At 41.3% G+C, this 269207-nt stretch overlaps 2 protein-coding genes and 1 long non-coding RNA gene across 4 annotated transcripts; 2 read left to right on the forward strand and 1 right to left on the reverse strand.

Annotated features, from left to right (window-relative positions):
• Positions 1–61781: 61781 nt before the first annotated feature.
• Positions 61782–186725, forward strand: LOC127620705 (prickle-like protein 2). 2 transcript variants are annotated; one of them, XM_052093899.1, is made up of 8 exons: positions 61782–61935; positions 141747–141901; positions 161547–161660; positions 163142–163279; positions 178307–178510; positions 181115–181301; positions 182651–183604; positions 184806–186725. In XM_052093899.1, exons 2-8 carry the CDS (start codon positions 141770–141772, stop codon positions 185705–185707), a joined length of 2631 nt encoding a protein of 876 aa, XP_051949859.1. In that variant the 5' UTR covers positions 61782–61935; positions 141747–141769; the 3' UTR covers positions 185708–186725. The 2 variants fall into 2 exon arrangements, with proteins under 2 accessions (XP_051949859.1, XP_051949860.1); XM_052093900.1 differs by lacking the exon at positions 61782–61935 and adding an exon at positions 135608–135738.
• Positions 186726–189706: 2981 nt separating this feature from the next.
• Positions 189707–235621, reverse strand: LOC127620707 (periphilin-1-like). The gene is made up of 5 exons (XM_052093904.1): positions 235532–235621; positions 219634–219725; positions 200177–200223; positions 199427–199534; positions 189707–190282 (listed from the first exon to the last, which is right to left on the reverse strand). Exons 2-5 carry the CDS (start codon positions 219722–219724, stop codon positions 190115–190117), a joined length of 414 nt encoding a protein of 137 aa, XP_051949864.1. The 5' UTR covers position 219725; positions 235532–235621; the 3' UTR covers positions 189707–190114.
• A 25444-nt stretch (positions 235622–261065) lies between these two features.
• Positions 261066–262090, forward strand: LOC127620708 (uncharacterized). The gene is made up of 3 exons (XR_007967779.1): positions 261066–261322; positions 261619–261696; positions 261847–262090. It is a non-coding gene; the product is annotated as an uncharacterized LOC127620708 (long non-coding RNA).
• The last annotated feature ends 7117 nt before the right edge of the window (positions 262091–269207 follow it).

Raw genomic sequence — 269207 nt, forward strand, 5'->3', positions numbered from 1 at the left:
CTAAACATGAGCCTTGTCTGAAGGGTCGAGGAGGAGGTGTTGCTACAATTTACAGTGATGTTTTTGGTGTTACTCAGCGGACAGGATATAAATTTAAGTCTTTTGAACTAATAATGCTTAATGTGACACCGTCAGATATAAATAAAAAAACTCTCTCGTCCAAGACGACGAAGACTTACAGGCCCTGGACGGAGCCTCGGGCGATTCCACCAGGTGGCGGCGTTTTGCGGGCACAAGTGCACCGCAACTGCCTTATCCACATGAGGAATCTCTGTATAAACCCTGGCTGCCCCACCGTCGAGGGTAGTGAGAGCGGACAAACCCAGAAGTCAGGTCCAGGCAGTAAAAGGTGCCCGCCACGACTTTGTGAGTTCTTCTTGAACCTCCGGGAAGAATGGGATGCAGGGCGCGGCCGTAAGCAGTGCTCCGAACCCAGGAACAAAACATCAAGCCGCAAGAGCTCAGGGCAGGGTGGAGGGTTCAACTGCTGTGAACGACTCAATGTACTTTTAACTCGAGAGCTGTAGACTGGATAATTTTCATACGTTGATAAAACAGTAATAAACATATTTCCAGTATGTTTAATTTGTTATACTCTCTGTTGTTCAGCAAAATACACCTGAAACATACATTTTGCCCCTTAATCACACACATGCTCAATATCAGCAGCTCATCGGTCACCCAGATATCACCAGTTTTAGGATCATATTACTCCCGGTTATCAACTCATTTCGATTTGGATTGTCAGGCACATATGAGAAACAGGTTAAGATAGAGTAACTTGTGGATCAGTGTTGACTTGAGACGCAAACTCTTTCAAACGATTCAGTCCAATTTGGTGAACTAGTTTAAAAATAACGATTAATTCATGAACTGGACATCACTACTAAGAAATCAATGCCACCTAGAAGTAAAGCAGAGTGTATTACAGTCCCCACACTAAACATTAGGTGACTTTTAATTTGTTGAACTAAACCCACTGGAATAGCTTTTATCAAAGTGTTATATTCCTTTAACGGAAATGGGAAGCCATGGAAATTCATAAATTGCTCATAAGTTTTCTTTGCCACTCGTCAAATAGTGAAAAGAATAGAATTACAATAATTGTTAAACCATCTGGGGAAGAAAATGGACTTATTTCTAACAATTATATCAGAATTGTTCAAAAGGAGAACTTTGTGCAGTGAAAAGTTGTGGACAAAACACAAGAAGGCAAGAAGGCACTGCTATTGAAAATTGGATAAGGAGATGGGCAACTTGTTAAGCAAATAATTGCATTTCAAAGGAAAAGACAGGCCACCAATTTTATCAAATTGTTTGGAATAAAGAACCATATTGAATTTGGATTAGCTAGCAATCTTTTCAGCCAATTCACTTTAAAAATATTTATGGTATCAGACAAATCTAAGAAATCTTTCAGCCCTGGTATTGGACAGCACTTCCTTTTTTAGTTTGGGAGGTTATTCTTCCAAATAAAGCCTACAAATATTTTATTAATTTCCTTTGTAGCTTTGTCATTAACAAATAAAGAGAGAGGAGGGTAAACAAAGTGAGAAAGACCTTCTGCTTTAGACAAAATGACTACCATATAAGGACTATACCATACATCTCTCTATAGCCACATATTAAGAAGTTTTTGGTTATTTTGTCAGAAAAATTCAAATGTCTGTCTATTGGGTTTTTGGAAATATGCCAAAGTACTTTACTCTATTTCTAACTGGAATATTTGCTAAAGATGTCTCATCCAAGTCATGTATTGACATTATTTCACATTTTTAAATATTGAGTTTAAGACCAGATGCACATGAAAACTGAAAACTGAACTCCAAAGCTTTAGATAACTGCTTTTTATATTTTAAAAACAATGAGGTGTCATCAGCTAACTGCACAATTGTTATTTACCTATTAAAACTAGAAATCCCTTTCAAGCTATCATCTTGTGTAATACACAAGCAAAATAATTGTGTGGTTAAAAAGGAGAAATTGGGCAGCCCTGTCTGACTCCTTGATAGATGTCAATCCTTTGGGAAGTGACAATAACAGAGCTTTTAATATCATTATAAAACATAGCAATTGTATCATTAAAGGATTTACCAAACCCAAATAGCATTAAAGAATGCAAAAGAAATTGGTGTTCAATTGTGTCAAAAGCCTTTTAAAAGTCAAGAGTATGAGACCATGTGAGCATATCAAACTAGAATAATCAATCAAGTCCAAAATTAAAACTAAAAAGTAATAGGATGCCAATTATCAATTGATAGATGATCCTTTTCTGGTATAGGTATGAGAGAAACAACTCCCTGTTTCATGGTAGCAGTTATTTCTCCCTGACAAATGCATTCTTTATACATATGAAACAAAGGCATTTTAATTACCTCCCAGAAGTGGACATAAATCTCAACCGAAAGACTGTTGATGCCAAAGGATTTACCTTTTTTTATTGAGTGCAGTGCTTGCTTAATTTCGTCTATTCACAGGTCAGAATGATAAATGACATGATAAATAAATTGGATACTATTCTTAATCTTATCAATACATTTTTCACATCTATCATCATTCAATTTAGAAGTATAAAGATTACTATGAAACACATTAACAAATTCTGATATCAGTTTCGGGTCTTTAGAGTTAACTCCATTAACATTAAGAGCAGTGAGAGTTCCCTGTCTGTCACTCTCTCGACATTGTGTCAATGTAGTGACACTAGGGGTTCACTCTTGAGAGCCCTAATCACCTTTGATTTATTTAGAAAGGACAAATGAGAATTGGCGAGTGGAATTTGCATGCCGCTCTCTGCCCCGGACATCCGGTTATAAAAGTAGATGGCGTACACCACTCATTCAGATGAGTACACATGTGTTCGTCTCATCACCCAAAAAAAACCTGCTAGATTTAAGGCGCACATCAGCGGTCACTCTCTCACTGTCGAGAGTTTTGCTTCCCCTGGGCTCAGAGCGTGACTCACGGCCACACCCCACCCCATTGACTTTCTGTGGCTCAACCTTGCGGAGATGTGTGATGTTGAGAAGGTTCACTTTCTCGATGCACCCATCTCCCAAGGGGGGCTTTTTGGCAACACTGTCGAGGAATTCACCCAACAGTTCTCGACAGTGAAGAAGCAGACGTAGGCCATCAAACATATCCTGCCATGGTGCGACTCAGCCACCTTCAGGCCTCCAAAGTTCCACACTCCATCTGCCCCTCACCAAGGCCATCCTCCTGTGGCGTCGGCCCCGGCTCCCCCACCATCGGAGCCTGCACACCAACCTCAGAGAAGAAGATCCTCCCACAGGAAGGTGGCACCGCCTGCCCATCACCCGTACACTAAGAACCCTGGAAGGGCTTCAAAGCAGCACTAAGACAGAAGACCCAGGGATGAGGTTGCTGACACCAACCGGCCTGACCCAGGTGAGCGCATAGGCTCCACTCCTGCCCCTGGACCAGCACACGGAGAGAGCACTCGCGGCTGAGTACCACATTTTAAGTCATTGAAATAAGGCTATATAACACATACTAAACATTTGTCCACAAGACTTTTCAGAACTGGATATTGTAGCCTAGAGTTTTTGCTACAAAATGAGGTGAAAACCATCCTGATCACTCATTCATACAAAACAATATAGTCATTAGTAAGATGTTTTAATGTTTTTAAAAGAAGTCTCTTCTGTTCACCAAGGCTGCATTTATTTAGAGTTCACACAATGTTAGGAAAAACATTGTGTGAACTCTTTTTACAATTGAAAAGAACAGTTTTCTATTTGAATATATTGTAAAATGCAATTTGTGATCAAAGCTGAATTTTCACCATCATTACTGCAGTCTTCAGTGTCACATGATCCTTCAGAAATCATTATAATATGCTGATTTTTCTAATATGGGCATATTTAAAGTGCATTTTACTCATTTACACCTGAACAGATATTTGCAAGCACAAGCTTTGTTGATGAAAATGAGGCAGCATAAACACTAGATAAAATATATTCTAAACATTCATATAATTTTATATCATATTACATATCATATTTATATTATACAGCTTACAATTTAAATACCTGCTTTAGCCAAAACAGCATTTAAATGTACCTAAAACTTGCTTATTAGGACATATTTCAAATTTCAATACTCTGAATCCTGGCTGGCAAGTTTGGAAACAATCCCACTAGTAAAATATGTTTATATAAAGTAACTTGTCAACTAACATCGCTTTGTTTCATACAGATTACATCGCAGGAGAATATTTGTTTTAAATTTGAATTGTTAAAAAGACATTTTAAGCTTTCTTTAGACATATATTTCATGTTTGTGTGATAAGTATTTGCGGATTTTCAGTAAAATTTTGTGACGTGTTTCTGAAATATGCTCGTGGAGACAGAGACTGCTGAAAGCTCACCCTTTTTATTTTCTTTATTTTACAAAAGCACAAGATTTTGTTGTTATTGTGAGTGTACACAAATACAAATAGACCCTTTACAGTCTCTAATGATGTCTTACAATTATCTGTATGCCCAAAAATGACGGAGAATTTTAAGTTGTTTCTGCTGTAATGACGAAATATCCAGACAACACAAAAAGTAGCAAACAATATTAAAAGAGGCCATGTTTCTTCTGGCATGCACTATCGTCTGTTTCGGGAAAACAGCATTTCTCTGATCCAGGTGGGTACGTTCTCTTCATGATGGCTTGACGTCTGTTACCTAGCTACTGCTCCTGGCAGTTGACAAACGGAAACAGCAGCAGCAAAACTCGTAATACTGTCATTAAATTTGACATCTTTTAACAAGGCATTATTCAGTTTCCAATAACTCCTCAATCTTGGGATATCAAAAATTTCTCACATTTTTGCCCCTTTATCAGATAATGAACTGATTAGTATAAAGATGAGTGAAATTAATTTTTACAAAGTGAAGAGTGGAGGACGAAATTACAAAAAAATAAATAAATCATAGATTTAAGAGAGCTGTTATAGAAACACCATACATCAATCAAGGACAGATCAGAGCAAAGAGACAGGATGAGATCATTTATTACTCCACTACAAGATCTAGGGGTATATATATATGTGATTGATTGTCCATAAATGAATTAATATCTCCTCTTAAACTAAAGTAAGCTCCATTATATATCCCATGTAATTCTTAAAGTTTATCCACTATGAGATAAAATAATACTTTGTTGGAGGCATGAGAGTTATGTCCGTATATATAACATGCTATAAAGGTGGCATTATCTTGTTTCCTATATGTTCAGGATTTCCTCCTATTTTCCGCAAATCCACGTCATCATTTCCAATTCCTGACGGTTGTAAGCTCCTTTGTAAGTTAATTGCACCCTCCACTGGCCACTGAACGCTAGTGCAACAGCTCTTACACCTGAAAGTGGTTACTTAAAGTTCTATACATTCAGGTAATGTTGTGGGTTGGTAGCTCTGATACATTATTCATGTGTAATGTATTAGTATCACACAAATAATGTACACTTTAAAAAAAAAAAAATGTGTCAGGCAAATATGGAAATGTATTAATGACAAATGAATTTAAAAAAAAAAAAAAAAAAAACTGATAAAGGGTGAGATCACCCAAAACTGAAAATCCTCTCATGATTTACTTACCTTTAAGCCATCCCAGATTTCCTTCTAGAACTGAAGTGAAGATATTAACAAGCAGATTTCAGCTCAGTTTGTCCACCATTACAAAAATTGAGAGTTGACTGCAAATTTGCCGCAAACTTTCTGACAATTCACCACAGATAATTTTCACATGCAAATGAGCTTTGTGGCAAACTAGTGGGAAATTGTCCAAACTTGCAGCAAGTTTGAGGCTAATTTAGATTTTTTTTGTAAGGGAATGCAAGGAAATGGGTGCCATCAGTCTTCTGGCTGTTTGACGGTCCAATAGTAATATTTAGGCAGCAGAAAATTAATCCACACAACACTAGTTGTTCAATTAATGTCTTAGGTTGAAAACGATAGGTTGGTGTAAGAAACAAATAAATAATTAAATTGTTTCTAAAGGTATCTATGACAGTAACTATGATCCCCAAGGGCAACAAAGGCTATTCCGTCTGGTTCGAAGCGAATGAAGGTCTACTGTGGCACAAGTCACAGAAAATTGTAATGATGGTTACGGGAGGAATGTGTCACAACACACAGTGCCGCAGACCAGTCAGAGTGCCCATGATGACCCCTGTCCACCGTCAAAAGCACCTATAATGGGCATGCGAGTGTTGGAACTGAACCTTGGAGCAGTGGGTATAGCTCACCTGGTCAGATGAGTCCTGTTTTCTTTTACATAACGTGGATGGTTCGTGTACGTGTGTGCCGTTTACCTGGGGAAGTGATGGCACCAGGAAGCACTGTGGGAAGACGACAAGCCAGTGGAGGAAGTGTGATGCTCTGGGCAATGTTCTGCTGGGTAACCTTGGGTCTGGACATTCATGGCAACGGTATAGGTACAGAACAGCACAGGAGTCTTGCAGAGTCCATGACTCGGCAAGTCGGTGCTGTTTTGGCAGCATACTAAGGACCAACAGCATATTAGGTAGGTGGTCATAATGTTTTATATTATCTGTATATTTGGAGTCAATTGTTTATTATAAATATGTATTATATAATACAAATTTAGTTTATTATTGTTTGCAGTTTTTGTAAACATCAGGAAAATAAGACCTTTTCTATCTGAATATGCTGCACAGTTCCTGGTCCAAGCTCTGGTCATTTCAAGACTAGACTACTGTAATGCATTGTTGGCTGGCCTCCCAGCCAACACAATTAAAGGAATGTTCCGGGTTCAATACATGTTAAGCTAAATCAACAGCATAATGTTGCTAAATTGTGGCATAATGTTGATTACCAAAAGTATTTAATGAGACTCTTTCCTCCGAAAATTGAAGTTACAGTGAGACATTTACAGTGGAAGTGAACGGGGGGGACAAAGTAAATGTGTCCAATTTTTGGAGGGCATAAACACAGAAACGTAAAGCTTATAATTTTATAAAAGTGCTTGCATTATTTCTTCTGTTAAAACTTGTGTATTATTTTACAATAATTTTGTTTAAATTTACAGTCATTTTATGATTTGTTGACATTACATCATGGAAGCAAAGTCGTAAAATTGGCTATAACTATACACAGAAAAGGCTTTTTAACACACCAAAATCATGTTTACAATCATATCCTTTATGTATAGTGGTTTTACATCTAAAACAAAGTAAGTATTTTAACATTAAAAAACTGGCCCCAATCACTTACATTTTAAGTGCCTCACTAGAACCCAGATTTTTGCTTTTTTAAAAGAAAAGGAGGGACGCGTCTAAATAAATGTTTGTAGTAATCAATATTATGCAACAAATGCTTTAGATTGAGCTTAACTTGTATTGAACACGGAACATTCCTTTAAGTCACTGCAGACTGTCCAGAATGCAGCAGCGCATCTGGTCTTCAATCAGCCAAAAAGGGCTTATGTCACTCCACTCTTGATTTTACTCCTCTGGTTACCTGTAGCTGCACACATCAAATTCAAAGATTTGACTCTGACCTTCAGGACAGCCAATGGAACCATTACTTACTTCAGTTCACTTCTACAGGTCTATACTCTAACTCGCTCTCTGTGGTCTATGAACGAGCGATGCCTGGTGGTCCCATCAAAAAGAGGCTATTTAACAATCATTCACTTTCTCTGTTTCACTGGGGTGGAATGAACTTCCAATCTTCACAAAATCTGCTGATACCATCTCATCATTCAAGAACCAGCTGAAAACACATCTGCTCCGTAAGCACTTAAGCTGGGCGTACACAGTGTGAGTTCTGACACTCGGGAGGCCCTGCACATGTTCAGATCAGACTGATTCTTAAAAAGGACAAAGATCTAAGCCATTAGAGTGATCTAAGCCATTAGAGTGTAAGAGTTACTGTCTGATTTTGTCAAAAGTTTGGCTAACCAATTAAGTAAAGTAATGACATCTCTTATAAATATAGATTAGGTGGGGTTTATTCAGGGCCGTAACTTCTGATAACATTAGGTGTTTTGTTAATGTCATGTGGTCGGTGGCGAACGATCAGACTCCGTTCGCTGCCATCACACTTGATGCCGAAAAGGCATTTGATATGGTAGAATGGGATTCTCTTTTTAAGATTTTAGAAATGTACGGGTTTGGGAATACTTTTATTGGGTGGAGTAAATTACATGATAGACACCCAGTAGCAGCGGTTCAAATGATTGGATTCATTTCAGATTATTTTACTCTAGATAGGGGCACCCGGCAGGGCCTCTTTCCCCCTTATTGTTCTGTCTTGCCCTGGAACCATTAGCAGCCACGAAAAGAAAGGAGGATGATTTTCCAGGGGTGGTGGCAGGAGGTATGGCACCTAAGCCTATAACATGATATTTTAATATTTGTGCCTGACCCTGCTAGATCTATGCCTTGCCTCCACAAAATTATTCATTCCTTTTCAAAGTTCTCAGAATACAGAGTGAATTGGTCTAAATTCAAAGCTTTGGCTCTGACAGTGTACTGCCTGGTAACGGCTTTTCAGCTTGGAGCCTTCCGGTGGCCCATACAGGGCATTAAGTATTTGGGTATTTTATAGTTAATTTTGACCCTTTAATAAAAATGTTTTCGAGTGAAGTGGGTAGATGGGCTTCATTAAATGTATCTATGACTGGGAGGGTTAAGGTTATTAAAATTAAGTGCATTCCAAAATTCAAGTACCTGCTACAATCTCTCCCTATAGATGTCCCCCTCTCTTTGGAATGGTAAACGTACCAGATTACATTTCAGTAAATTACATAGGCCGATTGACAAAGGTGGGCTTGGCCTACCCATAATTTTGTTTCATTATTATTCATTCGGTCTCAGACATTTGGATCATTGTTCGCTTCCACCTGAGAGAGCCCCTCCCTGGTTTTGTAGTGAACAGGAATTTCTTGCCCCTATTTCGCCATTGCAAACCTATCTATCAAACTAACCAGAGAAGTTAAGTTACACCCCGGTATCTTGAATTTGCACTTGCTATGGACAAAAGTGTCCAGAGAGTTTAATTCAGACGTTTATTTAAAAGTTGCCTAGAGCATATGGCTGAACCCCAAATGAAGTATTAATATGTCCCCTTTCTGCTGATCAGAATGGATTGTGAGGGAGGTTAAAATGCTCAGTGACCTATATGAGAGTGGAGTGATGAAATCCTTTGAAAATATGGTTCAAGATTTTGGGATTCCCAGGTCTCAATTCTTAAGGTATTTACAGCTGTGTCACCTACACTGTACTATTTTTGAGAGTAGCATACACCCCCTTAAAGCGGCAGATACACTAGGAGGGATAATTAATGCTTTTGGAAAAGGTCATGAGCATCAGTGTTTTACTCCTTGTTAATTCAGAGTCTGGGGGACGTAGCTTCAACTTCTCTCAAGAGATTATGGGAGAAAGATTAAAACTTGGTATTGGAGGAGGGAGTGTGGGCTAGGATTTTAAAAAAACAAAGTCTACATCTAGAGATGCAAGGGTGCACCTTATGCAATTTATGATTTTATATTGATTCTATTGGACCCCCTCTAGATTGTATAGGCTTGTTGTTAATGGCACTCAGAATCAGAGGATGGGGACACAATCCATATTTTTTTGGATGAGGGTGATGTATTGGTGACGTATTTGGTATATGTGACGTATTGGGCACTCAAATTTCATTTTGCCCCAGACTCCTTATTTGAGGTGATGGAGTGGTCATTAATACAGTGGATAGACACATAAATATTTGGGTCCTAGCCGGTGTTATGATTGATGGATCATTCTTAGGGGGTGGAAGTCGGCTGGAGCACCCTCATTTCAAGAGTGGTGCACAAAGATGGGCAGGCTGGCAGCATTCGAAGAAATGACATGTAGAAGTGTGGGAAACTTGGATTTGTTTAATAGGAAGCAGGGCAGATATTTTGACTTTTTGGAGAGTGCTAGGAGAGGGGCAATGGAGAGGGATTTGTAGTTCCCTATCTGTCTCTCACTCGATGTTGTGTCGATGAGTTGACACTAGGGGTCACTCCTGCGGAGCCCAGACATCTCTGATCTTGAGAAAAGGCCAATGGAAATTGCCGTGTGGAATTTGCATGCCACTCCCCCAGAAATACGGGTATAAATCTCGACACGCTGTTGAATCTACGGCGCCTTCCAGAGGTTCTCCCACTCGCACACTACGTTGTGCTGAGCACACACCCCTGGGCAAGGTGGGGTTTATAGGGGTTCAGAGAAAAAAGTTCACGGAGTGAATAACTTCGTTTATATATATATTTATATACCTTCTTATATACATTATATATATATATATATATATATATATATATATATATATATATATATATATATATATAACACAAAAGAGTATATATTTCGCTAAAAGAGTGGCGCAGGCGGAAACCTTCTTTTTCAAGATGTCTTTCCATTTGAGTTTATTTCCTGGTTGCGGTCGATGTCTCTCCCGGTCTGATGCTCTCTGCCTCTCTGCCGGGTATTCCCCCACAGACCTCCCACTCCCCGTCACACTTGTATGCTCCAGCCGAACGCTGGGGCGAGGTTGCTGGTTCATCTTACGGCGGACCCGCGATCACGTTCGGAGCACCTGACGACGATGAGCTTTCGATCGCATTATCAGAGAGCAGGTTTGTCATGTCTGATGCTGAGGACTTGGCTAGACTCCCACCCTCTGGTGCGGCGGCTCAGTCGCAGGCTGACGTGGAGCTGACGCGGAGCTGACGGCCATGCTTGCCCAGGCAGCCACGAGTGTCAGGCTGGAGTGGAATCCTCGCCGCCCCCCCCCCGAACCCTCGCAGCTTGGTTCCTGGGGCCAGAGTGCCACCTACGGCCACGCTCTGTCCCCGGTCCTTTCTTCCCGGAGGTGCATGAAGAGTTCACGTACTCGTGGCAGGCACCTTTCACTGCACGCATGTGATCCGTGAGCTCCTCCGCTCTCACTACCCTCAACGGTGGGGCGGCAAGGGGCTACGCGGCAATTCACCAGGTGGACCAAGCAGTAGCGGTGCACTTATGCCCACAAAATGACCGTCCGAGGCTCCCGTCCAGGGCTTGTAGGCTGATGTTGTCCCTGACGGCTAAGGCCTACATCACCGCTGGACGCGCCACCTCAGCCTTGCACGCCATGGCACTCCAGCAGGTTTACCAAGACAAGGCACTTAGAGAACTACACGTGGGTATTCCTGATCCGGGACTAATGCAGGAGCTGTGCTCGGCGATGTCCACCCTGGTGGTCCAGGAACGCCACCTCTGGCTCAACCTGGTCGAGTCACGAGAGGCTGACAAGGTGCGTTTCCTTGACACCCCCATCTCCCATGTTGGGCTATTTGGCGACACTGTTGGAGACTACACCCGGCAGTTCTCAACAGTGACGAAGTAGACGGGCAGCCCCGGGACTCAGGAAGCTGCACTACGGGAGCTGGTAAGCAGACCACTCCCTCCCCCGCTAGAGGGTCGGGTGGAGAATCCTTATTTCTTTATAAAAAAAAATTCTCCGCACGGCCAATGGGCTGCGGTACCCACATTTAAAAAAAAGAGCAGTTTCCTCAGCCCCTGGGCTCTATTTCCGGTCTCCCCGGCCACCGTTATCACGACCGCCGGCAACCGGTTCTCTTTGGCAGGTACGGCGCACTGGAACCAGACCTCCCGCTTACACGCGCCCAGCCGTGGCACAGGCCCGCCCCCGAGCTGATGGTCTCCACGGGCCACGAGGATGAGAATCTTCCTCCCCCGTCCCAGGCAGGAGCCAGGAAATTTCTTCAATGTTCCTAGACTCAGCACCTCGGGCTCCACCCTGTCGCGAGGCCCAGCCCGCTGGTACGTCCAATGCTCTAGTCCCCTTAGTCCCTCTCGCACGGAGCTTGGGGGCGTGGTTCGCGCTCCCCAACCTGTCGCGTTGGTTGATCAGGACCGTTCGACTTGGCTATGCGATTCAATTCGCTAGGCGCCTGCCCAGGTTCAACAGCATCCACTCCACCATGGTGAGAGGCGAGAACACCACTGCTTTGCTAGCGGACATCGCTTCCCTTCATCGGAAGGGTGCGACAGAGCCTGTCCATCCAGCCAAGGTGAAGAAGGGGTTTTACAGTCCCTACTTCATCGTACCCAAAAAAGGCGGCAGGTTACGGCCAATCCTCGACCTGCGAGTTCTGAACCGGACTCTACACAGACTCCCGTTCAAGATGCTCACGCAGAAACACATTCTAGTGAGCGTCCGGCATCTGGATTGGTTCACGGCGGCAGACCTGAAGGACGTGTACTTCCATGTCTCGATCCTTCCTCGACACAGACCCTTTCTCCGGTTTGCCATCGAGGGTCAGGCATATCAGTACAATTTCCTCCCCTTCGGCCTGTCCTTGTCCCCTTGCTCCTTCACGAAAGTCGCAGAGGCAGCCCTTGCCCCATTAAGGGAAGTGGGCATCCGCATCCTCAACTATCTCAACGACTGGCTAATCTTAGCTCACTTGCGGGACATTTTGTGTGCTCACAGGGACCTGGTGCTCAGGCACCTCAGCTGTTTGGGGCTTCGGGTCAATTGGGAAACTGTCCAATGACGGCGCACCTCACCAACGAGAGTGCACAGTCGGTGCTGAGCTGTCTGCATGCATTCAGACAGAACACGTTGGTCCCACTGAAATCCTTTCAGAGGCTCCTTGGGCATATGGCATCCTCAGCGACGGTCATGTTGCTTGGGTTGATGCGCACTGGCTACAGACCCGAGTCGAGAGATGAGCATGGTGTCACAGCACACACCGTGTCCTTGTCACGCAGGCTTGTTGTCACTTCTTCAGCGCCTTGTCACACCTAACGTTCCTATGGGCAGAAGTTCCCCTAGGCCAGGTCCCCAGGCATATTGTGGTCATGACGGATACCTCCCAACGGGGCTGGGGCGCCGTATGTAACAGGCACTCAGTCGCCGGCCCTTGGACTGGCCTGCGACTGCGCTGGCACATCAACTGCCTCGAGTTGCTGGAGGTACTACTTGCCCTGATGAGGCTATTGCCAGATGTACAACACAGCTACGGTGGCATATATCAACCACCAAGGTGGCCTACGCTCTCGCCGTATGTCGCAACTCGACCGCCGTCTCCTCCTTTGGAGGCCACTCATATCCCAGGCCACCTCAACAGCACAGTGGACACGCTGTCGTGGAAGGTTATGCCCAGAGGAGAGTGGAGGCTCCACCCTCAGGCGGTCCAGCTGATCTGAAGTCGATTCGTCCAAGCACAGGTAGACCTATTCACTTCCCAAGAATCCTCCCATTGCCCACTATGGTGATCTCTGACCGAGGCTCACCTCGGCATAGATGCCTTGGCACACAGCTGGCTCCTGGGACTGCGCAAGTATGCGTTTCCCCCTGTGAGCCTACTTGCACAGACGTTGTGCAAAGTCAGGGAGGACGGGGAGCAGGTCCTCTTAGTGGCCCCGTATTGGCCCTCCCGGATTTGGTTCTCGGACCTCATGCTCCTCACGACAGCCCCCCCTGACGAATTCCCCTGAAGAAGGACCTTCTTTCTCAGGGATGGTGCACCATCTGGCACCCACAACCGGACCTCAGGAATCTCCAAGTCTGGCCCTTGGACGGGACGTGGAAGACTATCACCTGCAGTGGTAGACACGATCACTCAGGTGAGGGCCCACTCATCGAGGTGCCTTTATGGCCTGAAGTGGCATCTGTTTGCTCAGTGGTGTTCTTCCCAAGTCAAAGACCCCCAGAGATGCGCAGTTGGGTCAGTGCTTTCCTTTCTGCAGGAAAAGTTGGAGGGTCCCTCTCCACCTTGAAGGTTTATGTAGCCGCCATATCAATTCACCACGACGCAGTTCATGGTAAGTCCCTATGGAATCACAATCTAATTATCAGGTTCCTTAGAGGCGCTCTGAGGTTGAACCCTCCCAGGCAATACCTGTTCCCCTCATGGGATCTCTCCGTGGTCCTTTCAGGCCTTCAGAGACCCCCCTTCGAGCCGCTAGAATCAATCGAGCTTAGAGCCCTCTCCTTGAAGACATTCTCCTGATCGCGCTCGCTTCCATCAAGAGGGTTGGGGACCTGCACGCTTTCTCTGTCAGTGACACCTGCCTGGAGTTCGGTCCGGCAGACACCCATGTCTTCCTAAGACCGCGACTGGGCTACATGCCCAGGACAATGTAGTGAACCTGCAAGCGCTGCACCAGGAGGAGGCAGACCCAGCCTTTTCGTTGCTGTTTCCAGTACGTGCTTTACGTACCTATGTGGACCGCATGCAGAGCTTTAGATGTTCTGAGCAGCTCTTCGTCTGCATTGGTGGACAGCGGAAAGGGAACACTGTCTCCAAACAAAGGCTTTCCTACTGGGTCGTTGATGCCGTCACATTGGCATCATTCACAGGCCTCTTGCGGGTTTTGAGCACACTCGACAAGAAGTGTGGCATCCTTGTGGGCACTGGTCAACGGCACCTCCCTAACAGGTATATGCAGAGCAGTGGGCTGGGCAATACCCAATACCTTTACAAGATATTACAATCTCAGGGTTGAGTCGGTCTCGTCCCGTGTTCTCTCAGGTCCGAGCCCATAGTCAAGTCAAGTCAAGTCAATTTTATTTGTATTGCGCCTTTCACAACACACATCGTTTCAAAGCAGCTTTACAGAATATCAGCATTAACAGACGATAAAACTGTAATGTCTATAAAGTCGATTAATCATCATTGTGTAATTTAGATAAAATACAATTTTTAATAGTGTTTAAAAATAATTAAATGATAATTGTATTAATAATCCCAGTGAGCAAGCTGTAGAACTCGGGAGTGCGGAACATCTAACTGGGTGTTCCGCTTGCACATAGCGCCTTTCCCCTCCACTGAGGTGATCACATGCCCTCTTTCCCCCAGGAGAGTCCACTAGATTCGCGCTACCTGGATGTTCTTCCTCCCTAGCCCTCTGGTCCCCGAATTCAGCAGAGGAATTCCACGACCAGACCCACTACGTGAACTAAAATTACTCTGTACTAAAATAGGTGCTCCACAGGATCGATCCTTGTATGGATTAATCCCCCTGTATGTATTTTCCATGGTATGGTCCCCCTACGGGCGAACCCGCGTCTCCCTCGGGCAGTCCCCGCTACCCTCCAGTCGCCCCCAGTCACAGTAGGTAGGATCTACCACCGCGACAAAACCCATGTGATGTATTTCACCACTCTTTACCTCCCCCCAGCCTGGGCAGGTGGTGGTCTGCATGGTGTCTTTTCTCCCTGAAAGTATAGGAGTTGAAAAAGAATGCCTTCCCCGATGCGTGTGAGAGCGTTAAAATGGCCCCACCCCCTTTAACTCTATGTGAGAAACATAGAGGGAGAAAAGGCGCGGCCTGCTCCCATGCTTGGCACATCGCTTTGTTCCCCCCTTCGGGGTGCCAGGAACCTAAAAGGTTTATGACGATTTTATGGGGCGTTAGGGAAGGGTACATGCAATCTGACGCAGCCTGATGCTTTGGCACGCAACTGCCTGCCAGCACCTGCATCAGCAGAGCACGTCCATGGTTCAGTGCATGGCGTGATTGAATAGGGACACCTAGTTACATTTCAGTCGACACAACGTTGAAGTGAGCGACAGACGGGGAACATCTAGGTTACTGTTGTAACCTCTGTTCCCTGATGGAGGGAACGAGACATTGTGTCCCCCTGGCCACGACGCTGAACCGAGCCACTGCTCTGGCAGGACCTTATTCTCAGCTCCTCAATGCAAAACCTGAATGGACAGACGCATGATTCCCTCCTTTTATACCCGTATGTCCGGGGGAGGGACATGCAAATTTGTCTGCCAATTTCTCATTTGCCTTTTCTCAAGCTCAGAGGTAACCGAGGTAACCTACAAAGAAGTCCCCAAGTGTCGCTTCATTTGACACAACTTCTCGTTCCATCCATCAGTAACCTAGACGTTTTCTGTACTGTATACAGTTGATGACACTGTGGCATAAAAGTGAACTGAACAAACATATAAACAATGGTTGAATATAGGAACTGTAGCAGATGACTCCACAGCACAGGGACACCTGCCCTTAGTCACACTCTTTATATCACTCTTCTTAATCTCTAAAAAAGGTGCCTTCTCTTCTCCTCTTTTCCTTCACCTTTACCTAGTATTTTACTAAAAGTAAGACGGTAGGCTGCTAACTTGCTTGCTGGCAAACTGGCAGAGGAATTTCACAAGAAATGAGCTCACTTGACTACCACCTCAGCATTACAAATGGAATCACATGAAACATTTACACTATGGACAATATCAGGGCCTAAAATTCATTTCTGAATGGCTGATATGAGGCATTAGATGCCTCATATTTTGGGGATTTTATCCACTTTGTATTCATGACACAATGATATTCAATATTGTATAAAAAAAAAAATAATGATTATGATTATTATTACTACACTATTTCACCTAACTGTTTCAATCAATTATCTCATATGGACCCGTTTTTCTTAATTATACCTTTAATTTTGATCAACTCATGAATTATGATACTTCTTTTCTGTTACTTGTTTCTCAGCAAGGTACAATGTAATGCTGTGATGTGCCAACTTAAATTTATTGTTGTTCTTTGCAGATTCTTTATTATACATTTAATTTATTTTTCCATGTTATAAATGTTGTATTCTTATTTTAAATGCATTTATTTTACATAATAAATGACAATATAACATCTTATAACATAACTAGTATGTGCCTCACCTGAAAGCTATATTGAATGTAAATTGAAAACATTATGCTTGTTATATTACCCTGGAAATAGTTTTAAAAATGAATTACCACAGCTGCGAGGGGGTTTCGATAACAGCTGCTGAGAGAATGACAGTAAATTTGTCATGTTCTCCCAACTGACTTGCTTAATCCACCGCTCTCTATTTTTTTTAACTCTTCTGGAAAGTCATTCAACTCTAACAGTGGATTTTTCCTTTTGGTCTTGGAGCAAATGGGTAAGTGAAAATAACATGTGCTGTGATTGTGATCTCCCATTCACCACTGTCGAAGTTTACCCTGCAAAGGTTTACTTCCTGGTCCTGTTCTTAATGGCAAACTGGCCTGATGCCAGTTTGCCATTAGTGAGCAGCCCCCACTGTTGGTCAAAATAAACAGGACACGACACTGTTGGTAGGCTTCAATAGGGGTTTTCTTGCCTTGTATTTTCACTTAGTGGACTGTTTTGAATGCTCAGTATGAACGGGGGCATTTCCAGGGCAGCTCCAGTTGGGGACAGATGTCAAAAACCGGGACTGTTCCCGGAAAACGGGGATGTCACCCAACTTAACCTCTCCAGTGTGCTGTCTAGCTGCACTGGTGTCAGAACAATTTGAAATGCAACTTATTTTCATCCCAACTCCATATACAACCTCTGAAAGCAACATTTTCCAGTTTTTGGATGCATCCATTGATTCTCAATGTGATAATGCACAGTAAATAGAGGATATTTTAAATAAAACTGAATGTGTCGTCCACATATGTGGTCATTGTGTTTAACAGCGTGCCGTTTCCCTCAGATTTAAAAAAAAAAGCATATCAGATCAAATTTGAGAAGTTTCAATGTAAAAACTTGATTAGGTTTCTTACCAGATGTAGTTTTGTTGTCAAACACAAACCCCCTGCAATCGTTGCACGTTGTTTTGCCACATGACTCAATGTGTCAAAAGTGTATCCCTTTACTGAAAGCACAGAGTCTCCTGAACTGAGATTAGTCAGCTTAAATGAAATTAAATTATGCATTGTGTATAGCGAAGCAAAAATATCACATCCACGCATGTGGACGTGGGGTCACATGAGGTTAAACATATGAAGGAGAAAAAAAACTAAAAAAAGCACTCGAGCCAGGACAAACCCTTGCTTGATACTTCTGCAGATGTTAAAGCTTTAGTGGAATAGTTGACTCAACAACTATTATTATTTTTTAGTTTGAGAATACTTCTCTGGAATTGTGTTTAATTCTCCAGGTATGCATTAAGGGTGGCGCACACTGTTCAATTTTTATGATCCTTTTCTATTGTTGCTTGTCAGACTGAACGATATTATCCCGTTGAGTTCTTGGGTAAAAGCCAGTGCAACATAATGTCAAGCTTTATGATACACATCTTAGCCAGGACTTTGGTCCCAGTTGTTCTAATTGACAGCATTGACTGGGTGTTTTATCTCATCTGGCCATCGAAAGAGCAGTCACACTGCATGGACTGCAATTCAAAATTTCTGATACTTCGAGAACTTCGTCGGAGCCTAAAATTCATTGCATAGGCCATCGGTGAAGATGTCATACTAAGCGATTTAAGACTGCAGATTTTGCACTACCACAAGACAAATCTTTTACAATCCCAGAAATTTGTCTCGGACCTCAGAGTGTGAACCCAGCTTATCACAATGTCTAAACTGCATGCCAGCGATGACATGACACGATTGTCATGAACAACAAAGCTGTCTTTGAGACAAGCATGTGACTTTGTACTGCACTTAGCAGCTTCTATGTGTTTCAGTCAGGAACCATGAATAAATATTTGAACAACATCAGGCAAAGTCAATTTGCACGCTCCCTCTGACACTCATGACTCCCAGTTTCCATGGCAACACTTCTCTATAGCTTGTGAGATGTCCAATGAACTACACCTGGCAGCCCCATTGTGATAACATGCTACTCAGGTAAGCACCAGGGTTTTATGACCCAGTGTTCAGGTTTGAATGATAAGCAGTCATGTTTACCACTAATCATGCTGAGGTTGCTTACATCATCTCCCACCTCACTGGAAAGCTCTCAGCTGAGCTATACATGTATCAGGAGGGTCTTTAACCATCCATCAGAAGCTCCTTCATCTACAACCGAGACCATCAAAATGTTAGACTTGACTATTGAGATTTGGAGTTTTACTGCAGAGAGGGGGTGAGATTCAGGAATTCTGAGATCCCATCCCTGATCTAGATGGGGATGGTCCTGGAGTTTAGCTCCAACAGTAATCAAACTCCACTTAACCAGTTAATCAAGATCTGGATCCCAATTCACATAGTTTGTAATATTTTTCACATTTGTCTCATAACACAATTACTATATGTATACATTCAGACATTTTTAATTGTGGCATAGTAAGTATGCAAATACTTTTACAAGCCACTGTTTGTGTGCCAACATAATACATTTATTTGGAAAAATATTTGATAATTACATTAAATTTAATTCAAGAATGTTACAATTGCACTTTTTATGGTGCCCAAGAATGGATGTGAATCATTATTTAGTTGCATTCATTTTCAACTATTTCATTGCAAAAGTCTAGGTCATTTAAAGTTAAAAAGTTTTTTAATTGCAATAAACATTTTTACAAAATATTAAATTGATGTACTGTACAATTACCAGGGTGAGGTCATATGACAATAATGTAGATTATAGTACAGTTAAAAACTTCTTTGTGTACTGCATATTATCACATATTACTTTAAAAAAGCAATATGTAGGCGCCAATATAGTGCACGTAATAAGCTTTTGATCTAGCTGGTTAACAATTTATTACCATTATAGCTTAAAAGTGATTTATAACAAATAGTAAAAGTCTAATCTATTTTTCTATTCATTTTCCCCCTCAATATCAAATTTTCCCCCACCACCATGGGCTCAGTAAAAAAAAAAAAGTCAAGCATTTTTTTGTTGGTTCTCAGAATATTACATTTTTGTTTAATTACAAGGCACAAGCCCAGCCAACACGCACCCTGCTGGACACTTCGGCTCACGCCTTTGATGGCAGAGATTAGTTATCTCTGTTGGCCATCACAGGACAGTCTATGATCTGGTGCAGTTGTCAGGGGTGTCGGACCGCAGGTAATGATGGACCAGAGTAACAGGTGCCCTCACTGGAGGAGGCTTCATTGATATTCCATCATATTATCATTTGTTATAGTAATATATATATATATATATTATATACTGTATATATAGGGGTGTGCAGCGAAGCCATTATCTGTATTTGTATCTGTATCTATTCATATTACAAAATTATCTGTCTCTGTACTCTGATAAAACCGAGTGTGGCTTAAACAGGAAGTGCTGCAAAACTAAATGAAATGCCAATTTTTAAACGGGACTCTTACATTTATAGTTTCTATTAATAGAATATGGATTGTATATGCCTTTTCATAATAATAATCATTATTAGGGCCCGAGCACCGGAGGTGGTAAAGCTCTATTGTTTTTGGAATATTTTTTCACAATTATTATTATTATTATTTCAATTTTTTTAACGCATTCACCCATTTATAAGGCATGCATCATGCTTGAAAGCTCAAGAAACTTGGCACACATCAGACCTGCATAAAATCAAAAAGTGATGTAGTGTTTAGGCTTGGGTGCGGCCAAAGAGCTCTACAGCTCCTCCAAACGCAGGCAATGGTTGGGATGAAATTGCTCAGATGTGCCAAAGATTTGGTATGGTTACTGTTCTCATCATGTTAGACAAAGTTCACTTGGTTGTATTTAACTCCGCCTGACAGGAAGTCAGCCATGTTGGATGGAATGTGTGATTGTCACATTTTCCCACAGTGTATTGAGGGGTTTACGATGGCTGAAAACTTATGAAAGTTTACACATACATTTGTCTTAGGACATCTTTTGATTTGTTATTGCAATTCAGCATAGACGTGCCTTATTGGTTCCACCGTGCCCCCTAGTACGTAAATGCATATTTCATTTTTCAAAACTCCTGTCAAAATTTGGCAAGGTGGAACCATCTCAGTTACTGTGGTAGACTCCATAGCACCCCCTAACATTTTGAATGAGTTTATCGCTGTGGTTGCCACAGAGTTTGTCTGATATTCCCATGTTTTGATGAGGACATTATTCTCACCATGACAAACATATTTCGTCCTTGGCTTGTATAAGCTCCGCCCAACAGCATGTCAGTCAATTTTGTTTGTTATCGGTTTGTTACGCCAAGACATTGACGATGCTAAATTACAAAATCATTTTTGAGTTATTGAACGGTGTTGCCATGGCGACGTGAAAAATAAAGAATTATTTTTTATAATTTAATATCTTCTGCGTGCATTGTTTGATTTACAAAAAAATTTAGCAAAGTGTTTGTTCTTGCGGGCTGATCACATTGATCATAGCACCAACTGGCGGAAGGAAGTGTGCCACTTTTAACAGACTTTGAAATATCCCTCTTATTTTTAACCTGAATTGTTTAAAAAAATGTAATAATATCAGGACAGGAGATTCTTGATATTTTAAATACTGTTGCCATGGCAACGCATTAAATATGATCATTCATTTTTGTGTATATTCACATGTTTTTAGTTATTTGGCAAGCTTGAATTTTAAAGTTTGTTGTTAATAAATATATTTCTTATTTTTTATATAAATATAATAAAAATATCATCTGAAATGTAAAAATTGAAGAAAATCAAAGCTATATATATATATATATATATATATATATGTGTGTGTGTGTGTGTGTGTGTGTGTGTGTGTGTGTGTCTTATCGTGTATCTATATACTTTATTTTCTATTACATTTTTATTTGTTTATTTGTTCAATTTTTTTTATAATTTTGTATTATTATCTATGTCTTGTTGCTGTTTAATATTGTTGTGCGCTGGAAGCTTCTTTCACCAAGATAAATTCCTTGTATGTGTAAGCATACTTGGCAATATAGCTGATTCTGATTCTGATTCTATGTTACTAGTTCTGAGTGGCAATTACAAGAAATGTCCAATAGAGAGCAGCCAAGCTACATTGTTGAATGATTCCCAAACACTTTCAGATGTCTAGAAGAAAACTCTCTTTTGTCAACTAGTCTGCTTATGTATGTCTAAGTATGTGTAACTATGTTCTTCAGTTAACTATGTTAATCAAAAAACGACAGATGAAGTAAAAGAACCGTTTAAGAAACCTTTCAAAATAACAACGGCTGTATCTTAGAAATAACAGCTTGTATTCGGGAGCAATGTCGTCACTCTCCACCCATGTGATCCAAATCGCTCCAAACTAGTGTGTCGTTAGTTTGTGTTGATTTGTGTCGTTAAGAGAAACTCTGTAATTATTTATCTTCCTTAGAAATAGCGTGAATCTTTTCGGGAGCAGTGACGTCTCTCCAAGTCGCTCCGAACCGGTGTCGTTTGTTTGTGCTGTTAAAAGAAACATCATAACATATTCATTTATTTGTATTTATCAAGATAAATACCAAAAAGGTCTGTGTACTTTTGCATCCATTCCTTTTTCTTTTTTAATCCAAAAATGAAAAACTAAAAAAAAAGATTTTTTTTAATTGGTTTTAACACTGATTAATAAAATAAGCAGATACAAACTAATTTCCTGTTGACCTTTTCATTTTCTATTTAAAAAGGAATAAAGAGATTGGGGGGAAAGGCTTAAAAAAAATCCTTCAGTGTTTAAAAATTTGTTTGATGAGATTTCACAATTCTCCAAAGTGCATCAATTAAATAAAAGGTTGGATGACCAGAAATTTCCTTCAACTCAATACCGACATAACAGAGGTACTAATTATTGGACCAAAAACCTCTAAAAATAAGCTGCAAAAATATAATTTGACTCTCGATGGTTGTATACAAAACATCACTTCAGTCTATTACGATGGGCTTCAGAGGATGAGCGGATTCCAACTCCAACAATAAGACATGGGATACTTTGCCCGAACCTTGGATTTATGCGATGCACCTCACTGATCTCTGCCTGCATCACCTTGGTCTAATGATGGACTACACTCTTGAAATGAAATACATAGACTATCAATTAATTGCCAACAAAACCCTTCATCAGCTAACTAACAAGGCATATATGTGAACTTCTGCAGTTAATTCAGGATGGACTTTAGTCATTCATTTTACAGTTCATACAAAATCTTTGTTTAAACACTGGCCCTTGACACCTTAGTTTAATCATTTTAAGCCACGACTAGAACTATATTACTATATATTACTATGTTAGCCAGAGGGGAACTGGCCCCCACAGGGAGTCTGGTTTCTCTCAAGGTTATTTTTCTCCATTAACCAACATTTGATAATGTTTTGTGTTCCTTGCCACAGTCGCTTTCAGCTGCTCACTAGTGTTCTAAATACAATTATTATTTAATTACTTATTTTTAAACACAATTCACAATCAAATTTTATCAATCTACACAATGATGAATCTAAGACATTAAAGATATATTTGAATTTTATTGTTGAGGATAACCCCTTGAGATGAAACATCTCGTTTTCGAGGCGGTTCTCGAGACAAAGACAAAGATAATACAATACATATACATTCACTCACACTAAAGCTCTACCTCATCCCGCCTCGCCCTGCCCACCCAGCCCACCAGGCCCACCAACTCCTTATTGGAAACAAATCCATATATAAAACATATTGCAGTATTAAGATGCATGACAACATTTAGCCCTTACATACACATATGTCTATACATAGAGGTGAAACTCGAAAAATTAGAATATCGTGCAAAAGTTCATTAATTTCAGTAATTCAACTTAAAAGGTGAAACTAATATATTATATAGACTCATTACAAGCAAAGTAAGATATTTCAAGCCTTTATTTGATATAATTTTGATGATTATGGCTTGCAGCTTATGAAAACCCCAAATTCAGAATCTCAGAAAATTAGAATATTGTGAAAAGGTTCAGTATTGTAGGCTCAAAGTGTCACACTCTAATCAGCTAATTAATCCAAAACACCTGCAAAGGGTTCCTGAGCCTTTAAATGGTCTCTCAGTCTGGTTCAGTTGAATTCACAATCATGGGGAAGACTGCTGACCTGACAGTTGTGCAGAAAACCATCATTGACACCCTCCACGAGGAGGGAAAGCCTCAAAAGGTAATTGCAAAAGAAGTTGGATGTTCTCAAAGTGCTGTATCAAAGCACATTAATAGAAAGTTAAGTGGAAGGGAAAAGTGTGGAAGAAAAAGGTGCACAAGCAGCAGGGATGACCGTAGCCTGGAGAGGATTGTCAGGAAAAGGCCATTCAAATGTGTGGGGAGCTTCACAAGGAGTGGACTGAGGCTGGAGTTACTGCATCAAGAGCCACCACACACAGACGGGTCCTAGACATGGGCTTCAAATGTCAAACGTCTTACCTGGGCTAAAGAAAAAGAACTGGTCTGTTGCTCAGTGGTCCAAAGTCCTCTTTTCTGATGAGAGCAAATTTTGCATCTCATTTGGAAACCAAGGTCCCAGAGTCTGGAGAAAGAGAGGAGAGGCACACAATCCAAGATGCTTGAAGTCCAGTGTGAAGTTTCCACAGTCTGTGTTGGTTTGGGGAGCCATGTCATCGGCTGGTGTTGGTCCACTGTGCTTTATTAAGTCCAGAGTCAACGCAGCCGTCTACCGGACATTTTAGAGCACTTCATGCTTCCTTCAGCAGACAAGCTTTATGGAGATTCTGACTTCATTTTCCAGCAGGACTTGGCACCTGCCCACACTGCCAAAAGTACCAAAACCTTGTTCAATGACCATGGTATTACTGTGCTTGATTGGCCAGCAAACTCGCCTGACCTGAACCCCATAGAGAATCTATGGGGCATTGCCAAGAGAAAGATGAGAGACATGAGACCAAACAATGCAGAAGAGCTGAAGGCCACTATTGAAGCATCTTGGTCTTCCATAACACCTCAGCAGTGCCACAGGCTGATAGCATCCATGCCACGCCGCATTGAGGCAGTTATTAATGCAAAAGGGGCCCAAACCAAGTACTGAGTACATATGCATGATTATACTTTTCAGAGGGCCGACATTTCTGTATTTAAAATCTTTTTTTTTTTTTATTGATTTCATGTAATATTCTCATTTTCTGAGATTCTGAATTTGGGGTTTTCATAAGCTGTAAGCCATAATCATCAAAATTATATCAAATAAAGGCTTGAAATATCTTACTTTGCTTGTAATGAGTCTATATAATATATTAGTTTCACCTTTTAAGTTGAATTACTGAAATTAATGAACTTTTGCACGATATTCTAATTTTTCGAGTTTCACCTGTACATACATACATACATACATACATACATACATACATAATGTATATGCACACCTACACCCATACGCGCATATGTACACAAATAAAATAAAAAAATAATAGAAATAAAATAAGTATCCAGATATAAGGGGTATAAAAAAACAAAGTCCAGTCACACATGAGCAAAACATTTGCAGCAACAGTTTGCTTGCAAGTAAGTAAAGAGAGATATTTTGAGAGATATTTTACCAATTTCTCATTAATGCAATTATCTAATCAACCAATCACATGGCAGTTGCTTCAATGCATTTAGGGGTGTGGTCCTGGTCAAGACAATCTCCTGAACTCCAAACTGAATGTCAGAATGGGAAAGAAAGGTGATTTAAGCAATTTTGAGCATGGCATGGTTGTTGGTGCCAGACGGGCCGGTCTGAGTATTTCACAATCTGCTCAGTTACTGGGATTTTCACGCACAACCATTTCTAGGATTTACAAAGAATGGTGTGAAAAGGAAAAACATCCAGTATGCGGCAGTCCTGTGGGCGAAAATGCCTTGTTGATGCTAGAGGTCAGAGGAGAATGGGCCGACTGATTCAAGCTGATAGAAGAGCAACTTTGCCTGAAATAACCACTCGTTACAACCGAGGTATGCAGCAAAGCATTTGTGAAGCCACAACACGCACAACCTTGAGGCGGATGGGCTACAACAGCAGAAGACCCCACCGGGTACCACTCATCTCCACTACAAATAGGAAAAAGAGGCTACAATTTGCAAGAGCTCACCAAAATTGGGCAGTTGAAGACTGGAAAAATGTTGCCTGGTCTGATGAGTCTCGATTTCTGTTGAGACATTCAGATGGTAGAGTCAGAATTTGGCGTAAACAGAATGAGAACATGGATCCATCATGCCTTGTTACCACTGTGCAGGCTGGTGGTGGTGGTGTAATGGTGTGGGGGATGTTTTCTTGGCACACTTTAGGCCCCTTAGTGCCAATTGGGCATCGTTTAAATGCCACGGCCTACCTGAGCATTGTTTCTGACCATGTCCATCCCTTTATGGCCACCATGTACCCATCCTCTGATGGCTACTTCCAGCAGGATAATGCACCATATCACAAAGCTTGAATCATTTCAAATTGGTTTCTTGAACATGACAATGAGTTCACTGTACTAAAATGGCCCCCACAGTCACCAGATCTCAACCCAATAGAGCATCTTTGGGATGTGGTGGAATGGGAGCTTCGTGCCCTGGGTGTGCATCCCACAAATCTCCATCAACTGCAAGATGCTATCCTATCAATATGGGCCAACATTTCTAAAGAATGCTTTCAGCACCTTGTTGAATCAATGCCATGTAGAATTAAGGCAGTTCTGAAGGCGAAAGGGGTCAAACACAGTATTAGTATGGTGTTCCTAATAATCCTTTATGTATATATGTATATATATATATATATATATATATATACAAAATTGTATTAATATTACACTTTTTAATTAATTTCATGAATTTAATTAATCTGAATTGAAAAACTACAAATCAATAAAATGATCACACTTTTATTGAAAGTAACTCACCAAAATTGGACAGAAAATATATTATAACAATATTAAATATATTATACTTATTCAGTTCTTTAACAATCAAATTTAACATATATATATATATATATATATATATATATATATATATATATATATATATATATATTTTTACCAATTATCCAATAAATGTAACGTTCTAGAAAACTCTAATGTTTTGCAAAACAGCAGTCAAGTAATGAACTTAGCAGCTCTAGGCTAGCATCTTGCAAATACAAAAGTTTAAATATTCTACAAAGTCATTTTAATGATAACAACAGGCAAATCACAGAATGGCAGAGGGCCTCTATTCTGTTTATGTAAACTTATTTATACTTTAATATAAACTTATTGTGCAAAACAACAGTGCAAAACCGCAGTAATAGAACTAAAACCAGACTCAACTGTAAACGACAGATGTAGCCTAACACATCTAAACACATAGAAAATTGGACTGCTTTCTATTTGAGTAAAAGTGTCAGGTTTCTCTTCAAGAACAAAAGTTGCTCCGGTTTCTGGCAACTCAAGAACTTGAGATGCTGCACTGAATAGTCTCTCTCTCTATGCTGGTGCTTGGGCAGATAAATACCTGCGTGCAATCCGCGCAAGCAATACCTGCGTGCAATCCGCGCAAGCAATGGAAAGTGATCTTTGTTCATGCGCCATTAGTCAAGAGGACTGTCGCGTTCGCAATATGAGCATGAAGCGATCGACTGTGTTCCGCAACTGCTTTCGGGTCCTTGAATAACGTATAACGTGCGAAGAAGGGCACCCGGTGGACTTTCTGGTGCCCTCCTAGGGAAAGATTGTGCCCTACGCAGACTGCATTGTATGCGTATAGGTTGCGGCGGTACTGCTTATTAGTATTATATAGTATTTCCAAACCGCTGACAACGGCCTTTGCTTGGCAGCGCCGTGATTGTGATTAGATCGATCGAGAGTGAAACCTGAGCACTGAGGGGTGGGGAGGCATATATATCGGCTAATTGTTTCGGCCTTTTTTCTCTTTCGGCCAAAGGTGGCGCTACTGGACATCGCCTGCCGGAGAGACCGCTCCCTAACTTTTGTCACCCGGAGGGCAAGATCGGTCACTGATATGCTCCTGCATATATCTCAGGTCAGGACCACCCTTGGCTTGGTGCACCTGCAGGAGAGCCATGGCATGCAGGGTGGAGGCGGCCTGTCCATCAGCACCGTAGGCCTTAGCCGCCATTGACGACATAAGCCTACAGGCCCTGGATGGGAGCCTCGGCCGATTCCGCCAGGTGGAGAATCAGCCACCTGGGGAATCAGCGAGTACCCCCTTGCCGCCCCACCATCGAGGAACGGGGCGGAATGTGTCTGCGAGCGGCGCTCTGGCCCCAGGAACCAATCATCGAGCCGCGAGGGTTCGGGGGAGCGGAGGATTCAACTCCAGCCCAACGCTCGCACCCATCCACCTGGGCAAGCATGGCCACCAGCTTCATGTCAGCCTGTGACTGGGCTTCCGCACCCGAGGGTGGGAGTCCAGCCGAGTCCTCCACGTCAGACAGGACGAGCCCGCTCTCCGATGCTGCTATCAACAGCTCATCCTCTTCACGAGCCCCGAATGAGATTGCAAACCCGCCCTAAGATGGGCCCGCGGTCTTATCCCAGAACTCGACCGGGGCACACGAGTGTGCTGGGGAATGGGAGGTCCGTGGAGGGTGTCCCGGTGGAGAAGCTCCCATTGAGGTCCCTAAATCGCCCCTTGTGCTAACCAACTCTGCCTCATACCCGTAAGTAGAAGAATCAAGGTGGGGAGCCCCTGGGGTGGCTTTCCCTCTGACGAAAGGCAGCCATGACCACAACGTTGCTGTGGCTATGCTCTCAAAATGAGGACATGAACCATCCACGAAAAATGTCTCCGTGTGGGTAGCACGCAAACACGTGAGACAGCGATCGTGGCCTTCAGAAGCGGGGAGATAGCGACTGCAACCAGGAATATTACACAAATGAAAAGGCATCTTGAAAAAGATGCTTTCGAAGGTGCTACTCTTTTAGAAGAAAATATATTCTTTTAGAGGAAGAATATAACTCTTTTAGCTGTTGAAGCACCCAGGGGCGTCTCTGTAATGTGCAGGATTATCCAACAGCTTCACTGGAAACAGAGATGAATGGATTGGCAGAGTAATTCAGCTAGCTGAACATAACCACTCGTCTCCGAAGAAAAAATCTGAGTGGTTGGATTCCAGCTCCTTTTATAACCGTATGTCAGGGGGAGTGGCATGCAAATTCCACTGGCCAATTCCCATTGGCCTTTTCTCAAAGATCAGAGGTGTCTGGGGCTCCCAAGGGCGACCCCTAGTGTCACTACATCGACACAACGTCGAGTGAGTGACAGAAAGGGAAGTATGATTATATCAAGTTTGTTGAGTTGACATATTATGCACTCTACTGTATGTTAACATTGGAAATGTCCAAATATTGTAATATTGTAATGCCAACACCTTTATGTTTTGGTGTCGAATTGAGTTTAATTGAGGGTTGTCTGTACTGTAAGCAAAAAAAATGTGGAGCACTGTGAAAGTGGTTGCCTTCAATGCAGGTGGATTCACTTGATATGTTTGCAGGCAGCCATGTCTCTGTTACAGCCATACAGCTATAATTATAGGATTGGATAAGCCGTTATGTCTAGCAAATAGCAGTGTAAACCCTTAACATTAATTTGGAAATTTTTTAAAGATTTGTTTGTGTTATGTGGTGAATTATTATAAAGTTCAAACTGCGGCATTGTGTTGATGCATTCTTGGATGTTATTTTTGCAATAAATTGCTTTATGGATCAATAAAAAATTGTTAATGAGAAAACAAAATTATTCTGAAGGCAAGAGGTGTCAAGCAAAATGTGAAATGTCAAGCACACATTTTGCAGTGAATAAAATAAAATCAATACAGCCTACAAACAGTTGAAAGTCCCATAAATCTATCAGGAAGTTTTACTATTATTTACTATTTATTTAGTTAAATAATAATAGTAATAATAATGTTACATTTATATAGTGCCTTACCAGAGGTAGCACAGTTTAAAGAAGACAAAAAAGCAGGGGCAAGGACAGAATTGTGTCCAAATGAGTGGACCTTGGTGAAACAGGTTGGACCTCTATTCCGTGCCTGATTTCATCATGAATATAATGAAGTGCGCTCCTTTCCTCAGCCTTTATGAGTCAATATTTGCTCAGTTACCTATTAATTACAGTTGCTATTGTAATGGGGTTGTCTCTGCATTGTGTTGAATAAAGCACTCAATTGAAACCATCTCATACATTTTTTTATTCTGTTTAAACACAATGAAGCAGTGGTCAGCCCCAATAATTATGCTCACGCATGTTCCACCATAACCACTCTCTCGGCTGGCACAAATCTTAATCTTTATGTATGAACAATATTGGACAAGTATAGAATAATTACACATATTAAAATATAAATCTGTACCTCATATAATGAGGATGAACATTAAATCAAACATTATTACACATAAAACATAGTACCTTGAGAAGAGTGCATACAATACACTTTAATACATTTACATTTATGCATTTGGCAGACGCTTTTATCCAAAGCGACTTACAGTGCACTTATTACAGGGACAATCCCCCCGGAGCAACCTGGAGTTAAGTGCCCAAAACACAATGGTGATGGCTGTGGGGTTTGAACCAGTGTCCTTCTGATTTACAGTTTACCAGTTATGAGCTTTAGACCACTAAACCACCACCACTCCCAAACTTCAATACACAGAACCGGCCAATGGGTGGAGAGTGCGGCTTAAATATAATTAAAGGGTCATAAACAAAATTAAGCAAGTGGAAGCACATTTCTGACCCTGTTACCCAATGAAAAATGAAATGGCCATAGAAATAAATACAACAAAATAAAATAAGATAAATTGCAATAAACATTATTATTAGACACTTTTCAGTCCTCGTGCTTTTCAGAGGTGTTGGCTGGGTTTCCCGAAGCATTAAGAAGAATATTAATAGCACTTAAGTAGTACTTAATCTCTAGGGTGCATTTCCCAAAAGAATTGTTATCTAAGTAAAATGTTTGTAAATTAACCAGAGCTTTGAATCACTCTTAAGTCCATTAAGTGCAACTTACATGTATCATTCTCACATCTTTTACAGTTTATCAGCAACAAAAGGACATTGAATAAATTATATTAATATATTTTGATCATTGGAAAGCCATTGTACACTGTTTTAGAGGATAAAGTATTGTGAAATGATCACATTGAAATCATCTGGCAGTCTCCGCAGTCTGCGCATGCAACGTGATAGGTCTAAATTAGTTCTAAAGATAAATCTAAATTTACAAAACACATAATACAGTATAACGTATATGTTTGGCCTTATTTGATAATCATAACTATGATAGCAATAGAAAGATTATCTTATTAAACAGAATTCTTTAGACATATGTGAGTAAAGTGACCCTGCAGTTTAAAACTTAAAAAATAGACCTAAATAAATAAATAAAATACTTTTATCAAAGGAGGTTAGAGTGAGTGTGCAATGAGAGATTCCCTCCATTCTGTTTAGAAAGGTCAATGAGTAGTTCAGTACTGATGTCCATCATTTCAATCCTGCTCTTTGTGCATCTGTTCAGTTTCCAGACAAATAAACAACACAGGCTACGTGAGATCCCCTTATTATAATGTGATGCTTATTGGGAACATTCACATTACATGCACTCCTTGCATCACTTTGATTAATCTCTATAAACTGAGCAAACATCTGAAACCTTGTAAACAACTTCCATGTTTGTTAATATTTCCACATTATTTCCAATTTGATTAGACAAACACCTGAACATATTTGTCAAAGTGATCAGCACCTTTGGACCAGACAGCTCCCATAATGAAGCACTTAAGTTCTGTTTTATAACGAGCTATCTACGTGCTGGTTTGGGAATCAGACATTACTCCATTGTAAAATAACAAACAACGTCAGTTAAGATGATCGTAAAGACTTAAATTGCAACATTATTGGGAAACCCATCATTGGCTATTTCTGTCATGGCTTTTTGTGAGTTTGTCCATTTATTCTGTGTGCTTTGTTATTTTCTCTCCCTCATGTCTCGCAGGTGAAGCTGGCATGCATGATCAGTGTTTCCATGGGAATGCCAGTGATTAGCACGCTAGCAACACCTGGTTCTCCTCTAATTCACTCCCTAATTAAACCATTTGTGTTCTCAGTATCCTTGCTAGATTGTTGTTTGATGTGAAGTAACTTATTTCACTCTCTCTGCCTAGTTGGTCCTGTCTCGTGAATCTGTTTGTTTGCGCGTCTCTTCCTGCGTATGGAGATTTTAGTTCCAGCTTGCAAATTGCTCGTTCTCTGGGCTCACAAATCTTCAATAGAGGATTCCTTGTCTCTGCCTGCGTTTCGAGAAAGTGATTGCCTTCCAATCAGCTGGGCCTTGTTCTATGCACCTCACTACGCTTCGCCAGAGGATTCCTACAAATCTGTTCCTGACTTCTTCACGGATCTGCCCATTGTGCAGCTACGGCGCACACTCATCCCCAAAACTCCTTCACTCAACTGCAGCCGGTGCAGGGACCGCCAATCTTCACCAGCACCGTTAAAATGATTATTTATTGTTAATAAATGGGCTTCGTGGAGCTGCTACAATGTCGCAAAATATTTCCTTTGATTAGTAGTCTATGTAAAATAAGAGGTCTGGTGAAAAACGCTAGTGAATCAGATATTCTATTTAACAGCTGTCCTATAGAGTTGGGGAATGTTACATTCATATGGAGGCTAAAGAGTAAACAAGCACAGAAGTGCCAATAAACATCTAAACACACAGGGAATCAGAGACATGCATCGACAGCATCTCTTTCATCTGTTTTCCAAAATATGATCATGTGTGCTTCTTGAAATGCACGTATTTGTGTCTAACAGTGTTTGATGTCATTTGTCACTCCGAGAACTCTCAAAGGTCGCCTGCCACACAGTTGCAGGTGGATGATAAGCAAAATGACCTGCTAATTTCATACCCTGCCATGTCATCTACAGAAATATCTACCACACTCCCATGTAAAATAATAATAATAAATTGAGACAAAGCATGGATACATTATCTTGGTGCTAAGCGCAGTAAGCGGATCTGTTTACAGGCATGACTGTAGAGAGCTGTGCAGTGCAGAGAAAATGAGTGACTCTGTAAGAAGCGCACTGCAACCCATTTCAGTTCACCATAATCAAACTTTTTATTTGAAATAAAAACAGATTTTTATAACTACATTTATAAGAGGAATATGATGATTATCTTACATCCGATCTATTTTGCATGTGACAAAATGCAGTTTATTTGCAAACTGTTCTTATATTCCTGCAGTTATGATTGGGTGGACAAGCCATCAATCTGGGTGGGCTAGTGCCACTCTGGCCCATATGGCCTCGCGCCTGCAAAAAAGATGGATCATGTTTCAGTTTCTTCATTTTACATAACGAGAAATATTCCGAAACTCTATGGAGCATTTAAACCTTTATGGAGCATTTTAACTTTTTTCGGAATAAAGACTTGACCAGATAATTAATTTAATTACTGATGTGTATATAACTATGGTCAACTTTATAAGATGGATAGATGAGCTCCGACATGAAATCATCACTTTAGGTCAGGAATTTAACATCATGCTCAGGTTTAGGCTATAGGTTAAATGAATACATGAGAATAATTACATGTGACTTGTGTGATATTACCGTTTCAAGAAGTGGAAAGTGTATATGCTGTCATATCTTAATGTTACACCTGACTAGGTCCTGATGCGCATAATTAACAGAGACTGAGTTATGACAGTGGCCAATTGATCTGAAATCACAATGTGCGCATTTTCATTTATAAGGTTTACACTTTAGAAATATTGGCTGCACAGATTCATAAATTCTTTACATTTAAAATGTCGCTTTATCCTTGTGCCTCTTGGATAATCAGTCATACAAATATTTTTTATATAATTCGGATAAATCCTTTATTTGTTTTGCAGTCATTATTTGTGCCTTTCTGAATTAGGTACTCGGCTTCGGGCACATCTCTATATACACTGGTGGTCAGAAGTTTGGAATAAAGTGAAGATTTTGCTTTATGGAAAAAAATTGGTACTTTTATTCACCAAAGAGACATTCAACTGATCACAATGTATAGTCAGGACATTAATAACATGAAAAGTTACTATTACAATTTGATTTTTTTCCCCCCAGAACTTCCTAAACTACTTCAAAGAGTTCTCATCAAAAACTCCTCCATGTGCAGCATTGACAGCTTTACAGATCCTCAGATCCAGATACTCAGGTGACCTTTCACCCCACACTTCCTGTAGCACTTGCATTAGATGTGACTGTCTTGTCGGGCACTTCTCACACACACCTTACATTCTAGCTGATTCCACAAAAGCTCAATGGGGTTAACCCTCTGGGGTCTGAGGGTATTTTGGGCCCAGGAGAAGTTTTGACATGCCTTGACATGCCTTGCTTTTTTTAGTTGCTTAAAAACATATGAGTGGCTAAAGTCTGATAACACTGTATTCAGCACAAACTGGGCTACAATAATATGCGAGCAACATGCATGTACAGGTTTGTATTTTTGTGAAAATAATATTTATGCATGGTTTTTCGAAAAAACTAAAATTTTAAGTCACTGAAATAAGGCCATATAACACATAATAAACATTTGTCCACAAGACTTTTGAGAACTACAAAATGATGTGAAACCCATCCTGATCACTCATTCATACAAAAATAAATAGTAATTTAACTTTTGTAAGACAATTTTAGTGTTGAAAGGTAATATGCGAGGAGGTGTGAATAATCATGAATATTCACTGTAATTCACACATGAGAGACAAAGACCCCTCCCCTGGGCCTATCAATGAGGAATAGAGAATGAATGTGAGGAGACTTAATGATCCAAATCAAGTTTTAAGTTAAAAGAAGTAATCTGACTATATATTTTCTTTACATAAAGACTTAATTTTAGACCTACACTACCATTAAAAGAAGTCTCTTCTGCTCACCAAGACTGGATTTATTTGATTAAGAATACAGTAAAAACAGTGGTATTTTGAACTCTTTTTACAATTTAAAAGAACAGTTTTCTATTTAAATATATTGTAAAATGCAATTTGTGATCAAAGCTGAATTTTTAGCATCATTACTGCAGTCTTCAGTGTCACATGATCCATCAGAAATCATTATAAGATGCTGATTTTCTAATATGGGCATATTTAAAGTGCATTTTACTCATTTAACCTGAACAGATATTTGCAAGCACAAGCATTGTTGATGATAATGAGGCAGCATAAACACTAGATAAAATATAATCTAAACATTCATTTAATTTGATTTCATATTACATATCATATTTATATCATACAGCATACAATTTAAATACCTGCTTTAGCCGAACCAGCATTTCAATTTAACTAAAACTTGCTTATTAGGAGTCATATTTCAAATTTCAATACTCTGAATCCTCGCTGGCAAGTCTGGAAACTGTCCCACTAGTAAAATATGTACAGGTTTATATAAAATAGCATGTCAACTAATGAAAACTAAATGACTTACTCGTCCGAAATTGTATTGTAAGCTGGATCAAGTCTCTCTTCAAAATACAAATGTTCATCGGAGTCCCACTCGATATTAAGGAAGAGTAAAATGTTAACTCTTCCTTAATATCCTGGAGCTTTCTCGTCTGTGTATCGTTGCAAACGCGCAGAAAAATGAATTAAATGTGTTTAATTCCTTAATCAAACCTCACAGTCACCTGTGTATCGTTACAAACACACAGAAAAGTTGAGTTGTGTTCTGTTTACATTAAACCTCACAGTCGGGGGCGTGTACATTTGCATTGATCGTCTCAGCACATTACCATATGAATGGCGCGCTCTGCTGGTGGGAGTGATCACATTACAGATAATTAGATAGCCTAGTAAAAAATGTACATCGCTTTGTTTCATACAGATTGCATTGCAGGAGAATATTTGTTTTAAATTTGAATTGTTTTATTTAAAAGTAGACATTTTAAGCATTCTTTAGACATATGTTTCATGTTTGTGTGATAAGTATTTGCGGAGTTTCAGTTCATTTTTGTGACGTGTTTCTGAAATATGCTCGTGAACACAGAGACTGCTGACAGCTCACCCTTTTTATCTTCTTTATTTTACAAAAGCACAAGGTTTTGTTGTTATTGTGAGTGTACACAAATAAAAATAGACCCTTTATAGTCTCTAATGATGTCTTACACTTATCTGTATAACCCAAAATGACAGAGAATTTTATGTTGTTTCTGCTGTAATGACGAAAATACCAGCAGGACGCGCCGTCGACCCCAGAGGGTTAAGCTCCATAACACTCTTTTCCAATTATCTGTTGTCCAATGTCTGTGTTTCTTTGCCCACTCAAACCTTTTCTTTTTGTATTTCTGTTTCAAAAGTGGCTTTTTCTTTGCAATTCTTCCCATAAGGCCTTCTTCACCCCTGAGTCTTGTACATGAAACTGGTGTTGAGCGGGTAGAATTCAATGAAGCTGTCAGTGGAGGACATGTGAGGTGTCTATTTCTCAAACTAGAGACTCTGATGTACTTATCCTCTTGTTTAGCTGTACATCTGGTCTTCCACATCTCTTTCTGTTCTTGTTAGAGTTGTTCTTTGTCTTTGAAGACTGTAGTTACACCTTTGTATGAAATCTTCAGTTTTTGTTCATTTCAAGCATTGTATATAGCCTTCAATCCTCAAAACAATGATTTACTGATGAGTTTCTAGAGAACGCTGTTTATTTTTTGACCTAATATTGACCTAAAGACATGCCAGTCTATTGCATACTGTGACAACTCAAAACAAACACAAAGACAATGTTCAGCTTCATTTAATAAATCAAATATCTTTCAAATGTGTTTGATATAATATCAAGTGATATTCTTGTACCAAATGATCAATGTAGCGTGATTACTCAAGGATAATGTGTTGGAGTGATGCTACTGTCTAGATTTGATCAAAAAGCACTTTTTTCCAAATAGTGATGGTGCTGTTTTTTACATCAGTAATGTCCTGACTATACTTTATGATCAGTTGAATGCCACTGATGAATTAAAATACCAATTTCCTTCTGAAACAGCAAAATCTGTACATTATTCCAAACTTTTGTCCACCAGTATATATATATATATATATATATATATATATATATATATATATATATATATATATATACAGGGTTGGGGAGTAACAAAATACATGTAATGGGATTATGTATTTAAAACACAAAATATAAGTAACTGTATTCCACTGCAGTTACAATTTAAATAATTGGTATTTAGAATACAGTTACATTCCAAAAGTATTTTGATTACTGAAGAGATTACTTTGCATTGTATTGTCATTTGTTTCATTTAATATTTAGTTCTTTCAGATTGAAAACATTTATACATAGAAATTATGTGATACAAAGTGCATTTGAACACTTTCTTATGATGTGTTACATTCATACGAGCACACTGAGAAGTAAGTTTGAAGTAAGTTTGAGCAGAAGAAATAGAAATAAACCTTGTGTAAATTGTCAGTTTTACACTAAGCTAAAATGTTATTTCTAGCCATTTTACATGCACATGTTACCAGACTTCTCTCCGGGTACTCCGGCTTCCGCCCACCATCCAAAAGACATGCAGGCTAGGTTAATTGGTGTCTCCAAAAAAAAAAATTGCCCTAGGTGTGGATGTGGAGGTGAGTGTGAGTGTATGTCTGTCTATGTGTGGCCCTGCGATGGACTGGTGACCTGTCCAGGGTGTCCCCCGCCTTTCGCCCAATGTTAGCTGGGATAGGCTCCAGCCCCCCGCGACCCTGTACACAGGATAAGCGGTTGACGATGGATGGATGGATGGATGTTACCAGACACCATCATATTTATTTATCAAGAAAATTCACGTTGCATCATTATTTCTTTTTCAAATAAAACCTTTGATAATAGAGCAAAAATCATATCCTTGATAATAATTTTTTAATAGTTTTCCTGTAAAAATATCTAAAAATCCTTAAAACAAGATCAGTTTGATTAATCTTGTTTTAGAAACAACACTGCACAAGATATTTCGTTTTTTCAGAGAATGTATTTTTAACATGTGTATTATGTGTAACTGTACTGACAGAGTTTTTATAGTCAAAACAAGTGAAAAAAATCTACCAGTGCTGAAGAAGTAATCCAAAGTATTTAGAATACGTTACTGACCTTGAGTAATCTAACGGAATACATAAAAAAAAAAAAATACATTTTACAGCAGTTATTCTGTAATCTTTAATGGAATACATTTCAAAAGTAACCCTCCCAACCCTATATATATATATATATATATATATATATATATATATATATATATATATTATTATGTAATAACATGCTATTGGTTGGAATAAAACATTGCAAGACTCTTAGCAGGGAGGTAGCAGAGTTTTTTACAGGAGAAATGAGAGCCATACCTGTTTACGTAGCTATAGGTGAATATTTGTTTGATATTCATGTAAACATGGTCCAAATTTAACACTTGACATGCGCCAAAATTGCTTTTGGCAAGAAAATAAAATGGAAATATTCACCAGGTGGTTGGTAACATTATTATTGCATCATTAAATTATTTTCATTAAACCATGAACAAGAATCAGATGCTTGCTTAATTAAGTGGCATTTCAAATCAAACTGCCAACATCTGCAGCTACTCACACATCTACTGTATAAACATATTTTACTTATTCTGCATGTATTCTGAGGATCAATGTAATCATTGTAAATTGAAATATGCATGTATACAATAAACATGTAACAAATATATATGCAAAATAAGATTTAATGACATTTATTGTTGGAATATAATGAATTTTGCAATTTTTCAAAATCTAAAATGCAACAAATATGATAAAAAAACTGACAAAAGTACAATATGTAAAAGGGAACCTGATAATCAAGTCATGCTTACACAAGGACTTCCCATCCACTGCGTCATGGTGGACCACAATAGTGGCTACATACACCTTCAAGGTGGAGTGGGACAGCCTCTCCTGCAGGAATGAAAGCACTGACCGAACTGCGCATCTCTGCTGGTCTTCAGCTCGGGAAGAACACCAATTAATGAACAAGCAATCAGACTTTTGAACACTTCATCTCTCACGATCATTATACATCAGCACTGCACTTTTTTAATCTTATTATCTCACACTGGACTGTCATAAATTATATTCTCTTTACAATACAACCTACTGTATATTTTTTATACACTTTATATACTTTTTTTTATTGTATGTGTATTCTATATTATGTGTATGTGTATTCTATATTGTGTGTATTGTTTACTGTGCATTGTATATTATTATTGTATTGTGTAATTATGTGTACATTAAATATGTAATTTGTGTTGTGTATATATGTTTTTTATTGTAAAATGGTACATGTCTCGTCACTGTCATGCATGCTATGTTGCTCGGAACTGCACACAAGACTTTCACCCACTGTTGCACTTGTGCATATGGTCGTGTGACAATAAAGTGATTTGAGTTTGAGGAAAGTTGCCTGGTGGAGGGAGCTCTGGCTTGGTTGATCGTGTCTATGACTGCAGGTGGCAGATCACTCAGATCTTCTACATCCCGTCCAGGGGCCAGACGTGGAGGTTCCAGAGTTCTGGGCACGAGTGCCAGAGGGTGCCCCGTCCCTGAGAAAGAAGGTCCTTCCTCAGGGACATTTTCCAGGGAGGTTCTGTTGCGAGGAGCATGAGATCCGAGAACCCGGTACAGGTGGGCCAATAAGAAGCCACCAAGGTGACCTGTTCCTCGTCCTCCCTGATCTTGCACAGCACCCGTGCAAGATGAATCACTGGGGAAATGCGTACCTGTGCAGCCCCCAGGGCCAGCTGTGTGCCAACGTGTCTGTCCCAAGAGGGGCTTCTGTCAGGGAGTACCAGAGCGGACAGTGAGTGTTGTCCTAGGAGGCAAAGAGATCAACTTGTGCCATGCCAAATTGGCCCCATATCAGCTGGACCACCTGGGGGTGTAGCCTCCACTCTCTGCTTGGCAAGACCTGTCTTGACAGCTCGACCGCCGTCATGTTGCGGTTGCCAGGGATATGAGTGGCGTGCAGCGACTCGAGTTGCAAAGGAGGAGATGGCGGGCGAGTTGTGACATATGACGAGAGCGCACGATTTACGTAAGCTACCGTTGCGGTGCTGTCTGAACGGATCAAGACATGCTTGCCCCGAATTAGCTGGGAAACCTCTGCAGGGCAAGGAATACATCCAACAACTCTTGGCAGTTGAGGGACGATCACTTTTGATGTACCGTGTGGGGCTTCACGGCGGGGGGGAGCAGGTAATAACGCGTCGGGAGGGAGAAGATCGTCCGGAGGCTTGGGTGCTGAGAAAAGACTCAAAGCACTTACCTTGCTCAGCGCACCCGGCAGGGGGCGGAGCAGTTGTGGGTTCGGAGGTGAGGTGTATGCATCCAGGGAGCCGGGACTGTAGAATTTTGGAGCGGGGGGCCCTGAGAAATGCATGCTAGATGCCCCAGGGAGTGAGGAAATCGCTCTTTTATTGAGAATGTGGGTACCGCAGCTCGAAGGCGGTCCGGCAAATGAAAAAAATGGAAACAAGGATTCTCCTCCCTGCCCTCCACCTGGGGACGGAGTGGTCTTGGTACCAGCTCCGGAGCGAATGTCTGACTGCCTGGGTCGCCTGTCTCAGGAGCACTTAGGAGCTTTCCTGGTCCTGGAGATGGGGTCGTGCACCGCCTGCGAGGTGCTTGATGCTGGGCCTGAGAGCTGGGCCCGGGTTGAGGCGGAGCTGCCAGTTGTTTAGTTGCAGGGGGACGCCCTCGGCAGGCAGGTGGGGAGTACTGGTTTGGCGATGACATGACGTGATGTGGTGGATTGCCTCCGTCTGCCTTTTCACTGTAGAAAACTGCTGGGCAAAGTCGTCAACGGTGTTGCCAAAGAGGCCAAGCTTTGAGACGAGGGCCTTGAGAAAGCGTGACTTGTCAACTTCACCCATCTTGACCATGTTCAGCCAGAGGTGGCGCTCCTGGACCATGAGGGTGGCCATCGCCCGCATGAGTGCCTGCCCTGTGACCTTCGTGGCTCTGAGAGCAAGGTCAGTGGCAGAGCGCAGTTCCTGCAGCACATCGGGACTACCCAGGTGCAGGTCTTTGAGTGCCTTGGCTTGGTGGACCTGCAGGAGAGCCATGGCAGCTCTCGGCAGCCTGGGCAAGCATGTCAGCCATCTGCGCGTCAGCCTCACACTGGGCAGGCTGGCCCGAAGGCGGTAGCCTGGTCGAGTCCTCAGCGTCAGACGCCTGGACGCTTTCCGATGCAGTGGTGATGTCATCATCCAATTCCGGGGGCTCAAGGAAGAATGCCGGCTGGCCGCGAGGCAAGCCGCATTCATCCCGAGCTCGGACGGAAGCAAGCGAGCATGTCGGGGTGGGTTGTTCGTGGGGATTTACTCGGCGAAACAGAGCCCGTCGTCATCCCCAAATCGCCTTCATCACCAGCCGGGTCAATCCCATGGGAAGAAAGAGTGACGTGGGGGGCGGCTGAGTGGCATTCACCTTCAAGAAGGAGAGCAGTGACTGCAACGCTGCCACAGTCATGTTCTCGCAGTGAGTGTATGAACCATCAACAAACGATACCTCAGTGTGATCGCTGCCCAGTCACATGAGGCAGCGTTTGTGGCCGTGGGTCTTGGAGAGATATTGACTGCATCCAGTAACTACATAGAGACAGAAGGGCATCTTGAAAAAGACGCGTCCTGAAAAGTATGTTCAACGCCTGTCTGTGTATTGCTCTTTTATGAATGCAACAAACTCTTTTAGAGAAATAAACTCTTTTAGGAGGGGAAAACTCTCTTTTAGGCAAGGAAAACGCTGTGCCCAGGGACGTGGACTGCACAGCATGCAGAGAGAGAGAACGCCAGCTGGAATTGCGCCGTAAGATCCAACAGCAGTGCTTCTTGCCAGTAGAGATGAGTGGAACAGTGGTGAACTCAGCTTGCTGTTGCACAACCACTCTGCTCCGAAGAAAAAATCTGACTGACAGACGCACGCCCGCTTCCCTTTATACCCGTATGTCTGGGAATGGGACATGCAAATTCTGTCTGCCAATTTCCCATTGGCCTTTTCTCATGTTCAGAGGTACGTATCCCATAATACGTAACACATAACACAACCATATTCCATTAAGTTTTAACAGCTTTTTGTTTGCTATTTGTTTGTCGCCTAGTATAAAAGGTGCCCAGGACACACGACTAACCATGGAATAATCAAATATTTGACATTCTTTTGTTGTAATGAGTAATTTTATATTTCCTACAAATATAGAAACTTATAGTTGGAATTTGGTTAGACAATTCATGTGGTCAGCACCCCAATTTTATCTGCCTTTTCCTTCAGATAACTTCAAAAGATAAACACAATTCTCAAGAGGAAAGCAAAAGAGGACACCTCAGTAACAAAATATAAGCCAATGATAAAGGAGAAGTGCACCAGAGAAGAAGCCATGGTGAAGTGGATAGTCAAGGGTAACGACAGGGTTAGACATTTAGACAAAGAAGGAGATGGCCGCTTCATTCCTAGCTCTCACAGAAAACATGGCCAGACATGTACTTCTGTCACTACAACAAATTAGACATCCTCACATGTGTGAGTTGACCAAGGCGACTGTTAACCGCTGACTTACTCAGTGGATGATTCCAAAACAAAACGTTCCGGCAGTGATAAGTGACAATGAAAGCAACATGGTGCCAGCATTTAGAAACAAGCAGACAAGGAACATCAAAGTACATCATAAAGCGATAATGACTGTGAATTGGATTCAGGAACAGAAACAACCTCTACAGAAGAAGTTGATTATGTGTGTGAATTCCTTGTACAGATTCCCTGTGTGGTTCACACTCTTCAATTAGTTGTGAACATTATTCACAAGGAATCTAGTCTCAGCCACTTGTTGGACAAAGCTTGTAGTATTGTAAAAAGGTTCAAAAGATCATCGAAGGCTTGTGGATTGTGTATAATCGTGGACTGACACACAAAATGGAGTTACTCTTTCAATATGGTGGAATGCCTCATCCAGCTGAAGGACACTCACTCCCAATCAGCTGACAAAGAGTGAATGGCAGCTTTTCGGATTCCACTGTTTCCAGTGAGACTCTTGGAGAATGAAAAAGAAGAGAACCTTCTTAGGTGAGCAGAAGAATACTATTCTATTCAAGATGTACCTCAGCAGGAACAGACACCCACAGAAAGTCCTAAAGCAACATGCTCATTGGCAAAGAAGCCTAGATTTCAGTTTTTTTCCAAAGCTGTCCTAAAATGTGTGTGATCAAATACAAGCAACTGCTGTCACAGGACTGGAAAGTGGATACTTGCATTATTTTTTATTTTTTTTGAAAAACAAGAGTTTTGATGCGTTTCCAGAATCCCTATGTTTAGACATATTGACCAAGTTTACATGCACTTAAGAAAACGGTTTATTCCAGGGTTTTTGCAGAAACATAATGTAAATGAGAACAGCATATGCCTTAAGATGTTTAAGGGATTAAGTGTAAGCGGATTAACACACCTAGGTTTCTCCCAGAGAAAGCTGCTGATGTGGCCATGTAAACACATTCTAACAGGTTTTTGAAGAGTTTGCATGTGTGTGGAACAGACAAATGTCATGTTCAAGTCAACAAAACATACGGTACAGTGGGAAAAGCACACTATAAACTATATCCTCACCACAAGGAAGCAAAACTGAGCCAAGACTCACCTTGAACTGAGTAAATTCATAAAAATGTATAAATAAGACATACATTTTCCAGTTTCCAGTCAATTTTGTTTTGTATTTTCACCTCAGGGAGTTTCACAGAAAAGCAGAATAGATGGAGACTGTTTGCAGTTTGAATCTTAATAAAAAAATTATATTTTGAGTCATCTTTCGAGTCACCTTATTTGTTTAGTTAATTAATAGTTTGTTAAGGTGGTCTCAAATTACTTTTGTGAATTTCTTTTTGAAAATATTCCCCAATTTATAGGACAAAAACCATGACTAAAACAAACTGTTGAAAATAAATTACACTAATCTATTGTAAATCTAAAATTACCCTTATTACACCGATAAAATAACTACATAGTAATATAATGCAAAATAAACAAAGTGTATAAAGCAGATGTAAACATCAGAAAAGAGTTTTATTGTCAAGTATTCTGTGGCAGGGCGGAGGGTGGGGCCGGGTGGTGATTCTACACACCCGGTCCCTTATCAGGCTAATTAAGCCTCCGAGAGGGAAAAAGTGTAATGGCAGATGGTGGTGCGACGAGAGAGAGATCCCTCGTTCTCTCAGGCTGGGGAGCCCCCGGCCTGACGTACACCCCCCCCCCCCTTTCCTTGGGGGAGGGCGTGCTTTAAGCCTGGTCTGCCGGCAGGTCATCCCCATCTACCTGGACGAGGGAGGGGACAAGGGGAGGGAAACAAATAATAAAAATGGGTAAGGGAAAGTTGCAAAGTTGTCCACTACTTCATTGAAGTTAATGACATTAATGATAAAGAGTCAAAGTGTTCTTAAATTGGCATAATTTCTTTCCCAGTTTTCTTTCTGATGTCATCGACAGCCAGCTTCACATATCTGAATTTTCCGACTGAAGGGAAAGAGAATGTATCTCTTGTCCCATGACAGTGAAAATCAGTAGCTGCGGCACAGCTTCGCAGTGTCTCTTTCCTTCCTTTCAGGGAAACCAAGGTTACATTTGTAACCAAGATATTCCCTTTCAACATGGTCACTTCGATGCTGCATTGATGTGCCATTTCAGAGTAGTCAAAAGCATTGCTGTAGCCCACACCTTAATATAGAAAAATTGGAAGTGAGGTTGAACCATAACTAACAGCTCGATGTCAAGAGAGACACTAGCCATGCTGGGAGTGGAGTAATGTCTCAACACCTATACCCAGTCAGTGTAAATGAGGGGAGCTGAGTGATCGCCCGGCCAAGGGCTTTGGCACCATGCCACTAGCCAACAGGGTCGTAAAACATTGGCCCTGGCACAATGACACTAATCGACAGGGTAGTGATAAACACTGTAAATATGCTCTTATTCACACCAACGTGAATAGAGAGACCATACCTAACACCTCATTAAACATTTAATTTGGTTTGTGATCAACCCTGTTTCTCCGTGAATACGTTAGAAGTCAAGTCAAGTCAATTTTATTTGTATAGCACTTTTCACAACACACATAGTTTCAAAGCAGCTTTACAGAAGATCAGGCATTAACAGAAAATGAAACTATAATATCTATAATGTCTTAGTCATCATTGTGTAGTTTAATAAAATATAATTGTGAATTGTGTTTAAAAATAAGTAATTAAATAATAATTGTATTTAGAACACCAGTGAGCAAGCCTAAGAGACTGTGGCAAGGAACACAAAACTCCATATGATGTTGATAAATGGAGAAAAATAATCTTGGGAGAAACCAGACTCACTGTGAGGGCCAGTTCCCCTCTGGCTAACATCATGAATATAATGACAATATTACTTATGCATTATGCAAGTAATGTTTTAAAATGATTAAACTAATTAAGGGTCAGTGTTTAAACACAGATTTTGTATGAAGTGTAAGATTAATGTCTTTGAAGTCCATCCTGGATTAACTACGGACGTTCACATGTTTTCCTGGCAATTAATCGATTGTCTCTGTATTCCATTTCAAGAGTGTAGACCATCATTAGACCAAGGTGATGCAGGCAGAGATAAGTGAGGTGCAACGCAGTTCAACCGGATGGTAGTTTTGGTGAGGTCTATCCTAAGTCCAAGGTTCAGGCAATAGCATATGATGTATCTCATGTCTAATGGTTGGAGTTGGCATCAAGGGGAGGAGGGTAGAATGATTTTAGAGTAACAACCTGAGCCCTAAAGGGGGTTGCCAGCACTTTAGGAACTTAACTGTCCCTGGGGTTAAGAATGGCCTTTGACAGAGTTATTGAGTTATTAACCGAAAGGGCCTGAATGTCCACAATGTGTTTGACTGATGCCAAAGCAAGTAGTCTTGCAATGGGAGTATGCATAAGCTTACCACTTCTAATGGCTCAAACAGGGGACCCTTAAGTGCATATAATACCAGTGCCAAATTCTAGACTGGGACAGTGGCGGGTGAGATCTAAGCTGTCTTGAACCTCTCAAGAATCTAATGACAAGAGGGTGTTTGCCTACTGACATGCCCTCGATAAGGTCATGAGTAGCTGCTATGCCAGCAACGTATACTTTGAGCGTGGATAGGGTGAGTCCTGCATCCAAACGCTCTTGTTTAAAGAGAGTATTGTCTGCACAGGGCAATGCTTTGTGTCCTCACCTTGGGAGGAGCACCAATTAGCAAAGAGTCGCCACTTTAAGGTACACTTTTTATGGTGTGTTTAACACTGGAGGCGACAACCCTATTGTGTCTGACGAGCCCCGTTCAGAGGCCAGATGTGCAGTCCCTGTAACTCTGGCTGAAGGTGCCAGATCTTGCCTTAAGTTTACAAGAGCACATCCGTCCTCAAGGGAATTTGTGTTATGACTATTTGGCCTATTCGCCGCAACTAGTAACAAAATTTCCTTGTCTTCCTGAATCTCGCAAATCACTAAATGTATCAAGCAGAAGAAGTGGAAGTGCATTTTTGCATCCCGTTGGCCATTTGTGAGCTAAGGCATCCAAGCTGACTCATTCAAGTGTAGGAGAATGGACTAAATGCATTCATCAGTGTTTACAAGCCTGTACCTTTGATTGAGCTATCAGTAACCTATCACTGAGGTTATAAGGACACCGCTCAGCAGCGCTAGCTCATAATCTACACATTATTGCATGTGCGAAAGGCTAAGGTACTGGAATTCAGTCACCTTGAAAAACTGGCCTGCACATATGATATTGACTGTAAACTATTTTATTCTTTTAGATAAGGCTTTATAAGCCAACATTACAGTTTGACTTGTCAAACTTTACCTATCTTAAATAGTTTAATCAATGGCTTAAAAAAATGTTATTAGAAAAAGGAAGGCAAATGATCCTATTAAAGGACTGGGGGATCACAGGGCCCTACAGGATGGGCCTTGCAGGGTACACCTACACTGTATCAAGCATATATAAACATTTGTTATTATTGATGTACTGCACCCCTGGGCACTGGCCCCATTGACCCGGTCCATAATTCACCTATGCACAGAGCTTACATACATTAGTGATTATTATGACTGTTCACAGTAGTCTACAGAAAGACCAGCACTATTCTGCACATGATGTTAAACAGAAAGCCTGTTTGAACAACTAAATAATTTTCCTCTTAGCTTCAATATCAAAATATGCAATAGCTCCATTATCATAGTAAAATGAGGGGCAGCCCTTCTTCAGAGAGACATTTGTATAAAATAGTCATAAATGTATTGCATTCAAGGACTTGTTAAAGTTAAAGTCTTCAGAAGTCATAATCACTATAAGAGCACTTGGATTTCGTCACGAGTCATTCTGTATATTTTATACTTCTTGTCACATTTTAAATAAAGTGTTGTGACTGCAAATCTGCCTGTTATGTTGTCATATTGCTAACAAATGGTAATGGTATATTGTTGACTGTTGAGAAGATTTAGAAAAGGCACACACACATTTAGAGGCAATGTCGGGTCATTTCAAACTTGTAGTGCTAAAAAACATGACATTAATAGTGAATCATTTTAATTTACTGACAACCCTCAAACATTTGAACAGTATATTACATATTAATCTTTCTGGGTAATGTAATGATAATGAAATTATTTACTTACCTTTCCTTGTGGTTTTTGAAATGTCTGATGAAATTCGAGGTTGTGGTGGTTATATCGGATAATATTGCATTGCATATTTTCATTTTATTTATTTTTATATTAACATGATCCAATTCTAAATCTTTATATCCAAAGGAGATTATTTTGGGAACTCGACAATCATCTATAATTTTGGCACGTTCTGTCATCATCTGCCAGTTTGGCTTAAATTTTTGTATATGAATTAATTGATGTCGCAATATCTTCTTAAATACACTTTGTTACTGTTTATAATAAGTTATTGAAAATAATAATAATAAAAAACATTCAAGTCATTGTCTAGTCATGCAGTTCAAGTTAAGTCTCGAGTCGCTGGTTCTAAAGTCAAAGTCAAGTCATTTTCTACATTTAGTCAAGCAAGTCACAAGTCGTTAAATTTGCGACTCGAGTCACACTCGCATCACCCACCTCTGCGAAACTGAAACAAAAAGACAAACACACAAAGGTGTCAGACAGCTGTCCGTAAATCTCTCTCTCTGTCGCACTGCAGTCTCCAGTTGGCCTTTATCCCTCTCTGAGGCTTGATTAGCCTGATTAGGTGCCGGGTGTGCAGAATCACGACCTGGCCCTGCCCTCCGCCCTGCCACATTCCTCCCTCATTCTCGCAGGCTGGGGGAGCCCCCAGTATAATGTACAACCCCCCCCCCACCCCCTTTCCCTGGGGAGGGGCGTGCCTTCCGCACCGTCTGCCAGCAGGTCATCCCCGTCTACCTGGATGAGGGAGGGGACAAGGGGAGGGAAACAAAATAAGTGTGGCACCTACGGCGTAGTTTTGCGCACAGCCATTTCTTTTTTCACAATTTGAAAGTTGCGTGTACAAATTATACTGTTATCGCTGTTGCTGACTTTAAAACTAGCGGGTTGATCTCGTGTGTCTGAAATCCAGTGACGCTGGTAGTGATGATTCTCCCTGACCAATCAGTGATCTGCAGGATTTTGACGTCACATTTAGTATCGGCTCGGCACGCTTGGAACCTCGACCACAGTGGTATTAAAAAAGGTATCAGGTACCAGGTACTATCCACAGTGGAAAACCCTCAAAAAGCGAGCTGAGTCAAGTTGAGTTGAGCTGTACCGTGCAGTGGAAAAGCCCCTTAAAGCATAGATTTAGGTAAGGAAAATAAAGACTTGTCCCTGCCAAAGTTAAGAGACTATTAAACAGTTTCTGTACTTTATGAATGTGTATGAGTTACAGATGCTTGAAGCATTTCTTATTTCCTGCAAGATGTTTTTGTTCAGTGTACAAAAGATGCATATTGTCCACTATATATACAGTGTATATATATATATATATAACAGTTAGTTCCGGTCCTCAAATCTCGATTGGACGAGAGACATTCCATGAGCACTGATGATCTGACACCCCGACACCATCAGCACTCGGACGCTTCACTGTGTGTGTATCACTCCACCTGTGTTCATGCTGTTCTAAACTAAAGAGTAGTGCAGATCTGTTAATAGTTACATTATAAGCGTCTCTTACATGTATTTTTTATTTTATTTTTGACATTACATATGTTAGCCAGCAGGTGGTGGCAAAAGATAATTTTTGTGTGTAATATGAGCAGTTGATGAATCCAAGTGAATCCGTAAGTCATCGTTTACATACAACAGCGCTCCGTGATCGCTTGTATTACTACTACATTGCTAAAGCTAGGAAATAGCTTTAAACGGCTTTAAACGAACAACTTCAGCATTACGGCTCATCTTAGCTGAGAGACACAACAGACTGATTAATACACAACTCAAGGCTCTTACCTCTTACTGGAGTTTCCACATTGGAGAAAAAGAACTGTTAAAAATGGCGGAGGTCATTGCGGTTTCTATAGAAAGACTCTTGTGCACCAGCTACCATGAAATAGGGAGAAATATCCCCCACTTGGACACTATTTTTCCACTGAGAAAGCTGATCTTCAGAAAGCCGACAGCATCTCTGCTTGGGTGTGGCAACAGTTGATCACGCAAGCTCTCTCTCTCTCTCTCTCTCTCTCTCTCTCACTCACTCACACACACACACACACACACACACACACACATACACACATGTTGTGTTTCCATGTTTTATGGGGACTTTCCATTGACATAATGGTTTTTATACTGTACAAACTTTATATTCTATCCCCTAACCCTACCCCTAAACCTAACCCTCACTGAAAACTTTCTGCATTTTTACATTTTCAATAAACTATAATAATTTAGTATGATTTATAAGCTGTTTTCCTCATGGAGCCCAACAAAATGTCCCCACAACATCAAAAAATGTGGGTTTCACTATCCTTATGGGGACATTTGGTCCCCACAAAGTGATAAACACACACACACACACACACACACACACACACACACACACACACACACACACACACACACACACACTCAAATCCATCCTTGTTTATCCAATAAATTGTTCAAGCCCTGATACTATTTCTGAAGTGACATTTTTGAATTACTAACGAAGGCTTGGACGAATCATTGCTTTTGAACCAGCAATGACAGATTCTGATCCGTCACGTAAGAATGTAGTTCCATGCACAAATTAGTTTTTATGATCGTACTCAGTTTTTCCAAAAAAAAATTTATTTACTTGTTCATTGAACTGTTGAATATAAGCAATATCACACTTGTAATCGTGCTATATGGCCCTAAATCAGCACAGCTGTGATTTCCTACTGCGGCCAAATCACAGCAGTGCTGATGTAGGGCCATATCGCACTCTTGCTAGTTTGATATATAATGATCTGCATTTGTGTATACTTACTTGTAAGGTGGGGTGCCAATGCATTTGCATTCAAAGCAAATGTATGATCCTTGAGAAAATCAACATATGAACTTTCTCACAATTAGCAACTCTTCCTGAGGCACCACAACCCACTGAGCAAAGATTGCAAATTCACACTTCATTGTTGCCCTTCCACATCTGTCCCATTCTCTCCCCTCTCCTCCATTCCCCTTCAGCTCAGATTCACCTCAACCTCACCTAAGATCTGGATGTAACAAAATATCATATCTGATGTATACAAATAATGTTACTAGGCATGTTTGGTATCATTTAAAATGTCTCAGTGCGACTGGTATAGTGTTCTTTTCCCAGGTTTGTAAAACTTTATGACAACAAAATTATAAGGTCTTTGCCAAATACTGAATAATTCTGGAGGTCTATCCTCCAGGCAGGTTAAACACCAGGAAGCCAAGAACCCATTCACCCACAACTTCTCATTGTTCAAAGGATAATATAATTTGGTACACAATGTGTATGTCACGTTCCTGTGTTGTCTGCCCCATGTTTTCTGTTTCACATGCCACTTTTCACGTTCCATGTCACGTTGTCCTTGTTGTCCGCCCCGTGTTTCACTGTCTGTGTAATAAAACTGCTCTGTGTAAGAAACTTTCCCATGGTTCCCGGCCCTCATCACCACTGCCACAGTGTTATTGTCTGCACCTGAATATCGTTTGTTATCTTCCTGTGTCACTGTATTTATTGTATATTGTATACATATTGTTTATATGTATTATTTAACCCCGTTTGTTTCTCCATTCCCCTGTCGGTCTTTGATGTATGTGGACGCCTGTTATCCATGCTGTCTGTCTTGGTTTATTCCCCGGTTACCCCTTTTGTAAGCCTTCCATGTTTTGTTAACCCTTTGTATGCCTTCCGTGTTTTGTTTTACCTTTTCCCATCGTGGATGTTTCCTTTGTTCGTGTTTTTTTGTGTTGCCTTTTTATTTAATAAAGTGTCGCTGCAAGTAGATCCTCGTCCCGTGTCTGCCTTCACCTTCAATCGTGACAGAAAGACCGACCGCAAATGGATCTAGCAGCGGTTTTCACCGAATTGGCCCAGGCAAATCTGATCGTTCGTGAGTACTCACGACTCTTCTCCACTGTTGCCATCCACACCGGGTTCGACGACGCCTCCCTGAAGACCATCTACCGGGTCGGGTTACCATCATCCCAGTGGAGGGAAGCGCTGGAACCCGGAGAGCACACGTGGAGGGAGTACGTGAGTCTCGTTCTGAGGAAACTCACGGCCGAGGAACCACCCCTCTTGATTCCGGCTTTCGAGCCTGAGCCCATGCCTACCCTGATCGATGAGCCATCGCTGCCAACTTCGTCCGCCCGGAGGAGGAGAAGAAAAGCGTCCGCTCTCCAGCTCACGCCGGCCACGATCAGCGAGCCAGCACCCACGCCTGCCACGGTCAGCGAGCCAGCACCCACACCTGCCACGGTCAGCGAGCCGTCCCTGAGCCATCGCCTGTAGCCTCGACCGTCCCTGAGCCAGCGCCTGTAGCCTTGACCGTCCCTGAGCCAGCGCCTGTAGCCTCGACCGTCCCTGAGCCAGCGCCTGTAGCCTCGACCATCCCTGAGCCAGCGCCAGTAGCCATGACCGTCCAAGAGCCAGCGCCAGTAGCCATGACTGTCCCAGAGCCAGCGCCCCTCGAGCCTTCTAGGGCTCCGCCTCCCGAGCCTCCCAGGGCTCCGCCTCTCAAGTCCTTCGAGTCTTCCAGGGCTCCTCCTCCCGAGCCTCCCAGGGCTCCGCCTTTGCAGTCTCTCGAGTCTTCCAGGGCTCCTCCTCCCGAGCCTCCCAGGGCTCCGTCTCTCAAGCATCTCGAGCCTCCCAGGGCTCCGTCCCTCAAGTTACTCGAGTCTTCCAGGGCTCCGCCCCTCAAGTCACTCGAGCCTTCCAGGGCTCCGCCTCTCAAGTCTCTCGAGCCTCCCAGGGCTCCGTCCCTCAAGTCACTCGAGTCTTCCAGGGCTCCACCTCTCAAGTCTCTCGAGCCTCCCAGGGCTCCGCCTCTCAAGTCTCTCGAGCCTCCCAGGGCTCCGCCCCTCAAGCCTCTCGAGCCTTCCAGGGCTTCACCTCTCAAGCATCTCGAGCCTTCCAGGGCTTCGCCTCTCAAGCATCTCGAGCCTTCCAGGGCTTCGCCTCTCAAGCCTCTCGAGCCTTACAGGGCTCCGCCCCTCAAGTCTCTCGAGCCTCCCAGGGCTCCTCTCGAGCCTCCCAGGGTTCCGCCCCTCAAGTCAGTCGAGCCTTCCAGGGCTCCACCTCTCAAGCATCTCGAGCCTTCCGAGGCTTCGCCTCTCAAGCCTCTCGAGCCTTCCAGGGCTCCGCCCCTCAAGTCTCTCGAGCCTCCCAGGGCTCCTCTCGAGCCTCCCAGGGCTCCGCCCCTCAAGTCACTCAAGTCTTCCAGGGCTCCGCCTCTCAAACCTCTCGAGCCTTTCAGAACAACGCCTCTAGAGCCTTCCAGGGATCCGCCTCTCAAGCCTCCCGAGCCTTCCAGGGCTCCGCCTCTCGAACTTCCCGAGCCTCCCAGGGCCCCGCCTCTCAAGTTTCTCGAGCCTTTCAGAGCTCCGCCTCTCAAGTCTCCCGAGCCTCCCACGGCTCCGCCTCTCAAGCCTCTCGAGCCACTCAGGGCTCCGCCTCTCGAGCCTTCCAGGGCTCCGCCTCTCGAGCCCCCTGAGCCTTCCACAGCTCCGCCTCCCGAGCCTCCTATGGCTCCGCCTCCCGAACCTCCTACGGCTCCGCCTCCCGAGCTTCCTACGGCTCTGCCTCCCGAGCCTCCTACGGCTCCGCCCCCAGAGACTCCCGAGCCTCCTACGGCTCCGCCTCCAGAGCCTCCCGAGCCTCCTACGGCTCCACCTCTAGAGCTGCCTACGGCGCCACCGCCCTCGGCTCCACCTCCTGAGCCATCCTCGGATCCGCCTCCAAGGCCTTCCTCGGCTCCGCCTCCTGGGCCTCCGGGCCCTCCCTCAGCTCTGCCTCCTGAGCCTCCAGAGCCTCCCTCAGCTTCGTCTCCAGAGCCCCTCTCAGCTCCGCCTCCGGGACCTGTCCCTGTCCTGAGGCCGCCTCCCAGGCCTCCTGGACCTGTCCCTGTCCGGTGGTCCCCTCCCAGGCCTCCTAGACCTGTCCCTGTCTAATGGCCGCCTCTCAGGCCTCCTGAACCTGTCCCTGTCCTGTGGCCACCTCCCAGGCCTCCTGGACCTGTCCCTGCCCCTTGGACTGCCCTCTTGCCCTCTGTGCCCCCCGGACTACCTGTCCGCCCCGTGTGCTCCCCTTGGACTGCCTCCTTGCCCTTGTGCCTCCGTGGACTGCCTGATTGCCTCTTGTGACTCCTTGGTCTGTCTCTGTGTCCCTTGTGCCTCCTTGGTCTGTCTCTGTGTCCCTTGTGCCCCCTTTGGTCTGTCTGTTCTCCCCCTCGTCTAGCCCCCCTCTCCTTGAACTTTTTGTTTTTTCTATTTTTTTGTTGTTGTATAGGACCGTCTGGAATCCGGTCCTTTTGAGGGGGGATTATGTCACGTTCCTGTGTTGTCTGCCCCGTGTTTTCTGTTTCACATGCCACTTTTCACGTTCCATGTCACGTTTTCCTTGTTGTCCGCCCCGTGTTTCACTGTCTGTGTAATAAAACTACATATCCCATGGTTCCCGGCCCTCATCACCACTGCCACAGTGTTATTGTCTGCACCTGAATATCGTTTGTTATCTTCCTGTGTCGCTGTATTTAACCCCGTTTGTTTCTCCATTCCCCTGTCGGTCTTTGATGTATGTGGACGCCTGTTATCCGTGCTCTCTGTCTTGGTTTATTCCCCGGTTACCCCTTTTGTAAGCCTTCCGTGTTTTGTTAACCCTTTGTATGCCTTCCGTGTTTTGTTTTACCTTTTCCCATCGTGGATGTTTCCTTTGTTCGTGTTTTTTTGTGTTGCCTTTTTATTTAATAAAGTGTCGCTGCAAGTAGATCCTCATCCCGTGTCTGCCTTCGCCTTCAATCGTGACAGTGTATGCTGTCTGGATATTTAAGGAAGGCTGGTCCAGAGCTCAGGGTTCTATGTAGTCAGCTGACACACACCTCAATGTGTGTAAATTTAATAATAGGAATCTGCATTCAGATCTCCCATGCATTGCAATTACATGTAGTTTTCTCAACTGCCAGGTATGTTCTTTGACATGTTTCTGTAATGTATGTTTTAAATCCTACCTAGCAAATAAATTGTTACTTTTAATTTATTCTGTATTCCTCTGAAATCATTTATATCAATACTGGGTCTTTAAAATGTTAGAAACCGCTCTGGAGGAACTGAGCAGGTGAATACCATTTTAAGAATCATTTATACCATAACTGAGGCTTTAATGTAGGAGGAAGATACTTAAAGACTATCAGTTTGAATCTCATTATAAACTGATCAAAATGTAAATGAATAGAAGAGGATTCAGAGTAATCAATCACTTAGAAGAGTAAAATCAAAGAATGATCACAAAGTATTAATCTAAATTAGAGATCAATTTAAAATTGGAGTCAGATTAATATAAAATTGGAGTCAAATAAATTAATAATGGAATGAATTTGTAAAGTGTAAATTATTAACAATAATTGCTTTACTTCAGAGCTCAGAAAAGATAGAATAATGCAGAGACCTTCAAGAGGCAAATCTATATATTTTTAGCAGGTTGCCTGCATTTTTACTCACTAAAAAAGGAACCACTGATCAGCTCTAACAAACTAAAAAAAAAAAAAAAAATGTTCAGGCACATTTAAGTCCCACTGGTTTAAAAAAAAAAAAAAAAAACAGATTACAACTTTCATTATATTGATTATATGAAGGTCACATTAAAAAGGAATATTCCAGGTTCAATACAAGTTAACACTAGAACGGTTGAGCATGCGGTCATCTGACCGTTAAGCTTTAAGAAACAAATCTATATTTGCACTCGATCAAATTCCAGGGCCCTACTTTCTTGACTTTTCCTAGATATTTTAGTTTTATCGCCCAGTGCGCTTAAATTTTCAAAATCGCACCAGGAAAAGCTAGTTTGAAGGTACTTTGCTTCTAACTCTATGAATTGATGGCCGCGTCACGCTTGCGTTATAATTATTTGTACCGTTCAATGCGATTCTCTTTTCTCCCAGCAAATGGTGCAGGGGCTCACTTGTTGCCCTACAATAATTTTGTATGCATTTGTGTAGCATATAAATATATATCTTTTAAACCTTTCTATTAAAGGGTCAATATTGACTCTAACTAAATCACACACATTTCTGGGAATAAATTGCCCAAATACTTAATGCCCTGTTTGGGCCACTGGAAGGAGTCCGGCTGAAAAGCCGTTCACCCATACCTTGCAAGCAAAAATTGAGATTACAGTGAGGCACTTACAATGGAAGTAAATGGGGCCAAATTTTGGAGAGTTTAAAGGCAGAAATGTGAAGATTATAATTTTTTTAAAGTACTTACATCATATATACTGATAAAACTTGAGTATTATTTGAGCTGTGAAGTTGTAAAATTGTAATTTTTTGGTTGTTTTAGTATTTACTGTGTTACGTTGTGATGGCACCAAAGTTGTAAAAATGGAAATTATTTTAAACATAAAAGGTTAGTGATTTTATCACACTAAAGTCATGTTAAAGGGACAGTTTGCCCAAAACTGAAAATTCTGTCATCATTTACTTACCCTCATGCCATCCCAGATGTGTATATTTCTTTCATCTGCTGAACACAAAGATTTTTTGAAGAATATTCCAAACCTGTAGGTCCATACAATGCAAGTAAATGGTGATCAGACCTTTTGAAGCTCCAAAAAGGAGATTAAGTCAGCATAAAAGTTTAATAAAATGGTTTAATGAATGTCTTCTAAAGTGATTCAGTTTGTTTTGGGTAGCCTCGACCATTTCACAGTACATCTTGACAGCAGTCTCCTTGGCCATCATGAGTCTAAGCTCCATTACACTTCTTAGTGCCATCTAGCACTCTGTGCATGCATCAAGCACTGGGAAGTGTAATTGAGCTTGAAATCATGATTGTGCCTAGAGACCGCAATGACAAGATGTACAGTGAAGGAGTTACATTTTAGTTTGTTCTCACCCAAAACCGATTGGAACGCTTTAGAAGACATTGATTATTACATTGGATTAATTTTACACAATTTTCTTTCAGTTCCATTCTATTTGTGTTAGATATGTTAAAGGGAGTAAAGCTTATTCATGAGGATTTTGAAATGATCAATTGCTCCAATGTCTTTGAGCATGTCACTCACGGCAAGCTCAAGTCTATGAGCCTTACAATGCCAACCTGTTCTCAAACACTTTTTACGAAGTGTCTGCTGCTGTTTTGTTTTATCTGGCACCGTGGATGTCACTGCACAGCTCACCCTCTCTGTTGCTAATTTCAGGTGTCAATGAGCCCACACTCAGACATGTACGGCAGCCCAGTCTTAGATTTTCCATTATCAACCACAGATATACAGCCTGCTTTTTCTGTTCTTGAGACCAATTTTATTTTGGGGGAGTAACATCCTTTCTCACAGATGACATTTCCTCATCCATTAGGCCTACATTGATTTCTGACTGATCCACCTCCTTGTGTCTCTCGCTGTCCTCCTGACTAGCATTGGTATTAGCAGTGTTATTCAGGGGTGCGTTTTCACTTTCTAGTAATCTCTTTGGATTAGGAACACCATCAGCTTTATTTGCTGCAGTTTTACAATGAATACATGCTTGATTGTCTTTTTCGCTAATATTAGCCTACTTTTATTAGAATTTATCACCAGTTAGATGGTCGCTCTCCACTTTCCTGTGTTCACTGCACATGTAACGATAAGCATCAACTAATGAGAGAGATTTTGCCCTGATTAGGAAAGCCACACACACCTTCACTCTCTCTCTCCCCCTCTCTCAAACACATACACACATAGACTGTGAATGTGCCTGCATATACAGGCAGTTGATGCATGCATATGAGATACTGGACTATTTCTCTTCAGGAGTTTAATAATAAAGATGTCTTTATATTCCTTCAGTGTTATATAAATCTCCTGACCTCTTCACGCACATGCTCTTGATGTGCACATCCACTGTTGTTGGCACCTTCATCTTCTGTTGTTCACCGACATTTACATTGTCTTGCATGTCTTACCATCTTGTAGAAACACTAATAAGTGCAAGAAATTAAATACTCCTATGAGTACAGAGTACGCACGCTTAGACAATCAGGAGAAACAGTATACTTTGAGCTTTATGCCACAAATGTAATTCTGGCGCAGGCTGCACAAGCTGTGTGACATGCCCTCATCATTAAATACCATGTACAAAACTACACAAGGGAAAAGAAAATTTGACCTAGATGTTGACAAGTTTTATTATGCAGTGTAAGAACTTTGACTCACTGATGCTTTTTATTTGCTTGAAAGTTCATTTACACATTGCAGATCAATGAACAAAACAAAATGAGGTTCCTTCAGGAAACTACAGTGCATTATGTAACATGCATCCAAGCATACATAAAACACAACGAGCTATGTTTGCATATATATATATATTCTGACGGCGAGCCTTTGTGGTGCTTGTCAGCGTCGCCCTGGGCAACAGTGGAAACTAAGTCAATGAGCATGGAAGCCTAATCAGCACCACCTGAAGCTACTTACCTCTCATCAAGGAGAAGTACAAAAGGAACCAGCCAGCACAGAGAAGGTAAGCATTGACCTCAACAGAGGACTAACTTATTTCTCTCTTAAACTGCAGATAGTCTTTGACCAAGCCTTCTTCCACTTCACGCCCCATGAAGACTCTCACCTCCACACCCTTCATCTGGCAATGTCTCCTTGGAACTACCAAAATTAATCACTGCCCTCCAACTACATGCTCCTTGCATGCCCCACTTGTGCACTGTTTCAATAAAAATCACTTTGGGAAACACTTGCTTCAAAGAAACCATTGTTTGTGCCTCTTCTGCCACAGTGTTGGAGAATGCAGGCACCTGAGTGAGGCACACAACTAACTTGCGTTTCTTTTTTGTGTTTCCACAGTGTTGTTGCAACACCTTGCTGATGTGACACTTTGCCAGCACAGCATTACCAGCAGAGAAAGTCCCCTCACCCACTAACAAAGATTGAGGTACATGCCTTTCTTGGGTTGGCAGGGTATTATCGATGCAATATCCCACATTTCAACTCAATAGCCTACCCCTCACATACCTGATACAAAAGGGACTGGACAAAAGGTAGTCTGGACAACAGTGACAGAAAAGGCCTTTGCCAATCTGAAGTAGTGTTTTACCTCTGAGCCAGTCCTCCATGCTCCGGACTTCACTCTTCCCTTTGTTCTTCAGACTGACTCTTCAGAAACTGGGATGGGGCCATCCTGTCTCAAGAATTTCACAGAAAAGGAGAATCCTATCTTATTCATAAGCCGTAAGTTGTCCCCTGCTGAGCAAAACAATGCCGTAATTTAGAGAGTGTCTTTGGCGATAAAGTGGGCAGTCCTGGAGTTGCGCTATTACTTATTCTGTCACAGCTTCACTCTATTAACAGAACATGCGCCCTTGCAGTGGATAGTGAAGTTGCAGGACACTATTCACAGAGTTTCACTCCAGGCTTCCACTTTACCATAAGGCACAGAGTAGGGGCAGCCAATGGCAACACAAATGGGCTATCCAGGATGCTCCTAATCCTATCAGGTCTGGTGTGTTCCTTTCCCCTACCTACCCGCTACACCCCCAAGCTCGGGGTGGTGGGTGTAACAGTGAGCCTTTGTAGTGTTTGTCAGTGTCGCACTGGCCAATGGTGAAAAGTAGGTTAACAAGCAGGGCAGCCTAATCAGCACCACTTAAAGCACAGAAAGCACAGAGAAGGTTAGCTCTGACACCAAGAGAAGACTAACTTATGTCTCTATCCCATTGCAGAAAGCGACTCTTAACTACTGCCCTGCTCTTGGACCAAGCCTTCTCCTACTTCATGCCCAATGAAGACTCCTCACCTCCACACCCTTCATCTGACAATGTCACCTTGGCACTACAAGATGAATCACCACCCTCCAATTCCACAGTCCACCTTTTCCCCTCCTTGCTGTACAATTATTATTTTTTAGTTAATCGGCGATTTTAAAAATGCTGAAATTTGACACAATATATACTTTTACTGTCAAAATGCATTTATTGCCATTTTAGGAAAATGTTACAATTTAATGCTTTATTAACATTTTCAAAACAAAGCCTTCTACAGTATAAAGATAGAAATGTTTACCTCACTCTGTTTTGTGTTTGTCGCTCGATTGTTGTTTGAGTCATGTTGCTTACCACCCTCTCCCTCTGCCCTAGTATAACCAGTTACATGTTCTGTGTATTGGTTACCAGTCTGCGCTGTGTGCGTCAGGATTGTGGTTACCATCCTGCCTGTTGCCTCACCTCTTTTGACGTTCTCCTGAGTTCTCCTCAGCGATACCTCTCTGCATTGTAACTGCTTTGCCCACGACCACTTCGCACCCAAGCCTATGAACATGGCATCCTTCATGCTGCAGTCGGTGCTAGGGTTCCCCCCATTTGAAGGTTTACCAGCATTGCTGTTTTGTTAAATAAATATCAGATTATTGTCTCCGCACTTGGATCTTTTATCTCATCCTTCCTTACACCTTGGGTCTTTAGAGACTCGGGACATCATTCCACCCCCTGTACCTCATCCATTTTTTGTAGTTGTGCCCACACCTCTTTAGTATTTCTCAATCTATCTCTTATAAATAGTGTGACACACCAAAAATTCCAAAATTGCAAACAATTATAATTTTATTAATAATGGTTTTTAAGTATCAAAAATGTATAGGAGTATCGTTTTTTGTATATGTTTTATTTTTGCGCTTCCATAAATTGCATTTTTTTTATAATTAGTTTATATTTATTTAAATGTACTATCACAGGATATCTATTTCTTTGTGTAATATAAGAGAAATGAGTACTATATTCATACAAATACATACTATCACTATTTTATGTAATTTATATACAACAATGAACTATCAACAGTGGTGAAATATCAGTATTTTATATGCATGTACAAATACATAATATACATTTTAATTCTTAATTAAGGTGTCACTGATATTTCAGTGAAAGAAACAACATCGTAGTAAACTTGAAGCAAGGACGGCACATGTGTAGATTATGTGTAATGTGTAGCTCAATAAGTGTTTGACAGCCAGTTGCATCTCGTGAAATTACAGTGTGAAAATAATGAATCCTGTTTTTGATTTGTCTTGATTTATTGCATTATCTCTTTAATTTATGATGAATAAAACATACAAATATATATAAAAAAAATACATTATATATATATTTTTTTTTATTTTTTTTTTTTTTTTTTTTTTTAATTTTTTTTTTTCAAAATGTATTGGAAATATTTGTAATATTATTACAATTACACTATCTGGGCATTTTTTTTTTTTTTTATATATATACTGTAAGTGCCAGGTCTTTAAAGACCTGAATATGTAATAGTGTTTGAGAAAATTATCATGCATTTAAGGGTTAATGGAGAAAAATAATCTTGGGGGAACCAGGCTCACTTAGGGGGCCAGTTCCCCTCTGGCTAAACAGCATGAATATAATGCCAATATTAGGTGTTTATTTGTTTTACAAGTCATGGTTTAAAATTAGTAAACTAAGTAAGTGTTAGGGTCCAATGTTTAAACAAAAAGATTTTGTATAAACTGTGCGATTAAGATTAAATTCTTTGAAGTCTTCCATGACTTAACTGCAGAAGTGTACACCGAGAGTATAATGGTCAATTATGACCATAGAATGTCTATGAGACTGCTGTGTTATGCTGCTTTATGCTAAGCTTGTAACTTACCCTTGGCTCCGGGTGGACATGTTACAAAGGTTCAACCGTGACAAAATTTGACAACATGAGTTGCCATGTACTAAAGTCATTCCACCAGCACGGTTGGGCATGTTTGAGCACCTTTACCTAACCATGTTGAGAAATCCGGGCTGAGAATGGTTTGTAATTGTTCTGTGCTGAACCGTGCTTCAGTGGAAATGCTACTATAAACTTTCCTCACTGATGGTGGAAAAGCAGCTATTGTTGGCAACGTTGAAATTTTGACCATAGTTGGCTAATGATGGTTTTGGGAAACGCACCCCCTTTTAGCCAGGATGCTCAAACAAACCGATCAATGTTTTTAAATCACCTACAGTTTTTTACATCCTTTAGAAAGTTAACCTGGAATATTCATCTGAATCTCAAAAATCTTAAATATGCTTGATTTTGTCCCGCACTTGCTTGTGACTGACAAATGTGTTCATATGCTTTGACATGAGTGGTATTTTGACATAATAAAATACAACTATAATACAAAAATAATCAAAATTGTTCCCCTCCTTGTTGTTTTATTAGTGCACTATTAGTGTTCATCTTGTTGTTCTTTGAAGCTTCAAAATGTGCCCACCTCTCCTCTCTCAGCAAGCCCCCTTGTGTTTCTAATTAGAATCAGTCATTCAGAATCGGATTGGTCCAAAGCTGATGACTCACTCCTACAGGATTTTGATGAAGGGGAGGGGAGCACTCACTCTACAGTAACAGCACGCTGCTCTTCACACTATAATAATAACACACCAGAATACAAGAAGGCCAAGATTTCAATCCCTTTTTGACACAAAAGAAGATTGCTACCAACTCTAACCTCTTAGACAACCACCACACCTGCAACATACAGACTAGAGACCAACAAGCCAAAAAGGGGAGAAATAGACAGACTAGGAAGACAGAAATCAAGGTAAGTCTATCTGATGGCACAGATTCTGACTGTGAGTATTAGAATGGTGAATTATCAAATCAGTAGTGCGTATAAATGTGTGTATGAAAGAAATATTAGCCTATATATATATATATATATATATATGTATAGAGTATATTAATAGGAAAAAGCCAAAGGAAAGTTAATGTTGGTTTAAGTATTTTGTTGTTGTATGAAGTGTATTTAATATATTCTACTCTCATATATAGATGTTAAATATTAGAGTGTATTGTTATATATCATATAAGAGATGTTATACAAGTACATCATTAGAAAACAGGAATCATTGTTAATCATGGTACACGTATTGTTGTGCATCCTTGAGTGTAACATGCAACTGGTTGTTATAATGGGAATGCATAGAAATCTACAGAAAGTTGGTTATTATTTATTTATTTCGATGGGTGTTGGCAGAGCATATTGCGCAGTTGTAGGTGCCTTTAGTGTATTATGCGCGCGCGCGCGTGTGTGTGTGTGTGTGTGTGTGTCTGTGCACGTGCGAGCATGCTTCCCATGTGATTTAACATGCTCTTTAAATGCTAGTGTCATCCGTGTGTCTGTGTGTTCCTCTGCATATTTTAGGTGATAACATGAGGGAATGTGACTGTACAAAATAACAGTTTTAGACGAGCGTGCGTTTAAATGATTCGAGTTTGTTTAGTTGTGATTATTTCAATTGTGGCGCAATTCAAATGGCTCTAAATGTATAATGTATATAAATATATGCATATCGATATTGTACATTTTATTTAGTTGCCGTGCATTATGACACAGTGTGTGTGTGTGTGTGTGTGTGTGTGTGTGTACAGTAAATGGATATATATAAATGTTAGTGGATATCTTAAACTGCAAACATTAATTTTTTTATCAGGGTGTGTGTGCACATTGTGTGCACAGTCAGGTGTGATTGTATGTTATGCAATGTGTGCAGTTGTTGTGCAGTGTGGACGTCTTGAGCTCTGAGATACTAGTGTCTATGTGTTAAGAGGTTTGTGTATGTGTATTTTCAAGCATTCTCTGCTCAGTAATAGCGTGGGTGGCAAGTGAGAGATCGTTCAGCCTGTGCAAGTGCAGAATGTGTGTGTGTGTGTGTGTGTGTGTGATGCTGTGAGAGATGAGTGTTAACTGAGCTGATGTGATTTTGGCTATCTCTCCTCCTCCTCCTCCTCTTCCTCATACTTTCATATCTCCATCCAGAGGGGCTGATCTTCCTGTCTGCGGTTTTCATGGCTTTGATCTGCTGTACAAGTTCACATATGACCGAAGACACACACACACACACACTTATATATATATATATATATATATATATATAAAATTGTGGGGAATCTCCATAGACATTTATACAGACCTAATGATAATTTCTATCCCCTAAACCTAACCTTCATAGAAACGTTTTTTTAATTTTTTTTTACAGTTTTTAAAAAAAACAAAGTTTAGAATATTTAATAAGCCATTTTCCTCATGGGGACTGCTGGCTGGGCCCCACAATGTAGGTGTGTGACAAGGAGGAGGGCGGGGCCGGCCCCTGATGACACACGGCCGGCCCTGAATCGGGCTAATCAGCCGAGAGGAGGATAAAGATTAGCTGAAGACACCAGTTCAAGAGAGAGATGCACGCGGCCGTGTTGCATGTGTGTCTGTTTATGTTGAGTTTTTATAAAATTTTATGTTTACTGTTCAGCCAGTTCCCACCTCCTCCTTGCCCGTCCTTATCTGTTGCTAGGTGAGCTCAGGTTTTACTATCCTCGTGGGATACATGTAGTATAAACATGTACACACACACACACACACACACACACACACACACACACACACACACACACACACACAAACAATTCATCAAAGTTAGCTGCTTGACTTGATTTAAGTGAACTCAAAAGTAAGCACATTATGGCAAGCCAAAATGATTTTTAATATTGTGTAGGATATTCATTTGAGATATTTTAATTCAATTTCCACTAGTGAAAATTCAAATTCTTGATGCCAGTTACTGTATTAGGTTTGCACTAGTATAAACATCAAATCTTTCAATAAAAAGTGATGTCACAGAAATATACGTTCTTGATAATAAAAAACAGATTTCAAAAGCTGTAATTTTTTATATGTAACTTTATTTTCAATAGTAGAATTTCACATTGATCTGTCATTCATTCCTGTTTAAAACGTAATTACAGTTGACATTACAATCTCACAATAGTTCTTCTTACTAGAAAAAATAGTTTTTCACAAGTGGCAATGTTTTTTTTAGATAACAATAATGTGATTGTAACTACTAAGAAAGCCTTTTAAGATATCTTATTAAATTGAAGAGTATGATATCTCAAATCCGTTCCCTGATATCTGCAATTAAAGGAGCAGTCATGTCATCATTCAAACACAATAATTATTAGTTTACGATGTGCACGTTGTAGAAATTCCCTATTCACAGTCAGCCATGATTACTTTAATCCATGAGCGAAAGTGTCCAATAACAGGATGGTTACTGAGATTAAGCGAATAGTATTCGGCTGGTCATGTGATTCTTAAATGGCCCCCATGAGGAGACCCTCTCTGTGTAGAATAAAACAGCTTTTATAAGGTTACTGATATGACTGGAGTCTTCATCTCATGCGAGTGCTCATGATTTTATACATGTTTCAAAATTACACTTGATTTATTTTGAAAACGTTTTAAATGAGGAAAAATGTACTGAGTGCACCTTTAACATTGCCACTAGAAAAACCAAATTACAGATCAGACATGACCATTTTCACTACTAATAATTCCATTTCTGGTATCAAGAATTAACATTTTAACTTGTGGAAATTGAATTATAGATATCTGTTATTCATATCCAGCACATTATTATATGTTGAAATGCCTTGCAAAAAGACAACGTACAGATCGGTGATCAGCCGATCCTGTCTAGATTCAGGTCTGATCATTTTTTAATTGCAGCACACACATAATCACACATACATTTTCAGTGATTTAGCTCTGTTTCACTCACTCCCAACATGCATGCTCTCCTGGTGATCTCAATCTCTCATCAGTCATTTATCCCAGCGCAATTTTGTGAGAACCTCGATTAGAATCAGAGATATATGTTTGGCATATAAACTGCACAGCGTCTTCATGCAGTTGCTTGATAATTATTAAGTGATTTGTGTTACATCAAAGAAGGTAAACAAGTCTTAGATATTAATGATTTCTCACTAGAGCAGTTTTGAAGCTTGGAGTAGATAAACAGTATCTCTTTTATTGTTGAACTTATCTCTGCTGTGTGTAATGCTTTCATGGTGTTTACTGGTTGCCAGTATGTCACAATTACTTTTGATAGTGACAACAGAATTATTCTTAACAGCTTTGAATTCAATTAAATGTTGGCATTTTACAATGAATGTAAATTTTACAGTGTGTGGCATTAACAAATAACTGCAGATTTGAACTTCTATCACAGCAAGATCCTCCTATCTAATCTAAATATCGTTGACAGATTGTATTGACAATCACAGTGGTAAAATATCAGTATCAGCCTTAAATGTCCTGATCGGTGCACCACTAGTTTTCAAAAATATTTCCCCAAAACTCCCGCCATCTGCATTGGTGGAAAAACAGATAGCATCGGCCCAAACTCACACTAGTCGGGTCTATCCGAAAGAAAAGAAAACAGAGCAATGTTTTCATAGTTGTGCAGAGCCACAGTGTTTGTGATGATTTACTTATAGTTGACCCTGCAGCTATTCAGCTTGGATACAAGACCAGTACTTTATCATTGAAAATTTAAGTGCTAATTTTAGATGACAGACGCAGGCGGTCCTGACTCTAAAGATCTGATTGATTGAGCACATTAAAAATTAACCAGGAGATGAATTATAGATACTTATTGACCTTATATGTGCACTTCACACACACTGCAAAATAAACACAGTTGAATGAATGGGTTGAATACTTATTGAATAAGCAGCACGATGCATACAGTCAGTTTACTTCTAGATTTCACATAATTTACAGTGTAGATGAATCTTCCAAAGGAAATGACAGAAATGCATAATAATAAATGCATTATGTAAATACTTTATTTTGTGTGCTCAGATGTGTGTGCGTGTGTAATAAAGATTCCATTTATGTTTATTTGGGGCATGAAGGGCCTTACTAAAGGGTTCTTGTGCCCATTGCTCCTGGATGTTATATTAGTTTACACAATCATTGAAACATGGTGCTATTTAGAGCTTTTATGAAGCATTTACATATTTATTTATTTATTTTGTACTTTTATGAGGGTATTTTTCTTCCAACCATATTCAATTAAATCAATGAATTGAAAAACATTCTCAATTTGAATAATTATGGCTGTAAAAGTAGCTGTAAATAATGCTGACATAAAAACACACTCCTAGAATACATTTAAATAATTTTCTTAATAGAGATATAATGATAGTTATGTTATTTGCCCTAAAACATACAACACCGTGAAACAACATCAGGTTTTTTGATCAGACAGATAACATTAAGAAATGTAATCAAGGCTTTGATGACACAAACACCTTTTTTCCCCCATTATGTTACTAGTAGTTTTTGATATTCAAATCTTGGGTTTTGTTTACAACATACATTGGGCCTTATTCATTAAACTTTTGGAAATATGTGAGTAAATTCAGAGTAATTCACGTGTAAAATGGACCTTCACAAAGACTTCTCACCAGTTACACAAACGCTTGCTACTGCCCTTTATTTGTTAGTAAAACGTGTGTATGTTAGTGAATTCCAAACATTCGTAAATAGAGGGCGCTTGGACATTCATTCTCAATTATCATAATCCACTCCCATGAAAACACCATATAAGAAAGGCACCAGACTCACTAGTAAGTGTTGTTAACATCTATGTGGAGCAGTTTTTATGAATGAAGGGCATTCACTTCATAAAGTTTTGATTTAGCAAGCACAATAGTGTCTCAAAAAAGGTGATGACTTACTCTTATCTCATATTTATTTAGTATAAAACATGTTAAGTTCATGACAGCAGGAGGATGTCCACCACTAACTTTGCTGGTTCAGTTCGCAGTACATCTCAAGCATCATCTGTGAAACTTCTCGGGTAAATCATGATTGTAACAGTGATATACTTGCAACTGGAAGAATCTTCAGAGAAATAAATAAAAAGCCTGAAGAAGTTCTTTGATCAAACACTGTAAAATATTACTGATTTGCAAGATATACGACTGTGTGCAGGGCTTTTAATAATTCTTTTCTCAGTTTTATTGTGTACGCACCTGTCTGCAATGTTTATTTATGGGTTTAACAGCATTAGCATTGACCATACGTTATCAACTGAACACTAATTACAGATACCTATATTACATTAGAGGACAAACACAAATTACGTCTTTCCATGAACCCATGTCAAGCTCTTCTGCTGGAAAAATTATAAGAAGAGTTGGGGAAAAATTTTACTTTGAAAAAATACATTCAAGCATTAAAGAAACATTTCTAAATAAGTATAGGATATGATTTAAAAGGAAAACAAAGCTTCTTTATTTTACAATTATAAGTTCATTTTAAAGGTTCATTTCACTAATTTAATTATAAGTAATTTTTTTCATTACCCATTTACTTCCACTTCTATCAAAACATAGTCATCTCAGGGAGTCACGTGATGCCATATGAGGATCGGACGTGTGAACGGCAAGCTCTGCACACTTTGCTAGTTTTAGCTGCACCCCATAAAAAGAAGGAAGGATATTTGTCTTCTTAAGCATAAGAAAAATTATATAGTGTTTCTTCAAGAAATGCATCTTTCTCTGCAGGAAGCTGAAAAATGTGGGAATTTGTTTATAGTGCCTTTTCTAAGTTCTCAAGATACAGACTGAATTGGTCTAAATCCGAAGCTTTGGGTCTAACAGCGTACTGCCCGGTATTTTGACACTTTAAGAAAAATGTTTCTGAGCAATTTGGTGGATTACATTTACCTATGACTGGGAAGGTTGATGCTATTATAATGAATTGTATTCCAAAATTCATCTACCTGCTTCAATCTCTCCTTATAGATGTCCCCCTCTTGTATTTCAAGCAATTTGATAGCATAGAAAATTCCTTCATTTGGAATGGTAAACATCACAGATTACATTTCAGTAAGTTACATAGGCCGATTGACAAAGGTGGGCTTGGCCTACCGTCTTGGTTACTGTTGTAACCTCATTTTGTCGATGTAGTGACACTAGGGGTCGCCCTTGGGAGCCTCAAACACCTCTGATATTTGAAAAAAGACCAATGAAAATTTCAGAGTTTGCATGCCACTTCCCCGGACATGGCATAAAAGAAGCTGGCTTGCTACCACTCATTCAGGTTTGAGCTGAGGAGCCGAGACAGAATCCTGGCCATTTCAGCGGGTAGTTCAGTTTTGTGGCTTGAAGGACACAACGTCTTATTTCCTCCATCAGGGAACGGAGGTTACAACAGTAACCAAGATGTTCCCTATCTATCACTCACTCAATGTTGTGTCGATGTAGTGACACTAGGGGTCCCTATACAAAACGCCACAACCACTGTGTTACGAGGACTGGCAGTTCAGGTAGGCCACTGCGTGCTTAGTAGCAAGTGCACTCAGCCCCCAGGTAACCTTCCCAACACCCCACGAACATCACAAGGTCCCTCGTACCCCAAAAGGGGGAGGGGGGGTACAGGACATACTTGCAATGGGAACAGGCCACGCCAGCCACTTCAGCCTTTTCTCCCACAGTAAAATAATTCAGCCAGATGTATTCATGTCGGGGAAGGTGTTCTTTTTCTCAAGGGGATGATGACGCACCTGCGGTCGTCCTTAAAAAAAAATAAGAGTCCATGAAACTAAATCACAAGCATTAAAAACCTTTAAAAGTGTATTTTCTGGCCATTGATAAGAGGACAAAGGAGAACCCCAAAAAGAAGTTTTGCTCATTCTGTAACACTATGCAGTACTGCACAAATTATTGTGCAAACTTCAGCCTTTTGTGTAACGAAATCACAGGCTTGGTTGAAGTCAAAGACAATGTGTTGGATGCGTGGGTGCCAGCCTCTTTCAGAACTAAACAGAAAAGAGTTGTCCATTCACACAGTGTTTCTGCAATCAGGATTGGGTTGATCCATTTAAAGTACCTCAGAATGCCAGGAGCAGCAGTCATTTTTGACATTCATCAGCTCTCTGTTCTGTGCAGTCGAGTGGAGAACCTCTCTAGATCTACCAATGTACAGTGGGAGACCTGTCAATGCTAAAGGTGAGAGAAGATACTGGAGACACAGTTAGGAATCATTTAGGGTTTGGTGCTTCATTGTGAAGAAAGAGACTTTATTTTATAAGCAAATAATAGTGTGATACATTTCCCATTTTTGGGTTACCTATAATTAAATGAATAAGAACCATCTTAAATAGGGTTATTGCATGTCAAATCAACTTTCAGGAACGTCCCAGGAGTAAAATTGTTATTCTGTTAATACGTTTATCCAAAAGATGATAAACATAAATGATGATGAAAACCAAAATGTTATATTCCATGGAATAATATTTACTGAGTAACTCACTATTTAATGGGGGGGATCAAAATTATCATTTTCACTTTTAGTTTTTTTTTAGTTTTGATAAAAAATCATGAGATGTCAGCATCATTATTTAATTTTTACACAGATATAGTTGGATCTATTACTAATATCAGTTGACTTTCAGCACCTCTTGTTGCATTACATGCCAATGATGTTAGTTCATAAATGGGGAAAACACTTTATTTTGTGTTGTTTTTCCAAATTTGTCGACATTTTTCAAAACTTTTAGAAATACTAAAGATATCTTAATATCTTTTCAGATTCTGGTTCAGAATAAACCTTTCTTTCTGAATCTTAATTTTAAGGCCCTGTATGGTTAGATCACAGAGATATTATGCTCTCAATAGCCACATTCACACATGCAACCAGGTAAATTATTGTTGGGTTGCCCTTACTGGTAAATGTACCTGATGTGCTGTTCACACATGAAACTACTTTGTCTTTTTTTCCTCTGTTTTGCTACCATTCTCACGTCAGCACCAAATGCCATTAAACTAAGTGATGTTGTTTGCCAGAAAAGAGGGCTTTTAGTTTGAAAACATGGCGGGGTATGATTTTGTAGCTGAATGTATGTGGTTGGTAATGTTGGTGGGTTTTTTCAGCTTTTTGCTGACAGTTTTCATTTATCCACTTTCTCGAGACTCAATGACACTGTATGCGACGACTTCAAATGAGACTGTTGAACTAAAGAGAACAAAATGTTGTCGCTAAGATCCGAAGGCGGAGACGCTATATTAAGCTGAAAAGAACACTAATATGTACGTATATCGCTACACAGGGATCTGCACGAACAACGTGGGTTCATCTGTGAATACATGGGAAATCGCTAACTGTTCCTTTCAGCTGTCGGGAAATGTATTCATCCGCTCGGATGAAGAGAAGCGCTCTAGTTTCACTATCTGACCAGTTTGTTGACATTTTTCTTACTTCCGAGTCACAGGTGTTAAGTGGCGCAGAGTAGCTGTGTCATCTCCGTCAGGACGTTATTACATCAGTGTGACTTGCCCTCGTACAAACTCAAACCGGTAACCTTCTGGCTCTGTGTACACACCATCAATAAGAAAATATATTGGTAATGATACAACTTCACATTAACGAAAATAGCCAGAGCAAAATTAACTAGTGTTTTCAAAAGAGTGTGAATGCGACTAATGTGACACCATTTGAAAATTGTTACATTTGACCTCTTTTCATTGGTTGAAATCCAAATGTTGGTCAAATTGTGTGAAGTACAAACATTTTTCTAATTAGAATAATTGCTGCCAACTAATGATCTCCAGCTCTCATCTGTGGTATTAATATTCCAATGGGTTAGTCACCTGCCATCACATGAAATTTATGGAATAATGTACTTGAGACTATCCAGCAGAGAGTTCCCTTTCTTTTGTCTACTCGTGCTCTCCTCCATTTTGTGACTGCGTCTGGTCTTACATATATACCACAGAAGCTCCAAAACAACACAAAGTAATGACATAAGAAAAGCAGCTCTCATAATCCTTTAATTGTACAATTTCAAAGTCGCTGAAGCAGAAATCCTCACATTTGTATCCTGATCCATCTTGCTCTCATCATTTGACTTTTTTTTTTTTTTATACATGGAAACTTTTTGATTGTTTCTTTTTGAAAACATTCACAAGCAGGTTTTCGGATAAATATGTGTGTGTATGTGATTCATGAATGAGACAAAATGTTCTATTGTCCTCACTTTCTCTTGTTTTTTGAATGTTCTTGTTGGGTACTTGCTTACATAGAAATTTCGCAATACTCGAGAGAATGATTTATATCCTCTAATGCTGTACAGTCATTTTTTAGTGTGAAAATATTCATCTTTATATTCTCACTCAACTGTTATCCAAACTTTCATCTCCCCACTACTGCAATGTATGTCACATTGTACCAGATCAAAAGGTTACAGGTCTTCAATATGAAACTGAAGTCAAACTCCTCACATACACTAAAACATTTGCTCATATATTAAAACTTTGCTCTTATCTCTTGTGAAATTCATCAGCTGGTTCAACCTTACTTTAATTTAAAAATAAAATATGTTTTGAGATACGTGGTGAGTTGTGTGTGGATGCCGTGGAGAATAGCGTGTAGCCTCCACAAGCGCCACGTGATAAGATGCGCGGATTGACGGTCTCAGATGTGGAGGCAACTGAGATTCGTCCTCCACCACCCGGAATGAGGCGAGTCGATATGCCACCACAAACACTTAAGAGTGCATTGGGAATTGGGTATTACAAATTGGGGAGAAATTATTATTTTTTCAATGCAACATGCTTACACTTTTTTAACTATACTAAGTATAAACTTCAATGCGTAACTTGTACAACACTGATTGTGTGGATTGTTGAGGACAAACTGCACACATTTTTTTGTGGTAAAGTAAATAGAGCAGAAAAGATTAAGAATGTTCTTCATTGAATAAGTTAATTTTAGCATGAACTTGAAAATATTAAGTAAATTCCCCATTTGTTCGCAATTCAAACGTGTAAAATCAAATGCTCTAGCTTATAAGTAAATATTATTTATGATTGTGTAAGATTTCTTTTTACAATGCTTCATCATTTATCAATCCTATCTATTAATTTTGTGCACAAGTGTCTGCCTGCATCTGCGTGTGCAGCTCAATATTTTGTCCCAACTGCCAGTTATGCAAGGTGATGTTGGCATGCAATAAGCTTTCCTGAGTAAGGCTTCCATATGTCATGTGGTACTTGATTAAATGTGTTTATGAGGAAAATTCTAAATGGGATAAGTTCTAATGCAATTTTTATTTACATTTTATTAAATATATTTAAATATCATGTACATCAGATTTGTTAGTTACTGTATTTACTGAAATGTTTAAGTAAAATGTACTCAATTTAATCAATATTATGTCATGAAGTTTTGTAGATTTGACTTAATTGTATACCATTAAAATGTACGTAGAAAAACTGTGCAAAAATTTGCTAAATAAGATGGTAAATTTTATGGTACTTTAAGCGATTATACGTACGATTTTTGCTGGATAGATAATAAATAGGTGAAAAAAATCTCATAGACTAACTCTAAAGGATGAACCTGAGCCATATATTAAGACCATAATTTCATAAATTGGGCTTCCATCGACATATTTGAATGCAAATTTTGGAATATTGCATGAAAATGCTGGATGGAAACACCAAGATGTGAATAAAGTTCCCAAAATGCGCATAAAATCTTAGTAAATGTCTTATTTGATAAGAAGACATGCACATGACCTAAGTTGGAAACACATTTACTGAATATATTGCTATAGAATTTAAATAGGAATATAGATCTGCATCAAAAAAGACATGTGACTTTGCCTCAAGCCATTTTATGTTATGTATTTTGCCATCATATTCTCTAATGTGTAATCTAAAGCTCTGACCGTTTAGTTTAGGTGCAATCTTAAATGCAAAAAAAAAACCAAAAAGATTTCATTTAGGATGATTTCCACTTTCCCTCTATGATTACATTTTTACTCCCCTGTCGATTAGGTTTAGGGTTGGGTCACGTAAATAAAATATGCATTCTTCTTAACTACAGCATATATCATTTAAAAACACCTAGCTGTAAAACTCATTAACTTTGTAACTTTTTTTATTCATTTTAAAATTAAGTTATTTTTAACAACTCAATATACAACTCACTTTTGGTGCCCCTCTGTGGGCATTTCCCCTGAAAACTGAAGCTGACACGTGTCCATACATTCAAAAACATTTCCCACTTCGATCACTGGGGGCAGTGCTTCGAATTTCAGTAAGAACAGACCCAGTTTTGCTCAAGAAATGCAGCCTCTGAATTCACAGTGAGATCAGTCCATTGGGAAATATAGCATTTTTCCTCCAGCTTTGAAATACAGGGTTTTAAATATAGCATTTGCACCCAGTAAGCTGTAATTTGGTGAGCTATACTTTTTTTTTCAACCAATATCTGGTTTGCTCAAAAACCTTGAAATTGAATATAAGAAATGTTTGCCTTTCTTTATATTGAGATGAGTTTCATTATCTAGAATGATAAATTACCTTATCTGTGCTGTACCGTGTCTAGATTTGACAGGAAATCAAGTAGGCCTATTTTGCATGCACAGCTGAAATCTGTTGATATCTCACATCTGGACTATGCACTCATGATGTCACTAGCATTAGCCTTCTCTGCTGACTGAGTGAAATGAGTAGATATTGAATTTGTGGTGAAGAATATAATTTTGCATTTTAGCACGACTTAGTTTGGGTGCTCCAACAGTCATTGAAGAGCAGCATACAGGTGAAACTCGAAAAATTAGAATATCGTGCAAAAGTTCATTAATTTCAGTAATTCAACTTAAAAGGTGAAACTAATATATTATATAGACTCATTACAAGCAAAGTAAGATATTTCAAGCCTTTATTTGATATAATTTTGATGATTATGGCTTACAGCTTATGAAAACCCCAAATTCAGAATCTCAGAAAATTTGAATATTGTGAAAAGGTTCAGTATTGTAGGCTCAAAGTGTCACACTCTAATCAGCTAAACACCTGCAAAGGGTTCCTGAGCCTTTAAATGGTCTCTCAGTCTGGTTCAGTTGAATTCACAATCATGGGGAAGACTGCTGACCTGACAGTTGTGCAGAAAACCATCATTGACACCCTCCACAAGGAGAGAAAGCCTCAAAAGGTAATTGCAAAAGAAGTTGGATGTTCTCAAAGTGCTGTATCAAAGCACATTAATAGAAAGTTAAGTGGAAAGGAAAAGTGTGGAAGAAAAAGGTGCACAAGCAGCAGGGATGACCGTAGCCTGGAGAGGATTGTCAGGAAAAGGCCATTCAAATGTGTGGGGAGCTTCACAAGGAGTGGACTGAGGCTGGAGTTACTGCATCAAGAGCCACCACACACAGACGGGTCCTGGATATGGGCTTCAAATGTCAAACGTCTTACCTGGGCTAAAGAAAAAAGAACTGGTCTGTTGCTCAGTGGTCCAAAGTCCTCTTTTCTGATGAGAGCAAATTTTGCATCTCATTTGGAAACCAAGGTCCCAGAGTCTGGAGGAAGAATGGAGAGGCACACAATCTAAGATGCTTGAAGTCCAGTGTGAAGTTTCCACAGTCTGTGTTGGTTTGGGGAGCCATGTCATCGGCTGGTGTTGGTCCACTGTGCTTTATTAAGTCCAGAGTCAACGCAGCCGTCTACCGGGACATTTTAGAGCACTTCATGCTTCCTTCAGCAGACAAGCTTTATGGAGATGCTGACTTCATTTTCCAGCAGGACTTGGCACCTGCCCACACTGCCAAAAGTACCAAAACCTGGTTCAATGACCATGGTATTACTGTGCTTGATTGGCCAGCAAACTCGCCTGACCTGAACCCCATAGAGAATCTATGGGGCATTGCTAAGAGAAAGATGAGAGACATGAGACCAAACAATGCAGAAGAGCTGAAGGCCACTATTGAAGCATCTTGGTCTTCCATAACACCTCAGCAGTGCCACAGGCTGATAGCATCCATGCCACGCCGCATTGAGGCAGTAATTAATACAAAGGGGCCCAAACCAAGTACTGAGTACATATGCATGATTATACTTTTCAGAGGGCCGACATTTCTGTATTTAAAATCCTTTTTTTATTGATTTCATGTAATATTCTAATTTTCTGAGATTCTGAATTTGGGGTTTTCATAAGCTGTAAGCCATAATCATCAAAATTATATCAAATAAAGGCTTGAAATATCTTACTTTGCTTGTAATGAGTCTATATAATATAATAGTTTCACCTTTTAAGTTGAATTACTGAAATTAATGAACTTTTGCACGATATTCTAATTTTTCGAGTTTCACCTGTATATTGAGCTATAACAGCTTACATAAAAGCAAAGCTCTGTTACAATGAGATTAGATGAATCTTAGCGTAGCAGCAGAGAACAAAAGAGAAGACTTTCCTTCCATTTCTGTTCTGTATTTGTCAGTTTGGCTTCCAAATGAAGCTGGGATTGTGCAATGGTCAATCTGGGTCAAGTATCAAGGGACCGTAAGAAGCTTCTAAAAGTGTCTGGTGGACTTTACTGGGTCTGGGAAAATCTTTAAGTGGGGGAACTCCGACAACATGAAAAAGACATTAGCCGGTAAGGCTGTAATCCACTAGTCAAGAATCAAGAACACACACACTAACTGATGTCCAGTAGTGGTTGACGGACAATGATTTTCAATGACTGCAACAGATATCAAATCACTTTGTCACACTACCATGTACACAAGTGCAACAGTAGGTGAAAGTCTTGTGTGCAGTTCCGAGCAACATAGCAGTCATGACAGCGATCAGACATATACCAATTACAATGAACAACATATTTACAGTATCAAATGTACACATAATTACACAAGACAATAATAATATACAATGTACAGTAAACAATACACACAATATAGAATGCACATACAAAAAATATATATATATATATATATATATATATATATATATATATATATATATATATATATACTGTAGTTGTATTGGGGAGAATATAATTATGACAGTCCAGTGTGAGATATAAAATTAATAAAGTGCAGTGCTGATATATATTGATCGTGAGAGATCAAGTGTTCAAAAGTCTGATTGAAGAAGCTGTCATGTAGTTGGCTGGTGCGGGTCCTGATGCTGCGATACCGCCTGCCTGATGGTAGCAGTGAGAGCAGCCCATGACTCGGGTGGCTGGAGCCTCTGATGATCCTCCAAGCTTTTTTTACACACCGCCTGTTATACATGTCCTGGAGGGAGGGAAGCCTACCTCCGATGATGTGTCTGGCAGTTCACACCATCCTTTGCAGGGCTTTGCGGTACCAGGCGGTGATGCAGCCAGTCAGGATGCTCTCTACTGTGCTGGTGTAGAACTGTGTGAGGATGTGGTGGTTCATTCCAAACTTCCTCAGCCGTCTCAGGAAGAAGAGGTGCTGGTGAGCCTTCTTCACAACGGCCTCAGTGTGGACAGACCATGTGAGTTCCTCAGTGATGTGGACACCGCGGAACTTGCAGCTGCTGACTCTCTCCACCGGTGCTCCGTTAATGGTGATGGGGCTGTGGAGAGCAGTATGGCCAATGACTGACATAATGCTGAAACATTAATGACATCATATGAGATGTACACAAAATTGCTGAAATGAAATAAATACATATTTTACAAGGACAGTCTCATAAGCGATGTGACAATTTTCCTGCACCTTGCAAATGTCACAGACAGAATGGCCTCTGTCGGATATCATCACATTTAACTGTGATATGTTTTATTCTCATTTACATTTATGCATTGGCTGATGCTTTTATCCAAAGTGAATTACTGTGCATTCAAGGTTTAAATTTGTATCTGTGTGTGTATTGCTAGCACCATGCTCTACCAGCTGAGCACTGAGCAATTATTCTTTGAAATACATTATTTTTGATACATTATTCCAGGGTTATACCAGGGCTATTCAACTTCATCAACAAGTGGGCCAGAAGGAAAAAACTTTGGGCATGTGGAAAACATCATGGTTACTGTTGTAACCTCTGTTCCCTGAGGGAGGGAACGAGATGTTGTGTCGAATTAAGTGACACAAGGGGACTTCCATGGGAGCCTCGCATACCTCTGAACTTGAGAAAAGGCCAATGTGAAATTGGCAGACAGAATTTGCATGTCCCGCCCCCGGACATACAGCTATAAAGGGAGGCAGGCGTGCGTCTGTCAGTCAGGTTTTTGCACTGAGGATCTGAGAATAAAGCACGGCCGTTTACAGTGATAGGTCTAGTGCCGTGGCAGTAGGGACACAATGTCTCGTTCCCTCCCTAAGGGAACGGAGGTTACAACAGTAACCATGACGTTCACCTTCTGTCACTCACTCAACGTTGTGTCGAATGAAGTGACACAAGAGGTCCCATTCAAAAATGCCATGTTAGTCCATGTTACGTGAACTGCTGAGACAGGTGCAAGCAGGCTGCTGCGTACTAGAGGCAACTGTATCGGCTGCACGTAACCCTCCCCAACGCACCCAAAAGAGATGTCATATACAGACCTTAGGTTCCCAGCACCCCTGAGGGAGGAACAGGTGCTACATGTCTAGCTTGGGAGCAAGCCCGTCAGCCACGGCCTTTTCTCTCTCTGTGTCTCTTCATGAGTGTGAAGCGGCTGAGGCTATCTTAGCGCTATGAAATGCGTCTGGGAAGGCAGTCTTTCCTGGTCCTATTGTTTCAGGGGGAAAAGACCCTGTGGAGGCCACATCCTGCCCAGACTAGGGGGAGGTAACATGTGGCCAATACACCACAAGGGTTATGAAGCCTTATGTGGGAGCGGCACGGTGGAACATCCTGCCTAATGAGGGAGGAGCTCTACAACATGGCGACTGGGGGCAGTGGGACTGCCCAAGGGAGATGCGGGTCCGCTGACAGAGGGACTGTACTGTGGAAAATACATCACAGGGAGTTACCTGAAAAGGGAATTAAGCCTGTGGAGCCCTACCACATTACAGAGTACCTGTGGCTCGTAGTGGATCTGGATGCGAATTTCTCCGCTGAATTCGCAGGCCAGAAGGCTAGGGAGGAAGAACATCCAGGAAGCGACGCTTAGTGGTTAACCTGGGAGAGAAAGCACACTGTATCAACTTGGTGAAAGGCGCTGGTGCAAGCGGAATACCCGGTTGGTTGTTCCGCATTACCGAGTTCTACTGGCTCGGACTTGACAAAACACGGGACTCAACTGACTCAACCCTGAGATTGTAAAATCTTGCAAAGGTATTGGGTGTTGCCCAGCCCGCTGCTCTGCAGATGTCTGCTAGGGAGGTGCCTTTGGCCAGTGCCCATGAGGATGCCACACTTCTCGTTGAGTGTGCTTGAACCAGCAAGGGGGCGGGCACGTCCTGAGTCTGGAGGGCCAAGGAAATGGCATCAACGACCCAGCGGGCAGCCTCAGTTTGGTGCGGCATTCCCTTTCCGCCATCTGCCGAAGCAGACAAAGAGCTGCTCTGAACATCTAGAGCTCTGCGTGCAGTCCAAAATGATATGCAAAGCACATACCGGACACAGCAATGAGAAGGCTGGGTCTGCCTCCTCCCGGGGCATTTTGCTTACAGGTTCATGACCTGGTCCCTGAAGGGGGTCGTAGGCCTCAGTATAATGTGAGTATGTGCTGGACCGAAATCCAGGCAGGTGCCGCTGACAGAGAACGCTTGCAGGTCCCCAACCCTCTTGATGGAGGCTAATGCTGTCAGGAGGGCTGTCTTCAGGGAGAGGGCCTTGAGCTCAACTGAGTCAAGCGGTTGAAGGGGGGTCTCTGGAGGCCCGAGAGGACCACTGAAAGATCCCAGGAGGAGAACAGGCTTGGCCGGGGAGGTTCAGTCTCTGGGCACCTCTAAGGAACCTGATAATCAAGTCATGCTTACCCAAGGACTTGCCGTCTACTGCGTCGTGGTGGGCTGCGATAGTGGCTACATACAGCTTCAAGGTGGAGGGGACAGCCTCCCCTCCAGCCTCTCCTGCTGGAATGAAAGCACTGACTGAACTGCGCATCTCTGCGGGTCTTCGGCTCGGGAAAAACACCAATTCACGAACAAGTGCCAGTTCAGGGTGTAAAGTTGAAGATGAGATGATGTAAGGGCTGTGGAAACCCTTCTTCATCTCGGCTGGAGGGACGGGCTCCATCGCGTCCTTGAGAAGCAGAGTCGTGATCTCTGCCCGTAAAGCGCTGGCTTCCTCACCGGATACTGAGGTCTTGCCAGTAGAGGTGAGTGAAACATTGGTGAACTCAGCTTGCTGTTGCACAACCGCTCGGTTCTGAAGAAAACATCTGACTGACAGACTTACGCCCGTCTCCCATTATACTCGTATGTCCGGGGGCGAGACATACAAATTCTGTCTGCCAATTTCACATTGACCCCTTGTGTCACTTAATTCGACACAACTTCGATTGAGTGACAGAAGGGGAACTAAAAAGTGCTTTCAAAATTGGTCCATAACAGAGAGACTAATGTAGATATAATTATACAACTTTACTGAAAAGTGTTACCTTGTATAATGTGATATATTGGCTGTCAGCAAACCTGCTCTCTAAATATCTTATTGACATCGGCCACTGAAAAAGTTTGAGCCCAACAGTAGCAGAAGAAATGTGAATATCAGATGTGAGCGTGATCAGTCTTTATTCTCAGGTCAGTGTCCACTCTCTCCTGAGCTGGATATTGTGTAGTGCTGAATGACTGTGGTGTGACACAAACACACTAACCTTCTTGTTTTCGCCTACATTTCCCATCTGTCCCTCACTGGCCATCTGTCACATCCTGCACAAGCTGGCCAATAAGATAATCTGCTGACAGGCCATGCATCAGACACTTCACCTTATAAGTCACTTACATAAAACTGGAATGACATTACCTTAAAAATATACCTTGAGAAAAATGCATGATGATTGCACACTGCTGTAATGGTATTACTGTACTATTCTTTAATGTACCTTTTACATTGCATAGCATATGAATATGATAATCAAACAGTACCATCTGCCAACTGATACCATCACTGTACTGTTTTGTAATAGCTGAAAGTCTATATACTGATCTCACAGTGAAATCGGAAACAGTAGGTTGACTTTTCTTTAGCTGAAATCAGTCTGTTCTTACCGAAATTAGAAACACTGCCAGTGGTTAAAGCAGTAAGTGTCTTTGGTGTTACAAAAACTGGTTCAATTTTGCCAGATTTACGTAAATAAGCATTTAATATTTTCTACTCTATTTTTTTTATCCATTTATTGTGTAACAAATACTTACAAATATCAAATCTAAATGTTAAATCTAAATGTAAAACTCATATATATATATATATATATATATATATATATATATATATATAACATATATATAAATGTTAATTCTTAAATCTAAATCTTAAATATAAAAATGATATATAAATGTTAAATATAAATATAAAACTTGAGCTAAATATTTAGAGGACATGCATATATATATATATATATATATATATATATATATATATATATATATATATATATATATATATATATATAAAATAAATAAATTGATCAATTGTCACACATTATACATACATTTCTGCATATACATGGTGAAATTATTTATTTTTCACATATCCCAGCTAAGCTGGGGTCAGAGTGCAGGGTCAACCATGAAGCGGCACCCCTGGAGCAGATAGGTTCAAGGGCCTTGCTCAAGGGCCCAACAGTGGTGTTGGGGCTTGAACCCCTGACCTTCTGATCAGTAACCCAGAGCCTTAACCGCTGAGCCACCACTGCTATATATGCATATAGAACGATTCTATATAAAACAAAATTGAAATGTAATTTTATAACACTTTACAATAAGTTTTCATTTACATAAGTTAACATTAGTTAACACGAACTATCAATGAACAATACTTATTAAGAATTTATTAATCTTAGTTAGTTCATTTCTACATATACTAATACATTTTTAATATCAAAATGTGTAAATGTTAACATTAGTTAATGCACTATGAACCAACATGAACTAATAATGAACAACTAACTAACATTAACAAAGATTAATAAATGTTGTAAAAATATATTGTCAATTGTTTATTCATGATAAATAATGCATTAACTAATGTTAACAAATGGAATGTAGTTTTTTTTTATTTAACCCTGACCCTTAAATTATTTGGCCAGTTCAAGAATAATTTATATGAAAGAATTAAAAGATCAGTTTTTTGTCTATCCTTGTATTGTTCATCTGATCGAGGTTGATATGGGTTTTAAAAAGCAATTAGAAACACACACACACACACACACACACACACACACACACACACACACACACACACATTCTTGTTTATCCAATAACATGTTCAAAACAGCACAAGCCGTGATACTATTTCTGAAGTGACATTTTTGAATTACTAATGAAGGCTTGGACGCATCATTTGTTTTGAACCAGCATTAACAGATTCTGATCCGTCGTGTAATAAAGTAGTTAATGCACAAATGCATTTTTACGCATACATGACCGTACTCGGTTTTTCCTCATTTTTAAAAATGTACTTATTCATTGAACTGTTTTATATAAGCAATATCATACTCTCAATCATGCTATATGGCCCTAAATCAGCACTGCTGTGATTTTTTTTGCAGCCGAATCACAGCAGTGCTGATGTAGGGCCATATCACACTCTTACTCGTGTGATATTGCTTAAATATATTGATATATTTCTATGTATTTATTTATTTTATTGAACAAGAATAAATTGTACAAACTTCTGCAGGAAAAAGTAATGAGCACATGTACAAACTTTTACATTAATCAAGTCAGGGAAACGAAACAAAATACAGACATACACAACAAATAGGTGAAAAATATATACATAAATAAATGAAAATAAATAACATAAGCATGTATGCAGAGGAAAGCATTATATACGTATATCATCAGTGGTATTACCAAAACATTCCTCATAGTGTTTCTGGAATCAGTCACGTTTCTTGTTTTAGTCAATTGAAAGGATTAGAGAAATGCTTCAACTTCAACTAAAAAAAGTGGGACAGTAGTCTGCAGGTTACAAAACCTTTGCTTATGGATGAAAAATGTTCCATACAAAATAAAATAAAAATGATCATATATTCCTTTGAATTGTTGGAAGTGTTGCTATAGAGCAAATAATATCTTTTAAATGTAAAGAATGAGCAATTTCAGGGAGCTTATCTAAATGAGAATATATAGAAGAGCAAAAGTTGTTTCACACTGAAAAAATAAATGATTAATGTTTTATCCTCACATCCACAAAATGAGCAGGTGCTGAAACATCCACATATTTTGGTACAGTAAGATTCACAGGATATATCTTATACAAAATGTTAAAATTTCTTTGGTCTTATTGGGAATGCCGCACCATGCTTTCTTCCAGTCTATACACTCAATCAAACATGCCCAGTGGAATTTACCTCTAGGAACAATGCGGTCTTTATGTTGTAAAATTGAGCAAATATACTTATTACATTTTTTGTTAAATATCATCTACAATCAAAGCAAACTCTTTTGTTTCACACTTACCAAACATTAAAGGACTCTTCACAAGTTGAATTAGGCCAGTAGGAACGGCTCTAAGCATTATATTCTTTAAAAGGTATGGGGACATGCAAACGAATAATGCCCCTGGGCTGTCTTAACTGATACCGTTAAAGGGCAGCAGAGAGCAGCGGCTGATTCAAGCATGCTCGTTCCATTGATGCTTTTGCCACTTGCCTTTCAGCTTATTAATGATGGAAAGCATTAAATGCATCTCTTAAAGGAATACTTCACCCAATAATGAATTGGGTTCTTTCTTCAGCAGAACACAAATGTAGATTTTTAATAGGATAGATCTCTTTCAGATCCTTATATTGGATGTGCACGAGTGCCAGCACTTCGACTGTCCAAAAGTCATATTTTAGGCGGCATAAAAGTAATCCAGACAACTCCAGTCAATCAATGAATATCTTCTGAAGCGAATTGATATGATTAATTGATAATTAAAAGGTTTTTAAACTTTAAATCGTTGCTTCCATTCATCTGAATTCTCACATGAACTCGCCGACGCGCTTACGTCACGCGTCGAGTCAGCTGCTGGTGGGAAGCGCTTTTTAAAAGTTAATAACATTTTAATTATCAATGTATTTTTTACACAAACGTATCGATTAGCTTCAGAAGATATTCATTGATCAACTGGAGTCGTGTGGATTGCTTTTATGCCGCCAAAATATGACTTTTGGACAGTCAAAGTGCTGGCACTCGTGTACATCCATTATAAGGATCTGACAGAGATCTATCCTATTAAAAATCTTCATTTGTGTTCTGCTGAAGAAAGGCAGTCATACACATCTGGGATGGCATCAGGGTATGTGAATAATCAGAAAATGTTCAGTTTTGGGTGAACTATTCCTTTAAAGTATCAAGTCACGCTGAGTTGATGAACGCATTTGTGTGTGTAGCACTCAGTGGCGGATCATGGTATAGGCGATATAGGCAGCAGCTCCATATTTTTTTATATACGTCAGCATGACATCACAGGAAGTTGGAAAGATTTCTAACGAGTATGCACCTGTCAGTGATCACTGGCTGTGTCTAGAATGTAATCCCTTGGCAGCCAAAGTTAGGTTAGGTTTAGGTTTAGTTTTAGTGGTAGTGTTAAGGTTAAGGTTAGGTTTAGGTGTAGGTGTTTGGTTTCTGTAGGACCCTAAATAAACACAAAAAACAGTGTGTGAACATGCAATGCGGCTCTCGCGATACATTAAGCTGTGATCGATTCTGCACAGAACTTGCTCAAACAAGCTGATGCACTGCTGTAATGTCATCAGTCAAGACAGCCCAGTGGCATTATTCATTTGCAAGTCCTCTAAATGTTTAGCTCAAGATTTAGATTTTACATTTATTTAAGATATATATTTTAGATTTAACATTGGGATTTATATTAATAAGTTTTATATAAAAAAATTAGATTTAGGATTTATATTTGAGTTTTACATTTAGATTTAACATTTAGATTTGATATTTATTTGTAAGTATTTGTTACACAATAAATGGATAAGAAAATAGAAAACAAATCAACACAAATCAACATAAATCTGGCCAAATATGAGCAGATATTGTTGTTTATCCTACAAAATTAAAACCGTTTTTGTAACACGTTTTATTTTACAAATGGCACCCCGTAATGTGTGAGCTCCATTTCCTGGGTGAAATGGCTTTAATCTGAATTCAATACTTTGTTTTAAAAAGCAGAATTTATTTGACAGATAGATTTCGGCTGTTAAAATTGCTCCAGGGTATGCAAATAAATGATTTAAATTTAGATTAGACTGCTATGAGGCCTCCTGAGGGGATTCAGGATCTATCTTCTGATATTTCAGTTAGTCCAACAATGTCAAAATGAGTCTCATGACATGCAGCATGATCTCCAAACCCCTGCCCACTGTTGTCATGTGACGATGTCTGTGTTGATGGTCTGTGAGTCAGTGTTGCTGGTAATGCGCAGAACCCAGCTTCACTTAATGTGCTACATACATCTCTCAATGTACTGCAGGATCCTGTATGTTTTTACTGTGTGTGTGTGTGTGTGTGTGTGTGTGTGTTGGGCATGTTTATGTGGTTTACAAGGACAATTTTTTAGGTTACAAACTGGTAATTACAAGGTTATTATGCTATAAATGTGGTTTATGAGGACATTTCTAGTGTCCCATAATTTAAATAATAAATTTATAATAATAAAAAACATATTAAACAATGTTTTGTTGAAAATGTAAAAATGCAGAAAGTTTTCAGTGAGGTTTAGGATAAGGAAAAAATTTGATCTCAGTGATTTGGACGTTGACATGATTGTCGGTGCCAGATGGGCTGGTTTGAGTATTTCTGTAACTGCAGATCTCCTGGGAAGTTCATGCTCAATGGTGTGAAAAACAAAAAACACCAAGCGAGCAGCAGTTCTGTGGGCGAAAACGGCTTGTTAATGACAGAGATCAGAGGAGAATGGTCAGACTGGTCCAAGCTGCCAATCTTACTTCATCACGCTGACAGCATCAGGGCTGGGACTGCCTCCTCCCGGGGCAGCGCTTGCAGGTTCACCACTTGATCCCTAAAGGGGGTCGTGGTAACCTTGGGCACATAGCCCAGTCGGGGTCTCAGGATGACGTGAGAGTAAGACGGACCGAACTCTAGGCACAGTTTGCTAACAGAGAACGCCTGCAGGTCCCCTACCCTCTTGATGGAGGTGAGCGCCGTCAGGAGGGCGGTCTTCAGAGAGAGCGCATTTAGCTCTGCTGACTCTAGGGGCTCGAAGGGAGCTCCCCGAAGGCCCCGAAGGACCACTGAGAGGTCCCACGAGGGAACGAGGCACGGCCTGGCGGGGTTTAACCTCCTCGCGCCTCTCAGGAACCTGATGATCAAATCGTGCTTCCCTAAATACTTACCTTCCACTGCATCGTGATGTGCTGATATAGCGGCTACATACACCTTCGAGGTGGAGGGGGACAGCTGTCCCTCCAACCTTTCCTGCAGAAAAGAAAGCACTGATCCAACTGCGCATCTCTGGGGGTCTTCACCACGGGAAGAACACCACTGAGCAAACAGATGCCACTTCAGGCCGTAAAGACGCCTCGTTGAGGGGGCTCTCGTCTGAGTGATCGTGTCTACCACCGCGGGTGGTAGGCCACCTAAGTCTACCGCGTCCCGTCCAAGGGCCAGACATGGAGATTCCAGAGGTCTGGTGGCGGGTGCCAGATGATGCTCTGACCCTGAGAAATAAGGTCCTTCCTCAGGGGAATTCGCCAGGGGGGGCTGTCGTGAGGAGCGTGAGGTCCGAGAACCAAATCCGGGAGGGCCAATAAGGGGCCACTAAGAGGATCTGCTCCCTGTCCTCCCTGACTTTGCACAACGTCTGTGCAAGTAGGCTCACTGGGGGAAACGCATACTTGCGAAGCCCCGGGGGCCAGCTGTGTGCCAGGGCATCTGTGCAGAGGGGGGCATTGGTCAGAGAGTACCAAAGGATTCTGGGGAAGCAAACAGGTCTACCTGCGCTTCGCCGAATTGACTCCAGATCAGCTGAACCACCTGGGGGTGGAGCCTCCACTCTCCCCTGGATGTAACCTGCCGCGACAGCGCGTCCGCTGTGCTGTTGAGGTAACCTGGGATGTGAGTGGCCCACAGCGACTTGAGTCGGTGCTGACTCCAAAGGAGGAGACGGCAGGCAAGTTGTGACAAGCGGCGAGAGCGTAGACTGCCTTGGCGGTTGATATACACTGCCGCGGCTGTGTTGTCCATCCGTAGCAACACGTGCTTGCCCCGGATCAACGGCAAAAGCCTCCTCAGGGCAAGTAGTACTGCCAGCAACTCGAGGCAGTTGATGTGCCAATGCAGTCGCGGGCCCGTCCAAGGGCCGGCGACTGAGTGCCCGCTGCACACGGCGCCCCAGCCCCGTTGGGAGGCATCTGTTGTGACCACAACATGCCTGGAGACCTGGCCTAGGGGAACTCCTGCCCGCAAGAATGCTAGGTCTGACCAGGGGCTGAGAGAGCGGCAACACGTCTGCGTGACGAGGACGCGGTGTGTGCCATGGCGCCATGCTCGTCTCTCGACTCGGGTCTGCAGCCAGTGCTGGAGTGGTCTCATATGCATCAGTCCGAGCTGTGTAACCGTGGCTGATGATGCCATATGCCCCAGGAGCCTCTGAAAGGATTTCAGTGGGACCAACGTGTTCTGTCTGAACGTACGCAGACAGGTCAGCACTGACTGTGCGCGCTCGCTGGTGAGACGCGCCAACATTGAGACCGAGTCCAACTCCATACCGAGAAAAGAGATGCTCTGAACTGGACGAGCCTCTTTTCCCAGTTGACCCAAAGCCCCAAGTGGCTGAGGTGCCTGAGCACCAAGTCCCTGTGAGCACACAACATGTCTCGCGAGTGGGCTAAGATTAGCCAGTCGTCGAGATAGTTGAGGATGCGGACGCCCGCTTCCCTCAGTGGGGCAAGGGCTGCCTCTGCGACCTTCGTGAAGGCACAAGGGGACAGGGACAGGCCGAAGGGGAAGACTTTGTACTGATATGCCTGACCCTCGAAGGCAAACCGGAGGAAGGGTCTGTGCTGAGGAAGGATCAAGACATGAAAGTACGCGTCCTTCAGGTCTACCGCCGCGAACCAATCCAGATGCCGGACGCTCGCTAGAATGCGTCTCTGCGTAAGCATCTTGAACGGGAGTCTGTGCAGAGCCCGGTTCAGAACTCGCCGGTCGAGGATTGGCCGCAACCCGCACCCTTTTTTGGGTACGATGAAGTAGGGGCTGTAAAACCCCTTCTTCATCTCGGCTGGAGGGACAGGCTTCTGTAGAAGGGAGGCGATTTCCGCATGCAAGGCATCAGTTTTTGCCATACCAGTTCAAACCCGAGTCTGATAATGAAAGTTTCGAAGAACAAGATGATCGATCTGAACCACCTTCGCAAGTACGACTTGAGCAGGATGTTTCATGGTGGTAAGTTTTAGTTTAGAAGCTTTCTTACAAGTACAATGTTGATTATTGTGAAACTAACAAAGCTTCAAGTAAAAGACTGTGCATCCAAGTTAGTCATCTTTTGCTAGAATGGGTGTAGCCATACATTCACCAGAGCTATGAATGGAGAACAGAGGCTTCCTCCCGGTTAATGAGCAAGTTAGCTGCAGACTAACGTGGATAGTGGCCGTATCATTTCAGCTTGTAATATAATTATATAAGACTCTTTAGACAATTTTGTTACAAAGTTTTAGGTAAAAGCAGGCCCACAGCTGAGTAGTAAACCCCTACCAAAACAATATCATTACATAGCAAGTTAGCCGAGCACTACCGTGGATTGCAGATGTAAAATTACCATTTGTAAAAATAAATCCATCTCCACACTTGATCACTATTCATGAAGTAAGTAAGATCACTTGATCACTATTCGTAGTAAGAACGACAAACAATCTGCATAATTCTAGACAATTGTAGGTAAGAGTAAGGCCTGCAGCTGATTAGCAAAACTATTTCAACACAATAACATTAGCTAGCAGGTTAGCAGAGGCCTACAGCTGTGCACTGGTGTACACTGTAGATACAACACATTTTATGTCTTGACATAAAAGGTTGTATTAAACAAGCTTAATAACAATAAAGAGGACAAAATCATCTTTTAAAAATACCTCTAAATGGCATACACTGAATTAAAGGAAAAAAATAATTTTTTGGGCGCAAGCGATCCACCCGGCCGGTCGGTCTACGTGTTACCGAGTTCTATGGGCTCGGACCTGACAAAACACGAGACGCAACTGACTCAACGCGGAGGTTGTAAAACCTCGCGAAGGTGTTGGGTGTTGCCCAACCCACGGCTCTACAGATGTCTGCTAGGGAGGTGCCCTTGGCCAGTGCCAACGAGAACGCAACACCCCTTGTTGAGTGAGCTCGGACCCGCAAGGGTAGGGGCACGGCCTGGGTGTGATAAGCCAGTGTGATGGCGTCGACAACCCAGTGGGCGAGCCTCTGTTTGGAGACAGCATTCCTTTCTGCCGTCCCCCAAAGCAGACAAAGAGCTGCTGCTGTTTTCAATCGGGCCTTGTTAAAACTCCCGTTCAAAATGCTCACGCAGAGAAATATTCTGGCTGGTGTTCAGCATCTAGATTGGTTCGCAGCGGTAGACCTGAAGGACGCGTACTTCCACGTCTCAGGAGCTCGTTTCTTTGCCGCAAGGGGATGCCCTCGGCGAGCAGACGGGGCAGGGCCCATAGCGGCAGGTGTGCGGCGGGGCATGATGTGAGAGATGGCCTCCGTCTGCTTCTTCACCGCAGAGAACTGTTGGGCGAAGTCCTCGACGGTGTCGCCGAAAAGGCCACTGAGAGACAGGTGCGTCCAGGAAGCGGTTCTTGTCGGCCTCACGCATCTCGACCATATTGAGCCAAAGATGGCGTTCCTGGACCACTAGGGTGGCCATCGCCTGTCCGAGTGCCTGCGCTGTGGCCTTCGTCGCTCTCAGGGCGAGGTCGGTCGCTGAGTGCAGTTCCTGGAGCACATCAGGATCAGGTCCACCCCCGTGCATGTTTCTGAGTGCTTTGGCCTGGTGGACTTGCAGGAGGGCCACCGCATGCAGGGCGGAGGCAGCGCATCCAGCCGCACTGTAGGCCTTCGCGTTGAGCGAGGATGTTGTCCTACAGGGCTTGGATGGGAGTACGGGGCGGCCACGCCAGGAGGTAGGGCTACCGGGGCATAGATGGTACGCAACTGCCCTATCGACCTGGGGAATCGCCCCGTATCCGTGGCGCTCTCCGCCGTCGAGGGTGGTGAGAGTGGAGCGGGTGGCACCTAGATGGGCGGAGAGCGGGGTTCTCCACGTAGACATCAGCTCGTCATGCACCTCCGGGAAAAACGGGACCGGGGGATGCGAGGCCGCAAACGGCGCGCTGCCCCCAGGAACCAGTCATCCAACCGTGAAGGCTGTGGGGAGGATGGAGGGTTCCAATCCAACCCCACGCTCACAGCGGCCCGGGAAAGCATGTCAGACATCTGAGCGTCGGCCTCAGCCTGGGCCTGCTGGCCCGAAAGCGGCATTTCAGGGGAGTCCTCGGCATCAGACATCGCACTCTCCGATACAGCGGCGAGCTCATCTGCTTCGGGCTCAGGAGGCTAGACAGCCGGGCCGTGAGGCGAGCCGCTATCGCCGTGAGCGTAGACGGGGACCAGCGAGCGTGTCGGGGAACGGGAGGTTCGCGGGGGGCTACCCGGTGAAACTGCACCCGCTGCCGCCCCCAAATCGCCCCCAGCGCCAACCGCATTGTCCTCAATCCCGTGGGAAGAAGGAGCAATGCAGGGTGCAGCTGGGGTGACTTGCTTTCTGTTGAAAGCAAGCCGCGACCGCAACGTGGTCATGGTCATGTTATCGCAGTGAGAACATGAACCATCCACAAACGCCGCCTCGGTGTGATCGCGGCCCAAACAGAAGAGACAGCGCCTGTGGCCGTCTTAAGCGGAGAGGCTTCTACCGCATCCAGGAACAACACAGGGGCGGAAGGGCATCTTGAAAAAGACGCGTCCTGAAAAGGACGTTCAACGCCGCTGTGTTTTGCTCTTTTAGAGAAATTACTCTTTTAATAGGAATTTACTCTTTTAAATACACAATGTGTGTGTGTGTCTGCGCTGTCGAAGCGCTCAGGGGCAACAATGCACGCCGTGCAATGTGAAGGAGAAAGCCGCTGTTGTGCGCCGTCAAGATCTAACAGCATGCAGATCGTCAGAGGAAACAGGAACGTTTAAAGTGGTGTATAAACTCGCAGCAAACTGCAGACAGACCATCGGCTCCAAAGAAATTTTCTGACTAAACTTCCGTGTTTGCCCCGCTTAAATACCTGTATGCGGGGGCGGGGTATGCAAATACTGACTGCCAACTCTCATTGGCCCTTTTCAATAGGTCAGAGGTGAATATCGGCGCTCAAGAGAGACCCCTAGTGTCGCTTCTCCGACACAACGTGGAGAGAGCGACAGAAGGGGAATGCTGTCTGTTCGCGCTCCAGTTGCCCATCATGCGAATGGCAGTGGTTTACACTCAACTTGGATGTTTACATGGATTTATACAGTTAATCCGCCTGAAGTAGCTGCGATAGTTCCCTTTACAAAAAGCTTCACTATGATGCTGCGCTGCTAAGTGCTACGGGGAACAACTCTAATTTTGACCTAGCTGAATATTGTGTGCAACACGTCAATGAACATTGACCGGAATTTATAGCCTCGGCTGATGTAATCATTAGACACACCTGCGGCCAGGCTATAAATGGATACGTCACCAGGTGTCGTCAGAAACTCTTGTTTCAGAGCGATTCTGTTTCTGTGTGTTTTACAAAACCCTGTCAAAACTTTCTTTCCTCTGTTAGGAGTTAGAATTGGTTAGACAGCGTGCAGTGAATATTTTTCTCTTCTGTTTAGAAAATATCATACACTCACCTAAAGGATTATTAGGAACACCATACTAATACTGTGTTTGACCCCTTTCGCCTTCAGAACTGCCTTAATTCTACATGGCATTGATTCAACAAGGTGCTGAAATCATTCTTTAGAAATGTTTGCCCATATTGATAGGATAGCATCTTGCAGTTGATGGAGATTTGTGGGATGCACATCCAGGGCACGAAGCTCCTGTTCCACCACATCCCAAAGATGCTCTATTGGGTTGAGATCTGGTGACTGTGGGGGCCATTTTAGTACAGTGAACTCATTGTCATGTTCAAGAAACCAATTTGAAATGATTCGAGCTTTGTGACATGGTGCATTATCCTGCTGGAAGTAGCCATCAGAGGGTGGATACATGGTGGCCATAAAGGGATGGACATGGTCAGAAACAATGCTCAGGTAGGCCGTGGCATTTAAACGATGCCCAATTGGCACTAAGGGGCCTAAAGTGTGCCAAGAAAACATCCCCCACACCATTACACCACCACCACCAGCCTGCACAGTGGTAACAAGGCATGATGGATCCATGTTCTCATTCTGTTTACGCCAAATTCTGACTCTACCATCTGAATGTCTCAACAGAAATTGAGACTCATCAGACCAGGCAACATTTTTCCAGTCTTCAACTGTCCAATTTTGGTGAGCTCTTGCAAATTGTAGCCTCTTTTTCCTATTTGTAGTGGAGATGAGTGGTACCGGTGGGGTCTTCTGCTGTTGTAGCCCATCCGCCTCAAGGTTGTGCGTGTTGTGGCTTCACAAATGCTTTGCTGCATACCTCGGTTGTAACAAGTGGTTATTTCAGGCAAAGTTGCTCTTCTATCAGCTTGAATCAGTCGGCCCATTCTCCTCTGACCTCTAGCATCAACAAGGCATTTTCGCCCACAGGACTGCCGCATACTGGATGTTTTTCCCTTTTCACAACATTCTTTGTAAACCCTAGAAATGGTTGTGCGTGAAAATCCCAGTAACTGAGCAGGTTGTGAAATACTCAGACCGGCCCGTCTGGCACCAACAACCATGCCATGCTCAAAATTGCTTAAATCACCTTTCTTTCCCATTCTGACATTCAGTTTGGAGTTCAGGAGATTGTCTTGACCAGGACCACACCCCTAAATGCATTGAAGCAACTGCCATGTGATTGGTTGATTAGATAATTGCATTAATGAGAAATTGATCAGGTGTTCCTAATAATCCTTTAGGTGAGTGTATATATATATATTTCTAAAAAGAAAAAAAAGAGAGAATGACTGAAAGCCGCAAACACTGCTTAAGTTTTTGCTCTGTTTGTTTGGGAGGTAAGAGCACGCTGCTCTCGCGTTGCAGCAGGGCAGGTGCGAGCACTGCGATTTGCTTTAACAGGCAAAGTGCTTCGTGCTCGACTCGCTTGCTTCCGGGAGTCAGCAGTCACGAAAAAAAAAAAAGATTGTTCGTGGGGTTCTTGCATGGATTTGGCGGAGGAGCAAGAGATGGGTTGACCCCTTTCTCTCACTCTCTCCCCAAACCCAGCTGGTCCTTCACATGATCTCGTAGCGCGTTCCGACGCTTCTTCGGATCATGAGGAGGATTGCGATTCTCTTCCCACCTCCGAGCTTTCCGTCCGTGATAAAAAATCTACGGAGGAATTGCTCGATGTTGTTACTCGTGCGGTTGTCAGATTGGACTGGCCACGCAAAAAGAGACCCCAAACCCTCCAAATTAGGGGATAGATTTTCATCTTCCAGTCTAAGAAAGGGAACGCCTCATGAGTCCCTTCCCTTCTTTGATAACCTCCATGAAGTTTTTTCGCTCATGGAGAACCCCTAAAAAAAAAAAAAAATACAAAATAATATATTTTTTTTCCCGTGTTCACATACCCTCGACGTCATTATTTTCGACTATCGTGGGTGCTGAGGCACGGGGATATTCAGTGATGCCGCCGGTCGAAGAGACGCTTGCGGGCTATCTCTCGCCGGGCTCGGCATGGTCACTTAAGAAGCCCTCTCTTCCCTCAAAGTGTTGTAGTACAACCTCCACTTTAGTGTGAAGGGCTTATCAAGCAGCAGGTCAGGCTGGTGCTGCTCTACACACTATGCTGTTTTACAGGCGTACCAGGCTGACCTCATGGACGACCTGAGTGTGGGTTCTGCGCTTGACGAGCAAGCCTCAGACCCGCCTCGGTCCTGACTGAAGGGAGGCTCAAAAGCAAAGCGTGGCGAGTCGTGCTCCTCCTCCCAGGGATTGGGGACAGTCTTGCCGCCCTCGCCAGCCCCCGAAGCAAGACCTCAGTACTATAATTTCTAGTAAGAGAAAACCCTGACAGTCTTGCGCCTAGATTAGGGGGTAGCTCCCCTCGGGACGGGGCGCGTGCTTCACTTCACCCCTCCCGGTACCCCCTCGAAGCCCCTCCATTCCCGCCACCTCTTGGTGTTTCGGGTTGCAGAGGCTTCCGTCAAAATTGGGTGTTTTCGCTGTTCCTGCATTTTATTCAGGATGCGAGACACTCGACAACCCCTCAATAGGAAGTGTTAAAATATAATACCCATCTCAGAGATCCTGGCAGCGTGGAAACTTCTGCCAGATATATTCTTTCTGTGGGTCTTATAAGGGCGTCAGGATTTAGTTCACTCTCCTCTTTTCCGTGTTTCAACGGCGTGTTCTCACTACAGTAACCGGATTTCTTTTTTATGTAAAAAACCTCCTGGTAAAGGGGCCATGGTATGTGTTCCCCTTCCAGAGAGAGAGTTAGGTTATTACACTAAATACTTCCCGTTTCCCATGGAGGGTGAGGGGTGGCGTCTGGCTTAGATCTTAAAGCTTGAACTGCCCGTGGGTGTTCAAGTCCAAGATGATGCCTGTCAGGACAGTCGTGTCTCAAGCCCTACAACTCGTTTGGCTGGCCATTGATTTTATGACGCACTTCTATACTTCATTTAGAATTTCTGCCACAACATGGCAGACTTCCAGGGTCAGGTTCTTTCACTCGGCCTAGCCCTTTTTACCCGCACATTCACAATGCATGATGTAGCGCTGGCTCCTTGCGACTCTGGGGCATCTGCATTCTGAATTATGTAGATGACTGGCTGATCCTAGCGCAGTTCCAGGAACTGGCAGTTCAGCACAGGGACATCGTCTTAGTTCATCTGTTTCTCTGGGTTTGAGGCTCAATGCCAAGAAAAGCGTCCTCTCTCCCACTCAGAACACTGTCAATCACAATGCGGGCACAACTGTCTCCCGCTAGGATTGAGTCCATTCAGATTACCCTGAGCAAAGTCAGGCTAGGTCAAGATTGCACTGTTATCAGTATCAATGATTTCCAGGTTTCAGGGCGACTGCATCCACGGTGATCCCTCTGGACCTTCTGCTCATGAGACCGTTTTTGTTGTGGCCAAAAGCCAGGGGATTTCTTCCAAGGGCCAAAACCCCTAGGCTAAAAAGGGTTACGCGCCTCAGGCTTCGTTCCCTTTCTATGTGGTTCAGACCCCAGTTTTCTGCCTTGGGTCCCACTCTAGGTGCGTCTTGTTGTCGCAGGCTGCTAACGACAGACGCCTCCCTGACGGGCGGGGTAGCAGCCTTAAGTGGTCGTCCAGCTTAAGGGGATAGGAGGGTCGTCAGCTCGGTTGTCACAGTCACTGTCTCGGGTTGATGGCTGTATTTCTGGCCCTGAAATTCCTCCTCCTGAGGCTGCCATGTCTTGGTGCGGGTGGACAATACAGCCGTAGCCTCTTTCATAAATCATCAAGGAGACCCACGTTCTTGTCAGCTGTATTTCTGACACGTCGGATTCTCCTTAGGGCCCAGGGCAAGCTCCTGTCACTCAGGTCAGTTATATCCCTGGATGCCCGTATATGGGAGCAGATTTACGGTCCAGACAGAAAATACCAATGGGGGAGATAAGAACTCCACCCTAAGGTAGTAGTTGCCCAGAGTTCGCCAGCAAGGGTTTTTGCCTCTTACTGATAGCACCGCTGGCCTAACAGGGCTTGGTTCTCGGAGCTAATCTCTTCCCTCGACGGCTCGCCTTGGGCGATTCCGAACAGGAAGGATCTTCTATCTCAGGCACAGGGCAATATTTCATCCCTGCTCCGAATTGTGGAATCTTTCATGTTTGGCCCCTAAGGGTACCAACTTAGGGACACAGGGCTCTTCTGAGGTTATCGAGACCTTTTTAAATGCCGGGCTTTTTCCACTTGGAACAAGTTTGGGTGAGATCTTAGGGCAGAAGAGGACCTCTTCGCCTCTATGAATAGCGCAATGTCTCCTCTACTTCTCCCTGAAATCACCCAGCCCCCTTGGGTCTGGACGTTAAGACACATACATGACCCAGAATGCATTCCCCGTAGCGCTTAGCAGCGCAGCATCTCGTCCGCTTTTTTCAGGGAACAAGGGTTACACATGTAACCCGAGACGTTTCCAGTACCCCTACGAGGGTGTGGAGTAAATGCGTAAATACTGCTTATGACATGCGGGACATTGGACAAAGGGCACTGATATATTGCTGCACTGATTTAAAAATGTACACTTAAAAACTTGTGTCATAAGAGCCCAGTTACATTATCACCCTGAAAATGACTCATTACACAGAAAAGCCAGTGTGAGAATTAGAGCCAAAACTTACCTCAGCGTGCTGCCTTTAGTTGGAGCTGTGATTTTAATCTTGAAATATCAGCTTGTCTTGGTATTAAACGAAGGCATTGCATGACAAAATTATTATTTTTTTCTGTGAAGAAAGGGTTTCACTTTGAGTGTTTGATGCTGCTGCAGTGATTGAGTGACAGTCTGTTACACCGGCTCTGTGAACGTCCGTCTAGGGCCGATACCGATACCTTGACTTCGATACCGGTTCCTAAACTATACTTTTTCCGATACTTTGGTCGGAGAAAAAAAAATTCTGCAGAAAAACGACGGAACAGTTGGTAGGTCGCTAGGTGGTACTATTGGATAATTTTCGGTAAAAATGGTTAGGATTAAGCTTACACAATAAAGCAAGACACCTTGATTTCAAACTTTGAACTTTATTTTTAAATTATTTTAACTAAAAGTTCAAATGAAACTGGAAAAAATTAAGTACAATTAAATTGTGTTTTGTTCAACTATTTGAAAGATGGTTTTACAACAGTTGTGAACATCTCTCTGGCAAAGAATCTTCATCCGTGCATTCTCTACCGGTCGGGTATTTCGTTATCCAGGAAAATATATCATATGTGTGAATAATTTATATATATTACATCAGAAACCTCGTGGCTGAGGGATCAATTAATATTCTTGCTTTATTGATTTGGCATTGAAAAATAAATAATTTATTTAAATAACGATTGCACTCCAAACGAAACAAATAAATAAATAATAAAGTGATAAAATAATATATATATTTATATACGTAACCACCTGTCCATTTACCGTCAGGCAAGTATCCATCTAAACATGCAGGCTGAAAATTACTTACGCAAATGAAGGCCGAAAAACAATTAGAAATGTAAAAATAATAATTAGAATGATGATAATAATCACTGAAATATAAATCATGGTTTGAGGTGAATGTGTTTTTGTATTATTTTATACATTTTGTATTATTTTGTATTATTTTACAGGCTGCAGAGTTGCGTTCACAATAAACTGCTCTGTGGAAATAAAGTGAACTGAACTCAAAGCACCTCCTGAACTGACATGTATGAGGTAATTTGCAGCACTCATAAAAAATACAATTCAGAAGGCAGAAACAAAGTGTGAGATCCTTAGATGTGTGTGTTTCACGAGACTGCACGACTCTGTATCAGCGAGTCATATATGCCCATATACGGCTTTTCTGTCATCTGTACTTAATAATATAATAAAGTGTGTTTTTTCAAGTGCATGTCTGTGTGTCTACGGGCAAATTATTTGTAATATTAATTAGATGATAATAATAATAGTAGTCTAATAATAATAATAATTTAATATATTAATGTGAAAATGAGCCAAATATCATCATGACATCATCAAAGACATCAGCTATTGGCGATCACTCTGACCATAATCGATTCCCGTGATCAGTGTCTGTTTGCTCAACCCGAATATGCATTTCTCTCTATAAATGAACAAAATGTTCAGACAGTCTCTTGCTGGTTTTTCCGAAACATTCAGAATCATTCTGTTGCCGGTGTCACTGCGCCTCGCTTCGTGCGTGTGCTTGTAAAAATTATATTTTAAAGGCTCATTATTACGGTTTAGTATTTCTCTGTAATGTAGAACAGTGTTAGCAATGTTACTTATAACATTCTATCTCAGCCCTGGAACTCAAACAATTTTCATATACTAGTGTTTTTCCTTGATGCTTAAACACAGCCAATCACCAGCACTTTTAGATTTGGGCACATCTAGCATGCTACATGCTTATCACTGACATTGATGAGATTAATCCCTTAGGTATCAAATTTTGGTACCGAACGACAAGGTATTTTTCGATACTCGATTGTTTAGAGGTAATTCGGTCGGTGCCTAAAATGTATTGAACTCGATACCCAGCCCTATTCCGTCCCATTCAATAATCTCTCAATAAATTACACATCAATTCAAATTAAACCCAGTAATGTATTGACAGGAACACCACACATTGTAAAGAAGTAAAAGTTAAAAAAAATTATTAGAAATGTACTTGAGTGAGAGTAAAATGTACCCACTTATAAACCTACTCTAAAAGTAATTTTTTTCCCCAAAAAGTTACTCAACTAAATGTAAGCTGGCCTAACATGCTAAATAAATACATATTTTTCATTCTCAGTCACCTTTTTGCAATTTGAATTGCTATTCACTCTTAATTAATCTACAAATAGAGAAAAACAAAAAGCTTAACCAGTCACAATTTATTTCTTGATCCTTACAAGCGAAGCATGACAACTGTTTTACAAATCGCATGAACAAAGCAGCACGTGAGTCTGAGCTCCACCTCGTCAGGCCTTCAGAATTTCCCCAGAATCCCTCAACAGTGCAAATGAATGAGCAACTAAAGTCTGATTGTCAGATTCATCAGCCAATCAGATTAATTTATTTGTTCTTGGTGGGTGTGGTCTTTAGGATATGTCCTGTTCGAGGCCGTCTAAGCTGGCCTTGAGTGACGCAATCACGCTTTAAATGATGTACGTAAATGATGTATAGCGCGAGATCTTGCTGACGAGTCAACTGTCATCACTGCCGCTATTGCCTTCGAGAAAGATATCCTTATAGACTTAAAAACATGAGATGTTCTGCATGACTGTGTGATAGCTTAATTTATTAAACAGGAAAGGAGGACTGATTTTCACTTCAAGTAAATTGGTAAGTGCTTTTTGCATTGTTATAGCAACATCAGGAATTTTCTAAGTGTAATTTAGGCTGCTTGAGCATTCAGTGTCGGAACAAGTTTTGAAAAGTAGTGCTGCGTTCCATTCAACTGGGTAAGTCAGATTTGACAACTTCCTACTAGGAAAAGTGCAATGGACTGCATCTTGAAGTCAGAATTACAACTTGTATGCTTGTGTCGAAATTCTCAACTCGCACAAGTTGAAATATTTTAATGCAGCCAAGGTTCAAATCGGATCCAAAAATGTCGCACATGGAGACGGTCTGAAACTCACACAGCCCCCGTGCATCACTCGGTTGGAAATGAATGACTTCCGGTCTATTGTCTGTAGTATGCAGTGAAACGGTGGCTTTAGGAAGCGATGTGTGTCATAACAAACCTTTGTTGCCATGACAACATGTACAAAGTATCATCATGCGCTCTAAATCCATTCCACTGCTTTTTGTGCCAGGAATGTTTAATTATATTAAGCTGCTACAGAGACTGAACATGTTGAATTGCGAGAAACTGCTGTAGGTATTTCTGTTCAAATCAGTTTAGTGCTTTATCCAGACATCTGTCTGTCTGTGTTTATAAGGACATGTACGGCCCAAAAGATGCGGTGTACCGATCTATTAATCAGTTTTCCGTCACTGTCTGAGACTTTTGGTAAGCGACTGTTTGAGTTGGCAGTTCTATGAGTGACATGCTCACACTGATTCATAGGCCGCCTTTGTTAAAAACACAATAAAGGTGTAAAAGGAGAAAAAAGAGAGAGATAATGAATCATGTTTTTGTTTTTTTATCAGGACATGCTCTAAATTGTTTTAAAGGATAGATGCATATGTGGATAGAGAGTAAAATCCATTTTGTCTTTGTTTCAAGTCTTGCTATTAGTCTCAGGCCAAACCTTCTCTTTGCATTCTGATTTAAATGAAACGAAAGCAAACATTGTCCTCTGTTAAAGCTCATCTGGGTATATATAGATATATATATTTTGTTATAATATCCATTTTGCTTTATGAAAGAAATTCGGTCTCATCTAATGCTGTAAATTATACAGGGGACTTTCTTAAGTGGTACATTATAAACATGAACTCATGAGCCAAAACATTATGACCCCTCACAGGTGAAGTGAATAAGGTTGATAATCGCCTAACAAGGCCGCATGTCAAGGTCTGGGTAGATTAGATGGCAAGCGAACAGTCAGTTCTCCTAGTCAGCATGTTGAATGCAGAAGAAATGGGCAGGAGTAAAGACATTGACAAGGGCAAAATTGTTATGGCCAGACGACTGGTTCAGAGCATCTGTGAAATGGCAAGGTTTGTGGGGTGCTCCCGGTCAGCAGTGGCGATTACCTACCGACAGTGGTCCAAGGATGGACAAACCACAAACCGGCGACAGGGTATTGGATGCCCAAAGCTCATCGATGCACGAGGGCAACAAAGGCTATCCCGTCTGGTCTGAACTGACAGAAGGTATACTGTGGAACAAGTCACAGAAAAAAATCAAAGATAATTATTAATTATTAAAATCAATAGAACATTGATTAGAATCAATGTTAGCTTTTTAATCCTTTAAATCAACAATCATCAAAGATAGCCATCAATTATCAAATTCAATAGAATATTAATATGGTTTAATATAGGCGTTCAACCTGGAATCAGGGACTAATAACCAGACAGTATAACAGTCTCAATATAGGATTGTTCTCTTAGGAAAGTCAACGTCAGGAGAACATCGACATTCAAAAGGAAAATAATGAAGGCTTTGAAACTGAGCTCACACATCCCCCACCAGCCGTTAACACAGGTGTATATACAGTAAAACAAACCAAAACACTTCTCTTTAAAGTATAACAAAGTTTATTGATGCAGTAATATCAATTAATAATCAATACAATGCAGTCATGATAGGACATTCCGGACAGCGTTACATCTGTCGGGCTTTCAGCTTTTCAGAGTGGATTGCATTGCGGAGTTAACGGGGAAAACGAGAGGCAGTGGAACATGCATTTACATAAGTGAAAGTTGGTGTTCAGAGGTAACAATGTTAAAAAAAAATTCGGCACTGTCCTAATTCGGATGCACTCTTTATCAACTGTAAGCCTTTCTACTTGCCATGGGAGTTTTCCTCATTTATCCTGGTGAGTGTTTATATTCCTCCACAAGAGCAACAACTGGCTGATTAGATCACAGACATGGAACAACAATACCCGCACACAATTATTATTATTCTTAGCAATTTTAACAGAGCCAAGCTCACTTGTGAGCTGCAAAAATATATGGACAGCACATTATATGCCCCACCAGAGAGAGAAATATACTGGATCACTGCTACACAACATTAAAGGATGCATATCTCTCTGTCCCTAGAACTGCTTTGGGACTCTCTGATTACTGTCTGGTTCACCTTCTTCCGACCTATAGGCAGACACTTAAATCAGCTAAACCTGTAGTAAAGACTGTAAAAAGATGGACCAATGAAGCAGAGCTGGAACTACAAGCCTGCTTTGACTGCACAGATTGGAGAGTTTTTGAAACTGCATACACCAGTCTGGACGAGCTCACAGACACTGTGACGTCATACTGTATATACATTTCTGTGAGGATATGTGCATTCTTACTAGGACTTATTTAATGTATATACAGTATGACGTCACTGTGTCGTCATACTGTATATACATTTCTGTGAGGATATGTGCATTCTTACTAGGACTTATTTAATGTTCAACAATGACAAACCATGGTTTCCAGCAAAACTCAGGCAGCTTCGTCATGCCAAAGAAGATGCTTACAGAAGTGGGTATAAAATCTTTTATAATCAGGCCAGAAACACGAGAGATTACAGTGGCTAAAAGAAGCTACTCTGAGAAAATGGAAATGGTTAGTTTTCAACTAACAACCCTTCATCAGTGTGGAGAGGCCTGAAAGACATTAATAACTAAAAGAAGCCATCCCCCAACACTTTCGGGAATCAACACTTGGCCTACAACCTGAATGTGTGTTACTGTAGATTTGAAAAGCCCAGTCTCACACCCCACACCTGCTCTGACCTTCACATCACACAAACATCAACAGCCACCCTCCTCTCTTCTCCTGCTTCTCAAACTGCACTTAAGATCTGTGAAGGGGATGTGTGCCGGGTCTTCCAGAAACAAAAGACAAGGAAAGCGCAGGGCCCAGACTGTGGTTCACCCACTTGTCTATAATCCTGTGCTGACCAGCTGGCCCCCCATCTTTGCATCCCTATACCAACGAAACCCAAAATCACATGACTAAATGACTACAGTCCTGTCACTTTAACGTCTGTGGTCATGAAGTAATTTAAGAGACTGGCATCTCACAGGACCTGAAGTTGGAGACTCACATTGACTCCATTGTGAAAAGGCCTAGCAGAGGTTGTACTTCACCAGTTGAGGAAGTTCAACCTTCCACAGGTGCTTCTGAGACAGTTCTACTCAGTAGTCATTGAGTCTGTCCTCTTCACTTCATAACTCTCTGGTTTTGTTCAGCGAAATCAGACATCAGAAGACTTCAGAGGACATTTCGGACTGCTGAGCGGATTGTTGGTTGCCCCCTGCCCTCCCTTCAATATCTGTACATCTACAGAGTGATGACAAGGGCTGTAAAAATTACTCTGGACCCCACTCACCCAGCCCACTACCTTTTTGATCTGTTGCCCTCTGGCCAGTGCTACAGAGCACTGAGCACCTGAACCATCATGCAAAAGAACAGTTAATCCCTCAGGCTATCCATCTTGTGAACTGTTAAAACTGCCCCGTTGAGCAATAATTATGTGCAATACACAACTAAGTTTATTTATGTTTATCCAACATATCCTACCTCTTCTGACATTACATTCCCTTACACTATCTGTATATAACAGATGTGTATATCTGTATACAGATAGTGTATATATACACTATGTATGTATATATTGTACATACGTATATATAAATATATATATAATTTTTTTTATTTTGTCTCATTGTTTATTTCTATATACACTTATATTTTCTATTTGCTTTTTATTTTTATTCTATTTTTTTTTATCTCTGTCTTGTTGTTGTATAGTTTGTGCACTGGAAGCTTCTGTCACCAAGATAAATTCCTTGTATGTGTAAGCATGCTTGGCAATAAAGCTCCTTCTGATTCTGAACTTACAGGACTTAAAGGATCTGTTGCTAATGTCTTGGTGCCAGATACCAAAGGACACCTTAGCTTTTAGGGTAGCATGCAGAGGACCAACAGCATATTAGGCAGGGGGTCATAATGTTTTGGCTCATCTGTGTATCTCTCTCTCTCTCGCTCTCTATATCACTCTTGCTCATGTGATATTTCTTAAATATTTAAGAAATATCACATGAGCAAGAGTGCGGTAACATTGAGAAACTTCAACTGGTGCTGTGTCATGTGAATACGGGGTCGTTCGCACCTAACATGTTTTTGAGTCAGTCTGTACTATTAATCTCCATTTGCTCTTTCACATTCTTCTTTTGTTTTTGGCAATTCACAATTATTCCTGCATATTGCCATCTACTGGGCAGGGAAAATAATTTATAGAAAAAAAGTACTTAAATATTTATCAGTCTCTCACCCACACCTATCGTATTGCCTCTGAAAATATAGATTTAAGTAGTCATATGGATTACATTTATGCTGCATTTATATGCTTTTTAGAGCTGTTTGCATTGACTTTCATTGTATGGACATATACATAGAGCTGAAATATTCTTCTAAAAATCTTCATTGTGTTCAGCAGAAGAAAGAAAGTCACACATATCTGGGATGGCATGAGGGTGATTTAATGATGAGAGAATTTTCATTATTCAAGTCAAGTCAAGTTTATTTGTATAGCGCCTTTCACAACACACATCGTTTCAAAGCAGCTTTACAGAAGATCAGCATTAACAGACGATAAAACTGTAATGTCTACAATGTCGATGAATCATCATTGTGTAATTAGATAAAATACAATTGTTTATCGTGTTTAAAAATAAGTAATTAAATAATAATTGTGTTAATAACCCCAGTGAGCAAGCTGAAAGCGACTGTGGCAAGGAACACAAAACTCCATAAATGTTGATTAATGGAGAAAAATAACATTGGGAGAAACCAGACTCACTGTAGGGGCCAGTTCCCCTCTGGCTAACATCATGAATATAATGTAACTATTACTTATGTATAGTTAAAGTCATGGTTTAATATGATTAAACTAAGTAAGTGTTAACGGTCAGTGTTTTAACAATCGATTTTGTATGAACTGTAAAGTGAATGACCAATGTCTTTGAAATCCATCCTGGATTAACTGCAGAAGTTCACATAGATGCAATTGTCCTTGTTAATTGGCTGATGAAGGCTTTTTTGGACAATTGTTAGTCTATGCATTCCATTTCAAGATCGTAATCCATCAATAGACCGAGGTGATGCAGGCAGAGATCTGGGATGTGAAACGTAGTTCAACCTCGCTGGTAATTTCGGTGAGGTTCGGTGTGGTCCATCCTAAATCCAGTGTTCAGACAATGGCATATGAAGTATCCCATGTCTTATGGTTGGAGTTGGCATCAGTTCATCATAATAGATTGAAGTGATGTTTGGCTGGCACCGGCTGCATTTAGTCATCATCATTCAGCGACATGTAGAAGTGGAGTCCAACATGAAGCATGAATGGTGCTGGATCCAGCCGGTTCTGGTGACCTCAGGATAGGAGTCCCGAGGTTGAGACAGGGAAACAAATAAAATAATATAAGCATAGATGCCATTCAATTTATTGCAGTTATAAATCATGATACAATTTTCTGGTTTCTGGTTCCGGCAGACCCAACTAAAACCTAATTGTGGGTTGGAGGATAAATTAGGTGTATGATGGCTAAATAGATGAGTCTTTAGTCTAGACTTAAACTGAGGGAGTGTGTCTGCATCTCAAACAGTGTTAGGGACACTATTCCATAGTTTAGGAGTCAAATATGAAAAGGATCTTCCTTCTTTTGTGGATTTTGATATTCTAGGAACTATTAACAGGCCATAATTTTGTGATCGTAATGAACGTGATGGAATATGTGTGGTAGAAGATCACTTAATTACTGCGGAGCTAGACCATTCAAAGCTTTGTATGTAGTTAACAGAATTAAAAAAGTTATACGGAATTTAACAGGTAGCCAATGTAACGATGATAAAATGGGGCTAATATGATCATATTTCTTGGTTCTTGTTAGCACTCTGGCTGCTGCATTTTGAACCAGTTGAAGTTTATTTATTGATCTTGCTGGACATCCTCCCAGTAATGCATTACAATAATCTAGTCTTGAGGTCATGAACGTATGAATTAGTTTTTCGGCATCAGCAACAGAGAGCATATGCCTTAATTTAGCAATATTTCTTAGGTGGAAGAATGCTGTTCTACAAACATTGGTAATTTGATTTTCAAAGGACAGATTGGTATCAAATATAACACCTAAGTTCTTCGCTGTTGAAGATGATGTAACGGTACATCCATCGAGAGTCAAATTATATTGTAGTGGCTTATTTTTAGAGTTTTTTGGTCCAATAATTAGTACCTCTGTTTTGTCAGTATTGAGTAGAAGGACATTTCTGGCCATCTAGTCTTTTATTTCATTGATACACGCTGCTAATTTCGAGAATTGTGAAATCTCATCAGGTTTTGAAGAAATATAAAGTCGGCATAGCAGTGGAAATGTGTGTATCGTCGGCATAGCAGTGGAAACTTATTCCAGAATTCCTGATAATATCTCCCAGGGGAAGCATATACATGGAGAAAAGCAGAGGCCCTAAAACTGACCCCTGTGGAACTTCATATTTTACATTTGTTTGGTTTGAAAATTCCTCATTTACATAGACAAAGTGGTAGCGGTCTGCTAAATATGACCTAAACCATGCTAATGCAACTCCACAAATGCCAACATAATTCTCTAGCCTATTCAAGAGAATGTCGTGATCTATCTTGTCGAATGCAGCTCTAAGATCTAAAAGCACTAGAAGAGAAATGCAGCCGCGATCAGTGGATAAGAGCAAGTCATTTGTAACTCTGATTAGTGCAGTCTCTGCACTGTGATGAGGGCTAAATCCTGACTGAAATTCTTCGTATATACTATGTCTCTGTAGAAATGAACATATTTGGGAGGATACTACCTTTTCTAGTATTTTTGACATTAACGGGAGATTTGAAATCGGTCTATAATTAGCCAGTTCTCCAGGATCAAGTTGTGGCTTCTTAATAAGCGGTTTGATAACTGCCATTTTAAAGTTTTTTGGGACATGTCCTAAGCATAGCGAGGAGTTAATAATATTAAGAAGAGGTTCTGAGATTACAGAGGATACCTCTTTTAAGAGCTTAGTTGGTATAGGATCTAACAAACATGTTGTGGCTTTTGATGTTTCGATAAGTTTTGTTAGCTCTTCATGACCTCTTCATTATTGGGTGAAATATCTTTAAAGGTAAACTATCTATTTAAAAAATATAAAGTTAACCGAAACCAAAAGTAGATAGCACACCTCAGACTAAAATTATCCAAAATGTGTAGTATTAGTGGTCCTCCAGGAATGATGAAGAATCACTGCTGTAAAGTACAGACTATTCCATGGAGTCACAACAAAGTGCAATATTGTTCTTGTGTATGGTTAGCGCTACCAAATGAAATTGCAAAAAATATTGTTTTCAAACAGCCTTCCAAATACAACCCTGTTTGCCATGTTACTTGAACAGATCGTCCTGCCCTAAACTCATGCCATTGGTTGTGTCAGTGCTGCTCAAACAGGATGTTAATTGCGCCACAGAGCTAGTGTTTAACAGTTTTCGAAATAGGGATGCTCCTATCGATCGCCCACCGATCAGTATCGGGCAATATTCACAACCTATGACTTGATCATGGTCTCATAATTTGCTTGATCGGATAAACGGATTGTTGATAGACAACAAACTTGATTCGGCAGTTAAGAACGATGCCGTATGTGTGCGATATGGCAGATATGAAAAGGTTTTGTACAGTATATGGCGTTTTACACTCAAACCTGCAAAGGGAAACCTGCACGTGCTGTGAAGTATCTTTATTATCATCTGCCGGTCATAGGCATCATAATAAAAATGCAGGATATAAGATAAGGTTTAATTCAAACATCTTAAATAAATAAATCTCTAGTAAACAGGATTAAGAGTAGCACCTGTTCCTCTGTTATTTCATCTCTCCTTTCACACAAGAGAGCATGTGTTCTCCAGCAAATCGGTATCGGCTGTAAAAAATCATGCAGCAAATGGCTTACAGATAGATGTCTCTGCATATTAAACTGGGATAGGAGAAAGTTGGGGATAGATGCTGGGATTGAAAAAAGTTACACATTTCAGATTTAACTTGCTACTACGTGCCTTAAGCAAAACTCTGAATATCTTTAAAAGAATTGATGTAAACTTTGGCAGATCCAGTGATTATTCCATCCACAAAAGCACTTGTTATAATAACAACAGGACTGGACTGGTAATCTGGCATACTGGGCATTTCCCGGTGGGCCAACGCACCTTGGGGTCAATCAGGGGACAGCAACCCCCTAACAACAACTCTTGTGTCAACCCCACCCCCATCCTCCTCAACAATTTTTGGGCCAGTTGCTATGTAAAATCCCGGGCCGATTTCTCTTCCCAGTCCAGCCCTGAATAACATTGTACTTTATAAACAGAGAGAGCATAAAGTGAGCTTGCTAGAACAAAAAAAGGGGCGTTTTTGAACCAAGTAGCCAATCTGAACACAAGAGGCAGTATTTGGGATGGATACCTACAATACATGGATGGATGTCTACAATTACAAACGCCAAGATAAAGGACTTACAAACAATATAATAATCTGGTTTCAGTTTACACTGCAAAAAATGATTTTCTAGTGAAAATCTGAAAATCTGCCAATGGGATAAAAATGAAAATCTGCCAATGGGATAAGCAAAATAAACTTGTTTTCTCTTTAAATTAAGTTTATTTTGCTTACCCCATTGGCAGATTTATTTTCTTGTTTTGAGTCTAAAGTTCACTAAATTTAGTCAGATTTATTTTAAAACAAGACTTAATATCTTATCCCATTTTGCTTGACAAGTAAATAAATCGTGTTTTAAGAAAGTTTAGATAATTTGACAGGAATACAAGACAAAAATACTTGTCTAGAAAATCATTTTTTGCAGTGTAGTTAGAGTTATAAGGGGGATGAGTTCAGTGAACACAGACAATGGTTTTAATTATAAGTAAAAGGTGAGCTCTGAAACAAAAAGCCTTAGATGAAATGAATACATGAGCATATATGGGAGGTTAAGTAGTTACATAGTAACAATACAGGCAATAATGGTTCTTTGCAGCATCTTCTTTAAACTGCTATATGGCTCTTTGGAGATTGAAAAGTTTTAGGCTTCTGGCTTTGTCATATCAATGTACTTATTTCTGGGTCCTTAAAGGTGCACTTAGTAATTCTTTACATCCAAACATTTGCTTGAATGGAGCATCACTTAAACGCAATAGTTTTCAGTTATCGATACCATTGTAGAAATTCACAATTCACTGCCATGTTTAATTTAATCCCTTAGTGAAAGTGTTAAATAACAGGGCGGTTACTGAGATTACGCAAGCAGTATTCAGCTGGTCATGTGATTCTAAAATGGCAGCCCATTGAGGAGACCCTCTCCACATCAAATAAAACAGCTTTTATAAGGTTACTGAGTGTATCTTTAATGCATCTACACATACCGTGGATGGTTTAACATAGTTGATACAAATAATTAACAGTATGGCTGTCAATAGAATTTTAAATCAAATTCATTACACAATGTGTTTTTGTAAATGTGGTATTTCAACGCAGATACCTGCATTTTATTCACTAGCCACCCGCATTCATGTTTAGCGGGCACAATCAGCTTTGAAATTACACTGCGTCTTCAATACTTAAATTAAGTCGATGTCATTCCTTTCCGTGCAAACACACCTCCTTTCTATGTAAATTAGGCTCATTAAATATTGTGCTTTATTCACAAAACACATTTTACGTTGCGCTATTACTGCAAAATGAAATTAGGCAGTAAATAAAATTTTATTTGAAAGAGATGTTTGTGAACATTTTCAACCCATCACTTCAGCAGTAATTAATCAAATGCTTATCAAAAGATGTTGAAGAGAATTGTAATCTGGCATATCCAGCACATGTTCTGCATGTTTAAGAGATTATCCATGTATCTGGATCAAAGTGATGCTGTTCAGTCCCGGCAAGGTGGGTCAAATACGGTGGTCTGCGGCATCCTCGGCTGTATTGCAGACAGAATCGGACCGCAAGATCGTAATTGCACATGCAAATTGCGTTCAGCAGTGATTTTGTGCCGCTGTTTGTGCCGCTGCCTGATCTGCATAATTCCTTCAGTGAATCGGCAAATGAGCGCAGTTAATGCATACAAAAAAAACTATAATTATTAGTGAATCTGCCCCTGTGTTTTTTGGGTGCCGTGTCGTTTTTCAAAACTAAAAAAAAATGTCAAGATCCCTGCCTTCTGTTGTGTTCGGTCCAGCTGTCTTTGAGCGCAAGAGTATGTTATCTGTGGACAACTGTGCTGCTCTCATTGGTTTGACAAGGCATGTTGACTGTACTGCTGGAGTTGTGCTGATTGCCCCCTACTACCACAGATTCACAAAAACTGGTCAGGGCCATAATTAATTATCACACTAAATGTACGCAATAAATCGACAGCCCTAATAATGAATTATTTGTGGAACAAAAAAGGTTCTTCTATGACATCACACTAGAAGTGCAATAATCTAGTGCAAGCATGATTATTTCTCAGCATCTTCTCAGGACATTGGATGGCGTTAGGTCTTAAAGTTGTTTTAAATGGTGAAAAATAGTTTTTTGAGTTACGAGTGCTTTGAAGGATGAGTAAAGCAGCGTCAATCCTACCCCATGCTGATCTAGTAGAGGTTATTGGTAGGTCTTGGTTACACCTGTTTACACCACATGACAATTTTAATGTTTACATTTTTTTTTTTTTTTTTTTTTTTAAATGCTATAAAGTTTACCAAAATGTTTGGAACCAAATTGGACACAAAGATTACATTTCTGAGAACTTGACACAAGTGTTTTAAAGTAGAATTTTAAAAGATTTCTCATTTTAACACCATAAAAAAACCTTATTTGTCAATGACCTATAAGTATTAGAATCCCCCACCCCCCACCCCCCCACCCCATATCAATTTTGCCCTTGTCAACGTCGCTCAGGTCTTTACTCCTGTCCATTTCTCCTGCATTCAACAGGTTGACTATGAGAACTGATTGTTTGCTTACCATCTAATCTACCCAGATCTTGACATGTGGCCTTGCCATTTGCTTCCCCTGTGAGTAGTCATAATGTTTTGGCTCATCTGTGAATAAGCCTGAGGTAGATAGTTTGTATTTGGAAATAAGGTCATTAAAAGTACCAAAATACTTGTCAATAAACAAACTGTAAAGCAAACAATGCCCTTATCTCTCCATCTAATAAAAGTCTGATCAATAGCAGAAGGTAATAACAGGTGATTATTGCAAATAGCACTGAAGAAAGGTAGGATTGGACATCGGGAGAGTCGGGACTTTTCCCAGTGGGCCAGTGGGCCGCTAGCAGTCTGATGCACATTATGATATATATATAAGATTTAAATCAAAAGCCAAAAATGTATCAAATACATCTTCTTTAAAATATTACATTATTACTGTACATATGATTTAAAAGGCAAATCCATGAGATGATATTTGGCCCAAACCTTTTTTTTTTATACAGCAAACAAATAATTCCAATCAACATGGTTGAATGCTTTTTCAGCATCAATGGAGATTACCATATTAGTGGCCTCAAAGGCAGATGGATTAACAATTATATTCAGCAATCCCTGTGTGTTGGATGACATCTGACGTCCCCTAATAAACCCTGTCTGGTTGTCAGATATAATGTCAGGAAGACAACACCATTGCAGAGATTTTCATGTCTGCATTCAATAAACTGATGGGCCAATAACTACTACATAAAGTTGGGTCTTGTGAAATGGATGCTTGATTCAAAGAGGCTGGTAGGGAGCAGTGCTCAATAGAATCATTAAACATATCAAACAGTACGGCTGCAAGCTGAGCAGAATATTTCTTATAAAATTTTAAGGGGAAACCGTCGGGGCCTGGTGTCTTATTACTCTGCATGAGTGCAAAATATGTGGTAATCTCATCTAACCTGAGGTTCATCCAGGGTCTCCATCGTGTATGTATTAACAATAGTGTGCTTAAATTGTGAAGAAATGTCTCCATTATACTGTAAATGTTTCTGGGGGAGGTTCGGAAGTGTAAAGCCTAGAGTAAAAGGAGAAGAAAGCAAAATGTATTTGATCAGGGTTAGTTACAAACTTGTCTGAGGAGTTATCGTATATCTGTGTAATAAAGCGAGATGCAGACTTATGTTTAATCTGGGATGAGAGAAGATGGCCTGCTCTTTCGCCATGCCTTAAAAATAAATCAAATTGAGTTTGCAACTTCAGACGTTTCAATTTAAGTTCAGGACTGGGTGCGAAAAAATAGAGTATCTACCTCTAAAATTGAGCTGATAAGCTCTTGCTTCTGAGAATTCTTCTTCTTAAATAAGTGGGTCTTGAATGAAGTAATCCTACCTGGAAGGAAGGCTTTAAATGTCACCCATAAAAGAGATGCAGAGATTGTTTCTGTTTTGTTAGTCTTAATAAAAAAGTATGTTGTGGGATAAAAATTTGCAAAAATCAGCTCTGTATCCAATTTCCACTGGGGCTGTCTCTTAGAATTGGAAGAGAGAGAGATGTCTAACATATGCAGGGCATGATCAGAAATAACAATAGTCTGAGGAAATAACAGAAGAAAGTAGGGTTATATCAAGAAAAAAGAATCAATACGAGAGTAAACCAGGTGTCCACTAGAAAAGAAAGAATACTTGTCAGATGGGTGGAAAAAAATGTTACGGATCAACACAATCTATTTGATTCATGAGTGTAAGGACCAAGACATACTTGCACTCATTAATCAAATAGGTTGTGTTGATCTCTGGCATTTTTCCCACACATCGGATAAAGTATTGTATTTTCTTCCTTGAGGAAATGATAGAAGAGAATAGGGCTCTATCAAACTACTCTGCTGTGGTTATTTCCCTGTCTTCCAATTGTAGTGGAGCCAACTCCAACAAGCTTAAAGAATTGTCTGAAGTGGTAATTATGAGTATGTCGTGTTCAAGTGCTTTGTTGTCAGGAAGACCAGGAAACAGGGACGACGGCAGGTGCAGTCATACATATTTTGAGGAACTTTTATTTTGACACTAGTCATATTATTACCTATTGCTCAGTTAGCTTGCTGACCATAATGACATTTTAGTCAAATACAAGCTGTTTTCACGGTGTACAAATGTAGCAACAACATGCATCAAATGGTTGCTGATATACATAAATAAATGTGACCAAAACGGAAAGTACTAACAATTAGCTGTATTTAGAAAATTAATAAAGCCTGTCATTCACTATAGAAAACTTGAGGGGTCACTCACGTGCAACCTCCAAGTGGGAAACTCGTATTTCAGAGACACATTTCTGGTCATAACTGACAAAATGCGTAGTTGCTGTGGTTTGTCTTTGAAGGGCAGTATTGATGATTAGTACATTTAAATTAACTGCTTTTACACATACATTATATATATATATATATATATATACATATACAACAGTTAGTTCCAGTCCTCGGATCTGGTTGGACGAGAGATGTTCCATGAGCACTGATGATCTGACACCATCTGCACTCGGACGCTTCACTGTGTGTGTATCACTCCGCTTGTGTTCATGCTGTTCTAAACTAAGTGTAAGAGTAGTGCAGATCTATGGTTTGTCTTTTTTTATACATTACATATGTTAGCAAGCAGGTGGTGGCAAAAGATCATTTTTATGTGTAATATGAGTCAGTTAGGTGACGTGAAGTGAATCCACTTCAGCTAGTGTTTACATAAAACAGCTCTTCGTGATCGCTTGTATTACTACTACTAAAGCTAGGAAATAGCTTTAAACAGCTTTAAACAAACAACTTCAGCATCATTGCTGATCACAGCTGAGAGACACAACTGACTGATTCATTACATAAACTGAAGGTGCTTACCTCTTCTCGGACTTTCAACATTGGAGTGGATACACTGTTTAAAATGGTTTTTAAACATTACGGTTTCTATAGTAATCGACTCTTGCGCACCGGCTACCGCAAAATAGGGAGACATTTTTTCCACTAAGAAAGCTAAACTTCAGAAAGCTGACAGCATCTCTGCTTGGAGGACCTGGAGTGCATTGGGCATTGAGGAAAAAAAGGGGAGAAAATCAGCTCTTAATGGGAAGAAAATGTTTGCCACTCTGGTACTTCCAAGATACTTGTTACGATGCAGGAGGAGGCAGACAAGGGGTTGGATCTATGCGCTGTGTTTCTTTATTTAACAGGGTAAAACTAAACAGACAAAACCAGAACAAAGTAAATACCCTCAATGGGGAAATAAAACAAAACCACAGAAGACATACAAAGGGTTAACAGGCGGGGTAAACATGGACGGAAAGCACGGAAACAGGCATCCACATACATCAACGATTGAGAAGGGAATGGAGAACAAACAGGGTTTATATACACTGGAGACATGATGATGACAGATGACAATGAGGTGAGCACAATGACACAGGGCTGGCAGTGATGAGGGCCGGGGATCCTGGGAAGTGTAGTTTTAGACAAAGACAAGTGAAGCCCAGGGCAGACAACAAGGGAATCGTGACATAACCGCCCCTCAAAGGAGCGGCTTCCAGACGCTCCTCAAAAACAAAAAGGGAATACCCAAAAAAAAAAATGTGTCTAAGGAGTGAGGGGGGCAAACAGACAGACCAAGGGAGCACAAGGGGCAAACAGATAGTCCAAAGGAGCACAAGACAGGCAGTCCAAGGGGGCACAGAGAGCAGACAGGCAGTCCAAGGAGGCACAGGGGGCAGACAGGCAGTCCAAGGGAACACAGGGAGCAGACAGGAAGTCCATGGGGGCACAGGGGGCAGACAGGCAGTCCACGGGGGTACAGAGGGCAAGCAGGCAGTCCACGGGGAGCACAAGACGGGGACTGGTCAGGTGGCCTGGGAGCTGACCACGGGGCAATGACAGGTTCAGGAGGCCTGAGAGGTGGCCATAGGACAGGGACAGGTTTAGGAGGTCTGGGAGGAGGGGTGGCCGCTGGGGAAGCTGGCGGAGCCAAGGAGGACTTCGGAGGCGGAGCCGTAGAAGACTTGGGAGGCGGCGCCGTGGAAGGCGTAGGCGGAGCCGTAGAATGCGTAGGCTGAGCCGAGGGAGGCTCAGGAGGCAGAGCAGAGGGAGACTCGGGAGGTGGAGCCGTGGGGGGCTCGGCAGGCGGAGCCGAGCGGGGCAATGGCGTAGAAGGCTCAGAAGGCGGAGCTGAGAGAGCCACTGGAGGCGGAGCCAAGGGAGGCTCGGGAGGTGGAGCCGAGGGAGGCGAAGGCTTAGAAGGCTCAGAAGGCGGAGCTGAGGGAGGCTCAGGAGGTGGAGCTGAGGGAGGCTGTGGAGGCGGAGATGAGGGAGGCTCAGGAGGCGGAGTTGTGGGAGGCCCAGGAGGCGGAGTCAAGAGAGGCGGAACCATGGAAAGCCCTGGGGCCTCAGGAGGCGGAGCCATGGGAGGCTCAGGAGACGGAGCCGAGGGAGATGGCACCGTAGGCGGCTCTGGAGGCGGAGGCCTGGAAGGCTCTGGAGGCGGAGCCCTGGAAGGCTCTGGAGGCGGAGCCCTGGAAGGCTCTGGAGGCGGAGCCCTGGAAGGCTCTGGAGGTGGAGCCCTGGAAGGCTCGAGAGGAGGAGCCCTGGAAGGCTCGAGAGGAGGAGCCCTGGAAGGCTCGAGAGACTCTGGAGGGAGCCCTGGAAGGCTCGAGAGACTCGGGAGGCGGAGCCCTGGAAGGCTCGAGAAACTCGGGAGGCGGAGCCCTGGAAGGCTCGAGAGACTCGGGAGGCGGAGCCCTGGAAGGCTCGAGAGGCTCGGGAGGAGGAGCCCTGGGAGGCTCGGGAGACTTGAGAGGCGGAGCCCTGGGAGGCTCGAGAGGCGGAGCCCTGGGAGGTGGAGCCCTGGAAGACTCGGGAGGGGGAACCCTAGAAGGCTCGGGATGCGCTGGCTCTTGGACGGTCATGGCTACAGGTGCTGGCTCTGGGACGGTCGAGGCCACAGGTGCTGGCTCTGGGACGGTCGAGGCCACAGGTGCTGGCTCTGGGACGGTCGAGGCTACAGGTGCTGGCTCTGGGACGGTCGAGGCCACAGGTGCTGGCTCTGGGACGGTCGAGGCTACAGGTGCTGGCTCTGGGACGGTCGAGGCTACAGGTGCTGGCTCTGGGACGGTCGAGGCTACAGGCGCTGGCTCTGGGACGGTCGAGGCTACAGGCGCTGGCTCACTGACGGTCGAGGCTACAGGCGCTGGCTCACTGACGGTCGAGGCTACAGGCACTGGCTCACTGACGTTCGAGGCTACAGGCGCTGGCTCACTTACGTTCGAGGCTACAGGTGCTGGCTCACTGACGTTTGGGGCTGCAGGCATTGGCTGGTTGGCCGTGGTTGGCCGTGGTTGGCGGAGGCTGGAGAGCAGAGGCCTTTCTTCTCCTCCTCCGGGCGGACGAAGTTGGCAGCGCTGCCTCACTGACAATAGGGGCTGCAGGCGCTGGCTCGCTGATCACAGCAGGCGTGGGGGTTGGTTCACTCACCGTGGCTGGCGCGGAAAGCCCAGAGGCGGGAGCCGGGATCAAGAGAGGTGGTTCCCCGGCAGCAAATTCCTCCACGACGAGTCCCACATACTCTTGCCAGGTGTAGTCTCCAGTCTCTGGTAACTCCCACCATCGATGTTTGGGTACCCCGAACCAGTACGCTTTCTTCAGGGTATTATCATCCCGGCCGGTGTAACTTGCCACGCTGGCGAAGAAGTGGGTGAACTCCCGAACAGACAAGTCCGCCTCTGTCAGCTCTCTGAGGAACACTGCTAGATCCATTTTGGGTCAATCGTTCTGTTACGATGCAGGAGGAGGCAGACAAGGGGTTGGATCTATGCGCTGTGTTTCTTTATTTAACAGGGTAAAACTAAACAGACAAAACCAGAACAAAGTAAATACCCACAATGGGGAAATAAAACAAAACCACAGAAGACATACAAAGGGTAAACGTGGACGGAAAGCACGGAAACAGGCATCCACATACATCAACGATTGACAAGGGAATGGAGAACAAACAGGGTTTATATACACTGGAGACATGATGATGACAGATGACAATCAGGTGAGCACAATGACACAGGGCTGGCAGTGATGAGGGCTGGGGATCCTGGGAAGTGTAGTTTTAGACAAAGACAAGTGAAGCCCAGGGCAGACAACAAGGGAATCGTGACAATACTAAGCCATTGAATTAGACACTGCCCCACTTACCAAAACACCACCCACCAAAGATAGCGTTGAGACTGTCACTGAACACTGATCAGTAGTTCTTCTCACGGTTGTCAAACACAACAGTAGATAAATAGCACCCACGGCTGACAACTGTTATGAATCTGAATATGACATTAAACCTGAATGTGATTCAACTGTTAAACTATGAGAACAAGCAAAATTATTTAAAGAAGAAAGAAAGCACATCTTCTGATTGGCTGAACAAAGAATGTGTCACATTGTTGTTTGCTGTTTACACAGTCTAGTGCTGTCACAGAGACTTATTTAACTTATTTCAGTGATATATTTCAGGGAGTAGGAACATATTCTGCATACCATTCCACAAAAAATATCTTACAGCACCTTTAGGACCTCGCAAAATTTGGCAAATCGAATCATTCTTTTTTGTCATAAGCACATATTTTACAACCTGATATGTTTTAACTTAAAACACCCAACAAATCAATAATAGGCTTCAAAACTACGGAAAGCCGTAAATAGATGTTGCTGTCTTGTTGGGGACTTCTCACACACCTTAACAGTCTAGCTGATCCCACAAATGCTCCTTGGGGTTAAGATCCATAACACTCTTTTCCAATTATCTGTTGTCCAATATCTGTTTCTTTGCCCACTCGAACCTTTTCTTTTTTTATTTCTGTTTCAAAAGTGTCTTTTTCTTTGCAATTCTTCCCATAAGTCCTGCACCCCTGAGTCTTCTCTTTACTGTTGTACATGAAACTGGTGTTGAGCGGGTAGAATTCAATGAAGCTGTCAGCGGAGGACATGTGAGGCGTCTATTTCTCAAACTAGAGACTCTGATGTACTTATCCTTTTGTTTAGTTGTACATCTGGTCTTCCACATCTCTTTCTGTCCTTGTTAGAGTCAGTTGTCCTTTGTCTTTGAAGACTGTAGTGTACACCTTTGCATGAAATCTTCAGTTTTTTGGCAATTTCAAGCACTGTATAGCTTTCAATCATCAAAACAATGATTTGCTGATGAGTTTCTAGAGAGAGCGGCTTCTTTTTTTGCCATTTTAGTCCTAATATTGACCTTAAGACATGCCAGTCTATTGCATACTGTGACAGCTCAAAACAAACACAAAGACAATGTTTATGGTTATTTAGCATTTTAGATTCAGTGTTGTGTAAAAACCTGTTAATCACAACAAAGAAATTACTCACAAAAAAATGTTTGTTGACTAAGTGCTTTTTTATTAAGTTAACAACAATGGAGACTAGATGAAATACATATCATTGTGATAAATAAGAGTTTTTTTTTTTTTTTTATAAAATATACTGTTGGCAAAGATATATGTGAGTTATTACTAATGCACAATATGTTTTTAGTTGAAGAAAATTTTTTTGTTGTAATTATTGTATATGATTATTGTTGACTCAAATGATCCAGTCATAGCATTTTGGAGATTTCCTCGCTTGAGCTGTGGGAACTGAAACTGAAAACTGGTAAACTGATGCGCTTCCTTACTAGTTAGTTAAAGGTGCACTCAGCAACATTTTTGTTTGTGTCATCTTGGAGTTACACTGACACCTAGTGGTGTGGATGCAGTATCAATTAAACGCAATAGTTTTCAATACTGACGACATTGTAGAAATTGTTTGTACAGTCAGTCAGCCATTATTTATTTAATTAATGAGTGAAAGTGTCCAATAACAGAACGGTTACTGAGATTAAAGGGGTAATGTCATGAGGAATACAATTTTCCTTGATAGTTTGACACATAAGAGGTCATTCTACTTTTAAAACCTACTGTAAATTTCAGAACTCAAAACTTAATCCCCAATGTAATAAAAGCATTTATTGAAATCAAGCTGCAAAAATACTTCATTCTCTACATCCGCGACTACCGTACGTCACTAGGGGGCCCATTAATTCATGACTGCCTCTACAGGGAAAAACATTGACGCCTACTTTACATCATCACACCCTTGGCCCGCCCACTGGTGATTCAGTTCTTAAACTGAGAGAGAGCTGGACAGTCAGGCCTAGTGTGGTCCCACTATTCCTGAAAAAGGGGACACATCTGGACAATTTTTAATTCTTTTTGTAAATAAACATGCAATAGACAGATGTTTTTTAAAAAATGTGGTGTCAAGTTACAACTCTGAAAAGGAGAAGCCATTCAGTTTCATTCAGCTGCTGTGCCTCTTGTTGTTTTAAGCACAAACACATCATGGACAAGTTCTCGCCTTTGACCATCTTGATGCATTTCAATTGATGTGCATTTCAGTGCAGGATGATACTGGACACTGGATGTGTGTGCATCTAGTTTACACCGTGCTTTGGACTGTGTATATCCATCATGTGGATTGTCTTCAGCGTATTTCAGTGTGGATTGCATGTTTTTTCGGCTCATATCAGCGTGGATTGCTTATGAAACAGTCATAAAACGAGTCAAGCTTTGCAAAGGAACTGTTATTGAAGTATGGGGCAGTTTAAAACACTTCCCGATTGCAAAACTTTAAGTAAACAGTTCCATTCTTGAATATTTCAAATATCATGACTGTTTGATATTTTATGGTGCTGACACCCTTTTTACACCAGGCACGCTATTGACACGACGCAATGACTTGACACTGTCTACACCAGGCGCATTGGCACAAACTTTGTAAACAGTTTATTTGTGTTGTGGGCAATAGTAGCGTTAGTGTATGCAGCACAAAATAGAACGGGACACCCATTTACTGTCGCGTGACATGACACACTGCAACGGACGCTTCCATGGTAGACAGTATCATTTATTATAATGGGTTCATATAAATTTTAATGCGACATACCACTCCCATTTGGTGTAGACACGATGAAAGTGTTTACAGTTGTGCTAGAGTTGAACATTTTAAAATATTTTGATGCAATGTGTTGAACTTGTGTTATGTAAACCCTTAGTTTTATAAATTTAGTTTTATAATGTTGTGGAGCTTGTTTTTATTCTTCCAATTGAGTTTTTGATATGTCTGAATTTGAGGGGCTGCACGATTAAGTTTTAAGAGGTGCTTAGGCCAAAACCAACCGTTTCAGACAGAGGGCCATAGATAGGGTGGAAAATGATCATGTATTACTAAATTACACTGTTTTGGTGAGAAATAAACACTTCACTAAAATTATCAATGGACCTCAGGGAACATAAAAAAAGCTATATAAAAAAGAACATTTCATGACCCCTTTAAGTGAATAGTATTCGGCTGGCCATGTGATCATAACATGGCAGCCCCCATGAGGGGACCCTCTCCATGTAGACAGTTACTGATATGACTGGAGTCTTTATTTCATGTGAGTGCTCATGATTTTATACATATGTTTCAAAATTACGGTTCATGTCTTTAGGAGTAAACGTTTTAAATGAAGAAAAAATCGGAGTGCTTTTTGATAGCTTTATACAGTGCAATGAAGAATCTCTAAGTATATCCTTCACATCCTTGTTTTCATTCCCATCATAAATTAAAGATGGCACTACCATGCATAAGGTCTTTTCTAATGGCACTGTTGTTGGTATATTTTGGAACTGACATAAACTCAATATGACCAAATATCGACCAATTAATTGGCCTGGATGATATATGGGTCTAAAAAAAGTTTATTATTTGGCTGTATATAATAGTAGGGAGAAATTAAATTATATTTAGTCTAACAGGACATGCTAGGTATCAGTTCTAGATAACTGTGATGTCACGGTCACACTCAGAAGCACTGGATGACAAAACTGAAAAATCCTCCACACTTCACACACTTGAGTTCATGGATGTCTGGAACAATTTTGCCAGAGGACATGAGAGAGTGTGAAGACATAACTCAGTGGCAGGAACAAGGTCTCCAAACATAAACTGGCAGTCAGCTTGACAGCACATCTAGAATAAGGAGATGTGGTAATAAATGGATGCTTGCTAGAGTTCATTTTCTGCTTTCTGCAGTTCTGCTTTACTGCACTGCGTGAGTGCAATATACCTCTTAAACTGGGCTCCTATTTCAGACCGTCCCACACACAAACAGTTAAACACACAATTGTTTGTGTCTTCCACACACAGCAGGGAAAAGGAAGAGAAATTTGTCACTCCCTAATTACAGTGTTCTCCCGCACAGATAGGGCAACGCTTTCTTTCCTGTTTTTAATGCAATCTATTTTTCTCTTGGTGAGAGGGAAGCGAGCTGAGCCCGTTTCAGATCAGCTCTAGTTCCTTGGCAACTAGCACATCAAGGCATTGAGTTCAAAAGGAGTTGAACTGCATAGATACCTGTGTCTGTGACGTTGGAATAAAATGTTATGTTCATACCATCTGTGCAGTACAATGACAAGATACAGTTGGAGCTAAATATTTCTTTGGAAATAATGCATGTAGATATTTTACAATAATGCAATATTTGTTTTAATTTACATGATATGCAGATTAATTCATCAATCACATTTAATCACATAAATAATTTTTGGCAGAAAAAGGCCCCCAAATAAAAATAATTAAATATATAATTAATAAATATTTATAAATAAATACTAATATATATATATATGTTTAATCAAATAATTAATATGTTACTTTATTGTGGCAGACAAGTATAGCATTGATTAGATTAGGCAATACAATAAGTCGCTTTAGAAGGCAATAGGGCTGGGCGGTAAAACGATATCGATATATATCACGATAAAGAAAATACATGATAAGCTTTTGAGGAATTTTCTATATTTACTGTGTGTCGCTAAAACACAAACAGTTCGGCTTTCTCAGGCTGTGTTTCCACTGGGGTGGACGAAATCCTCTCAAAGGCGCTCACAGCGCTAGGAGAGAGCTCGCTCCGCACCGCTGCCAATCCTACGATCCACCTTGCGAACATGACGCTCGGCTTTCATAGGAATGAATTGAAAACGCTCTCAGCTTCGCTCACAACGTGCCAGTGGTAATGTAGGGTCAGACTGGATGAACTTGCTAATGCTAGCTGCCTTGCTAACGATTAGGCTACGTCGGACAGCAGATTGATTCCATCCGCACCACAAGACTTCATGACAACGGTTGCGCCCTCTCATCGTCTCTAGTGAAGAGCGCGACAGAACAACAGTGATGTGGACAACAGCTCTGATCTTTCTGCGCTGTAATCTTGAATATTGTTCTCTAGCAACAAACATGCATAAATTCTGCCCTGTCCCGCTCCGCACGCTTCGCCTTTTTTCCCTGCATGTGTGTAGACATGAAGCGCCGCATGAGTTAACGTGGTTTCAAAGCACCTTTTAGACCACAACGTTTTTCCCTTCTAAATGTATCTTTATTAATCAGCATGTTACGAGCCTTTAATAATAAACAAATCCATTTCTGTTCTAATTTGGTGAACATGTCTGGAAAATATACAAATGTTTTTTCTAAATGTTTTCTCTCGGGTCACCCCTGAACCCACATTCAGCATCCTTCCACAGTCACAAGGGCTTATATGCCCCATATTTGGGTATCTGAATCTAAAGTAATATAAAAAATATTTTATTTTAATGTAAAAATATTCCAACAAATACTGGACTGCTGTCACAGTGCTTCAGAACAAGCAGATTATCTTTTAACATTCATTTTCAATTGATAAACGGTAAAAGACGGTAAAACTGGTAAAAGATCCCGCAGACCCCACTGCTTTGGCCTCTCTGTGCAGTTTTGTAGAGACTATTTTGACTGTTTAGAATGAATTTTTTCTTCTTTTCTTCCATCAACTTTGAAATAAAAAAAGAATGTGCAATGTGTACATGTATATCGTGATAAAAATCTATATCGAACAATATGAAAAAGATTATCGTGATAACAATTGTAGCCATATCGCCCATCCCTAGAAGGCAATATATTGTTTATTTCCTATCATTGAACTACAGTCCACAGTAATCCATTTTGCAATTAAATTTGCCAATCTGTCTGAGGTAAACTTATTATAAGGGCTTTTCTAAGGACGCATCTATGTACACATGTGTCAGATGGACACTTTAGGAGCATCTCATTTTGGTTGTGTTGAGTCAAAAAAGCGTTTTTATGATGTTGTGTCAAGTTAAACATAGTTTGAAACCTAGAAAATCATACCTCAAAACCCCTGCATTCAGACTTGCATTCCTTCCAGCTGTGTCTGAACACAAGAACACGTCCTCGTCTTGTTCTGTCTGCTGTCAGTAAGCGTGCTTTGTTGCATGTTCATCTGGAGATGGGCTTACTGCCCCCTGCTGATTAAGACTCGTAAAAACAATTCTAGGGTGATCTGGGTCATTACTTTGGCATTGCTAGGTGTTTGCTAGGTGTTCTGGGAAATTGCTAGGTGGTTTCATTCTAGCACAATTCAAAAGAGTCATCCCCCCAAGTGGATATTCTGGCTTGAATCCTTCCATAAATGTAAGCCTAAGGGATTTTTCCACCTGTTTTAAAGAAAAGGAATAACACCCCTCTCCTAAACAAGCCACACAATTTGAGATATAACAGTAATGAAAATGAGATTTTATTACATTAAGTGAATGACAATTTGAGGGTAAAATATGTTTACTAGTGGTGAAAATAAGTGGTCATTTTCTTTGTCTACTTTGTGAAAAAACGGTACCTGAATTGTTTTTGTAAATTCTCATGGCTAACTCACAAATGTAGCCAGAAAAGACCTTGAATGAAAGCATTGACCAATACAGACAGCCAGGAGCTTGAGAGATATTTGATATGTGACACAAAGAAAGATTGTGAGTGAAATGATGTTTGAGGGATGTTAGATTACTTTCACTCCCTGTGTAGGGACTGTTAAATGTGTTGCTTGTACGCCGGGCTTTCTTCGCAAGGTTTCCACGGAGACGTGTCACGAGCTCCATGGCGACAAGAGCACGAGTGCTATTCACTGGGAAGAGAGGCACAGGCAGTATCCTGCTGTTCGTTTGAATGATTCATGTGTTCACGGTCAGAGAGAGCACTCCAAATGTCTCCAAACAACTCGATAGGTGTGTATACAGTGGATAGAGGCTGTAGGGTTTGGTGCTTTAACAGCACTGCCGACATGATGCCTCAAAATACTGGACTGGAGCAGTTTCGATATTAACAATTTCGATATTTATTGCAATATATATTTCATACCATTAATGTTTGTTAGACCTCAAGAATAAATGTAAACATAACTTGTTTGTTTGCAAGTAAACTCCTCAGGGTAAGCTACCTTTTAATTTGAAGTTCAAGAAGTTTACTCAGTTTAGGATTGAATCCTACATAAGGTGTGTGTGGCATCATTTCGATGAAATTTTGCCAATTTCATCATCTTCAACTGATGTTTGACTCCACTGAAAGACTTTCTTGTGACACTCCACACTCCAGCTCAGTAGGTTGCAGTAATGCACCATGAGCTGGATTGCCAACCGCCAATAAACATCACTCGAAAAAGAAATACTTTCTTGTCTGTGTCAAACAATTCACGATACAGATGTATGGCTAATGAACAAAAAGTTTAACTAAAAAGTACATAAATAAATAGCAATAGTGTTGATGTTGGAGTTGATGTTGTGCTCAGTTGAAAGCTGTATTTCATTGTCAGTGCTGTCTTGTTCGGTACACAATAATATCATATTAGCCGGATAGCTAGATGCTAGCTACCAAATCATTACTGGTTTATATAAAAGCAGGGCTATGTCGCCACTGACCAGCTAATACTTCCTAACTGCCCATTTAATGACTGTGATTCAGTTAGTTACTGTAGTTGTGTGTAGTATAACTTTGGTGAGCTGCTTACATTTTTAGCGACACACACCTGAAATGTTGCTCAAAATTTTATAATCGATATGGATTTTTCTTTATAAATATTGATATCGTTTTATAGCCCAGCTTGTCTTAGGGATGATTCACACAGGACATATGATGAAAACTTGACAGAGTACAACAGAACAGAAATTCTCCTCCCGGCCCAGTAGGTGGCGATATGCATGAATCATGTGAAAAGCAAAAGAAGAAAGTGAAAGTGGAGATTTATAGCAAAAAAAGGACTTAAATATTTATCAGTCTGTCACTATCATATCACTTCTGATTGCCTTTTGGGGCATCAAAACTTTGGTACCCATTCACTTGCATTGTATGGACCTACAGAGCTGAAATATTCTTCTAAAAATCTTAATTTGTGTTCAGCAGAAGAAAGTCACACACATCTGATGAGAGAATTTACATTTTTGAGTGAACTATTCCCTTTCAGTCCCATACACCATTGCTGATATAAACACACAATATGCTTGCTCAAAAAACTCAAAAATCATGCCCCCAATTCATTAAATTGGTTTGTTTTTTTAAAACGAGTCAAACTACTTTTAACTTGACACAACATCTTAAAAACATGGCACTCATGGAGTGAGAGGCTGAAAAAACAGCAAGACACTGCACAGCAGCCAAAGTCGTCCATCTCTCACATGTTTGTAGATTAACAATTAAGAAACAGCGCAGATGGAACATGAGCACTTCCTGTTTGACCATTGGAAATTTGTTAAGACACATTTTCAATGCTTTGTCGACAGCAATTGATGGACTAATTTTTTCCCTTCACAGACTTGCTTTCTTTCAAGACAAACATCTGTTTAGTGCTATTGTAATGTCATCAATATTTTTTGTCTGTTTACCTGGAAGTACAATGGTCTCCTACAACTGGTCTTACAAAAAAATCCAGACAACTGGCAATTTACAAATGAAGCGCTTTACACTATCTATTAAATTGAAAAGTGATACTACAGAAGAAATGATCCATCCTGACCTGAACAACCACACTGACACACTAGATCTGTTTCTAAATATGTACAAATGGATTAACTAAGAGTGCCAGATTACACCTCGTATGACCTTGTATGAACAGCATCATAGAGAAAGCATAAGCAACACTGCAAAAAAATGATTTTCAAGACAAGTGCTTCTGTCTTGTTTTCCAGTATAAATATCTAAACATTCTTAAAATGTGATTTATTTACTTATTAACTTGTTTTCCCTTTGAATTAAGTTTATTTTGCTTACCCCATTGGCATATTTATTTCTTGTTTTAAGTCTAAAGTTCACAAAATGATGTCAGATTTATCTTAAAACAAGACTTAATATCTTATACCATTTTGTTTGACAAGTAAATAAATCACTTTAAGAATGTTTAGATCATTTCACAGGAAAACAAGACAAAAATACTTAAAATCAGTTTTTTGCAGTGAACAAAACAATCCTGAATCACTGATCCACAACAATGATGTGACTAGAAAACAGAATTAGCAAGATTTTTGCATTTTCTCACCGTCTCACAGTACAGTCTGTTCTCGATGGTGGTTTTAAGACTGTGATGGCGAGCTAAATTCTAAGAGACACAATTTATTGGAAATGCAAAGAAATGTGTAATTGTGCTGGTGTTAAAATACTGTCTCTTATCAAAAGACAGTTATAATTAAGCCATTTGTTGGTCGATTTCTTCGAAGACTGTAAACACTGCTTATGTAGACTTTAAAAACCTTGTTCCCCTCTGTTTGAGTTACATGTCAACTTCTGGTTCAAGCGATGGCGTGAGTCTGGGCCATCTAATTGTAATAAGCTGTTTAATGGCAAATTTACTAGTTCGTGCAAACAGCTGCAGGTGTGTCCTGAGTTAATATGCTTTGCCGCTAGGGGTCGCTATGGACCTGGAGTGTTGAGGTGAAGATGTGGAGAGAATAAAAAGGATGGAGTGTTGAGCTTCTGTACGCTTGTTTAGCTGCGTTTTCATTTTATTAATACTAGTACCAAAATACAACATTTTGGCGACGAGGATGGGATCTCTCAGTTTACCTACGCCTGCTTTGTTCTTGCCATGCCCGGGTCATCCCTCGGTACCGATTCATACTTGGCGGAAGATGTTTGAAAACTATCTTGTCGCCATCGATGCTACAGGAGATCGGTGGCCGGAGGAGAGGAAGCGCGCCGTTTTACTACAATGCCTGGGAGCCGAGGGGTTAAAAGTCTTCTACACGCTGCCTGATACAGGTCGGACTGTTGCTGATGCTTTCAAGGCTTTGGAAGAACATTTCCAGCCGGCTACGAATGTTGTAGTCGAACGACATAAATTCAGACAACGCGCCCAACGGCCGGATGAATTGGTAAAGGATTTTGCTGTTGCTTTACGTGAACTCAGTGTACACTGTGACTTCGGCGATCATACGGAGGAGATGATCCGAGATCAATTAGTGGAAAAGTGTCCTCTGCACGTATTCGGGAGCGTCTCTTGCTACAGCCACAGTTAACACTGAAGGATGCGCTGCTGATGGCTGGCCAAACGGAGACTGCCGTGGGGCACGCGCAAATGCTCGATGCGGCATCAGTGCACGAGATTAAATCTGTTCAGCGTGGCGTGCCACAACGAACTCAGGAATACCATGGAAATCATGTGAGTAAAACACGATCACAGTATACTGCACAAAAAAATCACAGTTGCTTTCGTTGTGGGTCTGGCTCTCACTTGGCTAATGCTCCAAATTGCCCTGCTGCCAAAGTTAAATGTAAGAGTTGCGGAAAAGTGGGACATTTTACAAGGGTTTGCCGCTCTGAAAAAAAAGTGCAAGCACTTGACGCCCCTGAAATGGAGGTCCCCGAAATTGTGCAGGTGCTTGAAGTGGAAAGGAAACCGCTGTGTGAGAAAATAAAATGCACTGTGACCATTGGAACTGAGGGAGTGAGCCCTGTCCCGGTTGAGCTCACAGTCGACACGGGTTCTGCTGTTTCCATCCTCCCTCATCACCTTTATAAGCGTCATTTCAGTACATCTTCTTTACGACCCCCCCGTGTGAAACTGGTGACTTATTCTAAGGCGGCACTGCCTGTTCTCGGATGCTTGTGTGCACACGTATATTACGGAGATGCGGTGGCCAGTACTAGCATCTATGTTGTTGAGACAGGCACCCCTGTACTGGGCATGGACTTAGTGTCTGGCCTAAACATTCATATTGCTGGAAATGAAGTGGTCTCACCCCCCTCTTCTGCCGTGGTTAGACAAGTGACGGCTGCAACAGAGGCCATCGGATGCGCTAAAGGCTTTGTACATCGGGTGAAAGTAAGAGAGTCAGTACCGCCAGTACAGCAAAAGCTGCGCAGACTTCCTTTAACGGTTAGGAATGCAGTTGCCAAAGAACTTTGTCGTTTACAAGCTGAAAACATCATTGAGAGGGTGGATGCTTCCCCATGGGTGTCACCTATTGTGGTGACAACAAAGAAAAACTGAGAAATTCGCTTATGTGTGGATTTGCGGGAGCCAAACAGGGCAGTAATAATCGATAGCCATCCACTTCCACACATGGAGGACTTATTCACTGAATTAAAGGGGGCCACAATATTTTCAAGCATCGATCTGAACAATGCATATCTCCAAGTAATGCTTCACGAGGACAGCCGAGATCTGACGGCTTTCATCACTCATGAAGGGTTGTTTCGATTTCGTCGGGTACCATATGGCTTGTCCTCGGTGCCGGCAGCTTTTCAAAAAATGATGGTGACAATATTGAAAGACCTTCATGGAGTCCAGAACTATCTAGACGATGTGATTGTGTATGGACGCACGGCGGCCGAACATGATCGCAACCTGCAGGCTGTTTTAACAACACTACAGCATGCAGGTCTCACACTGAATCAGGAAAAATGCAAGTTCAGCTGCACAAGCCTTCCTTACTTAGGACATACTATCACTGCGCAAGGCCTGCTACCCACTGACTGCCATATTCAGGCTATCTTGCAAGCACCAGCTCCCACTGACGCAGCCAAATTACGTTCATTCTTAGGACTGACATCCTGGTATTCACGGTTTGTGCCAAACTACTCTTCGGAGGTGGAGCCTATGCGGGCATGCTTAAAGAACATGGGTGTTTTCAGTTGGACTGAGGATGCACAGAAAAGCTTTGAGAAAGTGAAGGAGCTCATTGTGAACAGCCCAGCTTTGGCAATCTTTGATCCAGCACTGCATACGCTGGTAACCTGTGATGCTTCGGATTATGGAATTGGGGCGGTGTTAACTCAGATTCATGCAGACGGTTCTGAGCGCACCGTCGCCTTTGCCTCTCGATCACTCTCAGCAGCAGAGCGAAAATATTCCATTGTGGAGAAAGAGGCTCTAGCCTGCGTGTGGGCTGAACATTTTTGTGGGGCCATCGATTCATGCTTCGGACGGACCATCAGGCCCTAACTACACTGCTGGCGACTAAAGGTATGGGGCGTGCTGGAATGCGCATCGCGAGATGGTCCGCACGTCTGCTTTGCTTTAATTATGAAGTGTCATACAAGCCAGGAGCTGAAAATGTCACAGCAGACTGCCTCTCACGCCTACCTCTGCCTGCCGGGGAGGATGCTGCTTCTACCATGGAACCCGATATGGTGGCATTCCTCTCTGCTGAACTCCGTGCTCTTTCATTGGAGGAGTTCTCCAAAGAATGCACTGCTTGTACTGAACTGACAGCATTGCGACAGCAAATACTTATAGGCTGGCCTAAAACCAAGAAAAACCTTCCACCCGAGCTGGCGTCATACTTTCATGTCAGGGACGACCTTGCAGCACAAGACAGCCTGGTCTTCAGAGGCTCATACCGCTTGGTGGTGCCAGTATCTCTGCGTGGTGCCCTAATTAATTTAGCTCATTAGGGTCACCAGGGTATCGTCAGGACCAAACAGCGTCTTCGTGACTTGTATTGGTGGCCTGGCATGGACCACTCAGCCCAGTCCGCAATTTCTTCGTGCCAACTTTGCCAAACCCATGACAAAAGTGCAAAGACGCATACACCTCCACTTCAGCCCGTGCCACTTCCTTCTGCGCCATGGGAAAATGTTGGACTGGACATTGTCGGACAATTCGAGCTAGGGACCTGGGATTGCAAGTATGCACTCACTTTAGTTGTCTACTATAGTAAGTGGCCAGAAATAGCATTCACTAGTAATGCCACTACTGATACTGTCACAGATTTTCTTGCCACAACGTTCAGCCGGTTTGGCAACCTGGTGGAAATTGTGACGGACAATGGTGTGCAATTTACATCTCTTACTTTTGCTGATTTCCTTGCAATCAGGAATATGAAACATGTCCGTACCTCTCTGTACTTTCCTCAAGCGAATGGGGCTGTGGAGCGCATGAACCATGTTCTGAAGAATTGCGTTCAAACTGCAAATTTGGAAGGGAAGCCCTGGAAAACTTCTGTGAGGGACTTCTTGCTGCATTATCGCGCTACACCTCATGCCACCACTGGTGTTGCTCCCTGTGAACTCTTGCTTGGACGCAAACTGAGAACAACCTTAAACATTTTACCCACCCGGTCCTCTGCTTGTACTGATGCTACAGTGCGAGCTCGTGTTCAGGCTCGCCAGTCTCAAGTCAAGACCTACACTGATACCAAACGTGCAGCGAAGCCATCTGCTTTAAGACCAGGTGACAGAGTGCGGGTGAGGATACCTACACATGTGAAAAAAGGCAGGCCGAAATTCAGTCCGCCTTGTACAGTGCTGGGACAAAAAGGTCAGGACACATATATCCTTGATGATGGGAAAGTGTGGAATGCAATACACCTGTCACTATGTCCGGGTCAAAACCATTCGGATAATGATCCTACAGAGGTTCCAATGCCGGTTGTCACACCGGTAGCTCAAAGACAGCCCAGAATCAGACGTCCGCCAATCTGGCACAAAGACTTTGTCACATGAACTGTACACAACTGTATCACAATAGTACATCTCTACTGTAAAGTTGTTAATTTTCCAGATGTTACATGTTGATGTTGAATAGCGTATCTGCACAGTTCTGCTGCTTCTGTGATTGTATGTGGAGATTTACTGGAGTCCGTAATTGTGATGGATAGGAAGAAATATGCATCTTTTTGAGTTATATAATAAGAGACCTTAAGGTACTTGCCACATGATAACCTTGGTGAATTAGGTATGTTTAAAACAGTTGTTCTTTGGTTATTGTCTTGTTCAGGATAGGATTAAGCTATGTTAATATACCTTCCTGTGGGTAATGTTCTTAAAAGTGGAGAAAATGTTGTGTTGGCTTTAAATGTTATGCTGAGTTAATATGCTTTGCCGCTAGGGGTCGCTATGGACCTGGAGTGTTGAGGTGAAGATGTGGAGAGAATAAAAAGGATGGAGTGTTGAGCTTCTGCATGCTTGTTTAGCTGCGTTTTCATTTTATTAATACTAGTACCAAAATACAACAGCTATATTTTTACACACTACAGTATATAGTAGACAAGTTTACATATCCAGATGCAGGGGTAATCTCAGATGCTCCATTTACACAAAGTGAACTAAACCAAAAGTAAAAGTGCCATTCAAGCAGTCAAATTCAGTCCATTTGTCACTGTATGTCCACATCAGATTTGTCTTAGTAGGGTGGAAATCATAATTTTTTTTAATCACTGAAAACTAATACAACTTCTTTTTTAAATATTACAGTTCAGTGAATAGAGGATTGGAATTTAAATAATTTAACTTTAGCTTAAGTGGATGTTTCATTTTCTTTTTTATTGCCATGTCAAAGGAAAAACTGTCAATGTATTAAGAAATATTCTGGGTGAGTCTTCATATTTTTCTTTCACTTATCTTTCAAACTAAACATGTTTTCTTGGGAATAATATTATAATTGTTAACCAATATACAGAGTTTTTCCATGTCCTCAATATTACTTTTCATCTTGTTAGTCTTTTGTAAAATCCCAGCCAGTTCCATAATGACATCATCCTCCATCGTTTTTGGTGGGAAATCATCAGCACAAACATCAGTATAGACTGATGAGCCAAAACATTATGACCACTCACAGGTAAAGAGATTAACGTTGATCATCTATATGTCAACATGTCATCATCATCTACAAGGCCACATGTCAAGGTCTTGTAGATTAGATGGTAAGTGAACAATCCGTTCTCGTAATCAACATGTTGAATGCAGGAGAAATGGGCAGGAGTAAAGACCTGAGCATCTTTGTTATTGCCAGACGACTGGGTCAGAGCATCTCTAAAACTCCCGGTCAGCAGTGGTGAGTACTACCGACAGTGGTCCGAGGAGGGACAAACCACAAACCGGTGACAGGGTGTTGGGAACTCAAGAGGGTCTACTGTGGCACAAGTCACAGAAAGGTTTAATGATGGTTACGGGAGGAATGTGTAACAACACACTGTGTGTTCGCACCCTACTGCGTATGGGGCCGCATAGCCACAGACTGGTCAGAGTGCCCATGATGACCCCTGTAATTGTCGAAAGTGGCTACATTCGGCATGCAAGCTTTGGAACTTATCCTTAACTGAGCAGTGGGAGAAGGTCGCCGGGTCCGATGAGTCCCGTTTTCTTTTACATCACATGTACGGTGTATACATGATGCACTGTGGGAAGACAACCCAGTGGAGCGAGTGTGATGCACTGGGAATGTTCTGCTGGGAAACCCTGGGTCTGGCCAATCTTGTGGATGTCAATATACACATGCCACCTACGTAAACATCGCTGCAGCATTGGTATTCCCTGAGGGCAGTGGCTTCTTTCAGCAGGATAATGCCCCTGCCACACATCACACATTGTTCGGCAATGGTTTGAGGAACATGATGAAGAGTTCAAAGTGTTGCCCTGGCCTCCGAATTCCCCAGATCTCAATCCGGTTGAGCATCTGTAGGATGTGCTGGACCAACAAGTCCGATCTATGGCGGCTCCATTTTGCAATTTACAGGATTTGAAGGATCTGCTGCTAATGTCTTGGTACCAGATACCACAGGACACTTCAGGGGTCTTGTAGTGTCCATGCTTCAGCAGGTCGGTGCTGTTATGGCAGCAGGCAGAGAACCAACAGCATATTAGGCAAGTGGTCATAATGTTTTGGCTCATTGGTGTATATTAGCATTGCATTGTATGTATTTAGTGATGTTCTGTGATATTATTTGGTTTGTCTTACTCTTTTTGTATATGCATTTTTTTATTATTATTATAAAAGTGTAAAAATATTACAAAAAACATCAAAATGAACTGTCCAGTAAGCTTACTGTCATTCCCCAACTAAGCAATGGCTAAATTTAGCTCTTTTTATTTCCTTCCTGCTAACCTGTTAATTTTCTTCCTTATAGGTAATAAACTTTAAGTTACTGAGCTAAGCATATTTCTTAAAGTCTGATAGACCCTGTTAGACAGATACATCCTTAAATTTCAACATAAGCATATTCGTTTTGTGTACAGAGTTGAAAAGGTTCTGCATAACAGGAATGACCCTGATGTCAACTGCTAATATTAAGGGAGCTCTTCAGGAGGATGACCCTTCATAAAAACATAAAAGTAAGCCCAGCGTGTATCGTTTTGTCATTAATACATGGTGACGTGTTGCCATCACCGAGGCTTAATTATCAACTCAAACTCACCGGCTGTAATTACAGCTGTATTATGAAGCGCTGTCATGTGTCGAGAGCCCACTCTCCGCCACTGACTGACGCCAAGTGTGTGGGCTCATAAATTATTTTCTCATCTTCATCATCGTCACTGAAAGCCTATATATATTTTCTTGCTGAAGTCAGAAACAATTGAGATCCACAGAAAATGTAATTTGCTTGTGTCTCTGCAGTCTACTTGTCTGAAGTGATCGGATTCACCATGTCCATGTTTTCACAGTAATTGTGTTTTTGTGGGTATTATTGTTCTATAAATTTTAATTATAGCATATTCCTACCGTAAATGTGTTCTGTTGTCTTATGCTCACAAGATGGCAACACTGTTTTGACAAGGAACAAAATGGCAACACCAGCACATGTTTTGAATGTGTGCGTTTGTCTCAGGAAATGTTTGCTTAACAGGTTTTGCGATCTTTAAATGTTAAATCTTTGATGCGATGATGCTTTATTTGCTCAAGTGATTGTTTACCTTACCTTGCTCTGTGTGTCATCATGTTCATATTATAACATACACACGATTTGTGGATTTCTGCAGTGATGGTAGATGAAAAATGTATGCCTAATGCCCGCTATAGCACCTCTTGCGTTGCATTCCAATGTGTTCTGACTAGGGCTGTCAGTCACTTAAAATGTCTATAAATTACATGATATGTCTATTAATTAATCAAATTCATCAAGTTAATATCATATATCAATATATATATATATATATATATATATATATATATATATATATATATATATATATATATATAAATCTAAATAATTACAAATATAATAATTAATACATATAATAATAATTATATTAATAATAATAATTTATATAATAATTTGTATGATTAATGCTATAATTTGAGTTATAACATCATTCCAAAACATAGTTCTAGCGGGAAGACTAGCAGCTGTACATCATCGCACCATTAGCTGGGTAATTCCCAGCCAATCACATGTAAGCCGTTGCTTTATTAGTCTGCTCACAATCTATCACATTGCTGTTTCAGTGTGCTAACACGGCAACCTCCACCACCCCACCATCACCAGTTGAGTCCCGTCCTGCACGGGGGTAGGCTCCTCTCCCCTGCCTCCTATCTCCGGCAGGATATGACAGTTCCGAGTACAACTTCATCGGACTGCCAGACGGGGCCTACACCAAAGAGAGACATTACTTTTCTAATAAAGTAAATCAAATAAATGTCATCTTAATTTTCACTCAAGTCTGCGAGTAGAAATCACATTACTATGACAGACATACAAAAAATGAGTAGCTGCCTGTAAATCTCTCTGTGTCGCACCGCCGTCTCCGGTCGGCCTTTATCCCTCTCTGAGGTTTGATTAGCCTGATAAGGGGCGGGTGTGTAGCATCATGACCCGGACCTGCCCTCCGCCCTGCCACAACCACCCTCTGCGAAGTTCATTTAAAATCGTTTAACACACAGGTAGCCGTGGATTATCCAGTAGTGCGACAATACACTTGGTCAAAACTGTGAATTTAAATAATATTATCCAGAAATAATATTATCCACAGAACATAGAGGAGCTGGCACTCCAGAGAAAAAGTATTATTTAATTTTAATTCACTGTCATTTTCACATTAATGTGGTAAAATATATGTTACAAATGTGGCAGTGAGAGTAGCACTTACTGTATGATAGAGGAAAACAATTCAAAACACTCGTTGTTGACCTCTGAGACATCGGTATGGTATCAACCAAGGCTTCCCGACTGAATGAATTAAAAATGAAATCGCAATTTGTCCTTGGACAGTAGCGCTTCACCACAAAATGCAAACAAACAGCACTTCTCCTTCAGCGTTTGAGTCAGAGATGTGTGAGCGCTGGGGGCTCTAGTGGCTATAAGCGGCACTTCAGCACAGCAACATAACATACACAACACATCACCGTTTAAATTGTCTTGCATCACCTTGCCAGGCATGAAAGACACATTTAATAGGTCTTGATATCCTTTTTCACCCTCCGTGGAAAAACAAGCTGAATTCCATTATATTAGCTATGATGATGAAAGTGGTTAGGAAATGTTTTCAATTGCTACAGCTCACTCTGCTTGATCTGTAATGTTGTTTCTACAGCGCATTAATATCAAACATTGATTAAAATTGCCCAGAACTACCTGTGCATTTAACAGTTTGAACCGCATGCATTCCAGCCAATCAGAATCGAGTTTTGAAACAGACCATGGTATAATACTTTTGAAATATCAGTAACAATATAATTGTTATTGTTACTTTTACAAGATCAATATTAGCAAAGATTTCACAGTAAAAAGACATGCGCATCACAGTACGAAAATAAAATTACAAGGTCTTCTACTTCTAGAAGAGCACAGAAACTTCCACCAGGAGGCAGTAGACATCTAATACAATGCATACAGAAAAATGTTCAGCAAAGTATTCATCATGTTGATAATGTAGTGGCCTTACGCCCATTTCACACATACTCCATTTGCAGTGTGTATACGGTACAGGAGCAGCATGCCCTATAGTGTTTTCACATATGCTGCGTTTGCAGTGCGCTACTGATCCGCAGTTTCTGTGTGCCACAAAATCATAAATGTGTAAGGAATTTTGATTTTAAATCCAAATGTTAACTTTGACATTGTTTAAGACATTGAAACAGTATGAAAATTAATTTTAATCAATGTGATTCTTTGTTTTACATGTAGTTCGAGTTGAAGAAAAGCTATCGCGCTATATCTGTTGCTAATAAGGAGAAGAATGAGACGCATTTGCGTTCACTCTGTCTTTTTTTAGGGTATAAAAATCATATATGATGGCATTTTGCAAATTTTGGGACTATAATCATACTTTTTTGTTTTTCTTGACCCTGTAATTTAGTAACTGTAGAACACATTAACTGTAATTATGCGTATATGATGAAATTATTACAGTTTCTTGACAATCTATGTCTATTTTAATGTGAACAATGCACTGCCACTTTAATTCAGTGCAGTGCAGCACAGCAAAAATAGACTCGGTCCGTAAACCATCGCTGCACTGCTGTATACGCACCGCAACTGGAACGGATCGACGGACTGCATCCGTGTGCAGTGTAAAAGCTCTAACCTGTTAACATGGGTACGGAAAAAATACACACCGCATACGCACTGCAAACGGAGTATGTGTGAAACGGGCATTAGAATATAATGTATCAAAAATGATACGCACAGCTTTATAGGGTTAATTAGTCGCACTGAATTAATACAGTTAATACAGTCTTAGTTCTGACGCATAAAAAAAACAACAGCTTATGGTTGGTGTCATTTCTTGTACGGTAAAAAAGCATTTACTAAGAACACAAATGTAAAGTAACCGTTGGCTATACGACTGCAGTAATGTGATGACATAAAGTGTCTAAAGAGACGCGATGGTCAACAGCTGTCCCACAGCAGAGAGAATGCTCTCATGACGCCTTTTACATAAAGAGTTCTCTCTCTCTCTCTCTCTCTCTCACTCACACCCACACAGTCAAATCCACAGGCAGAGCGAGAGAGCGAGGGATGAGGCATGACACATAAAAGAGAAAAGCGTTTCTTCTGGCTTTAGCGCTGTGCTTTCTATTTTCTCTCTGGTTTTCGGGGCCCTCAGGTTATTTGTTGATGCTGATATGAAGATGCCATCTAAAGCAGGTCTGTATGATCTTTCATCTAGATTGTAATGTATCTTTAAAGGGAATTCAAAAGATGGGCTTCTAACATGTAAACGCATTCTGTACTGTATGATGTATTGTATGAGTAAATGTTGAGGCGTTCATCGTTGCTGTTTGATTTTGTTGTCTTTGAATTCTTACATCTTTCTTTCTGCTGACACTAAACAGCAAATTGAAGTTCATGTGGCATGTTTGTCTGTGATTTCACCGTGACGTCATGTGTATTGTAAGATTGTATGATGTGTTTGAAAAAAACTAAATCAATCAATAACACAGATCAGAGGGCAACATTTAAAAGTGATATTAATAATAATGTTTGTGCTACACTGACCTGTGATTTTACGTGAGTTTGAACTTACAGAATGATGTTTAAATTGTTATGTATGATAATAATCAGAGATAAAATGACATTGTGAATGCCTTTTGTAAAATGGTGCACTCAAGCATGTTTTAAAGTTATTTGAACACATTCTTCACAGCTCCACAAACCTCAGATGTTTTTCATCAAAAACTGCTAATAGAATATCTTTTTACATTTTATTTTGGCTTTAAGTGAAGCTGTGGAAAGTAATTGTTAAAATATTGTCACATGATACACAGTAAAAAAAAATATATATATAGTTATATAAGGGGTAAAGGGATCATTCACACGAAAATTTTAAAGTCAGGCAGAATATAAGGGACTGGCAGCCTTAGTCACCACCACAATGCAAGTTTCCTGATTCCATTCTGATTCAGATTTTGATTTGATTCCAGTTAATTTGGGTATAATTCCGTTATTATGTCCATTTTGCTTACATATGAAAGAAACTCTCTTTAAGCTAATGCTGTTAATTATACAGGAATCCTTCTAACTAGGTATTAGGGTTGTGCAGCGAATCCATTATCTGTATTTGTATCTGTTCGTATGACAAAATTATCTGTCTCTGTTTTCGCACAGGAACGGGTGTGGGCGGGCTTAAACCAGAAATGCGTCAAAACTAAATGAAACGCCCTAATTGTATCATCATCGTCATCATCATCGTCATCGTCATCATCAAAACAATAATAATAATTATTATAATTATTATTAGTATTATTATTATTGGCCCAATAGTTCAATTATTATACATACACACACACATATACACTCACCTAAAGTATTATTAGGAACACCATACTAATACTGTGTTTGACCCCCTTTCGCCTTCAGAACTGCCTTAATTCTACGTGGCATTGATTCAACAAGGTGCTGAAAGCATTCTTTAGAAATGTTGGCCCATATTGATAGGATAGCATCTTGCAGTTGATGGAGATTTGTGGGATGCACATCCAGGGCACGAAGCTCCCGTTCCACCACATCCCAAAGATGCTCTATTGGGTTGAGATCTGGTGACTGTAGGGGCCATTTTAGTACAGTGAACTCATTGTCATGTTCAAGAAACCAATTTGAAATGATTCGAGCTTTGTGACATGGTGCATTATCCTGCTGGAAGTAGCCATCAGAGGATGGGTACATGGTGGCCATAAAGGGATGGACATGGTCAGAAACAATGCTCAGGTAGGCCGTGGCATTTAAACGATGCCCAATTGGCACTAAGGGGCCTAAAGTGTGCCAAGAAAACATCCCCCACACCATTACACCACCACCACCAGCCTGCACAGTGGTAACAAGGCATGATGGATCCATGTTCTCATTCTGTTTACGCCAAATTCTGACTCTACCATCTGAATGTCTCAACAGAAATCGAGACTCATCAGAACAGGCAACATTTTTCCAGTCTTCAACTGTCCAATTTTGGTGAGCTCTTGCAAATTGTAGCCTCTCTTTCCTATTTGTAGTGGAGATGAGTGGTACCGGTGGGGTCTTCTGCTGTTGTAGCCCATCCGCCTCAAGGTTGTGCGTGTTGTGGCTTCACAAATGCTTTGCTGCATACCTCGGTTGTAACGAGTGGTTATTTCAGGCAAAGTTGCTCTTCTATCAGCTTGAATCAGTCGGCCCATTCTCCTCTGACCTCTAGCATCAACAAGGCATTTTCAGCCCACAGGACTGCCGCGATACTGGATGTTTTTCCTTTTCACACCATTCTTTGTAAACCCTAGAAATGGTTGTGCGTGAAAATCCCAGTAACTGAGAAGATTGTGAAATACTCAGACCGGCCCGTCTGGCACCAACAACCATGCCACGCTCAAAATTGCTTAAATCACCTTTCTTTCCCATTCTGACATTCAGTTTGGAGTTCAGGAGATTGTCTTGACCAGGACCACACCCCAAAATACATTGAAGCAACTGCCATGTGATTGGTTGATTAGATCATTGCATTAATGAGAAATTGAACAGGTGTTCCTAATAATCCTTTAGGTGAGTGTATATATATATATATATATATATATATATATATATATATATTTTTATATTTCTTACCAGATGGAGCTGCATTTGTTGGCTACATTAACTGTGGATTATGTGGTTAATTGTGATTTCTCCTGGTATTTCTGATATTAATATCTGCATGAAACTTTTCCATTTGTCTGTGCATATATACCAACATTATTCTGGAGGCAGGAGGTGTCAATCAAAATGTGAAATGTCAAGCACACATTTTGCTGTGAATAATAAATCCAAATTTAAACATTAAAATAAATGAAAATAAAATAAATATAGCCTACAAACAGGTGAAAGTCTCATAAATCTATCAGGTATTTTTTGTTAAATTATATTTGTAATAATATAATATTATTATTATTATTATTTAGTAATAATGTTACATTTATACAGCACCTTTCCAGTTAAAGACCACTTATCGTTCTCAAATATAGCTTCAGTTTCTTCATTTTACATAAGGAGAAATATTCCTAATAAATAAACTCTATGGAGCATTTAAACCTTTATGGTGCATTTGAACTTTTTTCTGAATAAAGTTTTAACCACATGATAACCTTATAATATATATAATCGCTGACATGAAATCATCACTTCAGGTCAGGTCTTTAATATCGCGCTCAGGTCTAGGTGATAGATAAGTCTATGATAGGTCTATGAATAAACGAGAATCACGTGTGATACATTAACTTACACATTTCAAGAAGTGGAATGTGTATATGATGTTGTATCTCAGTAGCGTATAAGCTGGGATTCCATTGTTGATATGCAAACAAACCCTCATAATTCACATAGAAATTTAATGGATTTTCTAGAGTTTAGCATTAGTTAAAATGCATATTAAGGTGATGGAAACCATTTATTTGTACACTGATGACTTGTTTTGACCTTTTGTGCATGTAGCCTAAAGTTTGATGGCATAATGCTCATCGGTTAGAATGGGTGTGCGATAGCTTGATGTGACTGGCCCAACAAAAGGTCAGACCTTGGCATTTCTTCCTACATAGCCCTTGACATCTGAAAGTTTAAAGTCATATCTAGTCATTTTAAATGCAGGCTCTTGTAGGTCATACGGAGGTGTGGCGTATGGGCATAGAAGTCACTTCAGCCCTCATTATATGAGATATTACACTCAGTCTTCTGGCAGCATTTAATAAAACGACGTCCAACACCACAAATTACTTTCTCCGAAGCAACAGGCTCCATCATGACAAGGTGGGCTCCCTCAAGATAATGCATAAACATTTTTTGTGTGGATCTCGTCTTTGGACACACATTACACAAAACGAGTCAAACCAAACTTTTACTCTCAACATGCAGTAACAGGACTTCTTTACCACTATACAATGCGAGTGAAATTCGAACCTTTACTAGCCAGTGGACAATCACACACATGTCACATAGGACGCATATGTCATTGATTTACTTATTGAAGAGGGTTGCGCATAGAGTAAAAGATTGATCTTGGGTTATAAAAATAGATAATGTTCAAATGAAGACTGCCATGCGTCTGTAATTCTATTACAGGCTATTTTCCCAGCCTTAGTCACCATTCACTTTCATCGTATCGATAAAATATGCAATGAAAGTGACGATGACTGTATGGGATGAAATTAGTCTAAAAATAATTAACAAATGTGTGCATAATTATCCATCAATTTGATAAATGTTGCAAATGTATCTTACAATCCACAGACAATGTGAAATTCAGAATGAAATGAATGTGCTGGGATTTGTACAAAAGGACTGAGGCTATTGGTGTGTTTAAGTCCTGCTGGAAAATTCAGACTTCTGAGTTTTGAAATTGTAAATATGATGTGATTTGCGGTCAAGTGATTTTAGTCAGAAAGAATGGACCCATTTTGCAATTTCATATTTCTTCCTCTTTTTCACTTTCCAGTGCAGGCAGGAATGCAACAAAATAAAGAGCAAAGTCACGCATTATCATTCTTGTGTGGCCACTTAATTATGGGAAGTTTCGTTTTTTTTGCAAACGCTTGTCGCTGCGTAAACAAGCTAAATGAGGTTTATTTTCTGGCAGGTTTTATCGTTATTCTCATTAATAGTACAACAAATGCATAAAAACTAAACTACACTGTCTAAATCCTCATGTAAAACTGAATTATTACCAATAATAATTTTCTTCCGGCATGATTCTTAAATCGACATGCCCCCAAATAACTTGGAAAGTCCAAAGTTTCTCACTCATAATTGCGACTTCGTGGTGCAGTTCATGTGCCCTTAACTCGTAAATATGATCATTCGACATGACTTGAACACACTATATCAGTCATACTGGTTGGAAAAAAATAATGACAGAATTATAAGTTTTGTGTAAACTGTTTCTTAAAAGGGTCATTTCTACCTGATCAATGAATTTTGTTGGTGTAATCTAATGACATAATTCATATTTTGAACTTTAAAAGAATATTCTGGTTTCAATAGAAGTTAAGCTAAATCGACAGCACTGTTGTACCACAAAATATTATTTAGACTCGTTCCGCTTCCTTAAAGAAAGCAAATATCAAGGTTACAGTGAGACACTTGTATGCTGTCATTTGAGCTTAACAGATGGTAACAAATGCTGTTGATTTAAGCACATTTTTATGTTATTTTGCAAATATTTTACAGTGTATGCAGAATAAGCTTATATTACTGTTGCATTGCTGTGTTTGAAAGACCATAATTCTCTATCTCTTCTAAAAAAAAAAATTAAAAAAAATTATTTCATGTCAGTATTCTGTTAGTCTCCACACATTGGTGCTTATTCATGAAACATTAGCAGAACAAATTTTTGTGTAAATCGTTTCTAAAGCATTCTTATATAAATTGACACATTCAATTGAATGGGATGTGTTCTTGTGTTCAAACACAGCTGGACAGAGCACAACTTTGAATGGTGGGGTATCGAAATGTGTTTTTCTAAGTTTCATAAAATGTGGTTTTTATGATGCAACTAAAGTGAGACTCTCCAAAAGCGTCCATGTTTCAAAGGTGTACGTTGAAGTATTCTTAAAAAAGCCCTTTTAATAAAGGCCCGTGTAGATTTCGTGTGTTCGTGGATTTGCGTGCGATCAACCACGCTGCCTTTCAAAGTATACTCTTTTGACTGCGGCCAAATACAGAGTGTTTTGTGATGCAGTCAATGGCAGGTGCATGCACCGACGATGCACATAGATGAGGACTGTCCATGTGTCAAGAAAATCTGGGCCACACGGATTGTGCTGACTCGTTTTTTTTACACTTTTTTACGCTATAGGTTAGGTTTAGGTTGAAGGTTTAGGGTATGGAGGTTTTGTTGATGTAAACCTCAATAGAGCATTTCACCTGGAACTGCCACGATATATCTAATGATTATCCTTTTGCAAAACTGTCACCACAGTCGTATAATCTTCATGAAATCAGGCTGCAAGCATCTGAAATTGTGTGTGTGTGTGTGTGTGTGTGTGTGTGTGTGTGTGTGTGTGTGTGTGTGTGTGTGTGTGTGCTGGTGAAATTCAGCACACGCAGCATTTATGATTTCAGCATCGATTTGCATAATGTAATGGATGGCCGTCAAACCATCTGTGTTTTATAAAACACGCTTACATCTGCACTTCTCACCCTTTCTGTCTGTCTCTCTGCAGTGGGAGTGGTATGAGGTGGTGATATGACTCTGGAGATGGAGAGGACGGTCTCAAAAATCATGTTTGACTTCCAGAGGAACTCCACCTCTGACGACGACTCCGGTTGTGCGTTGGAGGAGTATGCATGGGTGCCGCCTGGCCTCAAACCTGAACAGGTAACGCACACTTAAAGGCAACATAAAGCGATTCTGCGAATCAGAAGGCATACTTGATTTGTGCAACGGCATATTCCAAAAAAACCAACTTGATTTTATTAATGAGGAATTTATTATATGGTGCAAAGTGTGACTGGTGGTTGGAGGGGAGGTGAAAAGACTTGGGGACTTCAACCAAAAATGAAAATTGTTTCAACTTTCGGAGCAAGTTATTACATTTTAATGTAACATCACGTTGAAAGACCTTTGTTGTCTTTTTAAAAGTAGGTTTAGTTTAGTTTTTATGTTGGATTTAACATGTGATAAACTATTACTCACATAAAGGTCAGAAACAGTAAAAATGTTCTCTCAGATTTATACATATATATCTGTTGGGAAATTAACAATTTTAACTGGTTTTCGTTGCTGTATGTGTCAAGCATTAATGTAAATTAGTTTAGTTTACAATCACAATAGTCACATCTAGTGTAATTATTTATTTTCTTAATGTTGCTTATTTTATCATATTTAGTTCACATTGCAGTGTTCACAGTGCAGGTACGCTTATGCTGTGCAAACTTGTTCATTTATCATTCCTTGCTCTTAATATTGTATAACCCTTTGTAACTCACTACAGCTTTTCCTTTTTTTTCTTTTTGCTGCATAATGACCCATTTAAACTGAATTGAAATGTGCATAACAAATTCAAATTACCTAAACTAAAACTCATTTCTTGTTACAAATGAGAAAAATAAATTAGCCTGTTTCAATTTTAATGTATTTACATAATGGTAGTATTTATTGTACTAAATGTAATTAATGGTAATTTATATGAATAGGGCACGTCGGGACTAAACAACATGATCACACGGGAAGTTGGCATGCTTTTTCCGAAAGTTCTGTTACCCTAGGATCGGCAACAATATGCCGACTCACTGACATGCCCTATCTCCCATTGGACATATTTGGAATGGCTGAAAAACAATGACTTTCCCTTGTGGTTTGACTGGTAGCGCATTGCATCAGTTACATAAGAGACCACAGATCAAGCCCCAATCAAAGGAGGATGTAATCATGTTTGTAGAAACAATCACACGCATGATAAGGAGGTTGCGTTTTTGTCCCTAGCATTGCATTTTGTCTCTATTAATGTTTAGGGTTAGAATTGGGGGCTAGATTAAGTAAAATAAGTATTTCTCTTCACTGTTTTACACACTGTTCAGCTGAAAAAAATATATTTTTACAAATATCTTCTGGCGACCTCTCCTGGATATAAATGGATGTCACACTTGTATATATGCTCTGAAACACTTACCGCTTTAGCCTCTAAAAAATGTTTTTTCAAATTTGGTCTAAAGTCCAAAGATATATCATGTAAATATAAGACAGTAGTTATAGGGCAACATTTTTCAATATAGGCAAATACATTTGAGACCAAATGAAGATAATAATTATTCAAAATAACCACTTCAGACAAGGGTTAACCATTTCCTTTTAACATCTTGAGTATTCCATTATAAATACTGTTAATCTCCATTGTGATTGGATCAGTCAGTGTGAGACCATTTTGAAACTTCTTTATATTAAATCTATTCACCCCACTTAAGAAAAACAGGGGTCTTTAGCCCCTTTTACCCCAAATACTATCCTTTCACTTATTGGATAGCTTTTGTTTTAATCACCTTGAACACAACTGAAAAGTATGTTGTCTAAAAATAAATGTGATCATCAGAAACCTGTATAATTGAGAATCAACTGATATACCGTACTCCAAGTCTAGAGACATGTTTTAATACAAAGAGGAAATTGACAATAGATTTAATTATTATGACTGATAAACACCCACTATTTGTAACCTAACACCCACCTCTCTACTAATTTGCTCTCAGCTCCCCCTGGCATCCTGACGTCAACAAAAGCTAATAAGAGTTAGGAGTTGGAAAACCTGGCATCCAATGAATGAAATGAGATTGAAGATGTGGGTTAGAGATATTTTGACTTATAAAAAGCACTCAAACATTTTGAGTTTGCTACTCAGAAGAAGCAACTGCTGACGTGGACCATGCCTAACAAAAATTAGATCTCAAAAAACACAAGAGCAAGAATTTTTGCTTTGCAGAAAGCTGGAAGGGTTACAAGAATATTGCGAAGAGCTTAGATATTCCACAGTTAGACAAAGTGTCTATAAATGGAGATGATGTATTACCTTTCCATAGAAGTGGCTGTCCAGCCAATATGATTCAAAGGGCACACCACAGAATGCTCAATGAGGTTAAAAAAGAACACTAGAGTGACAGCTAAAGCAGTGTTTCCCAACACTAGTGTGCCGTGAAATATTGTCAGGTGTGCCATGGAAAATTATCAAATTCCACAAAACGTCTAGGTTACGTATGTAACCTCAGTTCCCCGATGGAGGGAACGAGACGTTGTGTCAGAGAACGACACTAGGGGTCTCTCTTGAGCGCCGATATTCACCTCTGTACTATGAAAAAAGGCCAATGAGAGTTGGCAGCCAGTATTTGCATGTCCCGCCCCCGGACATACAGGTATTTAAGCGGCGCAAATACGGGAGTTCATTCAGGATTTTTCTGAGGAGCCGGAAATGGTCCGGCCACAACAGGGGCTCGGCTCAGCGACGTGGCAAGGGGGACACAACGTCTCGTTCCCTCCATCGGGGAACTGAGGTTACATACGTAACCTAGACGTTCCCCTTCAGCCGCATGTACCCTTCCCCAATGCCCCATTTAAGCCATCAGGATTCCTTATCGTTACCCCGGAGGAGGGAACAAGGTGACGGCCGCCAACATGGGAACGGGCCAGCCTGGCTGGGCCTCTTTTCTCTCTATGTTTCTCGCATAGAGCAACTACGGCCGGGGCCCTTACACGATTGAGGGAAGGGGGTCTTAGCCCTTGGTAGGGCGGGGAAGACCCTGCGGAGGCCACACCTACCCGGAGGGGAGGCAAATTTGAGTGGCACATACATCGCATGGCCTATACCTAGGCCTTATGCTTGAACAGTAGTCGTGGTGGTAGCACCAGCCTCAGAGAGGGGGAGCATACAGCACGGCACCTGAGGCAGCTGTGACTGCCTAAGGGAAACACGGCGTCAACTCACGTGAGGGGACAGAACCGTGGTTTTACACACAGGGGAGTCCGAGCAGGAGGCCTTACCTGTGGGGCCCCTATACCAGTACAGGGTAGCTAGCGGTACCGCAGTGGTTTGGGTCGGCGAGTCCCTCCAAGAGAACTGCGACCCGCAAGGGCTAGGGAGGAGCCAACCAGTGTCCCAAGCCTGGGATCTCCTGGGAAGAAGGCGCACTGTTTCCCTGGTTAGGGGAAGGCGCTGGGTGCAAGCGATCCACCCGGTCAGATCGTCGGCGTGTCACCGAAGTTCTCACGGGCTCGGTACCTGAGAGAACACAGGACTAAACTGACTCAACTCGGAGATTGTAGAATCTCGTAAAAGTGTTAGGTGTTGCCCAGCCCGCAGCTCTACAAATGTCTGCTAGGGCAGTGCCCCTAGCCAGTGCCCATGAGGACGCTAACACTCCTGGTGGAGTGGGCTCGGACCCGCAAAGGGGAGGCACGGCCTGGGTGTGATAAGCCAGGGAAATGGCATCGACAACCCAGTGGGCGTAGTCTCTGCTTGGAGACAGCGTTCCCTTCTGCTGTCCCCCAAAGCAGACGAAGAGCTGCTCAGAGCGTCTGGTGCTCTGTGTGCGGTCCAGGTAAATACGTAAGGCACGTACCGGACACAGCAGTGAGAGGGCTGGGTCTGCCTCCTCCCGGGCAGCGCTTGCAGGTTCACCACCTGATCCCTGAAGGGTGTGGTAGGAACCTTGGGCACGTAGCCTGGTCGCAGTCTTAGGATCACGAAAGTGTCTGCCGGACCGAACTCCAGGCAGGCGTCGCTAACAGAGAACGCATGCAGGTCCCCGACCCTCTTGATGGAGGCGAGCCGATCAGCAGGGCGGTCTTGAGAGAGAGGGCCCTGAGTCCAACTGAGTCAAGCGGCTCGAAGGGGGTCTCCGGAGTCCCCTCAGGATCGACCGAGAGATCCCAGGAGGGAAATAGGTTAGGCCGGGAGGAATCATCCTCCGGGCACCTTTTAGGAACCTGACGATTAAGTCGGGCTTGCCAAGAGACTTGCCGTCTACCGTGTCATGGTGGGCCGCGATAGCAGCAACATACACCTTGAGGGTGGAGGGGACAGCCTCCTCTCCAGCCTCTCCTGAAGAAACACGAGCACTGACCTAACTGCACACTTCTGCGGGTCTTCGCTCGGAAGAACACCAGTTCATGAACAGACGCCACTTCAGGGCGTAAAGATGCCTGGTCGAAGGGGCTCTGGCTTGGTTAATAGTGTCTATGATGGCTAAAGGTAGGCCGGCTAGACCCTCCGCGTCCGGCCCAGGGACCAGACGTGGAGTTTCCAGAGGTCTGGGCGCGGGTGCCAGAGCGTGCCCCGTCCCTGAGAAAGAAGGTCCTTCCTCAGGGAATTCGCCAGGGAGGGGCTGTCATAAGGAGCGTGAGATCCGAAAACCACGTCCGGTTGGGCCAGTAGGGGGCCACCAGAGTGACTTGCTCCTTGTCCTCCCTGACCTTGCATAGCACCTGTGCAAGAAGGCTCACTGGGGAAAAGCGTACTTGCGCAGCCCCACGGGCCAGCTGTGAGCCAGAGCATCTGTCCCCAGGGAGCCTCTGTGAGGGCATACCAGAGCGGACAGTGGGAGGTTTCCTGGGAGGCAAACAGGTCTACCTGGGCCTTGCCGAACCTGTCCCAAATCAGCTGGACCGATTGGGGGTGGAGCCTCCACTCTCCGCCAGGCAAGGTTTGTCTTGACAGCGCGTCCGCTATCACATTGAGGTTGCCGGGATGTGAGTGGCACGCAGCTGACTCCAGTCGCTGCTGACTCCAAAGGAGGAGACGACGGGCGAGCTGTGACATGTGGGGAGCGTACTCCGCCTTGGCGGTTTCTGTAAGCCACCACCGTGGTGCTGTCTGTCCTGACCAGGACATGTTTGCCACTGAATCATCGGAAGAAATTTCTTCAGGGCAAGACGAACGGCCAGCAGCTCTAGGCAGTTGATGTGCCAGCGCAGCGGCCTTGGTTCCACCGGCCTGCGGCTCGCGCTCGTTGCATACGGCGCCCAACCCAATTTGGAGGCGTCGGTTGTAACCAGAACGCGACGGGACACCTGCTGCAAGGGTACCCCTGCCCGAAGAAAGCAGAGGTCTGTCCAGGGTTTGAAGGTTTGGAGGCAGGCAGTGGTAATTTCCACGCCGTGCGTGCCGTGGCGCCATGCTCGCCTCGGGACTCGAAGTCTGGAGCAGTGCTGAAGTGGTCTCATATGCATCAACCCCAGTGGCGCGACCGCCGCGGAGGATGCCATATGCCCCAGGAGCTGTTGGAAACGCTTCAACGGGACCACGGTGCCTGGCTTGAAGGAAGCGAGGCATTCCAGCACTGACTGAGCACGCTCGTTGGAGAGACGTGCTGTCATTGAGACTGAGTCTAACTCCAAACCGAGAAAAGAGATGCTCTGGACTGGGGTGAGCTTGCTCTTCTCCCAGTTGACCTGAAGCCCCAGCGCGGAGGTGCTCGAGCACCTGGTCTCTGTGTGCGCATAGTAATTCCTGCGAGGGGCCAGAATGAGCCAATCGTCGAGGTAATTGAGTATGCGTATGCCCGCTCCTCGTGAAGGGCAAGAGCCGCCTCTGCGACCTTCGTGAAGATGCGAGGGACAGAGACAGGCCGAAGGGGAGGACCTTGTACTGATACGCCTGGCCGTCGAATGCGAACCGTAGAAAGGGTCGGTGTCGAGGGCTAATTGAGACGTGAAAGTACGCGCCCTTCAGGTCTACCGCTGCGAACCAATCTAGATGCCGAACGCCAGATAGAATTTGTTTCTGGGTGAGCATTTTGAACGGGAGTTTGGACAGGGTCCGATTGAAAACTCGCGAGGTCCAAGATCGGTCGTATGCCACCGCCTTTCTTGGGTACAACGGTAAGGGCTGTAGAAACCCTTCTCCGTTTCGGTTGGAGGGACAGGCTCTATCGCGTCCTTGATTAGAAGGGAGGCGATTTCCTCGCGCAGGGAGAGGGCATGTTCGCGCGGCACTGCGGAGGAACGAACGCCCAGGAAGGGGGCGGAGACCTGGCAAACTGAATTGCGTAATCGAAGTCGAATGGTCCGGTGCAGCCAGCGTGACGAGCTGGGCAGAGAAAGCCATGCCTCTGCGCTCTGTGCTAGGGGCACCAAGGGGACAAGTATTTTGGATGTACCCGGCAGGGCTTCGCAGCGGTGCGGAACAGGTAACGCAGGCGTCGGGAGGCTCTGTGGCGTCCCGAGGCTCTGGTGCTGAGAATAAGCTCAAAGCACTTACCTTGTTCCGCGCACCTGGCAGGGGCGGGTTTGTGACAGAGGAGGAGGTCTGATGTCGGCGCCCTCTGGACTCGCTCTGAACCGGCCGGCCGGGAACAGTCGTGGGGCTGAGGGCGGAGCACCGCATCCTGGGCGCCGGACTGTTGAGGCCTGAAACACAAGTGCCGTGAGAACGGCATTTGCGGGCCATGTGACCCAGAGGTAAAGGAAATAGCTCTTTTATTGAGAATTTGGGTACCGCAGCCCCGGCCAGGGGTGCGGCAAATGAAAAAACACAAGATTCTCCTCCCGGCCCTCCACCGGGGACGGAGCTGTCTCACCATCTCCGAGCTAACTTCGCGTCCTCTGGGTCCGCTGTCTCAGGGACGCTTGGGAGCCTTCCGGGTCCTCGACGGGTCCGTGGAGGCAGGGGCGTACGCTTCTTGCGGTTTGCTCGACGCTGGGGCTGAGAGCTGGGCCCAGGTTGGGGCGGAGCAGAAGGTCTTCTGGCCGCAGGAGGACGCCCTCGGCGAGCAGATGGGGCCTGGGCCGTGGCGGCAGGCTTGCGGCGCGGCATGATGTGAGAAATGGCCTCCGCCTGCTTCTTCACCAGGGAGAACTGCTGGGCAAAGTCCTCCACGGTGTCGCCGAAGAGGCCGAACTGGGAGACAGGGGCGTTGAGGAAGCGAGTCTTGTCGGCTTCACGCATCTCAACCAAGTCCAGCCATTGCTGACGTTCCTGGACCACCAGAGTGGCCATCGCCTGCCCGAGTGCCCGCGCTGTGACCTTCGTCGCTCTCAGGGCGAGGTCGGTCGCTGAGCGCAGTTCCTGCAGCGTGTCGGGATCAGGGCCACCCCGTGCATGTTGGCGGAGTGCCTTGGCTTGGTGGACCTGCAGGAGAGCCATGGCATGCAGGGCGGAAGCGGCGCGTCCGGTAGCGCTGTAGGCCTTCGCGGTGAGCGAGGATGTTGCTCTACAGGACCGGAAGGGAGTACAGGGCGGCCCCACCAGGTGGTAGTACTTCCGGGGCATAGATGGATCGCAACAGCTCTATCCACCTGGGGATCTCCGTGTACCCGTGGCGCTCCGCCGTCGAGGGTGGCGAGGGCGGATGAGCAGGTGGCACGACGAGTGGAGAGGGGTGCTCTCCACGAAGACGCCAGCTCATCATGCACCTCCGGAAGAAAGGTACTGGGGGCGAGGCTGTGAGCGCGCCCACGCTAAAAACCAATCGTCTAGCCGTGATGGCTGCGGGAGGATGGAGGGTTCCAATCCAGGCCCACGCTATTGGCTGCCCGGAAAGCATATCGGACATCTGCGCTGCCGGCCTCCTGCTGGGCGTGCAAGCCCGGCGGCAGCCCAGAGGAGCCCTCAGCGTCAGAGCCCACGCCCCGATGTCGCTGGCGAACTCATCTGCTTCCATCGCAAGAGGGTAGGCAGACTGGCTGTGAGGCGAGTCGCCGCCACCTCGAGCGAGGACGGAGTCAACGAGCGTGCTGGGGCGCTGGTGGTCCGAGGGGCGTACCGGCGGAGCTGCACCGCTGCCATCCCCAAATCACCTCCATCGCCAGCCGCATCGCCCTCAATCCCGTGGGAAGAAGGAGCGACGCTGGGCGGCTGGAGTGGCTTGCTTACGGTTGTAAGCAAGCCGTGACCGCAACGTTGTCATGGTCATGTTCTCGCAATGAGAACATGAACCATCCACAAACGCAGCCTCGGTGTGATCGCTGCCCAGACACACGAGACAAAGCCTGTGGCCGTCGGAAGCGGAGAGTGCTCTACCGCATCCAGAAACAACACGGGCGGAAAGGCATCTTTAAAAAGACGCGTCCTGAAAAGGACGTTCAACGCCGCTGTGTTTTTGCTCTTTTAGAGGAAATTACTCTTTTAAATAAAATAACTCTTTTATGAATGAAAGACTCGTGAGAGATCTTTCTATCTGCAACTGTCGATGCGCTCAGGGGCAGGAAGTGCACAGCCGTGCAACCAGGAGAAAGCCACTGTTGTGCGCCGCAGAATCCAACAGCATGCAGCAGAGGATAGCAGGAACTCGGTGTGTAGTAACGCAGCAGACTGCAAACACGACCATCGGCTCCGAAGAAATTTTCTGAATGAACTCCCGTATTTGCGCCGCTTAAATACCCGTATGTCCGGGGGCGGGACATGCAAATACTGGCTGCCAACTCTCATTGGCCTTTTTTCATAGTACAGAGGTGAATATCGGCGCTCAAGAGAGACCCCTAGTGTCGTTCTCTGACACAACGTAAGAGAGCGACAGAAGGGGAAATAAATACAGTTTTTTTTTCCATAATGTAATTTGTGATTTTGTCATCATCTGAAAAATCCTGTGACTTATAGTCCAAAGCGACTTATAAACATAATTTATACATAACTGATGTCGGCTGGTCAAACACATGAACCATAACTAGAGCTCGAACGATATGGGATTTTTGAGACTGATACTGATTTTAGAAGGGGGAAATTCACAGATTACCGATATGGTGGCCGATAATTGGAATGAAAACACTGATTTTGCACCGATATGACTATGCAAATGTACTCAGAAGGCTGCTTTCTTTAACAAATATTTTTATCAAAGAATATTTTACATTATTATTGAACACTAAGAAAATAAAGAATAAATTCAAATAAAATACACATTAGCTTTCACTCAGTTGACAAGCACTGAAAGTAGCTATGTGGTTAGCTAGTTAGTTATAAGCTCGTTGTCATGGAGAGTAAAAGATGGACCAGCATTGCGTCTCACCAACTAGGTAACAATGTAGTGTGAAATCAACACTCAACAGACACACCGCCGCACCATTGTCTGCTGAGCTGCAAAAAGATGCTCTGATATTTACCTTTCAATCTGCTACATTACTGACTGCACTGACAAACTATAACTGGCTAACAACAAACAGATGTGATAAACATGAGTGACATGTTTGTCAGGGACAGGGTTAACATTATATTAGTTATATTGAAAAGGAAAAGTGATGGGGTCCTTGTTTATTAACTTTCCAGTATGAATTTCACAAACTAGTTAGCTGCTTACCGAGAAGACACCGCTTAACTCTGCACTGCTTAACTCCGCACTGTCAGCAGAACCACCATCAGCTCAGAGTCAGCTCTGAATACAATGGAGTCAGAGCGCACTCTGCTGGACAAACTATGTTATGACACGAATTCTATAGCATTGTTTTCTGCATTTAATATTCTGAAATAAATTCACATCTGTGCATATCGTTAAACATATACGCCGATACCGATGTATCGGTGCAAGTCTATAATATCGTGAACTAACCATAATAGATGAAAAACATAGAGATGGTATAAGCATTTTAAAGTTGCCAATTCAGAATATTGTACCTTTACAAGTATTTTATGAAACCAGTTTAAATATTTTGTCCATCATAACATTATTATATTAAAAACACTAGATCGCTGTCAAACGCAACTCCTCACATGCCCATAAAATGATGCTTCATCACACTCATAGTAAAAATATTCAGTCAGTGAACCGAATTATTAATACATTGCCAAGAGGGTTGCAATTATCAGAAATATTCACATTCACTAACATTAATGAATTAATAGAATACAACAGGTGTATTGTTTTACTGACAAAAAGCTGCTTATTTGTGCAAAGCATAGAGTTACAGATGTAATGAACAGATGTGACTTACTTGTCACGTTTCTCTCATGAAACATAAACAGAATATGAGAAACTGTTACACACAATTACTTTAAACAAATGATCATGTTTAAAAACACTGTGATACGATGAGTAGATTCTGAGGGACTATAATCTTTATGGAGCACATTTAACATCTGAACAGCTGAAGGGAAGTCTGCTCCCGGGTCCAAGTGCCTGCTATCCAACCTCTGTCAGTGCGACCTATACAGAGATGAGACTTATGTGTTTTTTTATTCTCAACAATGCAATTTTGATCCGGTGCGACTTATAGTCAGGTGCGACATTGTTTCCGAAAAATATGGTAAATAAATACATCAATAAAAAAATTAATTACTGTGGCATTGCAAGAATTCATTTGCAAGAACAAATCTACAAATTGAAAAAGATGCAAATTTGATGGTTTTTCATTATCCAATTAGCGCTCAGACAGACAGAAAACAAGTTCTTGAAAAGAAAATGGTTATGTGTGATAGTGGTGTGCCGTGGAATTTTTTGATAATAAAAAGTGTGTCATGGCAGAAAAAAGGTTGGGAAATACTGAGCTAAATACTTGAAGGTATCATTGGAACTGGTTAACATCTCTGTTCACGAGTCTACTGTACAGAAAACATTAAACAGACATGGTGTTCATGGCAGGACACCACAAAGGAAGCTGCTGCTTTCCAACAAAAAAATGTACTCTGACACAATTCTTCTGGGAAAATGTTTTGTGGACTGATGAAACTAATGCTGAATTGTTAGGGAAGAACACGCAGCACTAAGTATGGTCTAAAAAGGACACCGCATAGCAACATGAAAACATCATTCCAACGGTGAAGTTCGATGGAGGGAGCATCATAATTTGGGGCTTTGGGGGCTGGACCACTTGAGGGAAAAAGTAATTCCCAAGTTTATCAAGATATCCTACAGGATAATGTCAGGATGGCTGTGCACCAGCTGAAGCTCAGCAGAAGTTGGCTGATGTAGCAGGACAATGACTCTAAACATCAAAGTAAATTAACTACAGATTGGCTTCAAAAAAAAGGAAATCCACCTTTTCTAGTGTCCCAGTCAGAGCCGAGACCTTAACCCAATAGAGATGCTGTGGAATGACCTCAAGAGAGCCGTTCACACCAGACATGCTAAGAATATGACTGAGCTGAAGCAGTTCTGTAAGGAGGAACATTTCTTCTGAACGTTGTGCAGGTCTAATCTGCAGCTACTGGAAAGACTTGTTTGAGGATATTGCTGCCAAAGGAGGATCGACCAGTTATTAAATCCAAGGGTTCACATATTTTTCACAGCACTGTGACTGTTTAATGGGATGTGTTCAATAAAGACATGAAAGATTAGAATTGTTTGTTGTTAGTTTAAGCACATTGTGTTTGTCTATACTTGTGTTTGTAAAGGTATTCAATGGAAAGGAGGAGGCGAGAACCGGCTTGACGATATAAATAATAGTTTTAATGATAAACTTAAAAGACAACATAAACACACACTTGACGGACATGTCCGTTAACAATCTCTCTCTCTCCCGCATGATACTCTGCAGTCGACCTTTATACCTCGGAGGCTTGATTAGCCTAATACGGGACCGGGTGTGTAGGCTCACGACCCGGCCCCGCCCTCCGCCCTGCCACAGTGATGATGACCAGATCACATTTTACAACCAATTAATGCATAATGTATATCAGTGGTCACAAATTAGTGAACCACAGTCCAGACCCCAACTTGGTTCCATCCAGACCACGAGACATCATGACATCAGCTGACACATCTCACCGTTTCTGCACTTCAAGTGATCAGGCATAGATATCACTGATCTTTCAGCACTGTTTTCTTGAATATTTTTCTCTATTACAGAACACGCTTCATTTATCCTTTCGTGCTCCACGCGTGTTGCTAGACGAGGCACCGCACGCAGATTTGCAGATGCAGTAATTTTAGTAATTTTACGGATAAAAACTGGACTGCTGTCATTCAGCTTCAAAACAAACAGTTGGCTTTATTTTTTAATATTCATATCAAAGTACACACGGTTGATGAACTAATTGAAATATTTTTATATTTTGGTAGAATACTCCCCAAACCCCACTACTTTGGCTTTGTCTCCGGGGTCCCAATGTCATAATCATTGCCTAATTTTGAAGAGACTGTTTTGACTGATTCTTGTTTTCTTTTTTCTTTTACAAAGTACTATTGCTCCCAACTTGTACATTTATAATAATTATTTCCTAAAATTGATTAAGCATTCCTTATGAAATTTCATAGCAGCAGTATGTTTGTTGGATGTTTTTTGTCTCTTTACACTCTAGAGACTGTTGTGTGTGAACTTCTCAGGAGATCAGCAGTTGCAGAAATACTCAAATCAGCCCAATCATGCCACAGTCGAAATCTCTGAGATCACATTTTTCCCCATTCTGATGGTTGATGTGAACATTAACTAAAGCTCCTGTCCCATATCTGCATGGTTTTATACATTACACTGCTGCCACATGATTGGCTGATTAAATAATTGCATCAATATGTAGATGTACAGATGTACCTAATGAAGTGTCCGGTGAGTGTATAAATACTGAATATATAAATCGTTTTAAACAGCACACTACCCATACATAAAAAAAACATCTAACATAAAATGCTGTGTAATGTTCCTATTAGTTGACTTCCATCATTAAAACCGCCCATCTCTACACCGTTAGGAGACAGACACTGTTAGACAGTTATAAGCAAATTATCTGACTCAGGGAGTCAGTAATGCAGCCATGGTTGCCTGGATACCACAAGATGATATTTGTCAAACCACCAGAAAAACCTTGACTTAACGAGCCTACTTAAAAATCAAGGTATAAAGCACATCTAAATACAGTCCTACTTACAGCTACACACCCACACACACACACTATACATACACAAACAGGAAATGAATCAAGTGAAAATCAGCATGGTGCCCTGTGTAATAGGCAGATCTTTGAAAGGAAATTAGCTAATTCACATGTGACCATGTGTCCTGTGGCACGAATCTGTGATGTGTGAAATGATGAAAGCTGTGAGTGTCAGTGCATGTGTCCACTCTCATGACTGTTTCCTCTAAACAACAGGTGGGTCGTTCTACAAAATGAGTTGATTTGCCACTAACTTGGGGTTAATTTATCACAAATTTGCAGCGCACAAAACAGTTTGCCACAAATAGTTGCCAGAAGTTTGATGGTCTTCATTGGTAGGGGTGAAATACAGAAAATCTTTGCCGCTTGTTACTTTCACATGCAAATTAGATTTTGATTCGCCACAAATGTTTGGCAGAAGTTTGCAGCTCTTCACCAGGAGTGGTGAACCTCCAGCAAACCTTTTGCAACAATGGACAATTTTTCACAAGTTTGCCACAAAGCTAATTTGCATGTGAAAATCTTCTGCTTTTTTTTTTTTTTTTATAGAATATTTAAAATCAGAAACTTTAAGTATCACATTTTCGAAATAGAAATAACCGTAATTTCCTAGAATGACCCTGTTATCTTGGACACAATTCTTTGCAGATGTCAGGAAAAAGATAGTGTTTGACAAAAGTTTAAGTAGTTTAGATCTGTACAGTAGTCTGAGTGTTTTTGTGTTTGAATGCAGGGTCAAAATGACTTTGACTTTCCCGGTAAAGCCTTTTATTAAATGGTTTGCTCAAACATGTATTTACTAACATGTATCTCTGATGCATTCTCCAGTTAGTCTTTTTACAGTTTTACAAACCTCAAAAATATGTTTCTCATCAAAAACGAACATGTTTTGTATAGTGTTTTTTCTATGATAATGTCATACAGATCTAACATTTTGCATTTTAATTTTTTATTTGAAAATGTTGGAAGACGTGGGTCAAAGCCATTGACATCCTCTATGACTATGTATATGTGATAGAGCAAATGCATCATGTATACTCAATACTTTCTTCTGAAACTAATTTTTCACCCTCTAAGTTTAAGAGGACAGAACAAATTCTTTGCTTTGAGTGGACAAACACTGTTTTGGGTGCATTCAGTGCTGCAGCTGGCGAATCTTCCTCGTGAGTGACAAAATTGCGTTCAGGAGTGAAGACTAGAGTGAAAGAATGCTGGAAGTGAGTCAAACAAAAAAAGAAAGAAATTTGACCTATTTGAGACCAATTTGAATTCACCATAAATAATGTCCATAGGTAGCACCATCCCTCTTTGAACTGGGTATCTGAATTCAGGGTGATTTCTCAGTCACGTGGACTGACTTTTCCGATTTTCCTTGGATGCTGGTTCAAACGCAAAAAGTTAAATATTCAGCAAATAGGGTAAATACAGGTTAAGTGGGACAGATTTTGCCATTCATCCCAGTAACAAAAGGTGTCCCACTTTATCCTACAGTTACACATTTTGTTGTATGGTTGATATATAATATTTATTGCTGTCAGTTGATTAAAGAATTTACTCACGATTAACCTCATGATTTTTTCATAGTTAATCGTAATTAATCGCAGATTTTTAAAGTGCTAACATTTGACTTTATATATGCTTCTCTTTCTTTCAAAATGCATTTAGTTCCTTCTTAGAAAAGAAAACATTAATGTTGTAACATCCGTTTCCGGAGGGAAGTTTTGTTGATGTAGTGACACTAGGGGTCACCCTTGGGAGCCCCAAACTCTTCTGATATTTGATAAAATGGCAATGAGAATTGGCGAGTGGAATATGCATGCCACTCCCCCGGACATACAGGTATAAAAGGAGTAGGCTTGCAACCACACATTCAGGTTTGTGTTGAGGACATACTTATAATGGGAACAGGCTGTGCCTGTTTTCACCCACAAAAAAATGATTCGGCTGTGGCCAGATGTATTTGCATTGGGGAAGATGCTCTTTTTCCCAAGAGGAAAAGACACCATGAAGGCCACATCCTGCGAAGGGGAGGTTAACATTTGGAGAATACGTCACATGGACTTACCAACTGGTGGTACACATGTGGAAAGAAGCCTCCGCAGTAGGTCTTACAAAGGGGAGGAGCTCTACAAATGCGGCGACTGGTGGCAGAACTCGCCATGGAGGGGCTGTCACGAGGATCATGAGCAGCGAGAACCAAGTCTGGTTGGGCCAGTACAGTGCCACCAACACAACCTGTTCTTCGTCCTCCCTGACCTTGCACAAAGTCTGTCCGGGGCCAGCTGTGTGCCAGCGCATTTGTGCTGAGGGGTGCCTCAGGCAGAGATTACCACAATGGGCAGTGGGAAGACTCCCGGGAAGCACAAAAACCTGTGTTTTGTTGAGCTAAACCACCTGGGCGTGGAGTCTCCACTCTCCCCTGAGCGTTACTTACTGCGACAGCACGTCCGCTGCACTGTTGAGATCGCCCAGGATATGAGTGGGCTGCAACGACTTCAGTCACTGCTGACTCCAAAGGAGGAGATGGCAGGCGAGTTGCGACATGCTACGTGAGCACAAACCACCTTGGTGGTTTATTTATGCTTCTGTCACCGTGTTGTCAAGTCAAGTGGTTTTTATTGTCGTTTCAACCATATACAGTTAATTCAGTACACAGTGAAACGAGACAACGTTCCTCCAGGACCATGGTGCTACATAAAAACAACATAGGACAAACACAGAACCACATGAGACTACACAACTAAATAAAATACCTATATAAAATACCTATATATACCTACATAAAGTGCACGTGCAAACATGTGCAAAATGTACGGGACAGTACAAGAAATTTCTAACAGTGAACAGGACAGTAGGCACCGTGCAGCGCCAACCAGTACACAGTAGTGCAAAAAGATGACAGTTTCTAAAAACTTAAACATAACATACTATGAGATAATGTTCTATGCACATAGCAGTTATTGAGGTAGCAGACAGTTATAAAGTGACAGTTATTAAAGTGCAACTCAGGACACGTGTGGGTGTCAAACCAGTCTCTGAGTATTGAGGAGTCTGATGGCTTGGGGGAAGAAGCTGTTACACAGTCTGGCCGTGAGGGCCTGAATGCTTCGTTACCTCTTGCCAGACGGCAGGAGGCTAAAGAGTTTGTGGGAGGGGTGTGTGGGGTCGTCCACAATGCTGGTTGCTTTGCGGATACAGTGTTTTTTGTAAATGTCTTTGATGGAGGGAAGAGAGACCCTGATGATCTTCTCAGCTGTCCTCACTATCCTCTGCAGGGCTTTCTATAGAATGTAGTGAGGATGGGGGGTGGGAGATGTGCTTTCCTCAGCCTTTGAAGAAAGTAGAGATGCTGCTGGGCTTTCTTGGTGATAGAGCTGGTGTTGAGGGACCAGGTGAGGTTCTCCACCAGGTGAAAACCAAGGAATTTGGTGCTCTTGACGATCTCCACAGAGGAGCCGTCAATGTTCAGCGGAGAGTGTTCACCTTGTGCTCTCCTAAAGTCAACAACCATCTCTTTTGTTTTGTTGACATTCAGGGACAGATTGTTGGCTCTACACCAGTCCGTTAGCCACTGCAACTCTCTGTATGCTGCCTCGTCATTCTTGCTGATGAGAACCACCACGGTCGTGTCATCGGCGAACTTGACGATGTGGTTCAAGCTGTGCATTGCTGCACAGTCGTGAGTCAGCAGAGTGAATAGCAGTGGACTGAGCACACAGCCCTGGGGGGCCCCAGTGCTCAGTGTGGTGGTGGTGGAGATGCTGTTCCCGATCCGGACTGACTGAGGTCTCCCAGTCAGGAAGTCCAGGATCCAGTTGAAGAGGGAGGTGTTCAGGCCCAGCAGGTTCAGCTTTCCAATCAGGTGCTGAGGAATTATTGTGTTGAATGCTGAGCTGACATCTATGAACAGCATTCAAACGTATGAGTCCTTTTTGTCTAGGTGGGTGAGGGCCAGATGGAGGGTTGTGGCGATGGTGTCATCCGTTGAACGGTTTGGACTAGTGGTGAGGGGGGCAGCTGGGTCTTAATTTGCTTCATGACGAGCCTCTCGAAGCACTTCATGATGATTGGTGTGAGTGCAACGGGACGGTAGTCGTTGAGGCAGGACACTGAAGACTTCTTTGGCATGGGGATGATGGTGGTGGCCTTGAAGCACGTTGGAACGATGGCGCTGCTCAGAGAGATGTTGAAGATGTCGGTAAGAACATCTGCTAGCTTGTCTGCACATCCTCTGAGCATTCTGCCAGGAATGTTGTCTGGTCCAGCAGCCTTCCATGGGTTGATTCTACGTAGCGTTTTCCTCACATCTGCCGTGGTAAGACAGAGCACCTGGTCCGTCCGGACCAACACATGCTTGCCCTAGATCAATGGCCGAAGCCTCAGTAGAGCTAGCAATACCACCAGCAACTCGAGGTAGTTGATATGCCAAGTCAGTTGAGGTCCTGTCCAGGAGCCTGAGGCTGTATGCACGTTGCCAATGGCACCCCAGCCTAACTTGGAGGTGTCTGTCTTGACGACGACATGCCTGGATGCTTGTTCAAAGGGAACCCCTTAGAAAAAGTGTCAGAAATGCAAGGTCCGTCCAAGGGCTGAATGTGCGGTGACTTTATATATGCGATGCATACCATGGCGCCATGCCCATCTTGGGACTCGAGCCTGAAGCCGGTGCTGAAGTGGTCTCATATGCATCAACCCGAGCAGCGTAACCGCTGCTGAGTTCGCCATATGTCCCAGGAGCCTCTGAAATTGTTTCAGTGGAACCGCTATTCTTCCCCTGAATGACTTCAGGCAGGTCAGCACTGACTGGGCACGCTATCATAGTGACCGAGTCACTATTTGTAAAGACAAGACATACTCTGCACTGGAGAGGTCTTGCTCTTTTCCCAGTTGACCTGAAGCCCCAATTGGCTGAGGTGTTTGAACACCAGGTACAGCTAGAATCAGCCAGTCGTCGAGATGATTGAGGATGCGGACGCCCACCTCCCTTAGTGGGGCAAGGGCTGCCTCTGCGACTTTCGTAAAGACACGAGGTGACAGGGACAGACTGAAGGGGAGGACCTTGTACTGATATGCCTGGCCCTCAAAAGCAAACATAAGAAAAGGTCTGTGTTGAGGCAAAACCTACACATGGAAGTATGTGTTCTTCAGGTCTACCACCGTAAACCGCTCTTGACGGACGCATGACAGATTGCCTTTCTCTTTCAGCATCCTGAACGGGAGTCTGTGCAGGATCTGATTCAGCTCTCGAACTCTCTCCAAGATTGGCCGCAACCCACTGCCTTTCTTTGGTATGATGAAGTAGGGGCTGTAGAACCCCTTCTTCATCTCAACTGGAGGGACAGGCTCTATCACATCCTTCTGTAGATTGACTGTGATTTCCGCATGCAGGAAAGTGGTGTCCACGCCTTTCAACGCTTTGAAGACCATTTTAAATATAGCACTGATGCATCTTTGCCAACATCAAAACAATAATGTGAAACTGATTTACACTTGAGGACCTACATTCAGATGAAGTCTCTTTGAGCTACACAAAGCTTACAGGTGGTTTATGCAACTGAGGAGATCTGGGTTAGTTGTTACAAGTACAATGTGTCAGTAACTGTCAGAAGTCCAATTTCACACATGTGTTTTCTTTAGCATTGATTTCATGTTACAAACACCCTTTTTAAAACTGTCTCAAATTAGAATAGGCCAAATTTTGTGAAATCTGTCCTCTAAACTAAAATTCCAATATTTTTGCAATTGCTTTTGGGTAAGCTAATGAGCACAATACCACACTATGATACATCCAGCATTTAGGAGACGACTATATAACTGAAAAATGTTCTCAAAACAAGGGTATTTTTTATATAAATGTCAGGTCAAGGCAAATTGTCTCATTTTTATTAGGGCAAGTCTCATGTGTTTTAAATGTTATATATGTATTAATTACAATACTTGTTGGCCAATGATACCTTTTACTATTTTCTGTTTCGTAAATGCTTAACTGCTTACATTTTGCTGAAAGATCTATAATATAATGGCAAAAGGCCAGTGTCTGTTAAAGGAGTAATTCACCTAAATAAGAATAACAATTCTGTCATCATGTACTCACCCCTTCATTGTTCCAAACCTCTATGACTTTCTTGTGCAAAACACAAAGGGAGATTTTTTTTTTATTCAAATCTCAGTTCGTCTTGGGAGTTGATAGTGACTTTAAAATTTCAAAGTGCCATGAAAGTAGTCCATGAGGCTCTTGTGTCATATATTCCAAGTCATTTTTCAGTAAACCTCTAAAAAAACCATTGTGCGTGCATCAGTGCAGGGGAGGAGCTTGTTTACAGTGGAACGCATATCCACGCGAGAACTTCCTTTGTTTTTAGCGTTAATCAACTCAACCTTCTCTCATAGCGCTCATGAACAAGAAGAACATTTGTGGGTGAACTACTCCTTTAAATAATCAATAATTGTAAAAAATAACTGTTGTTTTTTTGTTTGTTTGATTTCGTTTTGTTTTTTTGTAGACTTTTAAGACCAAAACTTAGGTCTTAAGTTTTCATCTCAAGGTTCGCGTCTAAGCAGAAATTAATTTGACCGAAAAATAAATCAATCGTGAGAAATGCGCATTGGAGTAAAAAGTGTGTCAACTATGTACTGTATATGCAGAATATGTCAAAAGGCTTTTTGTGACAAGTTTTGTTTCCCAGTTGTTTTATGGATTATATGATGTATTTGTCTCTTGTCTGTTTGTATGAACAGGTTCATCAGTACTACAGTTTTTTTCCAGAGGATAAAGTTCCCTATGTGAACAGCATTGGTGAAAAGCATCGAATTAAGCAACTGCTTCAACAGCTTCCACCGCATGACAATGAGGTCTGTCAGTATACTCATAACTCAAATACATTTTAAAAATAATAATTGATAATTATAACGCATAGCATAAAGGCTACATATGATTGTGTTCTGGCACTCCCACGTCTGCATGCGTATAAAAAGGAACACAAAATGTTGTACAATGTTATTGATAGTGTTATTAGAGCTCTAGACAGTTTTTTTTGTCATAGTACTCAAACTACATTTTTAGTTACCAACTGAATAAAAAAATAAACAAATTGGTTCTTATTAATTAAACTTGAGCAGAATTAATTTCTGTGTAAATTATAGGTAAGCCATTCATACGTAAATGTCTCCTTTGAACTGATTGTGAATTTACATTTGAATAGATTATGAATGATTTACACACACAAAGAAATTGTTCTGATTTTGTTTCATGAATAAGGCCTAATTTGTGCACTTTCCTGTTTGTTAATTTAGCCAGAAATCTGCCAAATGTAAACATAAACAAAATCCTAAACTCGATAATAAAACATTTGCCCTCATAGACCTTTTTCACACTCCAGGTTTTGGAACGCGGAAGTAAAGGTTTGCAGGGTAAACTTCGACAGTGGCGAATGGGAGACCACAGCAAATATTGTTTTCACTTACCCATTTGCTCCAAGAGCAAAAGAAAAAATCCACTATTACATTTGAATGACTTTCCAGAAGAGTTAAAAAAAATAGAGAGCGGTGGATTAAGCAAGTCTGTTGGGAGAACATGACAAATTTACTGTCATTCTCTCAGCAGCTGCATAAGAAACCCCTCTCAGCTGTGGTCATTTGTTTTTTAAAACTAAGTACAGGGTAATATAACACAAGCATAATGGTTTAAACTTGCAATTAATATTTATAAAATATATAATATAAAAACATTGTGAGATTTACGCTGATAAATAAGGTGGAAAAGTGTCATCACATTTTCATTTGTGAAAAAGGTCTATTGTAATTGCTTTCTGTCATGTTATGTCAATTTGCATCATAGTGTCTTTTATAAAGTAAAAACCTTTATGGAATATTAAAGTATGAATCAAAGCCATTAAAACTATTTAAAAAATGTAACAGATCCAGTCCAATAATTGTGAATTGCACAGAGCTCTTCTTGGTTCAAGATAAATGTAGGCTCAGATATTGGTCTTTAGGGTATAAATAATGTGAGATTTCCCATTTGCAGTTTAACATGAAAGAAATGTAACCACAGGTACAAATCCATGAGGGACCTGAAGTGTTGTGTTTAATAATAGAGCTTTGCTAAGCAGTTGGTACTGCAGATGTTGATGAGGAAATGTTTGTAAAGATTAATGACTGAACAAATGGCTGCTATAATCAATCAATTAGTTAATTAATTATTCATGCATGTCCTGAGCTCTGTGGCAAACTATATGATAAAATAATGTTATTTTATAAGGTTCAAGCAAAATGTTTGCAGTATAACTTGATGACTATGATGATAATTATGATGATTATCACACTGATGTCAGGTTCGGTATTGTACCTCCCTGGATGAAGAGGAAAAGCGGGAACTAAAGATTTTTAGCAACCAGCGAAAGCGAGATAATCTAGGCAGAGGCACAGTCCGCCCTCTACCTCTCACTATTACTGGAGCTATATGTGAACAGGTACTTATATACATTATAACACCCATGCCTAGTTTGAAGTAAAAATATAGATAGATATGTACTATTTGCACCCCAGTAGTAATATATATAAATATATGAATACTCCCCCAATTCAAATGAGCTTTATTGGCATGACTGTATACAGTGTACAATGTTGCCAAAGCATTGAGTAATAAACACATTACAAACATAAAAACAACAACATGTATATACAATAAATGAATAATAATGATAATAATAAACAAATAAAAATAAATACAAATACAAATGACAAAGTAAAAAACAGAGAGCAATTAGGAAGGGAGGAGAAAAAAGTAATTAAATATGAGTTTGAATAGAGGTGTAATAGGATGAGGGGTCAGTCTCTCGCCCTCATGTGATGACAGGACGACACATACTGCGCTGCAGCTGAACACACTCTACTTTCTCTCCCATTAGATACGAGAGTTTGTCTAAGTTATTTATGTCCTGGAATTCAGGTAGAATATGAGCTATTTTTGTAAAGTGTGTGTTTCTAATGGTCTCATATTTACTGCAGTGAGTGAGGAAGTGAAGTTCATCCTCCACAACTCCTTCAGTGCAGTGTGAACACAGTCTGTCCTCTCTGGGTCTCCGGTTCTGTCCGTGTCGACCCGTCTCTACAGACTCCTTCAGTGCAGTGTGAACACGGTCTGTCCTCTCTGGGTCTCCGGTTCTGTCCGTGTCGACCCGTCTCTACAGACTCCTTCAGTGCAGTGTGAACACAGTCTGTCCTCTCTGGGTCTCCGGTTCTGTCCGTGTCGACCCGTCTCTACAGACTCCTTCAGTGCAGTGTGAACACGGTCTGTCCTCTCTGGGTCTCCGGTTCTGTCCGTGTCGACCCGTCTCTACAGACTCCTTCAGTGCAGTGTGAACACGGTCTGTCCTCTCTGGGTCTCCGGTTCTGTCCGTGTCGACCCGTCTCTACAGACTCCTTCAGTGCGGTGTGAACACGGTCTGTCCTCTCTGGGTCTCCGGTTCTGTCCGTGTCGACCCGTCTCTACAGACTCCTTCAGTGCGGTGTGAACACGGTCTGTCCTCTCTGGGTCTCCGGTTCTGTCCGTGTCGACCCGTCTCTACAGACTCCTTCAGTGCGTGTGAACACGGTCTGTCCTCTCTGGGTCTCCGGTTCTGTCCGTGTCGACCCGTCTCTACAGACTCCTTCAGTGCAGTGTGAACACGGTCTGTCCTCTCTGGGTCTCCGGTTCTGTCCGCGTCGACCCGTCTCTACAGACTCCTTCAGTGCGGTGTGAACACGGTCTGTCCTCTCTGGGTCTCCGGTTCTGTCCGCGTCGACCCGTCTCTACAGACTCCTTCAGTGCGGTGTGAACACGGTCTGTCCTCTCTGGGTCTCCGGTTCTGTCCGTGTCGACCCGTCTCTACAGACTCCTTCAGTGCGGCGTGAACACGGTCTGTCCTCTCTGGGTCTCGGTTCTGTCGGTCGACCCGTCTCTACAGACTCCTTCAGTGCGGCGTGAACACGGTCTGTCCTCTCTGGGTCTCCGGTTCTGTCCGTGTCGACCCGTCTCTACAGACTCCTTCAGTGCGGCGTGAACACGGTCTATCCTCTCTGGGTCTCCGTTTCTGTCCGTGTCGACCCGTCTCTACAGACTCCTTCAGTACAGTGTGAACACAGTCTGTCCTCTCTGGGTCTCCGGTTCTGTCCGTGTCGACCCGTCTCTACAGACTCCTTCAGTGCAGTGTGAACACAGTCTGTCCTCTCTGGGTCTCCGGTTCTGTCTGTGTCGACCCGTCTCTACAGACTCCTTCAGTGCAGTGTGAACACAGTCTGTCCTCTCTGGGTCTCCGGTTCTGTCCGTGTCGACCCGTCTCTACAGACTCCTTCAGTGCAGTGTGAACACAGTCTGTCCTCTCTGGGTCTCCGGTTCTGTCTGTGTCGGCCCGTCTCTACAGACAGACTGTGCTCAATCAGACGATACTTTGACAGTAGCTTTCTTTGTCCATAATCTTTAATATGGATCAAATATGGTGCCAATTTATAATCCGTCTTAATTCTGTGGAAGTTGTTTAATTTATGTACTTGTGTGACTTTGTGTTGCCAATCATGAATGTATTCTTCCTGCGTTATTCTTTCTGTCTGTTTCAATAATGCCAATCTGAACTGGATGGATGAATTTAGCTGATATTTTTCTACTAAATAGTGCATAGGGTCACTCTCTGGGTGTCCTGTCCTGTGTGTAAAGGCACAGTGATGGTAATTATCTGGAGGTGCGTCTGACAAATGGAACCAGAATTTAGCTGCTCTCTTCTGGATTTCAGTGAGGAGAGGGAACCGGCCCAGTTCTGCTCTACAGCCCAGATTCGGGGCACTTCTGTGAATTCCCAGAATGTTTTTGCAGAATTCTAGGTGGAAAATTTCAACAGGGCTTTTGTCCCAAGATTCATAATTTAATTTATATTTGGGGACCCAGAGTTCACAGCCATATAGGAGTATAGGTTTGATGATGCTGTCGAAGACTTTCAGCCACAGTTTAATGGGGGGTTGAATTTAAATAATGATTTTCTTATACTATAATATGTCCTACGGGCTTTGTCTGTCAGATCTTTTATTGCCAAATCAAACTGTCCTGAAGCAGAGATTGTAAGACCCAAATAATTATAGTGGTTGACATGATGAAGGATTGTTCCCCCGATTGTGAATATATATTTATTGCTCATGACTTTGGATTTCTCCATGTTCAGTGGTAAAGTCCAATCTCTGCTATATGTTTCTAAAATGGAGAGGCTTTGATGTAGTCCCTCTTCATTAGGGGACAGCAGCAGGAGGTCGTCAGCGTAAAGGAGGCATTTGATTTCTCTGTCATCTAAGATCAGTCCAGGGCAAGAGGACTTTTGAAGGGTTGTGGCCAGTTCATTAATATAGATATAAAATAGAGTTGGGCTGAGGCTGCAGCCTTGACGAACTCCCTTGGTCTGATTGAAATAATTGGTTCTTTTGTCATTAATCTTCACACAGCATTTATTGTCAGTGTACATGTCTTTTATGACATCATATGTCTTTCCTCCGATGCCACTCTGGAAGAGTTTCAGGAAGAGTCCGTCATGCCAAACACAATCAAAGGCCTTTTTAAAGTCAATGCAGCAGCCGAATATTTTGCCTTGTTTTGTTTGCTGAACATATTTTTGAATAAGTGAGTGAAGTGTGTAGATGTGATTAGTTGTTCTCTGTTTAGGCATGAATCCAATCTGACATGTATTTAGTGTCTTGTGTTCTTGAATGAAGTTCACTAATCTGTTATTTATAATGCAACAGAAGAGTTTCCCGAGGTTGCTGCTGACTGTAATGCCCCTGTAGTTATTGGGGTTGTACTTGTCCCCTTGTTTGAAAATTGGGGTTATTTGATTTTTCTTCCAATTCTGAGGAAAGTGTCCTGATTTTAATAAGAGATTGAATAATTTCAGAATAGCATCTTTGAGTTTGGGGCTGCTGTGTTTCAGCATCTCATTACATATTCCATCCAAGCCACAAGATTTGTTATTTTTGAGGGATTTCATCCTTTCATTCAGTTCATTTAAAGATATGGGGGCGTCCAAATGGTTTAATTGATCTTTTATTGTGTGTTCCAGATTGTTTAGTTGAGAGGTCAGGTGTTTTTGGCTGGGGTTTGGTTCATTTTGTAAATAGAGGTTTCCGAAATGTTCTGTCCAGAGTTTTGGGTTACAGATGGGAATGGATTTGACTTTTTTGATTTATCTAAATTATTCCATAAATCCCAAAAGTAGTTTTCATTGACAGCCTCCTCGATCTTGTTGAGTTTAGCTGTCATATGATCAGCTCTTTTCCTTCTCAGTAGTGACGTGTACATGTTCACTGTTTGGTGATATGTGGAGCGTGTGTGCTGGTTTGCGGGGTCTGTGTGTTTTTTATTTGATAATGATCGTAATTCCTTTCTTAATGATTGACAATCTTTATCAAACCAATCGGCTTTAATGATTTCTTTCTTTCTCCTGTACATTTGTCTTATTCTCAGGGCTTTGCCGGCTACTGTATGAAATATTTTGGTTAACTGTTCTGTTGCCGAATTGATACTCATCTTGTCTTGTCTAAATTTGGTGTAGATAAATTTGTCTATCATATTCTGGACATGAATGCTGTGGAGCTCTGCCTCATACCGTGCAGGACTGTCATTTTTCCATATAAATTTGGTGGGGAGGGAATACAATTGAATGTTCTGATCAGAAGATGGCAGATTTGCTGACTTGTTTATACTCATGACTATATGGCTGTGATCTGAGAAGGGAAGCTGTGACATCACCATGAAGTAGTTGATCTTATTGTGGTCTAGATCTGTAATAGCATAGTCCACTGTGCTGCTACCTCGAGGTGAGCAGTAAGTAAATCGACCCAGAGAGTCTCCCCTTGTCCTGCCATTAACTATATATAACCCCAGACTTTTACAGAGCTGCAGGACGTGTTTCCCATGTCTGTTTATCGTGCTGTCATAGTTCTGATGGGCTTTAGTACAGAGTTGATTCTGCTGTATATGTGCACTATTAATATATTTATCGGCAGCTGAACTAATGTAGTCTTGTTCATTCAGATCCCCCATTAACAGCACAGAGCCCAGAGACTGAAACTGAACGATCTCTGACTGTAGTGTTGGTAAGGTCTCCTCATTATAATAGGGGGACTCGTATGGGGGGATATACACTGCACATAGATACATATCCTCATCTGAACAAATGACTTCCTTATTAATTTTCATCCAGATATGTGTTTTCCCTTTTTTTACAGGTTGAATATAGTGGGAAAGATGCTCTTTAAACCAAACTATAATTCCTCCTGAATCTCTTCCATTCTTAACATGAGGGGTTTTCATTGAAGGTATAAATAACTCTCTGTAGTTTAAAGGGGTGTAAGTTTGAGCCTCTAAACGACTCCATGTCTCAAGTAATATAATTATATTTGAACTATATACAATATTTAATAAATCAGGGTTAGTGCTTTTCTCTCCAAAAGATGAAGAGATCATCCCCTGAATGTTGTAGCATGTTATTTTAAATGACGACATTGAGAAATTTTCTATTTACCAGAAAGAATAATATATGATTTTACGACCCAATATTGTTTTGTAAATCAATTAAAATGCATCACAAAATAATAATAATAACAGTAATAATAAAGGATTAAAGAATATGCTTGACTAAACTCACATTGTAGGTAATTAAGTTAATAGATTATCACATATCATTTTCAGCATGTTTTTGATCTGGCTGAGGTCACTGGTGTCTGAACTACCTCTACCAGCCACAACAGCGGCGTAGCTGTCCGACTGTCTGCCGGGATGCCGTGTGACCCTCTCCTCTCTGACAGGACGTGTTATCTGGGGGCTCCTCAGAGCCGCTTCCTTGATGGATTTTGCAAACAGTCTCATGCCATCTCGATGAATGTGGAGATGGTCATATAGGTGCGCATGAGTGATGCACTGATGGTTTGCTATATGAACATCTGGCATGAGTGCACACACATCAGTTATCTCTGCATTAATGGCATTGATGATGTTTTGTGGGACATCTCTGCGAGGCAGAAGTGTAGAGATGATGACTCTGGCACTAGGGTAGATCCCTCTAGCTGATTTCACCACGTTGATGAGAGCTTTGGCGACGTCCACTCTCCTGGTGCTGAGGTCGTTTGTCCCAGTGTGCAGTATAATGTGTGAGGGGGCGCCCAGTTCTCCTTCTCTCAGCAGTTTCAAAGCAGAGTGAGAGGTGGGACACCAGAGTTTCCTCACAGTTCTCCCTGGAAACAGTCGTCTCTGGTCGAGGTGGTTGCCGTTGGAGTCACAGAGGATGATGATGTGTTCTCTCTTCTCTTCTCTGTTGCTGCTGATAGATGTTGTGTTCTGAGGAGATCTCTGTCTGGTGCTGCTGTCTTTTCTCTTGGAGTTCTAAGAAGCTTGAGAGACCTGAGAAACTTGCGTGGATGCAGGGGATGGGATGGTGTGTGTGTGTTGACACACTGCTGATGTTGTGTTGTGTTTGTGATGTGTTCAGGAGGAGAGGTGTTGAGTGACTTTGTGGTTGTGAAGTTTTCAGGGTTTATGTGTAGCTGTTGTCTCATCTCCTCCAGTTGTTTTTCCAGCATATTGCTGTGTTGATCCCTCTTGATCAGCTCCTCTCTCACCCTCATCAGCTCCTCTCGCAGCTCCTGATTGGTCTCCTCCAGCTGTCTGACAGCAGAGAAGAGCTGCTGAAGTTGTTGTGTGCTGAGGTGGCTGGTCTGGTTTTTGAGCTGGCAGAGGCTGTTGGTAGTTTCCTCTTTAAACAGGAAGTAGTCCTGCTCCAGCTCAGCGATGTTGTCTCTCAAGGCCTTGATCTTTGGAGATGCTGGAGAGACCGTGTTTCTGTATGCTACAGGGGTGCTCGAGCTGAGGTCAGTGTTTGTGGCTGTTCTGTTGTAGGACTCTTCACGGCTCTTCACCTCAGGATCTTTCTTAAACATCTGAACCTTTATTTTAAAGTCCATGAAATTCTTCTGGAATTCATCAAGACTGGGTTCTGACCCTGGACCATGACTGTACCATTGTGATACAGGTTTACAGTCAGCTTTATCTCCTTTTCTCCTTCTAGAGTGATTTGTCTACCTTTACTGATTCCACCTTTTCTGCTGCAGTGCATAGCAGTTATGAGGGTGCTGTGCCAGGCCGATGGGTGATCAGTGAAGTAGAGCAGGTTACACCGGACTCTGTTTGGTTCTGATCCACTGTAATCAGACAACAGCATCTCTGGATTCTCTCTAAGGATCATCTCTTTCATCTTCTTCCTATCTTTGTTTGTTAAAACTTCTGCTGGATATATGATCTCCAGCTCCTCTTCAGTTTTGAAAGATGCAACTGCCTTAGACAGGCCCGAGCTGTGATCAACTGTTGTAACTGCCATGGAATGTTAGCTTGGCTAGCAGTTAGCTTGATATTTAGGTTATATGTAATATTTCTTGGACTCAAGATGGCGCCGAGTATGGCTGCTGCGTTGCGAGCTCTGTTACAACACTGCGGTTTATTGTTTGTTTTGTTTACAGTTCTTTGTTTTTTTGTCTTGGATGTTGTCTGCCTTATTGTTTACGACAGTCAAACGCTTTTGGACATTGGTTCTACAATTTCACATCGAAAACCGGACTTCAAATTCCTTAATGCCGACCTGCTGTTTACAAACACGCCGGCGGAGCCCTTTGTCTGGGCTGCCTGGCCGTGGAAACGCAGAAGGAAAAGAGGAAAACGAGCCGGCGTTCTCATCAGAGTAAGACGTCGTGCAAATCGACCCCTGCTACCAGTATACTACTGGCAAATGTTCAGTCTCTGGACAACAAGCTCTGCGAGCTTAGAGCGTGGATCTCTTTCCAACGAGAGACGAGAGATTGCTGTGTTATCTGCCTTACAGAAACCTGGCTGGCTGCGGAGATTCCAGACTTGGCCATCGAAATCACAGGCGTTTCCGTGCACCGAGCGGACAGAGCGAAAGACCTCTCTGGTAAAAGCAGAGGTGGTGGTGTATGTTTTATGATCAACAAATCATGGTGTGATCAGAGGAACGTACATTTCATCAAGTCTTTCTACTCTCCTGATCTGGAATATCTCATGCTTCTGTGTCGACCATTCTGGCTGCCGAGGGAATTCACAGCGGTCATCATCACAGCTGTGTACGTCCCCCCACAAGCCGACGCAGACCGGGCACTCAGGGAACTGTATGGGAGTATAAGTGAGCAGGAAACCGCGCACCCTGAGGCTGCGTTCATTGTTACCGGGGACTTTAACAAAGCCAACAATCGCTCCAAAATACCACCAACACATAAAGTTCAACACACGAGGGGACCGGGTTTTAGATCATTGTTACTCTCCTTTCCGGGATGGCTACAAATCCCTCCCCCGCCCCCCATTTGGCAAATCGGACCACTCTTCCGTTCTGCTTTTGCCCGCTTACAAGCAGAAGCTGAAACGGGAAGCACCCACCCTCAGAACGATCCAGTGCTGGTCGGACCAATCAGACTCTGCGCTACAAGACTGTTTTGATCACACGGACTGGGAGATGTTCCGGTCCGCCTCTGATGACGACATCGAGGTTTACGCTGACAGCGTAACGTGTTTCATCAGGAAGTGCGTAGAGGATGTTGTTCCGACCAAAACAATACGGATATACCCCAACCAGAAACCATGGGTTAACGGCGAGGTTCACGCGGCACTCAATGCGCGGCCCTCCGCTTTTAATTCTTCTAACACGGAGGAGCGTAAACAAGCCAGTTATGCCCTCCGTAACACCATCAGTGAAGCCAAACGCCAGTACAGGCACAAACTTGAAGGTCAGTTCAACACCACTGACTCTAGAAGCATGTGGCAGGGAATTAATACCATCACGGACTACAAACGGAATAAAGACTCCGCTGTGAACACCGCTGCATCTCTCCCAGACGAACTTAATACATTTTATGCTCGTTTTGAGGACAATAACACCGCCCTCGCGGAGAGAGCACTCGCTGCTGACGCTACAGAGGTTGATTCACTCTCCGTCTCTGTTGTGGATGTAACCCGATCCTTCCAACGGGTGAACATCCGTAAAGCCGCGGGCCCAGACGGCGAATCAACTGGCTGGTGTTTTTACGGACATTTTCAATCTGTCCCTCTCCCTGTCTGTAGTCCCCACATGCTTCAAAACATCAACCTTTGTGCCTGTACCGAAGCAAGCCACAATCACTTGCTTAAATGACTGGCGTCCTGTTGCTCTGACCCCCAACATCAGCAAATGCTTTGAGAGGTTAATCAGAGATCACATCTGCTCTGTTCTGCCCCCCTCTTTGGACCCATTGCAGTTTGCCTACCGCAACAACCGCTCCACTGATGATGCCATTGCATCTACAATACACACTGCTCTCTCCCACCTGGATAAAAAGGAACACATATGTGAGAATGCTTTTTGTAGACTACAGCTCAGCATTCAACACCATAGTGCCCTCCAAGCTTGATATGAAACTCCGGGCTCTGGGCTTAAACGGCTTGCTGTGCAGCTGGATCCTGGATTTCCTGTCAGGCAGACGTCAGGTGGTTAGAATGGGCAGCAACATCTCCTCATCACTGACCCTCAACACTGGAGCCCCGCAGGGCTGTGTTCTCAGCCCCCTACTGTATTCCCCTGTACACACATGACTGTGTGGCAACACGTAGCTCCAATGCCATCATTAAGTTTGCTGACGATACGACGGTGGTAGGTCTGATCACTGACAATGATGAAAGAGCCTACAGAGAGGAGGTGCACACTCTGACACGCTGGTGTCAGGAGCACAACCTCTCCCTCAACGTCAGTAAAACCAAGGAGCTTGTGGTGGATTTCAGGAGGAAAGACAGAGAACACAGCCCCATCACCATCAATGGAGCACCGGTGGAGAGAGTCAGCAGTTTCAAGTTCCTCGGTGTCCACATCACTGAAGAGCTCACATGGTCCGTCCACACTGAGGCCGTTGTGAAGAAGGCTCACCAGCGCCTCTTCTTCCTGAGACGGCTGAGGAAGTTTGGAATGAACCACCACATCCTCACACGGTTCTACACCAGTACTGTAGAGAGCATCCTGACTGGCTGCATCACTGCCTGGTACGGCAATAGCACCGCTAACACTGCAAAGCCCTGCAAAGGGTGGTGCGAACTGCCAGAAACATCATCGGAGGTGAGCTTCCCTCCCTCCAGGACATATACACTAGGCGGTGTGTGAAAAAAGCTCGGAGGATCATCAGCGACTCCAGCCACCCGAGTCATGGGCTGCTCTCACTGCTACCATCAGGCAGGCGGTATCGCAGCATCAGGACCCGCACCAGCCAACTACATGACAGCTTCTTTCCCCAAGCAGTCAGACTGTTGAACACTTGATCTATCACGATCAATAATTAGCACTGCACTTTATTCATCTATAATCTCACACTGGACTGTCAACATATTCTCCACAATATACTACTTCATATATATATATATATATATATATATATATATATATATATATATATATATATGTATTTCATATACTCCTTATTGTATTGTATATTGTGTGTTGTATATTGTGTGTATTGTTTACTGTACATTGTATATAATTATTGTGTTGTGTAAGTATGTGTACATTTGATTTGTAAATTGTTTTGTGTAAGTATGTTGTTTATTGTAATTGGTATATGTCTCGTCACTGTCATGACTGCTATGTTGCTCGGAACTGCACACAAGAATTTCACCTACTGTTGCACTTGTGTACATGGTAGTGTGACAATAAAGTGATTTGACTGATTTGATTTGATTTGATTTGATATTTTATGTGATCTTTAAATTTCTTAGAGGTCTTACCTTAAAAATCTTCTGCCTCTTTTGATATTAGTTTAGTTTACAATAATTTAAGTATCGTTTGAGTCATAAAAACATACATTTTCTGGCAAAAATGAAAGTTACAGCAGGAGCTGATATTTTTTGCTGCCAACTGCCATCGGAACTCTCTCTCTCTCTCTCTCTCTCTCTCTCTCTCTCTCTCTATCTATCTATATATATATATATATATATATATATATATATATATATATATATATATATATAATATATATACATACAGTATCTCACAAAAGTGAGTACACCCCTCGCATTTGTGTAAATATTTGATTATATCTTTTCATGTGAAAACTCTGAAGAAATGACACTTTGCTACAATGTGTAGTGAGTGTACAGCTTGTATAACAGTGTAAATTTGCTGTCCCCTCAAAATAACTCAACACACAGTCATTAATGGCTGGCAACAAAAGTGAGTACACCACTAAGTGAAAATTTCCAAATTGGGCCCAAAGTGTCAATATTGTTTGTGGCCACCATTATTTTCCAGCACTGCTTTAACCCTCTTGGGCAGGGGTCCCCAAACTTTTTTCTATGAGGGCCACATCATTTTTCCTTTCTATAATGGAGGGCCGTAGTCTAACAGAAAATGGCATGGGCCGGAGTGATTTATTGTGGAGATTTTATTATGATTTTAAATGGATTTACAGTATTATGCCTCCTAATGCTAGATTAATTTATTATTTATGCACCATACATATCAAGTGATATATAGCCTATTAAAAGAGCATTATTACTATTGTAATGACATTTTTTCATATTCATTGCTATTGAAATCAAATTATTTACTTACTTGTGCGTATTAGGCTAATCAGTGTGAACTATGGGCTTGTTTCTGGCTGGTGAGAAGTCCAATGTCAGGTTCCATTCCTGTCACAGCCAGTCTCAAAGACTGATGCAAATGTTCATCAGTGAGTCTTGATCTCATCGGATTTTTCATCAGTTTCATGCGTGAAAAGGTTTGCTCACAGATATATGTGCTGCCAAAAGTGTGGACATCTTCATTGCATTCCTTCTGATGTTTGGGTAGGTCTCGTTAGGGAGGGCAGTATAGAATTCAATGAGACTGTTGGGCATAAATGCGTCTTTCAGAACATCACAGTTCTGTAACTCAGCCAACTCAAACTGATAAGAAGGCAGGGCTTCGTCAATGTCAGCAGCAAAAGGGTGCTGAAAAAGGCGGATTTCTTTAAGCGTGGACATGTAGCTCACGGAATCGCACATCAAACTCCGCCTTCAGCATTTCCAGCACTTCCACTGACTTTTCAGCTGGGAATGGGACCACTGGTTTCTCAGCTGAGAGGCTTTGGGTAACAGGGAGATGGGTGAAGTCTTGCTTTTGCACTTGTCCCACAAGCAGTGCTAGTTTCACCTCAAATGCTTTTATGTGGGAATACATGTCACATATTAGTTTCCCTTGCCTCGGAGCTGCACGTTGAGGCCATTCAACATTTCGGTCACATCTGTTAAAAAGGCGAGGTCCCATTTCCATTTTGTGTCGATCAGTTCTGGGCCAGTTTTGCCCTTTGTCAGAAGAAAAACATTGATTTCGGTAGCAGCTCGTAAAAGCGCCTCAAAACTCTGCCCGGCTTAACCATCGGACTTCTGTGTGGTAAAGCACATCTCCGTGAGAAGACTCTAGCTCGGACAGAAAGACTTGGAACTGCCTGTGTTTAAGTCCGTTTGCTCTGATGAAGTTTATACATGACACCACCACTTTCATAATCGATTCCCACTTCAGAACTTTGCAGCACAGTGCTTGCTGGTGAATTAGACAGTGTACTTGTAAAGGGGGCATGAGACCTCTTTCCTCCATTTCTCTATTCATGCGTCCTATCAGTCCCCTTGGACGCCAACCATACTAGGAGCTCCGTCAGTCGTGATGCTGGCCAGCTTAGACCAGTCTAGATCCAACTCTTCTATCGTTTTGCACACTTTCCAAAAATATCCTCCCCTGTCGTAGTACCTTTGAGACTTTTTAGGGCTGCCAGCTCCTCGGACACTTCAAAGTTTGAGCTAACTCCGCGAAGAAAAATGAGCAGTTGTGCCGTGTCCTGCACGTCATTACATTCATCCAGCGCTAATGCAAAACAATCTAATTCTTTCACTTTTTCCTTCAGCTGGGCATATTATACCCCATTTCTTCAATTCGTCTGGTGATTGTACTTGCGGACAGACTCACCGCATTTAAGACGTCTTTCTTATCGGGGCACACCTCCTCCGCAACAGCATTCATACATGTCTTTACGAACTCACCATCACTGAATGGCCTACCGCAGGTTGCAATCAGTTTAGCTACCTGAAAGCTAGCTCGAATGGATGACTGGTTCAACTGGGTTTGCCGTACAAACGTATTTGCTGAGCAGATAGTCCACTTTTTAGCTTCGACACTTTGTCTGCTCTAATTTGGCCTTGTAAACTCACATACTTGTCTCTGTGGCGGGTTTCATAGTGTCGGCGCAGATTGTATTCTTTGAACACGGAGACTGTTTCTTGACAGATGAGGCAAACAGCCATTTCTTTGCATTGAACAAAAAATAATCACTTGTCCACTTTTGGTTAAATACCCTGCATTCTGAATCAACTTTTCTCTTTCCCAACCGTTTGGCCATTTTGTTGTCACTTTAAATTTTCTTGCTGGATCACGTGCACCCGCTCGATCACGATGGAACGTTAATCCGGGTGAATCTAACAAATAATTTGGCTACTTTAATAATTATAACTAAGGGAAATTTTATTTTGAAAGCCAATATGTATTATCAAATACAAATATGATATGATTAAAACATATTTAAAATTAAATTGTAAAAATATTTCTCTGCATGGCATTGTTCAGAGGGCCGGTCCAAATGTGGGGGCGGGCCGTATTCGGCCCGTGGGCCGTAGTTTGGGGACCCCTGCTCTTGGGCATGGAGTTCACTAGAGCTTCACAGGTTGCCACTGGAGTCCTCTTCCACAGCTGGTGGATGTTAGAGACCTTGTGCTCCTCCACCTTCCGTTTGAGGATGCCCCACAGATGCTCAATAGGGTTTAGGTCTGGAGACATGATTGGCCAGTCCATCACCTTCACCCTCAGCTTCTTTAGCAAGGCAGTGGTCATCTTGGAGGTGTGTTTGGGGTCGTTATCATGCTGAAATACTGTCCTGCGGTTCCCTCAATAAACTGTAGCTCCCCAGTGCCGGCAGCACTCATGCAGCCCCAGACCATGACACTCCCACCACCATGCTTGACTGTAGGCAAGACACACTTGTCTTTGTACTCCTCACCTGGTTTCCGCCACACACACTTGACACCATCTGAACCAAATAAGTTCTTGGAAACTGTTTGCGGGCTTTCTTGTGCATCATCTTTAGAAGATGCTTCCTTCTGGGACAACAGCCATGCAGACCAATTTGATGCAGTGTGCGGCGTATGGTCTTAACACTGACAGGCTGACCCCCCACCCCTTCAACCTCTGCAGCAATGCTGGCAGCACTCATACGTCTATTTCCCAAAGACAACCTCTGGATATGACGCTGAGCACGTGCACTCAACTTCTTTGGTCGACCATGGCAAGGCCTGTTCTGAGTGGAACCTGTCCTGTTAAACCGCTGTATGGTCTTGGCCACCGTGCTGCAGCTCAGTGTCAGGGTCTTGGCAATCTTCTTATAGCCTAGGCCATCTTTATGTAGAGCAACAATTCTTTTTTTCAGATCCTCAGAGTTCTTTGCCATGAGGTGCCATGTTGAACTTCCAGTGACCAGTATGAGGGAGTGTGAGAGCGACGACACCAAATTTAACACACCTGCTCCCCATTCACACCTGAGACCTTGTAATACTAACGAGTCACATGACACCAGGGAGGGAAAATGGCTAATTGGGCCCAATTTGTTTTTTTTATGTTAATAAGGATACAATGTTATGCAGAGGTGTACTTATAACAATTTTATAGACAAATTATACTATTTACAGTCACGGCGGAGAGTTGGGGGGCGTGAAATGTTTACTTCTTCCTAAGGGGGGGCGTAACAGAAAATAATTGAGAAGCACTGGTATAGTATAATATAGTATAGAATAGTATTAAATAGCTGGGGCTTTTAATTCATTGAGACATTAAAGAGATAGCTCACCAAAAAATTATAATTCTCTCATCTTTTACTCTCTTCGTGCATCTTCAGACTCATATGACTTTATTTCTTTCTTCTACTGAACACAAGCAAAGATTTGATTCTGTCCATAAAATTTAAGTCAATGAGGTCCAAAACTTTCAAGCTTAAATAAGAACATAAAGGCAGCACAAAAGTAATCCATATGACTGGTTTTAATCATGACTTTTGATGCAATACATTCAGTTTTGGGTGAGAAACAGACCAAAATTAAAGTCCTTATCCACTATAAATCTTGACATCTGCAGTCTCCATTGTTCATGAGAGAAGCTCAAAGCTTTAACAAATGCCAGAAGCTGGATTCAATTTGGAATCTAGTATGAAAGTAATTAGCATTTTCTGGGGTGCAAAAAGCTATGCTGTGTGGCCAGTGCTATTTATACCTGGGTGCAAGGAATCAAATAAATATTTTCCAATCATGCTCAATAACCACATGTGATCGAGTTGACCAAATAAATAACAAAGCAAGATGCACTTAATGACATGTCTCTCTTTCATAGTGTGGAGGTCAAATCAATGGTGGTGACATTGCAGTTTTTGCATCACGGCTTGGCCACGGCCTGTGTTGGCACCCTCACTGCTTTGTGTGCTGCATGTGTGCCGAGCTGTTGGTGGATCTCATATATTTTCACCAGGATTGCAAGATCTACTGTGGCCGCCACCACGCTGAAAGACTCAAACCACGTTGCTCAGCGTGCGATGAGGTAAGCCGAACATCTTAACACTAAATCCAAGCATCTGTTCCTCTGCGAGAATAAACCCTGATCCCTGAACACAGTCCAAAGCATTTCCTGGAGGTGAGCCAAGTATCTGTGACTGCTCAATAACCAGAAGCCCTGCATCCGAACACAAAATCTCTTTTAGAAAGTCTGAACATCAAAACCCATACACACATCCACTACATATCCAAAAGTGTGTGGACACCCAAACACAACACCAATGTTGAAGCATAGACAGTAATAGTCCTCTCTTGGCTGGGAAGGCTTTCCACTAGATGTTTGGAACATGGCTGCTGGGATTTGATCCCATTTAGACACAAGCTGGCTTGCATTTGCATTCCAGTTCATCCCAAATGTGTTCAGTGGGGTTCAGGCTGGAACTTTGTGCTGGCCAGTCAAGTTCTCCCTCACCAGAGTAAGTAAAGCATTTCTAAATGGACCTCATTATGTTTATGATGAGAACTCTGTCATGTTGGAACAGAAAAGGGCCCCAATTTTACAAAAAATGTTGGTGCAAGTAAGAGTTACTTTTTCCTTCTCCTGGAAAGCCACCTTCCTGCAGAGTTTAGTTCCAAGCCTGCTCCAACACACCTGGCTGAAATGTTTAAGTAAACCCAAAGATCTTGGTTAGTTGGTTTATTTGCGTTTGATAAGACTTGGAACTAAACTCTGCCGGAAAACTAACCCTGGTCTAAGGAAATTACACTGCTGTATGCTTGATTGTATTCACCTGTAAAGGCCCAGATATACGTCATGTGAAACCGAAGAATGAATGGGTATGACATCAGTTAGAACAAATGTTTTGCATTTGTTTCGGTGGTTTGTTACAGCTCACCTGAGCAAACTTTTAGGAAAACTTCTAAAAGGCTGCTAAAAACCTTCTTTCTGCCATTGGTCCACATCATCAGTACGTGTAACCTAAAGCTCCACCTACTACATTGTTTATGTTTTTCAGTCAGTATTCATTATGAACATACCGGCATGTGATTTTTGTTTTGTTTTTATTAATTAGTCTACCAAAGGAATCAAATCAACTCAAATACTCTAAAATGTTCATGCCAACTATAGCAAATGCCATTCACATATCTGGCCAAAGTAAGAAATATCATCATTCTTTTGTCTTTATTCTGAATAATAACACTCTTTTATTAACCTATCTTTGCAGTAGTATCAGTGTCATCATAAATTACAATAACAGAGTATAATTGGCATGTATTATGTATATTAGTATAGCGTGTTAGCGCATAGGGTTGGGAAATGAGTACCGGTTCTTGTTCTTTATAATATACTGATGATCTTCGTGACTTTCGGTTCCGTTAATGGTTCCCCTGTGTGAATTTTCCACCAATGTGGCTGGAACACCACCGGTATGGTATTAATCTTACACTGATGTGCAATTTGTGAATGTCCAACTTGAAATTAAATAAAAACTGTTTGAAGCCTTTCAGGCCTGAAGTACAACATTAGACAACAAAACACAGTCTAAACTGTCTCTGGAACTGTCAATCAAGCAGTGCTGTTACTGACTGGTTGTCCATATGACAATGTTTAACTAAAGATGCTGAGTGTTGTAATACAAGGAATTATTCTTTTTTATTTTTTTAAATGAATGAATGAAATATGCCATCACATTTCTTGTTTGATTAGATATAGTCCAGATTTAGCCTAGTTAGGATCAATTATTGGATATGTCTCTAAAAAGGCAGCAAACACACCTTTTACAAGAATTATCTTATATTTATTCCTGATTAGTTATATCTGCTCCGTAGAAATCTTAAAGGATCTCATCATTTGGTAACAGACTGCAGAGAAGAGAAAATCCAAAAACAATTTCATTTCTCATTTTTCAAATAAAACTGTTACTGAGACCATCAAGAAACCAGAATTGTTTGAGGAATCGGAACCAGAATCTTAAATTCCTAACGATTCCCATCCATATTAGTGCATTAGCATCATCAATTCAGAATCTAAACAAGACAAATGAAACATTTTCTACTGCATATATCTTACTTTATATCTTCATCAAGTGGTTAAAAAAGCATCTTTTACTGATCTAGAGTGAATTCTACTCATAGAATTAGGCATAAAGTCATTGATAAAACATTTGAAAGGTTTTACATGTAGAGTCCTCATATTTAAATGTACTTCTTAATACCTCTCCCAGCGGTGTGGCCGGTGTCAGAATGTTCACTAACAGTATACTTTTTAGAACTGCTTGGCTTTTTAGAACTTCTATTTACCCCAGAATTCTGTGTAATATGTGTGTTCTGTTTAAATTATGTTTGAAATTAGGAAACAAATGGGATAAAAATGGGCTCATAGAAGTAAATATGCTCTTCAATTTTTAAAAGGGGTAGAGACAACTTCCTGAAGATTTTATTGTTGACGTCAACAACAAAAATAATGTCACTTGATGCATGTCTTTGTACTTGAAAACCATGAACAAAACTATGAAATACATGAAATACAGGTTATGTTTTACTATGGTGGGTCGCCGCTTGATTTCCAATGTAAAATCTGTCCTGAAGCAAAACCAGTTGAGAATCACTGGTGAATATGATATTAAGAAATATGTATCTCTCTCTATAGATTATCTTTGCTGATGAGTGCACAGAAGCAGAGGGGAGACATTGGCACATGAAACACTTCTGCTGTTATGAATGTGAGGCTCCACTAGGGGGCCAACGGTACATTATGCGTGAGGGCCAGCCTCACTGCTGCAACTGCTTTGAGTCCCTCTATGCAGAGTACTGTGATGCCTGTGGAGAGCACATAGGTAAGAGAGACCTTTATTGAGCATACATTTTTTCCTTTTAATATTTTGAATTAGCTTCTTCAGTCTATTAGATTTAGATAAACTAAGGGGCAAGCCATCAAGGTTCTTCATTCAGTATTTGTTATATGTTGTGTTCCTTTTTACTGACATGCCTACATGTTTCTGCTGGTTGGTAATGGTTTTAGGGATACATTTTCGTGACAGCACTAGGTAAAGCACTACTCGTATCGACAGTGCACTGCATCTTATAATATATTGTAATATACATTTTCATGAGAGTGCTAATTCGAAACATAATTTTCGTTCCATCGCAAATGGGTGCAGGTGGGAGAGTTTGCGCTTTCTGTGGGAGTATGTGTGCAAACTGTGGGTGTTTTGTATGTAAATGAAGTAGCGCAAAGCACAATCAGCAATTTTGATAACCATGTCTAATCTCGGTGCAAAGTCTAAACTCAGTTCCTGCTTTGCAGTTTGGGGATTCCACCAGCAGATTATATCAAAGGTCTATCAATCACTTTCAATACTAGCTGTGATTTTTATGTCAGTAGATTAATATGATTAATAAAAATAATAATTATATGTTTATTTTGTATAACACCTTTCCAAAGCCCAAGGGCACTGTACAGATATTAAACATAAAATATTAAACAGAGAAACATATAAAAAATATACTACACTGGGAGAGGAAAAGCATATTTCAAGCATGTGAGACATGGGTGAGCAAGATGAGAGCCAATAGTCTCAGAGAGGCCGATAGAGAGCATAAAACATATACATCGTGTTCCAGAGCAGCAGAAGCGACAAACAGAGCAGGGGATGCATTGCATACAGCCAGTTTACACTAGCAAGTTCATATGAATGGGCGGTCTTCATTTATATCAATGTTGCTTGACAGGAAATGGAACATATAATAGGACTCAGATGGTGCAATAACCAGAGAAGAAACCCAGAATTAAATTGCACTTGACTCAGCCTATTAGCACCTTACCTGCGTAATTTCACCAACCCACATACACCTCAGCTTGACGCATACTTGAATGAAAATATAACAACTTGATGGCCATGACCTCTGACTTTGTGCATATGATGGATCGCATAGCGCTGCACTTAAAGCAAAGCGCTCTTACAATAGGGCTTAATGTCAACAAATATGTTTTTAAAAATCGCCACAAATATTGCTTAACCTTTACAATTGTTGAAAATTAGCATTCAGTTTGATATTGTTAAAATATTGTCACACAGTAAGAAGGTAACATTATTTACAACACTACTGCTTTAGATGTATTTTTTGCTATTTTAGTTTTGTCTGCAAAAGCTAATTGAACATTTGTTTCTGTAACGTGTTTTAGGTATTGACCAAGGCCAAATGGCGTACGAAGGTCAACACTGGCATGCCACTGAAGAGTGTTTCAGCTGTGCATGCTGCCATCAGTCTTTGCTGGGCCGCCCCTTTTTGCCGAAACAAGGTTTGATCTACTGTTCACGTCTCTGCAGCCAAGGAGACAAGCCAGAGTTGTCAGATTCCTCAGACTCTGCCTTCCAGAGCGCACGTTCTCGACAGTCACAACGCAGCGCTCGGATTGGCAAGGATTGTACAAAAGGCAAGAGTGATGGTGTACGACAGTCATTATCTGGCCCTACACCATCAACAGGTGATCGGCTGTCAGTAGATGCAGAGCCCCTGGCTGTTCAAATGGATCTCCTGTGCGTGTCCAGCCCTGCTCCCAGCCGCACACCTCACCGCACACCGACAAGAACCCCAAGTAGGACCCCAAGTCGGTCTCCAAGTCTGAATCGTGAGCAGACAGTTTGGGTGAACAGGGATGAACCTTACTCCTCCTACGAGTCTCAACCTAGAGATTCCTCCACACCTCCAAATCTCCATCAGCTACGGAGCCAGTGTAGCATCCGTAGTGCCTTCCCTTCTTCTCCCAGCCAGCCTCCCAAGGTAGTGAGCAGTCCTGAGTCGTGGTCCAAAGAACCTCCCAGAGCTAATTCCAAAAAGCCTCCTGCCATAGCTGCTCTGAGAGGTCACTCTTTTAATGAAAACTGGATGCATCATGGCCTGGAATCTGAATTCCATCCTCCTAAACTCAAAACACAAATGAGTTTCAATGAAGTATCAAGCCGTAATTCTGGATTTTTGGACAAGCGCAGTATCAGCGTGCAAGGTTTCCCCCGAGAGATGCGTCCTCCATTGCTGAAAAGCAGGCACCAATTTGGGCCAAGCTTCGGCGACCTTACGCCATTAGAACAAACACCCCGTGGTTCTGCTGATTCACTGGCCCTTTCCTATACTACAGGTAGGCACACATTTAGTTAGACTGGTAAAATTAAGCTATATGGTCAAAAGTGCATGGGCACCCTCTTCTATGCAGCCTGTACCAGCAGGAGCATTTCATGTTACAAACATTTTCAGTAGAATGGGGCAAGCCAAAGAGCTCAGTAACATTCAATTTGGCAGTGTCATAGGAAGATGCCATCAGTAAAATGGTTTAACCCTCTGGGGTTTTGGGCCCAGGAGAAGTTTTGACATGCCTTGACATTTGTGCTTTTTTTCAGTTGCTTCAAAACTTATTAATGACTTAAGTCTGATAACACTGTATTCAGCACAAATTGGGCTACAATAATATGCAAGCAACATGTGTGTACATGTTTGTACTTTTGAGAAAATAACATTTATGTGTGGTTTTTGAAAAAAACTAAATTTTAAGTCATTGAAATAAGGCCATATAACACATACTCAACATTTGTCCACAAGACTTTTGAGAACTGGATCTTGCAGCCTAGAGTTTTTGCTACAAAATGATGTGAAAATCATTCTGATCACTCATTCATACAAAACAATATAGTAATTTAACTTTTGTAAGACACTTTTAGTGTTAGAAAGGTCAAATGCGAGGATGCGTGAATTAACATGAATATGGATGTATTTCACACCTGAGGAGACAAAGACCTTCCCCTGGTCCTATCACTGAGCAATGTGACAGAAAGACTTAATGATCAAAATCAAGTTTTAAGTTAAAAGAAGTAATCTTCTTTTATCGGGGGTGTCCACCATATTCATTGATCGCCTCAGCACATTACCATATCAATAGCGCCCTCTGCCTGTGGGTGTGATCACATTAGAGATAATTAGCTGAGCCTAGTTTGTACTTAGCCCAGACCTGAACCCCAGTGAACAAGTTTGGGATAAATTGAACTGGAGCAATCCCCACAGCCATGTTCAAACTTCTAGTGGAAAGACTTCCCGAAGAGTAAAAGCTGTCATGGAGGACCAACTTCCTATTATTGCCAGTGGTTTTAAAATTAGATGTTCAACAATGTGTGTGTGGTGTTCGGGTGTCTAAATACTTTTGGCCATGTAGTGTAACATGACTAACTGTAGCACTACTTGACAGGGGAATGTTGAAAAAACAGATTACTTTGTGTATTTAAACCAGTCACAAATCTGGAGAAATTACTGTATTTCTGACCTCTGCCCATTGTTTCTGTCATCACCAGGAAACTCTTTGGATGGGACCAACAGGCGTCAGGAACACCTCTCTCGATTTTCTATGCCTGACCTAAGTAAGGACTCTGGGGTAAATGTTTCTGAGAAGGGCACCATGGGAACTTTGAACTCGTCAATGCAGTTCCGCAGCACTGAATCCCTGAGTTCTGTCCCAAGACATCTTGCCAACATTGGTATGCCTGTCAGACTAAGGTGCCCTCCTCCACTATACTGGGATTCTCCCAGGGGGCTAAGTTTTGAGGACCCAGTCAAAGGTTGCATGGGTCTGGCAGGAAGCATGTCCTGTATGCAGGAAGGTAATGCCCAAGCAATGACACCACGAACAAGACGCGCTAAAACACAAGACTCTCCTCGACAGCAACGACAGAGGCAACTGCAACACCGCAAAAGTCAGAAGGGTCACAAATATCATTATCGCTCCCGTCGCTCTCGATCAGACAATGCCTTGCATTTAGCCACCGAAAATCAAAGTTTCCCAGGGGACCCCATCCAGAGATTCCGTGATGACTTTGAGCAACCTTCGTCCTCGAGAGTGCCACACCATCTCTTTGGAGCAAATTATGGTTATCGACAGCAGCTCTTTAGGCCATGTCCCAGAACCACCTCTGACCTCAACCTGCAGGACCCTGCAGGTCCACAAATTGGGCAGTATATGTTTAGGTATGGTGAAATGGTTGAAGATGAAGGACAGTTTTACTCTAACTGTTCCACTTCTTCGGAGGTGTCTGATGATGAAGCTTACTTATTGGGTGAAGGCATTCCACGGCCAGTGCAGCTGCGATACTTTGACAATGAGGAGTTGCGACACCGTTATAGTCCTACAATGACAGGTGGCCACACCCAGTTACATACACGCAAACGGCGGAAGAGCAAGAACTGCATCATATCATAAGCAAATGATTATGTGAATTTCTGAGTGTGTTTACGTGTGAGTGGGTGTATGTGTTTGTACTCAAATATCCAACTAAATGGGTTCTAATTCTATTCAAGCATGATCCAGTCATAAATCAAAGTAATAGATCATGAATTCTGAACTGAAATCATGTGATTACTGTGATTGAAGATGGCACTACAATCAAAAGTATTAACTTCTAGTTATTTTATTATTACATTGAATCTTAATATAGCTAAGATTATGAATTGTATTATGTAGAAATCTGTGCAATAACAATCTGCAATGTTACTTTAGTTTGGTTTGAGGAAAGCACTCAGAGTGCACTTAATCGTTCAGAATTAGGATATGGATTTTTATCCTGCTTATTCTGAAATGTTTTACATTCATTAAATTAAAATAAATTACATTGCTCTTGTGAACAATTCAGGATTACCGCTCAGCATATACAGTACCATATAACTCCCAGAGCATCAAAAATCTAATTATAACTCTGTCTTGTCTGTTCTGAGATTACTTGGTTGTGAGTATATTTCTAGACAAGCCTTACTCAGTTTCTCTTTATTTATTTTTTCTTCAATTTTTTTGGTATACTTTTGTGGCAATACAGTTTACTCCCCATGCTGCTTACTGTTTAAATCATTCTAAATAGCTCCCTTAAATGCGTTCTTCATTGTTTTCAACTTGTTTAATTAAGATCACTTTAAAATAAAACATTTTAAAATGTTTATCTTTACGTTGGGCGATGTTGGGTATAGTTTTCAATGCAATATACTGTCTTTTCCAAAGTCATTTAATGATCATTTTACCAATATCATTTAAAATTAAATGTACTCCTAATGATATAAAAAAGCTATATAATTAATGTAGTATTGTAAATGTTTTGTAAATATTGTCTTAAATATTTATATATTTTGTATCTTCAGATGCATTATTTGTATCATATTGTAGAGTGTAAAAACCTACGGTGACTGCATGTGTATCCCTAGTTGATGTGTTGTATCTTAATTAAATAACTATGTCAACAAACAACCAAAGCCTTTAATTTAGTTTCAGGTTAAGGAAATTGAAGAATAAAATTGGGATCGTATTTTCTTTTAATATAGTCACATGAGCTCGTCTAAACTAAAGTTTGAGATAGCAAACTGAAAGCTGAATTCTAAATAGAATTAGAATTTAAGTAAGAATAATTCAAATGAAATGAAATTCACAGATACTGATATAGCTGCTGTAAGTTTACTTCGATGTTGTGTCGAATGAAGCAACACTAGGGGACTTTCTTGAAGTTCTCGGTTACCTCTGAACTTGAGAAAATGCTAATGAGAATTTAGCAGACAGAATTTGCATGTCCCTCCCCGGACATACGGGTATAAAGGGAGGGAATCATGTATCTGTTCATTCAGATTTCTTCTTCGGAGCCGAGCGGTTGTGCGATCAGCGAGCTGATATTACTACTGTTCCACACACCTCTGTAGAGCATTTGCTGTTGGATCTACGGCACATATCAGTGGCTTTCTCCTTCTCTGCATGGCAGTGCAGCTTTACCCCTGGGCGCTTTGACAGTGTTTAAAAGAGTAAAAGAGTATATTTTCTCTAAAAGAGTATACACATTGGTGTTGAACTTTTTAAAGACGCATCTTTTTAAAGATGTCTTTCTGCCTTTGTGTAGTTCCTGGATGCCGCAGATATCTCTCCGCTTCTGACGGTCATAAGAGTGGACGGTAAGTCCCTACGTTCTGATCATCAGGTACCTTAGAGGTGCCCAGAGGCCGAACCCTCCCAGGCCATGCCTGTTCCCCTAATGGGATCTCTCCGTGGTCCCTTCAGAGACCCCCCTTCGAGCCACGAGAATCAGTCGAACCGAACCTTATTCTCTGCTCCTTAGTGCAAAACCTGAATGAACAGATGCAGATTCCCTCCCTTTATACACGTATGTCCAGGGAACGACATGCAAATTCTGTCTGCCAAATTTTCATTGGCCTTTTCTCAACTTCAGAGGTAACCAAGGCCTTCAAGAATGTCCCCTAGTGTTGCTTCATTCAACACAACGTCTCGTTCATTCCATTAGGGAATGGAGGTTACAACACTAACCTAGACGTTTCACAAAATTTTTAATTGCTTCAGTTTTGCATAATCTCTTTCTGTGATTTTTCTCATGCAGCTAATCTTGCATAGTATTATTATTCTAAAGATTACTGTAGTAGATGACAGTTTCGTTTGTAATAATTCTGACAGATATATTGTATCCAGACATAAACATGTCATCATAACAACACAAACAAGCTTAATACTTCATTGCACAACAATTCAAATGATGTCACCAGTGTTTAAAGTTTATGTACAATGATATTCATTATTCTTTAGTTTGACTTCTAAAAATATGTTAGGGGATAGTTCACCCCAAAATGCTATTACAGTCATTGTTTACTCAACCCTGTGTTGTTGTAACTCCTTATGACTTTCTTTCTTTTTCTGAACACAAAGGGAGAAGTACAATTCAGAACTCTAATAATTGATTTAATTCCATTAGACTCATGATTGTTACAATAAGATTTTGGTGAGAAATCGAATGTATTATTTAGTGAAAATGTTCACTGACCGTTGATCTCTTGTGTGTTCATGAGTCTGCACCTCTTTACAAGATAGCAACAGTAGTAGATGCAAGATGGGGCGTTCAAGCAAAAACTAATTTTGTTTTACTTCAACAAGACCACCAGTGATATTAACAACAGAAAACACAACATTGCTGAACACAAACCAGACAACAGAACTTCCAAACCTGTTTGAAGCGTCTGTAGTGGAAGAATAGATGCATTTCAATGTCCAGCCTTATTTGTCTGAACCGGAGTCCTCCATCAAACAGACAGATGGGGCTGAAGGTAGCTAAAGTCACACTGTGTCCTACTCAAATGGAAAACGACACGCAAAAATTTTTTTTTTTATCCTAAGCAGCTGCAATGAGCAACAGGAAAAAAAATTGTATCACTTGGTTTCCATATTTGGCATTGTGCCCAGTAACCCAGTCCGCTGAACTGGCACCGGTCCAAAATGTGCTGCGTTGTCCAAGCACGAGGCGATCGTTTGTGTTCCGCGACTGGTTTGGGTCCTTGAAAAGGTATAATGTGAGAATAAGTGCAGCTGGTGGAGTTTTTGGTGCCCCCCTCGGGTAAGATGGTGCACCCCTAGGGAGTTGGTGCCCTTCGCAAACTGTGTAATATGCTTATAGGTAGTGGCGGTACTGGTAGCTACTTTCAGCCTCCTCCATCACACTTTTTAATTGAGGACTGGACATTAAAATGTATCTATTCTTCAACAACAAACATTTCAGATATGTTTGGAAGTCCTGTTCTCTGGTTTGTGTGCAGCGATGTTGTGTTTTCTATTGTTAATATCACTGGTGGTCTTGTTGAAGAAAAACAAAACAAGTTTTCACTTGTTGTGTAACTATTTTTGCTCTCGTGCAAAGAGCTCTCAAGCTCGTGTGCAGACTCATGAACACGCACAGGAGATCAATGGTAAGTGAACATTTACATTAAATAAGATTTTTGGGTGAACCAATCCTTTAAGTTTGTTAACAACATAACATGCTATTCATAATAGGTTTGCTGCAACTTTTAAAATAAATAATTCATTTAAAATAATGTAATGTCTACCTGTAAGCAGAAATAAAATCTTAACATTTACAGTCATAACATTATACTCTTTATAGTATGTTTTAGGAAACATAATGTCTTCTTTTAATATGTCATTAACAAATATGATATATTGTAATGCATAACTGATCGGTAGGTGATTTACATTTAAACATAAATATGTTCAATTATGCATTATATAATGTAACAATATTAATATGAATGCAAATCATTATAAAGTATAACCATTTAATAATATAAAAATTAAACATGCTGTAATTTAATTGAATAAGATGAGTTCACATATAGCTTGAATTTCAATGTATTTTAAAATATGCTAACTAAGTCAAACTCTGAGGATCAGCACTACAAAATGTTAAACTCCTCAGAATTCAAGAGATGTTTTAGATTATGCTCTCATAACACAACATCTGCAAATTACTAATGAAATACAAATTTAAAAAGATCAAAATAAAAGTAAAAGCACACAACATAAATCGCATTAGACATTATTTCCAATTTTGAGAATATCTGATATTACTGGCTAGACAGATAAAGATCTGTTTTTACTTTCAACTACTTACAGTGTTGATTATACCTATTAGATTAAAATTGCTGACACAATGATTTAAGCTTTCAATATGTCTCCTGGAGATCAACTTTCCTGCAAAGTTACTGATTTAACACACGACAGTGAAGTGAACCCAAAGTCCTTAAAAAGGTTTGCACTCATCACTTGATGGTGTAGTTGTGAGGAGGATGGATTGTGTGGCAATCAAGAGTCATACTCATGAATAAATTGCTCCATGGCCTCGACACAACGCAAGCCAATGTCCCTCAAGTTTTCACGCAGAGACACCTGAATTGGCCTCTCCAAGGATGGATCCTTAGCCACCAACATCTTCACAACCACTCCAAATGTATCACAGTCCTGCCGATACACCTGTAGGGATACACACACACACACACATTATGATGCACAAATACAAACTATTGTAAAAATGTATACATAGTTGTTACTTTTAGCATATTTACTAAAAATAATAACCAATTCGCAGTTTGCAATACTAGCCAATATCTTGACTAAATATGGTCCTAACATAGCCTATTTTCAATACATGGAGTACACAAACATTATGGAATTTTCTATAAAAGGTTAATTGATGTGAAACAGTATGTACATATGTAGTTTTACATATCAGTCTATAAATAACAACAACTTTGTCTTATTGCATCCATACAAATTAAGAAGGGAATTACAGCCAGGAGTTACTCACAAAATTGTTTAACTAGATCATGATGATGTGTGACCACATCTATAAAAACCATTAACAGATTATTGACGTTAATAACATACAAAGACTTCAAAACAATATGAAATCATTGATTATACATAATCAGTATACATCGAGAAGGAAATCTGTTTTTAAAGACATGCTAGTCTTCCCAAAAAATGGGCATCAAGGTAGAACAGTATAATGCTCATAGAAATCACAGACAATCTGGGATCTACAAGTCCTGGTTAACACGTTAATGCTCATGATGGCTTGATCAGAAAAGACTCAACAAGGATATCCAGGAATAAGTGTCTTCTATCAAAAAGAACACACCAACAAAATTGTGTGCACACCTGAATATAAAAACACAACATTTCTGAAACAGTATCCTTTGGGTAGACATAACTTGAATGGAGATGTGAAGTTCAAGCACAGCTTCAAAAGTGGTTGACATGTCATCATTTAAGATTTCTGGAAATGTGTTTTATTCAGAATGGAATTCAAGTGTTTTTGTCATTGAAGACTTATTGTAAGTGCCTCACTGTAACCTATAATTTAGTCTTTTTTTTTTTTTAAAGGAGAGACCATTTTAAATTATGTCACTACATAGGAGGGTACAAGGGAAAGGAGGAGGCAGGAACCGGCTTAACAATATAAATAATATGTAATGAAATAAAAAGACACACACAGACACATACAGGGCAGCTGCCCGTAATTCTCTCTCTCTCTCTCTCTCTCAAGCTGCTGTCTCCAGTCACCTTTATCCCTCGCTCGCTTCATCAGGCTGATTTGGGTCCGGGTGTCCATCATTCCGCCCGGCCCCGCCCTCCTCCGCGCTACAGTCACAGTTGCTGTTGAATATGTTTACAGGTGTATGACACCTGGAATATTCCTTTAACTGTTCACCATTGTGGTTAAGAATAGTAAAGTAATAAAAAAATTTGGCAAGTACATCTGCTGTCGTCAGATTTGTTGAAAACTACACGTGACCTTGACTGTCAGATTTTCACTGCCTCCATCACTCACGCTGCACCATGATGTATGAATGTGCGGTGTGAAATAAAGGGATGCAATGATATAAATTTGTACGAGGAGATGACTAAAGTGTCATTGAATCAGTCAATAGACAGTATAAACAACCAGTCTTACAACTTCTGTTGCTCGTGATGACAAAATGTCCACTTGCTCATTTGTCACAATTATCTGTGGTACAGTACATGTCAAATGAATATGGGAAATTGATGAGTTTTGTTTTAGTTCTCATTAACGATAACTACACTGCTCATACGGGCGTGGGTTTCATTCACCTGCACCAAATCTGTTTCTGAAGAGAAGAATGTGTCCTGTGAGTGTACTGTACACCATCTAATCCTCTTCATAGTGGTGAATGCCATTGCTGCCCCAAGACTTAATGTCACCATACATTACAGGTACGGCTCAAAATAACAAATCACAAAATAAAAAACGAGGCCCCATTTTGGCATGTTTATGTATAGTTGTTACTGGACTTTGATCCAAGTCACGTTGATCAAGTCAAGCAATTATGTGTTTTCATGGTCATTTGGCCCTTCCTCACCTAGAGTCCCAGTATTTTTCCCATTGTAACTGTCTAGATGAGAAACCTTACAAGGAACATTACACCCGAGGAGACTTTTACCATTACATTCGCATTCACAAAAGTTACCACCATAGCGATGTCATCTAGATGTCATTTTTCTTCAGACGTTGCTGTCACGCACGATTCAATACACGACAACACTGCAAGGACACCAGGATTGGAGTTACAATTTTATTAGGGCTGTTTTATACAAACTTTGTCTTTTTTGGATGAATGGAAGTCTTAAGGAAATTGATCTCAGAAAAAGTTTGTCCTACCTCATCAGCCTCCAAACACAGTATTTTCCAGTTTTTGGATGCAGCCTACACGCTGAACTCAGGGACAACATGTTGAAGATGCACTATAACCATATTTATCAACACAATCTTTAACAATAAAGGCTTTTATGATCCAACATACATTTCTGAACTGAAATACTCACTCATTGACTGGATTATGCAATGATGCAGCAGGAGGATAATGACATAATGCATCAAAAATGATACATAAAAATAAAACGTGCAATTTGTTTTTATGATTTCTTTTTATAGTTTTTCTAATGGTACTAAAAACAGATTGTCAAAAAATTTTCTGACAATTCTTTCATATGTCAGGCACTCTCGATAAACATCTAATCATTTATATCCATCATCCCAGGAAAAATCAGATGTAGTATTCCAGAAATCCCTTTATCTCTGTATAGTCACAGCACAGTACTCCTGCGTTTCTCAAAGCTATTTGTGTGTCATATGTGTTTGACCTATCACAGGCTGCAGCACCACCAAGATTTGGTGTTGCATCACATCAAAATGGTTGTAAAGGGTGCTCTCATCCTTAAAACATTTATGTGAACAGTTTCCATTTCTGGGTTAATCTCAAGTGGGCTAAATGATACCCATCTCTCTCTCTCTCTCTCTCTCTCACACACACACACACAAACAAACACACACACATCACTCACTAAATTACAACACAGGAATTGTGAAAATGTGTGATAGATGCTTGCTGTGTACCGTCATGTGTGACATTAATGCACATTAAGACTCGGCACGCTACACACACACACACACACACACACACACACACACACACACACACACACACACACACTCTGTAACAATCTGTTTCTCACCCGATAAATGCACTCAAATTCACTACCATTATAGTAAAAATGATCATTCACACACTCACACAAAAGCTCTGTTCCAAACCCTAGAGGGCTGTTGTGCATGAAAATATATGCAGGTCATTTCACCCTAACATGAAAATATTTTTTTTTATATTGTGACATTTATTTATTTATTTTTTCATGACAATTAAGTACATCCCATTTACTGTACAGGCAGGGTCTGAAATTAACTTTTTAGCCCACCAGACAAGGTGGCAGGTATATGAAAAAAAATCGGACATCGGACATTTCTTTAATTCTATTATTGTTTTTGTTTGTTTGTTTTTTAATTCATTACACTTGACAAGTGGATTTTACACACATGAGTGACACATAATCAATACTGTAAGCATGTTTTCAAGTAAACTGCTTTTTTAAAGAATTGTATTGTTTTATTATTTATGAAATATTTAATTGCCAGATAGTCCATTTAGAATAATTTTTTAGATCATTCACGTTTTACAAACTACATGTTGTCAAATGAACAACAGTAAGTAACTCTCATGAGTCTCATAAGTACACATGGCACAGTAACAGTTCTCGCTGACGCTGATACCTGTTTTTCTGAAATCCATATTGGTTTATAATGTTATCATCAAAATGGTGTCTAAATACATTAAATAATTAAAATTAAATCAAACGGAAATAGAACAATTACATTTTCGACATAATATTATAAAATTTTTGTCAAATAAAGTGCTGCATGACAGAATATAACAGATGTGAGATTATGCTCTATTATACAATCACTATTGATTTATTAGTAGTACTATTGCAGTGAATATCACTTAACTATTCAGTAGTGATATATTTCTGTCATACTTTTTTCCATTTAAATAGAGCTTTTATTTTGAATCCCTTTCCGTTTCTGTGTTTTTAACTAAAGATTTCACCTCCGGAAAAGCCAGTCACTACGTAACTCAAAGTGATTATTAAACTGCAAACAGCTGCTATTTAATGAAATAAATATGTAGTCTGTATAAAGGGAATTAGCACTCAGCTCTGTCAATAAGCACTCGGCTCGTGGCCATCTGCTACAAACAGCGTGATTTTAAGCCAAGGATCTCGTAAGAGCATCCGGCCTTAGCACAACACCAGCTCCTCACATTCACAGGCGCTCACATTTGAGGCACACAGACACAGCACATGCAAACTATACATAGTATATATTTATGTCATTAACTGTTATTTGTGGTTTAATAATGAAACTAATAGATACTATGATTTTAATTTGTGCGCTGAATGTTTATGGGATGACATGGGATGAAGTGTATGAGCGTGATATCCCTAATGCAAACTGAGACATTTAATGAGCAGTGGGACTAGCTAATGAGCTGTTCCGCATAAACACTTGCAATCTTACTGACTGCATGCCTACATGCCTACAAAACTGGAATATTTTACATTATTTTATAGTTAAAGGAAGAGTTCACCCAAAAATTTTAAATCTCTCATCATTTTCTCCTATGACATGCACAGAACGGGGGTAGGAGGGGTGTAAGCCCCTGCCCCTTTCATTCGCAAACCTAAAGGTGCCCTTCTGGTCCTCCAGAAAAAGGGGAGACATTTTAATCATTAAATTAAAATAGTTAAACAAAAAACAAAAATTTCAAAATCTCGTAATAATCTCACAATAACAGTAATCATGTGTTATTTTGAGATTTCTTTGAAAATCGCAGGTATACTAAAGAAATTGAAGCAGAGGTGCCTTTAAGAGAGCACGCTATACCAGATCGGGGGCAGATTCCAATCGCAAGTGATCCTCCCTATGCCCTATACTCACTCAAAAGTGCAGAACCCTTGAAGTGGGTACTCTAAAGGAAACATGGCATGAAGGAAAAGAGTGATGAGAAAAAAACATATTAGAGCCCTATAACAAAAAATGACACTACCCAGGGTAATGCCATGGCACTGAATGATTGATCATGTTCATGTTTCATGATACTGACATGGTACTTTAAGGCACTTTAAAAAATACCATGGTTTTACTATGACACTATCACAGACCATGACTGAAAATCAATGAATAAACAAGCGTTATACCGTGGTGCTTTTTGTGAGAAATATAACAGAATAGGATATTATTTGTGATAAAGGAAAAATGGAAAAAATACCTACAGTATATATACGATAAAATGGTTAAATACTCAAAAAGCAAAGACATTTGTTAAGTATTTATCATTTCTACTCATTCAAAAAAAACATCTGTGCCCTTTTTTATTCTTCCGCCCCTGTTCCTGCTAAGATCTGTGCACGTCACTGATTTAGTCACCCTCATGCCATCCTGGATGTGAATGACTTCCTTTCTTCTGCTGAACACAAAGATTTTTAGAAGAATATTTCAGCTCTGTAGGTTCATACAATGAGTGAAAGTGAATGAATGAAATTTGAAGCTCCAAGCACATAAAGGCAGCATAAAAGTAATCCATAAGACTTCAGTATTTAAATCCATATTTTCAGAAGTGATGTGATAGCTGTGGGTGAGAAACATGTGAAAATGTGCAGTTGTTACCTTAAGGAGCTTTTTCTAACTGATCCCATAGACTTACATTGACGGAGGGACCCAACCCATATCTTTTGATTTGGGTCAGTAAGCAACTATCCAGAACACCCTAGTAACCAGCTAGCAACCACCCGAAATGCCCTTTCAACCACATAGCAATGCACTAAAACCACTTTGAAAACCATAGCAAATCTAACATCGTGGTGGTGGGTCGAGCACCACTCACATTTTCTTCAGAAAATCAAGTTATATTTTGAGCAGTTTATTTTCATTTGGTTTTGCGTCATTGAGGGTTTGTTCACGGTTACATAAAAGCATTGCATACATGCTTACATAAGCCAATCAACATCAATGGGAATGTTCTTATGGCTAACAGAGAAATGATCAAATAATCCTTCATCTTGTGCATTTCTACAATGATAACTTTTTTTCATTTGTGTTTATTTGCGTGTTGAAGAAGTATAGGGCTGTGAAAAAATCATTACTGCTGTGTGCCTGTGTGTGTGTGTGTGTTGGAGCTGCTATTACCAGATCTCTTCAAAATAGCACCTACTGCCTTATTTGTGGTAACCATAGAGATTGTGTGTGTGTGTGTGTGTGTGTGTGTGTGTGTGTGTGTGTGTGTGTGTGTGTGTGTGTGTGTGTGTGTGTGTGTAGGGGTAAATAATCATTCCGCATGTATCTGAATCATCTGCTCATGAGCTGTGCTGTATGATTTCATGAAAATAAAATTAATGATGGTGATTGCAATGAAAAAACATGGTACAATAGAATCAGAATTAACTTAACCTTGTGTAACTCACCTAGACCAGCAGGCGTCAAAACACATACTATGTTATTCTGAATAGGATACTACTACACTACTAGTGTTCCTGCTGTACAGTATGTAGCATTGAGAGAGTACAAATTTAAGGCCTTTTCCACTACCTGAACAAATAAAATGAATACTGTATGTCCATACCAGGTAATTTAATTAAACTTGGCTTAATAATAAAACATATCTTTATTTCCCCCAAAAAATGTCATTTAGATTATTTTCTTCAGAAATGTATTGGGATAGATCAATTAAGACTGAATGTATTACATTATGAAAGGAAATAATATAGGCTTTATGAAATAGGCAATTTATTTGAAAGACATTTAAAAACTTTGTTTGAGGCAGATAGTAGTAAGTATATGAGATACTCCAGCATGTTTGACAAACCAGTTATGGTGCACAGCGATGTTATTCACACCCAAAACATCACGATGAAGAGAGGCTTAGGATCTAATCGCAGCTTTTTAATGATAAGAAAGAATAATACAAACAAACTACATATATACATAAATGCTACAGCTTAACATAAGAACAAGAACTGGCAATGAGTGAAGAAAACAAGAGTGTATATACAGTATACACAGATGAATAATGAGGGAACCGCTGTGGAAGATGGAGGGCAGGTGAGTGTAATCAAAAAGGTGCATACTGGGAAATGTAGTCCATGAATAAGGGGAAAACTAAACAGTCACTAAAACTGAACTGAAGGTGAGGGAAAAACACAAGGCAGTTTGTGACAACCGTAAGGAAGTGAAGTCTGGTTTAGCATGTCATATCTGATTGAACGGTTCTTGGCCAGAATAAGAGTACTGGCATGTTCACTTCAAGCACTGGCGTCAGGTCAGATGATCATGTTGTATGGTGACAGTGAATGGAATTGTTGTTTACATTGAAATGGTTCCTAACCTGATTTCTTCAAGCCCTCTTTGTGCGTGCGCTTCAGTGTTGGGGTCTCGCGACGTGACATGCGGACACGATCTGCAGTGCACGTTCAAGCCATATTGAGCGCAATGGTGCTTGATGACTTTTTCAGCAGTGTGGGTTCCGGAAATATTTTTCTCATTCATTTCTTCCATAGACTTATAATAAAATCCTCCATTACAGTGTTGTTTTAAACAAAAAACTTTCATGAGGGCACGGACTACAATCCCATGAAGCATTGCGAATGATGTAATTGAATATAAAACTATGGAAATATATAAAAAAATCTTGATTTTAGGTTGTTGATTATAAGAACAATAGTTTAAGTTTATTACAAAATATTCTGATATACACAAATATATAAGTAGATGGAGAGTGTAGGGACAGCAACTTGATTGCGTCATTCAGAGTGAAACTTGGGAGTGGGCAATGGCTTCCGGGCTTACTTCACAGGCGTTTTTGGCTGCGGTTCTCTGATTGGTGAAGCTTTATCTGCTGGACTATGGGTAATGTAGTTGTTCAAATGGAATTCCGCTAATAAACATGATTTTTAAACAATTAAGTTTAAATAACGCATATAGACAGTTTAAGTCATTTTTATTGGAAATTCAGTTTGAAGCAATCTTACAACATGGCTATCATGGTTGTTCCCCTTCTAAATGCCCTTCAAAAGCTGATTTATCAATGGAAGCATATACCATCGGTGAACAACCTCGGAGCTCATGGTAGGTCTGTCCTTTATGGTTTATAAGTTAGCGTTGAAATGAATGGGATTTTTCATTCCTGAACCAGACTGCTGTATTCAAATAAATTTCAGATCATAGGGGTCATGCATGAGGAATAACATTTTCCTTGATCTTTTTACATAAGAGGTCTTTGTAAAACAAAAACATTCTAAACATTTTAGAACTGAAATCTTCCCCCTCACTGCAAAAAGAGCATTTGTTGAAACCAAGCGGCCAAAATGACTCTCTCTACTTCCTCCACATTGTGATGTCACACTGTGGTAGAAATTTGCATCTGACCACCTCCAAAACAACATGTCAACCACTGCTTTACCATATCACTTCCGTAACAACTCCCAGTAGTGGTGAGCATTGAGATACCAAATAGAGAGAGCAGGTCAGTCAAGAGAAGAGAGCCAATCATAACAGTGGGCGTGTACTCTCAAGGCTTAAAGGAGAGCAGCACCAAAACCGAGAGCTTCTGAATGAAGGTGGCACAGTGGGTAGCACTGTCTCCTCACAGCAAAAAGGTCTGATGGACTGGTCAACTTTGTTGTGGGAGTTTCCCAGCCTTTGGCCTGAGACAGCTGGGATAGGCTCCAGCATTACCCCCAAGTGGCTTTAGAAGATGGATGGATGTTATGACCCCATTTATTTAAATACTCAAGACACAGTGCTATTGTAGTACTGATTGCACATGCTTAAAAATAGATTGCAGGTGATAAGGGAATAAGATGCAGATTTGTGAGCTGCAATACTATGCACCGAAGTGGTGCAACCGGTTAGTGAATTCGCCTCTCAGGTCTGGTTCAGTTGTTGGCTGTCATAACCACTCAAAGTAGTTAATGATATCAACACCCTAACCATACTTTTTTAGAACTGTTTTTGCACTTTTTAAATAAAAACAAAACATGTATGGATAATTTTTTCCAAATGAGGACATTTCAAAATGTTACAAAGGGAGGTTTTGTCTGATTTGTCTGAGCTCACTTCTAGGTAGATCAAACTATAATCAAACCATTGCAAAGCACACACACACACACACACACACACACACACACACACACACACACATTTACCTCCTCTATCTGCTCCCGTTTTCTCTGTATGGCCCTGTTTCTGGCTGCAGCACGTGTCACAGATGAGAAAGCATCTCTGCTGCTGCAGGCTTGACCTTCTTGTGGCACCTGCAGGGGTCCCCAGAAAAAAAACACACCACATACTTTACATTAAAACAGCATGCCAACTAAATAGAACTTGACATGATTTCCGACAAATATTCAGTGAAAGGAGGTGCTTAAACTGTTGATTGTCATGCGCAGGAGGTCCAACTAAATAATACATTAGCTGTTTTCTTTTCATTTTATCTAAGGTTTGACATTTTTCAGTCCTGTTACCCTGATTAACAGGGTTGCGTGCAATATGTGGAGTACAACAAAATATAATTATGTTAAATTCTACAATGAATTTTCTGAAAATATTGTCACTTCTGCTGTGAGCTCAATACGAATGTGACATTAGACAAATGCCTCATTGCCCTTGTTAAATAACATATGGACATGATAATTCTTTGAGGAATGTTTCCGGGTTCTTTTTAGAGCTTGACTTTCATTCCTTTTGTCGTAGTTTTTTCACATAACTATTGCTATGCGGAAAACAGCTGCGCAAAGATTCTTCAGAAATGTCTCCTTCAGAAAAATAACAGCATATGTGTTTGAAATGACAAGATGTTGAGTAAATAATGACAGAATTTTCATGTTTGGGGAAACTACTCATTTAACTTTTTTAAGGGGGATTCAAAAGGTTTTAAAGAGGGAGTTGTTTCTTACAGTGAATGACAGTGATGGTCTGTCTGCAGAGGAGGGCTGAGGAATGTCTGAAAAAGGGAAAGAAAAAGAGTAAAAGAAATGAGAGAGAGAGCGTGTGAGAAAGAGAGAGGTTTCTTTAAGACACTCCATGAGGTGTGATTTGGAAAATCTGCCTCGCAACATTTGGGCTTTTGTGTTATATACTGGCTGTGTGCTGCATGCTTAAATGCATATAAACACGGGCCATATTTCTCTCTTTCTGTCTCTCTCTCACACATACCCACAAGTACACATTCAGCTCTCTCCCACACACACACACACACACATACACACATTATCTCTTTGTAAGTGCACACACACCCACACACACACGCAGTGAGTCACCATCATCGGTGCATATCTCACAGGCACAAAACTGCCTGTGAGATGGAGGGGAGGCAAAAGCTTCTCAACACGTCACATCTGATTTGTAGCCAACTCAAAAACAGACATGTGCCCGTCTACAGCGCAAGCATACATGCACACATGACTTTCACACAGGCCTACTCAAAAGTAGATTTCAGGGTTCTTCACCATTTAGAACTGAATTAAGAATGCCTTTTAAATTCCTGCATTTGAACATTTGAGGTAGCAAACAGAATGCTGAATTCTAAATAGAATTAGATGAAGTAACAAGAATTAAAATGAAATGAAATTCACAGATACTCATATAACTGTAGTGTAGTTTTTAATAATAGTAAAAAAAAAATTGAAAGAATTACCCAAATCATTTAACCAACATACACACAACTAGGGTTGTTACGATACCAAAACTTGAGTAGTCTGTACCAATACCAGTAAAATATTATAATTCTCTATACCAATTTCGGCAGTCTTTCAGTGTAATGTGGTTCTCGCTCTCGGTGCGGCACATGTGTGTGGATGTTGCGGAGAATAGTATGAAGCCTCCACACGTGCTAGGTTTCTGCGGTAACGCGCTCAACAAGTCAAGTGATAAGATGCGCGGATTGACAGTCTCAGAGGTGGAGGCAACGGAGATTCGTTGTCCGCCACCCAGATTGAGGCGAGTCACAATGCCACCACGGGGACTTAGAGCGCATTGGAAATTGGGCATTCCAAATTGGGGAGGAAAAAAAACAAACTTTTATGGTACTCTGTCATTTTTTACACAAATCCATCTGAATATACAAAATAATTGGGCTTTTTTTGGATTAGTCTAAGTGCTCATAAAATTAAAAAAATAAACTACACTTTTGATATTCAATGTCAAAATTGACTGACCATTGAAAATGAATGGGAAAGACCAAAAAACAGAGCAATATTTTGATCTGTCAAATACAATCAATAAATCGGCCACAATGCAGGAAAAAAAAAGACACCCTAAAACATCCTTACTACAAAAAATACATACACAAACACACTTACACACACACACACACACACACAAATTAACTGATGAGACAATAACACAGAGCCCATTTTTACATTTGTAAAAAAGAGAAAACAATAATCAGTCACATTGCTAAACATACACACTCAGAAATTAAAGGTTGAGATGAAAACACATTCACAATCCAGAACACACTCTCTCTCTCTCACACACACACACACACACACACACACACACACACACACACACACACACACACACACACACAGAACCAGGACATCAATAAATGGAGTTCCCCTTCTGTCACTCACTCGAAGTTGTGTCGAATGAAGTGACACAAGAGGTCTTCCTTGGGAGCCTTGCATACCTCTGAACTTGAGAAAAGGCCAATGAGAAATTGGCAGACAGAATTTGCATGGCCTGCCAGTCATACGGGTATAAAGGGAAGCGGGCGTGTGTCTGTCAGTCAGATTTTTTCTTCGGAAGCGAGTGGTTGTTCAGCAGCAAGCGGAAGTTTCACCACTGTTCCACTCATCTCTGTTGGCAAGAAGCACTGTTGTTGGATCCTACGGCGCATTTCCAGCGGCGTTCTCTCTCTCTGCACGCAGTGCAGTCCACGCCCCTGGGTGCTTCGACAGTGCTTTCTCTGTCTAAAAGAGTGTTTTCCCCTCCTAAATGAGTTTTGATTTCTCTAAAAGAGTTTGTTTTCACTCATAAAAGAGCAATACACGAGCAGGCGTTGAACGTCCTTTTCAGGTCACGTCTTTTTAAAGATTCCTTTCCGCATCTGTGTAGTTCCTGGATGCGGTCGTTATCTCTCCAAGATCGACGATCACAGATGCTGCCTCGTGTGCCTGGACAGCAATCACACTGAGGTGGAGTTTGTGGATGGCTCATGTACTCATTGCGAGAACATGACCATGGCAGCGTTGCGGTCGCGGATCTCCTTTCTTAAGGTGAACGCCACTTCGGCCACCCCCCCACGTCGCTCCTTCTTCTCACGGTATTGAGGATGACCCGGCTGGCAATAAAGGTGACTTGGGGATGAGAACGGGGTAAATCCCCACGAACCACCCGGCCCCTGGCACGCTCGCTCGCTTCCGTCCAGGCATTCTCCCTTGAGCCTCGAAATTGGATGAGGACATCGGCGCTGCATTGGAGAGTGTCTAAGCGTCAGACGCAGAGGACTCGACTTGCCTGCCGCATTCGGGTCAGCCCGCCCAGTCTGAGGCCAACTCGCAGATGGCCGACCTGCTTACCCGGGCTGCCGTGAGTGTGGGTTTGGACTGGAACCCTCTGTCCTCCCCACAGCCCTCACGGCTTGATGATTGGTACCTCGGATCAGGCCGCCGCTCCTAGCCATATCATGCCACGGCGCCACCCCAGTGCAGCCCGTGCTCCACCTGCCCACCTAAACAACCACCAGCTCCGCCTCAACCCGGGCCCAGCTCTCAGATCCAGCATTGAGCACCCCGCAGGCGGCATATGCTCCCAGTCTCCAGGACCCCCTTTAGGACCTGTAAAGCCCCTAAGCGTTCCTGAGCCAGACGACCCAGGCAGTCAGACATTCACTCCGGAGCTGGTATCAGGACCACTCCGTCCCCCGGTGGAGGGCTGGGCGGAAAATCTTAATTTTCCTTTTTTTCTTTCACCACACCCCCTTCATTCTCAATAAAAGCGCAATTTCCTCACTCCCTCGGTCATCCAGCCGGTACGCGCCATTCTCACGGCGCCCCGGCTCCAAAAACCTACAGTCCCGGCTCCCTGGACACCTCGCCTCCGGACCCGCGACTGTCCATCCCCAGCAGGCCGGCACTGATGAGCCTGCATAAGACACCGTTCCAGGACCTCTTCCTCAGTCTCTAACCTGTCTCTAACAAGTCTTTTCTCAGCACCCAAGCCTTGGGACGCGTTTTTGCTCCCCCCATTCGCGAAGCCCCACCCGGTACGTCAAAAGTGATCATCCCGTTAGTGCACCTCGCGCTGAGTCTGGATGCGTGGATTTCGCTGTCTAACCCATCGCGCTGGTTGACCAGGACTATACGATTCGGCTGTAAGATTATATATGCATGAAGAATTTAAACAAAATATATCTGGATCTAGGAAAAAAAACAGCCTTTCAGTTTGGAATGTTTCACCGTCATAAATCAAATGACCCAGGCGCTTGGGTGACTGGGTGTTCCGCTTTCACCTAAAGCCCATCACCAAGTTGATCCAGTGCACTTTATAGATGTTCTTCTTCCCTAGCCTTCTGGCCTGCAAATTCAGCGGAGCAATTTGTGACCAGACCCACTACGAGCCACAAGTGTTCTGTACTGGGGTAGGGCTCCACAGGCATAATTCCCTCTTCAGGCAACTCCCTGTGATGTATTTCCACAACCACAGCCGCTTTACATTCTATGCAAGAGACATAGAGATAGAAAAGGCTGCGGCTGGCAGGCTTGCTCCCATGCTGGTCATGTAGCACCTGTTTCGCCTTCAGGGGTGCTGGGAACCTAAGGTCTGTATATGACACCTTTTCTGGGGGCATTGGGGAGGGTTACGTGTGGCCAATACAGTTGCTTCTAGCATGCAACAGCTTGCTTGCACCTGTGTCAGCAGTTCACGTAACACGGGCTAGTGAATGGTGCTTTTGAATGGGACACCTTGTGTCACTTCATTCGACAGAACATCGAGTGAGTGACAGAAGGGGAATGTCACGGTTACTGTTGTAACCTCCGTTCCCTGAGGGAGGGAACGAGATGTTGTGTCCCTTATGCCACAACACTAGATCTTCCGCTGTAAATGGCCGTATTCTCGGCTCCTCAGTTTAAAAACCTGACTAACAGACACACGCCCGCTTCCCTTTATACCCGTATGTCCGGGGGCGGGACATGCAAATTCTGTCTGCCAATTTCTCATTGGTCTTTTCTCAAGTTCAGAGGTATGCGAGGCTCCCAAGGAAGACCCCTTGTGTCACTTCATACGACACAACGTCTTCTTCCCTCCCTCAGGGAACGGAGGTTACAACAGTAACTGTGACAGATTCTTTTGAAATTGCTAAATGTTTACTCTCATTCTTCTGTTTTAAACTTTTGCTGTTACTTGATGTTAATTTTCTTGACATTATTATGCATTTACTTTTTATGTTTAAAATAAATTGTTGGTAGAAAAATGCTAATTCTGTGTCTTCTCTTTGTAACACCATGGTCAGGTTTGATTGCAAGCATAATGACATTAACTGCAAAAACTGACACTTCAAATCAATTTTAAAATGATAAACTTTGACAAATAATAGTTTGATAATGTCTAAATATACAATGGCTGCCAAAAGTTTGGAATAATGTACAGATTTTGCTGTTAGGGAAAGACATTTTTACTTTTATTCACCAAAGTAGCATTTAACTGATCACAATGTATAGTCAGGACATTAATAATGTGAAGAATTACTATTACAATTTGAAAAAACATTCAGAACTTCTTAAACAACTTCAAAGAGTTCTCATCAAAAAATCATCCATGTGCAGCAATGACAGCTTTGCAGATCCTTGTTACTCTAGCTGTCAGTTTATCCAGATACTCAGGTGACATTTAACACCACACTTGCCATGGTTGTCGGGCACATCTCACGCACCTTACAGTCTAGCTGATCCCACAAAAGCTCAATGGGGTTAAGATCCATAACATTCTTTTCCAATTATCTGTTGTCCAATGTCTGTGTTTATTGGCCCCCTCAAAACTTTTCTTTTTGTTTTTCTGTTTCAAAAGTGGCTTTTTCTTTACAATTATTCCCATTAGGCCTGCACCCCTGAGTCTTCTCTTTACTGTTGTATGTGAAACTGGTGTTGTGCGTGTAGAATTCAATGAAGCTGTCAGCGGAGGACATGTGAGGCATCTATTTCTCAAACTAGAGACTCTGATATACTTATCCTCTTGTTTAGTTGTACATCTGGTCTTCCACATCTCTTTCTGTCCTTGTTAGAGTCAGTTGTCCTTTGTCTTTTAAGACTGTAGTGTACACCTTTGTATGAAATCTTCAGTTTGTTGGGCAATTTCAAGCATTGTATAGGTTTCATTCCTCAAAACAATGATTGACTGATGAGTTTCTAGAGAGCGTGGCTTCTTTTTTGCCATTTTTGACCTAATACTGACCTTAAGACATGCCAGTCTATTGCATACTGTGGTAACTCAAAACAAACTCAAAGACGATGTTAAGCTTCATTTAATGAACCAAATAGCTTTCAGCTGTGTTTGATATAATATCAAGTGATTTTCCAGTACCAAATGATCAATTTAGCATGATTACTCAAGGATAAGATGTTGGAGTGATGCTGCCGTCTAGATTTGATCAAAAATGACTTTTTTTCAAATAGTGATGGTGCTGTTTTTTTTTACATCAGTAATGTTCTGACTATACTTTGTGATCAGTTGAATGCCACTTTGGTGAATTAAAGTACCAATTTCCTTCCGAAACAGCAAAATCTGTACATTATTCCAAACATTTGGCCGACAGTGTATATTCAAATGCATATCTTGTAATAAAATATAAAATTAGTTTACAAACCATCAGACTACACATTAGGTGGCTACAGCAATAACATGATTCCCTCTCGAGAGGTCTCTCCTATTGCGTAAGTAGCTTACGCTATGGGAAAACTCAGTTTCTCGAGAAATATTGAAGTCTTTATGTAAAACGCATTGCAGCTGCACAGCAGACAGCAATGAGCGAGGCAGCTCGGTCATTGGCTGTGCTGCGGCAACTTACTCGAACCAATGACGGGGCGACTCTGAACGTGCAACTAATGAGCGCGCTTCGCGCTCGCGTGATCAGAGCCCGCCAAGATGGGCGTGGCTAAGGCTATATATTAGGCGCCCCGTCATGAGAGTTCTTTAGATTTAATCTCCTTCAGCAAAGACCTTCTCTTCGCTGGATCCTCCGGATTATTGGAGTCTTTTTGCCGCCGTCGACAAGCCTACAGCAGGACTGCTACGAGGACGCCGGTGCCTTCAGCCGCCTTCAAAGCCTTCTGCTACGCCATCTGGCGCGCATCACCTTGATATCCTTTTACTAAGCTACTTTGCAAGTGTTTGCCTCTGCGACACTTTTTTGTCATTTAGTAAAAGAGCAAATTCGAGGCGTTGTTTCCAATGCCTTCGACCTGCGCCTCGTGCAGAGGCCCTCTTCCTGACGGGGACCGTCACATTTTCTGCGCTCTCTGCCTGGGACCTGAACACACAGAAGCTGCTCTCACTCGAGGCGGATGCCCCGAATGTGACTCCCTGGGCCTCACCGAGCTGCGCGCTCGCTTTGCCGCCTTCGCCGCGAACGAGCCTGCCACCACCGTGCTGCCATCCCCTCTGTTCGAGCTGCGAAAAAGCGCCACTCACGGAGGCCGCCAGAGCACGCGGACTTCAGTGACTTCACGCCGGGCCAGTCCCCGCTTGCTTCACCACCACCCGAGGAATCCCTGCCGCCAGTTCAATTCACGCAGGTAGACCAGCACCCCTCCGGAGCGGCGCGTCAGGGGACGACGGTGAAAAGGATGACAGCCTTTCCATTGACGCTGCATCCGACGACTGGCCGGGCTCGGCCTTCTACCCTGCACCGTCGACATTTGCGGACACGAGCAGGGGCACCAGCATGGACTCAGAGATCGTCCGCATCCTGTCCAAAGCCGTGGAAGACCTCGGGCTCGACTGGTCTTCTCCGGAAGAACCCGCCCGCAGCCGGCTGGACGAGTGGTTCCTGCAAGGCATTACCCAGTCCCCTTACAGGCGGCTGGAAATGTCTGTACAGCAGTCAATGGGCCAGTCACAGAACTCGCTCACCTGCAATCAAACGCCGTTTTAACGGCAACACACATAAATCACAAAAAGAGTCATTTTCTGCCTGTGTCACTAAGGGGTCACGTGTCCACACTAAAGTGCGCATTCCCACATATCAATACTGTCCAAACAGTGCCGAATACTTCCCCAGCTCAAGCTGGATGCCCCATAAATGTGGATCGTGTGCCTATTGTCATGTATGCACCACTACACACAAGCACTGTTCCCACAGTTATAAACACTTCCCCAGTAAAAGCGGGAAATACTATAAAGGTAGTGCGCGTGCCTGCTGTCATGCATGCACCCCTACCCACAAACACTGTATGCATGCCCAAAAACCCCCTTTATGAAAATGGCGTGCGTGCCTACTACGGTATATGCACCCCCACCCATAAGCGCTGCCCATACAGTTTCAAACAGTTCTCTGGCTCATGCCGCGAGCATCACAGATGCGACGCGCGAGCCAAGAAACTCCCCGCTAAGAACGGGAAGCTTTATGAAAGTGGTGCGCGTGCCTATTACAATGTATGCACCCCCACCCGTAAACACTATCTATAAAGTTTCAAACATTTCTCCAGCTCATGCTGCGAGCATTACGGAGAAAGTCTATGTGGCTGCCATAGCAGCATCACACAATCCTGATAAAGAACGCTCATTAGGGAAAAACGACCTAATCATTCATTTCCTAAGAGGCGCTAGGAGAATGAACCCTCCTCGCCCCCCCTCGGTACCGATCTGGGACCTGGCCACGGTCCTGGACGCACTCAAGAGTGCCCCGTTCGAACCTCTCCGAACCGTGCACCTTAAACAGCTCTCGCTCAAAACTGCGCTCTTGCTGTCACTCGCCTCAGTCAAGAGAGTGGGCGACCTGCACGCGCTGTCATCAAGCGCTGCTTGCTTGGAATTTGGACCTAACGACTGCAGAGTTGTCCTTAGGCCAAAGCACGGGTATATTCCTAAAGTGCTCTCCACACCCTTCAGAGTACAGGTGATATCTCTGGCAGCGCTATCGTCTCCAGCAGACGAAAGCGACGCTAATTTACTCTGCCCGGTCAGGGCTCAGAGTATACTTGGAGCGTTCTGCCTCGTTCAGACAGACGGAAAAATTATTCAGTATGCTTTGGCGGCCGCACTAAAGGGCTCGCAGTTTCAAAGCAAAGAATATCGCGCTGGATAGTAGATGCTATAACGCTGGCTTATGAAGCCAAGGGCCTTCAATGCCCCTTAGGCGTCAGAGCTCACTCTACGAGGAGCATGGCCTCCTCGTGGGCGTGGTCGAGTGGGATACCCATTGAGGATATTTGTGCGGCGGCAGGCTGGGCCTCGCCTTCGACACTTATCAGGTTTTATAACCTACAGGTCCCCTCATTGCATTCCAACATTCTATCAGCCTGACTGTAGTATGGACTGGAGTATGTATATGCTGAGCATTATCTCTTCCCTTATAAGGTCCGTCTCTGACTGACTTACAGGGTTTTTTATGCATATCAGTAAATAGAAAAATCAGTACATAAGATATGTGCTTGTGTTTTTACAATGAGCGCCCCAACATGGGCCACCTTGGGGCAAAAGGCTCTGTATTATCCCATTATATAGCTTCGCCATTGGCCGGCTCGTTGAATAATCACTTTGCTTTAAGGCTCAGGCATCTGCCTCTGGCTTTATAGAGCGAAGTCAGCACGCACAGCGTTTTGCATGGTGTTCCCATAGCGTAAGCTACTTACGCAATAGGAGAGACCTCTCGAGAGGGAACGACTCGGTTACTAACGTAACCTCGGTTCCCTGAGAGTAAGCTGCCGTGCTTGTGCTTGGTCAGTCGCTTCAGTCGACTGAACCTAAAGAACTCTCATGACGGGGTGCCTAATATATAGCCTTAGCCATGCCCATCTTGGCGGGCTCTGAGCGCGCGAGTGCGAAGCGCGCTCATTGGTTGCGCGTTCAGAGTCGCCCCGTCAATGAGCTGCCTCGCTCATTGCTGTCTGCTGTGCAGCTGCAATGCGTTTTACATAAAGACTTCAATATTTCTCGAGAAACGGAGTTTTCCCATAGCGTAAGCTACTTACGCAATACTCGTTCCCTCCTCTCAGGGAACCGAGGTTACGTTAGTAACCGAGTCGTTTTCATGTCATATTATTTATATTTTGTTCACCAGATGGCAGCAATCTGCCAACAATTTATGTCACATTCTCATATTTTCTTCAAGTTTCAACTTATAGAATGTATGTTGTGAAATTGATTTATTTATTTATTTTATTTTATTTATTTATTCAAAAATTAGATAATTTTTATATGCAAATTAATGGTAAAATTTAGAAAAGTACATGTAAATGAGATAAAATAAGCTAAAATCCTAAAAGAATAGAAGCATTTTATTGTTCTTCAGGGAAAAATAAATTATCATCATTAAAAAAATGGTTACACATTGTCTGGTCAAAAATGACTGTGAATACCAGTTTTCAAAACCACAGGGTATTGGTTAACATTAAGTATATAGTCTAGATATAAATATCTTTAAGACAACATTAGAAATAAATTTGCCTATGGAGAATATGAATGGGAATACTTTTGGAACCAGACTGCTCTCAATCAGAAAGTTAATGTTATTGAGTGTACAGTGAGAGCAGGCAAATCCCCTGTTATTCTCATCAGTCACTATGGAATAGAGAATTATTTAAAGAAATTACATTCATGGACCAAAATATTTTTTCCTACTGTGAATCAGTGTAATCTTGTGTCTTTTCCCTCATGTAATCTGTTAGACCTGTGGTAGACTTGTGGTCCCACAGTCCTTTTCTAATACTTGAATTATGCACAATCAAATTTTATTTGAAAAAAATTCAAATCCATGTACATTTATGGATCAGAAAATGAATTGAATAGTGGAATAGAAAATTTGGATTTTATATCTTAAAATATAATATCTAAGATGCCATGACAGACACTCTAATTGAATGATTACTGAGCTTCGAAGTGAAATTCTACGAAGCTTTGATGATGTTTCACTCACTATGGTCAAGGAGTTTCAGTGTACTAGTGTTTAAATGGAGGCCATGCTTGTTATTCAGCTAACACGATACATAGACATAAGCAGGGATCGTCATTAATGCTTGTCCATGACAATCACACAATGTTAAAATATGGTCAAAGAAGTCCTCTGCAAACACAGTTCAGAAAACGTTTGGTTACGTATGTAACCTCCGTTCCCCGAGGGAGGGAACGACACGTTGTGTCGGAGAAGCGACACTAGGGGTCTCTCTTGAGTGCCGATATTCACCTCTGATCTTATTGAAAAGGGCCAATGGGAGTTGGCAGTCGGTATTTGCATATCCCGCCCCCGGACATACGGGTATTTAAGCGGCGCAAATACGGTAGTTCATTCAGGATTTTTCTGAGGAGCCGGAAATGGTCCGGCCACAACAGTGGCTCGGTTCAGTGACATGGCGGAGGAAAGACACAACATGTCGTTCCCTCCCTCGGGAACGGAGGTTACATACGTAACCAAGCGTTCCCCTTCTGTCGCTCTCTCCACGTTGTGTCGGAGAAGCGACACTAGGGGACCCATTCCAATCTTGCCATGCGCTGAACCTTGTACGTGGACCACCGATACAGAGGCGGGCAGGGATTTCATCCAGTGTCACGCATCGTCTGTACCTGGCTGCACGTACCCTTCCCCAATGCCCCATAAGAACATCTGAGTCCTTCTAGTTACCCTGGGAGGGGAACAAGGCGATGTTTGCCAACATGGGAACGGGCCAGCCTGGCTGGGCCTCTTTTCTCTCTATGTTTCTCGCATAGAGCAATCACGGCCGGGGCCCTTACACGCATATAGGGAAGGGGGTCTTACCCAGACCCTGCGGAGACCACACGTGCCCTTTTTCTTGCGGAGGAAAAGTGGTAGACACGTCACACGGCCGTCATAAGCCGCCGCCTTTCTTGGGTACAATGAAGTAAGGGCTGTAGAAACCCTTCCTCATTTCGGTTGGAGGGACGGGCTCTACCGCGCCCTTGGCTAAGAGGGTCGCAATTTCTGTGCGCAGGGAACTGGCGTGCTCGCCGTGTACTGCGGAAATGCGGACGCCCCTGAAGGGGGGCGGGAGCCGGGCAAACTGAATTGCATAACCGAGTCGAATGGTCCGGTGCAGCCAGCGTGATGCGTTGGGAAGCTAAAGCCACGCTTCCCAGCTCTGGCGCTTAGGGGCACCAAAGGGACGCAGTATTTTGGACGTACCGGCGGGCCTCGCAGCGGGCGGAACAGGTAATGCAGCATCGGGCGGCTTCGTTGCGGCCTGAGGCTGAGGTGCTGAGAATAGACTCAAAGCACTTACCTTGCTCCGCGCGCCCGGCAGGGGGCGGGTTCTTGACTGAGGAGGATGTCTGATGTTGGCGTCCTCTGGACTCGTCTGAACCGGCCAGCTGGGGGACAGTCGTGGGCAGGCGGAAGGCGGGATCGCCACGTCCGGTGTACCGGGACTGTTGTGATCTGAAAGCACATTGCCGTGAGAACGGCATTTGCGGGCCAGGTGACCCAGAGGCAAAGGAAATAGCTCTTTTATTGAGAATGTGGGTACCACAGCCCCGTCAGGGGTGTGGCAAATGAAAAAACAAAGGATTCTCCTCCCGGCCCTCCACCGGGGGACGGAGCGGTCTTACCACCTCCGGAGCTAACGTCTTCGGCTCTGGGTCGGCTGTCTCAGGAACGCTTGGGAGCCTTCCGGGTCCTGGAGTTCCTGCAGCACATCAGGATCAGGTCCACCCCCGTGCATGTTTCTGAGAGCTTTGGCCTGGTGGACTTGCAGGAGGGCCATTGCATGCAGGGCGGAGGCAGCGCGTCCAGCCGTAGTGTAGGCCTCGCGTTAGCGAGGATGTTGTCCTACAGGGCTTGGATGGGAGTACGGGCTGATCCCGCCAGGAGGTAGGGCTACCGGGCATAGATGGTGCGCAACTGCCCTATCAACCTGGGGAATCGCGTCGTACCCGTGGCGCTCTCCGCCGTCGAGGGTGGAGAGAGTGGAGCGGGTGGCACCTAGACGAGCGGAGAGCGGGGCTCTCCACATAGACATCAGCTCATCATGCACCTCCGGGAAGAAAGGGACCGGGGGAATGCGAGGCCGAGAACGGCGCGCTGCCCCCAGGAACCAATCATCCAACCAAGAAGGCTGTGGGGAGGATGGAGGGTTCCAGTCCAACCCCACGCTCAAGGCGGCCCGGGCAAGCATGTCGGACATCTGAGCGTCGGCCTCAGCCTGGGCCTGCTGGCCCGAAGGCGGCAGTCCAGGGGAGTCCTCAGCATCAGACACCGCACTCTCCGATGCAGGGGGCGGGATATGCAAATACCGACTGCCAACTCCCATTGGCCCTTTTCAATAAGATCAGAGGTGAATATCGGCGCTCAAGAGAGACCCCTAGTGTCGCTTCTCCGACACAACGTGGAGAGAGCGACAGAAGGGGAAGGTGCACTAACAGACTTTTAAAAGAATAAATGCAGTACAGAGGCAACATAAATGTATTTTCACAAGAATCACAATTGCAGGAAACAATTTCTCTAGAATTCTGAATGCTGATTTTCATGCACAGCAGACAAGAAAGCAAGACACGCACTGATTGTGATTAAAACAGCAAAGTTTAAGGCACTTTTAATCTGCAGTCTGTTTTGCTTATCAGGGTTATATTCACAATATAAAGTTAATGTAATGGCAGCACTTCTGACACCTATCACAACTAAATCAGACCAGAAAACGTAAATTTCAAGGCCAGGTACAGTATGAATCCAAAGACATCTGGGTTCATTTTCACTAATCCAAAAACTAAAAATTACAAGTGACAGTAAATAATAATTTTTACTTGTCCGAAAGAAAAGCTTAATATCAAGCCCTGAAAATGGAAATTGCTGAACAAGTTTTACATAAATTAATGAATCCTATATATGGCATCCAACCTGTGAAAACACATATAAACCCACTGCGGCTCACCTGTGCTGGTGAGTTCATTGTGTTCTCTGGCAGCTGTGGAAGAGCTCTTGTCTCTGAGCTTCAGCAGCTGTTTTGGGCTGCGCTCTCTTCTCGGCTGAAGTTTGGAGCGCTGGCCCGCGTGATATTTCTGATACTTCAATACAAAACCTGGACAACGCAAAAAGCGCTCATCCACAGTCCTGAAAAACCTAAAGGGAAGAAGATTTTTAATGATAGTAATCTTTGATTTAATACCCACTTCATTGGGGGCCTGGGTAAAGACGCTGACTACCACCCTTGGAGTCGCAAGTTTGAATTCAGGGCATACTGAGTGACCAAATTGGCCCGGTTGCAATGGTGGGTAGAGTCACGTTGGGGTAACCTCCTCGTGGTCGCTATAATGTGGTTCTCGCTCTCGGTGGGGCGAATAGTGGGAAGCCTCCACACTTGCTATGTCTCCACGGTAACACGCTCAACAAGCCACTTGATAAGGTGCATGGATTGACGTCTCAGACGTGGAGGCAACTGAGATTCGTCCTCTGCCATCCAGATTGAGGAGAGTCACTACAGCACCAGGAGGACTTAGAGCACACTGGGAATTGGGCATTCCAAATTGGGGAGAAAAAGGGAGACATTTTTTCTTTTTAAATACCTGCTTCATTGCATGGCTATATAGGCCCATTTCTACTTTTGCGACAAACCTTCACCATGGCCTGACATGCACCTCTTCAAAAATAGAACCATGCGACAAAGCCGACCTAGACACCATGATTCCAACGATGCTGAAAACACGGACGATATCACGGAATCCTGTAATAAAACAGAAGTAACTAAAGAATGCGGAATATTATGAAATTTGACATATTTGGGATGCAATTAATGTATGTTTGCACTATTAAATTAAAATCATGTTTTAGTGTGATGATTAAACCACAAAAGGCTGAGATTTAATCAAATAAATATACAGTCTCTGTGTGCTGTGCACTTCAAAGTGAATATGTGAAGCTGGCCACTCATACACATCATGAGCATCACGCAGTCATTTCCTGTGAAGCTCGCAGCACATGCAGACTATATATTTATATAATTAATTTGCAGGCCATAACTGTATAGTGAACTGCTTATCCGGAGGTGAGAAACTGTCGTCAAAAACACACCAACTGACAGGGCTTCATTCGGTTTTACGCAAAAAATAAAAGCTCAATTTAACTAAAACAATAAATTGAGTGAAATTGAAAAAATTATGACATAAATATATTACTACTTTATAACTAAATTTAATATTTAATGTAGTAGTAATAATAATATTTATAATTATTAATAGCATATCAATAACATTTACATTATATTTAAGCAATATCTCACAAGCAAGTTTGCTTTAGCACTGAATAAATGTTTTCATCAATGCTTTCATTACTACTGCGATACTCTGTTGTGCAGCACTGCACTTAACAAAAGAAATTACCTTGTATTTGGGTTAGTTTTAATGGGGAGCATCTGATGTTTTTAGATTCTGTTTATGCTTCATGAAGTTTCAAGCGAAAGTGTGGCAAAAATACTAATCTGTCTACAAATTAAAAACTGTACTTTTTTCTTTAGACTTTTGCTCAGTATATATTTGGTATGTCAGGGAAACATTTAAATTCTACTCGAGACCTTTCTGATCTGTATGATGTTTTGACCGCATGTTTGACAGTATGGTGTACAGTCAATGATAATTTTTCAAAAGTTAGGAAAACTAAACACTTCAACTGTTCAGAGCTGGTTATATTGCCTATATGCATTGTAAATTAACCAGCATTAAGTGAGTAGTACTATATTAATTAATTTGATGATTACATTTTTTCCTGCTCTGCACAGAGAAGCCAAATATGGCAACATATGTATTTATCATTATTTAAGCAACTCTAGAGCAAGCAAACATATAGTACATGCCTGAAGACATGTATTATAATTCATCTCAAAATGTTTACATACTTTGATTAACTCCTTTTTAATGCTACAATAATTTAATATATACTCTTGAATCCATAAATTACATTGCTTTTGTTTATTTATGAAATTTCAGAAATGAAGGCATTTTCTCTCAATACACTAATAGCACATTGGTTGTGTACTCACAGAACGACACAGAAAAAAACGCAAAACTATAAATGTAAACCACAGCGTTGGCCACTCCATGGAGCCTTCGGCATAGGTTTGACAGAAGTATAAACTGGCCTTTAACCTATCAAAAATCACTGAAAGAAAGACATCAAAATGTGGGAAGCAGTGGCGGATTTAGGCATGGGCGACATGGGCAGTCACCCAGGGCGGCACGAGGTGGCGACTTTGGGGGCGTTCTCATTTAGAATCACATTTTCATAGGTTAATAATATTGATAATAAATGATTCAATGGTTAACTCATGCACAAACACCATGCAGTATGTGTCCATTAAAAACAATAAAGAATTAGCAATGTTGTGTGTGAGCATGAAGACCTACAGAGGACTGTATAAGACACCACTCAGAGTAGCACGTTATTTTTACATTAACATATTAACATAACATATTACATTAACATACCAGGAAAGTGTCATTGTCATAGACATTACAATAATTAATACAAACACCTTTTAATCTTTATACTAGTCTATTTTTGCTGGATTATTCCATAAATGATGAATTATGACATTTCATGATTTTGATTCAAGTGTGAACAAGTACCTTTACTAAGCATTATAACATGTGAATAAAAAATTGGCTCTTTGGCAGGTATTGCACGAAAGTCGCCTTTTTTATTAATGTTGTTATAACTGCACATAAATGATTTATAATGTATTTGTAGATGAGTTATTAATCATCAACGAACCCCTTTATAAGCCCTTTACAAAGGGAATGTAAATGTAAAGTGTTACCATATTATTTAGCCTCCTAGTTGCCATTAAAAAATATATTTTTTATATTAGGCACAACACAGCTGTGTTGACTGTTTATTTTGAATTTCAGCCATCCACTTGGTTTGGCAATTAATAAAGAATCCACAAACCCATCTAGAGACCAATACTGTAGATACCTGCAATGGTGATTGCTCAAAATTTAAAAAGGCATTATAGGTTATACCGGGCTTAGCTGTCCCAGGGAAGTTGTCACAAGGGCTATATCTCAATAACTAAAAGATTTGTGCATTTTCTCTAGCAGTGGCTTTGCATTACTTTCTGATTCACATACACTTTTAAAACCACAGGACTTCACATATTGCACTATTATACAATATTCAATATATTGGTGGTCTGTATACCCACAGACCACCCTCACAAAAAATCTCGCAAGTTTCATTCTCATTATTTTCACATGCAAATGAGCTTGCGAGTCACTGCAAATGTTTGCCAGAAGTTTGCATCTCTTCACCAGTAGTGGTGACTCTGCAGCAAACCTTTGGCGACAATGAAGAGTTTGCAGCAAATTTTATTTGCATGTGAAATTAATGAGTGTCGAATCTGCGGCAAGTTTGCCAGAACTCTCGATTTTTGTAAGGGTGCCCAAAGTCTGTATAATAACCAACTGATGCATTTTGCCCACAAAGCTGGAAAAAAATCGAATGATGCAAGAAATATGCTAATCTGATTGGCTGGTTTGATGGAACTACTGTGAGTAAAGAAGTTCTTAATCAGTTTGCCTGGAACCCGCCAGGCTTTAGGGGATAAAATAATCACAGGATTTGCAAAAGTTTGCCAGTTTAGTGACAAACTTTAAGGAAATTAGTAGCAAGTAAATTGGATATTCATGAGCAGAGCTACATATTCTGCTTTGTTTTCTTAGATATGTCTTTGAAATAGTCTGTACTGAAGCTTTTTGTTTTGTTCTTAGAGGGCTTTCACACTAGGCACGTTTGCTGCGGTCCGGTTCTGAGTGCAATTGTTCCCGGTGGCCCCCGCAGCATTGGTCTGGTTTCACACTCACTTGATTCTATTGAACCCCGGTCCATTGGTGTACATCTTACTTCATCACAAACACGCATGGTGAACACAACGCGACTCGTTTTTTTGTTATTTTGGTGCCATTATGCACAGCAGAGTGAATGACAACTGTGTATATGTGCACTTCATGGCGTAACTCATCAGATGTCCAGAGGAAGGCGGCTTGCTGCTGCTCGCTAACGGCATTTTTGAGGATACAGCTGATTGCAAGGAATACATTTGCTTCTTTGTTTACACAGCACACTTACTCACGCTCGTGTCCAAGGTGAAGTTATCGTCACTGTCATCTCCTATTATACACTATATTTATAAAATAATAGTGTTTATATATAGTATTTATAAGGTGTATAGATAGACAGACAGTATTTATAGTGTTGACTGTACTTGCATGTCATTGTGGTGTCATTAATATTTGGGACATTCAGGAATGTGTGGATCCTCGTGTGTTGTCGAAACTAACATCGTCATCGGCTACAGTGCATGCGCAGGTTACTTCACTTCCAAAACGAGTGTGCACCCGAGTCCAAGTTGCTTTCACATTCACGTGAATCGTGCTACAGTTCCATTGCAACCGAACTCAGACCACCTCCTACAGGTACTCTTGGGTTCGGTACCGTGGTAATGTTAATGTGTTGTCAAATAAAGTGCAACCAAAATAAAAATTTAAATGAGTCATCAATTACATCAATCGATGTGTCAGGATCATGTCACAAGAGTCTGCATTGTATATTGTTCTTTTTGTCAGGGGCCCAGTTGTTCGTACATTGATTACTGAGTTATCTGGTTTTCATTGTTGATTATTTGTCTTGATCCTGGTTTCTTGCTGTCACGAACCCCGCTCCCTCGCTCCGCCCCCTCGAGCTTCCTCGCTCGTTTTGCTCCCTCGGGCTACCACGCCCGTTTTGCTCGCTCGAGCTTGCACGCTCGTTTTTGCTCCTACGAGCTCACACGCTCGTACACTATCTCCCCCCTTGGGCTCGTATGCTCGCTCTCATTCACTAGATTATTAGTGTCACGCGCACTCGTTCCATACCATTGGATCATTAGTTTCACCTGTACTTGTCTCATCACCTGTCATTGTTTACACCTGCACTCGCCCCTATATATATCACAACCCTTTCGTCTCACTCGGGTTGGTTATTGTGTTTAGTTTCCCGTGTCTTTGCCCCCTGCTAGTCTCGTCTAGTTTTGCTCTCCTCTTGTTTACCCCTTAGCTTGCCAACTCTAGTGCTCCCCTAGCTCCCCTGTTTAGTATCTCGTTGCTTTCATTCTGATTACCCCGGCTTTGACCCCACGCCTTCCTCGACCTCTCTCTTTGGATTTGCCCCCCTTGTATATATCTTGATTCCCCAGCTCCGACATCACGCCCCCCTTTGACGACGCTTCACTGGATTTCCCCTTGTCTGTACTTTTGCCTGCCTGCAATAAAACGCAGTTTTGACTTACATTGAGACTGTCTCTTGTGCGGGTTACACTTGCGTTCTATTGAAGAACATCTCGGAGTTGCTGTCATGGCAAAAACAGGATTAGATTGTGCCTTTATTAGCAGATGTGATACTGAAAGTCTGCCCCAGCCACTGCATTATTCTTAGTCTTTTTGAAGAAGAGGTGAAAATAATTGTATTATAATAATAGGTACAGCCCATTTTACTCATTTAGAGGTACCACTTTAGTCGTGAGGGAGTAATCTACTTCATACATTTTTACGAGTTTTATGTTTGGAACCATTTTTCGTGCATTTACTTCAAAGCAGTCTGTCTGCATTTATATTTGTTTTTAGCACCTTCTACAGCTCAAGACTAAATAATTTCTGCATTTGAGCCATTAGAAACGTACATCTTACATAAAAATTTAAAAAGCTATTGTTGCCTTGTGCATTTGTAAAGTTTGTGTAGGTAAGTACATTGAAAGAATAATAAAACACACACACACATATATATATATATATATATATGTGTGTGTGTTTTATATATATATATATATATATATATATATATATATATATATATATATATATATATATATATATATATATATATATATATAGTTGAAGTCAGAAGTTTACATACACCAAGATGCAAAGCAGCAGAAGTGGTGTAGTAACAGCTCATTCCAGCCATTGTGTGGTGAGTCTAAATATATTTCTTGCATGCCTCAATGTTACTAACAACAAATAGGCAGATATGGATTTTGGGTTATGAAAGAATATTATTTCATGTTATTACACTTTTTGTCTCACAAATAATGCATAACTCCAACCTTGAGCTAATATACATTATGATGTAATGTTTGACAAAAACCTCTTGTCATAAATAAACCATGGCTTGATCCTTTAGCTGTATTCAGCCTGGATATTGATTTTGTCTTATTCTTACCGTGGACGAAAGTATTTCCCCCCAAACCTTGGTCGAAAAGGGCGAGTGTTCCGTGAAGGACTCCTCTTTCTGTGAATAGGCGGTTTTTCATTCTAAAAAAATAAAAATAAACTGTTTTGTATTCAATCCAAAGATACAGTGCAAGAACTCAAATATAACTGACAGTTAGATAGAACAAAATTAACCTGATTACTTATTTTTTGTAACATTTTAAAGATTCGGAGAAACTGGAGCTAGTTGTCACACAGGGAAATTGTCACAAATTCAAAAAGTCAAAATATTGGTTTCAAACACCTGATTCAAAACTTTCAGTCTTTTTTATTTCAGTCTTAAACTGTAAATTTAAACTTAAATTTTTGATCATTACATCCTCCAAACTAAAATTCCAGTACTATCATATTTTTGCCAAAGCTCTTGGGTTAACAATTAAACACACGAAAAGTACACTGGAATACATGAACACTCTGGGGTCGACGGACACAGCGGCGCGTCCTGCTGGATTTTTTTCGTCATTACAATAAAATTCTCCATCATTTTGGGGCATACAGATAAGTGTAAGACATCATTAAAGACTATAAATGGTCTACTTTTATTTGTGTACACTCACAATAACAACAACAACTTGTGCTTTTGTAAAATAAAGAAAATAAAAAGGTTGAGCTGTCAGCAGTCTCTGTGTTCACGAGCATATTTCAGAAACACGTCACAAAAATGAACTGAAACTCCGCAAATACTTATCACACAAACATGAAACATATGTCTAAAGAAAGCTTAAAATGTCTACTTTTAAATAAAATAATTCAAATTTAAAACAAATATTCTCTTGCAATGTAATCTGTATGAAACAAAATTCTGTACAATTTCTCCTGGCTCAGCTAATTATCCCTAACGTGATCACACCCACGAGCAGAGGGCGCTCTTGATAATGTGCTGAGGCAATCAATGCAAATGGTAAACGCCCACGACTGTGCCTTAAAAACATCAAGTTCATTAACTTTTCTGCGTGTTTGGAAGATCGCACGATACACAGGCATGGAAACTCCTGGATAGTGACGGAGATTTAACATTTTCATCAGAAGAAAAGAATCTGATGAACGTTTTCATTTTGAAGAGAGACTTGATCCAGCCGAGGATACAATTTCGGACGAGTAAGTCATTTAGTTTTACTTACATATTAGCTGACATGCTATTTTATATAAACATGTACATATTTTACTAGTGGGACTGTTTCCAGACTTGCCAGCGAGGATTCTGAGTATTGAAATTTGAAATTGTCGTGGAAAATCACAAAGAACTTCTCTAAGATGCAAGAAAACTCTCAGAGTCTTGAGTTCCAGATGCCAAAGTTGTAGTTTATTGAACCAACAAACTTGAGACCGGTCAGCTATCCGTTCTGACTACATCATCTTAAGTTCTCAGTTATATACCTTTTGTTATCTTTTTACCCACTATCTCTGACCAATGAGGTCACTGCCCTTGTCTTTTCCTTCACCACCAATATGTTTTATGTCCTTCGTTAATTAAATATTGGTGGAAAATCTCTCACCTATCTATTTTTAAAAAACATATATCTTCCATATGCAGCTGGCAACTTCTCATATCTTGGGCATATGTCACAGTTTATGCAAAGGGCACATTGATTTAGAATCACTTGTGTAAGAGACAAACAGTCTTTCCTCATACCTTTTACCTTTCACCTACATTCCAGTGTACCCTCATAATGAGGCGGCTTTGTTTGCTCATACACCATATTATTTGATTAATGAAAGAAAATACATGCTTTAAAGATATACATAATACATTCAACTCATTAAAGCAACACACCATGTCAGAAATATATCATATAAGAGATACATAACTTAAAGGTATTCATCATGTAAGAAATACATCATGTATTTTAATGAGACACACCATATATTTTAAAGATATAGTCAGCATATAACTAATTAAAAGAAATACATAAAAGATATATGTCAGAATACAACTAATTAAAAGAAACATATCATGCCTTCAAAGATTGAGAGATTTTAACTAGTGTTTATGATGCCTCATTATCATCAACAAAGCTTGTGCTTGCAAATATGTGTTCGGGTGTAAATGTGTCAAATGTGATGTTACAGTTTTTCTCAATTGCTTAAACACTATAACCAGGCTTTTGAACTAAAATTTCAAAACCATAATGCCATTTATCAAAAAGCACACCCATTTCACTAAACTATAAACACTATTCCCTGTTTTGACACGAGTCAGAATTATTGAACTGTCACTGCAAAACTCTACACACAAATCCCTTAATATTTCATTGCCTCGACCATGTGATCATTTAGAAAGCACTAGCATTCAATATTGTTCACTCAAGTCAGCATAGTTTCAGCTCAATTAGCACACAATTACCCAGGTGAAAACGCTAAGAGTCACAATTTAACACACATCAATCAGCCCTTTCAAGATACATAAAAGTGCCAGTTCATTCGAGTTTTGGAACAATGGATCCACAAAGAAATGAAGGAAGAGGTCGAGGAGGGAGCGGAAGAGGACGTGGTGAAGGAGGAGGAAGAGAATGTGGTGAAGGAGGAGGGAGAGAAAGAGGACGTGGTGAAGGAGGAGGAAGAGGACGTGGTGAAGGAGGAGGGAGTGGAAGAGGACATGGTGAAGGAGGAGGAAGAGGACGTGGTGAAGGAGGAGGGAGAGGAAGAGGACGTGGTGAAGGAGGAGGGAGAGGAGGAAGAAGAGGAAGAGGAGGACATGGTGAAGGACGAGGTAGACGAGGTGGAGGTGGTGGTGGAGGAGGAGGTTGGAAGGGCAAGGAGACAAGCAGTCTCGGATGAAATTAGAGCCACTTTAGTTGATCATGTCCTTGTTCATGGCATGACTATGAGGGAGGCTGGGCAACGAGTACAGCCTAATTTGAGTCGCTTCACTAATTGAGTCGCCTCCATCAACAGAACTTTCAGGGAGGAAAACAGTAGGTGTACTTACAGTAAGACTGCTCTGTACAGTAACTCCGTGCTTTAACATCACATCTACTGTTGCACTATATAATATGTACTACTGTAATAAAGAAATGCATCAAATTGCCTCGCATACAGATAGTTTCAGTATGTTTCCATTTTTTCCTGTAAAATGATGTGTGAGAGTCACAGTAATGAGTGCTTCTATTTTTTTAGGACACAGAGACGACCACCTGGTGGAGGCAGGCTAAGGCTTTTGTCGGAGGAGCAAGAGAGGGAGCTTGTAAACATGGTCATTGCCAATAATGTAATCCGCCTGCAAGAGATTCAAAGGAGAGTGATTGAGGATAATAATCATTTTCGAGGAATAAATGCCATCAGCCTCTCCACAATTGACAGCATCCTCCGATAGCACCAGTTCCGGATGAAACAGGTATACCGCGTCCCTTTTGAATGAAACTCTGACAGAGTGAAAGACCAACGAGTGGAATATGTTCAGGTATGAATTTTGATATCGCATGAAGTATTGTGTACCATCAGAGTATAGCAGTTTATGCTGCCATTTGTGCCCTCCTGAACTGTGCTTCAGCATAGTGATTTACTCTACTGTGTTTCATGTGTTTTGCAGAGAATCTTTGAGAGTGAAGGCTCCCCATGAAATTATCTTTGTGGATGAGGCTGGTTTCAACCTGACCAAAAGAAGGAGAAGGGGGAGGAACATAATTGGCCATCGGGCTATTGTAAATGTCCCTGGTCAGCGTGGAGGGAATGTCACAATGTGCGCAGCCATCAGCCAACGAGGGGTACTCCACCGCCATGCCATTTTAGGACCCTATAACACTATGCTCCTCCTTGCTTTCCTTGACGGTCTAAGAGAGCATATGTTCCAGTTGGACCACAGGGAACCAGCACAACCAGACCATCCTCACTACGTTGTTGTTTGGGATAACGTCAGCTTCCATTGCGCTGCTCTGGTTCGAGACTGGTTTACCAATAACCTGAGATTTTCAAACATCTTTCTGCCTGCATACTCTCCCTTTCTAAACCCAGTAGAGGAGTTTTTTCCGGCATGGCGGTGGAAAGTGTATGATCGAGAACCTTATATGCGTGTTCACCTCCTCCAGGCCATGGAAGAAGCCTGCCTAGATGTATCAGTAGATGCATGCCAGGAGTGGATCAGGCATGCAAGAGGATTTTACCCCCGCTGCCTGGCTAGGGCTAATATAGCCTGTGATGTGGATGAGATTCTCTGGCCTGACCCAGACCATAGACAGGAGGCTGAGGCGGAATAATCTTCTTTTTTTTTCTTTTTTTTTTGTGTTGTACTGTGTAGTACAGTGGCACACTGAAGAAGGCACACGCCGAAACGTGTCTGTGCAAAATAAACAATATATGCATAGTGCGGCCTCTTTTTCCATTCAGAATAAAAATGTGCCAATGTATCCATTGGTTGTGTCTTTTGTTCATCATGTGAAAAGGTTTGTGAGGAGGGGAACCACAAGTAACATAACTTACCAGTTTTGGAAATGTTGTTTTGAATTTATTGCGCCAGTGTGTTAGACTATGTTGTAGTGTGTGCTATTTTGAGGGCTTGTGTGTCCTGTCTGAGGGCAAAGTTTGGTTTTTCAGCAAGAGTGAATGGTTTTGAGTGTAGAGCTTCATTTTGACCTGAAAATAGGTTGTTTGGGAAACTGGGTGAGACGTTATGGATTTGTGTTTACTGTTTTGAGAATACGAGGCATAGTTTCAAGAAACGTGTTTAAGCAATCGAGAAAAACTGTAATATGCCCATATTAGAAAATGATTTCTGAAGGATCATGTGACACTGAAGACTGCAATAATGATGTTAAAAATTCATCTTTGATCACAAGTTGCATTTTACAATATATTAAAATAGAAAACGGTTCTTTAAAAGAGTTCACAATATCTCTATTTTATTGTATTTTGGATCAAATATATGCAGTCTTGGTGAGCAGAAGAGACTTCTTTTAACCGGTAGTGTAGGTCTAAAATTAAGTAAAGTCTTTATGTAAAGAAAATTTATAGTCAGATTACTTCTTTTAACTTAAAAATTGATTTTGATCATTAAGTCTCCTCAGATTCATTCTCTTTCTGTCACATTCCTCAGTGATAGGCCCAGGGGAGGGGGGCCTTTTTCTCCTCAGGCGTGAATTATTATTAATATTCATGATCATTCAGGCCTTTTCGTACATCACCTTTCTAACAAAAGTGTGTTACAGAAGTTAAATTACTATATTGTTTTGTATGAATGAGTGATCAGGATGATTTTCACATAATTTTGTAGCAAAACCTTATTTTCTCAAAAATACAAACATGTACACACATGTTGCTCACATATTATTGTAGCCCAGTTTGTGCTGAATACAGTGTTATAAGACTTTAGCCATTAATATGTTTTTAAGCAACTGAAAAATGCACAAATGTCAAGGCATGTCAAAACTTCTCCAGGGCCCAAAACACCCTCAGACCCCAGAGGGTTAAGGCAAGGGTCAACTATAATGAAGTAAGGTTGAACAGTGTTCATGGACAGTAAGCATATTTTCTCACGCCAAGTTTCAATTGACAGAGAACTGTGGCAGATCACTGAAATCAGTTAAAAAATAATTAGGGGCCGAGCACCGAAAGGTGTAGGCACCTGTTGTATCCTTTTATGTTCTTCTTATTATTCTCTTGAAGTTTACGGCAGCCCATAGAACCATACATAAGTAAGTTGTGAAATTTGGCACACCGATTCAGAACACTCTCAAACTTATCTGACACAAATTTGAGGTATCTAACCCAAACTCTCTGGTGCCACTAACTGTTCAAAGTTGCACACACGTTTCAGTCTATAACCTAGAAACAAAGTAATTTTTTCCTCTGATTCCTTTTAGGCTGCATCATTTTGAAGCTCTGCCAAAATGGACAAAACACTTTAGCATAGAAACTTAGTTTCTTAGTTCACCTAGTGGTAAAGAAATATGAATGTAGTGAGTCTTAGAACTTCTGAATGGTTTTGCTTAAAATCATGAGACTGTGTCTTTGGTGCCATGTCCTGAAGGTACACAAAATGGAGTGCAAATTTGCATATTTTCCATTAAATTCAACCCAAATTATTATCAAAGGACATTGATTATTTACTTTAGCATCCTTTATTCTTGATGAATGGAAAAACCTTGGTAGCTTTTGTGTGTACTGTCTGCAACCTGAACCGCATCGATGTGCCCCATGTTTGATGCCTGTGACATGGTGCTTCCCATCGGTGTGTGACAGCCTTAAGGAGGTAGCATATTAAAAAAATGAAGAGGAGCTGGACATAATATATCCAGCAGAATATAAATCTAACAAAAGATAAGAAGATGGAAGAGATGATCCTAAGAGATAACCCAGAGATGCTGCTGTTTGATTACAGGGGACCAGAACCCAACAGAGTCAGGTGTTTTCTGCTATTCTTCACTGATCAGCCAGGCACAGCACTCTCATAACTGCCATGAACTGCAGCAGAAAAGTTGGCATCAGTAAAGATAGACAAGTCACTCTGACAAAGAGACAAAACAGACTATAAACTTGTATCACAATGGTACAGTCATGGTCCAGGGGTCTGAACCCAGCCTTAATGAATTCAAGAAGAATTTCATGGACTTTAAAATGGAGGTTCAGATGTTTAAGAAAGATCCTAAGGTGAAGAGACATGTAAAGTCCTACAAAATAACAGCTACAAAAACTGACCTCAGCTCGAGCTCCCCTGTAAACACCCTGTCTCTCCTGCATCTCCAAAGATCAAGGCCTTGAGAGACAATATTACTGAGCTGGAGCAGGACTACTTCATATTTAATGAAAAAACTACCAACAGCCTATGCCAGCTCCAAAACCAGACCAAGCACCTCAGCATACAACAACTTCAACAGCTATGCTGTCTCCTCCAGACAGCTGGAGGAGAACAACCAGGAGCTGCGAGATGAGCTGAGGAGGATGAGAGAGGAGCTGATCAAGAGAGATCAACAATTGCAATATGCTGGAGAAACACCTGGAGGAGATGAGACAACAGTTACACAAGCACTGAACACATCACAACCACATAACTACAGCAATAGTGTAAAAGCACAGAAACACTCAACATCTCAAACATAACACAACACTAGCTGTGTGTCAACACACAAACACACACCATCCCATCCATCCCATGCAGCCCCACAGGTTTCTCAGGTCTCTCAAGCTTCTCAGAACTCCAAGAGAAAAGACATCAGCACCAGACAGATATCCACAGACCACAGCAACACTTATCTACTGCAACAGAGAAGAGACAACACAGCCTCATCATCCTCTGTGATTCTAACAGCAACCACCTCGACCAGAGATGACTGTTTCCAGGGAGAAATGTGAAGAAATTCTGGTGTCCAACCTCTCACTCTGCTATAAAGAAGTTGAATTGGGTGCACCCTCACACAACATACTACATACTGGGACAAATGAACTCAGTACCAGGAGAGTAGACTTCGCCAAAGCTCTCATCAGTGTGGTGAAAACAGCTAGAGGGATCTACCCCAGTGCCACAAATCCCTTAATATTTTCATGAGCTGAGTTATCAGCTCTACACTTCTGCCTCGCAGAGATGTTCCACTAAACATCATCAATGACATCAATGCAAAGATAGCTAATGTGTGTGCTCTCATGCGGAATGTACACGTAGCAAAGCATTGGCACATCATTAGCATCTATAAGGCCGTTTCCGCATTCATCAAGAGGGCATGACAATATTTGCTTAAACAATCAAAGATGCTGCACTGAAAAGAGAATAACACAACCCCTGATCGTGAGCAATGGGTAATAATCCCAGCACACAGACAGACAGCTGTAGTGTCAGGAAGAGGTATTACAGACACAAGCGACTTTAGCTACAGTGGTTTATATGTTTACCGCACAGATACATACGGTATAATGCAGTAAACAATGCTATAGAATTGGTGTCATTACGTAGTTTGTCCAGCATAGCATACTCCAACTCCACTGTTTACAGTACTGATGGTGGTTCTGTAGACAGTGCGGTGTTAAATGGTGCAGAGTTGAGCGGTGTCTTCACGGTAAGTTGCTAACTAGTTTGTGAAATATATACTGGAATGTTAATAAACAATGACCCCATAATTTTCCCTTTTCAATATATCTAATATAACGCTAACCCTGTCCCACGTTTGTTATGCTTGCAAGCTATAGTTTGTCAGAGCATCTTTTTGCAGCTCAGCAGACAACGGTTCTGTGATGGATTGTGTCTGTTGAGTGTTGATTTCACACTACTTTGTTACCTAGTTGGTGAGACACAATTCTGGTCCATCTTTTACTCTCCATGACAATGAGCCTATAGTTAACTAGCTAACCATGTAGCTACTTTCATTGATTGTCAGCTGAGTGGAAGCTATTGTGTAAACCTGTATCCACCAAACCGTTTTGTTCAGGATTCACAGTTTGGTGACCCCTTCAACTGAACAATTCCAGTCATTGCATTTCAAAAATTTTATATTTAAAAGTCTAGTTTTCCACAGTTGAAAGTTTCACCTGAACTTGTATAGCAGAATATGGTGTAACACTGCTGCCGCTTTTTGTCTCTTGACTCGGCAGGTATAAATGCTTCTTATTTTACAACCTGACAATAATTGACTGGCAGTATTAATATAGTCAGCATTTGACTGATTCTAAACACTACTAATGTTTCTTTAGCTATTTATATTAGTTTTATTTATTATTTATTTTCTCAGTTTTCATTTTTAGAATTTGTTGACAATGTATAATAATAATGTAAAATATTCTTTGATAAAAATATTTGTTTAAGAAAGCAGCCTTCTGATTACCTTTGCATAGTCATATCGGCGCAAAATCGGTGAACCATCCAGATAGAAAATGTCTGTTTTCATTCCAGCTCAAAATTTAACTATATCAGCCGCCATATGAATTTCCCCCCTCTAAAATCAGTATCGTATCAGTCTCAAAAATCCCATATCGTTCAGGCTCTAAATCTTATTTCTGGTAAAATCACAATGTCATCACTTAAAATCACATGCTATATATCCAGGGTATATTTTCTACATCCTTTGGAGAAAAAAAGCAAGAACCCTGATTTTGTAAATATTGTATATAGTGTAGTTCATATATCATAAAATTATTTGAGACATGGAGTGGATGAGTCAAAAACTTACACTCATTCAAACTACAGAGAACGTCTAGGTTACGTATGTAACCTCAGTTCCCCGATGGAGCGAACGAGACGTGGTGTCGAAGAAGCGACACTAGGGGTCTCTCTTCAGCGCCGAATATGCCTCTGATCTATGAAAAAAGGCCAATGAGAAGTTGGCAGATAGTATTTGCATACCCCGCCCCCGGACATACGGCTATAAAAGCGAGGAAATACTATTGAGTTCATTCAGGATTTTTCTGAGGAGCCGGAAATGGTCCGGCCACTACAGTGGCTCGGCTCAGTGACGTGGCAAGGAGGACACAACATCTCGTTCCCTCCATCGGGGAACTGAGGTTACATATGTAACCTAGACCTTCCCTGTGTGTCGCGCTGAGCCGTGTACGTGAACTGCTGATACAGAAGCGGACAGGTACTCTTATGTGCAAACGTGACTAGCAGTATCAGACTGCACGTACCCTTCCCCAATGCCCCAAAAAAGTCGTCGGAATCCTTCTGGTTACCCTAGACAGGGGAACAAGGCAACACTTGCCAACCTGGGAATGGGCCAAGCCTGGCTGGGCCTCTTTTCTCTCTATGTTTCTCGCATAGAGCAATAAACAGCCGGGGCCCTTACATGCATCAAGGGAAGGGGGTCTTACCCAGTTTCTTATTCTTTCAAGGGGAAAAGACCATGCGGAGACCACACTTGCCCGGAAGGGGAGGTAAGAGTGGTGAATACGTCACATGTGTTTTTAGGCGACACGTGGAAAGTGGCGCAGTGGCAAATCCAGCCTCAAGGAGGGGGGAGATGCTACAACACCGGAGGGCAGCCTGGGACTGCCTAAGGAAAACGCGGATCCACTTTTGTAAGGGGACCGTATCGCTGAAAATACACACAGGGGGAGTCCGTGTAGGAGTCCTCACCCTGTGGAGCACCTATTCCAGTACATGGATCTCCTGGGAGAAAAATTTGACCTCAACCGAGGGAAAGGGCGCTATATGCAAGCGATTCACCAGGCCAGCCCATCACCCATTACCAAGTTCTACTGGCTCGGACCTGAGAAAACACAGGATGATACTGACTCAACCCTGAGACTGTAAAATCTTGCAAATGTATTGGGTGTTGCCCAACCCGCTGCTCTACATATGTCTGCCAGAGAGGTCCCACTGGCCAGTGTCCACGAGGACGCAACACTCCTTGTTGAGTGAGCTCGGACCCGCAAAGGGGGGGGGGGCACGGCCTGGGTGTGGTAGGCCAATGAAATGGCATCCACTACCCAGTGGGAAAGCCTTAGTTTGGATACAGCGTTCCCTTTCCCCCACCACAGACAAAGAGCTGCTCAGAACATCTAAAGCTCTGCATGCGGTCCAGGTGTGTATGCAAAGCACGTACCGGACACAGCAACGAAGGGGCTGGGTCTGCCTCCTCCCGGGGCAGCGCTTGCAGGTTCACTACCTGGTGGTAGGAACCTTGGGCACGTAGCCCGGTCGTGGTCTTAGGATCACATATGTGTCTGCCGGACTGAACTCCAGGCAAGTGTCACTGACAGAGAACGGTTGCCGGTCCCCGACCCTCTTGATGGAGGCGAGCGTGATCAGCAGGGCAGTCTTAAGAGAGAGGCCCTGATCCAACTGATTCTAAGTGGCTCGAAGGGAGGTCTCTGGAGGCCCGTGAGGACTACTGAGAGGTCCCAGGAGGGGAACAGGCTTGGCTGGGAGGGATTTAACCTCCAGGTGCCTCTTAGGAACCTGATGATTAAGTGGTACTTACCCAAGGATTTGCCATCTACTGCGTCGTGGTCGGCCGCGATAGCAGCGACATACACCTTTAGGGTGGAAGGGGACATCCCCTCCAGCCTCTCTCGCAGGAATAAGAGCACTGACCTAACTGCGCACCTCTGCGAGTCTTTGGTAAATCCCCGCGAACCACCCGCCTCCCCGTCACGCTTGCTTGCTCCCGTCTGAGCTCGGGATGAGTGCAGCCCACTTCGCGGCCGGCCAGCCGATCCCTTGAGCTCCCGAAATTGGATGACGACATCGCCACTGCATTGGAGAGCGTTACAGCGGTGTCTGATGCTGATGACTCATCATGTGGGGGGATGTAGGTGGCACACAAGTCAAGTCAACTTTATTTATAAAGCATTTGTTTCTACCCCAATAAAAGTATTCAGAACACATACATTTCCAAATTCTTAAAAAGATAATCCCATTCTACCATATCAAACGCCTTTTCGGCATCAAGTGAGACCGGAGACTGATCATTTGCCACTGACCACTTTGGTTCAAATTTTGTTGTTTTTAAATGTGCTTTTTCGTTTATATAAAGTTTCTTGCATTCCTTGAATCGGTCACGTTTCTCTCTTGTCGAGTTTGCCAACATTGTCAGATAACAATTTGTTCTTCTGCAGTATAGCTGCTGAAGTACATGTATGTTGTTTTAAAGGAGTTTTAGATATTTATATTGGAAAAAAAGCCAAAACAAATCAAAATCGTATTTTGTTTCAGTGTATAATGGGGTGAAGACTACCCTCTCCCACCTTTCTGTTCACTTCAATCCATCTTTAAATCACTAAAAAAACAAACTCTCTCTTTTTAATAAAGCTGCGTATTGCCAATTTTCTTCACGATAAGAAATGTACAGTGAAATTTATTATGATTCAATAAGTGATGAGTCATCATGTTATAATCTAGCTGCATTAAGCTTGTGCGCTCGAGGGATGAGCGTCCCGTGATACAGTGTGCATCAGCTGGTGCAGTTTCAATCTCTCCCCTTAGATCGAGACATTCAAACAACAGAGCTTTATCACCAAGTTATCTACTAGCCAAATGTTTGATTCTTGGCAGGCTGGCAGAAAAATCAACAACGTCTACTTGGTTGAAGAGGGAAGAGAAATCTTTCTTCACTCCTGCAGGCAAACTGATGAAGATGCGGATTGCTCGGCGGTCTCCTTCGGATCCGTTAAAGTGTTCGGTGGAACACAGAGTAATCTCAACTCGTCCAGCGAGATTGTATGGCCACAGTTTTAAGTCGTATGTTACTTCCTTGTGCAAAGAGGCTACACCTGGGAGCAGCGATGAGCTACATCTACACACGGCAAACAAATTCGCTGGAAGCGATGCCCAGAAGGATCTCAGAGGTATTTCTACTCCTGATGACATTATGGTTGAGGGCGTTCTGTTGAGCACCTCATCCAATAGGAGTTGGGAGTTCCATCCTTTGGATTTTACACGTAGGTGTAAAGTGTGCAAGGCTTAATGGGATTTGTAGTCTGTTTTGTACTCCCTTTGTTTGATTTTGGTGCGGTTTTTATCAGTAAGATTTATGACTGTGTGTTTGTAGGCCTCAGTCAGGCTTTACGACTGTGTTAGACCTGGCTTTGTCTTGTATCTGAATACATGAAGCCCAACAGCGGAACAGTAGCTCCGTCTCCACTTATTCCACAACAAGAGTGCTTCTGTATTTACTAATTTGGTATTTTTGTATAATTCCCTCATTCTTTGCTATCTATATCACCTGAAGCTGTTTGGAAAGTTTAGAGTGTTTCTGGACTGTGAGCTGTTTTCTTCCTCTCCAAACTTCAGTGCTGCTCTAGTGTTTTATATGATCTCATGAAAAAGAATATTGTTAAAACTGACTGGTTTGACCAAGAATGTCAAATGTCAAGAAAAGAACTACGGAAGAAATACAGAGACCCCGCAAATCAACAAACACGTGCCCCCTATCAAAAAACTCTTAAAAAGTACAAGTCACTGCTAAAAAGCAAAAGAGCTAAACATATGACAACAAAGCTCAACATGACTGAGGAAGCAGTTGATCAAAATGCATTCTGGGAATTATGGAACAATTTAAATAAGTCCAAAAAAGGAAAAACAAATTCCCATCTGTGACCCAAACACCTGGAGAGAACATTTTGGAAACCTTTACACCGGATTCACATATACTCCGTCAGTGGTGCATGAGAGAGGCATGAGCGATGCATTTCCATTTCCACACCCATGTTAACAGATGACAGCCATTTACACTGCAAACGTGTGCTGCTAGGTGAAGCATCCCAGAAGCGTCCCAGTGAACAGATAGTTTCGGCGCCGAACCTATTTTTGCCACGCGGCTCACGCTGAACTTGGCAGCTCTACATGCTGTAGAACATGAAAATAATCAGGATATGAAAGTAAAAACACAAACGCATATCAAAATTATCCAAATTTAAGTACACTACAATTAATAGGTCTGCATCCAAGCAAACTGAAATTATAACTAAATCAAGAGAATAATGAATAAACTGCTGGAACTTTGCCACGTTCAATTTAGCAGATGATAGACATGCACGTGACTGCCTGCTGTTGTTGCTGAAGAAGAAGAAATTTACCTCAGCTTTGCAAAGCTACAGTGATGGACGACACCAGACTGATTGTGGTGGTGGAGAAAAATTAAGAGCTTTACAACCCTTAGCATTCATTATACAAAGATTTGTTAGCTAAGGAAAAGGCTTGGGCGGCAGTTGGTTCAACAATTTGTGCTGATGGTAAGTCAAATGTGTGCTGTAATCACGTCGTTCATATTATACTGTCTACACACCTTTGTCATGATTTAAATCTGGTGTGCAATTATTTTGATTTAATCTTTTAACTCAACACTTTAAACTTTGCAGTAGTTTAAACTTTGTCAAATATTGTGTAATTCAAATGCCCATCATCCTTCCCCCTCCTCTCCAAATCAAAAATCTAATTTTTATTTATTAATTAATTAATGTATTTATTTATTGGCCAGGTAATATCATATTTTGTAGGCATTATGTATAGTAGATGCAGGATCAACATAATACATCAATAAATGTAATGTTATTAAATACATTTTTAAGTGAAATGCTTGTTACCACATGTACTGTACACTGAATGATGTAACCAGATGATAAAATGAGATGTACTTCATTTGTGTTGGCAGATGATACATTTAACAATTTAGGTATTACCATGGCTCAATTAAGTTAAGTTTAAATATAAATAAAGAAAATGCAACTTAAAATTATTTTCAATAGCGTTGTGATGTGTGCTCTTTCTACTCATTAACTTACATGAATAAAGAAATTATGAACCATTACCCCCTCTCTAAATTATATTTGTAGGCAATTTAAGCCATTTTAAAATTAAATATTTCACGTTGAATCCCAGAAAGAAAAAATATTTTCACGCAGAGACGTTTACTGTCTCGCAGAAGAGACGCAGCCAGTGTGAAAGCCCAATGCTGGTGCGCCCCTCACACCTCGCTGACACCTCGCTCATGCACCACTGACGGAGTATATGTGAATCCGGTGTTATACATAAAATTAACTAACTCCACCCAAACCAAATATGACCTGCCAACTACGTCAACTAGAATAATAAAGGATCAGTTAAATAATTTGTACACCCCCATATCACTAAAGGAACTCAGTGGTCAAATCAAATCCCACAAAAATCTAAAATCTTGCAGCTCAGATGGAATTTGCAATACGATATTGAAACATGCAGCCTCAAACTGAATGAGGCCATTCTTAAATTATTCAATTTGCTCTTAAAATCAGGACACTTTCCTGAGAATTGGAAAGAAAATCCAATCACTCCAATCTTCAAACAAGGTGACACATTTAACCCAAACAACTACAGGGGCAATTCAGTGGTTCCACCAATCAGACTCTTCCCGAGAAAATCACCAACACTGTGCTCTTATACACAGAGTAGAACATGCAGAGAGTGACTAAATCTTACCAAGATTAAATACTACCGTCACAGGAAGCTTCTGATGAAGTATCGAGAGAGTGCACTGTCTAGCGATAGAGGCGGGTCAACACGTAAAGAACTGGAGACCCAGAGAGGACAGACTGTGTTCACTTTGCACTCAAGAAGTCATATAGGATGAAATTCACTTCCTCACTAAGTGTATTAAAAGTCAGAGGACAGATACTGCCTGAATTCAGCAGAATGAGTAATATAGAGAAACTTTCATATGATCTTGGAGAGAAGGCTGAATGTATAGATTTAGCAGCAGATTATGGGTTCCCCTGTCATGAATCAGAGGGAATAGAGAGGGTGACCTCTCACTAAATAATGAAAATGTCAGTTTAATTTACTCATTGTTCTCTGTAGTTTCTTTTCTTTACATTTTGTGCGCTTACCTGTTTGGTTATTATTATTATTATTATTATTATTATTATTATTATCAATATTTAATTTTTTGACTTTTTTTATTAGGTATTGTGCTTTTTCAACATTGTACATTATAAAGGTCATGCCAATAAAGCCAACTGAGAGAGAGAGAGAGAGAGAGAGAGAGAGAGAGAGAGAGAGAGAGAGAGAGAGAGAGAGAGAGGTTAAACGGAAAGGTTTATTTAGTGTATTTGATAAGCATTGCAGATGCACCAGAATCACAGCAGCAGCAACTGCCGAAACTATACTGTACGCACGCGCTTATAAAAATCTTTTAAACATGTTTACAATGGTAAATAATTCAGCCAACCAGCACATACTTCTTACTACTTACTAACCTTTAATATTCCGCAACCTTTTGTTATGCGTAATTTATTTGTATTGAATGTTTTAAATAAATAATTCAGGCAGCTTTCATTTTCAGTTTGAGTCATTCACTGTCATTCAGAAACAAAAATGCAGATAATTCACAGATCAATTTGGAGAGTATATACTTGGTCGGTCCTAAATTAACAGAGAGAGAAAAAATAAAATAAAATATTGCCAGTAAATGTTATATGCTGATGATAGTATTTTCATGTGCAGAAATCATTCATACCGTTTTACTCCCGTGAGCGGAAGCTTCTGTCCGCGTGTCCATCCCGTCTGCAGACGTCTCGCGCTGAATTAATCGATTATTAAGTATTGGTTTTGTTCTGTTTAAATTAACACCAGTTCCGCGAGTATTTACAGGCTAGCACCATGGGTTTACAAGCTTTGTTTTCAATTTCACTTTCACTTTCACTTTCTATGTTTATACTCGCTGCCGTCATAAGTGAGTTCCATTGTGCTGAAGTGTGACAGACTGTTCATCTCTCTTCTGTTTTTCCAGCTTCTGGATCTATAGGCATTTGCATCACCAATTCTGTTAATGCGGAATATAATGATGTCCTTTTTTGTTATTTTTATTTTTTTATTTTTTTTAATGGTACTTAGGTTAATAACATGGTCAGATACAGAGCAATTACAATAATCAATTACATTGTTCAACAGTTCACAGAGTGTGAAATACAAAATAGAACAAAAATAGCATAAATAATAATAGAAAATACATAAATAAAAATTTCTTTTTGGGCAGTTACATAAATTATAAGTTTCTGGTTTTGTGTTCTCATGTTTGAAAGGGTTTCAAAATACATCTTAAGGTCAGTGTTACAGAAGGTAATATATGAGAGGGTTTTTCTGAATTACTCTTTTCTTGTGAATGTAAAACTTAAATAATTTTCTTTTCTAGAAAAAAAATTCTAAAAAAGCTAAAATAATTAAAAGTATAATGATGTAATTTGGTTTTTCAGATAAATTTGGGTTTTGTAAATTGTAAAATATCATATGGTTTTAAATTTAAAGATTTGTTACATTTTATTTTCATGTCTATTTTAAAGTCAATCCAAGATTAAAAGAGATAGAGAAAGGGCAATAAAAACGAAAATGTTCAATATTAAATGATGTGTTGAAGTACATTTTTCAAATTCAGTATGGATATATAGCTGCATTATCGCGATAACGTCGATGAATCATTTTGAAAATAATTTCCTTTATTTAGTTAGAAATAACATATTTGTAAGGTAATGTATAGATGCTGTGCCATGATAAATGATGAGGTTTAAGCCATTTGGATGGGTGACTGGATCCGACATTAAAGGAGATCTTATGAAATTATTATTAAAATGTTTATCAATAATAGAAATACCATTTACTAAAAGCTGGGGATTTTGTGAGGTTGTATCATTAATATCTACAACTGAGGATTTGGTTAAGGCTAATATGCCACTGGGGATAGCATTGCTTTTTATTATTATTATTTTTAATTTACAAAGGAACCATATTTTAAAATAAATTTGGGGTAAGTGTATAATTGCCCATTCGTGACAATAAGTTGATTTAAAATTATTATGATATGCTGGAACCAATTCTCTATTTACAATGACTTGTTGTTAAAAGTAATATTACCATTGTTCCAAATAAAACATCTATTGGGAGAGAAATTTTGCTTGTACAAAAGTGATCAGTACAGTAATGCTTTTTTGTGATAACTAGCCAAAGCAATAGGAATTTTACTGGTAACGTAGGTACACTGTAACAAAAAATGGTAACCCCCTAATTTTCCAAATAAATAGTATGTGACAATATTGAATATTTAAGCAATATCACTCAAGCAAGAGTGCAATATGGCCCTACATCAGCACTGCTGTGATTCAGCCGCAGTCACGAGTGCCGTTGGTAATCACAGCAGTGCTGATAGTATGATATTGCAGTTCAATGAGCAAGTACATTTTAAAAAATTAGGAAAAACTGAGTATGGTCATAAAAACGCATTTGTGCATGGAACTACATTCTTACGTGACAGAAAATTATGTTAAATTTAAACAAAGAAATTATGTGTCCAAGCCTTCATTAATAATTAAAAAATGTCACTTCAGAAATAGCATCACGACTTGTGCTGTTTCGAACAAGTTATTGGATAAACAAGGATGGCTGGATGTGTGTGTGTGTGTGTGTGTGTGTGTGTGTGTGTGTGTGTGTGTGTGTGTGTGTGTGTGTGAGTGTGTGTGTGTGTGTGTGTGTGTGTGAGAGAGAGAGAGAGAGAGAGAGAGAGAGAGAGAGAGAGAAGGAGTATGTGCTATCACCTGTTGCCACTCCCAAGCAGAGATGCTGTCAGCTTTCTCAGTGGACAAATAGCATCCAAGTGAGGGTATTCCTCTCTATTTTGCTGTAGCCGGTGCTAAAGAGTCATTCCCTATAGAAACCTCAATGTCATCCGCTATTTTAAACAGTATGTATCCAGTGTGGAAACTCTGGTAAGAGGTAAGCACATTGAGTTCTGTAATCAATCAGTCTGTTGTGTCTCTCAGCCGTGATGAGCCTTAACGCCAGTGCGTCCTGCTGGATATTTTCGTAATTACAGCAGAAACAACATAAAATTCTCCGTCATTTTTGGGCATACAGATAAGTGTAAGACATCATTAGAGACTATAAAGGGTCTATTTTTATTTGTGTACACTCACAATAACAACAAAACCTTGTGCTTTTGTAAAATAAAGAAAATAAAAAGGGTGAGCTGTCAGCAGTCTCTGTGTTCACAAGCATATTTCTGAAACACGTCACAAAAATAAACTGAAACTTCACGAATATTTATCACACAAACATGAAACATATGTCTAAAGAAAGCTTAAAATGTTTACTTTTAAATAAAACAATTCAAATTTAAAACAAATATTCTCTTGCAATGCAATCTGTATGAAACAAAGGGATGTACAGTTTTCCTGGCTCAGATAAATTATCTCTAATGTGATCACACCCACCAGCAGAACACGCCATTCATACAGTAATGTGCTGAGACGATCAATGCAAATGGTAAACGCCCCCGACTTTGTCTTAAAAACAAGTTTGTTCATTTTTCTGCACATTTGAAAGGCAGCACGATACACAAGTGAGAAAACTCCTGGATAGTGACTAAGAGTTAACATTTTCCTCAGAAGAAGACCGGGACTCTGATGAACATTTGTATTTTGAAGAGAGACTTGATCCAGACAAGGATACAATTTTGGATGAGTAAGTCATTTAATTTTCATTAGTTGACATGCTATTTTATATAAACATGTACATATTTTACTAGTGGGACTGTTTCCAGACTTGCCAGCCAGGATTCAGAGTATTGACATTTGAAATATGTCCTAATAAGCAAGTTTTAGGTACATTTAAATGCTGTTTCAGCTAAAGTAGGTATTTAAATTGTATGCTGTATGATATAAATATGATATGTAATATGAAATCAAATTAAATGAATGTTTAGATTATATTTTATCTAGTGTTTATGCTGCCTCATTATCATCAACAATGCTTGTGCTTGCAAATATCTGTTCAGGTTAAATGAGTAAAATGCACTTTAAATATGCCCATATTAGAAAATCAGCATCTTATAATGATTTCTGAAGGATCATGTGACACTGAAGACTGCAGTAATGATGCTGAAAATTCAGCTTTGATCACAAATTGCATTTTACAATATATTCAAATAGAAAACGGTTCTTTTAAATCGTAAAAATAGTTCAAAATACCACTGTTTTTACTGTATTTTGGATCAAATCAATCCAGTCTTGGTGAGCAGAAGAGGCTTATTTTAAACGTTAGTTTAGGTCTACAATTAAATAAAGTCTTTATGTAAAGATAAATGTATAGTCAGATTACTTCTTTTAACTTAAAACTTGATTTTGATCATTAAGTCTCCTCACATTCATTCTCTTTCTGTCACACTCCTCATTGATAGGCCCAGGGGAGGGGTCTTTGGTGTGAATTACAATCCATATTCATGTTAGTTCACACCTCCTTGCATATGACCTTTCTAACTCTAAAAGTGTCTTACAAAAGTTCAATTACTACATTGTTTTGTATGAATGAGTGATCAGGATGGTTTTCACATCATTTTGTAGCAAAAACTCTAGGCTACAAGATCCAGTTCTCAAAAGGCTTGTGGACAAATGTTTACTATGTGCTATTTGGCTTTATTTCAATTACTTAAAATGTTTGTTTTTTCAAAAACCATGCATAAACTTTCTTTTTTCAAAAATGCAAACATGTACACACATGTTGCTCATATATTATTGAAGCCCAGTTTGTGCTGAATAAAGTGTTAATATAATTTAGCAATTCATATGTTTTTAAGCAACTGAGAAAAGCACAAATGTCAAGGCATGTCAAAACTTCTCCAGGGCCCAAAAGAGGGTTAAAGCCGTTTAAAGCTATTTCCTAGCTTTAGTAATGTAGTAGTAATACGAGCAATCAAGGAGCGCTGTTCGATGTAAACAATGACTAATGGATTCACTTTACGTCACCAACTGGCTCATATTACACACAAAAATGATCTTTTTTTGCCACCACCTGCTGGCTAACATATGTAAATGTGGCAGGGCGGAGGGTGGGGCCGGTCGTGATTCTACGGGTGTGTAGAATCACGACCCGGCCCCGAACTCTGCCCTGCCACAGTAATGTTAAAATTATAGATGTAAAAAGAGACACATAGCTTACATTAGCTGTTAACAGATCTCCACTGCTCTTACATTTTCGTTTAGAACTGCACGAACACAAGTGGAGTGATACACACAGTGAAATGTCAGAGTGCTGATGGTGTCAGACCATCAGTGCTCATGGAACATCTCTCATCCAATCGGATTCGAGGACCGGAACTAACTGTTGTATATTTATTTTTTTAAGTTTTGAAGCCAATTAATTTTTTTTTCATTTGGTTGAAGAGAGTAAAATCAAGAATATTTAACCCACCTTCAAATAATTAATGACAAGAAGACTTTTCTTAATTTTATGGGGGTTGTTTCGCCAGATTAAGTTAAAAAGTTTTTATCCATTTGCGAGCATATATTTTTGGGGGGACTAAGTGCAGAAAAAGGTATGCTGCTCTCGAGAGACCTTCTGCTTTACTTAACAGAACTTTTCCTCGATAAATATATCTCTAATTAGCCATGAGTTATATTTATTTTTTATATTTTTAATAACAAGTTTAAAATTTAAGTCAACTATTGTATCAGTAATTTTAGAGATTTTGACTCCCAAATAGGTTATCCTGTTTTTGACAGGGATATTACATACAGTGGAAAGGTTGTTGTTTTTAATGGTAGAATCTCACATTTAGATAGATTTAAACTTGACCCTGAGAATTTTGAGAAGTTATTAATAATATCCAAAGCTAAAGGTGCCTCAGTACTGTCCCCAAGAAAGATTGTTGTATCATCAGCAAGTTGCAATATTTTAATTTGTCTTTCCTGAATTTCAAAACATTTGAAGGGGTTTTGGTTTATCATACTGCTTAAGACTTGGGCTGCAGCTAATAAAGAAATGCAGATATTGGACAGCCTTGTCGGATACCTCGATTTACTCAAATTTGGGAGACATTCCCAAATTAGCGAGTTTAATAGAGCTATTACTACCATAATATATAGTTTTTACACTATTAATTAAATAATGTCCAAAACCAAAGAGTCCCCATTTAGTAAATTGCTATATTTTACTAAATCAATAACTAGATGAACATTACAGGATATGTTCAATTTAATTCTGGGAAATGTTTCGGGAACATTTTATTTTACTTTCTAAGGATAGCATTTTTGTATTATTTACTGTTTTAAAAAGAATAGTGTTATCTTGATCATCTCCAAAAAGAATAGATATTTGTGTAATATTTAGAAATAAATTTAGAAATAATGTTTTGGTCTTCACTAACAACATCATTAATGTAACATTTTCTAATCAAGATCATTTCTGCATTCCTTTTCTCAAGATTAAAAAAGTATTTGCTGTCACCTTCTTCCATCCATTTTCTTATAGATCTCGCAAAGGCACCTCTGGCTTTAGCTTGATAAATATTGTCTAATTTATTCTGTACATTTTCTAGAACATTAATTTGGGACATGTGGGTAGGTGTTTGGGTTAAATTTGAGGTCTCTCGAATTATGTATTCAATTAGTGTTCTTTTTTTGAATTTGAAGTGTTTCCAAATAGAATGCTACATTCAAATACTACTTGAAATACTCATTTCAATAGTTCCCACACCTTGCCATATTCTTTACTAATATTTGCCTCAGTCCAATATGTATTTATTAATAATTGGATTTTGTTTTACATAATACTGATGGTTTAAAAGTGAATTATTTAATTTCTAATAACCCAGATTTCTGGAATTACATTGGCTATCTTAAAGTTAATTTTAAGGTTAAAATTGTATGATTTGTGAGAATAACTGGAGAAATTTTAGATTGCAAAACCATGGGTCGGCTGCACCAACAAGGATTAACCTTAAACTGAGATTAAATCGAGGTTTATCTAATAATTCTGTTGCACCAAACTTTAAAACCTTGTTTAAAAATAATAATGTTTCAATTTAAACCATCATTTTAAATTCCACAGTACATCTAGATGAACTTTAATCCTGTTGCTCCATTACTTTAAACTCAGATTTAAATTTCTTTTTTTTTTGGTTGATTGGGGACAATGAAAGAGTACCTCAAAGAAAAATATGGGACAGACTGAACCCTGTTAGGTTTTATGACAATGAGGAATTTTCAAAGAGGTATAGATTCATCAAGGAATCAATCGGACCCCTAATTAAACATAGCAGTGACCGAAATGCGGCTATACCACTATTGCTCCGGCTTCTGATAGCCATGTGTTTTTATGCCACTGGTTGTTTCCAGATGGTGGATGGGACCTTTCTGAAGTTCATAAATCAACTGTGAGCAGAATTGTTGGAAGGGTATCAGGGGCAATTGCAACTCTAAAAGATCAGTATATAAGGTTTGCACCGCCAGCAGACACCGGCTGGTTTTTGTATGTGAGTTGGTTTTCCTGGAGTTATAGGAGCAATTGACTGCACCCACAGTCAGATTCAGAACCCTGGTGGACAAAATTGAGAGTTTTTTCGCAACAGGAAGGGCTACTGCTCTATAAATGTTCAAGTTTCACCAACACTGTGGCTCGATGGCAAGGATCAACACATGCCAGCAGGATCTTTGACAATAGCCACCTGTGTGCTTTGCTTGAAAGCCATGCTTTCCATGGTCACCTCTTAAACCCAATAACATCAGCTGAGAAATGCTACAACTCCTGCCACATTTCAGCAAGAGGTCTTGTTGTGAGAGTGTTTGGTTTTTGGAAAAAAGGTTTCCCTGCATGCAGAATGGGCTTCCAACGAAGCTTAAGACAACACTGATGGTCATTGTTGCAGGGGCAGTATTATACAACTTTGGGAAAAGTCTTGGAGATGAGCTACTACAGCAGTCTGAAGAGGATCACCCAAATGAGGATAGAGAGGATGCACAGCAGGAGTGCAGCGCTGCCACTGCAAATGGAAATGCTGTCCGGAAAACTATAATTTAGAACCATTTTACTGCATAATTTGTGTTATGTGGCATTAAAAGATGTCAAATATGTAAACATGAGAGAGAGAGAGAGAGAGAGAGAGAGAGAGAGAGAGAGAGAGAGAATCTATGTACATATCAATGCACTGCAATATACTTTCAATACAATAAATTATTAAGACTGACTGAAAACATTTTTAATTCAAATTAGTTGCTTGACTATCCTTTGCACAAATAAGATGACCAATTTAAAATAGTTGCCTTCTTGTTATTTTTTGCAATTTATGTAATATTAATACATTAATGTAGCAATACAGTCAGATACAATATAATTTACATACAGTACTGTTCAAAAAATAAACATGAATACAAAATATTGTTTGAACACTGTTACGGCTTTCGGCTCGCTGGCACATACATTTGTGGCATGCTCGCAAGAAACATACGCTACCTCTCCATTATTCATATCTAAAAGACAAACAATTATTTTATTCAATGATCTTGGCTTTATCAAGACAACAATGACTAAATGATTTGCCATTTCCTAATTGAAATTTAGGAACATACTTTTAGTATGTTAGTTGGTGTTGATGGGTCTGGCTGGTCCTTAATGGCATCATCGTCAAATGGGTTAGATAAGGGAGATATCTGTTGCGGGATGATCTGGATGATTTTTTGAGACAATTGATCCATTTCGCTTGATGGTGGACCTCCTCTCATTATAATTTTTTTTTCCGCTTTCGCTTTTAAGTTTTTCCAACAGGCTTTCAAGTTCATCACGTCTCGCTTGTCCTTGATAAACTCAGACGCCTTAAAGCTGGTGCTTAGCTGGACCCACGCCTCTCCTTTTTTTCTTACAGTAATATCATATGTCTTCTTGTCTACGATTATGGTGCCATACTGTTCCATTAACTGAGGCATCAAATTCTTCTCATGGCTTGTGAAATTAGTACTTCTTATGCGTGGCTGCGACATTTCTTTGGCTTTTATTTGATCTGCCTTTTGTGCCGCTGATCTGTCTATGAAGCGGTTATTAACGACTGTAGGCATTTTTACTTTTTAATTATTTTACCTACACAAGTTTCTTTTTCACAGAAACAATTTTAAGGAAATTAATTTAACAATTTTCTCACTCGAAAAGGAAATAAAATGGTGTTATTATTATTTTGTTACATTGTTTAATCCATTATGGTGGACAAAATGAATAGCAAGTGAAAGATTTAATTACAGGTTAACTGATTTGTTAATCCAGGTTTAAATTTAAGTGGTACACCACAACTCAAATTAAAATACATCCTAGATCAACAAATCTTTGATTAGCTCTAAACTCTTCTTAATTTAATCCTTATTGGTACAACCGATCCTAACTCTCCATATGTCTATTAGGTCTATATTATTGCAAAAGTTTGGTAGTTTGCTATTTTGATTAAAGATTTTGGGGGGAATCTATAAAGAACATTATCATGGACCCTATTAAAGTCTCCACCAATAATTAACTTTGTCATTGGGAATTTAGCTGAGAGAAAACATATTTTCTTCGATGATGTCTAACAGATTGTGGTTCAAAGAAGAGGACTTGTATCCATAAATATTACATATTGTAAACATATTGCTACCAATTTCAATAACTCAGTGCCCTTTAAAATCATATTTGTTACAAATAATTTTCCCTCTGAAACTGCCTTTCAGAATGATCACACCAGCTGAATGATTATTTCCACTTGATTTATTATTTTGTAACTATTTTTCATGTGTATGGAAAAAAAGCTGTATGACCAAGCAGTCTTTAACTTCAATGACAATTAAAAATAGTGTTTATCCTTCCAAATATGGATGACAGAAACAATTGTTATGTCTTTAATAATTAATCACTACATTTCATTTATCACAAAACGATTGTGTTTGTAACACATCAAACATCTTAGACAAAAATAAGTGCTAAATCATCGGTTCCCTTTCAAGCCGGTCAATTTACGCTGTGTCAGCACCTGACGCTATAGGAGCTCCTCGCAGGAGTGATGATCGCTGAACTCTTTTAGAATCACACCAATTGGCAGATGGCACTTGGCACGCCACCCCTTTTGTATATGTCATCTGGGAGCACAGTGTCTTTTTTTAAAAATGCTCTCTTCAGGCTTGTGATAAACCAGACTCAGGGCTTCGTCATTTGGTTTTGCACCCTCAACAGCAGGTGGATTATTTATCTTTCTCTCCCTGCCATACTCAGATGAGCAGCGTATCCTTTGAACACTTCCGTGTTTGATATTGATTGAATTGTGCTGCTTTGTATTTCTTTGCAGTGAAAAGAAACTAAAAGGGCCTTTGCTTAGCAACATCTTTATAAAGATGCCATTTTGCAAGTTTCCCAATCATATGAAAATGAGCTATATCCTCTGTATGATGGCCATGAGCACTGTTTTATAAGCGGCACTCGTTGAGACTAATTGTGCATGAAATGCAAAACACTTCGCTCTCAGCTCGTTTTCGTTCTGAAAGCTGAAAATGTTTCCCTCTCTTCCCCGGCTCTCAAGAGACTGCATAAGTACAGGTGGTTGAGCTCAAAAATATTTAGGAGGATTTGATGCCCACCCATGCCTTGCATGGCTCCTCTCCTCCATATCAAGAGGCTTCGCCCGTTCAGTGTGTGTGCTGTTTATTGCCTGAGCTTAGCCCACGCTGACACAGTGCTTGCTGAGATTGATTGCATTCTCTTTGAGCTCATGAAACTCATGAAGCTTTGCTCTCAACTTGATTTTTTCTGAAAGCCTAAGCCGCTTCCCCCTCTTCTACTATACTCCTTTATTCAAGGACAGGATGTGGAGCATGGAGAGTTTGAGGATGATTTGTCGCCAGCTCGAGCCTTGTTTAGTATAGCCATAACAATCTGCACCCCACTACTGGCGCGTATAATACAATCACGTTTGATGGAGAATATGATGAGGGAGATGCTATATTACTAGGGTTTATCCCTGTCAAACATGAGTGCTGGTTATTGCCTGGACACAGTCCATACTAATACAGTGCTCGCTGAAAATGATTGTGTGCATAACACTCAAAATGCTTCGCTCTCAGCTTACTTTCTGAGTTCCCCTCTCCTCCCTTTGTCTCATGTGGACGGGAAACAAAGATTTTGAGGATGATTTGTGACTGATTTAAGCCTTGCATCTCTCTTCTTCTCCATCTCAACTGGCTTCACTTGTTCAGCACACCTATGGTGATTTGTGGCTTGCTTGAGGACACTGCTATCATCAGGGATATTTTGTTTCTGGGCTTCATTAGTGAGATATGTACACACTCAATCCATAAATCCATAAAATATACCATAATACTGTAAAATATATACAATTTAAATAGAAATGTGGCCCATTTATTTTTTAATATAAACTGTAACTATCAAATACATTCATGAAACTGAAATTTATAGCAAATTTGAAAACTGTATTAAGATTCAAATAAAAATTTAAAAAACGGAACTATAATTATCTTGGCAGGGCCTGATCTCGTTTAAAACTGCATGATGTATGTGTCTTGTGACTCGTTTATGCACATCCCGCTAACCCCTTCACACTCAAGTTGAGCAGCCGCAGACTCACGCTATACCGATAAACATCCATGATGTAGAAATGTGCTTTAATTCTTGAATGAAGAGGACATACCTGTCTGGCAACCAGAAGTGAAAGAAAAAACAAGAAGAAAAGGAAAAAGGACAAGTGTTAAATGATGGAGATTGAGACAATAGAGACAAATATATGAATTTAGGATGATTTAAGACAAACTTACATCTTTTTGTCCAAATTCAGTTTATTTCACTTCATTATTTGAAAGATGCAAGTGACGAGAAGGAGGCCGTGGCTGGAGCTGAATCAGCTGATCAGTGGAAGAGCAAGATAAAGGGGAGCCAGAGGCGCCGTTCAGAGGAGAGCGAGATGCATACTGCAGCACTGCATGTGTGTGTGTGTGTTTGTTTCATGTTGGTTTAAGTTTAACATTAAACTTTGTTTACTGTTCAGACAGTTCCCTCCTTTTATCTGTTAAAATGCATTATTTGGAATTGTAAGCTATAGTTAGCTTTTTGAGTAGTGTTAAGCATAGGATCAGTGGATATTTGGGGCTTAGTTCAGACCTCTGTAGATACATATGTGGCCATCCTTTGATGAAATATCGGAATATAATACACTTAATAATAAAATTAAAATGTTACATCTGTAAGATTTCGGTTCGATAGTAAATCTTTAAATATTACTGAAACTAAAACTAAAAGGTCCTTTTTCTCAACTTCAGATTAGCTGAAAGATTAGAAATTGCATGCTTTTTACCCTATGTACATTAAAATGTGATTTAAAAAAATAAACCCTTTATTGTCCCTTTCGGCTTTCTGTTGTTCGACGCACATTGTGTACAATTGGCAATTGTATATCATTGATTCTTAGGGCTCTCTATGTTCATTTAGGCTTTAAATACGCTAAAGATTTACTTATGAGGTAAAAATAGTGCTTGATGGAGTTGAGTTGAATAAGAGAATAAACAATTTCTTGAGTCCTGGAGCAAGAACCAGCCATAAGCAAAGTTGCCTCTGATAAAAAGGCAAGACATTTGGTTCCTACAGTACCTGGTATGACCTGAAGGTGCTGGAGTCTGTTCACAAAGCTCTATGGTCCTTTCTAGATTTCAATGATGCATTGTCAGGTGATGACTATGTGGCAGTTTCCTGTAACAAACTAGTGCTTCGTCTGTTTAACACCAACATCCTTGCACCTCAAGAGGAATATACTGATCTCAACAAATCAATCCAAAACTCATTTTTGGAGTACCTCAATGACAAGTACTCTGATCCTGAGACAAAATTTTTGCTCCCTCTGTAATCCAAGGTATAAAACAAACTTACATTGAAGACAACACAACTGAGGAGGTGAAATCCCAAGCTGTTTCCAGGTTGGAGTCCCTACTTGGTAACAAATGTAACTGAGCCTGACACTGTAATGCCCACAACAACAGCAAGTGCAGAAGCCCCAACTGGTTCATCAGCCTGTAAAAAGAAGACACTGGGGAGCTTCTTTAAAGAAGCAGCACGGAGGCCTACAAAGATGCATGGGGTAACAACGACTCCCACAGCTGGTGGAAAGGGATTAAGGCTATTACTGACTGCAAGTGTGACAGCAGCCTTATGTCCAACATTGACACTGCTTTCCCTGATGTCCTCAACCAGTTCTTTGCATGTTTTGATGGCGAAAACAATAGCCCTACCACCTTTACTGCACCACCACAGAATGAGCACGCATTCTACACCACCATCAAGTAAGGTCCACCCTGTGCAAAATTGACATCAAGAAAGCAGCTGGATTGAATGGAGTGAAGGGATGTTATGAAATAGTGTGCAGAACAACTGCCGGATGTGTTTACCAACATATTCTCAACTCACTTCGACAGGCTACCGTCCCTACCTGTTTTAAATTATCTACCATCATCCCAGTGCCAAAGAAATCAACAGCAAAATGTCTAAACGACTACAGGCCAAGTGCTTTAACCCCCATTTTCATGAAGTGCTTTGAAAGGCTGACATTGGTACACATTAAGGCAGTCACCCCCCCAGGGCTGTGTGCCTTAGTCCAGCTCTCTACTCCCTGCTCATGGTGGGACTGATATCAGACAATGATGAGACAGCATACAGAGAGGAGGTGTGTCATCTTGCCGGGTCAACAACTTGACCCTCAATACCACAAAAACAAGAGATCATTGTGGACTTCAGAAAGTTCAAGAAGCAGAATATGCTGCCCTCTAAATACATGTGAGGAAGTGGAAAGAGTAGAGCACTTCAAGTTCCTGGGAGTCTACATTTCATGTGATCTGACTTGGTCACAGCACACATCTTATCTGGTGAAGAAGGCCCAACAGAGACTATTCTTCCTACGGCAATTGAAAAAGGCACAACTGCCTCAACAATTACTATTTTTACCATAGCATCATAGAGAGTATACTCTCCTACTGTGCCACGGTGTGGTATGCCAGCTGCACTGCTGCCAACCGGAGAGAACTACAGCATGTGATGAAAGCAGCCCAACGTGTCATCGGACTTGTGCTCCCGAATCTGGGTAAAGTCTACATCAGTCTGCTGCAAAGGAAAGCTAGAAGCATTACCAGTGATGTAACTCACCCTGGACACTCTCTGTTCGACTCTACCATCCGGCAGGCGATACCGGACAATATAGTCCCATACAAACAGACTTGAGGAACAGCTTCTTTCCGAGAGCTGTAGCCTCCATAATCCCTATACAGAAGCATTGTGTCTAGACTGTTGGAGCACTTCCCTCACTGGAAATCACACACACGCTGCTATCAGTATTCTTTAGTGCACCTTATTTATGATGCCCAAGATGGCGGCGCGGTAGCACGCAGCGGCCACTCCGGATCCACAATGGTGCTATTTTTGTTAAAAAGCCCGACTTTTGCAACACATGGACATCGGAGCAACCAGTGTTCATGTCTACCATCGCCAGACACTACTCAAATATAAGACTCATGCAAAAACCAAGCCGCATGATGACCTGCAGGAGGCGCTACGCGTACTCGGCTTGCTGCGGAGACCAGGCCTCCAGCCCTCGGCGTCGCCTGATGCCAGTGGCCGGGGAGAGGGCGTCGTAGCGGTGTCGCGAAAGCGAAGCGGAAAGAGGGCGGGATCCATGCTAGGCTAAAACAAACCCTAGCCGGCCGGCTCTCCCGTCTATCCTGCTCTCAAATGTTTGCTCCCTGGACAATAAACTGGACTATATCCGACTCCAGCAGGCTACGCGGCGTGAGTTTAGAGACTGCTGCGTCTTTGTTTTCACGGAGGCGTGGCTCAGCGACAGAGTTCGGATGCCGCCATTCAGCTAGACGGGCTCGCCTCGTTTCATGCCGACAGAAATACAGCTCTCTCGCGGTAAGACTCGCGGTGGTGGCTTGTGTGTTTACATCAACACGGAATGGTGCAAGAACTCTATGCTAGTCTCTAGTTACTGTTCATCGCTGTTGGAGCTTGTGACTGTTAGATGCAGACCTTTTTATCTACCACGGGAATTCACCACTGTTTGCATAACTGGAGTTTACATTCCCCCAGCGCTAACGCTAAGGAAGCGCTCTGTGAACTGTATGGGGCTATGAGCGAACTGCAGAACGCTCACCCCGACGGACTGTTTATTGTCGCCGGAGATTTCAACCATGCAAATCTCAAGACAGTGCTCCCTAAATTCCATCAGTATGTGGACTTTGCAACGAGAGGGCTGAACGGCTTGATCTTGTTTACACAAACATCCCAGGCGCGTGACGGGCGGAGCCCCGCCCCACCTCGGCTACTCAGACCACATCTCTGTTATGTTAATTCCAGCATACAGACCGCTCGTCAGACGCACAAAACCGCTTCAGAAGCAGGTGAAAACCTGGCCAGCAGGAGCCATCTCTGCTCTTCAGGACTGTTTTGAGTGTACTGACTGGCACATGTTCAGGGAGGCTGCAACATATGGCGATTCTACCAACTTGGAGGAATACACAGCATTAGTGACCAGCTACATCAGCAAGTGCATTGATGATGTCACTTTCTCAAGACCATCACCACACGCTCCAACCAGAAGCCGTGGATGACTGCAGAGGTGCGCACGCTGCTGAGGTCCCGAGACTCCGCCTTCAGAGCAGGCGATAAGGCAGCCCTAAGAACAGCTAGGGCCAAACTGTCACGGGCAATCAGAGAGGCAAAGCGCAGCACGCCCAGAGAATCCACAGTCACTTCCAGGACAGCGGTGACACGCGGCGCATGTGGCAGGGCATCCAGGCCATCACCAACTACAGGACAACATCAGTTGCCTGTGACAAAGATGCCTCCCTTCCAGATGCGCTGAACGACTTCTACGCTCGGTTTGAAGTGCAGAACGACGTGATGGCGAGGAAGTCCACCCCTCCTCCCAACGACCAGGTGCTCTGTCTTACCACGGCAGATGTGAGGAAAGCTCTACGTAGAGTCAACCCATGGAAGGCTGCTGGACCAGACAACATTCCTGGCAGAGTGCTCAGAGGATGTGCAGACCAGCTAGCAGATGTTCTTACCGACATCTTCAACATCTCTCTGAGCAGCGCCGTTGTTCCAACGTGCTTCAAGGCCACCACCATCATCCCCATGCCAAAGAAGTCTTCAGTGTCCTGCCTCAACGACTACCATCCCGTCGCACTTACACCCATCATCATGAAGTGCTTCGAGAGGCTCGTCATGAGGCAGATTAAGACCCAGCTGCCCCCCTCACTAGACCCACTGCAGTTTGCGTATCGTTCAAACCGTTCAACGGACGATGCCATCACCACAACCCTCTATCTGGCCCTCACCCACCTAGACAATAAGGACTCATATGTTCGAATGCTGTTCATAGATTTCAGCTCAGCATTCAACACAATCATTCCCCAGCACCTGATTGGAAAGCTGAACCTGCTGGGCCTGGACACCTCCCTCTGCAACTGGATCCTGGACTTCCTGACTGGGAGACCTCAGTCAGTCCGGATCGGGAACAGCATCTCCACCACCACCACCACCACACTGAGCACTGGGGCCCCCCAGGGCTGTGTGCTCAGTCCACTGCTGTTCACTCTGCTGACTCATGACTGTGCAGCAATGCACAGCTCGAATCACATCATCAAGTTCGCCGATGACACGACCGTGGTGGGTCTCATCAGCAAGAACAACGAGTCAGCATACAGAGAGGAGGTGCAGCGGCTGACGAACTGGTGTAGAGCCAACAACCTCTCCCTGAATGACGACAAAACAAAAGAGATGGTTGTTGACTTTAGGAGAGCACAAGGTGAACACACTCCGCTGAACATCGACGGCTCCTCTGTGGAGATCGTCAAAAGCACCAAATTCCTTGGTGTTCACTTGGCGGAGAGCCTCACCTGGTCCCTCAATACCAGCTCTATCACCAAGAAAGCCCAGCAGCGTCTCTACTTTCTTCGAAGGCTGAGGAAAGCACATCTCCCAACCCCCATCCTCACTACATTCTATAGAGGGACTATTGAGAGCATCCTGAGCAGCTGCATCACTGCCTGGTTTGGGACTTGCACCGTTTCGGACCACAAAGCCCTGCAGAGGATAGTGAGGACAGCTGAGAAGATCATTGGGGTCTCTCTTCCCTCCATCAAAGACATTTACAAAAAACACTGTATCCGCAAAGCAACCAGCATTGTGGATGACCCCACACACCCCTCACACAAACTCTTTACCCTCCTCCCGTCTGGCAAGAGGTACCGAAGCATTCGGGCCCTCACGGCCAGACTGTGTAACAGCTTCTTCCCCAAGCCATCAGACTTCTCAATACTCAGAGACTGGTTTGACACACACGTGTCCTGAGTTGCACTTTAATAACTGTCACTTTATAACTGTCTGCTACCTCAATAACAGCTATGTGCATAGAACATTATCTCATAGTATGTTATGTTTACATTTTTAGAAACTGTCATCTTTTGCACTACTGAGTACTGGTCGGCGCTGCACTGTCTATTGTCCTGTTCATTGTCAGTAATTTGTTGTACTGTCCTGTACTTTTTGCACATGTTTGCACGTGCACTTTATATAGGTATATATAGGTAGTTTATATAGGTATTTTATTTCGTTGTGTAGTCTCATGTGGTCCTATGTTGGTCCTTTGTTGTTTTTATGTAGCACCATGGTCCTGGAGGAACGTTGTCTCGTTTTACTGTGTACTGTACTAACTGTATATGGTTGAAACGACAATAAAAACCACTTGACTTGACTTGACTTGATTTATTCACTTGATTTATTTATTTATTTACTTATGCACTTTAATGATTACAAAAGTCTCTTATCTTGACTTTTATCCTAACTTTCATCTTGTTTATATATCAATGGATATCAATTATAGATTGAATTACTTTCATAGTGTTTTATAAGCTGCTGCCTGGACTGAGCCAATAAAGAAATCTGAAATCTAAATCTTCTTCTAGGTCTTTGTCCCAGAGTGAGGCCCTTAAGAAGGAACTGGCAAGCTATAAATGCTGACAGTGATACAAATCCACTTCAGTGGTGAAATAAATTTGCCACAATTAGCAAAAATAGCAAATAAGTACTTATGTGTACCAGCAACTAATTCCCCCTCTGAGAGAGAATTTAATGCCAGTGGGAAAATGTGTCATACAACAGAGCATCTTGATAGGCTTGTAACAGTTGATAGGCTTGTAAAATAGGTTACCTAAATTACTCCAGTTGCACATCAGTGTAAAATGTAGTACTTAAATGACTTTGCTCTAAAGAAACTTATAGATTGAACGTTGTTTTGTACTTTTCATATTATTTTGGTATTACTGAATTTTAATCCTTGTGTTAATTTACATTAATGTAGTAAAATGTAGTATTGGTATTTTAGTACTTTGGTCTAAAGAAGATGACAGATTGCCCTTTGTGTTGTGCCTGGTTCTTAGCTTTCTCTTCTTATTATCATATTGGTACATTATAATAATTATGTCAGTAATAAATGTAGTACTTCTAATACAAGGAACAACAGATTGCACTTTGTTTTGTGACTTTCTCTTCATATTTTTATATTTATAAATAAAATATAAAATATGGTTTAAAAAATGTCCTTTGTGTTCATTTAGTAAATAGCAGTAAGTGGTCATTATGTCTTGATTATTTTTACTGGTGTCTAGTTCTTGCAGTAAACATTTTGTTTGTACTTCATATCAACTGATGTTCCATTCAAACCATAGCTTTCTGCTGGCAGGATGCAAATATATTGAGAAATATACTCACAGAACACGTTATTAGAACACCTGTGGACCTACTTATTCATGAAATTATCTAATCAGCCAATCATGTGGTGGTAATGCAATGCATAAAATCATGCAGATATGGGTCAGGAGCTTCAATTAATTTTCAAATCAACCATCAGAATGGGAAAAACTTTTGATCTCAGTGATTTTGAGAGTGGTATGATTGTTGGTGCCAGACGGGCTTGAGTATTTCTGTAATTGCTGATCTCCTGGGAATTTCATGCAGAACAGTCTCTGAGTTTATTCAGAATGGTGCCAAAAACAAAATACATCCAGGAAGCAGCAGTTCTGTGGACAGAAACGTCTTGTTGATGAGAGAGATCAATGGAGAATGCCCAGACTGGTTCGAGCTGACAGAAAGGCTTCTTTCTTCTTTAATCCTTAGCTGGTGATTGGGGAGCAGGTCGGCCCCCCAACCAATACACTGCTGTAGGTGCCGCTGGATTCAGTGTATTATTCATGATACGCTTCCACCCTTGGCGATCGGTGGTGATATTTCTAGACTCATCGATGGTCATTCGCTGGTTCCATAGGTCTTCCTCAATGTGTTTGAGCCATGTTTTCTTTGGTGCTGCTCATTGAACCCTCCATTGGACAAGTCGCTCTCGCCAGAGGAGCTTGTGTGGTAGCCAACTGGTGTTCATTCTGCAGATGTGGCCAAACTATCGCAGTCTGTGTTTTTGGATTTTTACTCTCCTGAAGGTTGATGGTCGCACCTAGTCTTGTTATGGTGGTGATCATGAAGAGAGACATCCAGAATCTGTCTCAGGCATCAGATTTTAAAGTCCTCAAGCTTTTTCATGTCAGGTTTGAGCAGAGTCCAAGTTTCCTAACCATACCGGAGAATTGGCAGGATCAGTGTTCGGAAGAGGTGAATTTTGGTCTTGATGGAGATATTGACCTTCTTCCAGAGGCACCATTTGAGGAAAGCAAACACTGCTGTTGCTTGGCCAATCCTGCTGTGTACTTCGGTGGTAGATGCCACTTACTTCTCCTGCACCAGTAAGGAAGCACCCCACCAGAAGTGGGCCTGCCTCTTCCCCCACTGTAGGTAAGGCTAAATAAAGGTTAGGAGTCTAGTTGATAAGGTTACTAAATATTAGTTAATGCATTAGGAATCATGAACAAACAATGAACAATATATTTTTATAGCATTTATTAATCTTTGTTAATGTTAGTTAATAAAAATAGAATTGTTCATTGTTAGTTCATGTTGGTTCATAGTGCATTAACTAATGTTAACATATACAACTTTTGATATAAAACATGTATTAATAAATTATGAAATTAACATGAATTAAAATGTATAAATGCTGTAAAAGTATTGTTCATTGTTAGTTCATGTTAACTTATGTTAACATAGTGTTATAATATGGGGTGGCTGTGGCTCAGGTAGTAGAGCGGGTTGGCCACTAATTGCAGGGTTGGCGGTTCGATTCCTGGCCCGCATGACTCTACATGCTGAAGACTCCTTGGGCAAGACACTGAACCCCAAGTTGCTCCCAATGACAGGCTAGCACCTTGCATGGCAGCTCTGCTGTCATTGGTGTGTGTGTGTGTGTGTGTGTGTGTGTGTGTGTGTGTGTGTGTGTGTGTGTGTGTGTGTGAGTCATAGTGTAAAGCGCTTTGAATACCACTAAGGTTAAAAAAGCACTATATAAGTGCAGACCATTTAATTTTAACAAATGTAACCTTGTTGTAGTCTTATTTAATACAAGCTTATTTTATTCTAAGAATATCGATGTACATACATTGCACTGGAGCGGCTCGGTGGCTTAGTGGGTTAAAAAATTATAAAAAACAGTTACAACAATATACCTGTAACACTGACAACATTGGTTGCTTCAAAATCAAATATAATTTTCTCAAAGCACACATTTTTTAAGCATTTAGCTGGTGCTTTAGGTTTATGACCAACAGATGGCAGTAGATTGAACCACGTACAGAAGCTTTGAGTAATGGACCCAATTTCAGTACATTTGTAATGTAATCCCCATTGCTTCAGAAAGCTATATTTTACCATAATTACCAAAAACAAAATAAAAAAACAGGATGCTCTAAATCAGGAATCCAAACCAGGGAATCTGAAGGGCAGAGCAACAGACAGACAGGACAGGACTGAGCACGGAAACCAAGAGGACAAAGGAAATATAAAGAAGGAGAAATGAGGGCAGATGAACAAATGATCAGGGAAACAAGGGAGTGGAGCAAGAAACAGAGAGCAAATAAATTCATTGTATAGCTGTTGCATTTAGGTATGTACTGGAAGTATTTCTCAGAGTACTGGAAGCTTCTGTTCAGAGGACAAATTCCTTCTGTGTGTGCGTGCGTGAGTGCATCTGGGCAATATCACTGCAATTTCTGATGGTATCATTTGGTAATACCATGATATTTTAATATACAATTACCATATTTGGGTTATTCTCTGATTACAGGCATATTTCTGTCCCTGGGAAGTATTTCTAGGAAAAACACATTTCACATAACTATGTTAAATGCCCATAGTCAGTTTAGACAGAGACAGATCTAGACTTTTTTTTAATGTGTCTCAAGATAATTATTTTAGTAATTTATTTTATTTGTGTTTTATGGTAGAAAATGCATGTTTTGGTGTTGTCCCCAACCCCGAGTTTCAAATATAATTACTTTTAAATGAAAGATTTCCTACAAAATTTGCAAAAAAATACATCTGGATTTTGTTAATTTCTTTTAATTTAAACTTGTTTAACACTTATGTGTTAATGTGTTTCACTGTCCCCTTCAGCATTTTACTATCTGCATATCGCAGCTTCTTTTGGTATATTGCAGCACCGTTTTGCCACCCCTTCAGCTTATCGCAGCCCACTTTGGCATATTGCGGCCCATTTCGCTGACCACCGGCTGGGAAAAGTTCCGGTTCTCCCCAGGATCAGTCCACCGCTTCCCTTAATGCATCCATCATTACAACACACTATACAAAATGCACTGAAATAAAGTTTTTTCAACATTAAGTTTAATTGGTAGCCATGGTAACTTGAAATCCTAGTGGACCACATGTCTGTCAAGAAAGAAGACTGGTGTTTTGATGTCCTGAAAGGTAAGAAAAATTACTTCGACTTGCTAATCATCCATGATACTATTTTATTTATTTTTTTGCAAAAATGCCAAAGATGTCATCACAATCACAGTCATCACCAGCACGCCACAGCTTGTGATGGTGATTACGGGTTGTGGTGGTAATGACAACACACAATTCTGCCTCTATTTAAAATACCTGTTAATGTACCATTCTGTATTTACATGGTGCTTCAAGGTAATTCAAAGAAGCCCATGGTGCATGCCAAAAAAAAGTGTGTTAATGCTATGGTACTTTTTGTATTTCATGTTTCTCTGTGTTTTGATACTCTTTTGGTTGGAAAATGTATTTACCTCTATATATGTTGAATTTATTAAAAAGCTTCTTAATCACTGGTAAATATTAGGACACATTTGCAGGTTTAGTTTTCATTGATTATATTTAAATATCCACTGCAACCAGTGTTCTCTTTATTCTCCATATTTAAAACTATTTTGTCAGCATGTTGGTGAGGGAGAAAAATGCTCCAAAACATTCAGTGCATGCATGAGCAGTCTGAGTGATTCATAAACTGATTCAGGCCATTTTGCTATCACATGTGACCAAATCATTGTAAACAACTGACTCAAAAAAGAGATTCATTTGTAATTGGACATCTATTGTTCTAATTTAAAACCAGCGACAGTAAACACCGGACACGCGGCTTTATGTAAAATGCAGCCTTGTAGCTTTTGTCAATGCTACACAGCTACCATATGAACAAAATTGCTGTGGTGGTTTTGAAATCAAGCAGCTTATCAGCAGCAAAGCTACTACCTCGATACTGAGAAATGTAGTTAAACTAATAGCTTCACTAATAGCTACTGCCCATCACTGTCTTGAATTTGTTTTGCTGTACCTCAATAGTACAGGCACATCTGCTTCCCACAAGCACCATGCGCACTATGTGCTCAAAATGACCAAAATTGGAATACGCATGACCACGTGAAGTGGAAACTTACAGAGGCCATATAGCGTCTTGGTTCCAGATGTAATTTTCCCATATGGATTACATAAATTCCTTCAATCCCATGATCCCATCTCACAGTGAAATCTGAAAAAATTTGGTTGACTTTTCTTTTGGTAAAATCGGTCTGTGCTCACTGAAATTCAAAACACTGCCCCCAGTGGCCAAAGCAGTAAGTATTGTTGAACATATGGGCACATGTTTGCTTCATTTTAGAGCTGTAATGTCCATGGTCTGATGTCAGAAGCTTGTTGTTTACAGCTGTAATGTAATAGAGTTTGAACACTAGAACATTTGTAACATAAATATTTTGTTTTATTATTGCCCTATCACAATGTGATATTGTATATTATCTGTCCCTCATTTCCATCTAAAACATGGCCAAGTTTTCTAAAGGTATTTACAGACGGCAATTGATTGATACTCGCAGAGTGGATCCTCATTTTCACCTGGTATGATATAATTTTTAGATGATTTATGATACACCTCATTTACTGATATGAAATAATCGCTCATCGTATTACCGAACAGTCACTATGTTAATTAAAATGCATGCAGTTAAAATGAAAGTACTCATGCCCATATTTATCTAACACAACACCATCAGACATCTGAACAGTTGTAACATGAATGCTATGTGGAGAGATTCTGTATCTTTGTCCATTTATTATGTTGTGCCTGTGATGTAAGGCCCTCGATAGTTTTAAATACTCAAGCAATAAACGATAGCAACAAACGAGAAAATAGTACTTTCACTTGTGAAAAAGTATCAGTAAGGTTGTCATTGTAAAATAAAAGTACATTTGTGTTGGGCACCTAAGGCTCATCAATTCACGAGGGCAACGAAGGCTATCCCATCTGGTCCGAACCGACAGAAAGGCAGAAACTGTGGCAGAAAAGTCACAGAAAATTGTTATGATGGTTACAGGAGTAATGTGTCACAACACACATTGCATCGCACCCTGCTGTGTATTGGGCTTGGTAGCCGCAGTCCAGTCAGAGTGCCCATGATGAAACCTGTCCAATGTCGAAAGCACCTACAATGGGCACGCAAATGTCAGAACTGGACCTTGAAACTGTGGAAGAAGGTCACTTGGTCCAATAACTCCCATTATCTTTAACATCATGTGGACGGCAGTGTACGTGTGCACTATTTACCTGGGGAAGTGATGGCATCAGGATGCACTGTGGGAAGACGACAAGACAGTGGAGGGAGTGTGATGCTCTGGGCAATGTTCTGCCAGGAAACCCTTAGTCCAGCCATTTATGTGGACATCAATTTGACACGTGCCACCAACATAAACATCGTTGCAGACCAGATACACCCCTTCATGGCAATGGTATTCCCTGATGGGAGTGGCCTCTTTTAGCAGGATAATATGCCATGCTACAATGCACACATTGCTTGGGAATGGTTTGAGGAACATGATGAAAAGTTCAAGGTGTTGCCCTGGCCTCTAAATTCCCCAGATCTCAATGCGATGGAGCAAATGTGGGATGTGCTGAACAAACAAGTCTGATCCACGACGGTTACACCTCACAACTTACAGGACTAGAAGGATTTGCAGCTAATGTCTTGGTGCCAGAAACCACAGGACATCTTCAGGGGTCTTTTAGAGTCCATGCCTTAGCGGGTCTGCACTGTTTAGGCAGCAAGTGGAGGACCAAAAGCATATTAGGCAGGTGGTCATAATTTTTTGGCTCATCCCCAGATAGCAAAAAATATCCGCACGACTTCTTTTTGCCGCCATCCCTAAGCTGTCAGCTATAGGTGCGTCCCACTGGCGGGGATGAAACGTTTGCCGCCGAATTCGTCACTCCCATTTCTTGCGATATGCCGCCGGCGGTCAGACGGCGGGCCGCCCGCTTCATTTTCTCTGGCGTTTGCCTCGGGCTGATCGACCGCGGGCGGCTGGCGGCAAGCCGCCTTGAAATATAAGGATTTCTACTCTCAAAATCGACCAGCCATGTTGGCTATTATTATTTTTTGCTCCAAAGCCATTAGGGTTTATAACAGAGTCTTGACTCTTGATTCCATGATAAGGTAAGGTTTAGGAAATTACATTTAAATTACTTTGAAACTCTGAAGCGATTATACAGTAATATATGTAAAATATATTGAATTATTTTATGCACTTGAAAATTGTTTACATTTCTTTGATTGCTGCGCATTTGAGACATGCACCAATAAACCAAAAAGAATTCCTTTTGTAAAACTTACTTGGCAATAAATATCTTTATGATTCTGATTAGGTTTTAAAATAGATATTTAATTCATGGTATGAACAATTTAGCAGAATAAATTGATGAAGTTAGACTTTTCACGAATGCCTGACTATCAGTGAACTGTGAAAGACTTCTGCAACATGGCCAAAATCTCGGGTATACTTTAATTTTTTTTTATTAATTTGCAACCATGGTGATATCTATCATAAACATGAAAATCCCTGTTTTGACGTGAAGGATAAACTCAATGAAAAAGCGAAATTATCCTCTGGTTTCACAGTTGCGCAGAAATTTCGTTTATGTCTACATTTTTTCCAACCTCGATTTTTTTTTGTTATTTTACCTTTTACAGGTTTTGCAATTTGACCTGTACAAATGTTTAAGAAAGTGTTAAAGTCCCTGTAAAGGCAATAAAAAAAATCTAAACGCATTATAAATGTTAAATGTATTGCTAAAACACATTACAAAGACTGAACTGTGAAGTTCCGCTGTCGCCATATCTGTTTCCGGTTTACTTGCGCGTCGCCCAAAATGTCTGTTTTTACTCAATGTCTCTAGAATCTTCCGAAAATACGCGTCAGCGATGTTCATCGCATTGTTGATGCCTGGTCCCCTGCTCCGACAAGCAAGAAGGACAAGGGCTTTAAACTCTACATATCGAGTTATCTGCACAACTACAAGGGTAAGTATTTTAATCTAATGTGGTGTGCCGGCAGATAGCGGCTAGGTAGTTCGCCACGTGTACATTTTTTATGTAAGGTTAGTATAGAAGCTTGTTTTTTCTTAGTTTTAAAGCAGACTGTTTCTTAATTTTTGTGATAATTGTAATATCAATTATATTAACTTGGTCTCCTCTCAGTTTCTAATAAAGATCAGGGCACAGGTGAAGTCACTGTCAGGGCATTGTGTTACAGGTCCATGAGGAAAGCAGATAAACCTCACAGTTTGAGTGTATGGTGAAGCTAGAATTGATAAGACCGTAGTTATAGGCTTGTTACTTTAATAGCCCGATGTTCCTGGGGACTCGGCTAAGGTTATTCATGTTTAATGTAACTCAGATCAAATGAAAACAGTTATTGTAGGCAGGTAAGTTTCCCTAGCTGGTCCCCTCCGGGTAAAATGCGTTCTTATTCAAGTTTTCAACTCAGTCATTCGTTTAAGATGCAATCTTGTGTTATAAGTATTAGCCTATCATGATTATACAGTGAGCAAGCTATATAAATAAGTATTTAATATAATAAAAGTGTAGAGCAACAACCGAGGGTGTAAGGTAAAGGCTGAATATTGTAGATTTATTACAATATGTTGCATGTTTGAATTAAAATACCTGTGGATATGCAGGAGCACACACTCTACAAAGGCCTGACTGGAGATTTGCCTGATCTATCCGTCCTTCAGGTGAGTAGGGATACAATAATAGCAAATTTCACTGTACAGTATGATATATCAACCAAAATCTGTATACCAATATTTCATTATTTTCTTTTTCCTCCCTTTTACAAACAAATATTCTGCTTCAAAGAAAAAAAATGAAATTGATGTTATCATAAGTGTTCTTCATTATGAACTTGTATGCCATGCATAACATACTGTGGATAGAAATTACAGGGAAAGTTACTGGTATGATAATTGTGGTTATATTATATTACTATTATATTTAGTGTATTGCTAATCAATATATTGTTACTTCCCAGGTGACAGCGGCTCACTTCAAGAGCAGGTGAAGCAAGTTGGGACAATGTTGAAGACATTTGCTCGCACTGGGCAATCGGGTACAACTTGCAAACAACACCTGTGGTTGTTGGTTTAATTCCCACTGGGGCCACCTGTACATGTAGTAGACCTAGATATAAATGTCATAGTTTAGTAGTTGAAGGACCAGGACTGACTACATTATTCTTTTATTCTGGGAATCCCTGTAGGTGCAGATCAAACCCTAATGCTGCGACGTCTTGGAGTTTGGCGATGTTGTGCGTAGCATGGACAACAAAATGCTATGCTGCAACATTTCAGTGCCAATGTGTCTGTTGGAGAGTTATCCCTGCCAGGGGATCTGTTACTCCCCCCTAGACACCCAGGAAGATTTGGCGTTGCTTGACAACAGTTTGAGGCAGGATAAAGAGCTCCAGCAACGATTTGTAAGTGTGCCGATTTCGTTTATAACGCCATAGGGTAATCTAAAAAGTAAAATTAAGATTGTACACTGCATATTCTACAGTCTGAATCCACAGCCTGTCACATTTTAAATTTATGAGAAGCTTCAGAGAAATGTAATTTGTAACATGTTTTTTTGTATTTTCAGCTTCGGTTTTGGCAATCAAATGTGGGAGGGACCTAAAGACAACCGTGTGTGAATGCTTCAGAGTATCTTCTCTAATCACCTTTCCATCAATACAACCTGGACTGGTGTAGGGGATAAAGCATGTTTTAGAGATATGTTCCTGAAGACCATTGTTCAAAGTAAGTTCGATATTTTTTTTATTAGATGTGTATGACCTTATGCCATTCAAATGGAATGACAGATCTTTATTTTCTACAGGAGCCATCCGGAAGAACCCGGCAACCCAGGATGCCACTGATGAGGCCATCCAGGTTAACGTTACGCGTTACCTGAAAGGAGCATCTGAACATGAAGGTGGAAAAAGGCGCCGCACAGCTGAGAGGGACCCACAGCCGACCCCTTAAACCTAGGCTGACTACTAACACCCCAGCATCACTGACAACTGGAACCCTTTCTTTATCCTGCAGTCAGTAACATCAAGACCCCTAAAAAAGCCTGCTAAAAGTGTCAGACTACACTCACCCAATCCACACTGTTCACTGTGGAAATTGCTTTTTTTTTTTCTTTTTTTTTTTTCTTTTCTTTCCTCTCGTGACCCTGCTTTGAGGGCAGCTCCTTGGATGAATATGGGATGGTTTGTCCTTTTATACAGGCGCACGAGGAATCACTGAAGATATGCCAGTTTGCACTGCCTCATTCTGGAGGTCGGGGAAAACCGGTGATTCTTAGCCCAATACGCCACGCAGACCCCAACCTCTCCAGACATTCTGATTGGCTGTGTTCTCTACAGCCAGATTTTCTGCTGTTAATTATATTTATTCCCACTTGTTGTCATGTGTAAGTTGAATGTCAAAATGTATATTATACCTGTTATCCTGCACATTCCTTGATACCAAAGATCTCAATTATTTCATGTACAATTTGCTGCTTATTTCATTGTTACAATGCTTAACTATTCTATTTTTAAATATAGCTTGTAAATCCTAGATTATACATCTAATACTTGATATTTGCACATTATCTGGTATCAAATATTCTACTTACCGTGACTTTAGTATTGGCTTATTTCATTCTGTCAGTGCTTAACGATTCTATTATAGTTTGTAAATCCTATTTCATACCTCTGATACTTGATATTGCACATTAACTAGTACCAAAAATTCTACTTTCATTCAGTCACAGTGCTTAACTGTTATTCTATTGTTAAATATAGCTTGTAAATCCTTGTGCCACCGGTCAGCATTGCAGTTATAATGGTATATTCTACTCCAGAGCTTTACTCTAAATTATTACCACTTAACCTATTGTTAGAAATGACTTGTAAATATGATGTTATACCTCAATTTATTTGGTATCCTGCACTTTATTTGGTACCAAATATCCTCATTGCTTATGTTTACTGGTAATTCTTTTTATCCCAGAGCTGACCTCTTTATATTATTAACAATTATTGTAAGTGTTACAATAGTGTTTTAAAAAAAAAAAATTGAATTGGAAACCTATATAATATAATGTTTGTATTTTTCTGTTATTTATATTTCAGTGATCTGATATCTTGTTTCAGTGACAGTTACTGTACTTTGAAATGTGGAATTAAAACGCCAAATGGAAATTTGTCTGGTTTGATCAATCATTATTCTTGATAAACTGCATGCTATAAATATATATATACAGGTGAAACTCGAAAAATTAGAATATCGTGCAAAAGTTCATTAATTTCAGTAATTCAACTTAAAAGGTGAAACTAATATATTATATAGATTCATTACAAGCAAAGTAAGATATTTCAAGCCTTTATTTGATATAATTTTGATGATTATGGCTTACAGCTTATGAAAACCCCAAATTCAGAATCTCAGAAAATTAGAATATTACATGAAATCAATAAAAAAAAAGGATTTTAAATACAGAAATGTCGGCCCTCTGAAAAGTATAATCAGGCATATGTACTCAGTACTTGGTTTGGGCCCCTTTTGCATTAAGTACTGCCTCAATGCAGCGTGGCATGGATGCTATCAGCCTGTGGCACTGCTAAGGTGTTATGGAAGACCAAGATGCTTCAATAGCGGCCTTCAGCTCTTCTGCATTGTTTGGTCTCATGTCTCTCATCTTTCTCTTGGCAATGCCCCATAGATTCTCTATGGGGTTCAGGTCAGGCGAGTTTGCTGGCCAATCAAGCACAGTAATACCATGGTCATTGAACCAGGTTTTGGTACTTTTGGCAGTGTGGGCAGGTGCCAAGTCCTGCTGGAAAATGAAGTCAGCATCTCCATAAAGCTTGTCTGCTGAAGGAAGCATGAAGTGCTCTAAAATGTCCCTGTAGACGGCTGCGTTGATTCTGGACTTAATAAAGCACAGTGGACCAACACCAGCCGATGACATGGCTCCCCAAACCAACACAGACTGTGGACACTTCACACTGGACTTCAAGCATCTTGGATTGTGTGCCTCTCCATTCTTCCTCCAGACTCTGGGACCTTGGTTTCCAAATGAGATGCAAAATTTGCTCTCATCAGAAAAGAGGACTTTGGACCACTGAGCAACAGACCAGTTCTTTTTTTCTTTAGCCCAGGTAAGACGTTTGACATTTGAAGCCCATGTCCAGGACCCGTCTGTGTGTGGTGGCTCTTGATGCAGTAACTCCAGCCTCAGTCCACTCCTTGTGAAGCTCCCCACACATTTGAATGGCCTTTTCCTGACAATCCTCTCCAGGCTACGGTCATCCCTGCTGCTTGTGCACCTTTTTCTTCCACACTTTTCCCTTCCACTTAACTTTCTATTAATGTGCTTTGATACAGCACTTTGAGAACATCCAACTTCTTTTGCAATTTACCTTTTGAGGCTTTCCCTCCTTGTGGAGGGTGTCAATGATGGTTTTCTGCACAACTGTCAGGTCAGCAGTCTTCCCCATGATTGTGAATTCAACTGAACCAGACTGAGAGACCATTTAAAGGCTCAGGAACCCTTTGCAGGTGTTTTGGATTAATTAGCTGATTAGAGTGTGACACTTTGAGCCTACAATACTGAACCTTTTCACAATATTCTAATTTACTGAGATTCTGAATTTGGGGTTTTCATAAGCTGTAAGCCATAATCATCAAAATTATATCAAATAAAGGCTTGAAATATCTTGCTTTGCTTGTAATGAGTCTATATAATATATTAGTTTCACCTTTTAAGTTGAATTACTGAAATGAATGAACTTTTGCACGATATTCTAATTTTTCGAGTTTCACCTGTATATATATATATACAATAAGCGGCGGCAGATCGCTCGAAAAAAGCGTTTGCCTCCGATGGTCCGCCTTCGATATAATGGCGGCGGAACGGCGGATAGCCAGCGGGCCGGCCGCGGAACGAAGGCGGTAGGAAGGCGGCTGCCGCTTTTAAAAAGCGGCTGCCACCGGCGGTATTATCTTGAGTAATCTCTAAAAGTCTTTGTAGATGTGTGCCTTTTTTGTATACTATTTAAGTAACATTTACTTAAAAGACATGACTGTTGAAATTGAATGATGCAATTTGGTTTTAAGAGAATGAACATGTCTCTACAGTGGACTAGGCCATGAGATAGATTCATGCAGTCTGTCAGTAATACAGTTTTAACTTAAGAAGTTGCACTTATTAGGGTCCAAGCACTGAACATGCAGAGGCCCTATTCATAGTTTTCAGTGACGTGACTGGCACATAGACTTGGAGGGAAAAACATTCCAACATGGCACCCAACACAGGACTGCAGCACAGGTCTGTTCATTTTCCATCTGTTTTAAGCCACAAATATTTAGTTAACCTCTCTAAAGAATAAAAACAAAGATATTTGAACAAACTGCAAGTTTTGGGCACTGGCAATCCATAGACAGCACCCGCCGCAGTATTTCAATCACTAAAGTCCCTGCAAGAGCTACACTTTGGCGATGTTTACATATATCTTGTGGAGAATCCCTCCCCCTTACACTGCCGGCAGGATGAAAGAGTACAAAAGTACAGATAGTTATATGTATTTTTGATATGGATGGGTCAATAATTCTGCCATTTGGGACATGAAGGACAAGAAATTCTTCATTGTCAGCGCAAAGGTGAGTGCTATTTAGCTAACTTTAGCTAGCTACCTAACGTTGACCAAACATTAGTTTCAGGGTTACTGTAGTCAGCGTTCTAGGGCAGAAGTGACAAGGCAGTAATATTTTGGTTCGGTTAACACAATATCTTATGACATAATCCAATCAAAACTTTTTTTCAATGTCAGGTAAACCATTCATACAGTTTAAATGACCCACAATTGACAGCCTGGGTTGCTGTGGGGAAGGAGTGATTGGTGCGAATTGGCCACAGCACTTTTATGGCAGGGTTAAGAGAAGTGCGTTCGCATGTAGGTGCCATACTCTATGCTTTGCTAGCAGCAGTGAACAAACTGAGTGCCACTGCATGCACTGATGAGGCCTGTATCTGGAACGAGCCTAGTATGGCAGCCATAAGGATAGTAGGGTATGCAGAAGAGAGCCAGATAGCTTTCACAAAGGCCCAGAGAAAGAGATCTGCTGATGGGTGTAGTAGTGACATCCCCCCTGCCAAGTTTCCACATCCAACACCAGATGAACACACAGCATTCTACATTATACTACATATATCAGAAAGCACTGAAAAGGAACCTGTCAAAAGCTCCATTTTGTCTGTTGTCCCTGGCTATGCAAAGAGGTACATACCTCGGGCAGTGCACCTGAACATTCCTGCATCCCTAAGCAAGATGTACAGGTCATTTTCATGCCAAGAACTGGAGGCAAATAGTGATGAAGTCTTTACAGGGTTAAGCATAAGATCAGGTAAATGTTTACATCAGTCAGTAAATGTAGTTGAAGACATGCGTGTCAGGAATGTCTTGAGTGACTAGGATAATTCAAGTGCAGAAAACAAAAAGTCTCCACGGAATTCAATAGTCATCTTTTTCTAATAGCTTTTTTAATCAAATTTAATTCATCACTGTTTGGATTCGTCAAATACCACAAACTTGTTACTCAACCTTTTTTAGTGTTGTGTGATCAAAATGTGTCATGTCGTTTGCCCAGCAGGCAGGAAGGGTGATGACGTCAAACATCTGATCAGCCTGCCACACTGACCCAGCTGGCCAGAATCCCTGCTGAAGAAACTGTGATATCCTGTTGCCTACAAGGACCCAAACAACACACCACATGCTCTCAGGTATTCACATCCACTTTACACTGGATGAAAGCAGCACAAAAGTGGAAATCAGGATTTCCAAAAGAGGCAATATTTCCTTTATAATAAGTGATATGGTTGCTTGTCATAATGTTTCAGGCAGTGACCCCACACACAGGGAGTCATTATATACAGAGTATAAAATGGAAGCCAGTTGGTTTGAAAATTTCTTCAATTAACATTTTTTATTGACTCAACATTTAACCCCCACTATGACCCCTCCCCCTCACCAACCCCACTTTGACCCCCAACAAACACCTCTGTGGTCACAAATATAATACACAAATAAAAAAAATTACAAATTAAATATAATAATTATATATAATTAAAACTAAACCTCTCTCTCCACAGCCCCTTTCTGAGAGTCCCCCAAAACATCAAATACCTGCCCCACTTCCTATCAAACAAATCTCAAACCCCCAGCCCTCTGCTCGACATCTCCTCAAAAGCTGCTACCCTCCCCATCTCTGCACACCACTCTGGAAATGAGGGAGCCCCATCTGACTTCCATCCCCTTAAAATAATCTGCCTGCCAATCATAATACTAGTCAGGACCCAATTTTTATGTGTTTGTCCCCCAAATGTATGACTGCCCCATCACCCAGAATACAGAGTCTGGGGCAAAATGATATTCGAGGGCCTAAAACATTGCATATGAAACTTAGAATTTTCACCAAAATCTCTTGGATCTTAACACACCCCCAAAAAACATGGATTGTGTCTCCATCTTCTGATTGACATCGCTAGCAGGTGGGTGTGTCTTTAAGACCAAGCCTATACAATCTAGAGGGATTTTTAGGTACAGTAATATATGCTCTTAATATATTCTCCTAAAATATGCTTCCCCTGGGAGATATTATCAGGAATCATAGAATAAGTTTCCACTGTTATGCCGACAATAACATGCCGACTTCTTCGAAATCCGACGAAATTTCACAATTCTCCAAATTAGCAGATGGCCAGAAATGTCCTTCTACTCAATTCTGACAAAACAGAGGTACAAGGTATTGGAACAAAAACCTCTAAAAATAAGATGCTAAAATATAATTTGACTCTCAATGGATGTACTGTTACATCCTCTTAAACAGCAAAGAACTTAGGTGTTATATTTGATACCAATATGTAATTTGAAAACTAAACTAAATTTGAACTCCTAAACTATGGAATAGTCTCCCTAACACTGTTTGGGACACAGACACACTCACTTTTTAAGTCTAGATTAAAGACTCATCTATTTAGCCAGGCATACACCCAATTTATTCTTCACCACACAATTAGGATGCTTAAGTTAGGTCTGCTAGAACTTTGATCATGATCTATAACTCTGCAAAAAAATGTATGGCATCTACACTAATATTATTCTATTTGTTTCCATGTGTCAACCTCGGGAATATTATCTCTCTTTATTCATATGACTCGATTTGGTTGCTTAGGAGACCTGGCTGGAGTCACTCAGCACACCCTGGATTTGAACTCATTACTCCAGGGGTGGTAGTCAGCATCAATACTTGTTGAGCTACCCAGGCCCTCCGAATCTCATCCTTGAAGACAGCTGCAAGATCTGCTCACAACAATGCCTAAGAGTTCATTCTTTAAGGCAATGATTTCAGTCGGACTTACCGCTGTAGCAGGTGCTGGAGCTGGGTCACCGTAGTCACTCTAGGCCCCCGGGGGGACACTGTGTGCTAGTCTTGACAGGCCCAGTCATTGCAGTGTTAGTATTATGGCCTTTGGTGTTCTTACCGGTCATGGATTGTTTTTCTATTCAGTTAGTGAGCAAGTTGGAAGAAA

The sequence above is a fragment of the Xyrauchen texanus genome, chromosome 27 (genome assembly GCF_025860055.1).
Source record: "Xyrauchen texanus isolate HMW12.3.18 chromosome 27, RBS_HiC_50CHRs, whole genome shotgun sequence".
In the NCBI taxonomy this organism is placed as follows: domain Eukaryota; kingdom Metazoa; phylum Chordata; class Actinopteri; order Cypriniformes; family Catostomidae; genus Xyrauchen; species Xyrauchen texanus.

What these genes read in the sequence shown, in the direction of transcription:
- LOC127620707 (XM_052093904.1), bottom strand. Translation starts at nt 219,724, where the DNA reads ATGAAAAACCGCCTATTCACAGAAAGAGGAGTCCTTCACGGAACACTC. An exon ending in GACCATCACTGTCATTCACT is followed by an intron (nt 199,535 to 200,176) that starts GTAAGAAACAAC and finishes GGACCCCTGCAG; the next exon opens with GTGCCACAAGAAGGTCAAGC. An exon ending in AACGGGAGCAGATAGAGGAG is followed by an intron (nt 190,283 to 199,426) that starts GTAAATGTGTGT and finishes GTATCCCTACAG; the next exon opens with GTGTATCGGCAGGACTGTGA.
- LOC127620705 (XM_052093899.1), top strand. Translation starts at nt 141,770, where the DNA reads ATGACTCTGGAGATGGAGAGGACGGTCTCAAAAATCATGTTTGACTTC. An exon ending in TTCCACCGCATGACAATGAG is followed by an intron (nt 161,661 to 163,141) that starts GTCTGTCAGTAT and finishes CACTGATGTCAG; the next exon opens with GTTCGGTATTGTACCTCCCT. An exon ending in GTTGCTCAGCGTGCGATGAG is followed by an intron (nt 178,511 to 181,114) that starts GTAAGCCGAACA and finishes CTCTCTCTATAG; the next exon opens with ATTATCTTTGCTGATGAGTG.